This window comes from Arvicola amphibius, chromosome 10 (genome assembly GCF_903992535.2).
Source record: "Arvicola amphibius chromosome 10, mArvAmp1.2, whole genome shotgun sequence".
Classification (NCBI taxonomy): domain Eukaryota; kingdom Metazoa; phylum Chordata; class Mammalia; order Rodentia; family Cricetidae; genus Arvicola; species Arvicola amphibius.
The window spans coordinates 4054795-4342153 of NC_052056.1; the positions used below are offsets into that span (position 1 = coordinate 4054795).

The window sequence follows — 287359 nt, forward strand, 5'->3', positions numbered from 1 at the left end:
AATGATTTACTTGGTTGGCTTTTTGTTTGTTTGGTTTTTTGAGACAGGTTTTCATTGTAGGTTTGGAGCCTGTCCTGGAACTAGCTCTTGTAGACCAGGCTGGCCTCGAACTCACAAAGATCCGCCTGTCTCTGCCTCCCGAGTGCTGAGAGTGCTGGGATTAAAGGCGTGCACCACCACCGTCCGGCTTTTGGCTGGCCTTTTTGAGGTGAGAATTCGAACTTTAAGTCTGGATCATTTAAGGTCAGAAGACCTACCCTAAATCTGGGCCGCACTTTCTGCCTGCTTGCCCTCTGGCTAGCGTGCTTATCTATCCTGCTGCTGAGACATTAATTTACCGGCATTAGACCCTGCTTCAGGATTCCAATGTAGACTGAGACAGCATTGAACTGAACTACCAATCCTTGACCTTCCCACAGGGAGACAACCATTATTGGACTAGCCGGAAGCTTGTAAGCTGTGCGCAGAATCGCTGTCATCATTAGTAAATGATAAAATTACAAGTATGCAATTTATGGCTGGTAAATGCTTGATTTGTGGAACTACTTTATACATCTATACATTCAGGGTTCTGAAAAGATTTCTCAGGCAAAAGGGGGTGATGTGTTCAAGGAGTGGAAACAGTTTGAGTGCTGTTCTAGGGATCTGCTTAAGCCTGGGGGAAGGGAGCGTCTCATTTGGGCATCAACCAAATCCGACTGGATGGGCAGAAATGAGGGTAGCCATCTTAAGTAGGGCAGGCTTTCCCAACTGCAACAGCTGGGACCGGATAACGCGGGGTCTGGCTGAGGAACAGAATTGCTAGACGCTGTGTGGGGAAACTGAGCAACTGTCTTCCGGCGCTGGAAAAAGACGCGGCCGCGGGAAGGGTACCCGGAGGCAAACGGTGCAGCGCGCATGGCCAGCCTGGCTTTGCGGGGTATGGGGCGCTACGGAGGCAGGCTGCAGCTGCAAGGTGCGGGGCGGGATGCTGCAGCCGGGGCGCGCGTCCCCGGGGCACACGCAGCTTTGCGCAGTGCGCACTCCCGTGCGATGCTCGCGGCCGCCGCCAGGGGGCGCAGCGGGGTCTCAGCGCGACCACCACGCGGAGCGTCCGGCCGCGCCCCGGGCTTCGAGGTAAGCGGGGCGCCGCGCCCGCGGCTGTCGGGGGCTCGCAGGCGGGCTGAGGCCGCTCGACGGGCAGGCGAACCTGGCCGGGACGTCGCCCGGGCACCGCAGCCGTGTGCGTAGGTCACAGCCACCGCCCACAGCAGTGCAAATCTGGCTTCCGCGCCACAGGGGCGGGGCTTCCGGTGGGGCCACATCCGGGGACCTTGTCCGTCCCCGCTGCGCGCGGGGGCGCGCGAAGTCGCGGGGCCGGAAGTCGCCGCTGCACAGGGTGAGAAAAGCCCTGAGTAATGTGAAAGACAGTTGGTACATGATCAGAAACCATTTTCAGCATACATCAGAGATGAAGGATTAGTGTCCGTAATGCGCAGATGGGTCTTGAAGACTGAGGGTTAGTCAGCTTAAAGAGATGGGCGGGACCGGGGACGCGCATCAAATAACGTAATGCCCGATTTCTGCTAGCTGAAAAAATATTCAGTATATCTCCCAGGAATGACGTAATGCCCGAGTTCTGCTAGCTGAAAAAATATTCAGTATATCTCCCAGGAATGACGTAATGCCCGAGTTCTGCTAGCTGAAAAAATATTCAGTATATCTCCCAGGAATGACGTAATGCCCGAGTTCTGCTAGCTGAAAAAATATTCAGTATATCTCCCAGGAATGACGTAATGCCCGAGTTCTGCTAGCTGAAAAAATATTCAGTATATCTCCCAGGAATGACGTAATGCCCGAGTTCTGCTAGCTGAAAAAATATTCAGTATATCTCCCAGGAATACGTAATGCCCGAGTTCTGCTAGCTGAAAAAATACTCAGTATATCTCCCAGGAATGACGTAATGCCCGAGTTCTGCTAGCTGAAAAAATATTCAGTATATCGCTCAAGAATGACGTAATGCCCGAGTTCTGCTAGCCGGAAAGATACTCAGTTTCTCTCCCATGAATGACGTAATGCCCGAGTTCTGGTAGCCGGAAAGATACTCAGTATATCTCCCAAGAATGACGTAATGCCCGATTTCTCCTAGCCGGAAAGATACTGTGTTTCTCTTAAAAGGAACAGCACAGTGCTGGTCCTTCATGCCCATGGGGCTCGGCTACGCTGTGGGGAAACAGGCTCAGACATCGGTGCGGATGCAAGGTGGAGTTGCTCCGGCAAAGCGAATTTTGGTTGGTGTCCAGCATACTTCGTATGCATCTGTCCTGTATCTACTTACCCGCTCTCGTGATTTTACCCTTTAGAAACTACCGCTATAGGGAAGTGTGTGGATCTGGTTACTCAGTGCAGTCACCTGCAGGGGCGGAGCTCTGCACACAATGTCCGTACCAGCACGTCTGCGATTGGCTGGATGAGTCCGCAATGCAGCACTATTTGGTTGTGCAGAAAAAAATGTCATCTGACATAGACTGCTTTCTAGATTCCGCTGGCAAATGGAAAAAAAGCTGGACATTCACGAATGCTGTATGATTATTTTTGTGTGAGAAGGGGAACTAGTAAAAATTTCGACTATTTTAAATGAAAGAATGGAGGAAGATTTAAAATAAGTCTTTACCGTTCCAAAACCTGGGATTTATCTTTAGCCAGATTATACTGCGGAAGGGATGTAACTGTGGAGGAGGACTTGTCTAGCGTGCCTCGGAGTAGGTTCAGTCCCCAATACTCCCCCAAGAAAATAATTATACTGAAAAGTGAGAGATAGTGAAAGTTAGTCTCTTCAAATATGGAGACTTGGTTCAAGTAAAGCAGGGGTTTGGATAAGCAATATTTATAACAAATCACTATCAACGAGGTGATGTCATCATCCTCACCTAGTTTCTCTAAATCATTTTTTTATTATTTAAGAAAATAAACCAAAGTAAACCCCAAATATCTCAGGCTTTTTTTTTTTTTTTTTGTAGATATAAACATTAGAATTTGTATAGATGTTGCCAGAGGAATTCTGAATTCAGTTGCCTGGAGTTCTCAGTTGTCGGTGTAACTGAAGATGAGGTTCACCCAGCTTTTCTGAAGCCTGTGTGGATGTGTCCTCACAATGAATTGAGATGAGAAACAGGAATCTAGGAAGAGTTCACCTCCTGACGTTTTTCAGCACAACTTAGAACGTCCATTAGGGTCCTTTCTGTCTTCAGTGTGGGATCTGGTCTCCCCTCCCCCATAGACAAAAATCACCTGGTTTTGATTCTTACTCATTTAGGTCGTTGTCTCCTAGGAGATCACTGTGGGAAGATTCTGTAAGCAAGTCTGAAATGCGTGTTGTCTCTGTGTGTGTGCGTGCGTGTGTGTGCTGGTGCCTATCCTCCTGAGGAACCCAGAGGAGGGTCTGGTGTCCTGCTGTCTCACTTCCTGCCTCCTTCCCTTGAGGTAGGGTCCCTTTCTGATCTGGACCTAGGCTGGCAGCCAGCAAGTCCCAGTCTTCTCCTTTGCTCTGCTTTCCTCCACCCACGCACTGCAGCAGTTACAAGTGCATGTGTGGCCATGCACAGCTTTGATGTGGTAGCTAGGGGATGGAGATTGTGTGCCTGGTACCTGTGGGGGCCTGAAGAGGATGTCTGCTTCTCTGGAACTGGAATTACAGGCCTGTGCGCTGCTGTGTGGGTGCTGGGGATTGAACCCCAGAAGAGCAGCTCTTAACTGCTGAGATGTCTCTCTGGTTCTAAGATATTTTTCAAAACAGCCGATTATTTGGGTGACTGTTTTGAGCAGTTCTGCTGTCTGGTGGCCGGGAAGGTGGAGCTCCTCTCTGTTTCTGCAGCATGCTGTGGGCAGCTACTGCCCCAGAAGCATGGGGATTGCTCTGTAAATATTTGTTATCTTGGTTTTTGTTAAGTGATGTGTTGTAGCGAGGGCTATAAATTTAGACATGAGCAGATTTAGTTCCAGGAAAATGAACATGCCTACACTCCTAACGCCTGGGAGGTGGGTGCAAGAGAACTAAAGTTCAGAGTCAGCCTTGGCTCCTTAGCGCGTTGGAGGCTGTGGTTGTTGGGTTTTGTGTACTGGACACAAACCTAGACATATCTGGGAAGAGGAGATCTTAATTGAGAAGATGCCCGTTGCAAGATTGGCCTGTTAGGCAAGTCTGTGGGTTTTGTCTTGATTGGTGTGAGAGGGCCCGTCTCACTGTGAGTGATGCCCCTAGGCAAGTGGTCCTGGACTGAACAATCCATGGAGAGCAAGCCAGCAAGGAGCTCCCGTTCATGGCTTGTGCTCCCGCCCCTGTCCTGACTTAACACCGTGATGGGGTGATGGGGTGACTGGAGGGTTGTGAACTGAAGCAAACCCTTGGTTCCCTAAGTTGCCTTTGGTCGTTGTCTTAGTTTCTTCTCCACCGTGTGATAAAACATGATGAATGTAACTTATAAAAGAAAGCAGCGTTTTAGGGTCAGAGTCTATGACGGCAGAGTGAAGAAACAGCTGCCAGCTCACATCTCGATCCCCGACTATGAGGCAGAGAGAGGGAGAGAGAGAGGGAGAGAGGGAGACAGAGAGGGAGGGAGGGAGGGAGGGAGGGAGGGAGGGAGGGAGGGAAAAAGAGCAAACACTGGGGTTCCCTCCATTCTTTTAAAACTTCAAAGTCCTTTTCCAACAAGGCCAGGCCTCCTAATCCTTCCCAAACAATTCCACCAACTGGAGACAGCGTTTTTCAAATAAATGAGTCTACGAGGGCCAGTTTATTTCAAAACACCACAGTTATGATATTTTATCACAGCAACAGAAACCTAACCTGGGCAGAGGCCAACCAGGGTGAGGCATGAGACACCATTTTTTTTAAAAAAAAAAAAAACAAAGGTAAACAAAGTAGAAGTAACTTCATATTCTGTTTGGAAATGCCCTTGCTTGTGAATAGGAAACATCATTTAATACTATTTTTGCAGTTGGGAAATGATAGCGCTCAGCTTTAATCCCAGAACTTGGGAGGCAGAGGCAGGAGGATCTCAGAGTTCAAGTTCAAGGCCAGCCTGGACTACAGAGTGAGTTCTAGGACAGCCAGGGCTACACAGAGAAACCCTGTCTCAAAAAAACCCAAAAAACCCAAAATTGATTGTATCCTTCTTTCTTTCCTTCCTTCCTTCCTTCCTCCCTCCCTCCCTTCCTTCCTTCCTTCCTTCCTCCCTCCCTTCTTTCCTTCCTTCCTTTCTTTTTTCCTCCTTCTCTTCTTCCTTCTCCTTTTTTGCCAGGGATGGGAGGAGGCATCGTCTCTCTATTTAGCCTTGACTGGTCTGAAACTTAACTTGATATTTAGACAAGACTAGCCTTGAACTCACATAGACCTACCTGCTTCTGCCTCTAAAATGCTAAACTAAGGGCATGTGCCACTACGTCCGGGTAATTCTGCATTTTTTTAAAAAGATTTTTTTATGTGTATGAGTGTTTGCCTGAATATAACTGCACCATATGTGTGCAGTGCCTGCAGTGGCCAGAAGAGGGCACCAGAACCCCCAGAACTGGAGCGTGTCAGGCTCCCGCCATATTTATCTTCTGTTCATTTCGTGATGGGTGTGAAGAGGCTAGATTGGAGAGTTGCAGTGCCTCGGGGAATCAGTGGAGATGAAGCAAAGGTGTCCTAGATGTTGGCCATCTTGAGTGATGCTGGGTGTGATAGTAAGGAAGTACTACAGGGCGGGGAACATAAATGTGGAGGGGGTAGTGCCTCTTATCTGCAGTTCTTTATGGCCAGGCACTCATGGAATTTCCAAAAATAGCAAGACTGCAGGAGCAGGAGGAGACGGGCAAGCACAGAGTTGAGAGGAGGAGGCTAAGAACCAGCAGAAGCTCTGGCAAATGCTTTGCTATAGAGGGGAGCAGCGGAAACTGTCCGGTACAGCATCCTGCTCAGGAGACCAAGGTGCCAGCACCAAGCCAGAGGGAGCGAGCTCCAGGAAGCCTCACCTCACCCGTGTGAGACGGCAGCCCGAACAGCGGCACCCAAGGTAGAAGCGGACTGTCCTACCTCGAGAGGGCAGCGCAAACCGTGGTTTCTCTGTGGTTGTCAGTACTGCTGATGCTAAGAAAAGCTCTTGTTCCTGAGGGAGCGATAGCTGAATATGTGTGACCTGAAAGCATGCGTTGAGGCTGCCCTGCATGTCAGCTTCCATGGTGGAAGCAGTTTCATGTTGTAGCATAGTCACAGAGCAAGTGACAGCCACGAATCAGCACACTGAGGGACTGCCTTGGCAGGGACCCCCGTGGGCAGGCTGCAGAGTGGAGAGCTCTCTGCTCCAGGTCTCAGCTTCTTATCTCCTGGTAATTTTAGTTTCTGAGTTGCTGAAAGCTAGTGCCTTCCAAAGGTCCCACCCATAGTCACAAGGATGTCAGGGCGAGCATTTGGATGGCAAAAGGTTGTTGAGGGGACTAAGAAAAGCCTTCGATAAAAGAAAGATAATTTGGGGTTTTGAATTGTATCCTCCCAACTCGCCACAATCATGAAGTTCTCACAGTCAGCCCAAAGAATCTTCAGCACATATAGCTTTCCTAGGAACTTCCGTTCACAGCCTTCTGAATGTAAATTAAGCAGCAAAGCTACAGAGGGGTCTTGAACTTGGTAGTGGTCATGACCTTGGTCATGGTCTGATGAGTCAGTTTTTAAAGTATCTGCATGTGTGTGTGTGTGTGTTACATGTTTAATTAAACCATTAAATTGAATTATAGTGTTGGGAACTGGTCCTCCCTAGCCAGAGAAAAGGGGGACCCTGTGGATTAGAGTGAAAGGGGTTTTTGTTATGATTTTTTTGTTTGTTTTGTTTGTTTGAGACAGGGCTTCTGACAGGGGAGGGTCTTATATCAATCTGTTGATTTCATTGGTTAATTAATAAAGAAAACTGCTTGGCCTGATAGGTTAGAACATAGGTGGGTGGAGTAGACAGAACAGAATGCTGGGAAGAAGGGAAGTGAGGCAGATGCGATGAAGCTCCAGCCCAAGATGGACATACGCTAGCATCTTCCTGGTAAGCCACCACCTTGTGGTGCTACATAGATTATTAGATATGGGTTAAAGCAAGATATGTGAGAATTAGCTAATAAGAGGCTGAAACTAATGGGCCAGGCAGTGTTTAAATAAATACAGTTTGTGTGTTCTTATTTTTGGGGCTAAGCTAGCTATGCGGGAGCTGGGTGGGATGAAAAGCAGGCCTGCCCACAGCCCCTCACTACAGAATGGTGCCCAACGTGGGGCGCCAAAATGAAGGAGCGTGGTTGATCAGCAGTTATGATTAACCAGACTAGCTTTAATATATAATATTCAGCTTTAATAAAGGAAAGAAAAGGGAACTTACAAATCCAAGGTTCCAGCGAGGAGCGCAGGAAAACAAAGAGAAGACGCACACCCGCAAGATTTTATGAGTAAATTTTACCCTAAGGGGGACATGCCTTACAAACAAGGTGATTGGCTGGGCTTCCCCTTCAGGCTTCTGTGTGTGTAACAGCCATAGCTGTACTGTAGACCAGGATGACCTTGAACTTGCAGAGATTGCCTGCCTCTGCCTCCTGAGTGCTGAGTCTAAAGGCGTGTACCACCATGCCCAACTGGAATGAAAGGTTTTTCCATTTTGATCTATCTATTTATTTTTATCTATTTTTATTATATATATATATATATATATATATATATATATATATTTGAGACAGGATTTCTCTTTGTAGCCCTGGCTGACCTAGAACTTGATTTGTAGACCAGGCTGGCTTTGAACTCACAGAGATCCTCCTGCTCTTGCCTCCCAAGTTCTGGGATTAAAGGTGTGTACTACCACCGCCTGGCCATTCAGATTTATTTTTAAACAACTATTTCTATGAGTCTGGAACAGGGCCATCCACAGCAAAGGGCATTCCCTGGGTCCATATCTTGGTTTTTAAATATCATTGTCAGTGAAAAGGAGCCAGAGGTCCTTGGAGAGATGCCTCCTTCAGGGAGAGTGAGAGATGAGCCAGGAACGGGCCCTGCCAGGAAGCACAGCGTTGCCCAGAGAAATGATGGCGAGAGTCCAGAAGGGCGTGGAGCTTTCAGATGCTGAGCCTGGTGCAGCCTGGGAATGAGGCTGAATGGTGGCAATACTGAACAATAACACCGAGTAAAAACCTGGACTGGGGCGTGGTCAGAGGTTAAGCATTTGCCATGCGAGGGTGAGAACTGGAGTTCAGAGCCCCCGATCTTCCATGAAGCCTGTGAGTGAAGCCTCCACACTCCAGCCTGTGAAGGCAGGGGCAGGGGCAGGGGCTCACCAGAGCAAGCTGCCTGGGAAGACTAGCCATGTCATTGAGCCCTGGGTTTGACTGAGAGCTCCCGTCTCAATGAGTAAGGTGGAAGAATTATTGAGGATTGGCTTCCACAGTATGTGTCCCCATGTGCAGGCACACCCACATGCCTCAGTGCTCCCTCTACATGCCTCAGTGCTCCCTACACATGCCTCAGTGCTCCCCCACATGCCTAGTACTCCCCAATGCCTCAGTGCTCCCCCAATGCCTTAGTGCTCCCTGTAGATGTCTTAGTGCTCCCTCCACATGACACAATGCTCCCTGTACATGTCATAGTGCTCCCCCTCAACAGAACGGAAAAAGAAAACCAAGTCCACCACTCATGGGTGAAGGTGAAAAGCAAAGGAAACTTAAAAGCAAACAGATGAACACGGTGAAAGGGACATTCCCGACTCACAGTGGAGCATTCCCGACTCCCAGTAGAGCAAATGTACACAAGGAAATGCTGGAGGAACAGCTCCGCAAGCAGTCTTGGGTGCAAACAACCCACAGGTGCAGGCAACCATTGGATGGAGAAGAATAAAGAGTATTACAGGTTCAGAGTGTCACCCCACAGGTAATGTTTCATAAAGATTAGGAAGGAATTTGTTGGATACACCTACACAGTATGATTGCAGTCAGCATTGCCAATGAGGGTGGAGCTGACCTCACATACCCCAAATGTATAACCTGAAATGTCATCATATAGAGGAGAAAGGTCACTATAGAAGAGCTACCACCTGGAGAGCTAACCCAACGCCCCTGAGCCCTGCCTAAGGCCATCCTTGATGGTTTTATGACCTTCCTGACCTAACTCCCCTCCCCTTATGTCCCACCTCCCTAAGGCCCAGGTGAGAATTAACAACATGGCTTTGGGGGGGGGGGGAGACATCCAAATCATAGCAGACAGAATCTGATACTCTTGGGAAAATCTTATAGCTGGCAGATGTTAGCTGTGGGGCAATTTAAATCTGAATTCAGTTACCACAGCATGATTGAGTAAGAGAAATATTCTTAGGAAATGCACCCTGAATGCTTGTGGATGAAGGGTTATGATTTCTGCAGCTTAATCTCAAATCATTCTGGAAAGAAAACGGTCTATACTATTCTGCATGCCTCTGCTGGATGCACCAACATTTGCAGAACATGTTCCCAATGTTGAACATTTAAAAATTCCCAACTTAGAATGTTACTCTTTTCAAAATACTTCTCAGCCAGGCAGTGGTGGTGCACACCTTTAATCCCAGCACTCGTGAGGCAGGGGCAGGCAGATCTCTGTGAGTCTGGTCTACAAAGCGAGTTCTAGGACAGTCAAAGCTGCAGAGAAACATTCTCGAAAAAATCAATCAATCAATAAAATACTATATTCTTCCTTTGTTGCCATCTCTAAAGTAAATGCCTAGATTGTGAATAAAAAATGTTGTTATGGTCTGTAAGAAGGGCTGATTGGTGGTTAGAAACATTGGGGGAGAGAGCAGAGCATGAGCATAGCTGTGTTCCCTGTACTGTGTGTAGCTGTGATCTTTGTACTGTTCCTAACCATTCTCCCTGTACTGCACATATATCCGTGCTCCCTGTACTGCACATAGCCGTGCTCCCTCTACTGCACATAGCCATGCTCCCTGTACTGCACATAACTGTGCTCCCTGTACTGCACATAGCTCTGCTCCCTGTAGTGCGTGTAGCCGTGCTCCCTGTACTGCGTGTAGCCGTGCTTCCTGTACTGCACATATAGCCATGCTCCCTGTACTGCACATAGCTGTGTGCCTTGTACTGAACATAGCTCTGCTCCCTGTACTGCGTGTAGCCGTGCTCCCTGTACTGCACATAGCTGTGCGCTCTGTACGCAGGCACATGTTTTGTGCAAATGAGCCTTGTATTACTAGGAAGGCCCCCACCCCCAACTTACATCAGACTCTTCAGGTTATTAACGTTCCTGCCACTATCCCACGGCCTGCTCTGACCTAAATTTAGAGCTTGGACAATGAGGTATTTGTAATTAGCTGGTGCACTGCCATGAGATTTTCCCAAGCACCACAGTGTGAAGCTTTGTGCGCAGGGATTCATCTGTCTCCAAAGCAGCTGTGAAAATCAGTAGACATCTCAAACCGAACCAGAGAGAAAGTCGTAAAGATACTGTGTTAAAAACAAAAATCACTGATAATGGGAATGTGGACCAGTGCTGATATTTTGGAGGAAAGTGTAGAGTGTGTGAGCATGCAATGTCAGAAGTATGTGCACATTTGTCTTTCTGCAACGTCACCATGTATGAGTGTACATTCAAAATGTACGTCACTTTTATTGGTTGCTGTTTCCAAGTATTCCAGGTTTCCTTGCATAGCTGCTGCAGCCACAGCTTCTTGTTTGCTTTTCAAAGATTTATTTATTTTTATCTTATGTGTTTTGTGTGCCTGTAGAGGCCAGAGGATCCCCTGGAACTGGCGTTCCGTGGTTGTGAGCCACCATGTTTGCGCTGGGAATTGAACCTGGGTCATCTGAAAAAGCAGGCAGTGCCTTTAACTGCTGAGCCGTCTTTCCAGCTCCTCACAAGTGTTTTATTGCAGTCTTAATTACTACTATTATCTCTCAGGTCTGGTGTATAATTACACTTCAGACTTGAGCGTGCGTGTGTGTGTGTGTGTGTGTGTGTGTGTGTGTGTGTGTGTGTGGTGTCGATGTCACATTTGTGACAGAGCACTCCACTGCACCTACTTGCTACACTATGACCCCCTGTGAATTTTGTGTTAATGGCCGTCCACTGCAGAAGGAAGCTTCTCTGAGGTCTGGGGCTGCTCCCATCTATGGGTGTAGAGGAAGAATGTGGAGGGTGGCTTGATACTGCTTCCTTCCATTCAGCGTGATGACGGCAAGACCTTCGCTCTGGGGGCTTGTGAGCCCTCAACGGTGGCTTCTGGGCGAGAGTCACAGTACCAGGCGTGCATGTCCTCCTGTGGAGATGGGCTTAACTCCCGCCAGATCGTGGTTAATCACATCCGTGACATCTGAGCCACTGGTTCCTGCATGGGCATGTCTTGTCATGCTGTTCATTATTACAGATCGCAGGGTTCGACGCTGGGGTGATCATTCACGAATTTCCTCCATGCAGCCTCCTTAGCACCTCCCAGCACTGGGAAAGCTAGCTAGCAGGAATAAACCTGATTTCTCCATGCCTGGTGACCACTATGTGTGTTGTCTTCAGCAATAAGGTCTTACCCTCGAGTTCTGAGGGTCAGTCAAGAACAACAGCATTAGCACGCATTATTTTGGGGTTCTGGAACACTTCTGACCTCAAAGGGAAGTGTTCCATAATGAGCACTGGGGTTTTAATTTGCCAACCTATGGCTTCAGGAGGAAGACACACACACACACACACACACACACACAAAAGCATGTGCACAAACAGAGGAAGATTACTGTGGTGGTTTGAATAAGAAATGTCCCTCATGGGCTCATGTATTTGAACACGTGATGCCCAGATGGTGGCGCTGTTGCTGGAGGAAGTGTGCCACTGGGGATGGGCTTTGAGACATCATTATAGCCTCACCCACTTCCCGTTCACCATCTGCTTTATAGTTGGAGTCAAAGACGTGATATTCTATCACTGCAAGAGAAATGTAATGAGTACACATGAAATAATAGGTTTCATCTGGGTTTTCCAAATATCCTTAGCCTTAGTTTCCCATTCCCTGTCTCCTTCTCAGCTGTACCTCTCCATCCCTCTCCAGCTAAACCTTCCTCCCCCCAGTCCCCCCTCCACATCACCTGTATCCTACTGTCCTCCCCACAGTCCTCCCCTCCACATCACCTGTGCCTACTGTCCTCCCCACAGTCCTCCCCTCCACATCACCTGTGCCTACTGTCCTCCCCCCAGTCCTCCCCTCCACATCACCTGCACCTACTGTCCTCCCCACAGTCCTCCCCTCCATATCACCTGTATCCTACTGTCTTCCCCCCAGTCCTCCCCTCCACATCACCTGCACCTACTGTCCTCCCCCCAGTCCTCCCCTCCACATCACCTGCACCTACTGTCCTCCCCACAGTCCCCCCTCCACATCACCTGTACCTACTGTCCTCCCCACAGTCCTCCCCTCCACATCACCTGTATCTTGTCCCTCCACATCACTTGTACCTACTGTCCTCCCCACAGTCCTCCCCTCCACATCACCTGTATCTTGTCCATCCACATCACTTGTACGTACTGTCCTCCCCACAGTCCCCCCTCCACATTACCTGTATCCTACTGTCCTCCCCACAGTCCTCCCCTCCACATCACCTGCACCTACTGTCCTCCCCACAGTCCTCCCCTCCACATCACCTGCACCTACTGTCCTCCCCACAGTCCTCCCCTCCACATCACCTGTATCCTACTGTCCTCCCCACAGTCCCCCCTCCACATTACCTGTATCCTACTGTCCCTCCCCACTTAAGGTCTTTATTCAGTTCCCACCAATGGTCCCTTTCTAGTTTCCTGTTTTCTAGATGGACGCCGGACACACAAATGTGAAGATATGACACTAAGATCCACATGTGAGTGAGAACTTGGTGTCTGTCGTTCTGGGTCTGGGTTACTCATGTTACTAATGTCTTCCAGCTCCATCCATTTACCTGCAGATCCCATTTTTCTTTACACTGAATAAGTTCCATTGTGTATGGGTGCCACATCCTCGTCATTCATTCCCCAGATGGCAGATATCTAACCTGTTTCTCTGTTCTAGCTATTGTGACTTAAGGACACATGGACATGGGTGAACCTGCGTCCCTAGAGCAGGAAATCGAGCCCCAGGTTATGTCCGGGTTAGCTGGGCCATATGGCTAATCTACGTCTGTGGGTTTTGTTGTGTGTCTTGAGGGTTTGCCACACTGATCTCCACAGTGTCTGTACTCATTTGCACTTGCACAAAAACCAATCAACGTTAATGAGGGTGTGTGTATTCTAAGCAGTCGCGAGGACTGTTCTCTTCAGCACTGTGTGAGCAGGCATTGGTGAGAGATGGGCAAGTGCCGGAGAAGGGTTGAACAAGCCACAGAACCCTCCCTCGGATGGAGGACTTTTGTAGCCACCGAGAACTGTCTGTTTTGAGGACGCTGGTTCTGGGTACCCCTGAACTTCAGTGGCACCGAGTACCCCAGTAGGGACAGGAGTCATGGAGACTTTCCTGGCGTGTAAGGTCCTGGAGGTCAGCATGCTTCCTTGTCTCATTCCCCGCCCTCCCTAGAGTGTTGTAGTTAATATTGGGTGCCAATCCGTGTCACACCCAGAATCAATGGTATATGTTGTACAAGAGCCTGGCTGCACAGTCCTGTAATCACAGCTAACGGGAGGCTGAGACAGGAGGATCCGTGAAGGTTCACGGCTATCTCAGCCAACCTAGTAAGACCGGGTCTAAAAATAATAGCATGAAGGTGCGTGCGTGCGCGTGCATGTGTGGTGTGCCTGTGCCTGCGTGCGTGCGTGCGTGCAGCAGCAGTGTTCCCAAGGTGTCTGACACTCTAGTTTCAGTGCCCAGTGGGAGTAGCGTACAAAATTCTCGAGTCTGGAAACGTAAGGGGCGGGGAGAACTTCTAGAAACTGTAGACCTGAAATGAAGGATTCGGGATTTAGAGGTCAGAATCAAGACCCTCTCGGGCCTCCCCATCCTTAAGGTGAGAAGGGAAAGGTGGAGAATAAGTGTTGAGAAATCAGACCCCTCCTCCCTTAACTGAGAGAGAGGAGGGAGGAGTAACTTTTCTAGAGGGACTGGATCTGCAGTCTTTCTCTCGCCGGGTTTATTATTTCTCCGGGAAACTACCCTAGTGTCCACCCCAGAGGGTGCTCGACCAAGGCACGCAGGCACAGGTGCACAAGCAGCCCATCACAGGATTAGGGTACTGCAGGCTTCCACAGGGAAGTGACATTTTAACCTCTGAGACCAGCAACCCTAAAGGACAAGAAGGGACTCTTGCCCTGCTGTGGGGCAGGCCACACTTCTGAGAGCGATCATGTGTGCAGCGGGCCCTGGCGGTGTCTGAGGTCTCTGCCGAGAGTGGCCAGAGGTAGCCCTGGCACTGCCTGAGCCTGGCTGGGGTGTGGCCAGGACCTGGGGTTGCGGGGATCTGGCCCTTTCCTGTGGTCCGTTCCTGCTCACGAGGCTGCCACCTGCGTTGTGGTTGGTGAAGACGCACCGCCCCTCTCCGGTGCACTTGGCTGACTGCTGCCGGCTCCTAGGGCTGCCTGCGCAGCGTGCGCCAGGAGCACCCATGAGGGACCGGGGACGCCGGGGCCTTAGAGGTATGTGCTGCCAGCTGAAAGTGGTTCCCGCTGGGGACCCACTCCCTTTCTGGTTCCCCAGGAGCTAGCCGGCTTGACCAGCCTGGCTTTGGTGTTTCTGTTTGTCCCCCTAGGGGGAGTTATTTATAGACGCTGGATAATTTCTTCATAGCGGGCCCTTTGGTTTTGCTTGACCAGGTCTGGATACTATCTCCCCCCCCCCCCCCCCCCCCCCCCCCGGGCCAAAATCTGGTAGGAAACGGACTGTGGGAAGCCAGCTCAATCCAACTATATCCTGTAACCTACCTCTTCCGTAGCCAGCTTCTCTCTGCTAGGGTGTTTACTGTTTATGACTGTGGGGACACCTCACCCCTGCTGATGGGGTGGGAGTGGGGCTCACCCTTTTTCAGTTCCATTCTCCATCCACGGAAGGGGTTCTGACTTTGGAAACCCTTGAATGCTGGAGGGAAGGTGGACAAGGGTGGGAGTGGGGGAAGGGGGGTGAGGGATGGGCTCTGGGAGCTGTGTGTCCTGTTCATGCCACACCCCCCCCCCCCAGGTCCCCTCTGATTGTTTGGATGGGGCCTCCCTCCTCCACGCAGACGCTGACTTCTGCGTATTCTGATTGTAAAGGACCACTCTCCTCTGCTGGGTGAAGGTGGATTTACATGTAGTATAGAAAGTTTGGTGAGCACTTCGCTTTCCAGTAGCCAAGAACATAAAAGAGATGCCAGTTGTGTCTCAGTGGGGGAAAAAATAGAGTTTTAGCTCCAGGAACTTGTGTTGAGCATTTACTGGTGCCGGATGGTCCAGGGATGTGGAGATGACTAGCAAACCGAGGTGTGTTGGGATCAGAGTGGGGGTGTACGGAGAGGCAACTGAGCGTCAGAGTTGGGGGGGGGCAGGGGAAGGTAGCGAAGTGTCCGAGTCCGAATCGGGGGGTGCACGGAGGAGGCAAGCGTCAGAGCTGGGGTTGCAGCGGGAGGCAACTGAGCACCAGGGCTGGGGATGTTGCGCAGAGGCATCTGAAAACCTATCTAGTTTGTGTTCCTCCTTTAAAAAATTGAGGTTGGGAGTTTTTTTTTCAATATTTCTTTTATTTTAAACGATTTTTATTTTATGTGTATGCACGTCTGCAGAGGTCAGAAGAGGCCAGCTAATCCCTTGGGACTGGTGTTACAGATGGTTGTGAGCCACTGCGTGAATGCTGGGAGTGGAATCTGGATCCTCTGCAAGAGCAGTGTGCTTCCTTAACTGCCAAGTCATCTCTCCCACCCCGTGTTCTTTCTTTAAAAATATGTACATGGGTGCATGCAATCCGTGGTGGATTCTATGTAGAACCAGAGCAACCTTGTAGAGTTCGTTCACCCCTTGTACCCTTCCTTATACGATGAGTTCTGGGGGTTGAACTCAGGCCATTAGGCCTGCACAGCAAGCTCTTTACCCATTAAACCATCTTGCTGGCTCAGGATGAGAGCCTATCTCAGTTGCCCAGGCTGGCCTCCAAAGCCAGATCCTCCAGCCTCAGCACCCTGGGTAAGAGACTGCATTTGTCCATCAGCACACCAGGCTTGCATTTCATTTATTTTTGTTTTTTCAAGACAGGGTTTCTCTGTATAGCCCTGGTTGTCCTGAAACTCACTTTGTAGACCAGGCTGGCCTTTTCTGCTTGCCACTGCCTTCTGAGTGCTGGGATTAAAGGTGTGCACCACCACTGCCCAGCTGCTGCTGCTTCTTCTTCTCCTCCTCCTCCTCCTCCTCCTCTTCCTCCTCCTCTTCTTCTCCTTCTCCTTCTCCTTCTTCTCCTTCTCCTCTTCTTCTTTATTGTTTTTATTGAGATATACATTCCCTCCCTCCCCTATTGTTTTTTTTCATAGGTGAGACACTGGGACTGAGCAAGCTAAAGTAACTCACTTACGGCAACATAACTATTTAGGGCAGAAAGAGGAGCTCTGATGAAATGGAGAAAGCCATGCTCTAACATGTATTCTGAAATCATGACAGACTTACAGAAGAGTTGCAAAAATAGTCCTGAGAGTTCTTTCTCACCTCTCCTCAGCGTCCACCAGTGTTGACATCTTACACAATCATGGATTGATCAGTCCTAACTCAATCCTGTCAGTGCCACACACGAACTAAACTTCAGGCTCCAGATTTCACCAATTTTCCCATTAGCGTCCTTTTATTCTGGTCTAGGATTCAAGCCAGGATTCCACATTGTAGTAGGGAGTCCACTAGTTTGTTTCTGGCCTCTTAGCCCCAAAATAATCACACAGAAACTATATTAATTAAACCACTGCTTGGCCCATTAGCTCTAGCTTCTTATTGGCTAACTCTTACATATTAATTTAACCCATTTCCATTAATCTGTGCATCACCACGAGGTCGTGGCTTACCAGCAGAGTTTCAGCACATCTGTCTGACTAGGCCTGTAGGCTTTTGAAACCTCAATGCTCACACCTAGTGACACAGCTCCCCCCCACCCCCGCAAGACCACACCTCCTCATCCTAACCGTCCCAATCCTTCTCACACAGTTCTAGTCCCTCGTGACTTGGTTCACACATATGAGCCCCTGGGGACATTCTCATCCCAGCCACCGTGCCTACTGAGCCTTCACGCCAGCCTTATCCTGTCTTTTGAGTTTCTCAGTATGTTTCAGGCTGGCCTGGACCACCCTTTGTAGTCTGGGCTGGCCTCCCCCTCCTGAGTGCTGGGATAGTAGACACATACCACTGTGTGTTGTGGGATTTCCATCCCTTTAGCCAATGACTTCTGGGGGATTGCCAATCCTAGGGTGTGCGCTTGTCTGTGGACATGACAACTTTGTGAGGAGAGGGTCTCTCGCTCTCACGCTCCTTTGGGTGCTGAAGCCTGGGTCAGGCAGCATGAAGTGGCATGTGTCCACTCCCAGCTCCCTTGGTCCCAGCCCTGTGAGTCTGTTTGGTCTGTTTGTTTTCTCCATAGCAATATATATATATATATATATATATATATATATATATATATATATATATATATCTTGTGTGGTTCACACTACAACTGTGCCTAGCATTGAGCTTATTTATTTATTTATTTATTTATTTATTTATTTATTATGCATACAATATTCTGTCTGTGTGTATGTCTGCAGGCCTGAAGAGGGCACCAGACCTCATTACAGATGGTTGTGAGCCACCATGTGGTTGCCGGGAATTGAACTCAGGACCTTTGGAAGAGCAGGCAGTGCTCTTAACCACTGAGCCATCTCTCCAGCCCATAGCATTGAGCTTTTAATTAGTAAATTAAAACAATTTTCCTTTTTCAGACAGGATCCTACTCTATGTTAGACCACCTGGGCACCTACTATGTAGCCAAGGCTGGCCTCAAACGGACAGTGATACCCTGTCTCCTGAACGGTAGGGTCACAGGCACAAACCGCCACTCCTGGCTGCTGAGCCTTTTGATTTTCAGCTTCAGTCTCCCCGACTGGAAGTTCCTGCAGCTGGCAATAAACTGCTAACATTCAGCTACCACACAGGAAGCCCACTCCAGGCCCCCTCCTCCTCACCGCATGCACTTGGACTTCCAGAGCAGAGCGTCCGCAGGTGACCGTGATAAGTCCCACCCACAGCTTCTGGATGTGCCCAAGTCAGGGACAGTCCCAGCTCCCCGATCTGTCCAAAGGCTGTCCCTGAACCTTCTGTTCAATCACTGTGTATCTCGCTGGTGATGATGCAATGTGCACACGCGTGTGAGCAGCTGTGAGTGCCACAGCATGTGTGTGACAGGCAGAGGACAACTTAGGGTAGTCTTTCTTATGGGTTCCAGATTTCGAACCCAGGCCTCTGTAACAAGCGCATTCACCCCGAGCCACGGTACAAGTCTTGGCTCCTGGCTGTGGAGTGGTCTCTGTGGGGTTCATGTGTAACACATCCTTTGATCTCAGCTGGCTCTTATCCAGGGAGCTAGAAAGCCACCAATTCATATCTTAGCGTCCTCATTCGGTTTTGAGATCCCGGGTGAATTAATATAAATTCCACTTTTCTCCTCTGCAAGAAGGTGGCCATAAGAGACAGTTTTCAGAGTATTTATCAGTTTTCTGTTATTTCATTTTATTTTTGGATGGAGGGGTCTCCTTATGTGCTCAGGCTGGTCTTGACCCCCTGGGTTGAAATGACTTCTCAACCTTAGCCTCTCATGTAGCTGCAGCCAATGATTCCTCTCTGTTTCCTGCTGGTGTAACAAATACTGGACGCCGGGTGAGGAGTCAGTAGAGTTTATTCAGTTCAGTTTCGGAGTCTGGAGGCCAGAGTCGGGCAGCCCTATCAGTCTGCAGGGTTGTGAAATGTCACGTGCTGAAGCCAGCACGCCTATGGCTCTGCAGCATCACGTTCTGAGAACTGCCCTGCGCCCTTCTGGGGACAGCAATCCCCCAGGATCTGCCCGCCTTCTTCTAGACAGACAGGTCCACGCTGCAGTCTCAGGACAGCTACGAATGCATGCATCACAGCTAGGAATGCATGCGTCACAGCTAGGAATGCATGCATCACAGCTAGGAATGCATGCATCACAGAATCATAACCGTATTGACAACACGGTGAGATTATTTTTTTTCTGGTAACTTGACTGTCCAGTTCTCAAGTGTGAAGCTCACAGGTGGAAATGTCTGCCACAGTGTAAGAAGGTTGACCGTGCCTGCTGCTGGTCCTGTCTTCAGTTCCGTTGCTTCATATTACTACTGCACTGGGGACCAAGCCTCTGGCTCAGCGGTTCTCAACCTTCCTAATAATGCGACCCTTTAATACAGTTCCTCACATTGTGCTGGCCCCCACCATAAAACTATTTTCTTGCTACTTCATAGCTGTAATTTTGCAACTGTTATGAATCACAAGGTAAATACCTGTGTTTTCTGGTCATAGTTGACACCTGTATAAGGATTATTCCACCCCCAAAGTGGTCATGACCCGCAGGCTGAGAGCTGCTGGCCTAGCACACGAACCCTCAGGGACAAACAGCACCAAGCCACAGCACGAGGTCACTGAGAGACCTGGATGTATGGAGTGACTGTCACAGCGCCTGGCGTGTGGTGGGCACAGGTGTCTGTGGCGTGGCGAGGGAATGCGTGGGAGATTAGGCTTGGTAAGTGCAGCTTCCGGTCGTGAAGGCAGGCGTAACACGAGTCTCCTGAGGTCAGGGACCAACAGGCTCGGAGCTGGGTGGGTCCCCAGAAAGTCAAATGCAGTCTAGCTGGATAACACAGTTGTGGGAACTGGCGAAGGGCACTGTCAAGGAGGCCATTCTTTTCATTTCTAGGAGCGGAGTGCAAAGATTAAACATGGGGCAAACATCAAGCTGTAGAGACACGTTATGGGGCAGGAGGAAGTCAGGACTCCAAAATGACGAATTCTGGTTGATAGCACGGCAGAGAATATGTTATCGCGAGCACAGAATAGAGTAGAAATCAAGAGGGCACTGGAGAAAAATGCATTTGGTTTTATTCAAGTTGCCTTTGAAGTATCAACCAGCTGTGCAAGTGATGTGGGTGTAGGGGTGACGATGTGGGGTGTGGGGTGACGATGTGGGGTGTAGGGGTGACGATGTGGGGTGTGGGGGTGACGATGTGAGGTGTGGGGTGACGATGTGAGGTGTAGGGGTGACGATGTGGGGTGTAGGGGTGACGATGTGGGGTGTGGGGGTGACGATGTGGGTGTGGGGGTGACGATGTGGGTTGTGGGGTGACGATGTGGGGTGTTGGGTGACAATGTGGGGTGTAGGGGTGACGATGTGAGGTGTGGGGTGTGTGGGGTGACGATGTGGGGTGTAGGGGTGACGATGTGAGGTGTGGGGTGTGTGGGGTGACGATGTGGGGTGTAGGGGTGACGATGTGGGGTGTGGGGTGATGATGTGGGGTGTGGGTGACGATGTGGGGTGTAGGGGTGACAATGTGAGGTGTAGGGGTGACGATGTGGGGTGTGGGGTGACGATGTGGGGTGTGGGGTGACGATGTGGGTGTAGGGGTGATTTTGTAAGGTGTAGGGGTGACGATGTGGGTGTAGGGGTGACAATGTGAGGTGCGGGGGTGACGATGTGGCACTGAAGCCTGGGACAGGACAGCGTCACAGTGGTGGTGGGAGGTGGGTGGCTGAAGCCAGGATCTTTAAGGAAGACAATGAATATTGGGCTGGAGCGTGGAGCAAAGACTTACCCAGGCTTGGTGGTTCAAGGGTGGCCATCTGTCAAGGTTGTTCTAAAAAACGCACCACACGGTGTGGGAGCTAGAAGTCAGGATGGCAGGGCAACCAGGGTTGGTTTTGTCAAAGGCGTCTCTTCTTGGATGTAGATGACATCTCTGTGTGTCCTCTGCGTGTCTCTGTCCTTTGTACGTGAAAAGTTTCTGCACACCATAAGCCTCTCCGCCAACGCAGCAGTCCAAATCAGACCAAATCAAACCAAATTAGAAAAGGCCCAGGTTTAATGGATAAAACACTCCCGGATGATTTCCAGACCCCCAGAGAGGAGATGGGGAAGAGACCAAAAACCCACCTCTGTTTTCTGGGGGGCAGTTTAAATACACTGTGGGAGTGGTCTCGAGCATCTCTGGGGGAGGGGCCATAATTTGGTGGGATTTCTATGATGTGGCAGGGTTTGGAAAGAGATGGGGGAGGGGGGCTGGAGTGGAACTTCCACTAGGACATCCTAGACCTTTTCTGTATATGGACGCCAGGGGCTGGGGAAGCCTCCCCCTGAACAGTGAGAACTCTGTTCACACTTATTGAACTAGGGGCCACTCATACGCCTTTGTTTTACCTCGATCACCTCATTAAAGGCTTGGCCTCTAAATATGGCTGCTTGCTTAGTTCCAGGGCTTAGGACTTAAGTGTGTGAGTCAGGTGGCCAAAATTCCCATAAACACTGGACTAGAAATGGGACTTTGTTGAAAGATCCAGGAGCCATTTCAGGAAGCACAGAGGCTGGCCGCTCACCCACATCTCCTGCCCTTGACTGTCCCTGCTGGGTCACAGAGACTCTGCCATCTGATTCCAGGGAGCTTTAGCCGTAGGGATCCTGGGCCACAAGAACAGGAGTTTTTCCCCCTCCTCCCTCGGCTGGAGTCTCAGCCTCTGGTGTTCCACGTTCCTCAGGTGAGCCTGGTGGGCTCTGATTTCCGTCATGTGACCTGAGCCCCCGAGCTAAGGGGGCTCCCCGTTTCCTAGCCCAGCCCCTGATGGCAGAGACAGCTGCTCTCAGTGGTGGCACTGCACATCTGTCTGTAGGCAGAGGTGTCTGGCCTGCTCAGAGGCCATGCTGCACCCTCGTCTAGCTCCAGCTGGTCCTCTCTGTTAAATCCCTTTGTTTGAATAGTGGTTTCTACTGTCTGGTGAAAATGTGGTCATGAAAGCCAGTGGCTGTAGCAAGTCAGCACAGTGCCTTCTGCAGTGGGGACAAGGGTGAACTTACAGGACTTCAGAGGGGATCGCCACTAGTCAGTCTATTCTCCAATGCCTGGGAGCTGAGCATCAAGCTTGCCAGTCATCTGCCTGCAACGTGCTCATGTATCTTTTATCCTCTCCTTTCCGCCTGACCATGTCTTACAAGTTGGCGTTTTGTTTACTCCAGATCTGAACCCTTTATTGATTACTTGTGTTCTAGATTCCTCCTCTCGTCTCAGAGTGTGTCCCTCTTTAATAGTGCCTCTAAATAAAGGGAGGGTCTTGATTCACACTTATTTTTAAAGGCTTTCTTTTATCTTATGTCTACATGTGTTTTGTTTACACGTCTGTCTGTGTATCAGTGTATGCCTGGTTTCCAAAGAGGCCAGGAAAGGGCGTTGGGTCCCTGGGAGCTGCAGCTACAGACAGCTGTGAGCCGCAGTGTGGGTGCTGGGGACTGAGCTTTGGTGGCCTGGAAGCCGCCAGTGCGCTTGTCTGCAGAGCCCTTTCTCCAGCCTGGGGGGCTTAGTTTTAGCGTATTTACCTTTTCCTTTGTAATTAGTGTTCTTGGTAGATTTTGTGTGTGTGTGTGTGTGTGTGTGTGTGTGTGAGAGAGAGAGAGAGAGAGAGAGAGAGAGAGAGAGAGAGAGAGAGAGAGAGAGAGAAAATATACGTATGCAACAGCATATGTGTGGAGGTCAAAGGGCAAACTGTGAAAATTGGTTTTTCTCCTTCCACAATGTGGGTCTCAGGGCCTGAACTCGGGTCATCAGGCTGGACCATCTGGGTGGCCCAATGTTCTTGGTGTCTTAATTGATGTTGTTATATTTGGGGATCAGAGAAGTATTTCTAGTCAACTCTGTGTTTTCTCTTAATACACAGATTTAAAAATAAAAACAAATCAGAATGGAGACGTAGCTCAGTGGTAGCACGGCATTGTGGGCTGGGCCATCCTGGGTAAGAGGGCCTGCACTGTATGAGAAAGGCAGCTGAGTAAGCATGGTCAGAAACAGTAAGCATGGTTTGTTTCAATCTCCAGCGCTGGCTTCCATTGATGGCATTAGAAAGCAGACTCGTTAGGGCCACTACTGCTGCTGCAATGAAACATCACAACCCAAAGTAAGGTGGGGAAGAAAGGGTTTACGTGGCTTACACTCCATCATCATAGTCCATCATGAGGGAAGTCAGGGCAGGAACTCAAGCAGGGCAGGGACCTGGAGGCAGGAGCTGACGCAGAGGCCATGGACAGGTGCTGCTTACTGGCGTGTTCATCATGCCTTGCTCAGCCTGCTTTCCTATAGAACCCAGGACCACCAGCCCAGGGACGGTACCACCCACAGTGGGCTGGGTCCTCAACCTGAGGGTCATGACCCCTTTGAAGGATTGCATGAAACAATCAGAAAACTCAGATATCACATGGCAGTTCTTAACAGTAGCAGAGTTACAGTTAGGAAGTAGCAACAAAAATAATGTCATGGCTGGGGTCACCACGACATGAGGAACTGTATTAAAGGGTTGCAGCATTAGGAAGGTGAGAGCCACTGCCCTACAGGCTTGCCTAAAGCCCCAGTCCTATGAAGGCATTTTCTCAGTTGAGGCTCCCTCCTCTCCAGGGACTCTGGCTTATGTGTCAAGTTGACATAAAACTATCCAGCACAATCGGTGTTAACCAGTGCCACGCAGAACTAGTTCCCCGAGGGGAGTGCAGGCTGCATCCTTTCCATCATCCCTTATAGTCTGTCTTCTTGTTCCCAGAGATATATACCTTGTTTATATGAGCCCAGTCTATTGTTGCTATGCCACCTGACTGAAAGTCTGGGGATCTGAGAGTTTCCAGACAGGGTTTCTCTGTGTAGCCTTGGCTGTCCTGGAGCTTGCTCTGTAGACCAGGCTGGCCTCAGACCAGCCTGCCTCTGCTGGGATTAAAAGCATGCACCCCCCCCCCCCCCATCACTCAGGGTGAGCCAACAGATCCATGGCTGGTATACTTAAATAAAAATCTATCCGTGGATTAGGCAAGACGTGGATTAGGCAACACCTGGTGGTTCTTACTAATTATGCCTCCCATATACAGTGGAGGAGCAAGAGTCAGGCAGCAAGCTTCTGAATTGGATTTGTTCAGAGGTGCTGTGGGTGACATGCAGCTGGGACACTTGTGTTTCTCCTGTGATGGGTAAACTGCCAACAGACATGCGTGAGAATGCCCCATTTGTCTTGTTTGGTGCGTCATATGAATTCATGTAATTTCCCCGCACTACTTCTGAAGGCTTAGCAAGGTCTAATAAAATGGACTCATTTATTTTCCAACTGGGCCAGGTAGAGGCTGTGTTGGCGCTATGACTTGTGTAGATAGTTAGCAAATATTGGCTGTTGACATAAGGTGGACTTTGACTTGATTAGGTTAGGCACCCCTCCCCAATCAAACTTCCCCTCCATCATCATCCACCTCCCCTATCAAACTCTCCCTCTTCATCACCATCCCCCCCCCACATCAAACCCTCCCTCTCCACTATCACCCTCCCGCCTTCAAACTTTACCCTCCATCACCCCTCCACCCCGAGCGGCCTCCCTTAGTTCTTCCAGGGAACCAAGGTTCCTTAAGGTTCCTCCTGTCCCTCTTAAGTTCCCAGCACGGTTTTGGTCACCTCCCCAATTCCCTCTGGTGGAGCAGCTTCGGTCTCTCCATCTTTAGGGCACACCTCCAATCTCCTGTCCCTCCCTCCTTCCCCTCTTGGAACAGCCAGCCTCCTGAGACAGACAGTAACCTCTCTTTCCGTGCCATCTTCAGTCCCGACCCGGCCTTTCCATACCCTTATCCCCTTTTTACCCGCATCACCCTCTCGGTGGTCCTGGCGTCCCCAGCTCCTCCCTAGCCGTAAGCCCTCATCTCAAGCGCATCCTTCCCCTTTCCAGCACTCCGCCCTCGCCCTCAGCCCCCTCCCCCTTCCAGCAGCGCACGCGCATTCCACTCCCTCCCCCAGGCTCGCTTCCGGCCGGGGCGGGGCGGGGCCGGGCGCGGGCCGGTGCAGGCGGGCGGGAGGGCGGGCGCCGGCCATGCTCATCACGCTATGCTACTTGTACCTGTGGGCGCGCTGGGGGCGCCGGCCGGCCGCCTTGGTGCTCGCCACGGTGCGGCGGCTGCGCGCCTCGCGCTGTTCCTTCACCTTCTGCCGCGCCGCCGCGCAGCCCGGGGGCGCGCGCGTGTGCCTGAGCCGCGGCGGCCGCGTCTTCTGCGTCGGCGAGAGCCAGGTGGGCGGCGGGCGGGGGCGCCGCGTGGAGCGGGCGCGGCGGCATCTGCACCCGGCCCGGGAAGCCCCGCCGTGCGCTCTCGGCCGCGGGCCAGCTGCCCCCTCCCGCGTCTGTTGCAGCGGGAGCGGGGACGCCCAGGACACCCCACTTGGCACCTAGCGTTTCCGTGGGCTGGCTTCTGGTCCAGTGCGGAGGATGATGGCGCAGTCTCCCCCCACTCCCCCACTCCCCACCCACGGGAAGGGGACGATGATCGTTTGCACAGGGCGGCTGCAGGCTAGACCTGACTTCACAGTGTACTTCCTACCATGCGCTTCTGGACATCCCTTGCTTTCGTGAGCATCACACAGTGTTTTGCTTTTCAACGGCCTTTTGCCCTTTCCGCTTCCTGCTGGAAAGCGGCTTCACTTTTAGCACCAAAATGAGAGTTTTTTTCATAGATGTCAAATCATAAGACCCATTCGGGAATCATAATCTTTCGTCAGGGTGAATATTTTTGTCAGGCTGTTTAGGTATGAGGATGGAATTGTGCTTCCAGGGAATTAACAGAGACAACACTCTTTAAAAAAAAAAAAAAAAAACAAAACAACAACACTGTAGGGGTTGGGGATGGCTCAGCTGTTAAGAACACATGTTGCTCTCGTGAGCATGCGTGTCCAGTTCCCAGTCCCCACAAGATGGCTCATAACCACCTGTAGCTCATGGGCTCAGTTCCATGGGTAGGGGGCAAGGAATGCCGGTGGCGCACATCCACACGGAGGCAAGACGCTTATACATAAATTAATAAATATCAATTTATTTACCGTGTGGCTAACACTGAGTTTTCTCATGTATCCCAAGTGTATAGCTACTGTAGCCTAGCCGTGGCTAGGACCACCTGGACCAAGACAGGTGTGGTGGAAGGGGACACTGCTCCTTGTAGAACATGGGGGCTAAATTCTCTAAAACTGCTTGAGAGAGATCACAGAACTGAAAAATAAATGAGGGTGGATTTTTTTTTCCACTCTGGTGGTTTCTAAGCTAATTTATTTAACACAAGATCTTTGCGGTTTGTATCAGAGTGGAAATTTTGCCAAATTAGTTTCCTAGACACCTTTGAATATTTTTCGTGATCTCCTTGGCCTGCTGACTATGCTAACCTAGTTAGCTAACCTAATTACTCCCTCTCTTGCCTGCTTCAGAACCCCAGGTAGGGACAGCCTTGCGGATACCTGCCCCTCGTTGCACCCTGGCTTTGCACAGATAGCTGGTCTCTCTCAACCTTGAACTTTGCTCCCACCTCACTGCTGTCTGCGCTTGGATTCGGGCTGTGGCCCAGAAGGTTCTTGCAGCCTTAGAGTTCTGTCTTTTCTGCTCTGGGTAGCCCCCCCTCCCCGTTTCCTCTGTGAAGCCCTGGCTATCTTGGAACTCGCTCTAGACCCGGGCTGGCCTCCTGCCTCTACCTCCCAAGTGCTGGGATTAAAGGTGTGCACCACCACTGCACCGCAGACTGAAACATTAAGATCATATTACAACTCTCCTCCCAGAAATCTGAAACTAAAGGAAACGGTTTTCAAGGTTGTTAGCTCACCTAAACAAGCCACCCGCACCTGAGGATGGCTAGGACCCTAACGTGACATGACCTTTGCGTTCTGTGTGGGTTCTCCCTGTGTCTGCGTCCTCCAGGTTTCCCATACCTGTTACAGGTCAGAAGCTGTGGAAACGGTTATTACACAGTGTAGTTTACGGATTAACGTAAGGACAAAGTGAGTTTGTTTGTACAGAGGACAATTAACTTTTTTTTGTATGAAGATATGAAAAGGGCCGCTACATCAGATCACTACCCAGTCTTGTGTCTAATCCACTCTTACAAACCTCAGAGTTCCCCACTGAGGTGCGCGTTCCCTCTGAAGCTTATCTGACCGCGTCTCTGCATATAGGAAAAGGCCCTTTCCAATGTAGCTTAGTCTCTGGGTTTGGCGATTATGGGACTTCCGGATGTTGCCATCAAAGCCTCACCCTTAAATGTGCCTCCCAGTGTGACCTGGGAAGCTCAGACATCTTAAGCTGAAAGAAACAGTGTCAGAATTGCTTGCATAGGAACAAATACCCAGAGACTTTGAAACTCTTATGAGCCAGGCCAGGGCCCATACAGCTGTTTAAACGGCCACAGTTGGACACAAAGAGAAGGCTGCAGGGGTCTGCAGTGTATCAGATACTCCTGTCCATCCTACCTGAAGAAGCCAGGGGTGGGGTTAGCCAGCAAATGGAGATCATGGCCTGAAGTGACAGTGAGTCCTCTTTTTTCTTCTTCTTTTGTAGTCTATTGATGACTTGAACAAGTGGGCCCTGTTTCTTGTCTCCCCCTTCGTACTTGAGGCAGAACAAATAGCATTTGTGACCGAGAGCATTTGGGCACAAGGCGACAGTTTCCAGAAGGCAGCATCTTCAGAAACGGTGAGTGGTACTTTCTACTTGTAATACCTGAAGGGTTTGTCTTAGGCCACACCTGAGTGCTTGTTTGTTTGTTTGTTTCATTTTTTTTAATGAATGTTCTTTTCTGGGCTTTAAAGGTGACTCCTTTTGGGATATATTGGGTTATGTAAGATATACCTGTAAAATTCTTGTCATCTCTTTCTTTGCTTATGCACGGATGCGCAGTCGTGTGTGTGTGTATGGGTGCAGGTGAAGGCCAGGGGACAACCTCAGGTATCTTCAGTTTCTATCCACCTTGTGTTTGAGACCTGAGGTTCCCACCTTCCCAAAGTGTTTCAAGGAACATCATCGCTCCTGGCATGGATTTTGACTCGGCACTAGGGGTTATACTCAGGTTCTCTGCCAACATGGCAAGCACTTAACCAATGGAGCCAGTTCCCTAGTCTCTGTTTTTTACTTTACATAGGGTTTTTGTTTCCTTTAAGAGTGATTGATTGATTGAGTATGTGTATAGATGTGTGCATGCGGAAGTTAGCATATGAGCTTTGAGGTTCTGTTGCCAGGACTCAGTTCTCTTCTTCCTTCCACCATGTTGGCTCCCGGGGATCCAACTCAGGTTGTTGGGATTGGAGCAGGTGCCTTCACCCACTGAGCCGTAATGTTTTTGGGCAGCAGTGTCCTGTGTTCGACTCCCGATGGTCTGGCCCATCCTTGTAATCTCTTCCTTACCTCGTCCTTTTCCTGGAGCCCAAGTGGCTCACTTCCATGACTGCCTCCTTCCTGGATATCTCACCTGGAGTGTGGGGAACACGCTTCCGACTCAGTCACAGGTCCAGACTTGTTGTTTATAACCTGCTTAAAAAGAGGAGGGGGTGGGGGAATGCCCAACCGCCTTCTTATCCCACCTCCGTCTCACTTCTTGAAGTTACCGGTTTGATGGACACAACTCCACAGTGTCTTTGCTTTGTGTCTTCATTTTCATGGCTCCTGACTTCGTCTCCTTCTTGAGTCTTCTGTCTAAACCGGGAAACTGTCCCGTCTTGTCTTGTGTCCCTTCTCTGGTTTTCCCCTTGATGGCCAGAGTCCTGGTTCTGGAGCACCCTGCCGGAACACTTGCTGAAGCTCTGGTGGCAGCCTGACCCTGAGGTGTACAGCCCTTGTCCTTAAGGTGGTGGCCATTTTTCTCTCCCCCAGCCTGGGGGGGTCTCCTTCTCTGACTGTGGCGAGCCAGGGTTGGGTTCCTGCTCTCAACTGCCCACAGTGTGCCTCTTGCCTGCCCTTCATGGATTCTGCCGCTCACACCTGAGTTTGTGGGATCTTTATTTTGTGGTCATCATCCAGGAATTCGCTCCGCTGGGAGGAGAGAAAAGAAAGGAGAGCGGTGGGAGTGGGGGGGGGGGGGAGGGAGGGATGCTTGTGCAGCATGCAAGGCCTGGAACCAGAACTGGGATGGGGAAGACAGGAAAGGAGAGAGAGAGAGAAAGAGGGCTGGTGTGAGTGGGGGTTGCCAGGCAGGTCCGAGACCTGGCTGCTGTGCTGAGACCCCTGCATTCTCTCCAGAATGTTTATGAAACTTTGTTTAACTTTTCTACACTTAGTGGCAAAGGCTTTATCAAGTCCCGTGAGATATTTTACAGATATCACACGCTTAGGGTCTCCTGCCTCCACCACTCTTTTGAAAGAAGTGGGAACCGAGGTGCCTAAGCCACATTGGATAAGTGGCAAGGTTCTAACTGGTGTTCAGTACTCAGATCCCTTCTGTTTGCCGGAGGACAAGTGAATGGTTTTTATTTATTAGTTTTGAGTTTTCTAAACAGGAAAAGGTTTTGTTAGATTGAGTCGAGTCAGTAGTTCTTGTGGCTGGCTGGCTGTGTTTGGTATCAGAAGACTAACTATTGAGACAATATCTTTTCCATGAACTTTAGAGATAGGGTTCCTCTGTGTAATAGCCCAGGCTGTCCTGGAACTCACAGAGATCCGCCTGCCTTGGCTTCCCAAGTGCTGGGATTAAAGGCCTGTGCCACCACTGCAGCTGCTATAGTTTTTAATTTCCTAACTCGTTACTTAATTGTGTATTAAGAGGTGGTGACACACTGCCTCTTTAGCAGCAAGGTTACTGTGCTGTGGGGGTATCAGCTAAGCTTCTGTAACAGAGAGACCCATAGTGACTTAGTGGCTCAGGCAGGCTAAAAGTGGCCTTCCTTCTAAGTGAGGTGTTACAGCACCTAGGGGCCCAGTTTTCCTTTGCTTTCATTTCTCTACCATCCTTGGTGGTTGTTAGACGCAGCCTCTGGCTCCCGCTATGCCCTGCCTCTCTACCAACTTCTCCCCCACTGTAGCCCTCAAGATAGGGGAAGAAGGAACAATGGAAGATGGCTAGCTTCCTCTCTGACTCTGTGATCCAGGAATTGCCTGTGCTGTTGCTGCTCCCATCCAGTTGCCCAGAGTTTAGACACAGTCCCCTTGGTCCCTTAGCTATAGAGGAGGATAAGACCCCCGCCCTCCACTCCCTCGCTAGACTCCATGGGGTCAGCCGACTTGGAGTTCTGTTACCGCAGGGGAAGAAGGAATACTAGCTGTGGGAATGCTTTCACCTGCCTGCCACAGCCATCCCCTCAGTTAACTTTCTAAGGTACTGTCTATGTAGACCAGACTGGCCTCAGACTCACAGAGATCCCCCTGCCTCTGCTGGCAGATCAAGTGGAGATGTCCAGATGGGTTAAGTCAATTCAGATGTGCGTGAGAAGCACGAGATCTGGGGCCAAGCAACGCTCTGGATCAGATGCCCACGGGATGGAACTACAGCTTGGAACATGGGCTTACAGTTTTTGAACATCTTGTCCTTCCCTCTGCTTCGCTGGCCTGAGTACAGGGGCCTGAGTAGAGGTTCCTGCGGCTCAGCAGACGAAAGGTTCCTGAAGCCAGCATGTTCCTGCTCTGCTGTAATGATGACGAGTGCGTGCCTGCGATAGTTGTAGCCTAGCACCCGTCTGCTTAGAATCCGCACTGTTATTTGTCCGTGTTTTTGTGTAGAACACACACGAGGCTTTAGGGAACAGTTGCTCTGAGGATGACATAACTTCAGATCTAGACCTGGCATGATTTGTGTCTGTTGGTTTTCTTGGCGCTGTGAGCAGAAGACTGGCAAGAAAAAACTTAGGGAAAGGAGGGCTTGTTTGGGGACACTGTCTGTCATGGCAGGGGAGGATGGTGCTGGAGGAGCAGAGACTGCGGCCTTAGCAGAGCGAGCAACTTGCTCATGCTGTGGAGAACCAGGAAGCAGCGAGAATGGAGAGTGCTGGCCTACAGCATCCTGTTGCTTCTTGTTCAGTCAGGGTCCCTAGCCCCTGGGATGGAGCCCCTTGTGGTTAAGGGTGGGATTTCCCAGTCGATAAGCCCTGGGGTGTGTTTCAGAGGTGATTTTAAATCCAGTCAGCTTGCGTATGAAGAGTGACTGTCATACCCAGTCTTCCGAGGCTGTTTGTCTCTGGGTATCCCTCTTTTCTGTTCTTCTATTCCTGTCAGCATACACAGGTCCCACATGTCTGTTCTTAGTGTGTCTTACAGGTTTATGACTGTATCACAAAATAGGTGTGTAGTGGGCTGGAGAGATGGCTCAGCGGTTCAAGAGTGCTGCCTCCTCTTCCAGAGGACCCAGGTTTGATTCTCAGCATCTACACCCTTCCGTAACTCCCAGTCTCAGGAGACTGGATATCTTCTTCCGGCCTCTGAGGGCACCAGGGCATGCATGTGGTACACAGACATATGTGCAGGCAAAATACCCATACACATTAAGAAACTTTTTAAAAAGATAAAATATATGGGGTTTAATTCATGAATATGTTTTACTATTTACTATGCAGCAGAACTGAATATTTCTAAGCTGTGTGTCAAAAACATAAAATGCTCTAATCCAGTGGTCCTCAACCTTCCTAATGCTGTGACCCTTTAATACAGTTCCTCGTGTTGTGGTGACCCCGGCCATGAGGTCATTTCGTTGATTCTTCATGACTGTAGTTTTGCTACTGTTAGGAATTGTAATGTATCTGGCTTGCGACCCACAGGTTGAGAATCGCTGCAGTCTAATGAGAAAAAGGCCTCATAGACTTTAACTGGGAATTAGAACCTGCCCTAGACTTTGGCAGGAACGTGTGTCAGAAGTGGTTTACCTGATTCTAGAGAGAGGTTAGAGATGGCGAAAGGAGTGTCTGAGACAAGACACAGTCCCCAAGGACCTAACCCTACTGACCCACTATTTGATCCTACCTGCTGAAATTTCCACAGCTTCCCAAAGCAGGGCCGGCAGCTGAGGACCGAGTGCTCAGTGAGCGAGCCTGGGGAGGACGTTCCCTGTCTGCGCCTGTATCTCATGTGGTTCCCAAGCCTGAAAGGCAGCGGAGATGGCCAGTAACCCGCGCCCCAGATTCCGCCCCCCTGTCCCTGCTCTGTGTCCATCCTCTTCCACCTCTGTTCGTGTTACTGAGGCGCGACCTCGCTCTGTAGCTGAGGCTGGCCTCACATTTGTGGCCATCCTCCTGCCTCAGCCTCCTCAGTGCCGGAGTTACAGGTGTGGACCACCATGCCCTGCTCACTACACAGCCCAGGCTGGCCTCAGAGTAGCATTTCTCCTCTGCCTCCTCAGCGTTGGGGTTCCCTGCATCCCCACCGTGCCTGCTAGCTAGAACTTCTCAAAACCCGGCAGGCATTCTGGATGATTCGGAAGCGGACCATAACACATCCTAGAAATTCACCTACTGTCAAGTGGGGTAGTCGGACAGCTTGTAGGGTTTCTGTTGAATGAGAGGTATTGCTGCCCTTTCGCGCTTGGCTTCTGCAGTACCGTGGAGGACCCGTGCATGTCGTCATGGGTCCTGACAGGGAGCCTGGAGCCGAGTGACTAGATAAGATCTGTCTGTGGTGTGCGGGAGGAACTTCTATGCTCACACTTCCTTCGCTTTGATCTTTGGGGTCAGCCTTTAGCTTGGCTTCCTGTTTCTTCTACCCCTTTGTCTCCCATCTCTTCTGGAAGGTGATCCCCCCCTCCCCCCGTGTCCCCTGCAGATTCAGTGACAGGTGCTGCCTGTCTTAGATCCCAGCCCCTGCACTGCTCCAAGGAGTTCCCATGGTCCCTGGCTCACAGAGAAAGGAAGTAGTGCATTTAGGTGAGGAAACAGTTGGGAGACTTGGAAGACTTGATGAGGGACTTGCATTTATTGTATAGTACTGTGGGCATTTATGTACAGGGTGTGTATATACACTGTTAAGAAAAAATAACAAGAAAGGCGGCTTCGCCAGCTCAAGAAATCCAATTAGGTCAAATCAAATCAAATCAAAATGCCCATCATTTTATTAAGTACGGTGCTCTCGGGTGGCCGAGGGCATGGCGGAGAGACAGGACAGCAGGGAGCCCATGCAGACCCGAAAACCATGTGTTTCTCTTCTAGGAGCTCACTTAAATACCCTGTGGGAGTGATCCTGACTCTCCCCCAGGACCTGGCATGCTGGGATTTGGAGTTCAGAGCAAAGCAACTCCCAGGCCAGGGAGGCTGGGATGGATGCCAGGGACTGGGGCTACGCTCGCAACTTAACATACACGACCCCTGTTTTTAATTTTCCTAGATACACACTCAAGGGGAATTGCTTGGTCTTGTGGTAACTCAGTGTTTAGCTTCTTGAAGAGTCCTTAAATTCTTTCCTGAAGATGCTGAACCATGTTGTATCTCTATCAGCAATGTGTTCAAATTCCCATTTCTTTTTAAAATTTTTATTACATATATTATGTGTGTGTGCGTGCGTGCATGTGTGCGTGTGTGTATCCTCTGTGTGTGTGGAGAGGTATGCTGTGGAGGTCAGAGGTCAGAGCATGACTTGCAGGGGTTGGTTCTCTCTGTCCACAGGCGGGTTCTGGGGATTGAACTCGGGCCACCAGGCTTGCCAACCAATGCCCTCACCTGCTGAGCCCTCTTGCTGCCTCTGGATTGACAGCTTCCTCTCATCTTCAACGCTAGTCCTTGCCTGTTCTCATGCTAGCCAGTCCCGTGGGCATAGAGGTGATATTCTACTGTGGTTTGCATTTACTTTGTTTATTGTGCATTTGCATATCATCTGAGAAATAACGGATTCAAATTCTACTTTGTTCACTTTGAAAGTGAGTCATTTCGTTTCTCACTGTCGGTTGTAGGGGTTGTGTGATTTGGTCACCGTGGGTTGCCTTTTCGCCTTCTCAACAACGTTCTTTGATGTACAAAAAGCACTGGTAATTTCCAGTTTATCTTTTTTAAAAAATAATTAATTGTAATCTTATTTTATGTGCATTGGTGTGAAGGTGTCAGATCCCTGGGAACTGGAGTTACAGACAGTTGTGAGCTGCCATGTGGGGTCTGGGAATTGAACCTGGGTCCTCCGGAATAGCAACCAGTGCTCTTAACTGCTGAGCCGTCTCTCCTGCCCTTTATCTTTTCTTGCCCGTACTTTTAATGTCAAATCTGAGAAACTGTCGTTTGATCCTGTGTTCTGACAGTTTGCCTCTGTTTTCTTCTGCGAATTCATACTTTTGCGTTTTAAGCTGAGGTCTTTGGCGCAGCTTGGGTAATGGTCTGAGGCAGGGATCCGTCTTCATTCTTTTGTGTTTGAATTTCTGGTTATTCTGGCAGTATATTCTTTTTGTGGTTTTCCAGGAGGAAATTTATTCTAAAAAGCTATCCCCTCAACTTACAAGTTGGAACTCAGACTTCTGTGTCTCTGGCTGTGAACTGCAGGACAGTCTACCCTTGAGGACATTGCTGGGAGTGGAGGTCTCTCTCATGGTCGCTGATAGAAACAGCTAGCACTGGGGACTTTAGCCTAAGCTACTCTTGTTTATAACTATTATTATTATAAAAGATTGGTTTTATTACTTATTTATATATTGTGTAACAGACTAGAAGAGGGGCTGTATCCCCACGTGCTAGGAACTGAACTCAGGTCCTCAGGAACAGCGAGGAGTACCCTTGGGGTGACTCTCTCCAGCCCCCTGCGGCTCTGTGCACTCTTTAATTTCATTGCCACGCAGACCTGAGGTGATGGGTGATGATGGTATCATTGTTCCTACTGGACAGAGAGGGCACTGAGAGGTGCACAGAGCCAGGGAGAGGCGGTGAGTGGAGCTTGTGTCTGACTCAAGCTTCCCGGACTTTGCTGCCAGGCTTCCTGCTCAGCAGGATCCTCCTCTCCTGGAATCCTCAGAGACTGTGTGTCTCAACTCCTTAGTGAAATTCTTTGATAACCAAACTGGAAGGCCCTTTCCTCGCCTCATGTGTCTCTCGCCCTCTAGTGGTAGGATTGTGAACTGTCTGCACTGTCTTTCCCAGCAACTGACTGTCTCTGAAGTGCATTTGACTTCGGGTTCCTGAAATGCTACAGTAGGGAGCTGCACTCGGGGAATAGAGGGTCTGATGTGCTTTTGGGTAGATCTTTGCTGCTGCCCCTGACTGCACTGGAAAATAACCGGTGGGCAGGTTTCCTGTACATTACTGGGTGTTCTGGAGGCTTCTGTCCTGTGCCTGGTACAAAAGCTCTCTCAGGTTCTGATCATGTCTGGAGAATGTCCCTTTCATCTCTAGTACCCTAAAGCAGTTCAGACTTTTGGTCACCTTTATTTATATCTAAGTTACACTTATTTTTATTTCATTGTTATTATTTTTTCACATCTAATTTTATGCGTGTGGGTGTTTTGCTTGCATGTGTGATTGTGCACCACGTGGGTATGGTGCCCATGGAAGCCAGAAGAAGGGAATAGGTTCCCTGGAACTGGAGTTACAGATGGCTGTGTCACCATGTGGGTGCAGGGGACTGAACCCAGGTCCTTTGGAAAAGCAGCAGCTGGACTTACCTGTGGAACCATCCCTCCAGCGCTCCTTTTTGATTTTTTTGAAGATTTATTTATTATGTATACAGTGTTCTGCCTGCATCTTTGCCTGAGTGCCAGAAGAGGGCACTATCTCACAATAGATGGCTGTGAGCCACCACGTGGTTGCCGGGAATTGAACTCAGGACGTCTGGAAGAGCAGCCAGTGCTCTTAACCTCTGAGCCATCTCTGTAATCCTTCCCTTTTGTTTTTTCGAGGAAGGGTCTCAGTATGTGGCTTATGTTGTCTTTGAACTTGAGACCCTCAGACCATAGCCTCCTAGGTGCTGGCGGTGTGAGGGGTGTGCTGGCTGTATGAGGGGTGGGCTGGTGGTGTGAGTGGCGGGCTGGCGGTGTGAGGGGCGTGTATCGCCACATCTGGCAGAGTCCAGTCACAAGACAGAGCTCTGGTTAGTGCTTTGTAATCAATCACTCTTGTTAGGTCAGAACGAGTATGCCTGAGCCCAAATACCTTTGCTCTTGATCAAAGGAGATATCTAGGAGCTTGCTGGATGCAGTCTGCCTGCCTGTAGCATGGTACCGAGGAGCCTGAGGGTAAAGTGTCGTGTCTGGTCACAGTGGATGAAAGTTTCAGCTTCTCTTTCCCCCTCACCGGCTCTTTCCTCAGGTTGTAAAATGGTCGGACTGCTGTTTGCCGTTAGCTTTCCGACCCGGGGATCCCCACCAGTTCATAGCTAAAGCAAGCGTGGACAACTTCAGCAAGCTTGGGGTGGCGTTTATGGAGGAGAGACTCCAGATGGACCATGGACTGATAGCCCAGAAGATTGTTTGTAAGTAACTCGAGAAAAGGTTTCCACGGGTGTCACAGGGATTCCTCGGAGGGCTGTTATGGTTTCCCCAGGTCGTGACTTAGGGCCGTGCTTGCTTTCAGTTTTAGCCAACAGGTTTGTTCTCACTATGGAAGTGTATAACTGATACAGGTGGGGGATTGGGGTGGACCAGGGGCACGCGCTAGTCTGTAGGGCTCTGATCAGCAGATTGGTGTGGACCGGAGGCACACGCTAGTCTGTTGGGTTCTGATCAGCAGTGCTGACTAACAATCTCTCCCACTGATGCTCTAGCAGTTCACTTAAAGGACCCCGCTCTGAAGGAAGTCAGCGAGGCCTCCGCCGAGCAGGTCCAAGCCCTGCCACTGGGCCTAGACCCTTCCCTTGAGGCTGAGCCTGCGCAGGGTGTCATGGAGTGTGCTGGCCATGGTGACCCGAAGGCTACTGGTGAAGGCTCCTCCCTACCGAGGAGAGGCTGTGCATCTGGAGGTGAGCCGGCTGCAGATGGTGACCCCGGGCAGAGCTCTGCTGAGCTCCATCAGCTTCACCTGTCCAGTTGCCACGAGTGTTTGGAACTTGAGAACAGTACCATCGAATCAGTGAGGTTTGCATCTGCAGAGAACATTCCGGATCTTCCCTATGATCACAGCAGCAGCGTAGAGGACGCTGCAGATGAACTCTGCCCTGAACGGGAAGGGAGGAGAGTCAACCTTTCGGGAAAGGCACCCAATATCCTGCTGTATGTGGGCTCCAGTTCCGAGGAAGCCCTGGGCCGGCTCCAGCAGGTACGGGCTACCCTGACTGACTGCGTGGACACCGACAGCTACACGCTCTACCATCTGCTGGAAGACAGTGCTCTCAGGGACCCGTGGCCGGACAACTGCCTGCTATTGGTGATTGCCACCAGGGAACCCATCCCCAAAGACATATACCAGAAGTTCATGGCCTATCTTTCTCAGGGAGGGAAGGTGCTGGGCCTGTCTTCCCCCTTCACGTTTGGTGGCTTTCAGGTGGCTAGCAAGGACCTGCTACAGAGCACAGTCCAGAACTTGGTGTTCTCAAAGGCTGATGGGAGTGAGGTACGGCTTAGCGTCCTGAGCAGTGGCTGTGTTTATGAGGAAGGCCTCAGTCTGGGCAAACTGCAGGGCCACCTAGAGAATCCAAACAAGGACAAGATGATTGTTCACGTGCCTTTTGGAAGCCGCGGAGGAGAGGCCGTTCTCTGCCAGGTATGGGGGTGGTGTCGCGTGGTGCTTTAGGGTGTGTTTGGACAGAATGTGCTCTTTTATTTTTTTTATTATTTATTTATTTATTTATTTATTTATTTATTTATTTATTTATATTTTGGTTTTTCGAGACAGAGTTTCTCTGTGGCTTTGGAGCCTATCCTGGAACTAGCTCTTGTAGACCAGGCTGGCCTCGAACTCATAGAGATCCGTCTGCCTCTGCCTCCCGAGTGCTGGGATTAAAGGCGTGCGCCACCACCGCCCGGCCAGAATGTGCTCTTTAAGGCTCAGCACCAAGATGTCCAGGAGCAGCCGGGACAAGAGCTCGGCGGGAAGTGTGTGCATTACGAGCATGAGGACCCGAGTTTGATTCCCCAGAACCCATGTGAAGAGAGCCAGGCGTGGTGGCGTGTGTCTCTAGTGCAGCTGATGGGGAGGCAGAGACGGGTCCCTGGGGCTTGTGGACGGCCAGTGTTCCTTCCTTGGTCAGTTCCAGGCCAGTGAGAGGCTCTGTCTCAAACCCAAGGTGGGCAGCACTGAGGAATAGCAACTGAGATGATCCTGTGGCCTCCACACACAAGCTTGTGTGTTCTTGTGCGTGTGCATGTACACAAACACACATGTACACACGTACCACCTCCACCCCCCCACATCCCCACCATACCTCCCACCACACACCACACACACAAACTACATGCCCCACATCACACATACGCACACACCACACCCCCTCCACTACACATATGCACACAAACCACATATACATACACACACCACTCCCCCACCACACACATGCCCAAGAATCCAAGTGCCACTGGGTAGTTGTACTTAGTTGTCCTCTTGGCTGAGCTTCTGCTGTGTGTAGAAGTTTCTGGGGTGTGGAAGGCTTAGCTGATGGCTTTCATGAATACCCCCATCACCTAAATTGCCTGTGATGGAAGAGCCAAGACAGAAGGCAGCAAGGTGAGCCAAGGACTCGCCAGAACCCCGTCTCATTTTCGTCACTCTTGGAACCATTCTTCCTAAAGCGTGGTTTATTTTCTGGCCTCAGCGCACACCCTGGTTGATATCATCAAGCCCTTGTATAGTGCAGGGAGCTCAGAGGCACAGAAGGGAATCCAGACCAGCACCTGTCGCCTTCAAGTGATGCTCTTGGTCACATCCGTGTTTAGTGTTGGACAGGTCTTCACAGCCTCTGTTCTTTCCGTATGACTTGTTAACATTTAAACCCCAAGTACTTAGGGCTGGAGAAATGGCTCAACAGTTAAGCGCACTGGCTGCTCTTCCAGAGGGCCTGGCTTTGGTTCCCAGCACCCACATGATGGCTCACAACTGTCTATGATTCCACTTCCAGGGGATCAGCCTCTGTCTTCTGGTCTCTACAGGCACTGCATGTACATACTTACATATAGGCACGCAAATACTCATACAGGTGCAACAGATCTTCCTGTGTCTCTGTCTGTCTGTCTGTCTGTCTGTCTGTCTGTCTGTCTGTCGGCTCTCTGCACGTGTCGTGGTTCGTAGGTGGAGGCCAAGGCCAGCTATGGACACAGTTCTTCTTTCTACCTTGTTTGACGGAGTCTCTTAGTCGTTCCTGCATGTGCCAGGCAGGTTACCTGGGCCACAGGCTTCCAGGGACTGTCCTGTCTCCACCTCCCATCTCTCTGTAGGAGTGCCGGGATCACAGACACGTGCTGCTGACTCTGGCTTTGTGTGGGTTCTGGGGGCACAGGTCTTCACACTTACACGGCCAGCACTCACCCCAGCTCTCCCACCCTTATCCTGAAGCCTAGTGTTCAAAACACAGAATTCCGGACACTGAGACAGACGTCCACACGGAGAGCCAGCAGGTTTCCTGTGAGGCTGCAGACCACACGGGCTAGTTAAATGTTCCTCTTATCTTTCCCTCTGCTAACATAGTCACTATAGCAACCATGCACTTGCAAAAAATTTGCTTGAAAACCCCAGTTCCTGAAGCCATATTTCAGTTTTGAAGAGTTCTTCCCCCACCACTTCTGTGCAGACTGTACTAGAAAATTGATTCGGCACGTTGCAGCCCATTTCTCCAGCTCCATGGCACGTCTGTCTGCTGTACCATTTAAACTGACCCCAATGCTATCATAAAATCTGATACTGCAGTATGTTGCCATAGGAAGGAAAAAGGCAATATGATGCAGGCCCACAAACCAGAGTCGGAGGATTAGAGTGTCATCTTTGGTTCTAAATGACTTCCAGTCTCCTGTGTGGCAGGGTCACTGTTTCCTCCTCCAGCCTCGGTACCACCTCGCTGAAACCAACCAATAAATATTATTACAGGCTGCATAGTTTCCTCATTCTCTGCTCAATCCCATAGCCTTCATCTCTGTGATAAATCTAGTAATGATGTAACCCAGTAGGAGAAGGCAGAGAGCTTCAAGGTCAGAGTGCAAGTGCTCGCTGGGCGGGGGCACCCAGCGAAGGGGCTGGCGATGTGCTTGCCGTGCTGGGGAGGCTGCATCTGCCGGGAAAACGTTAAAACCGAGAATTAAGGCTGATACTCGGTCATCAAATGGTTCCGGATTTTGGCTTGATGTTGCCCCAGTTGAGGTTGAAAATGGATTTGAAAAGATTTTATTTGCTTACCCTATTAGCTGAGGAGAGCAGTTTTATAGCTGTTGGCCCCCTTACCATTTTTGGGCCAGGTCAGTCTTTGTGGGGAGGTGTAGTCATGTAGTCCTGGACTTGCTCACTGAACGCCAGCCACCCCCTCTGCGTTTGTTGCTAGAAAAATTTTTACCTATGGCTTTCCGTGCAGTTGAGAAGCCTTAGCTTAGAAGAGGCCAGGTCAGGGATGTCGATGTTGCCAGCCAATGACCGTGATTGTGTCAGGACAATAGCCTCCCCCACCCCCACACATGGTGTCAGGTGTGCTGGTCAGTCTCTCACTAGCTGAAGGGGCAGCACCAGGGTCTCATGCATGCAGAGTGACCATTTTCCTCCACAGTCCAGCAAGTAAAAGCATCTCCCCAACTTTAGTGGTGCCCCCTTTGGGCCTGGGGGCCTACTGTAACCTCTTCCTCTTGTGCTGATCAGCGCGCACACTTCACTGTGCAAGCTCCATGTGTCTTTACCATCTGACGAGGCCACGTCATTCAGCCGTACGCTTCCCTCTCTCCCTTGAGCTCCTACGGGGACATAACTCGTGCTCATTTTATTTGTGCCACCTGTATAGGTTAACCCAGAGGTGTGCTCAAATGGAAGACGTGGCCCATTGATTAGGATGTGGGCGTCCCTTTCTTCTCGGTCCCTCTTCAAGGGCTGTCTGGGGGACAGGCATATCTGTTCCACTGACCACTGTCCTGTAGCCTCTTTAGACTGGCCCCAGAGTTCAGCATTTGTCCCATGTTGAATAATGTGTTTGCTTTGGTTACAGCCTAGGCAAGGATTGAATGACTGAAGGCACCTGGGGGTGGCACTGTGCTGTTTTAGCCTTCCGGTGTTCCGGCTGGAAAATCAGCAGAGAAAACCAAAGTAAAACTAAGCACGGGCTGCTTGCTATTACTGAGTGGACTCTGACACGCAGTTGAAATCCGCTCCCGTGGGAGCTTGTAGTCCAGTGTGGTCCTTCATCCTGCCAGGGATGTGTTGGAGATGTTTGTGTATTCATAACCTTCGCATGGCCTCTTGGATGAGTCCTGAGTATCCTAACTCATGCTTTAACACCTGGACTACATGTAGGAAGACCCCAGTTTTAGTATTCAGTCGTGTGCAGGGAGGTCAGGAAGGTCTTTCTGTTGTCTGGGATGTCCACTCTATCTTCCCCAAGCCCTGCAAACAGTATCCAAATGATGAATACGCTACTCTCTTCCGTCGATTGCAAGGCAGAGCGGAAGTTTGCAACCTGTTGGGTTCTCAGCATGGTTGTCTGTCCAGATTTTAGTCCACGTTGAGTGGCCTTCTGAAGTACGTGCAGTAGATTGATGGTAAAAGCCATGATCTGGAGAGAATCTGTGACCACCCAGAGATGGGGTCCACTGTGACTCTTGAGCAGGGAAGCCGTGATTTTAAGGGGCCCATTCTAGTCCTCATGTTCTTGTTTCTTGACGTCCCTCTTCCCATGGTCAGGCTCAGGGTTGATGGGAGGAGAGCCATGTTCAGCTCTTCATTAACCCCGGTAGAGACACTGCCTCTCTGTCGCTAGTGCCCCACTTTACCTCCTGTTGTCTCGTCCTCAGGTGTACCTGGAACTCCCTCCGAGCACTTCCATGGTGCAAACTCAAGAGGACTTCAACGTGCTTAAGTCCAGCAACATGAGGAGGCACGAAGTCCTTAAGGAGATCCTGACGACCCTCGGCCTAAGCTGTGATGTTCGACAAGTTCCTGCCTTAACTCCGCTCTACTTGCTGCTGGCCGCCGAGGTGAGTGCTGGCTCAGCTGGAACCCGCATGCTTCGGGTGGCCTCACCTTAGAGCCGCGACTCCTTCCCTTCATTCTTCTGTCATGACCATCCTCACCCTTGATCCCTTGATTTCTATGTTGACTTTGGGTTTGGAAACCACATGATAATATCTTTAATATTATTCGTTCATATGTGTAGTGCGTGTGTGCGTGCGTGTGTGTGTGTGTGTGTGTGTGTGTGTAAATGGAACTCTGTCTTATAGGCCAAAATTACACTGGGCCAGGGAGGTGGCTCGGTGTGAAGGGCAAGGGTGAGGACCTGAGTATGAATCCCCAGGAGGCTGTGTGAACCTGGATGCTGTAGTGTGCTCCTGTGTGTGATGTGAGGAGCTCCCAGGTTGCCAGCCCGGCCTGCGTGGTGTAAGCAGAAGAGACCCTGTCTCTAACCAGGTGGAAGGGGAAGCATGAAGAACAGCACCCAGGTTGCCCTCCAACTTCTGCATGTGTGCCATGCCACATGCTGCATACTCAGCTTTACTTGTTTGAACACACACGCGTACACACATCACACAAACGTACACAGCTAAAGCCAATCCTGCCTCTGCTGAACTTACACAGACTGCTTTTCCTATCATTGCCTGACCGATACACAGCACTGTGGCGACTGTTTGCGCATGCTGTTGGCAAGGCGCTAGGTGTTTCAAGTCTTCCAGAGGCTGTGCACAGGCTGTGTGCACATGCTGTGCTCCGGATGACTGAGACTTTGGCTCTTGGTGTCTGTGGGCGGGAGTGCAGAAACCAGACTCCCTGTGCCTGCTGAAGGGTAACCAACCCTTTTGGAATCTGAAATCATCTGGGATCAAACCAGCTGTTTTGATCAGGGGGTTTTCTCAGAAAGTCTTTGCATGGGAAACATCATAGCTTCTGTGTTCTGTGTTCTGATGTCGGCTATCTTGTGGCAAGGTGGCTTTGGATTTCGTGTTTGTCATTCACGTCTAAAAGTAAAATGGAAGCACTGGAGATGGGTTTGGGAGTCTGCCTCACGCCTTCACTCCCTGCTGTTCTGTGAGGGATCCCGGGTTTGGGCAGGCTGCCAGGTTCTCCAGGTGTGTGTTCCTGCTAATCCCTTCATGGTGACATGCTGTCAATTTCTCATTTATTGTGACACATGATTTTGTGGAGCTTTCTATTGTTGCCAGTAACAGGCCAGTCTGTGGGGTTAATGATGTCAACATAGCAAAACTACGGCGGTCAGGGGACGCCACACACCGAACCCACCTGTTTCACTTGAAAAGGGCAAAATCCACCCTTCACGCCTGCACTGTGAGAAAGGGCGGTGCTAGCTTTCTGGTTGGCCTCCGTCCCAGGGCAAGCTTAGTCTGTGGAGGAGAGCAGAGCTGTGCATTGTGTAACTGCTTCGTGCCGACTTACAGAAGTAGATGCAGACCCCGGAAGATTGTGTGAGGGCTGGAGGAGAAAATATTTGGGAGAGTTGTGTGAGCGTCATACTTTGATGCAATGGTTGTAATAATGCAACGATTATTGGGTTGTTCAGAGATCAAATGGGCTGAAAAATAGATGTGCTTAATAAGTTCCTGGTACCCAGTCTAAGAACACTGATGGTAATGCATTTGACTAGAAAATTGATGTCAACCCACGATGATTTTTCACATTAAAAAAACCATTCTTTTATTACATTTTTATTACTCATGTTTTAGCTTGTTTATTTGTTTACTTAAAACAAGCTTTTATTTATTTGTTTTTTTTTTTTTTTTTTTTGAGACAAGGTTTCTTTGTGTAACAACAGTCCTAGCTGTCCTGGAACTAGATCTTGTAGACCAGGCTGGCCTTGAACTCATGGAGATCTGCCTGCCTCTGCCTCCCAAGTTCTGGGATTAAAGGCATGTACCACCACAGCCCAGCTGAGACAAGTTTTCACTAGCCCACACTGGCTTGGAACACACTCTGCAGCAGAGGCCACCCTTAAACTTGCCATGATCCCCCTGCCTCAGCATCCTGAGTGTTAGGATTACAGGTATGTGCCACCAAGTCAAGCAATAAAGTTTGCTCTGCTTCTGAGTTAGTCATACGTTACACTGTTTCTGACGTGTGTCCCTAGGCGTTAGTCATACGTTACACTGTATCTGATGTATGTTCCTAGGTGTTAGTCATACATTACACTGTTTCTGATGTATGTTCCTAAGCTTTAGTCATGTTACACTGTTTCTGATGTATGTTCCTAGGCATTAGTCATATGACTTCTGTTTGTGATTTATCTGAAGAATTCCAAAACCAAGCTACTTAATGTTCAGTTCATCCAGCAAAACTTCTCTCTCTGACTTATGATATCAAAATACCAAATAAAGCAGTCCTCAGAGCTTCAGCTTCTTTTTTTTTTTTTTGTTTTTTTTTGTTTTTTTTGTTTTTCGAGACGGGGTTTCTCTGTGGCTTTGGAGCCTGTCCTGGAACTAGCTCTTGTAGACCAGGCTGGTCTCGAACTCACAGAGATCCGCCTGCCTCTGCCTCCCGAGTGCTGGGATTAAAGGCGTGCGCCACCACCGCCCAGCGAGCTTCAGCTTCTTAGAGCACACACCATGGAGGAGGGAGGCTAGGGCTGTGTGGGCTGCTGTCACTGTCTCAATGGTACGTGGCTGAACCTCCTAGGCTGTCTCTCCTTACTTCCAGAACCTTGAGGGTCGCAGCTGGAGATGACATCAAGTGTGTGACTGTTCACGGCCCCAGCCTGGGAAGTCAGAGGACAGGAACATAGGACATAGATCAGTGTTTTAGTTTTTTAGTTCTTGAACTTGGGAGACTGGACAGTGGACAAACTTTTTTTTAACAGACTTATTTGTCTGTCTGTCTGTCTGTCTGTCTGTTTGTCTATGTATGTGAGTGTTCTGTCTGCATGTATACCTTTATGCCAGAAGAGGGCATCAGACTCCACTCTAGATGGTTGGGAGTCAACATGTAGTTGTTGGGAATTGAACTCAGGACCTCTGGAGAGCAGCCAATGCTTTTAACCACTGAGCCATCTCTCCAATCTAGACAATCTTGATATATAAGTACTAGGTGGTCTGGAATTGGCACCCCAGCCTGCATAAAAGCCTGGGCGACTATAGAAGTCTGCCTGTGATTGCAGCCTGTAGGGGAGTGGAGACAGGACCCTCCTCGGGTGGGCAAATTGACAGCCAGATGGGCCAAATTATCCAGCTCTAGGCTCAGCAAGAGGCCCTGCCTTGGAAATTAAAGTGGTGAGCAAATGAGGAGGACTCTGATGTCAGCCTCTGGCCTCTACATGCATGCACATGTGCATGTTTTCTCACACACTCAAACATGCATATGATATAGTACATGCATACATGCACACACACACAGACACAGACAGACAGACTGAATTTAACTCTTAAAAATGTCCCATGGCAGACAGTGGTAGTGGGGGTGGAAATGTTTCACTATTAGTTGACTGGAGAAATATTAATTTACCCACTCCGAAGCCATGGGGATAAAATTCTTGAAAAAGTCAAAAGCCAATATTTGTTCTGTATATGGTGTATAAGACCTCTCCTCACTGAGGACCTGACTATGTAGAACCCTGGAAAGAGTAGTCCAGAAACACTTCCTTCTCTTTCAGAGTCCCCAGTCCCGTCCTCCCAACTGTCTTGGTGTCAGCTCGGTGGACCGCTTCTGCCTCCCAGCTGCTTGATTCTGACCGAGTTCTATTGTATGCCGGGAATTCCAGGGAGTAAACACACATGTGCGATTGTGGGGTGTCTCCATTGCTTGATGCTTCTCAGCACTCTGGAACACCCTGAATGAGCCACAGAGGTTGAGGTCAGATCTAGTATTGTCAAGTATTGTGTTTTCTTGGATCAAAATTTCTCCAAACAATTATAAGGAAAATACATTTGAAAATAGAATTAGACACTTTCTGGGGCAGGCAGAAGATTCCTCTTGACCTCGTCCTGGTGCTGAGGCTCAGACATCTTAAAACATACCATCACTGCAGTTGGCTCAACACATAGACCGGAGGGCTAGGGATGGGGTTGAGTTGTGCTTTGTTCTCCTTCCTGCCTCTCTTCCTGGTGCGTCTCACCGGCCCCTCTTGGATTGAGCCACATGAAGAGGATCTTGGCGTTTTCCGTCTCCTGGACCTGCTGCCTGCCTTGTAGGTCAGAGCTTGTGCAGTTCCCGTTTCCTGCTTCCTGTAAAGCACTCTGCTCTTGGGAATCCTCGCTCTCACCACGTGGTGGCGCTGCCGAGCTAGGCTGCCTCCGCTGCGGCCCCTCTGACTGTAAAGTTCAGAAATTTCATCTATTCTCTATCATATCACATTGTGCAAGTTTGATGTTTTTTTAATTTTATTGTGGCACTTTCTCTTGGGTCTGCGGGGATTATTTCAGCAGCGCAGTCCATTCAACATTTATTCAGTACTAGTCCTGCTCCAGAACGGCACGTGAAAGAACAAAATAAATAGAGAAACTGTCTACATACCTTCACTGCGAAGCAGCTGTGTTTACTCAGTTTGGAGCTCGGACTCTCGCTGCTCTTGACGGAAAGAGGCATGGAAGATTTATGACACCCCCCCCCCCCCCCCCCCCCCCCCCCCGCCGCATGTCACCGTGAGAGACAGAGATGCGTAAAGAACAGCGGACCTCGGCGTTCATGAGGGGTGTTCTCTGACTCCCCTAAAACCCACCGCGGGGACCCTTGATGTGAAGGGAAAGGAAACCCGGCTTGGCTGAGCGGCAGGCTCCAGTGGCCATGCCGGCCTTCCTCTCTGGTGAGGAAAGCCTTACATTTGCTCTGTCTGCCGAGCAAGAGCTTCTGCAGAGCCCTCGCCGGAGTCCAGTATGTGGAAACCACGGACACGGTATGCCACATACCTGTGTCCATGGAAACGAGATTGGAAGAGCTGCGGTGTGTGGACACATGCACATGTACACACATATACACTTATGTGAACACGTACACTTATACAAACGTGCACACGCACGTACACATATACAGACACATACATACATATTCTGGCGGCAGGCTTCCGGTAATTTTAATAATGTTTTAATGTTTTCTTTCTAGTTTTCAAATTGCCTCTGCTGTTACTTTTATGATGAGCCAAACAAGTTACTAAAAACTAAAGAAAATAATAAATTAGTGTGCGTCGTCAGCCTTTGGAAGTATCCTACATGAACCTAAAACCTGAGTGTTTAGGGTCTTCTGTAGACACTGATGCTTGGATAAATTTTGACACTTCTCTTTATTTAGAGTAGTGGTTTTCAACCTTTGGAGGCTTTCAACCTCTAAATAATTAATCCCTTAATTATTAATCCCTTAATTATTTAGAGCCGGGTTCATGACCCCTTTGGAGGTTGAATGACCCTTTCACAAGGGTCACCTAAGACCCTCAGAAAACACAGATTTCACATTACGATTCATACAGTAACAAAATGACAGTTAAGAAGTAGCAACGAAAGTGATTTTATGGTTGGGGTCCCCACACCGCGAGGAACTGTCGTGGCATTAGGAAGGTTGAGAACCCCGATTTAGAGGGTGCGTGGAACGTCAATGTCACAGGTTGCTGGTCTTACTGGTGAGCTCCAGGGTTGGGGTGTGGGTGCCTCAGGCACTTTCACACGTGGGAGTGGAAGGGAGTGGAAGGCGTTGCTGGGGCTGGTACCCTGCCCCTGCTGGGGCGGTTCCGAACCCTCTGGGCTGTTTCTCCACCAATAAAGTCATACAGGGGGCCAGCGAAGGGCCAGGCAGACGGGCTGCATGGTTGATGTAGGGTATATTATGGGATAGCATTACGTGGCGGCCTCCGTGTGAGCCTCCCAACTAGCCGAGGACAGGGAGTTGGCAGGAATGCAGTATCACTGTGGGGCGTGACTGTGGGAGAGTAAAACCTCTCTGTCTAGAGAAGGGACCCATTTCTGTGAAGTGTAGGAAAAGGTGGATATTTAATTTATATTAAAATGTAATTTCGTACAAAACAAAACAAACAGTAACAACAACAACAAAAAACCCAAACCAAACCAAACCCACGTTCTTTCCCAGAAATAAGCCAAGCCATCTTATTTCCATTTCGCCCAGTGCCCGAGGAACGGTAACAAGGAAGAGGGATACCGCAGTCTCCAGGGCTCTTGTGGAATGAGTAGGGCCAGCCAGGATTCCGAGCCAGCCCCCACCTCTCACCCTGCACAGTCACCTGCCAGTGTGCCATAGTGATGTTCCCTGGGTGGCCAGAGGCTGCAGAAGAGGATAAATGCCTTCACCCCGAGCAAGGGATGCTGCCATGGCTCTGAGGAACCCAAGCTGTTGGCAGATCTGCACACACACACACACACACACACACGCACACACCGCCAAAATGAAGAATCTTGGGATCTTTTAGGTGTGCATTGGGGCTGGGAGGTGGTGATGGTGATGTCTCGGCGGCCAGGGAAATAGACTCTGGCTAGACTCTTGGCAGGACTCCTTTGAGGGGGTGTCTGGTTACTCTGCCCTTGGGATCAAGATGTAACCATAACAAGAAGTGACAACTGAGTTTGCTGTTAAAGTGACTGGGCAAAGTCACCGCGGTGTATGTGTGATGTCAGTGGCATGGCCGTTGTGGCACACACAGTACACGCCTACAGACGAAAGTGGGCTATAGTATTTCGTTTTGATTCAGCCTGAAATTATGTACCAAGAAAGTTTGTTTCCGTTCTCAGAATCCAGCTATCGTTGGCAATAAGCTGTTGTTGGTAAGAACAGTTTTTATATTTGTAGACGTATCAGCTCCTAGCATGGCCCTTCTTCTGCCCAGGGAGTCCTCCATGCAAACCCAGTTCTGGTCGTCCACATTCAGGGTGTTCAGCATGGTGTTTTCGTGTGTAGCTATCGTGAAGTGGAAGTTTCTTTTCTGGTTCGTTGCTTCAGGAGCGAACGTAGACTTAGTCATTCCACATGGTCCTCCCTCCCCCACTGTGCTCCTCACCCAGCAAACGTTCGAAAGTTAGTGAGGCCGAGCCGGTGCTGCGGCGGTTTGGGAGAATGATACTTTCTTATCTTTATGGCATGCTTTTTGGTTAATTGAGACTTTTTTTTTTTTTTGAGTGGGTGGTATCTCTTTTTAGTTTAAATTTTTATTCGTTTTACATATCAGCCTCAGTAATTGAGTCTTCTTACATGCTTCTGATCTCATCAAGATTTCCCATTCAGCAGGATGAAGTGTGCTCTCACGTGTGTGTGTGTGTGTGTGTGTCTGTGTGTGTGTGTCTCTGTGTGTGTGTGTGTGTGTGTGTGTGTGTGTCTGTGTGTATGTCTTTGTCGGTCTGGGATGAGGAACCTGAACTTTTGTTTGCTTATTTACTTAGGTGGGAATCAGACCCAGGGTCTCACGTCTCCACTACTGAACTATGTCCTCAGCCTGAAAGTCGGGTTCTTTCTTTGTGACATTTAAAACCAGAATTGTGTGCAGGGTTGGGGGAGTGTGTGCGTGTGGGTGCACTAACCTGGGTGGCACACGGGGAGGCCGGAGAACCGCTCTACGGAACAGTACCATTATTGCTGTTGCTATTAGTGATAGAGTCTCTCTGAACCTGGCGATCGTTGGCCTCCTCGGCCGCACACTCGGAGTTTGGAGCTTACTGTGCAGACTGTTGCTCTTTGATTCTGATTCTCCATTAAACAACAGCAGCAAAAAACCACCGCCTGCCATTATTTCAGCGAACTTTAGACATGGAATCCTCCCCTACTGCCTTAGTAGTTCTGAATCTTTCATACGAGACAAACTTCAAGCGTTACTCTAAAATGCAGCCAAAGAAATACTTCCTTGGAGACCCAAACTGAAGAGCAAGTCGGGTGCCCAGGTGCACCGAATGGCTTCTGATGTGTGCGTCTGCTGAGGTCTTGCGGCGGCTACTTTACAGAACACACGGCTCAGAGCAGCTGGCAGATTAAAGCCAACGTTTAAAAGCTTTTACAGCTACGAATGTTTTCCAGGGTCTTTCATATGCCTCTTTCTCTCTTCTTCTCCCGGTACCAACAGTGGAAATTTTTCTTTTTTTCTCTCTGTTCATGTTGACTGACTTCCTGTTATCAAATACAATACACACGCAAAGGTGACATGATTCCCTTTGACACTGAAATGCAGGAGGCCTAATTCACGGGGTGTTGTCCTCAGCCTCTTTCTGCAGCTTGTTTTTGTGAGGAGCCTTTTAGCTACCGGGTGACCTGTCTTTGTGTAGAGTCTTGTTCCTACAAGCATCTTCGGAAGCTGCCTGCGGGGTCCAGGTGGGGGAGAAAACGCATGCATGGGGAGATGGATGTGCGCACGCGGCTCCCGTGCCTCTCCGGCCTTACTGACTTTTGCTGTGATTTTGGTTTTTCTCTGAGCTGTGTTTCTTGCCATGGGATCTGGAGGGGTTGGTGGGGCCTCCCCGCCGCTCTGCAGTGGCTCGCTCAGGGTTACACCGTGGCTAGGAAGGGCGGCTCTGCTTCCTTAGACTATTTATATCCACCGTTTATGCAGTCACAGGTCTGTGGATGGGAAGCAGGCTCATTTGGAATAAAAAATCCTCCGAGAGCAAATGCTTTCTGTCTACTCCACCAGCTCCCTAATAGCTGCCATGTGTGAGCGGGTATGGATTAAGGCCTTACCTCCCGGGAAGCCGACTGAAGCTGTCTCTGGTAAATTTGTCTCTCACGTCCAACAAATACATCCCCGGGAACCAGGCCACTGGTGCTGGGTTAGGAGTACTATCAAAGGGCCCTGTGGTCAGGTGCAGAGGAGAGACCTGGATGCGAGGTGGCCGGTAGGGGAACCTGTGGTAAACAGCAAGGCCTCCAAACCTGCTTCTCCTGGCTCGGCTCTGAGGCATTCCATGTCAGTGCAGGAATGTGAGGGTCTGGGGCCTGATAGCCACTTGACAAATGTGTGCACTAGCGCGGGGGTGGGGTGGGGTGGGCTGGGGCATGTGTTCTTTCTGTTCATGCTAGTAATTTAGGGACGTTGCTCCGAGAGCGGGGCTAAGTGTCTCGGACGGACGTGGATGGCATTGTAGTAATTTCAGAGTGGTCAGGCCAGCCCTGGAGCTGCGTCTGGGTGGTGGTCCGGTCTCCATTGCTCTCATTAGAGCAGAGAGGGTCAGGGTGCTGCAGTGTGTTCTCTGGGTACCTTTCTCTGGCCTCGTCAGGAAAGCAGGGAACTCGCCAAGGTGAGGCTGTGCCTGTCCGCCAGGCACTCACGTGTTTCTGCACAGACCTTCGGTTTCTCAGTCCTGCTGCTGGGACCAGCGTGTGCTGGGCACCCAGTGCTGTGGGACGGTTGCTGGCACCACCCTTCAGGCTCCTGCTGGCCAACACCTTTCTTGAAAGTTTCTTCCAAGTAGTTTTCTTCCTTAAAAGGTCTCCAGGCTTTCGTTTAGTAACACAATCAGAGGAAGAAGCGTTGGAACTTCCATCCTAGACCTTAGACACACTTCAGGACACTGTAAACAGATACACTTTGAATGTGTCAAGGAAGACAAGGCCAGCTCAGTGAGGAGTGATCTCGAGATCGTGAGAGCCAGTATCCCGCATGAGACGGCTCTAGAGTTTAAGCCCCATTTCCTCACCCCAGGAACATGGCTTTAATAAGTGAAAACAGCCCAGCCCTTAGAAGATTTGTCTTAATTGGTATGTTAGTGGTGTTTAATTTCTTATGCCAGCCATATTTTAAACGTACGTCTCCTTTAGCTAAAACCATAGTAAAAATAAGATCGCTGAAGTTAAGGCTGACCCGTGAGGCAGTGTTTTCTCCCTCGACCCCAACGATGAGACGATCAGGTTAGAATATCTGAGGCTCTCTGCCACAAACGGAAGCCACACATCTTCCGTGACACACGGGATTCGCAGTGTAAGGGCTGTTGTGTATGTGTCGGTCTCTCTCGCACGCGTGTTTGCCAGGGTAGAGGGAGGAAAAGCTGTAGGACAGGGCCGTTGCATTTCTGAGGCTGACATGTGAATTCTAGACGTGGGTGAAGATGGACGTACTGCCTGTCAGGACAGGCGAGGGCTGCGCTGAGTGTCAGCATCGCGACCCAACTTTAAGATGCGAGATCAGCTTGCCTCCCACGTTCAAGTGAGACCTTAGAGAATTGAAATTAAGAGCTATAATAATTAAAAAGAAGAACTTGAGGAGATTTTCTTTTCTGTGTCTCAGAATAATGCTTATCAGAGAGAGATGAAGTGAGAGCCTCGTGGATTCTCCTCAGTTCTTTAAAAATAAAAAATTAACTAGTAAATACAAATATGTTTGATATACATGTATATCATGTAATATTTAAATCAGCCACCTCTTCCTGTTTTTAATTTTTTCAAATAAGCAAATATAACTTTTAAAAGAAGCATCAAACAGTGGTTTCATATTTTAAAAATGGTGGTTAACTTTTGGAGCGGGTGTGGGGCATATTTAATCTCACTTGCCTAAAGCTGCCAAGACGAGTTCACCAGAGTGTTCTTCTGTTGGCAGTCTTGGTAGACTGGCCGAGCCATGTTTGTTTTTCCTGCAGCCCTTTAGTCTATAAAATATCTAAAGGTCAGAAGTCTGTAATTGTGAAGATTCTTCTCTTTGGATATTTTCCTTCCACGGTGTTGGGATGGGTCTGGCGTTATAGATGGTCCTTGACGAGTTTTTCCCGGATGACTGTGTAACAGACAGCCACAGAAACCTCCAAAGCCTTATTTCTGTTAGGATGAGTGGGAGGCGAGATGACCTCTGTGTCCTTCTGGTACCTTGAGGTGTTTATGTTGGAATAGGCAAAGCAATTAGACTAAAAGTCACATGTGTGCACACATGTGCATGAACTTACATGTGTGTCTGTGTTGCTGGGGACCCAACTCAGCTTTACAATCGCTAAGCAGGCGTCCTGCTACTGAGTAACACTCCCAGCCTTAAAACAAAACAAAACAAACAAATAAAAACAAACAAAAAAACCCAAACAAAACGAAAGCTTCTGAATCAATTTCCTTGATTGCATCCCTTGCTAAAACTCTGTGATTATTGTCACTTTCATTTTTATACTAGGACACATCCTGAGTAGAGACCAATCCATCATTAATTTAACTTTCTCAGATTAATTTACCTATACTGTAAGAATTATCAGTATGGTCTGTACTAGTCTCACATTTACAAACAAAATTATGTTTTCAAAGACTGTATATCTGTCATCTGTCATAGAACTTGGTTCCTGTTACTCACGGCACTGGGTGTTCTTACTGCATGTTTCCTGGTTCCATAGTGCAGGGAAGCCCTGCAGTGGTGCTCCCTGGTGCAAGTTCATGTTTGCCATAAAATAATTGTGTGCGTGCATGCGTGCATGCGTGTGTGTGTGTGTGTGTGTGTGTGTGAGGGTGTGTGTATGGGTGTATGTGCACAGATGTGTGTGCGGGTGTGCGTACCGGTATGTGTGCGGTGTGCGTGCACAGATGTGCGTGTGGGTGTGTGTGTGGGTCTGTGTGCGGGGGTGTGTGCACAGATGTGCTTGCAGATGTGTGTGCGGATGTGCATGCGGGTGTGTGTGCAGGTGCATATGTCTGTGTTTATTGGTAGCAATCCACCCCAGAGCCTCCTGCATGCTGGGCACCTGCTCTGTTTTGGAGCAACACTTTCAGATCTTGCTGGGTGCCATCTGCTGATCTGATCCTGCGTCTGGTTTTGGCCGACTGGGGGACGTGGAATATCCATTCTGCTTTTCCAGTGCTCGGCAGAGACTCAAAGCTGTGCCTCAGACATTGCTCAGAGCTCGTGCGGGCACCCGGCAGCACCATAGTACACATCCCTCCGTCCTTGTGGGGAGCTCATGTGTTTGTTTTCATAGGTCAATACTTTCTTATAGTCAAGAAAATGTTTTTTCTTCTCTCTGAGTAACCGCTGAACTATGCGCATAAGCAAAAGAAACCGTCTCAGAAGGTTTCGAGTAAGCAGAAGTGACCGAAGAGCACAGTGGACCCCGTAGTCCTCGCGCCCTCCGCAGCTGTCTGTCTGCATCCAGCTTGATTTCATCCTGCTCCCGCCCACGCCGTCTGTGGTGCGATTTCAGACCTAATCCCAGATATTGTTTGGCTCTCCTTGTGCATATTTGAGGATACATTTCTAAAAAGATAACAGCTCTGTTTGAAAACGGAGCTGCGAGGCCGCTGTGACATCAGAGCAGAACCCTTCTTTCCAGTTGTCTCCCAAGCTTCTGTTCAGACACACTTAAAAGCAGGCTGTCGTGCGTGCCCACGCCTTGTGCATCAGCTGCCGAGCCTGTGGAGAGACAAAAGAGGGAAGGGAGCAACTGAGAGAAGCCGTTGTAGCGCTGGGGTTGGTGGAGGATGTGGAAAGCTGATGTCTGAGGGATCATTGCCTGTCCTCGAAGGCCCTTGGCAGGCAGCCGTGATGTCTAGCCCCGACAACACGGGACAACCGACAGGTTGACATGCGCGGACCAGCAGGTTGACATATGCGGGCTTGTCCCCACTCTAGGCTGTTCAGAAAGAATGAGTGTGAGCTTCTCGCCTCGGTTTTCCCCGTGCCGAGTCCCTCGTTTCCTCAGCAAGGACGGTATTGAATTAATCTGTATGCTTTCGGTTTCAGGTTGACTGTTAGCCTTTGACCCAGCCACTCTCTTACAATAAACAGTTTGTTGATGAGAGCAGCTGCCCAGCCGATTGTTTCCAGATTGTTCTCTCGTGGCTGTGGCCAGAGCATGCCATAGGAAGAAGAGAAGCCGACGGCCTCTACTTCTTAGGCTCCCTGCCTTGGGAGCTGTCAGCATCTGGTCGTTCTCTTTGTATCTCAGAATATCGTGACGCCATGGCGCCAGAGATGAGGCCTCGCGGTGCCGAATGTGCTTTTGTCCTCCATTAGCAGCGTCTTCTAGAAGTTTCTGCCTTGAGGAACAATTCATTATGCTGCAGTAAAATTTCCCAGAATTCAGAGCACAGAAGTTGTGAGACTGTGCAGTACTAGGCAGAGAAATGGAATAAGTGAATCTCCTCTGCCCCTGGCTTCGGCCCTTTAAATACAAATCCTTGGGGTTGGAGAGATGGCTCAGTGGGTAAAGTGTGTAAATGTGAGGCTGCTTACCAACCACATAAAGAGCCAGACAGTGCTGGGGGTGCAAAGACGGGGGACTCACTGGAGGCCTCTGGCCAGGCCGTCTCTCCAGTCACTTTCTAGGTTGACTTGAGAGACAAGGAGGTAAAGGTGGTAGGTGAGAACAGCGGATGTTGAGCTTTGGGCCTATAGACCCGTGCAGAGGCATGCACCTGCACACGTGTGTGCATGCACACACTTAACATAAACACATACAGATCAGTTCTATTTATATGTACATATGTGGCTTGTGGACATGTGTGGTTCTGGGGATGGAGCCAGAGCTTCGCACACACTAGGTACACGCGTGTGGTGCTGGGGTTGGAGATCAGTGCCTCGCACATGCTGGGTGGACATGTGCGGTGCTGGGGATGGAGACCAGAGCCTTGCACACGCTGGATGCACATGTGCAGTACTGGGGATGGAGACCAGAGCCTCACACACGCTGGGTACACACGTGTGGTGCTGGGGTTGGAGACCAGAGCCTTGCACATGTTGGGTCTTTCAACTTTAGAAAGGTAGGACCTTTAATGTTCTTATTTTTAAACACGGGTGATCACTTAATGTGGTCAGAGCCTTTTCTCAGTTTGTGTTTTTCCTGCCTCCCTGGTCACCCCCAGTTGTTATCTGGAAGAGCCTTCTGCCTGTAGCAACCCTCCTTAAGAAGGAGAGGTCAAAGCTTTCAGCGCGAGAGCCAACGGTCTTTACTAAGTTGGCCACCAGGGGCCGCTGTCAGAAAGGTGAGACTGGGCTCTCCTCCCTGGAGAGGGGTAACTTTTTCTACGGCCTGGAATTTTGTTAAGCTACCCACTCTGGTTTCAAAACTCCAGTCTCAGTAAGCGGCCTGCAGTCACCAAGCACGCTCAGGCCGCAGCCCTGTCAGCTAGCCGTTACGCAGAACCTGGACAGGGTTCAAATCCCAAGATCAAGCCTTGTGCGCTTCTTGTTCCGTGCCAGTGAGCTGTTGTTAATCCCCCATCCCTCAGACCTGAGAGCTTCATGGAACGCACCAGGACTTGCGTGTCCTGCCTGTCTTTGAACTGTTGCAGGCCCAGACTCTGGAGGGACGGCTCCATGGCGGTGGAATTCTGCATCTCGCAATCTTGCAGTGACATTGGTCTCAGCAGCTGTGCACTGACATAGACAGCAAGGGGCTGGAGTAAGGGACACCTTCAGATCCAGCTTAAATGCAAAGTGCCTGAATGCACTTTGTTGTGTTTTGATTTGGTGGGTGGGGAAGGTGTTTTCCAGCCATTGTCTCATTCTGCCCACTAGGCTGCCTTTAACAGCAGCAATTCCCCTGCCTCAGCATTCTTAATGGGATTACTGTGTGGGCCACTCTTTGTGTCCCCCCCCAACATCTTTGGCAATTCCAGGATTAACAGTAGGACAAAAGCATCAGGCTAGTGACAGAAATGGCCTTCGAGACTGCTTCTAGAACCAGTGCCTGTAGCACTTACTTCTAGGTTTGTCAGAGAGTGGCAGTAGCTTCTACTTGGCCCTAGGTGTACTCTGTCTCTCTAAGTTCCAGACCAGCCACGTCTACATCATAGGTTCCAGGATACCCAGGGCTACATAGAGAAACCCTGTCCTCAAATCCCACCAACCAAACAAACAAGCAAACAGAACCCACAGATAACAACAACAGCCTAATGATGATAAAGACAGAGAGGCCTAGCACAGCTGTGTTTCACAAGATTTTATAGATGGTTGGTGGCAGGCCACATGTTCAGTGTCCCCTGCCCTGTGGGCAATGGTCCAGAGAAGTCCACGTCAGGTGGCATAAGACAGGTACCTGGAAAATGGTGGAACTGACTGTATTCCAAGACTCGGGGTGCAGAGGACGTGTCTTAGCTCGTGGTGGAGAGCAGAAGTCAGGTGTTGGTCACATTTTCTTTTCTTATTTTTACAAAAAAGATTTGTTGTTTATTTATTTATCTATAATGTATACAGAGTTCTGCCTGCATGTATGCTTGCAGGTCAGAAGAGGGCACCAGATCTCATTACAGATGGTAGTGAGCCACCATGAGGTTGCTGGGAATAGAACTCAGGAAAAGCAGCGAGTGTTCCTCTCTCTCTCTCTCTCTCTCTCTCTCTCTCTCTCTCTCTCTCTCTCTCTCCCTCCCTCCCCCCCCCCCCCCTCCCTCCCTCCCTCCCTCCCTCCCTTCCTTCCTTTTCTTTTTTCTTTTTAGTTTTTTGAGACAGAGTTTCTCTGTGTAGCTTTGGAACCTGCCCTGGAACTCGCTCTGTAGACCAGGCTGGTCTTGAACTCACAGACATCCGCCTGCCTCTGCCTACTGAATGCTGGAACTAAAGGTGTGCGCCACCACTGCCTGGCACAGCCAGTGCTCTTGACTGCTGAGCCATCTCTCCAGCCCTGTCCGTTACATTTCAGTGCTGGACAAAGTAACTGACGGAAAGAACTTAAGGAAAAAGGATTTATTTTGGATGATGGAGTCAGGGGATCGTAGTCACTATGGCAGAGAGGGCCAGAACGGCTCAGCGGCGGTCGGGGTGTTTATGCGCTTGAGTCCCCTCCCGCATGGCTGGACCGGCTGCGTAGGGAGGTCTGACCTGGAAGGCTTGCTCCAGCAATCAACGTTTTCTAGCGAGGTCTCCACTCTTAAAGCGTCTACCTCATCAATGCGGCAACCATCAGGGGACCGAATGTCCAAACGTGAGCCTGTGGGGGATGTCCCCGTCAAACTGCAGCACGTCACAGATGCCCGCCAAAGAGTAAAGCACGGGAGGAGCTCGCTCTGCGGTGGCGGGGTCACTTGCCCAGTCTGGAGAACGGAGACCAGTCAACCCACGCTGGACTCTCCTCAATTCCCTGCGGCCCAAGCACCTTTCACAAGGCCCCACTTCCGGCCCTGCCGCGTTTATGGGATTAGGGCCATCACCCACGAACTTTTGGGATACACCCAAACCATAGCAGGAAGTATTAGCTGTCCCTTCTGAGACAGAGGCCAGGTCAGTCCCCTTCCGGGAGAGCCGAGCTGGCGTTTCCGCTGGACCCGCAGGCACAGGTATCTTGGCTTTGTCCCCTCATGTTTCCCCACACTCAGGAGCTGGTGTGTTGGATTCTGACAGATGGCGGGTGTTTCACTTACGGCGTGGTTAATGAAGGCCTTGGAGACTCCTACGGATGTCGGCCCATACCCAAGAGTCCCATGAGTGGAAGTTCCCCTCTTGTAGGGCAGCAGTTGATTCCTGCCTAAAGCCTCCTTTGTCTCAAAGCCCTCCCCTGTCCCTGCGCTTCCAGAATAGATCTGGCCTCTAAAATGAGCCAGTTTGGCCTGGAGGAGGTGTGAGGCCCATAAAACCAGCCTTGTTAGAAACGACTTACTCATTTCTCCTGTTACTGCTCCCCTCAAGTTCTTTGTGGTGTGGCACGTAACAAAAGGGGGGGGGCAGTAAATCTGGGGTCTTTCACAGCAACTGAGTCAGGCTATCACTTTATATAATAAAGACATTTTAACAGATATCTATTGAGTGCCTACTGTGTGCAGGCATTGGTGTGGATAGAAATCAGGATAAGTATGACCCCCCCAGATTCACATCCCAGGCAACATGTATGTACCGTGGTGGTTTAAGTGAGGCATGTCCCCAGAGTCTCACGCTTCAGGACACTTGTCTCAGTTGGTGGCTGGGGATGATCTCAGGAGATGTGTGATCTTAAGGGGGAAGATGGAGGAAGTTGAGAGTTCGGGGCCTAACTTCTTTTCTTTTTCAGTTTGCTCTCTGCTCTGTGTTTCTTCCTTGCAGCTGAAGGGCGCACTTGGCTTCTTGCTCTGGCTGCCAGGCTTGCTGCCGTGCCTCCCTGCTGTGAGCAACACAAGCCCCTTTGCTTCAGAAGCAGCCTTGCATCTCATCTTACTGCATCTTATCACAGCAGAAAAGTAGCTAAGGCTTAGATCTCTAAGAATCACAGATTTCCCCTTCCAGTTTGGCCTAGGCGGTAGCTAAGGGTCAGGGTGTATAGAGATGCGGACTGCTGCAGGGCCCAAAGTCAGAACTGTGCCCCAGGCCCGCTGTGTGAGTTGGAGCCCTGTGCCTAGGACGCTCCCCGGCCAGATCCCAGCAGCAGAGGTGTGCTGGCCACCCCACAGCCCTCGCTCACCTCTGTGCAGCAGCAGGCCTTGGCCCCCTGTCCTCACCTCTGGTTGATTCCACCATGAGGGGGAGTGTGCTCAGAACCCTGCGGAGTGGCTGGACCCCTAATACTTTCAGCCCTGTGTGCCCCAGGTGCCTCATCTTCCTTTACCCTGATTCCTTTAACTGCCCACAGTTCTGTGAAGAGGCCTTTACTGGACCCTTCTGAATGTGCCACCTCCCTGCCAAAACCTGATTGCATGAGGTCAGCAGGACTCAGCTATGTAATAAAATCTTTGCTTTGTGTGAAAAATGCCCTCTCATGGGTTTATCAGAATACACGCAGAGGGAAGATGGTGAATCCAAGCTTCAAGTTCCTCTTCCCAACCCGCTGCCTTCAGTGGTCCAGGTCCGCAGACATTCTGTGTTGCTTGGATTTGGGTAAGGCGGGGCCCCTTGCTGGAGGCTGTGGCAGAGGAATTAGAGAAAGGATCTGGGGGCAGTAGATTTGGTTCCATGGCACCAAACTCTTCTAGCTCTGTCACTTGTTACCCGTGCGTTTGCGAGGCCGGATAAACACATGGGAAATTATGGTGGTGAGGGGAGGGAGGGGCCCTGAGAGCTGACATTTGCTGTGAGGAATTTGCCAATACAGCTGGGGGCTGGCAGGGTGGCTCAGTGGGTAAAGGCGATTGCTGCCGAACGTGATGAGCTGAGTTTGATCCCAAAGACCCCCGTAGTTGGTGGGCAGAATTGATCCCTGTAAGTTTCTCTCTGGTCTCCACACACACACTATGATATCTGTGCTCACCCACCTCCCCCAACAAAATCACTAAATGTTTGAAGGCGGAGGCGGTGAAAATGGTTCGGTAAGAGCATGAGGACCTGTGAAAAATCTTCATGTCAGCTCTCGGACATTAGCTCTGTGGTTAGGAACAGTTACTGCTTTTGCAGAGGACCCAGGTTTGAGTCCCAGCATCTACATGGTAGCTCATAGTCATCAAAACACCCGTATACACAAAAATGAAGAGATCTGAGCATAGCTTCTCAGACCTGTAACCCCAGCAGCACTCTGTGTGTGTGTGTATGTTTGTATATATGTGTGTGTATGTGTGTGAGTGTGTGTATGTTTGTGTGTATATGTATGTGTGTGATGTGTGTTTGTGTGTATGTATGTGTGTGTATGTATATTTGCGTGTTTGTGTGTGTGTATGTGTAGCAGAGACAAAAAGAAACTGGGGTGTAGTTGGAGGTTTCTGTCCCACCCGGTCCTGCAGCTGTTCATTACCAACACAAAGGTTTATATTAATTATAAACTGATTGGGCTATTAGCTCAGGTTTATTGTTAACCAGCTCTTACAACTTAAATTTACTCATAATTCTTATCTATGTTTAGCCATGTGGCTTGGTACCTTACTCAGTGAGGTATTCTCATCTTGTTTCCTCTGCGTCTGACTGGTGACTACAGACTGAGCCTTTCCTCTTCACAGAATTTTCCTAGTCTGGGCGCCCCACCTATACTTCCTGCCTAGCTACTGGCCAATCATCGTTTTGTTAAACCAATACAAGCATCTTTACAGAGTATAAGAACTTTATCCTACAATGCTGGGGCTTGCTAACCACTAGGCTAGTCAGAAAACAGTGAGGTCTCGGTTACTCAATCAGAGACCCTGCCTCAAGAGCAGAAGGCAGAAGGTGGTAGAGGATCCTAATATTTCCATCCCCACCCACATCATGTGTGTAACACACAGGCACACACAAGCATGTTAGCAGGAAAGGAGGCCTAATGTATATGACCTCTAGTAAAGCCCCACCCCTCTCTCGGATATTTTATGGATGCCTCACAAATAGGACTGTTAACTTTGTTTCCATGGAGACTCCCTGCATCCCATGCTCTCTAGCTTTTACCTTATCAACTGTGGTCCTGCCAGGTGCCCCCAGGAACCACCCTTTGATCTCGAGATGACTTCAGACATCACCCGGCTCTGTCGATGGTTGTTGTGTATGTAAGAATGTGTGGCTGGTCTTGGGTATACCTCAGTTTCCTCCTGAGCCCCTTACTATTGCCTCCTCTTCTTATATGATCAACACGTCTCTTAGGGCTGGAGAGACAGCTCAGTGCATAAAATGCTTGCTGTGCCAGCTGAGGGCCTGAGTTCAAATCCCCAGAATCCACGTAATCTTTGTCCTAGTCTTCCTCCAGTGAGGTGGGAGGTCAAGCCAGGAGAATCCCTGAGAGTTCTCAGGGCCAGCTAGCCTGGTGTGCTTGTTAGACAAGGTGAGGATCTGTCCCAAATGGAGTAGCAGGACAAGAGATTTTCTTCACGTCTGCTATGGGAAGCAAGTGTCCACATTCACATGCACACATTGTAATGCATATCACACAGACACACACACTATAATGTGTATCATGCACACACAGACACAGTTGGTTTTGCTCTATACTAACTTGTTCTGGATTTTTCAGGTCTCTCTCTCCTCTCTTCTTTTGAGACAGGGTCTCTCTCTATAGTCCTGCTATTCTAGAACACTGCATAGACCAGTCTGTCTTTGAACTCACAGAGACCCACCTGCCGAGGGGTGGTCTCCTAAAGAAAGCGTCTCAGGCTGCTTCTAGTTCAGTGGTGGTGGTGTGGGGCCACCACTACTTTCCGGGATGTTCTTTCCTCTCCAGTGGGAGGTTCCAGGCACACAGAGCTGTCCTCTGGTGTGGATTGCCGAGGGCCATGCTTGACAGGGAGTGGCTGTCTCTGTCACTCTTCTGTGGCTGTGTTACAACACCGTGACACAGGCAACTGCAGGAAACTGAAGTTTATTTTGGCTTATGGTGCCTGAGGGTAAGAGGCCATCGCTGTCACCTGGGGAGAGGTGTGTGTGACTGCAGGCAGATGCGGCGGCTGGAGCTGGAAGCTCAGTGCATACATCTTGAACTGCACACTGAGAATGACACAGGCTTTGGAACGTCACAGCCTGCCTCCAGTGACCAACTTCCTCTGGTAGAGCTGCACCCCTGCCCCCAGTGACCAACTTCCTCCAGTAGAGCTGCACCCCTGCCCCCAGTGACCAACTTCCTCCAGTAGAGCTGCACCCCTGCCCCCAGTGACCAACTTCCTCCAGTGGAGCTGCACCCCTGCCCCCAGTGACCAACTTCCTCCAGTGGAGCTGCACCCCTGCCCCCAGTGACCAACTTCCTCCAGTAGAGCTGCACCCCTGCCCCCAGTGACCAACTTCCTCCAGTAGAGCTGCACCCCTGCCCCCAGTGACCAACTTCCTCCAGTGGAGCTGCACCCCTGCCCCCAGTGACCAACTTCCTCCAGTGGAGCTGCACCTCCGAAGCCACCAGCTGGGGACCAGGTATCCAAGTGCCAGAGCCTGTGGGGACGTCTCATTGGAACTACCATAGTGGCATGGTGTTGTAGGCGAGGGTGTGGTGAAATAATATTTAACATCACTTAGCAGAGGAAATTGCCCGGCTACTTCTCTCTCCCATTGGAAAGTCGCTTTGAGAGACCTGTGCTGAGAGGCCCAGTCTGTGGCTTTTCCTTGTTACTCAGCATCACCGGGCAACCCTGGGAGAGCATAGTAAGACATTTGGGTTCCTGCACATCTTCCTAGGAGAGGGTGGCTTAAGTGCTGGGTGATGGGGAGCCTCTGACCTCAAACAAATGCTAAATTATGTTTGTTTATTTGTATAGAGGCTATAGAGGTCAGAGGGCAGCTCGGGGTCAGTTTTCTAGTCCCAGCTTGTGGGTTCTGTGTCCCAGTTCAGGCTGTCAGTCTTGGTTGCAAGCACCTCTACTCACTAAACCATTTGCCAGCCACTCTCTATGTAACATACATACATACATACATACATACATACATATGTTTTGTGTATATATATATATTTTTTTTCAGAAATTATATGTAAAATAAATCTGATGTCTCAATCATCCTTAGGATGACAGTTATGTAACATAATTGACATCTGGAGTAGCCCAGGCTGTCCTGAATTGTAGACCAGGCTGGCCTCAAACGCAGAGAGATCCACCTGCCTCTGACCCTGGGTGCTGGGATTAAAGGTGTGCGCCCCCATCACACCTTTGGTAGTGATCCTCAGTCCTCTGCATGCACTGGGAACTGGAACCGACTCCAGCACCCAAGAAGCCCATGCATGCTTTTCGTCCGCATTTTTAGTACATGAGGCCACACCCATAGTGTGCAGGTGTAGTAAGGAGGGTGCTTGTTCGTTCCCAGCTGCTCAGCCCTGAAATAACTACACCGATACTGTATTAATTAAATCATTGCTTGGCCCATTAGCTCTAGCTTCTTATTGGCTAATCTCTTACATCTTAATTTAATCCATTTCTATTCATCTGTGTATCGCCATGTGGCAGTGGCACCGGCAAAGTTTTGGCACGTCTGACTCTGGCAGCTCCATGGCATCTCTCTGACTCCACCTTCCTCCTCCCATGCTGTAGGCCAAGCCAGTTCTTTATTCATTAACCAATAAAATCGACATATAGACAGAAGGACCTCCTACACCAGGCTGGTACCTTAAAGGCTATTGACTGAAGAAATTCCCACAACACCTCCCACTTCTGTCTAAATAAAAGAGTTCTTTTTTAAAAAAAAAAAAAAAAAGATTTATTTATTTATTATGTACACAACATTCTGCCCCCATGTATGCCCACATGCCAGAATAAGGCTTCAGATCTCATTACAGATGGTTGTGAAGCCACCATGTGGTTGCTGGGAATTGAACTCAGGACCTTTGGAAGAGCAGCCAGTGCTCTTACCACTGAGCCATCTCTCCAGCCCTAAATAAGAGAGTGCTAAGTCTAATACAAAACTGTATACAATAAGAACAAATATCAAGTATTGCCCAGGGAAAAGAAGAGGCAGAAACATACATAAAAATTAGAATTGCAGCCAGCATGAGCAACATCAAACAATAAACATATGCTAAATGTTTCAATAGTTATCCTATCCTAAGGCATCTAAGTCTTGTATTAAAAATGGCTTGGCTAAGTCATGAGAGGAAAGTAACTTTCTAGTCTTCAACCCCATCAAAGATCTAAGAGGGAAAATAATATTACTTGAATAAACAGGAAGTGCAATCAAGCAACTTTCAAAAGGTACAAGAAATGACAGACAACTGGCTACCTGGACAATCACCCAAAGTCTTATTTGCAACATTGCAGCAATCAACTTTGGCTAAGGCCTAGAGTATCTGACAGACCATTTTCAGAGGCAGAAAAATTTGAAAAACCATCTTACCCTGTCTTGGCAAGGTTTGGCAGTCTTTTTGTTTGTATCCTGCTTGTCTAGTCTAGATACCATGCATTTTGTCAGTGGTTGAGTCCCAAAGGTCAGTTTTGCCAAGAAGAAAACAAGTTCCATGTGGAGTGTCTTTGGTCCCAAACATTTTCTCAGGAATAGATTGGTGCTGTGAGGAGCAATCATGTCTCACATCAACAGAATCCTAAATTATTTAAATGCCATGTTCTACAGTTCTTTGAAGTGTTTGAAGATTACCTATCTATGCAGAATACAATTTCTCTGTATCTAAAGAACCTGATTAGTCTAACTATAACTGTGACAAGCATGGATGGCTTTTGACTTGTAATTCTTAATACCTATATAGATTAAAGGCTAATACTTCATATTAAAATATTAAACAATCTTTAAACATATATTCAACAAATGAGGACAATGACCTCAAAATGTAAGCAGTGTATAAGTATCTTGATCAGAGATAGAAATGTATAGTAGAATATAATAAATATATCCTAAAATTGCATTAATATACAAAACATCTTAAGAAGAGGTAGAAACATCCATGCATACATATGATAAAATAACTTTGCATAGGTGCACAAATATTGTAAACAGAAATAGGATCATTTTCAACATAGCAAATATAGTTTGAATTTGTATCAATAGATCGAGATCCATACCAATGCAAAGTATTGTAAATTTCCTACATGCTGGAAGGAGAGAACCAATTTCCAAAAGTCGTTTATGATTATCACATGTTCCTTGTGCCACATGGACACAGGCATGTGCATGCATGTGTAAGCACACACACACAGTAAATGAATAAATGTAAATTGTTTTAAATGTTTAAAAATTATTTTAAACTAATTTTTTAGGCTAACATAAAAATAAAGGGTTTGCTCCTGCCATCTTCCTACGCCTATCTCTGTATACTACTTTGGTCTTAAATTCCACTTTCAAAAGAAGCAAGAGGTCTGGTGTAATGTACCCTGTTCTTTCTCATTTGTTTTTCAGAGACAGGTTCTCGCCATGTAGCTCTGGCCAACGTGCAACTTACTTTGTAGAGCAGGCTGGCCTTGAGCTCACAGAGTTCTGCCTGCTTCTGGAGTGCTGGGATTAGAGGCGTGTGCCAGCTGATCTGTCCAATTGTTACTGCCTCGTTCAGGCGTGGGTAGCTCAAATCAGGCATCCCGTTGCTGTCAGTGACACTGGCTGTGTGTAATTACCTGTGTCTATGCTGACATCACTGTGCTGTGTGTGCATGTCCCGTGTGTGACACTGGCTGTGTGTGATTACCCATGACTATGCAGTGTCTGACATCACTGTGCTGTGTGTGTGCGTCCCGTGTGTGACACTGGCTGTGTGTAATGACCCATGACTATGCAGTGTCTGACATCACTGTGCTGTGTGTGTGCGTCCCGTGTGTGACACTGGCTGTGTGTAATTACCCATGACTATGCAGTGTTTGAAACACTAGGAGGAAAAACGGGGCTGTTTCCTCTTGTAGAACAGACTATTGGCTTATTAGCTTCCAGTTTTCATGGAGTCCACCACAGTTCAGCAAGGAGGAACTCTCCGTCTTAGCCTTTAAAGCCACCCTGTGTTGGATACTCTTGTATCTTCCCTTGGGATCCTGCCTGTCATTTGTTTTCATCCTGATTCTTCCATGACCAGTGATAAATATGATTGCTGTCAAAGGGGCTGTGTGTGGGCCGTGTGGTGTGACGGTCATGAGGCTTTCCTGCTACCAAGATGCCCTACCGGCCTGCTGTCTGGAGTGGGACCATGCTGCAGGAGCGCCCTAGCTCAGCTATGGAAACGGTCTCTACTTTTCCCGGATTTGGGATGCTCCAGATTCCAGGGAGGGAGAAAATAAGATCTTGACCTGTACCTAAGAGGCTCCTCCTCTCTCTCCTAATTGACTCAGGGGCCACCTCTTCATGTTGGTCGCTCAATCACAGAGAGCTTGTACGTGTCCTCTCCAGGACACTTGCCCTGTGTTCATGTCTGTGCTTGTCTGCCCTTTCATTACCTCAGGCGTTCCTTCGGGGCAGTGATGACCTTAGCAACATTGCTATTGCTGGCGTGTCCTGCAAGGATGGTTAGGGAGGAGAGGAGCTTGGCAATTTCCGTTCAACCCCTACAACTTTAAATCTAGGTGTACCAGGGAGGGGCAGTGGCAGTCATTAGATTTAGGAGTGAAGTTTGTTATTGTTGTTTGGAATTTTTCAGGGGTGGCATGGAGACAGATCTCACTGTATAGTAGCGGCTGGCCTTGAACTCACAGAGATCCACCTGATTACCTCCCCAGTGCTGGGGTTAAAGGTGGGCACCACCACTCCTAGAGGAGTGAAGTTTGTGTGCGTGTTCTTGGAGTAAGGGATAGAAATGCAGTCAGGTTTTCTGTTCAAGAACTGTCGGACTAAACGTAGCGGCACTCACCTTTCATCCCCATCACTCAGCAGGACGAGACAGGTAGATCTCTGGGAGTTCAAGGCCAGCCAGAACTACATAGTAAGACACTGTCTTCCAAAAATGCACACAGTTGTGAGATACAGGGGTTTTATAAGAAGAATGTGCTGGGGTCTTGATTTCCCCACCAATGACTTGATCAACTGCTCTTACTACACGGCCTTTTGGCTTTGCCCGTGTCTCTGTCATCCCTTGTAGAGATAGATAGCCACACAGGGTCTCCACCTGCCACTCCCGTGGTGCAAGGAGAGATCTCTGAGTAGGAAAGCTGCTAGTTGAGGCATTGAAGGGTGATGGTTTGTGAACTAAGGGACATCTAATGGGCATCCCCGCCTGTCCCCTGAGGTCAGCAGTTCCCATCAGGATGCCACATTTTAGGGAGGCTGTTATCAAAGAGTTGCTTTCCTGGGAAAATGTCACTCTTCACACTGGCACAGCAAGCGAGTGCCTGCTCCCTGCCTCCTTAGGTTAGGACTTCCTCCAGGGCAGGGTCACTATGGCAGCCCTGTGTGAGCAGGGTCTCCCTTACAGGTGTCACTATGGCAGCCCTGTGTGAGCAGGGTCTCCCTTACAGGTGTCACTATGGCAGCTGTGTGAGCAGGGTGTTCCTTACAGGTGTCACTATGGCAGCTGTGTGAACAGGGTGTTTCTTACAGGTGTCACTATGGCAGCTGTGTGAGCAGGGTGTTTCTTACAGGTGTCACTATGGCAGCTGTGTGAGCAGGGTCTCCCTTACAGGTGTCACTATGGCAGCCCTGTGTGAGCAGGGTGTTCCTTACAGGTGTCATTATGGCAGCTGTGTGAGCAGGGTCTCCCTTACAGGTGTCACTATGGCAGCTGTGTGAGCAGGGTCTCCCTTACAGGTCTCAATATGGTGCTTAGTACATTTTTTTTTTTTTTTTTTTTTTTTTTTGCTGCTAGGGTCATAGGTCAGTGAGATTGACTCACACCTTAAACATTTTAATTTTTTTTTGTTGAGTGATTTTAAAAAAAGAAGAATTGGGTTGTTTTATATAAATTCCATGAGAGTAGACATACATTTGTTCCTATTCCCTGAAGTATTTAAGAACCAGACACTCGTAAAAAGGGCTGTATGCTCGTCTTTGATGATTCGTTTTTCTGATTTGCCCGCTTCTGCTTGTCTAACAACTGGCAATGTTATGACTGAAGCAGGACTAATCTAATTATTTGTCATGAGCCAAAATGTGTCTCTGAGATAAAAAAAAAAAAAAAAACAACTTCACAGATCGGGAAACTGAACCCCAGATCGCAAATGCATGCTGTAATAAATACATTTGATCCAACGTTGATTTGTCCGATGGACAGCAGATGAAATGGCTCTAGAGAGACAGTAAGCTTTGGGCCTCTGATCCTAGCCGCCCTCTGAAGTTAGTGTTCCCCAGAATGTCACGTCTGTGTATTCACGCTAGTGCAAATGAGCATGTCCATTTTGCCTTTTGAATGCTAGTCAGTGGAGAATCGTTGGGTGCTGGTTTCAGTGTGGTTCACTTACTTCCATTTGCTGTTTTTTTTTTTTTAACCAATTTTATTTAGGTGTGATTTGTATCAGGAAAATGCACCTGCTGTGGCATACAGATTGATGGAAGTATGTTGTGCGATCCACTTTCCAGTCAAGACAGCCATTTCCTGCTCCCTCCTCTGTGGATCCTTGTGCATTCTCTCACCGCCATGTCCAGCCTCGGGCAACCTCCCTTCTGCCCTCTACACCATGGGTCGTTAGCCTGGTCTTTCCTGAGATGTCATCTAAAGAGGATTGTGCTGTGCATAACCATCTCACTATGTGTGTGCATGTTTGGGTGTGTTCAGGTGCGGGTGTGTGAGCATAGAGACCACTGATGTGGCCCGCCTTTTGTTCTCCTTTTTCTTTCCTTTTTTTGAGGCACGGTTCTTACTCACCTGGAGCTTGCCAGATAGGTGAGACCAGCCGGCCAGCACGCTCCAGGAATCTTTCCCTCTTCAGTGTTGAGATTTGAGATTTGAGTGTGTGCTGAGGGTGTACTACCACACCTAGCTTCTTTAAGGAGCTCTCTGGACTTGGGTTCTCAGTCTTGCAAGGCAAGTACTTTACCAAGTCCCTAGACTCTCAGCTTTTACCTCTATAAGAAACTGCTGGAGCTAGGCATAGTGTCTTGCGCCTTTAGTCCCGGTACTTGGGAGGCAGAAGCAAGCAGATCACTACAAGCTCATGACAAGCCTGGTCTACATAGAGATTTTTGGGCCAGCCAGAGCAGCATGGTGAGAGCAGCTAACATCATCATGGCCTTTTATAGTCTCAGAGAGCTCTGTTTGTTTCACATTTTACCAGCACATGGCAGTGTCAGAATTTGAGCTTCCACCATCTGATGTGTAGTGAATCTCACTGTGGTTGTTAATTTGCATTTCCCTGGGCAGCAAATGATGCTAAGCAAATATTTTCCCCATAGGCTTATTGCTTGTCTCTTGTTTTCTTTTGGACAATGTACACTCAGAAAATTTGCCCATGTTTTAAGTTATTTTCTTGTAATTTCAAAAGTTTAAAATGTATGTTCTAGATAAAACTTCTTTGTCTGACAATGTATTGAAAAGATTCCCTGGTTTGTTCTTTTTTCTTTAATATTCTCCTCTTCCCTCCTTTTCTTCTCTTCAGTGCTGAAGATCAAGCCCAGCACTGTGCACAGTCTGGGCAAGTGCTCTGCACTGAGCCAGGTCCCAAGCCCTTCTTGTTAATTCTTGGAGAATTGCTGGGACTGTTTATTCTTCCTTTTGGATCACCAGCTTTTGAAGTCTAGTGTTGTTGACAGAGGTTTCTGTCCCACCAGGTCCCATATCCATTTAGCCCCAAAGAAATACGCAGAGGTCTACATTAATTATAAACTGATTGGCCTAGTATCTCAGGCTTCTTATTAACTCTTATAACTTATATTAGCCCATAATTCTTGTCTGTATTAGCCACGTGGCTTGGTACCTTTTTCAGCGAGGCAATCACATCTTGCTTGCTCTGTGTCTGGCTTCCTCTCTATCTGGGTGATGACTTTAGACCAAATGTTTCTCTTCCCAGAATTCTCCTATTCTCCTTGCCCACCTCTACTTTCTGCCTGGTTGCCCCACCTATACTTCCTGTCTGGCTACTGGTCAATCGGCATTTATTTAAAATACAGTGACAGGGTACAGACCATTGTCCCACAACACTCCTCCCGCATTTTTTAAACAAGAACTCTGAATTGAATATTCTTTGTTTAGCTTTTTGTCCAGACCATTATTCATAACATCTTGTAACCAACACTTTAAACAAAGACAAATATCTATAATCCATTTTTGGAGAATGTGGACATAGGTTTCCAGACTACTTCCTGCTGATTGGGGGCACTGATAAACTTATGGGGACCTAAAGAAAATTTAAGATTATGGTCAAGTCCTGACTGGAAAATTCTGTGAGGCTTGATCATCTCAGCCAGCAGTCTTGAAACTGTTCTGGATGTAGAACTCAGAGGGAACCCCAACAGAGGTCCTCTGAAACGCTGGATCATCTGGGCCATCTGCTGCTATTGGAGATTTCTTAGAGGGTCTTTCTTGATCAAACCTGATTTTTCTTAATCTAGAATGAATCCACAGCCCCCCATTTCCTGACCCTGAGATTAAGAGTCTCATGCTCTACCGACTGAACTAGTGGGATCTCTCCCACCTAAAAATTCATCTATATTTTGTCCCATCTGAGAAATTATAATTATTTTTTGGTCCTGGAATTTGCTCTGTAGATCAGGCTGGCCTCAAACTCACAGAGATCCGCCTGCCTCTGCTTCCAGAATGTTGGGATTAAAGGCGTGCACCACCACCCAGCAAAATTATAAATCTTAAAAATCAGAAAGACATTGCTCCATTTTATTGATTTGATTGTATTTCTTGTACCTTTGTAAAATAATCAGTCAAATGCATGGTTCTGCCCTTCTGGACTTTGTCCTGCTTTAGTGTCCGTGTGTCTGTCAGTGCCACCGAGGCTGCACTACTGCAGATTTACAGTAAGCCTCGAAACAGGGAGTAAAGCCTCTACCTTCTTCCTTCCAAGATTCCTTAGGCCATTTTAAGTATTTCCTATTTCTGTATAAATTTTAAGTTGATTTCTATGAAAAAGCTTGCTTGTGCTCATATTTGATCCCCCGCCTTAACATTTTATTTATTTATTATTATCCTCTCTCTGTGTGCATAATAATGATGGGGTGTGTATATGTATGTACGTGCTTTTGCATGTATACACATGCAGTATGTGTGCAGAGGTCAGAGGACAACTTTGTGGATTTAGTCTTTTTTTCCTACCTTTACGTGGTCCCAGGCATTAATTAAACTCAGGTTGTCCTTCCTACTGAGCTGTCTCCCTGAGCCTGATCTCCCCATATTTGATAACATCCCAAGTATGACCTGTTAGCAAATCATGTAGCCTCTGTTGAGATCATGTTCTCACCATGTGTGCTGTCATGCCGGTTGAGGCATTGTGACCTCATTTCTGCTTCCATTTGCTTCTTCCCCTTTAGTGAGCTCAACCTAGAAGGAAGGGCAAGGACCTGGTGTCTTGGAGTTGGCTCCTCCTCCTGAAAGTTCTTAGGAGCTCCCCATTGCGTCCCACATGGGCTCCACCATCTCTCTGCTCCTCCACCTCCTCCTTCTCGGCCTCTCAGTTCTTCCAGACCCCGTCCCCTTCTGTGCTGTCTCCATAATGCTTCCCTGCTTGGACCATCTGTCCTGCTCCTCTGGAATCCTTTCTACATAATGCATACCAATGATATCATTGTAGTCAAGCATTGCGTGATGGCGGGAATGCGTTCTGGAAAATGTGTTGATTTATTCACTGTGGGAACATCATAGAACTCTGACATAAACCAGACAGCTGAGCCTGAGTGTGAATGGATCACACTGTAAAGCCTCCTTTCCATCCTTCCTCCCATCTTCCCTCCCATCCTCCCTCCCATCCTCCTCCCTCCTATCCTCCTCCCTCCCATCCTCCCTCCCAATATCCCTCTCATCCTCCCTCCTATCCTCCTCCCTCCCATCTTCCCTCCCTACCTCCCTCCTTCTTCCCATCTTTCCTATCCTCCCTTCTCCCTCCCTCCTTCCCTCCTCCCTTTCTTACTCTTTCTCTCCCAGGTCTTTCCTAATGTTGCCTGCTCAGTAAGATCACCCACCTTGAACTTCCAGTGGCTAGCTTCCAACATGCCCCTTTTCTCTGTCCCTTCCTTCCTTAAACCTCTTCTCTGTGGTTGGGTCTGTGAACTGTCTCACCTTGTGACCCCCATATCAGACGAAAAGCCCTTCAAGGTGACATGTTTGACTCCTGCTATGTCCTCAGAGGCCACAAGATGATCTGCCTGGGATATTTGCTGAACGGTTGACTGAATGAATAGGTGGCTAATGTATTTTAGTTGAATTTATTGCTCTATTTCATCACTTAAAAACAAAACAAACTTGATGCCCGTTCTTAACTCTGGAGGGGATTAGAGAAGAAAGCTGCAGAAGCCTTGCTGGTCTGTGTCCTCTGTGTAACAGATCATGCGGCCTTGTTGCTTCTGCCATGCTAGAGATAAATCATTTATACTGTGGCATATGTACATTTCTCAATGTTAAGAACATTTCCTATATTGTCACCATGTTTTCTCACGCCTATTTGAATGAATTTGTTACTTGTTATACATACTGCCCGTGGTCACATTACCCGATGATTCTTGTCTCCAGCTAGTTTATCCCAGCCAGACTCTGATAAAGAACCACTAACTGCGTTTCACCAGGTCCTTCTGCTTGTTTTTTGAGACATGGTCTTGCTATGTAGCCCAGGTTGCCCCCTAATTCTGTCTCAGCCTCTTGAGTGCCAGGGCTACAGATGTGCACATACACTTCCTGTCGGGGTCCGGTGGCAGCCCGGACCCTAAGTTATTTCTCTTGACCAGACCCCAGCATAAACTATCTCTCTCTGGACTGGCATGGAGGAGGCACAGGAATAAAGACACAACTCACATAGTTTTATCGGGAAGGGGATTCTCGGTCCCTCATGAAGTCCTGAGTTCACATCCTGAAGAATTCCTCTCACTTTATTTTCCAAACAGCTTTTATACCAAAACATAAACTGAGGGGGAAACACATTAGCATTCTGTCTCCTAGGTCACCAGGTGAATGGCTTTTAGTCACATCCACAACTACCTGTGCCTCTTCTATCACATCTTCCTGGTCTGTATGTTAGCCGTCACATAGGCTGAATTAGCATTTCTATCAGGCATCCTCCAAATTACAAAGAAAGGAGCAAAACAACATCCTTCCTGGATCTGTTTTGTGCAGGCCTCTTTGAAGAGATCTACACAGCTCTTGATAAGCCAACTTAGAGTAAGGCTTCTGGCCTTCGGTCATGGCGGGCCTCCTCCAAGCTTCGGAACTGCTCGAGACTCTGGGTCAAGCAATGTCTCTTCTGTTTTCACAGTTAGGACAAAATAAAGAGCTTTGGGTGACACATTGTTTGTCCTGTGGCTTCCCCTTGGCTGGTGATGATGTCTTTACACAAGGGCATTGTACCCCAGAGACGAAGATTATGTGCTCGTACAAGGGGCGCTTTTAGTTTGGAGACTTCTTAGAGTTTGTGTTCAGGAAGGATAGTGAATTCTCATGTGAGGCAAAAGTATAAAGATGTAAGGGTGAGCCTGGACGGTGGCTACGCATGCCCATAATCCCAGCACTCGGGAGGCAGAGGCAGGCAGATCTCTGTGAGTTTGAGGACAGCCTGGTTTACAGAGCGAGTTCCAGGACAGGCTCCAAAGCTACAGAGAAACTCTGTCTCGAAAAAACAAAACAAAGATGTGAAGGTGGTTTGTTTCCCCAGTCTCTGTAGAATGTGGAGCACTAGACAAACGGGGAGTCGAGAGCTGGACTTCAGGTGAGCTAGGGTGTAGCTGGGTTAGACTCGGCTTGTTTCCGTGGATCCTAGTTCATAATTCTTAAACTGTAAACACATTTAGTATTTTACTCTAATTTCTTTTAAAATCATTGAGTTCTCAGGGCTGGGTAATTTATAAAGAAACTAGTTTCTCAGTTTGGAGGTGGAGAATTTAAAGGGGTGTGTGTGTGCATGTATAAATGTGCGTGTGTGTGTGTATGTGGTGTGTATGCATGTATGTGTGTGTGGTGTATATGTTTATATGTGTGTGGTGTGTATGCATGTATGTGTGTGTGGTGTATATACGTGTGTGAGTGTGTGTGCAGTGTATATATGTGTATGTGTGTGTGGTATGTATGCATGTATGTGTGTGTGGTGTTTAGCATGTATGTGTGTGTGCAAATGTGTGTGCAGTGTGTGTGTATGTGTGTATATGGTGTGTATGCTTATATATGTGTGTATATGGTGTGTGTATGTGCGTGTGTGTGGTATATGTGTCCATGTGTCTGTGGTGTATATGTATGTATATGTGTGTGAGTTTGTTTGCAGTGTATATACATACATACATACATGTATGTGGGTGGGTGGGTGTCTCACTGAGTGAAGGCCTCTTTGCTGGTGAGAGGGGACTCTGCAGAGCCCATGGGGAATCCATGGCTGTCAGATGGCAAGAGGCCCATGAAAGTGGCTAACTTAGCTTTTATTACAGGCTGACCAACTTTCATAGTAATTAATTCACTTAGTAACCCAGCAATCCACTAATGGATTAAGCCATTTGAGGGGGCAGAGCTCCCTTGGCTCAGTGGTATCTCAGAAGTCTCATCCCAAAATGCCATTAACGTGTGAATTTGGGGATAAAGTTTCTAATGTATGGATTTGGGGAGACAGTTCAAACCATGGTGCTCAGACTAGTATACTGTGTGGTTTTAGGTGTTCAGAATATGTTAATCTGGTTCCTTAGTTTATGAAATAGGAAGTTCCTAAGTTACCCAGATGATATCTTTAGTAAGCTGCTATAGTTGGATTAAATGTCAAATCACAACCTCTTTCCCCCCCTTTTTATGACTTAGGAAATCCGGGATCCGTTCATGCAGTGGCTTGAGAGATGTGTGGATCCTGAAGGAATCATAAAGTCTAGCAAGCTCGCCCTGAGGTTCACTTCCTCTCACACGTCTGAAGTGGAGGTCTCTCCATCTTCTCTACCTGTGGTTACCAACCCCGAAGCCTTCTCATCAGAGCACTTTGACCTGGAGACATATCGCCAGAATCTGCAGACCACGTGGCTCGGAAAAGTAATTCTGTTTGCAGAGGTGACCACCACAACCATGAGTCTCCTGGATGGGTGAGTTCAAGTCAGATACTCGGCCTGGCCAAAGTGTCCGCTGATGTCTGTTCTCTGGCCCCAGTGCCAGGGGAGAGGGACTGATGCACCCATCTTCTGAGCACAGTCGGCAGACTCTGTCCTGTTCCCTGAGGGTTTGAGTCTTAGAAGGAGGAGCTAGAAGAGGACTTCGATTGGAGTCCGTGTTTTACGCATAGCTTTGGTGGCTGTCATTGTGCTTCCTTTAATTATTTTAAAAAATAGTGAGCTGGTAGCCGTGGTCAGGTGGCCGTGGTCAGGTGGCCGTGGTCAGGTGGCCGTGGTCAGGTGGCCATTTTCCTTTGTGCTGGGATGACCAGTGATGCACGTGTAATCTAGGATGTTAAGAGAGTGAAGTTGGAGACAGAGCGGGCGGGGTTAGAGGGAGCAAGTGGGAACCTGTGTTTTGAAAACTGCTGTTTCCTTCCTAGTAATTTCCCAAGCTCGCTCTAATCCCATATCTGAAATTTATTCTCGCTGTGAGCTTCCATTTTTACTTCTGTTCCTCTGTTTGAAGTTAAAACATGGAGAGCAGAAGAAAGGGGTATTTCTAAATGCCACATATTGTCCGTACTAATCAATACGCCTTTAGTTTATAAGACATTGGGTAGAAGACAGCGGAACTCAGAAAAGTGTCTTCCCTGTGCCTGGAACCAAAGTTGAAAACCACAGACGCCAGGAATCCCTGGGTTAGAGTTTCTAGGGTTTACCTGTAGGGATCACTACAGAGACATGTAATTCGGTGTACAGCAATGTCGTTGCCTTGTTCCAGTAGTATCTGGAATGCAGTTAACTGGTTGTTGTTGGTACAAAGTAATGGAGCGCTCCTGGCTCTTACACGGTTGGCGGAGGGGCAGTCATAGCGTGGGAAGTGTGTGGGGAACCAGCAGAAGGTGGTAGAGCAGGGGCACTGCTGTGGATGAGCTGGAACACATGTTAATTAATCTGTGTTGCTGTAGTTACTTTTTTTTTTTCAGCTTTATTTTCCCCAGAGAGAAAAGTATTTCTGCTTTCCTCAAGCAGTGAGGAGTCCTTCTCTGTCTTCTAGTCTGGTCTGTGCCAAGCACAGGCAGTTGGACGGCTCTGGTTGTTGTTGGTCCCTCTGCCAGGCAGGTTCTGATTGACAGTTGTTCTTCACCACTGTTCGTGTGGGCTCCTTCCCAGCACTCCCAGGGCAAGTCAGAAGTTCCCAGAGGCTGTAGCTGTTTTAGGAGGCGGCATCTGAACAGGTCTTCCTAGAGCCAGCAGGACACAGAGTCACTCGTGGGCTTCAAGTGACAGAGTGGGAAAGCCACACTTTCCCACTGTATTCCAAGAATGCAGCCAGAAGGGTTTCTGATGCTGGTGTGGTGGGCACAGGTCTCTGTCAGTCCATGTGGTAGAGCATCCCAAGGCAGCCTGCAGAAGGAAGAAGGGGTTATAGGAACTTAGGATCCAGAGGACTAGGAATCTGCCACCATCACCGCAGGGACATGGTGGCAGGCAGGCCTGTGTCCAGACAGCTGAGAGCTCACATCTCAAACAGAAAGCCAGAAGCAGGGTGTCAACTAGGGGTGTCACGTGGCTGTGAAACCTCAAAGCCTGCCTCCCTGCCCAGTGACTTCCTTCTTCCATCAAGGCCATGCCTCCTAGGCCTTCCCAAGCAAAGCCGCCAACTGGGGACCAAGTGTTCAAAAGCTGGAGACTATGGGAGACATTCGTTTGAACCACCACGGATCCTTACCACGCATCTCCTGGATACACAGGTGGTGCTCAGCTAGTGAATCAGACACTTCCCTTTCTAGACGTTTCTCTGCCCTGTGTCCGTGGTTCCTGCAATGCCATCATCATCTCTTGGTGCTTGGTGACCACCAGTAAAGAGTCGTATCGTCCAGTCATGGTGCAGAGCGTGCTGGATGGCAGGGGTGTGGCAGACAAAGCAGGCTGGGGGTGCGGTCCATGTGGACTCTTACTGGAAGTTACACATGGCCTTTGTGTTCCTGTCTCATGGCTAGGCCTCGTCACATCAAAGACATGAAACCGTATTGTTTTGAGATACAGAGATACAGAATCTCACCGAATGCAGAGCTTACTAATTTGACCAGGTTGGCTGGCCATCAGATCTCAGGGTCCGCCTGTCTGCACCCCTCCCCAACACCACATCACAGGTGTGCGCTGCCACACCCAACTTCTTCCTGTTGGTCCTGTAGAGCCAAACTCGGATCCTCTGTTTGTGTGGCACACACTTCACCAGCTGAGCCGTCTCCTCCCCCATGAGGTGTCTGTGGCTCCAGCTGAAGGCCAGGCTTCATTTCTCAAGAGGTGGGAAGATAGGTGGGGATGGCTGGACGTCTTCATGGAAGTGTTTCATTCTGTTAAGAGAGTAGCTGGGGACCTGCGCTGTGAATATGCCATAGCCCAGAATCCATGGGATTCAAAGTCACGGTGGAGAGGGGAGACAGTTCCTCTTCAGGAACGCTGGCTTTGCTTTGTTGTTTTCTGTTGTTAATCAGGAGATCTGGGGATCCTCATCCGACAAAAAGGCTTTGGCTTTTGTGCTAGTTATGACTTTCACTGCAGACCCCACTTAACCATCGTCTGTGGCAGGAGATGCTGGAGGTCTCATTTGGTCCCTGGGTGTGACACTGGGTTATCTGAGGTTAGGAAGCCCTTTCACCTTCTCCCCAATCCTATGGTTCTAGGAGCAGGAGCAATAGAAATTTGGAGGTTATTTGCTCATTAAAAGGGCGTGTCTCTCTCCTCCAAAAACAAAAAGTAAAAGCCTGATCAATGAGTGATCCTTTCCTGGTTCTTAGATTGGGACATTGGATCCAGTTCCCTGGGTTGGACAGGCATTTTCAGCCCTCATCCCCTGGCCCAGTCATTTTCTCTGGCATGGATATCATCCTGACCTTGAGATTTACCTACTTTTTTGTAAGAGGAGAGTCTTCTGGATGCCTCAGTCCGTGCTGCTGGCTCTGTGGGAGGTCAGAGGCCTTTATTTTTCTTTCTGTGCCATTTCCATGTTGAGTTAGCTCAGCTGTTGGGTTGGGCCCTAGGCTGTGTCTGGCCCAGCAACCCCCCGAGTGTTCTTGGTCACGTCCTACACCTGGACCAGGGAGCCGTCTGCATATGTGGTGCAGTATGGTGTGGCCGGGCCCAAGACTGTCACCATCGCTAGAGCAGCACCTCCAAGTGCTTGCTTCGTTGGTACACCTAGGGAGCCTGTGCATTCTGTTTCTTGGTAAGACTGGGGGGGGGGGGGCAGCCTGCTTGGGAGGACAGCTGAGGCCACAGAACCCTGGATCATGAGTCATTGTTAGTTTTGGAATTGTCTTTTCTTGGAGACACAGTGTCTTTTCTTGATTGACTCATGCCAAGTCTCTGTCAGATACTGAAATGAACATATGTGAAGTCCTCATGTGGGGAGCCAGCCAGACACTAACTGTGCATACGTGTGCGTGCTGAGTGGACTCGTTGAGAGTTGGCTATTTTTTTAATATAAATTATCTTATGTGCCGTGGTGTTTTGCCTGCATAAGTGTCTGTGTGAAGATGTCGGATCCTTTGCAACTGGAGTTACAGACAGTTGTGAACTGCCATGTGGGTGCTAGGAATTGAACCTGGGTCCTCTGGAAGAGCAGCCACTGTTCCTAACTGCTGAGCCATCTCTCCAGCCCCAGGTTGGCGATTTTTTATTTGTAAAGAATAATTCTGATTCTCTTATTTAATGTTTAATTACCACTGTTTAAATCCCTGGATTTTTCAGGCACATTTGCCTACAGCAATATATAGGATAAACCAGGCACTGTTTGACACTTCTCTTGCCTCGGGACATGTCCCCGAAGTGCATTCTGGTGACAGCAGTTCAGATGTGCTCCCATTTTTGGTCCCGAGGAAGGCATGACAGAGACAATGCAGGGTGACAGGCAGAGACAGTGGTCAGTGGCCCTTTTTTTGTGTGGTCACTGCTTACTGAGTGTTGCTTCTGCCATTATAAGGCTTCTAGTCAGTGGGGAAATGATGGGATTATGACAGAATGTCCTCCAGCTAGCTCTGGGACACTGGCAGTATCTTCTCCTTCAGCCGCACTCTCGTAGCTGTGAGGACAGTTCTCAGCAGACCTGACCCTGGCACCTTCATCAGCTTCATCTGACCTAGAGGTGTCCCCATGTCGGAGCTGCCACCAGCCATCCTGTTGTTTCCCAGTGCCCACCAGGACTTTCAGAGGACAGAAGTTTGGTGTCACAAGGAGACAGTTGACTCTGCCCCTAGCAGGAGGGAAAGCAAAGGAAAATTCCATGAGGGAGTCTTGAGAAACTGCTTTTGGATGGCATGTATAGAAACTCATGTCTGTAATCCCTGCACTGAGGAGGCTGAGGCAGGAGGATAGCCATGAATTCAAGGCTAGCCTAGGCTACATGGGTTCCAGGTCAGCCTGGGCTACAGAGTGAGACCTCATTTCCTAATTTTATATGATTTTGTTTTGTGGGGGCGGGGATCACATTAATGAGACTGGCCATAGCCATTTTGGGAAGAGTGTTAGCCCAGCTCCTCAGCCGTGGGCTTGCCCCTCTAGCCAGTCCTGACCTCTCCTCCCTTTCCCCTTCTGAATCTGCTCAGGAACTAGCTCCACTCTGTACCCTCCTCCCACGAAGTCCAAGCTTGAGAGGACAAAAATTGGGCTGGAACTAATTTAATGGCTGAGTGACCTCACAGTGGAGAAACAGCCGGATCCTAATAGGGGGCTTTGTCTCCATTCCCACCCTGGCTGGTAGCATGCCAGTCAAGAGTCAGGCGGGAGACACAGGTGGAAGCTATTAGCGCTGTCAGAAAGTTTGAAAAATTGATTCTGGAGGCCGAGCGAATAGATTGGAGCTGACAGTGTTGTCCTAAAGATTCTAGGGGAAAATCCTGCAGTTTAATTTGAAATCCCTTGATTATTCATTAGCTTTCCAGATGGCTTTTGTTGGTGTTTTACATATTAATGCCTGTACTGTGTTATCTGCGCTCTCTCAGTGTGCACACCGGTAATAGGCAGAGGGTAAACTTGTTGGTAAGTGTCCCAAATTAATGGGATATTAGTGTAATTGTGAAATAAAAGGGTTTTAAGAAGTTGATTGCTTTGGAATAATTAATGTGAGATTTTTAAAAAATGGGCCAATTTAGTACTTTAAAAGTGAAAATGATTGGCGAGTTTCCCCTCGTTTGAATGTTTACTTCTAAATTCAAGTTTAGGATATATAATTCCAGAGTTTGACTTCTACAGCGGTCACGACTGAAGGGTTATTCTGGCAAGTTTTCCAGGAATTTTATTTGGTTGGTCCAGTTCGACACCTGAATAAGTTAACCCTTCACATGCCAGTCTACTCAAATTGAGTTACTCTAGCGGCCTGTTTTTAGTATTTTCTAGGGTTGTTGATACATGTGTGTATTTGTGTTATGTGCATGTGCGTGCATGCGTGTATACATGTGAAGGCCAGAAGCTGACACAGTGTTTTCCTCAGTGGCACTCCACCTTTTTGGGGAGCGTGCGGGGTCTCTCACTGAGCCTGGAGTTTGTGGGATCAGCTAGGCTAAGTTGATCTGTGAGCTGCAAGGAGCCACTTGTCTCTGCCTCCCCAGCCCAGGATTTCCAACATAGGCTGCTTTTATGTGAGTGGGATCCAGACTCAGTTCCTCATGTCTGGGTGGCAAGCATGAAACCTACTAAGAATTTGAGAGGCGGGGCCCATTTCTTGCTGAGACAGTGACCGTTTTTTGGTGGTCCCAGTGTGTTCTGTTTAGGGACTTTTCGCTGGAATATGGACCTTCTAGGTTCCTCTCAAAAGTGTGGTGTCTTGGTGAGTTTGCACTGCTGTACCAAAAGAAGGCTCTGGACCAGGTTGATATGGATGAGACTTTGTTCCTTCCCTGGTGAAGACTGGAAGTGGGAGACCAGGGAGCCCTGGGGGCAGGTTCTGCCGAGGACCCTTTGGGTTGCACATGGCTGCCGTCCAGTGTAGCTAGTTTGGTGGAAATGGGTGAGAAGCCTCTTCAGAGCCTTGTATAAGGGCCCCAACCTCGTCCTCAAGGCTCAACCTTTGCAACCTCATCTTCTTCCAGGCCCCGCCTCCTCATACCGTCACTCTGGGGGTGAGCTGAGGTGGAGAGAGTGGAGACACACAATCCATTGCGCCATTTAATCTGAAGCAACCCGACCTTTACCGTACCAGAGAGTACAGATGAATGCAACCAGGAACACAGCAAACGCCAAAAGCTCCTGTTGAAGCTTTTCAAACCACAGTGTGGTCTTTAGATACTCTCAGTGATGGCAGCCTGAATCTCGAGGTAGTCAGACCTTCAGGCAGTTGCTGTGAAAGTGTCTGCGAGAACCGTGTACTTGTCATGGGCCCTCACTCCAGCACTCAGGATCTCTTCATTTGTGCTTATGGTGGCTAATGGGATGGGTCTGTTGTCTTGTTCCAGAATGTATTAGACCGGTAGGGTGGACATTGTGATGGGTCCCTTGTCTTGGAATAATGATTCCGGAATGAATTAGACTGGGTTGCCTCAACTTTTTCTACTCTGATCCCCTTTTCCCCATGGAATTTTTAACACATTCTGACTAAGGCACCAACATTTTGAGAGAAACCTAGAAGGTCAATTCCAATGGAATATCACCTAAATAAATATATTTAAGTATATAAAGTAGGTATGCAAATCAATCACTTACTAAATAAAAAATCATAAGGCAATTTATTTAAAACCAATTCTCCAGCACATGCATACCATTTAATACAAAAACTTTGCATATTAATGAGTTGCATGGACTTTTAATTTTTACATAAAGGCAAATTTTGGCTGAATATATGATACCGCCAGAAACAGATCCCCGTCCATATTTTTCACAGCTGACTGGGACTTCGGTTTTATGGTCATCAGTGCTGAGAGCAGTTTTGCTTAAATACAAAGAGACAGAAATATGTTCGGGGCCAGTTCAGAAATTGTTAGAAATTCGGTTCTAATTCCAAGTCAAAATTTATAGAACAATGTTTTTAAAGAAAACTCAATTCAAATAGAAAGTTTAAAACCAGACATTCTAACACAATCAAAAGACAGGCTAACTGGAGGCCTGGCATGATGATGGTTCAGTGGGGTGAAGCCGTTGCTTCCAAGCCTGAGAACTTACTACGCATTCTTGCATAATAAATAGTTAAATGTAATACTTAGTGTACACACACCACACGCACACACACACACACACACACACACACACACGCACGCACGCACGCGCACGTGCACGCGCACGCACATGCACACGCACACACATACACACGCGCACACACACATGCACACACACACACACACACACTAGTCTGGTACTTGCTGAGATATAAGGATAGCAGTAAATAGGGAAGTTCTGTTTTTCATAAATAAACCATCATGTTTCCATAAGAGTAGAAAAGTCTGCATGTACCGCTGCGATTCATAGCATGTGCTCACCCAGACCTGAGCCATGGTGTCGCAGGTAGCAGTTATTGGCATTGTCCGTATGGTGGCATGCACAGTGTGAAGTGGACATGTATGTTCAGAACCGTGGCTACCGTGACATTGCAGGATGCGACATGGTGAGTCCTTAGATTTTGAGTTTGTCTCAGTTTGCTGTATGTTTAGAAACCTTTTATTGTTGCCAAATTTTGTGTTGTTTCCATATGTCCAGACACAGTTGAAGAGCTGTGTGTTAGACCCCAAGAAACTGGGTGACTTTGTTCTTTCTTTCTCTGCATTGCGTACTTGGTAATTATTTGTTTGTTTTAATTTAAAGTTCAGCCACTCAGCTAATGCACACAAGCACCCGCTGTCTGTAGCTACCAGTTGCTGGGGTGAGGTCCTTCTCCTTAATCCCCAGAACTTGATGCGGTCCTACACTTGTAACCACGGCACTTTAAAGCGGAAGTAGTTCAAGATCACAGCTGCGTGGTGAGTTCAAGGCTAGCCTGCGCTACATGAGACCCTGTCTCACAGTGAAGGAAAGAAAGAAGCAAAAAGAAAGAAAAGAAGAGAAGCAATCAGTACAGATAACCTCAAGGATGTCTCTAGAATCTAACTCTTGTAGCTCAGGCTCAACTAGAGAAGAAAGATGAGGAGCTGGCTGCAGTTTAGAAGCGGCCAGAACCCTTTTGTGGCTAGAAATGTTCTCACTAGAGTCTGTAGGGTGCAAAGGAGTTAGTCCATAGCAACGGGGCCACGGCCTGATTTGGGCCAACCCAGGGCACACTTACCAGACATCTGGCTACGGTCAGGCACATCAGCCAGGGATGCTGAGCGCAGAGGAGGTCTCTGGCTACCTGGCCTGGGCTGAATCTCATGACTTTTCCCTGTGAAAATATCAGATTCATTGGCAGCCTTTTATACCCTTTCATAGCGCTCAGAAGTACAAGCGGGCAGTTCATGCGAGGCCTTCACAGGTGTCTGACTCGCAGGGGGAAGGCTGGTGAGTCGCGGTTTAAGCCATGTGTCTACGACTAAGACAAACGTGTTCCCCTTGGAGAGTACAGGCAACCACTTACTTGGAAACTGAAAAAAAAAAAAGCAAGACTTAGAGTATATATGTATTTGCTTTGAGTTTTTCTTTAATGTTTCCATGTTTTTTGACGAGACCGGGATCTGTATACTTGTGATCCTAGGTGGAAATGCGACTGTCTAACCAGCCTACAGACCCCCAAGTTCACCACGTGGTGAATGCTGGGACTAGGTCTACAAGCTGGATGTAGGGAAACACATGCGCTAAGGAAAGCTTCTCAGAAGTTGATTTATGGGTTAACATGAGTCCTAACTTGAAACATTTCAGATAGGTTTAGAATGGAGCGTTCCCGGAGGCGTGACCACTCACCTGTGTACACGTGGTGTGGACACAGGCTGAGCTCTGGGCAGACAAATGTGTTGTATTAAAACCCTGTAAATGTGTAAAGAAAAGATAACCGTAATACCGTGTTGGGTAATCAAGCAGATTGTTTTCCCTCCTGCTTGTTAAGCCTCCTTCCCTAGCTTCCGCCTCTTTGCTGGCTTTGCTTCGTGGCTTATTTAGAACTTTTGTTTTTCTTTCAAATAAAACACTTACCTGCTTTGGAGGCAAAGTGAGTAGCTCTCACCTCCCCCTGTAAAGCCTTTACACACCTTTGGGCTCAGAGAGGGCTGTTTCTGCATGAAGGGTGTTCCGTCACTTGGAGAGCGCAAAGTCACATTTTTTCTGCATTGCACAAGAAGTCATTCATCATTTTCATTTTTTGTTTGGCTCTCCCCAAAGAGTATTCAAATTAGTGAGAAGGAGAGTGATGAGGTCATTGGTTGGCAGAGGGGGGGTTTTCTTAGGACATGGGAAGGGTGTGGGGAGGGTCAAGAGGGGGAGGGAGGGGCTCGGAAAGGAAAGGTCTCCTCCTGCCTCTCTGCCTGTGGGCTCCAGGGGTCACCTGAATGCTAACAGAGTCCTCACAGTTGAAGTTGGGTAATGTGTGCGTGCAGCGTTGACCTAAAAATGAAAGTGCATTGTGGGTGGCTGTGTTAACAACCTGGAAACTTTGGGCTGCACCCTCTACCTCACGACCTTTGACAGTCTGGGATGCAAGGTGAATCTCCTAGCCTCTCTGGGCCAGTTTCCTTGTTTGTAAAATGAGAAGGTTGTGCTGCATATGTGGCATATTTTTTGGCAATCACCCACTTATCAAATGAGGTAGTTTGTAGGAGCCTCCAGTACAAGTGTCCTCAGGGGGCTTTCTCAACCTTAGGGCTTGAGTGTGGAACTGGAGCAGAAGACACTGAACTCTATCCAGCTGGACAGTCACCGTTGCCTGGCTTTCTCCTTTGACTCCATGCTCTGCTTGCAAAAGAGTTTAAGGCACTAGGGATCTCTCGATCTCTCTTTTAAGTCCTTTGTGCCTCCTGGAGATGCTGTCAGTATGGAACACGCCCTGCCCTGAGGATGTTCCATGTCATGGGAGAGCCACATGTGCATGCCTTATGTGTCACACATGTTCTTGACTTCTCCAGGGTTGCAGTAGTGGTGGGTGACTAGAACTCCCTCTGGCATCCAGGGAATTCTGGGTAGGTTCCGTATCCCTGTCGTGCTAAGTGCCACGGTCATGGGTAGGCGTGAGGAGCAATTGTCTAGGTGAGTGTTTAATTGTGTCCTCTTGGAGTTAAGTGACATCCAAGAGGAAACTCTGTCCTGGGTTCACTTCCAAGCCAGACTGTGGAGGGGAGGGATAGGGAGCTGGGAGAGCCTGGCATGGTAGTACATACCTGTAATCCCAGCTTTGGGGAGGTAGAGGCAGGGAGATTAGCAGTTCAAGGTCATGTTCAGCTACACAGCAGGTTTTGAGACAAGCTTGGAATGTGTGAGACCCTGTCTCAATAAACAGCCCACCAAGGACACAAACTGAGGGAGTGGATGAGACCCTGCTGAGAACACAGCTGCCTTGGGAGTCGTCCCTTGGTCCAAAGACCCACGCAGAGGCTTAGGAAGAGCGGGAGGGTGGAGGGAGGGGAAGTATCAGGGCGGAGTGCACCCCGGTGAGGTATTACTAGCATCTTAGACCGTGGAGCTCCCTCAAAGCTTGCTTGACTGGTTGGCATGTATCATCTAGGTTCCGCCTGGCATTAGTCCTTTCTCCTCATCTTGATCAGTGGTGCATTATCTTTGCAAAAGGAACACAAAACAAAACCTAATTTGACTCTTAGCATTCATTTATGTCCGTGGAGGAGGTTCAAGAAGCTGAGGTGTTGAGAGCCATGATTGTGGACCTCAGGCGAGACCCTGTGCTTGTCTAGAAACTCCACAGAGTGCTCGCAAGGCCCTGGCTTTAGGCTCCTCTTTCCGTGCCTTTCTGTTCCTTTCCCAGTGCCTGCTGACTGCTGAACATCTGCAGGGACCTTGGTGGAATCGAGGCCAAGAGACCACAGCAGCACCTACCTCGAGTTGCTGCTTCCCAGAGCACAACTGCAAAAGCAGGTTCTCTCCAGCATGGCATTGTCACGTGTGGCGAACTTGGCACCTCCGTGTCCCACAGCATGGCATTGTCACGTGTGGCGGACTTGGCACCTCCCGTGTCCCACAGCATGGCATTGTCACGTGTGGCGGACTTGGCACCTCCCGTGTCCCGCAGCATGGCATTGTCACGTGTGGCGGACTTGGCACCTCCCGTGTCCCGCAGCATGGCACTGTCACGTGTGGTGGACTTGGCACCTCCCGTGTCCCACAGCATGGCACTGTCACGTGTGGTGGACTTGGCACTTCCCATCTTAGATCTGAAAGACCAGCCACCCACTGCAGTCAGAGGTTCCCCCCCCCCCCCCCCCCCCAGTGCTCTGGGCAGCCACATCAAGTCTCTTCTGTCACAGGCTCCAGTAACAAACACTGAGCTCATGACAGCCCCGTGTCTCTAAATGGGTTTTATAGACCCATCCCGTTCCATGGTGGAAATCTGACCATGACTCCAAATAGAAAACAAAAACAAAAACTTAAGTCTGTCCCAAGTAATTGTGGAGTCTTAGTTTAAAAATAAAGACTTTCTTATCCCATCCAGTCTGTTTTCTAAGCATTTCGGTCTTAGTGGGGCAGGCTGTTTGTTCTTCTGTGCCATTGTCTGTAATGTGGATACTAACACTGGTGAGCTATTTCTAAGCCCTCCACTGTGTGCAGGCACCAGCCCCATTCCTGCCCCACAGCACTCTCTCGGTCTGGTGAGCAGCAACTATGGTAGGACATTTCTAGTTACTATGACTCGCTGCGAGAGTTGGGGCTGCCTTTCCTGTAGCTCTCTTGCACTCCCAGTGACCCTTCAAAGGTCAGCCGCTGTGAATATAATTCTATAGTCTCTCTCTCATCTTCTGTGTACTTGAAAATAGAGCTGAAATAATGATCAGATTTTAAAAAATAAACAGAGTACCCGGGACCTGTGGGGTGATGTGAAAATGTCTAATACATGTATAATCAGAGATCCAGGAGGACAAGAGGGAGAAAAAAATATTTGAAGAAATAATAGCCAGATGTTCCCTCAGTTTGGCAAAAGACGTAAATTTACAAGTTCGAGAAGTTCAGTTAACCGAAGAAAGGTAAATACAATGAAATGCACCTAGGCACACCACGCCACTGCCAAAGCCCCAAATCACAAAGAAATATGTCAGTCAGTCGGAGGAAGCCAGAAACATGTCCTTCATGTACAGGAGAATGGGGTGGCCTTCTCCTCAGAGGCGCAGACTACAGAAGACGGTGTTTACAGGGGCAGAACTGTGTTTTTAGAGAGCTCAAAGAAAACACAGCTGTCAATCCAGACTGCACACGCCGAACATGCTTCTGCGGTGAAGACCTTGCCGTGGTGCAGGTGCCCTGGAAGGATATCCGAGAATCCGCACACCAGAGGGAAATGAGGTGGTGGGATGGCTTGTGGAGCCCAGCCAGTGGCGCTGTCTTGGATGCTGAGAACCCTCAGGAGGTGAGGCTACTGGGAGGAGTGGGCAGTGAGGGCTTCAGGACGATAACCTGGACCTACTTAATTCAGTGCTGTGCTTTCTGGCTGACAAAATGTCATCAGCTGCCCACATCTGCTACCCCTGCCCCCACCCCGTGATGGACTGGACCCTCAAGCCCTGGCCAAGCAAACCCTTCCTCCTTCAGTTGCTTCTGTGATTTTTATTTTTGTCATAACAGTGAGAAAAGTCACTCATCCTGAAGACTGGGTGAATTCTGCCTAATTTCTTAAGCATGTTGTGGGCATCCGCCTGAATCGAAGCTTCCACTGCCATCTTGGGCAGTCTGCATGTAGATGTAGTGCCCATGGCAGCTGCAGCCTCCAGGGCAGGGGAGCTGGGAAATCAGCCATGGCTGCATGGCACAGTAGTCATGCTAAGAGGAAGTGTGAGTTAGGAATGAATGCTGTCAGCCCTATGGTAGTCATGGAAACCGGGAGAGAAAAGATGCAGTTAGAAACCAAGCTGAGGCGCTGGAGAGATGGCTCAGAGTTAGGAGCACTTGTTGCTCCTGCAGAGGACCCAGGTTCAGTTCCCAGTACCCACGTGGTGACTCAAAACCATTTATAACTCCAGTTCCAGGGAACCACATTCCCTCTTCTGACATACGTGGCCACCAGGGATGTATGTGGTTTGGGTTCCTTCAGTAGGTCTTGTCACTAGATCGGTGACCCATACTCAGTTATTTTCCTACATAGAGCCTATATCCAGACCTTCTAGACATAGCGGATAAACTGTAGTGAATATTTACAACGGAACTGTAAACAGAAAAACAACTGGGCCAGCAAGATGGCTCAGTGGCTTAAAGTGCTTACTGTGGGCAACTGGAGTTCAGTCTCAGGGACCTACATGGTAGAAGGAAAGAATTGATTCTCGAAAGTTCTTGTCTGTTGTCCACATACATGCCACAACCTGCACACACCCATACATGTCACACACACACATGTACACACACAGAGAGAGTAATACATGCGATGAAAAGAAGATTACTCAGCAATCAAGGTTCAAGCTGATTCATACATCGGTGTGTGTGAATCCATAAACTTCGGGCAGAGGGAAAGAAACTGTGCACAGCCTGTGCTGCTGTTCTGTTGTGTCAAGTTCTGGGACAGGCGGGAAGGAGCCGCAGCGGGTTGGCTGTGGAGCAGAGGAAGGGCGGAAGGGGCACGAGCCATCTCCCGAGGCTTCTCTTGGGTCTCTTAGGTTCTGCTATCCCAGTGTGCCATGTGCCCGAGCCCAGCAGACCGGGAACAGCTCAGACAGCCAGTGTGACATAAAAGCTAAAATACGGGGCCGAAGCTGATGACGTGGAGACTGACGTAGAGGAGTTGTCTGTGGTTCTGCTGAGATGGGTAAGGTGGTAAGATGACGGACGGACAGATGGACGATTTGATGTTCACTAAAGCAAGTATTTAGAATACAGGTGGTAAAATCTAGGTGGCCCGCATAGGGGTGCTCATGCCAAAATTCAACCTTCCTGTAATATGCCAGTGTTTTTATAACGAGCAAATCACCATGGAGGTGTTTCTTTTTTTTAAAGTAGCAGTGATAGTATAGTTAAAATAGATTAAAATTTAAAAATGAATTTGGGTAAACTTTTGGTCACCCTCCTTTGTCTCTAAAAGCTGCTTCATGGAGAGAGATGCATGGCAACTCATACACACGTGTGGTGTGCTCTCTCGCTCCCTCTCCTGTGTTCAGCCTTCTCTCCTTCCTTGAAGAAAACAGTGTATGTTCTATGAGAAGCATGAAGCCAAGCTGAAGTGTTGCTTCTGGTGACTTCCTCAGGTCTTAGGGGCCCTAAGTACTCAAGTTTAAAACAAAAACCTCAGTCTGTATTCTCGCGCTCTGAAAACCCAGGGGTCTAATTTCTCTTTATTTATGCCCCTAGTGAAAATATTTTAAAAATCTAAATTTGTATGCACATAAAGTTTTCATTTCTCACACCTCATATGACGCTGCCTCCTGTCACGGCCTTTACAAGTGTGTGCGGAATAGGAGGTTCCCCGCCGGGCACCTGGCTGCTCTCCGGGTCGCCGTAAAATATTCTCTACCTCACGTTAAAAAAAAAAAAAAGATACAATTAGCAGTGTTCTCGTTATTGAAAATACTCTCATTAATGTATATTCTGATGTAATTTTATTTCATAATCCCTCAAAAGAGCCTCTGGAGGGAAGTGGGGTTCAGACCCAAGCTTTTCCTCCTTTCTCCGTGCTTTTCCTAGGCCCCCACCCCTGAGCTTCAAACTGCCAGGTGCGGTCTCTCCTAGCCTTGCTGTCTCCCATGAGAGCTGATTTTGAGGTAATTTTCCTCTGGTGATGTTTGTGTGTTAAAGTGCCCTCCTCTTTGCCTCAGTGACTCTTGTGAGAGGGATTTCTCAGGACTGAGGAGATCTTCAACCCTCCAGTATGACTGAAGCCAGTTCTTCTCGTTTACCCTGTTTTTGAATTAGTAATTAGCCGGTAGCTTGTATTTAAGATGTGAGAAAGGAGATGGGAGAGATGGCTCAGTGGGTAAAGCCGTGGCCAGGCAAATGTGAGGCCCTGGGTTCAGATCCCCAGCTTTCATGTAAAAAGTCAGGTGTCCTGGGAGGCGGAGACAGGGGGGATCTCTGGAGCTTGCTGGCCAGCCTGGCTAGCCAAATTGTGAGCTCTGGGTAAAAATTAAAATAAAACACGACATAATAGAGAGCCATTGAGGAAGCCACGTGACATTCACATGTTCTGCTCTTGTGTATACACTCTCACGAACATGTATCACACACACACATACACACACACACACACACACACACACACACACACACACGGTGCACATGAATGAAGAAGCATGAGTTAGTAATAGCGGCCAGGAGGTGACAACATTCATCTTGCCTATGAGTGAGTTCTTCTGTGTGCTAAGTGTGCCCTTCCTTCCTCCCCCACAACTACGTTCTCCCTAAAGCCTGGGTGAGGGAGGTGGTCCTTCTGCAAGGGGCTCCATACCAGGGCAGCAGGCCCCGCTCCGACTAGTATCGCTGGGGCCAGAAGCAAAAGCAGCCCGGCCTCCTGCTGACAGTCCTTCAGTATCAATTTCTGAAGTCTCTTAAGTAGAAACACACATGCTGTGGTGTGGAGTTAATTTTAAAGTCGTGATAAAACAACTTTTCAGATTCTTTGCAGTCCCGGGTACCGTAACTAGGGCCCCTGGGTGCTGTTGTGAATGCTGCTTTCTCAGGTTCCTTTCCCACCGCACTCCCCAAAGCTGCTTAAGCAGCGGCACTTTAGGCCTTTCTGTTAATAGACCCACCCCCACATTGCAGAATTAAGAAAAAATAAAAAATAAAAGTGACTCTACATAGAAGGCCTCAGTCCCGGCTTTTTAAGGTCAGGGCTTAGGTTGGACCCTTGGGTGGGACGAAAAGTCGGAGAGTCTGGTGTAAGCCACATGTTGTAAGCCTGCGACTAAGGATCCTGGAGCTGGCGCGCTTAAAATGGAGGATTAACGAATCGCGGCTGTGGAGGCCGAACAGAGGTCCTCACAAGGCAGATGCCGGACCAGGCCAAGCATCATCGGGGTGCCGGTAAGACTGTTCCAGTACCACAAGGCCTCCACATCATGCTTTGTGTTCTCCTGGGACGTTTTGAGATTCAGAGACATTTTGAAAATGCAAAATGCAGGGGTATAGGGGTCACCTCAGGAATGGAATGAGATTTGAAAGTGAAAATGTTTTTAAAATTATGTGGCGATTGGGGGGGGCGCATGCCACGGCACAAGCGGTAAGGCGAGAGAAGGGCTTCGTAGGTTGGCTCTCTCCTAGCTGTGCATGGGTTCCAGCGACCAAACTCAGGTGACCACTCTTTACCCGCTGAGCCATATCCTAGCCCCCACGTCTTTCTGGCGTGGGCAAAAGAATATTTATCTAAAATTAAGCTTCTTTCTTTTATAAAGTTGATTAATTTAAAAAAAGCAACCTTTAGCTATGTATTTGTGCCCACTGAATCTCTTAGCCAAGACCAGGAAGGCTGAGCTCAGGCCCCGCCTATCCGATGTTGTGACGTCACTGGAAGCCGCGGAAGCTCAGAGAGAGTTTGGCTGCTCTGTGCTTCCTGTCCTCAGGGTAACAACCCTCCCCCGCCCCCCCCCCCCCCCCACACACTGGTCCTACCCGAGAGTTCAGCTGCTATGTGCTTCCGGTTCTCGGGGTAACCCCCCCACTGGTCCTACCTGATGTTGTGACGTCACTGGAAGCCCTGGAAACTAGGAGAGAGTTTGGCTGCTCTGTGCTTCTGTTCCTCAGAGTGGACCCGACACCACTGGCCCTCTACCCCATGTCCTGTCCCAGCCCAGGGCTCTTTCCTAGACTTCAGTGTGTGCACCGTGGGCTCTGGAAACCTGGAAGTGGCGGTGCACTGCCAAGCACCTATGGCAGCCTGGCAGAGGCCAAGTTCCTTGGTTGTTCTGGAGTGTGAGTGACAGGCAGGAAGTCTTTCCCGCAACAGCTTTTATTTGGGATATTATTTTCTTTACACTTTAGGAATTCTCTGGAATATACATCAGAGCCAAAACAGAAGCTTAATGAAAGCCTTAGAGGAACTATGAATTTAGAACTCAAATCGTCAAGACCTCTGTGTTATAGGTTTGTTGTTTAACACAGGAGCGTATTTTCTTTTCATGGAATAAAGACTGTAACTAATGTTGAAGTACACCCTTGTTCTTTTCTCCTCTTTGTCTCTGCCCTTCCTGTTTATCCTTCTTGCCTCCTCAGCCACTCCTGGGAGATGTGTCTGCCTTTCTTAGCGTTTCTGCCTGGTACTGTGTGTAAACTACGTGGTCTTGCACGTTGCTCTATTAGGATAAGAGACTAAATTGCCGTAGCCACATATCCATCAACAATTTGTTTCTATTTATTTAGTCCTTTACTAAGTTTTCGTTGGGGATCGAACCCATGGCCTTGAATGTGCTAGGAAGGTTCTCTGCTACTGAGCTATACAAGAGGCTGAGAAGCCTCTTTTAAATGTTTTGGGCAGGGTCTTGTCAAGTTGCCCAGGCAACCTCAGAAGTAGCTGGTGTCCCAGGTGTGCGCCAGCACGCTCAGTTAGCAGTTCACCTTTGAACTCTAGAGCCTGGGATGTCACTCAGGCAGCGCTCACTCACCTTGCCTGTGGAAGCTTCTGTTCAATCCCCAGGTTCACAGAGAGACTGGGAAGGGAAGTTAGTTTCGTTCCGTGGGACAGCCCTGCCTTCTGGGCCACGGTGTCCCTTGTGGCCATTTATGGACCCAGGCTGTGAGGGTGGCTCTGCAGGTCAGCATAGTTCTAGCCAGCAGGTACGACAAGAGTGGAAATAGAGCCTCAGCCAGTGGGAGTATCTGGTCCCAGCCAGCCAGGTTCAAAGGAGAGTTCAGGGACACTGTCCTGATGGAATCCTGTTACGGGGGTGGCAATGGGGGCACAGGTGGACTTCCGTCTTTGCTGCTGCATGATGTGCACGTCAGCTGTGTGTTTTATGTTGTAGTATGTCAACACAGCTTGTCCTCTTAGCCATTGCAAGCTGAACCACATGCACACTCTCCTTCCATGAGAGTTTCCACCATTCTGATGTTACAGTCAGCGCTTCTGTCCTTGGGCATGGGTGTAGAGCCGTGTTCCTGTGGGCACTGGGCTAGCTGGGGTGTGGTTTCATGGCTGATAGCTGTTGTGGTCCTGCTCTTAGGCTGAGAGTGTTCCAGGTTGTACTCCAGCCCTTGTGATGGAGAGGAGCCTTTACCCTGCAAAGGTCCATGACTGCTTTTGTGTTTTAATGACGACGACAGGGGGCATAACCATTCTCTTCCTCAACTCTCTAAAACTGAAAACGTGAGCTCTAGCTTGGAGCCCCTTGGGGAGATGGTTATTATTGAATAGATTCATTAGGGCAGAAAACTGTTTCAGAACTGCTTGTTTTATAGCCAGCTCCAACTACTAATTTATTTCTACTTAGCCCTTGTTTCGTATCGGTTTCCAGTCCGTAGCTCAAGATGATAAAAGATGAAACTGAATTATTTAAAGGAAATGAAAGTTACCTTTTGATTTAGAAGCAGCGGCCCTGGAGCCCGATAGCTTTAAGGAGTGTAGGATGGAAGGAACGCCATCCGGGTGTTTTTACTAGGGATCTGCTCGTCATGGAAAGCCATGGGAACGAGCAGGACCCGCCTGGAGGATGGAGCGCAGCAACTTACGGCTGAACTTGTGTCAGGCGTGGTCATGATGGACCAGGCAGACAGCGATGCCATCTTGTAGACTTGCCTTATAGCAACATCCCGGGAAGTGTAACAGGGCAGTCTCCTCTCTGGTTTCAAGGGAGTGTTTATAGTCCTGCACGGAGGCCAGAGAGATGGATCAGCTGCTAAGACCTTGTTATCACGAGGACCAGGGTTCAGATCCCAGGATGTTGGGCAGATCACAAACTGCTCCAAGGGACCTGGTGCCTTATTCTGGCCTCTCTGGGCCTCCATATACACAAGTGGCTAAATAGTCTTTCTCTCTCTTTCTCTCTCTCTGTCTCTCTCTCTCTCACACACACACACATACACACACACATATACACACAGACATGCACACACACAAATCTAAAAAAATATTTATAATCACATACATGTATTAAAATATTTTTTCCCTTACATATATCTTCCTTCTAGGTCTAGATTTCATTTTTGAAAAATAAAATGGCTTTAATCCTATGGTATCAAAGTAGTCTTCAGTATCCCCCCCCCACACACAGTCCAGAAACTGAAAAGGATTAGTGCTTCACACTCTCAACCAAACTAATTTCACCCAGATTGAAAGGCTGTAAAGTTTATGCAACTCAGGCTCCCAAAGCAGGACAGCAATGCAGATCCAGGAAGCTGGGAGTTGGGAGGTTCTTTCCCCTTCCAGAAGAGGAGAGCAGTCTGAAGCTTCATTGAATGGAACTATGAAAAAGGTTGAGTATTATTTTACAATAATTTTAGACTTTCATGACTGAAATTGAACACGGCAGTTTTAAAGGTATATTTTTACTTGAACTTTTACAAGCTTGGGACATGCTTTTATTAAAAACTCGGACTCAGCACCTTCTATGGAGTACAATACCAGATGTGAGACACGAGGGGGACCGTGGGGCCACCTGCTTACTGTGTATTAAAAACTTGTGTGGTAGCTGATGTCATACGAAGTGCGTATGATGGGGAATAATTTTGAGTTATTAGACCATATCAGAACATCAAGGGTCACTGCTGGTGGAATGTTCAGAATTTTCTATCACATTTTACTGTTTGTTTGGAAAAACCACGGTTGGAGTGATGGCCCTTCTCCTAAAAACGAGGGAGGAAAACCCCAGCAGCAATGAAAAGAGAACCAGAGAGTGCAGAGGTGCTGTGGCTGCATTTAGCCGGGAGTAAGACCATGTGAGGGCCAGAGCTCTAGCGTGATGGACTCCCTAGGGCTGAGCCGCAGTGTAATTCATCAAGCCTTCTTCAGCAGCTCCACTCATTTCATCTCTTTCTAACCCTGCTCATTATCTCTTTCCACCTCGCTTCTTTGCTGCTTCGTTGGCCTTGCTCAACTCTGTAAAACGAAGCTTTGCTTTCAAGGTCCGCTCATCGTGGTAGACCAGAAGTCTGCCTTGGTGTAGCTCTTTGAGCTAGAGTATCCTGAAGCATGTGAGAGTGTTAAAAGTTCTCACGCCCTCAGCCTCCACATGGACGCCCTCCTGTAATGCTTGTGCACACAGCAGCTTGCTTGATCCTCCCACTCCCCACTCACCCCTTTTTGCCCATTCATAATCTTTCTGTCCTGGCTTCTCTGAATGGAGCAACATCCAGGTGTCACATAAAGAGGTTGTGGGAAATACTGACGTAAGAAAGCATAGGACACTGAGTGCCAATTCCTCTTGCTCATTAGATAGGGTTTTGTTTTTCTACTTAGGACAAATTGGAAGAGGATTTAGACCATCTGTCACATGACAGATCATTTTAAAAGACTCAGGTGACAGATATGGGTACGACTGAGGTGGATAGTTGGAAGGAGTTAAAAGAATTGAGGGAGTCGCTGTAATAAAAACACCCTCTATTTCCCCTGCATAGGCAAGTTTTCCAAGGTTTTTTTTTTTTTTTTGTGTGTGGGTGTGGTTTGCTTCTAACAAAATGCAAAACAGGAATGGAACTCAAGTTGATTGATGCCTGTCTTTTTATGGCAAAAAAAAAAAAACCCTAACATTCCTCCATAGCTTTAATTTTTTAAAGGCCTTTTTGTCTAATTAAGAAATATATTTCCAGCATGTAAATGCCATTACCTGGCAACACAAGTTCCTCAACCAGAAGCCATGGACCACAGAGTTGTCCTCTGACCTGTGTGTGTGTGTGTGTGTGTGTGTGTGTGTCTACACATGTCATGACACACGGACATAGACACTCACATACAGACACACATAGCCTCCAATGATAGATTCTCAAAGTTTTAAAAACTTAAAAATATTATTTCCAGTTACTTCCCCCAAAAATTTAGGTAACATTTTAATCAGAGTTGGAAACATGTATGGTTTTAAGCAGTGATTAGAATTGAATGATTTCCCAGTTGAAATTAGGGGTTAATGGTCACAGGAAGTGATATAATTTAAAACACTTAGTTTTTATATAAATGTTTGTAATGTGGGCAAGTGGGAGAGGGGACTTAAGATTTTGAAGCCGAGGGAAGAAGTGATTCCGGGGTGACGGAGAAAAGGGATGCACACGCCTGACTGCTGGGCTTTGCTCGTGTATTTTCAAAGTAGCACATCGTCCCTACTGTGTTCTCGTCCTTGGAATACATCTAAAAGTCACGTGACGGCTTTATTTTACAGCGTCAGTATAGACTGTAAGCCTGAAACACCACCCTTTACAGTGACCCATAGACTGGAAATTTTTATATGCCAACCTAAAAGTGTATAGATTTTTTTCATCTTTTTTTTTTTTAATCAGTTCTTTCAAGACATGTGCTAGCTGAAGGTAGGAAGTGTGCTGTCTCGGGGCACACAGGAATGTTCAGCATTTGGTGATATGGGGTTGATGCTGGCCTCCAGCAACAAATACTGTTCAAGAAGAAATTGTACAAAGACAGTTGGGAATGTGGCTCAGGTGATAGAGTGCTTGCCTAGCTTGTGCGAGGCCCTGGGTTCAATTCCCCAGCATTCTATAAAATAGATATGGAAGTACACACCAGAACCTTAGGAGGTGGGGGTAGGAGGATCAGAAATCCAAGGTCATCTTTGGCTACACAGTGAGTTCAAGGACAGTCTGGGCTGCCTGAGAGGGGAGAGAGGGAGGGAGAACCTTAAAAAGCTTATGTGTTGTTTTTTGGTAACTTTCAGGTTTTGTAACTATACTGAGAAAAGTTTATTCATTTGACAATCTGGGTGATACTCTAGTGTGAATACAAATCAGATCACATCCCTGCATTCCTGAAAAGCTTATAGGATTCACACTCACAGCCTACAAAGTCATGAGCCTTGGAGAAGACCGGCCAGCGCCTGTCCAACCTTCTGGCTCTGAGTTCGCCATGATCTTGCCTATGATATACACACTTACTGTTTTGATTTCACTGCATATCTGCTATTTCAAAAATACTCTTCCCAGCTTGGTCTCCCAGCCCACTGTTTCCATCTCACTCATCTAACTGGGCAGTCGGTGAGACCTCTGTGTTCTGGAAGCCTTGGTCGAGACAACACTCCTTTCTTGGTCGAGGCAATGGTTCTATCTTGGTCTAGGAGAATGTTTTTTCCTTGGTCTAGGAGAACGGTCATTCCTCCATCTGGGCAAACACTCCTTCCTTGGTCTAGGTGAACACTTCTTTGGTCTAGGTGAACACTCCTTCCTTGATGTTTTATAGTGCTGCTTGCAGGTCTACATGTTACACTGTGTGGTTTCCATGTTACCTTCTGCAGGTGTTCCTGGAAGGCAGGGCTCACACTGGGCCAGAGAGGATGCTGTGACTTCTGTAAGATTCACGTCCCATTGGTGAGAACCAAGGAATTCATGACAGTTAAGAAATAGGGATGCAGTATGGTGTTGTGGGAAGAGTGGGCCTTCCCCAGAGTGAGCGCTGAACTGCCTTCTGTTTAACAGAATACCAGGCTGTCCTCCATTTCCTTCCTACTTCAGCCCCTCTGCCTTGATTTGGATCTGATTTGAGTCTGTTTCCCAAGGGCTCAGGAACTGGGGGTGGAGTGGGAGCTTGGTCCTCACTGTGGGATGCTTAGAGGTGGTGGAGCTGGGGGTTGGGTGGGAGCGTGGTCCTCATTGTGGGATGCTGAGAGGTGGTGGAACAATCAAAAGAGAGGTAGTGAATGGGAGGTTGTTACTGGCTCTCTGAATGGCTGTTTGGCTCTCTGAGGTCATTGTGTGTGAGAGACACACATCTGCACCATATTCTGTTTATTCTGAGGTCCTCACCAGAGTGGAAGCTGGTGGTATGTCCTTGAATTTCAGAACTATGAACCAAACACAGCTCTTTAAAAATCAACAACAAAACCAAAATTCAGCCTCAACTAACAAAACCAAACCAGATGACTGCAGTTTTCTGAGCACAGGAGCTGGAAAAGTAGCCTAGGTACTGCTCAGTAGCCCCTGACTAGCAGCTGGCAGCGTGATAGGTGGGCACAGCTCATCTACGCGGGGCAGGAGGAAGATGCCTAGCGGTAATGGACTGCTGGGCCATAGCCTGAAATTTAGGGAAATACTAAGACACACTGGAAGATTTTGTGAGAAGCAGATCTGTTAGTAAATAAATGTGAAGCTGTTCAACTTCTTTAGCCACTAGATAAATCCAAATCAAAAGTCACACTCACTAAACGGCTACAGGAAGAGTCCAAAGCTGGGCTCATTCTAGCACTTACGATGTTAAAGCAGGAGGACTTGGGGGATGGGATAGAAAGGACAGTAGCAAATATTGGCAAGGAGGTGGGAAATTTTAACCCTTCCCACAATTAGCTGGAATAGAAAATGGTACAGCTTCTTCAGCAAACGGCCCAGCAGTGCCTTGCCGGACTAGGGTAGAGCTCACCGTATGATCCAGTAGCTTTATTTCCAGCACCAAGGAGCAGCCACACAAAACCTGTACGTGGATGTGTGTAGTGTCACTGTGGAAGCAAGCACCTCCATGAGTAGATAAATGGATACATAAAACACGGTCTGTCCATACCATCGACTCAGCTGTACAAGGGAATGAAGTGCGATACTCGCTACACTGGGTGAACCTTTAAAATGATACTCGCTACACTGGGTGAACCTTTAAAATGTTACGCTGAGAGAAGCTAGAAGTAAAAAAGACATATTGAAATATTCCATTTTGGGAAATTCCCAGAATAGAAAATATCATATGGCTACAAAGTAGATTAACCATGAGTGCACTGGAGGGATATCAGTGGCTGAGAGCAGTTGTTGCTCTTGCGGGGGAAATGGGTTCAGTTCCCAGCACCCAGGTTGGCTCTCCACCTCTGTAGCTCCAGTTCCAGGAGATGTGATGCCCTCTTCTCTGTGGGTGCCTCTGTGGGCACAGGACACATGTAGTATGCAGATGTACATGCAGGCAAAACACTCATACACATAAAAATAAACTTTAAAAAGCAATAAAGTGTCTTACGGTTGCCAGGCTGGGAGGGGCAGATGCTGCAGCGCAGGAGTCTTCCCTGTGGGCGGGGAGGTGTTTTTGTTACATTGTGTCGAAGGCTGTCTAGCTTGGCTGTAGCCTGGGATCGCTGAGCCTTGGACTTTTAAGAGGGTGAACTGCGTGCAGTCTTTCCACACTTCAATAAAGATGTCATTTTTAAAAAGCTGATAATAGAAATATAGAAGCTTGCATCAGAAATTGTGTAAAGGGAACTACTGTGTGTGCTGTACACGTGTGTGTATGTACTCCCATGCATGTGATGGGGACCCCAGAGCCGGACACACTGTGTCTTCCGCTGTTTGCCCCTCAGCCTTGTTGCCTCCAGACATCACATCCCTCCTTGTTGTAGGCTGTTATTGAACCGGAAGCTCTCCATTTTGGCTAAGCCTTCCGGATCCACCTGTACCCACCCTGAAACGCTGAGGTTACAGACACACGCACACACTTGTCCTTTTACACGAATGCTGGAGAATCGGATCCAGGTCCTCACATTGGCACAGCACATGCTGTCCCCCACGCCCCACTCCACGACAGAAGATACTGTTATAATGAGGCCAGGTATGGCGGTGCCTGCCTGTAATCACAGTACCTGGAACGTGGAGGCATGAGGAGCAGGAATTCAGTTTATCCAGGAGCCAGCAGTGAGCTTGAGGCTGGCGTGGACAACAGGAGATGATGTTAATTAAAAACAGCAGCAACAACACAAATAAAATATATTAGCCGTCTCCTGGTGAAAGCGTATCCCCACAGCTGGGGCCACTGGCAGTGCTGACGTTTTTCTGATGTGTGTCCGGGCACAGTGAAGATGGTGTGGAGGAAGGGAGGGTGTGCCTGCAGGATCGTGGGCTCAACCTTCTGGGTGTTCTGATCTAGAGACATGTGTGCACTCCCCAAGGATGGGGACTGTTTCTCGCATTTGTCAGAGAGTGCCTCCAGCCCTGGTCAGCATTCCATAAATGTCTGTGGAAATAAAATCAGGTCAACATAGCCACCACTGGGAGAGGTGAAAAACCAGGCCAATGAATGAAACACGTTTAGCTTGTTTTCACGCTCGTTTTATTGAAGGTCTCTGTGAAAATAAACCCAGGTGGACGGTAACCGATTGAGTGATAACTTCTAAGTAGCAGCCTGTCAAAGGAGGTAAGTGGCTCCTACGGGGAGAGTTACCCGGTCATCCTGAGCCGCTGCTGAGCATTACCCGGTCATCCTGAGCCGCCGCCTGTGTTTTAACTCTGGGAAACATTTACAGCTCTCAGTCTACACAGGACGCTCTTTAGAAGATTCGGTGTTCCCCGTTTCAGACGAGTTTCAGAGAGAAAGAATTGTTTTGCCTTTTTGTGTATTGCTTTTTTTTCCCCTTCAGGCTCTCCTTATTCCAAAATTAATCTAAAGGTGCCTCTTGGCTCATCCGCCTTAGAAAACTCATATGAGCACCACAGTGTATTTCTGCCAACAGTAGAGTTAAAATGTGAACCCCCCCCCCCCCCCCCCGTGTAAGACTTGGACTTGGATCTTAGGTCGCGAAGCCCTCACTTTGGTCTGCTCAGTTTGGGGGATTACTATGGCGTCATGGAGGGTGTGGTCTCTAGGTGGGTGTGGCTGGAGTCCTACCCATCCCTTGCTGACTGGATGATCTTGCAGAAACTAGGTGACCTTGGAGAGCAGCAAAAGCTCTCTGCTTAGTTGGTGTCCCCACCTGATAAAATCCAGGAATAATAGGCAGTCAGAGAGAAGGAAGGAGCTCCGACTGAGTGTGAGTCTCCAGGAATGGGTCGAGTGTTCAGTTAAGGTCGCCTGTGTGCCCTGTGCACACACCTGCTGTCCCGTCCCATCGAATGCATGACCTGCCCTTGAGTTGGTGTGGTGTGAAGGTCATTAGTGTGAGCGAGTGACCTGGAAGGGGCTACTCTTGCTCAGTGGGCAGGGCTCACCCTGTCCTCAGCAGCCACTGCTGCATAATTGCTGGATTCTTGCCCCTTTCCCACCCCTGTGCCTGGTGCCCACTTGAGCAGCCTGGCTGGTGGATGCTCCTGCAGAGCTGCTTTCTTCAGGCTCTAGCACCTACCTCAACACTGCTTCCCTGTCTTGTTAGACTTCCTTACTGTGGGCTGTGGTGATGGCTCAGCTGACCAGGTCTTTGCCATTCAGCTTGAGGACCCCAGGTCCATCTCTAAGTAAGTCAGAGGTAGCGTCACGTGTGTGTAACCCTGGGCTAGCAAGGTAGAGACTGGCAGATGCCTGTGGCCTGATGACCAGCCATCCAGGCCTATTGTGATGGAGGAGTGTCTATGTGTTACTTTCATTGATTAATATAAAAAACTGCCTTGGCCCTTTAAGAAGACAGAAAATTAGGTAGGCGGGGTAGACAGAACAGAATTGTGGGAGAAAGGAAGCGGAGTTGGGGAGACGCTTCAGGCAGTCCCCATAGTCGCTGCCATGCTTCTCCTCTCCGAGATGGACGCAGGTTAAGATCTCTCCTGGTAAGCGACCACCTTGTGGTGCTACAAGGATTACTAAATATGGGTTAATTAACCAATAAGAGGCTGAAACTAATGGGCCAGGCAGTATTTAAAAGAATACAGTTTCCGTGTAATTATTTTGGGTAAAGCTAGCCGGGTGGTGGGACACAGCCCGCCGCTCCTTCAACACTATTGAGTGAGTTCCAGGTCAACAAGAGACTGTCTCAAAGAAAAAACACAAGGTAGAAACCCGGGGAACGACTCTTGCGTGTATGTCCATGCAGCACCCTTCCAAGTACCCAGTGCTTGTGTTAATGCATTAATAAATTTAGGGCGATCAAAAAATGACACTCTCTGCAGCAGTGTATGTGGGGGTATGCTTTCATGCATGCGTGCATATATGTATGGTGTATGAGTATGTGTGTGTCCATGTCTGGGGAGGTGGTGTGTGTGTGTGTGTGTGTGTGTGTGTCAGATTTTCCGTGCTAGTAAATCTTTGTTCTCTTGCACTCTTTCTGACTTGGGAGCACATTAGCTGTTCCATGCATTGGCTTGTGCCCACCTCATAACCAGGGGTGAGAGAACACAGTCCCTAGATGTGGTTTTCTCTTAACTAGGTGATTATTGGTGTTGGGTGCTATTGGGGCTTTTGGGGCGTTGGTGGGTTTTCTTCCTGCTGTTTGCTTTTCATTGCTCCATGGGCTGTGCCACGTTGCCTGTTGCCGCGCTTCCTTCAAAGGCCTGTTCTGCGTGCTGCTGGGTCTGCAGGGACTTCCAAGGCACAGCTGTCGATGTCTCTCTGACCCATAAAAGCCCCGGGTTTTATTTGAAATCTGAGACTGTCTATTTCGGAGAGTCTCACCTGTGTTTATTGCATTTGTATGTCGTTTCAGAACTTAGCCTTCCCGCCCTGCCCAGCCGGATCGTTCTGTGACTGACTCCATGGCAGTTTTAATGCTGCAGGCACCCCACCAGTGTGTCCCACTGCCTTTCCCCTGGTTTTTAAACAAGTTAGGCCCACTGCATTTTTAAAGAAGCCTGCTTGAGATATAATTCACATCCTATAACATTTGGGCACTTATAGTGTGCTTGCAATCAATTCATTGACATTTAGCCTATCCTCACTATAGTCCACCTTAAAACATTTCACCATCCTCCTCCCCAGGGATCCCTGAACCCACAAGCCATCACTCTTGGTGTGCCCTCTGGTCCCACCCCAGCCTCGGCAGCCACCATCTGTTACTACGGCTTTGCCTGTCCTGGGCTTTGGATACAACTAGAGTTACATAACCTTCATCTCCTCTGTCAGTCACCTTTTCCTTCCTGGAGTGTATGTGCATGTATGTGTGCATTATGTATGTGCATATTTGCTGTGTGCATATGTGTACATGTACGTACATGCTGTGTGTGCGTGCATGTGTGCATGTAATGCTGCTGGAGATCAGAACCAAGACATTGTGCCTGTAAGCCAGTGCTTTGCCACTGTGCTGCACACTCAGCCTGCAGTGGAAATTCTTCATAGGTTTGTCTGTGTTGTAGCATGCCTGCTCCTCTTTACATAATAAATACACAGTCTTTAACATTATTCAATTAAATTTGTGGGTTATAGGACCTATCTGAATATATCATTTTAAAAACCAGAAATGCTTAAACTTCAAAAAAAATAAGAAATAAGATACTTTATTAAAATGAAATAATATGCATGTGCTCATTTCTGGCCACGTGTGGGGTGGAATTTGGTAGTTAGACAAAGTCGTAGGTTGCTTGGCAGCTCGGACTCCACCATTTTACATGGTGAGAATTTGACCCATGCCTTGTGTGGACTCTGCCTGGCTCACCCTAGCTTACATGGTGCTAAGCATCCTTGGAACACTTAGTGTGTAATAAAACTGTACAAAAGATGCTTTCTGTTCACATACAAAAATGAAATCCAGCCTTTAATCCCAGCACTCGAGAGGCAGAGGGCAGCCAAGACTACACAGAGAACCCTGTCTCGAAAAACAAGAAAACAGCAACATGAAGGCCCCTAAAGCGGACAGTGTGGGGAGATGCTCCGTCTTCTGTGACTGTCCAGTGGAATTCAAGTTTTATTTCTTTGGACGAGGCAAGGCAGCGTGATTCCTTGGTCCCTCTGAGCACAGATCCTAGTCACCCTAACAACCAGATAGCAAAAGGAGGGGGGCTCCGCAGTGGTCCCCAGGCCAAGGCTGCCCCACAGAGGACCTTTGAGTGCTGGGTGAGGTCCACCTGTGGCTTCTGTGACTCAGACACTGGTTTCTTAAGCTCCCGGGTCTGGCGGGCTCGTAGGGCTGCTCACACTTGAGGGGAACTGGTGGCATCTTCAGGTGGCTGCTGAGGAGCCGCTGCCGGGTGCTCAGGGTCAGGTCCATGTTATCCCTCCCTGGTGCAGCCTCCCTCAGCAGCCTTCCCCAGACCAGGCCCCCTCCTGGAGGAGCCAGTGGGCATTTGGTTCAGGAGAGTGATGGGTGCTGTGCCTGCTGTGGCTCCCCTGCTTTGTTTTTGTTTGCCCCCAGATAGTTCAGGAAAAAGTCTCAAATCCCTCACCCGAGTTCAAGCCAACACTTAACAGTTTTATCATAGTTTAAATATCTTCGGAGACTGCAGCTCTCGGTGTGATAGACACTGACGTCCCGCGACAGCAGCCCGCCTTTCCAGAGTGGCTCTGTTAGCGGAGTCTGTCCTCCGCCGGCGGTAGCTCTCTGTAGTTGTGATTTCACACTGGCGTATTATCTCTGTGAAGTCACATTTCCATTCTGCTTCTCCATAGATTATATTATTGTGATCCGGTTTCATGCTTGGAAAGTCTTTTATTGGTCACCCTGGATTGTTGTTCCATCAGAATGGAAGAATTGATTTTTTTCCTAAAGCAGCTCCCGTCACTCTTCTGAAGTGTTTACAAGTAAAATGTCAGAAATCGCTTTGCTCCCCCCACCAGTAATTATTTTTGCTAGCTTGTCAGCTGTAAAGTAGCCAGGACCTCCTTCAGTTTCAGTGAAATGCTGGAAGCCACCTGATTTGTGGGAAGACTTGTTGGTAGTCTTTAGAGCTGGTCGCTTTGTCAATCCCTGAAGGATTCTTGAGGCTTCACTGTGACTTGTCAAAGTTAACTTGTTTGATCTAAATATTTAAAACTAGCTAAGAAGTTGAACTCTTTCACTTTAAAACATGGCCATCAATACAATATGCTTCTGAAAATGGTTTTGTTTTACCTGTGCTTTAAGTTCACATAAAAAGCAGTGTTCTATCTAATGTTTATAAAAGTATCCACTCTGTGTCCTAGTTAGCAAAGCCAGTTCTCACAGTGTGCCAGCTAGCTTACCTCTTGGGCAAACCTGTTGGTGTTTCTGCTCCCATGATGAGGCCCCACTCCCTCTCCTGGAACTTTAGGTGGGTAAATGTAGCATGGAGTCTGTCCCCAGAGGCAATGAAGTGCCTGTGTTATAGTCATGTTCTGCACTGCATGGAGTACGTCCGCAGCGGCAGTGAGGCACTGTGTTATAGTCATGTGCTGCACTGCATGGAGTTTGGCCCCAGAGGCAGTGAGGCACTGTGTTATAGTCATGTGCTGCACTGCATGGAGTTTGGCCCCAGAGGCAGTGAGGCACTGTGTTATATATAGTCCTCTTCTGCACTGCGTGTACTTCTCTTGGAAGTCAAACATTCTTGAACAGCCCAGTCATGGAAGGTTCCAGATGGTTAAACAAAAGCTGTCTGCATTCTCTCTGCCACACCCCATGACACATCTCCGTGGAGGAAGATGCCGTCTAGATCAGTACGTACATTTTGCTCCAAAAGCCAGTCTGCTCTCATGAGAATGTGTCTGAGATGCAGGCTGGGGAGATGGTTCAGTCAGTGAAGAGCTTGCCTCCCAGGGCTGAGGATCACTGTTCAGTCCCTAGAACCTGTATGAAAAGGCTGGCGTGGGGCATGCTTGTAACCGGCAGTGAGGAAGATTTAGGTGCATTCTTGGGGCTCAGTCTGCTTAGCCAGTTCCAGGTCAGTGAGCAACCCTGCCTCAGAAACAAGAGAAAGTGGACAGGGCCTGATGAACAACAGCAATGGTTGTCCTTTGGCATCTGCATTCATTTGCACACGTGCCTGCATACGGGCATGTACTTGTACACAAACATGTGTATGCGCACACATGCACATGTACACAAATGTATCTACATATCTACACTAGGGAGCCTCCTGGTTTTTGTTTGTTTGTTTGTTGTTTGTTGGTTTAATCAGGTTCTGAATTTGAATTGAGATGGACAGAGGAAAAGCTGTGGTGTGGACACACACTGTGTGTGTGTGTGTGTGTGTGTGTGTGTGTGTGTGTGTGTGTAGCAGTTGCCTGTGTCCGAGGGCCATTTTCTAGGCAGCTTTGATATCTCTGCATGGGAGACTGTTATACACCAGGACTTGGTGGGGTCTTCAGGATCCCAGAGTGTCAGTTAAGAACCTGCACTGAGACAGGATCACACACACACACTCAGGAAGGCAGAAGGGTGGTGCTGGCCACCTCTACCCCTGTCCTTCAGCAGGATTTCTAAACTGTTCCAGACAGCTTTATCATACTGAGTAGGGTTCACCCTCCCCAGCCTCCTCGGCCTCCTTCCAGCCAGACACTCTTGAGGCTCCTTTCCTTCCACATTTGAGAGGAACATGGATTGGCACAGTGGTGGCCACCATTCATCTCTAATGAGATTATGATTATGTTTAATGGCCAGACAACATACACCAAGTTTGACATTTTTTTATGCTTTGACAGAAGCAAAGCTTATGCGTATTCTATGCGTATCTGTTTGTGCCTGTGCTCTGTAAGCATACGCATCCTGTAGCACATATAGTTGATTAACTGATTCACACTGAACACTCTACTGCATGTGTGCACTCCCGCATGCCTGGGCTCTCTAAGTGGATTTGTTTGTTCCACACCTGGGGCAGGTAGCAGACGACATCGGTTCAGCACACTTTCTGCATCACTGCTGGAATAATGTCACTTAACTGGGATTTATTCGCAGGGCTGCTGTATCAATATACCCCTTATTATTTTAGGGTTAGGTTTCCGTGTATAACAAGAATGTTGTTATTGTCGTCCGTGGGATTTCATTATTGCGCTTCTAGAATGGGTCTTTTCTTCTTCGGAATCTCCATTTTCTCCTTCATTAACTAAGAAGCAAATTAGACCTGCATTTAGCCTGCGTCTGCCAAATGTTATCTTTAGAAGCCTCCCCACCTTTTCTCCCTCCTTTGGGGTTTCTGTTTTCTTTCTTCAACTCTGTTTTGCCCTCTTGATCACTGCAATTAAAATGAAGTTGGGAGGAAGCGTGGTGGGGAGGAAAAGGAGGAGAGGGAGTGGGGTGGGCTTGACCAAAATACTTTATATACATGCATGAAATTCTCAAACAATAAAAAGGTATATCATAGGAAACCAAATCAGGAGAACACCATCAGCACAGTGTGAAGGATTGTCTACTCATAGAAAGGAAAGGTCTCTAAAGCATGGTTGAAGATGCTGATGGGCTGTGCCTAACAGTAAGACCCGAGTATCAACTCCTGCTACCAACATCCAAGCAGCTAGGGCAGGAGAAAGTTTGTGGAACACTGTCATCAAGGAGTTAATATCTTCATTATACTAAATAATTTCACAATTGGTGGAGGAAATGAGCCGTCGGCTTCTGAAAGACGTCAGGTGACCAGCACAAATGTGGGAAAGATCCAAATGTCATTATTAATAGGAGTGGAAACGATACAATTTTGTACACTAAACTAGTGGAGATTACAAAGCTGTTTTGGGTTAGAGGGATGGCACAGGTAGCGTACTCGCTTTGTAAACATAAGGACGTAGGTTCAGATCTCAGACCTCCACGTAAGGAGCTGGTCACGGTAGCGTGCATCTGCAGGTGGACACACAGAGATCCACAGAGGTGGACAAGCAAGCTCTGGCTTCAGTGGGGGACCCTGTCTGAAGAAAGAAAGAGCAGGGTGGAGAGCAGTAGAAAAAAGCACTCCAAGGTCAACCTCTGGCCTCCACCTGTACCCTCACCGGCAAGTACACACCCCATGCTCCACTGCACACAAATTATTTGAGCATAAATACAAGGCTAAGGTTCCCCTTGTACTTGTAGGTGCAGATTCAATAGTCTCCTTGGCGTTCCTTGTATATCAAATACTTTGACATGTGTACAGTTGAACCCAGCAACTCAGTTCTTAGGAATTTAACCCGAGGAAGATGGAGTAAGCACCGCAACATGTATGTGTGGATCTTTGATGCTCCATGATTTATGATACAGGAAAACACCATCTGTGTACAATAATTATATATCCATCTGATCTATTATATAGCTCTTACAGATCATAAAACACATCCAAAAATAATACACACAGCATTGTCCAGTTTTTGTAATTAAAAAGGTCTATATGTGCATTTAAATGAAAGTTGGCCAGGACTCTCTCAGGAGGGGGAGTGATGGAAGGACAGAAGACCTCTTCTTTTTCGTGATCTTTTTACCATTTTATACTGTGGCGGTAGAGGTGTTCCAAACACCGCTGTGTATTAAACAGGAGGTTTTTAAATTAGTGTAAGCCGAATGACTGGAACAACCAGCAAAGTGAGTCAGACTTTTGTGTTTCTGAAAAGGCGGCAAACCTTGCGGGAGCTGTCCTTGGAATGGCCCTTGGCAGATCCCCCTGCGTGCTGGAAGGCTGAACGGGTGACGCTCAGTCTGGCATTGTTGGGCCAATCAAGCTGAGACGCAGTTTATTGACAGGAGTGTCAACGAAGAACCACGCGGAGTTGAGCTGTTTGCTCAAAGATTCAGCAGTTGTTTAGACGGGGGCTCTTTATTTGAGCTCAGACCTGAGGGAGGGAGGGAGCCTCAAGGCTGAAGAGTACAGAGAAGACATAAGCAAAAAAAAAAAAAAAAAGTTCTTTCTCAGCACAGATTCCTCAGGACAGTATTGACTTCCGTCAGCATTTGTGTTACCCTTTGTACTTAACATCAGGCTTTTGTTAGCTACATTTTTTTTTTTTTTTTTTTTTTGCTTAACCAAAGCCAAAGCAGGTAATAGTAACTAGCAGCAACATGGACAGACCTTCCCCACAGATAAGTAGAAGCAGCAGCCTTCATGAGAACCGGACACCACGATTGGGACCACTGGTCCAGACCCTGGGGTGGTGTCTTGATGAAGGCCTGAAGATCTCAGAAGAGGACAGAGGGACCCAGCATTTATTGTCTAATGTATCTCAACCCTGAGAAGCCGACCTTTGTGGAGTTCCTACCATGTGGAAGCACTCCCGTTTCACAGGAGTGAGCAAACAGGCTTTGCGGCCCCTTGACCAGAAGATGCAGAACCTGAGTCCAAGTCTGCCCAACCATCCCTTCCCTTTCTCCATAAAGAGAGAAATGTAGAGGCCTGGGCTACCAAAAACAGTGCAAAATGTACAGTGCAAAATGTACCTTAGTGGCCATCATTGTGACTTCAAAGGGAAGTAGATTCACAATGCTTATTCCTTACCCTCTACAAACGCACCTCTACTGCCCGGTAACAACTCAGCTGCCACTTTACCGAAGGCGACCTTGTCATGCTGTGGACACCTTGTCCTCCTCTCCCCGACTGTCCGGGTCTCATTCTACCAGGAACAAGTGGCTAACAGTGTTGGTCTTTGCACCACTGACTTACAGTGTTCTGGAAGGTTGTTCCAGTTTTGTCTTGAAGACACCGAGAGAAGCAGAAATGTTCCCAGGGATGTCTGAGAGCATCGTGGAGTTGTGTCATGGCTCTGGCTTTTCTGATTCTGAATGAAAGGAAGTATCTGTCCTCGTTCCTTGCCTCTCTGGTCTGGCTCATATCGGCCCCCTGGAACGGAGCAGAGAGGCAGCATTGGTGTGAGGAGGGAACATGGATTTCGCGAAGCCCAGAGTATACATTTACAGAGTTTGCTGCTGGGTTTTTTTTTTTTTTTTTTGAAATGTCACTATCGAAATGGACAAAAGTTGTTATTAAGCTCATTTCCTGTGTTAATTTTTTTTTTGCATGTGGTTGTAGAAAATAGAAAGAGTCCAGTCTGTGTAAGCTCGGGAAGAAACCCACAGTGGTGGGTTTGCACACTGGCCTTAATTGGCCCCACTGACCTTCTCGGCTGTATTTAGAATTGCCCTGAAATTGTAAACAGATGTTGGAGCCCAGCTTTAATGGTCTCCCACATCTGCTTCGCCAGCACGCTGCCCACCAAAGCAGCTGTAATTAGGGAGCACCTAGCGACTCCATCTTTTCTTATGGGTTCAGTCGATTGGGTTTCTCTCTGAGGGATTAAAGTCCACCCTCATTCTCGCCTTTATTTGAATACATCTTGCATTATGTTTTCTTAGACAGAACAGCCTGCCAGCCAGTACAGAAAGGAAAAGAAAGACACCCATGCTAGGTATTCTTCATAGTATGTTTCTAACATAGTGTCTGGAATCCACAGCTATGGTGAAAATTGTCTGGTGCACAGGGCAAAGCCTTGGATACAGCCTGTGCTTTTTTGCTTTCTTGCTGCATTACGGTGTTTTCTGTAAGCAGCCAGGTAATAAAATCTTTGAAAGGTGGAAGGACGATTTATTTTTTAGTTAATAGGGTTCATTTCTTAGAGGCATCTCTTTAGATTTATCTTTAGTCATGCGTCTCTGTGTGGGGATATGTTCCTGGGGGAGGCCAGCGGCATCAGATTCCCTGGAACTGGAGTTACAGGCAGTTGTGAGCTTCCTGATACGGTCGCTGTAAACCAAACTTGGGCCCTTCTGCAGGGGCAGCACGTGCTCTGAACCGCTGAGCCATCCAGACTTCTTAGAGGAGCTTTCCATTTACAGGACGTAGGGACCTGCATGGGCTCCTTCCGTTCCCCCTGTACTCCCACCACCCCATCCCTGTTTCTCTGTTACAAGTAACTTTCACTGTTGTGGGGCTTTTATAGTTGATGAGCCTCCATTGATACATTGTTAATAAGTCCATCATCATTTATTTTAGTGTGTTAGTGTCTGCTCCTTGTGTTCTGCACTCTGTAGATTTTACCAAACGTACACTGGCATGTATCCACACATAGATTTTCTTCCAGAGTAGTTTGACTGCCTTAACAATTCTGTGTCTGAAGTATCGAAGGAACATGTTGTATGAGCCGCTTGTTGGTTTCCGGCTGCTCAGCCCCAAAATAATCACACAGAAACCATATTATTTGCAATACTGTTTGGCCAATAGTTTAAGCATATTTATGGGTAATTCATATCTTAAATTAACCCATCTCCATTAATCTGTGTATCGCCACGTGGCTGTGGTTTACTGTGTCTGTCTCCAGAGGGGCTACATGGCTTCTCCCTACTCCGCCTCTTTCTCCCAGCATTCAGTTTAGTTTTCCCCACCTAGCTCTACTCTGCCCTATCAGGCCAAGCCAGTTTCTTTATTAACCAATGGTATTCACAGCATACATAGGGGAATCCCACGTCAGGAGCATTACTAGACAGCACCTATGCTCACTACGATGTCATCAATGTCAGAAGGACATTATTGACTGACAATGTTGTTTTGTTTTGTTTTTTATTATTAATTCCCCACCCCCTGCCCCCTCCAATCCATTTCTCCTCTGTTTCTGTTCAGAAAAGGGCAGGCCTCCCACGGGTATAAACAAAGCATGGCATATCAAGTTGAGGGCGGACTGAGTGTCTCCTGTTGTATTAAGTAAGGCTGGGCAAGGCAACCCAGTATGAGGTATAGGTTTCTGGAAGCCAGCCAAGACATTATGGTCAGGTTCTGCTTCCTCCACTAGGAGTCCCACAAGTAGATGAAGTGATACAAATCACACATATGGACAGAGCCCAGGTCGTTCCTATGCAGGCTCCTTAGCTATCAGTCTAGAGTCTGTGAGCTCCTATGAACCCAGGTTAGTTGTTTCTGTGGGTTCCCTTGTGATGACCCTGAAATCCACCCCCTCATCCTCCCAATCTCCCTGCTCCCCTCCTCCCCCCCCCCCCCCCCCCCCCCCCCGCCTCCCGGGCTCATACAATCCTTCCTCCCTCTCTTCCCTGATCTCTGCCCAGTGCTTGGCTGTGGATCTCTGCATCTATTTCCATCAGTCACTGGATGAAGGCTCTCTGATAACACCTGGGGTAGTCACCATTCTGATTACAGCAGATGAACAGTTCAGGCTACCTATCCACTATTGCTAGGAGCCTTAGCTGGGTTCGACCTTGCAGATTCATGGGAGTTTCCCTTGCACCGGGTTTCTGCCTGCCCCCCCCCCAGTGGCCCCCATCAAGACCTCGCCTTCATTATTCCCCCCTTTATCCACCTCCTCCAATCCCTCATGTTCCCATCCCCACCCAGCCCCCAGTCTACCCAGGAGATCTCTATAGGCTATGTTTACTTAAAAAATGTCAAGGCCTGTCATGGTGATGGACGCTTTTAATCCCAGCACTCAGGAGGCAGAGACAGGCAGATCTCTTTGAATCTGAGGCCTGCCTGGTCTACAGAGTGAGTTCCAGACCTGCCAGGGCTAGGTAGTGAGGCCCTGTCATCTTAAAATGTAAGTTAATGTTATTTAAAATTGTAAATTGGGAGATAATTTGCATCCTATAGAATTTATTCACCCCAGTTCCTTTTTGTATGTTGCTCTATCCCTCTATCAAATAAAATAAAATAAAATTCCTAATATTTTTCTAATGGGGATTACAAATTTAGCCCAAAAGCAATTTTAGTTTAAGGGCGCAGGAAGTGAGGCTAGAGTCACCCCAGAGATACTTCCCCTAACAGCGCCCCCAGCTGGGGACCAAATGCTTACACATAATGCCTGTTCAGGACCCAACAGAGATGTTTATTATTTGAGCCTCTTAATTTCTGTATAAGCAGTTTAAGTACTTGAAAGGGAAGCACATAGAATTTCTTCAAATGAATCTTTACTTAGATACTTCCGTAGTTTTTCTCTGAGGGTGTTCTCAAATTCCCAGCCCTGTTTATGGAGCAGTGTTCCTCAATTATGAAGTATATTAATTGTTTTAAAATAGCTACTCACCTTTTCTATTAAGAAGTTGTTTTAGCATTGGGGCTAAAAGTTTTGCCTTTAAGTATAAACGTTAGTTAATATAGGGATCTCTACTCTATGAGTTTATAAAAGTTAGCAATGAAATTCTGGGATAAAAACTTGGTGAGCTGTTATGAATTTCTCAGGTAAAACTACACTCACTTATTCTGATGATGAGCTAGTTACGATGAATCCTCACCATTTCCTGTGGGTCACGGTCTTTTTAAAAATCAAAGTTTGTGTCTGTGAGCCTCCCGCCCTTTGCCAAGTGCTTCCAGAATCATGATCACAAGTCACAAGTGTACCTCATGGTCTAGCAGCCTGACACCCAGGGAAATAAGTGTTTACTTTATAGCTTGTCCTCCGAAATAACAGGCTGTGTTGTGCTGTTCTCTTGGGTTCGACTTGTTAATGTTGTGGAGTGGAAAACATGCGTGTTACTGCAGACTGCTCGCAGTTTGGACTGTCCATCTGTCTGAAGACATAAACACATGTGTACGATTTAGCCTATGAACTGGCACCATCTGAGTGGGATTTCGTCGATGTTCAGTTCAGTCTCTGCTGTGGCTGTTCTTTCCTGGGCTGTACTTCAAGCGCTGGCTTTGGTGTTTGATGGCTGTGTACATCCTACATCCAGCCCTCTGTTAGGGCTCCAGCTGCCGTCTGATTTCCTGGGCTGCTACCCGTGTGTTCCACCTTCTTCTGGGGTTCATACCCCATAATGAAACCAAAGTTTTTGTGTTTGTACATAAGAAGAAAAATGGTTTTCTCCAAATAATGAATTTGGAGCGATGTGTCCTCCGGCCCGCTGTCAAGGGAGCAGAAAGACCCCTGACGCAGCTTTGAAACCCGGCGTCCGTCTGTGGTGGTTGATCCAGCTAGCTCTACAGCACTCTAAGAAGGAGGCATGATGGTGCTGTCTGTGACCTCTTGCTCCTGCAGTCTCAGGCAGAGAGCACTGACATCCTGCTGAGCCCAATTTGATGTCATCATGAGACCCATGTTTAGTTCTGCTGACCTGGGAGCATGGTCCCTGAAGCCACAGGAGTGGCATGCTTTTGCTGCCTGGAGCTGAGAGGGGGACATCTATTGTCTCGTGTTTCTTGGGGCTGTCCTGTGCCATGCACCGCGCCCTCGTGTCTGCATTCAGTGCGCTGGCACCCAGTTACCGAGCTTCGGGCAAGGGGCAGGAGGTTAAAATACACAGAGAGACAGAGACACGGGCCATCCTTGAATTCCCCAAGAATGCCCCCTTTATTGTGTTCAGGGGCAGATTACATAGAGATAGCCACGCCCCAGCCAAACCCACCAGAAACCACTCTCCTGCCATCAGGAACTCCTGAAGGTCTCGTGCTCAGAGCAGCTGTAGGCACTCAGATCAGGGGATTACAAGAAATTCAGGATCTGGGGTCCCACTGCTCCCAACAGTCCTGTACAGTTACCACAGTTCCCTTCACTGCTCTGGAGACCAAGGTCAAAGATCCCGGTGTGGCAGGGCTGAGCTTGCCCTGGCTCTCAGGGGGATCTAGTCTCTTTGTTCTTGCTTTACTTTTTCAAAGTCAGACCTCCCTCCCTCCAGGGTCGCCAAAACTGAAACAGAGTGGCTGAACAGTGCTTCCTAAATGTTCTCTAACTTTAAAATTAGCCCAGATTCCTGTTATTTGGGAAAGGGGAAGAAAGAACTGGAGACAGCAGCCACTTAGGAAGCTGTAGGTCTTAGCTCAGAGCTCCCCCCCCCCCGCAGTGTTGCCATCCCTGGGTGCCTAAGAGCTGCTCTGGCTGCTCCAAGCCCACCAAGCTGAGAGGGGGCTGCCATTGTTTGAGTTGACATTCATGACTGTAGTCATCCTGTCCGCATCTCCAAAATCACACCCCAATAACAGTAAAAGTTAGCACTCAGCTCTTTGCCTTGGACCTCTGCGTATCATTTTGTTCTTCTATTGCCCAGCCTTCCTGGCAAGGGTAATACTCTTCATATTCTTGCCGACAATTTTGTGAGCCTGACGTTAGAGTTGTGCCAGTCGCTCCCAGTATCTAGACATCTGCGCCGTCCCGCTTGGTTCTTTGGGGACAGGGATTTCCAACTTAACCAGGCCGTCACTTCATTTTATTAGTTGTTCTTGGCAAGCACATGGTCAAGATGTAATTTTTTTTTTGTACTGCATTTTTAAATGTGGAAGCTTAGGAGACACTGTGTACTTGGGATTTTGAGCTGCCCCTTTGTCATGGCTCCTTAAAGGAGCCCGATTACAAAGACTAGTACAGAGCCGGCTCCAGTGCTCAGAGGCCCCACCTTATACATAGCCTTCTATAACAGGCAGGTCAGGTGGCCACACTAGGATGTGACCGTCCCCCTCAATTGCCATTTGCCACACGTTTTTGGCCTGGTTCCAGCTGCATGAGATCCTTCCTTGTCCCCCACTGCCAGGATTTCCCCATACCTGCGGGCAAGGCAAGAGGGCAGTGCTGCTTTGGAGTAGCCTCTTCCCAGCCACTGCCTTACGGTGGGGGGAAGGGGTGGCTGCTGCTTTGACGGGTGGGGGGCGAGTCACATGCAGGGAGCAGGCTGCTTTCCTGAACAACCTTGCAACCCAGGGCATCCACTCAGGGATGCTTTGGAAACTCCGTACCAGGCAAACTGCGGGTGAGCATTCAGACACACGCGTGACCATGGGCAGATTCATACGTCAGGGTAAGACAGCAGTGTGCTAGGTGTGCGCAGGAGTGGTGAAGGCAGTTGCTGCAAGTCAGGTGACTCCTAGGGGAATTTTGAAAATAAGAAGCAGCTCCCTGAGGCTGTGGCACGCGGGAGGCACAAGGAGGAGGACGCAACCCTCCCCCCGCCCCCCTAAGGGAATGTTTTCGCGTCTAAAATTGTACTGGTGCTGATTGTGTTCACAGAACACGACATCTTCAAGTGGCTAATTAGACCCCTCCCTGGCGTGCCTGCCCAAGACAACTGATCCAGGGTGTGTAAGCCTGCGACACCTGATCCCGGCCCTGGACTGGGACCGTTCATTAACTCAGGGAATAGGGAGGACTGGGTGTGGTCTGCCAGCAGCAGGGAGGCCGCGTCGGGGAGGGGAGAGAGCACGTCCCCAGGACTCTGCACCAGGCTGGGCATGGGCCAGCAATCAGGACGGCTTCTGAACTGTGTCTGGATTTACGGGCTGGGGAGGGGCAGCGTGATAAAATTACTGCTCCGGCTGTAATCTGGAGAAGTTGTGACTTCATACTCAGCATCAACACCTGCTCTGCATTTAATCTCACTGCTCAGAAAGTCCTCTTTAGCTGTTACTTAGATTTAATCAGATTTCTAACCTGAAAGGCGATTGCCTGATTTCCGTGGGACTCCAGTAAGGGTGTTCAGTCACAGAAAGCTTCTTGGGCCCATAAAACCCTTGACATAATGTGAATTCAAATCTTTGTCAAGCCACTCAGGGCGGGCAGACAGAGTCACCTTCCTGATAACTGGGATCGACATTCCAGGTTCTCCTCTGGCTTTAATTCTTGAGGCAGTTACCTGGCTCTGCTAGGAATGGTTGCCGTGAGGCAGAAGACCGTCTGTACACCTCAGGGGACCTCCATCTTGAGAAGACTGGTGGCATTCAGCCTGGTGCCTAAGTGACAGTTGTTCTCGTTTCTCAACTCAAACACTCGCTGTTTGTATTCAGAGTGAAGCTTTAGGGGCATTTGTGGGAAGGCCTCTCCCCATGCAGCCTCAGTTGGCTGGATGGTGCCCGGTTGCTCCTGACATTTGCCCCACCCCCAGGGTTGATCCCTCTCACATCTGTTCTCTTGGACGCCTGGTCACACTCCCACAAGGTCACAAGGTCACTCGTGTGGTTGGTGTCTTTCCCTGTCTCTTGGCTGGGACTCATCTCACTTCACACTCAGTCCATGGAATGACCGTGTTTAGAGAAAAAGTCTTCACAGCCGTGGATTCTACATTGGATATCTGTATCCAGGTTCTGAAGTGTGATACTCTCCCAGCTAGGACTCAGGCAAGAGCCAGCTAACTCAGTCCTTGAGTTATGTGCCCTTTCTGTCCCCATTCTCGTGATAAGGCATGCCAATCCCGTTTTGGTGGGTTTTTTTGTTTTGTTTTGTTTTTGTTTTTTTACTGAACCATAACTTTACATAAAAGCTAGAAGGACTCTGGCCAAACCCTCCCCGGGCCCTCAGATGATGGTCTGTGTCCAGCATCAGTGACCCGCCTAGGTGGGCTTTCCTGCATAGCCTTTCAGGCTCCGGGCTTCAGAATCTGATGGAGCCTAAAAGCTAGGTTAGACGTGTTCTCAGGGAACAGAAGGGGACAGAAGGGGAGTTCCTCTGCCTCCCGAGCGCTGGGATTAAAAGCGTGTGCTGCCACACCGTCCGACTTTATATGCCAACTTTTAGAATGTGTGTACAGACAAATCACTAACAACATAGCAGTGGCAGCTGAGCAGTGTGGCATGGCGGGCAAAATGTAGCAAAAGAAGTCGAGCCTGAGTGTGCAAGTGTGCGTCTCCGGGGACCAGAGACTATCTAGAAACAAAGAAACAAAACGGTAGCTACCACCTGGAGTTCCCGAGGACTGGGAGTATCGCAAGATGCCTCCCTGAGTGAGAAAGAGGAAGAGGACGGAGGAGAGGAGATGGATGATAAGCTGTGCCCTCAGGAAGAAGCTGACGGATACTATGTAAAGTTCCAGGCCGTGAAAACCAGTGAGGGGCATGGAACCAGCTGAATGAAACAAGCTACATTTTTAGAGTACTTCCCCTCATGTTCCATGTTTCTCTGAGCATCACAGAGTTTTCCTTGATGAACAGCTTACGCTGATGATGGCACATGTGTCTCCTAACGGTGGTCCCGCGTTCTCTGAAGGCTGCGACCTTTAAAGCATTTCCCTTTCTCAGGGAGGCGAAAGGCGCGATCCTGGAGATTATGCTTATGGTGGGCCTGAGTAAAAGGGATTTATGCAATCAAATTTGCAGATGGTCTTTTTTTATTGATCACAACTTTTATGCTCAGGATCAATTTTAATCTACTTGGCATCTTTAATTGCTTATCCACTTAAAAAATTAACCCCACGGATAGAAGGGCCTCTTCTAATGTGAATTGTTTTTGCTGTTAGTGAAAATATGGCATCATATTATCTATTACCCTCAGGGGGAAAAACCTGCTGAATCTGCTGTTAACCTTGTGGGCAAAAAGGAAGAACGGAGGGGGAAGCAGGGTTTTGTTGGCTTTTTCTGTCGCACTTCCAGAGTGTTAACCGTCTAGGGAAGAACTCGCCCATTTCCGCGTTCGGTCACTCACTGCTTAAGCTCTGTATGCCAGTTCTGACCGTCAGAGCAATGGATGCAGGTCATCTTTAGACATTCACTCCTGCGTCAAGTGTCTGCCTGTTGTCCCTGTGCCCTGTGCTGATCCCTCCTTTCACTTGATCCTTTCTGAACGATGGATCTAGACACCCTCTGCCTGCTCCACACACACTGAAAAGCTGAATATCCTTCATCTAGTTCCTAGGACTTGGAACGGAGGCAGGGGATGCCACAGACTGACGTTTTTATAAAATGATGAGAACCACACAGGAGCAGAATCAGGTCACCAGGAACTGCTCCAGGAGGGTGGTTCTGCCGTGCCAGCTCTCACTCAACCCCGGTTACCAGGGTCGGGACCTTCCCATCCAGTTAGCTAACTCTTCCTTCATTCTCTTGTGTCTCATAGGTCCCCTGGCCCTGCCATCCTGTCTGTCACCTTCCCTCACGCTGGCCTGTTTTAGCACTTTGTATCCTACATCCAGCTCTTCCTGGTCTCCTTGATTGTGTTTGTCTGTGCTCAGGTCATTCTTATTCCAACCCTGGAATCCCCTTGGTCTTTCCTGAGTGATTTCTCCAAGCTTACTAGGAGGCAGTGTGGCAAACCCACTTCTGTTGCTAACAGACTCATTGGGTGCAGGCAAGCTGTCTCACTGGTGAACTGGGGGCAGCGCTGTTTTATAGCTCACTCGTGGTTGATGCGGCCATTCTAGAAGACGCTGTATTTAGAGAACATTGCTGTTTGTCGTAAGTTGGGGTTCAGCTCAGATAGACCCCTTAGCCCAGGAGTTAGGACAGTCCCTGCAGGCTGTGGTCCAGTGCAGCTGCTCGGGGGACCTAGGAGGTCAGGGGCAGGCCATGAGGTGTTGACTCTGTGCTGGCTCCAGGAAGAACTCCTGGGTCACAACCTTGGAAGTGGCCACTGCTGAGGAAGGAGATGTCCCCGCTGGAACTGCTGAACTCGAGAGCTTCCCGTGCAGCTGCGACCCTGAGACATGTCTCACTGTGGCTGCGCACAGCTCCGGGAACTCGAGGTCTTCCGCCATGCCGGAGACTAGATGTAAACAGCTGAAGGGGACGTTCAAGTCTCACAGGGGTGCGCTTCCAGAGCCTGCAGAGTGTCTGGGAGTGCCGCTGTGTGTTTGTGCAGTCTCTGAAGGACAAGAAGGTACCCCACAGGAAGGCAGGAGGCCTTGGGGTACCAGTCTCCCATCTGTCCCAGTGGTCAGCAAAAGCATCCAACAAGAGCTGGCTTTGGCTTAGTGTCAGAGGAGAGATGGGATCGGTGGGTATGCTGTGGGTAGCTCCATTTGGCCGTCCTGTCTTTCCCAACATCACCGACCGGTAAGTCCTGCCTTTTCTTCTTCCATTCCCTCATCTCTGCCCCCAGTCCATCTCCAGAAGAGCTCCCGCTGTTTCCCCGTCCCTCCGGAACCCTTGCTTTCATCCTCAGCCTCCTCCTGATAAGCTTTCTCTGCCAGGCGCCGAGGAGATAGTCCATGGAGGCTGGACCACATCCAAGCCCTGTCTCCCATGGGCACCGGAGATCTATTGCTTCCTGTGCAGCTCCTTGCCTCACAGACGCCGCCCTCCCTCCTTTCATCTCTTGAGCAGCAACGTCTCCCCCATGCTCTGCCCCCCATCTTCATCTTACTGACGTCATCGTGGCCACCTTGAAGGCAACGTCCTCATCAGCAGCCAGACAGCAGCGCCTGCCTCTCCTCCTCGGCGTCAGGCTTGCTTACGTATAGGCCTCTTCCCGTTACATTTGAATCAATTGTTTTTATTCTGGATGCTTAATGAACTTGGGTTAGGATCGATGTATTTGTCTCTTAAAAGTTAAAATTGATGTTTGGCATAGATCTTTGGTATATTTAGAAAAAGAGAAAAGTCACTAGCCTAGGGTAATGGAAAGTAGAGGAGACAATTAGGAAGAAACCCTGACATGGGATCCTAACGAGCGTGGCAGGGAAGGGCAGCCTTGTGACCCTCAGAGAAGCTTTTCCTGCTGTGGAGGGTCTCCGCTAGGCCTGTGAGAAAGAGAATGATCAGGAACAGGAGGAAGAGTGAACGGCTCTCTCACCAAACAACGCCTCCCTCACCAAACAACACCTCCCTCACCAAACGCCTAAAAGGCAACTTCAGATCCTGCCTGGAAAGAACAGTAAAATTCACATAGGTTAGTGAAGAATCACCTCACAGAGCATGCAGGTCAGTGCAAGACTGTGGGGGTTGATAGGCATCTCGTTATTGTTGCTCTTCCATTAAAGCTGGTCCAGAGTGAAGCTCTGTTCTTCTTTTCTTTTCTTCTTCTTTTTTTCCACATGGGACTCCTACTCCTGGCATTAGGTGGAAAGTTCCCTCCATCTCCAGATGTTTCTCCTCTAGTTTGGAGAGTGGCGCCCTCGCTTTGCCTCCCCTCACCCTCCCCTGCCACCCCATCCGCTGCTGCCCTTCAGCCAGTGTCTGGCAGATGTGAGGGTTCCGGTTCTGACTGGATTTACGCAGCATCTTTTATCCTGCAGACAGTCCCTGACTTGTTATCTGCTGTCCAGAAACCATTTTAGAGGCCATTGCACCGCAGGTGTGGTATCAAATACCAGAGGCGCAGTCAAGATCCATGGTCCTCCAGTGGCTAATCCTGCTTGTGGCTGGACAGGGCCCTTGGCCTGGAAAAGGTTTCCCGGTAGGGTCCTGAACAGGCGTGGCAGGAGCAAACCCACCTCCTGTATTGAAGTTGAAACAGGAAGGCTAGCTTACATGGAAGATGAACAAAGCGTCTCTACAAATCACATAGAGCAGTGTGCGTGCATGTGTCTCTGTGTGTGCACATGTGTGTCTGCGTGTGTGCACATATGTGTCTGTGTGTATTCTGCATATGTCTGTGTGCACATGCATGTCTGCATGTGTCTGTGGGTGCACTGTGTGTCTGCATGTATGTTTGCATATGTCTCTGTGCACATGCATGTCTGTGTGTGTCTGTGTGTGCACGTGTGTGTCTGTGTGTGTCTACATGTATCTGCATGTGTGTCTATGTGTGTTGGGGGTATATGCAGAAAATCCATGTACATACACAGACACTAGAACCAAACCAATCTCAAGGATTGAGTAATAGACTGTTAGTATCACACCATGGGATTGCATTCCTGGCTGAAAGCAACTGAATCTGTCTAAAGCCGAGCCATCTCCACTGTACAATGATGTCCTAGCGACAGTTCACATGTGCTGGAGACTCCCTTAGCCTGGCAGAGTTCTCAGACACACTGAACTGGACAAGTCTCAGAGAGCCCAGATGATACAGTTTTAAATACTTTCTGCTATCGGGCATGATGTCTTATAATGAAAATAGCATACCAAAAAAAAATCCCATTATCCCTCTAAAGTAGTACATTCCTGGTTTTATTTTATTTTTTTCAAATGCTTCCATCCCAGGTCTGTCAGTAAAGCTCAGTTAATGACAACTGTGGTGGTTAATCTTGTCAACCTGACAGGCTTTAGGATCACTTTGAGGGTGTTTCCAGAGAGGCTTAACTGAGGAGACCCATCCTGAGCATGGTTGGTGTCCCCCAGTGAATAAAAACGACGAAATGGATGAAACATTGGCCTTTGTTCTCTCTGCCTCCTGGGTAGAGTAACCAGCCACCTCACACAGCTCACCAGGCTCATCGTGGCAGACTGTATGAATGGCGGTCGCTAGTGCACACGGCTCGCCATGGCAGACTGTATGAATGGCAGTTGTCAGGTATTTTGTCCCAGCTCCAGTGTGGCTAAGAAACTCTCCTTTGTTGCATGTTTATGCTAGAGACGGGCTTCAGTGCTGACACATATTCCTCCTAGGTGGAAGCTGCAGTGAAAGAGAGCTGGGCTCTGTGCACATCTCACAGCTGGCCATCGCTGTGATGGCCGCTGCTAGCAGGTGCACCTGCCTGCACCTCTGTGCATCTTTCCACTTCTCCAGCTTGAACAATGAGACCTTGCCAAAGCTCCATCTAGCATTACATTGACACACCTGGGAAAAGAGTCCCACACCTTGACCAAAAGGGTGGGTACAAGGCTGAGCCATCGTCTGTGTCACTCCTTAGGACCACCTAGCACGACGATAGCCCTGTCCACCTAGTGGTGACCAGCTCAAAATTTCCTAGAACAAACATTTGTGGGAAGCCATTCATCCGGTCTAGGCTCCCAGCCGGGCCTGCTGAGATGTGCACAGTCGCCAGAGTCACCCATAGATTGCTACATTGTAATCTATGCAGTTGTCTCTTCCAAGTTCCTGTGACTGTGATGTGACCCTCAACATGCTCATGCCCATGTCTCTCCTCCTTTCAAAAAACAAAGAAGAAAATATTGCAGTAAACTCATGTAACAGCTTACCAGGAGTGACCATAAACACACTAATGACCGGCAATAGGTCATCCCTAGACCACTTTCCCAAAGGGCACAGTCGTGTGAAGCACTAGTCGGTGTAACATGAAGGCTGGCTTGTTTGTTGGGGTTTCTGTCCTTGCCACAGCCGGCAAGCCCCAAAGAAAATCACACAGAGATCTCTATAAGTTATAAAGCTGATTGGCCCATTAGCTCAGGCTACATATTAGATCTTGTAGCTTATATTAACCCATTATTCTGATCTATGTTAGCCATGTGGCTCAGTACCTTTTTCAGTGGGGTAGATCACATCCTGCTGCTTCGGTGGTCTGGGCAGGAGTGGGAGGAATCAGCTTTCTCCTTTCCAGAATTCTCCTGTTCTCCTTGCACCATTTCTACTTCCTGTTTGGTTTTCCCACCTATACTTCCTGCCTGGCCAATCAGCGTTTATTTAAAACATGACTGACAGAATACAGACAATTCTCCCACACCAAGCCGGTTTGTATGTGGATGCTTGGATGTCTTATTTCCAGTGGTATGGATAGCAGGGGAAATGTTTGATTTACATTTCTCTCATGGTTAGGGAAAGTGAGTGTCTCTGTGTGTGCATACCCCCAGAAGAGAACTACATAGGGATTGTAACAAAACCAACACATGTGTACGTTCCCCCCATATATATATATATATATATATATATATATATATATATATATATATATGCCCATAACATACTTTATAGGAAACTCTCTATAGCTTCTCTTTGGTGCATTCAAACTGCCTGCGCCAATATTCTCATGTCTGGAGGACATCAGTAAGTACAGTTACATTATCACCCGACTGACTAGTGAGAGGAGGGTAGCGTATAAATGGTTGATACATTGGATGAAGGGAAAGGTCACATCCCAGGTGGAGAGGAGGGTAGTGTATACATGGGATGATACATGGTTGATACAGTGGATGAAGGGAAAGGTCACATCCCAGGTGGAGTGGGACAGTAGCTCAACATCCAGCTGTGCTACTCAGAACGGCATGCCATTTAAAATTTATGACGTATTTATCCCCAGAATTTTCCATGTATTGTCATTGAACCAGAGATGGCCACAAACCACTGAAACCACAGCATGTGAAAATCCAAGTCAGGGAGGGACCCATTGCGATCTTCCATTATCGTCCCTTCTCTTGCTTTGTCCTGATGCCATGTGACTAGATAGGTAGAGAATCTCTCAGCGTAACACCTTAGTTTCTTTCTCCTAGGATGGGAGGGAGGAACTAGCTAAATAGTTCTGGTCTATGTGGCTTTGAGAACAGGGAGCTACTTCTGTAGGTGATGCAGACACGTAACCCAACTGTGTGTGATTGACAGGGATGACTCAGGCTCTGTCCCTTAGAGGGTAGCGGACTCGCATCCCTCCAGGCCACATCCCTCCAGCCCGCATCCCTCCAGCCCGCATCCCTCCAGCCTGCATCCCTCCAGCCCGCATCCCTCCAGCCCGCATCCCTCCAGCCCGGGTAGAAGTGGAGCGCAGCAGATAGCTTGCACACACAGGCCATGCGTTTGAAACTGTTGAGCCAGCTGCTTCCAGGCTACCTGTGGCCTAGATTCATGCTTGCATATATAAACATGGGAGGATTCATGACCCTCTGGAGTCCTTGAAGGGAGGGGAACAAGTTAGTGTCTCCAGTCCCCGTAGAACCAACCCCTTCCTGTGCCCTAAAAAGCTGCTCTGTCTTAGAGGCGTGAGAGAGGGGAGGCCTGAGCACAGAGAGACACAACGTGGTGGGGACAACCACAAGCTATCCCACACTAACACGGATGCCCGCTCCTAGCCCATCCATGGACTCGGTAGCTGTCCACGCTGGCCTCACCCAGCTCGGAAGGAAATGCAGCTTGATAGACGTCAGCTTGGTTTGTTTCCATTTCATCAGTATTAATCCTTCTGAAATTGGGGTGAGGACTCTGTGTCAGGGAGACTCTTAAATTTTTACAAAGCTGTTGGTCCTTGTGTATATTACAGTGCTTTGGAAATGTGTGTGTGGTTGAGGAAGACCCTGCATACAGGCTAACGAAATCTGTGTGGTGCTGTCCTGGTCAGTGGAGCATGTAATTCCAGCATGTGATATGATTGCTTCTACATTCATATGTTATTTCTTTTTATTGAACTTTGAATTAAATGTTGTATTTGTTGCTTCTTAAAAATAGCCATCTGTTTTTATAATTTTATTAAATGTATTTAGTTTGTGTGTGTGCACGTGTACCTATGTGTACATGTGTGTACACGCCATGGCATGCATGTGTAGAGCAGAGGAAACCTTGTGAAAGTCAGTTCTCTCCTTCAACTGTGTGAGTTCCAGGGATGGAACTCAGGTCATTGGGTTGGGAGCCAAACTCCCTTATACCATTTATCCACCTCACCAATCCAGCTACCTTGACTTTGAAATTATTATTCTGTGGTAAGTAAACATATTATACTTTTGTTGTTCTTACATTTTCTAGGAATTTTCCAGACTTCTAGAACTTCACTTGTAAAGTGCCATGAGCAATAAATTCTATAGTAAAGATTATCTATATAAATCGTTATATGTGTTCATATCTTTATGCCATGTCTGCCTCAGCATCCATGTCTGTATCGCCACACCATGTCTGCCTCAGCATCCGTGTCTGCATCCACGTACCATGTCTGTCTCAGCATCCGTGTCTGCATCCACGTACCATGTCTGCCTCAGCATCCGTGTCTGCATCCACGTACCATGTCTGCCTCAGCATCCGTGTCTGCATCCACGTACCATGTCTGCCTCAGCATCCGTGTCTGCATCCACGTACCATGTCTGTCTCAGCATCCGTGTCTGCATCCACGTACCATGTCTGCCTCAGCATCCGTGTCTGCATCCACGTACCATGTCTGCCTCAGCATCTGTGTCTGCATCCATGTACCATGTCTGCCTCAGCAACTGTGTCTGTATCCACACACCATGTCTACCTTGGCATCAGTGCCTGCATCCATGTACTATGTCTGCTTTAGCTTCTCTGTATTTATATATCCTTGACGGTATTGCTGATCGATTACAAGGCTCATCTCGAGAAAGAACCCAGCCGGAGTCTGTCTACAATGGTGTCAGAGAAAAAGTGCTGTACAACAAAAAGTTTGTTTACCAAGCCAACATCCCCTTCAGATTGGATGACGCTGTGAGACCTGCTTGTCATCCGTCACTCGGGTTGAGCCTCCACCCATGTCACCTGCACCCTGAAGTGCTCAGGAGTGAATGTGCTCATCGAGCACCTGTGGGATCTCCTCCTGGCTTCCTTCCTGTCCCCTCCTTTCCCCTCCTTTCTTCCCTTCCCTTGTGATCACGATTCTCACTTTGAAGCAATGCATTTTGGTCCTCTGTTTCTCCGTGACCTAAACTTTTCATCTTCAAGTGCATCCACTTTTGAGCAAACACGGTGTTTATTGTACTCAGAACTCAGCAGTAAGTCTCCAGTCTGTTCACATGAACTCGAAGGGGGTTTTGTTTGTTTGTTTAAATAGATGTTTCTGCATCATGTGAGACACTGGTGAGGTGTCCAGGAAGTGACAGTGTGAGCATTTGGCAAATCTTGTTTTAAAGTCTCTGCAGCCTGGCCTAGGTAAAGTAGCTCTTTCACTGACCCCCTAAAGCCCTTCCTCCTAATGTCCAACAAGTGTCTTTATGTTGAGCATGAGAAATCCTGTAGCCTTTGGGGTTTGTAGCATCATAGCCATGCGTCTTAGTTAAGGTGTCTGTTGGTGTGAAGAAGCACTTATAAAGGAAAACATTTAACGGAGGCTGGCTTACAGTTTCAGAGGTTTAGTCCATTATCATCATGGCAGGAAACCTGGTGGTGTGCAGACAGACATGGTGCTGGAGAAGGAGCTGAGAGTCCTACATCTCCATCTGCAGGCACCCGAAGCCTGCCCTACTAAGCCTAGCTGGAGCGTCAGAGACCTCAAAGCCTACCCCCTGCAGTAACACACTTCCTTCAAGAAGGTCACACCCACTCCAACAAGGCCACACCTTCTAACAGTGCCGCTCCCTATGGGCCAAGCTTTAAATGCTTGAGTCTGTGCAGGCCATCCCTATGCAAACCACCACTCTCTGCCTCTGTCCTCAGGGTCTGTTTTGTCCCCACCGCTTCTTCATGGGACCCGCCTGTAGCTTGGAGTCTAAAAGACCTCCATTTGATTCTTTCTGCTGTGTGTGGCTCAGCTGTGTGGCCTTTAACAGCTGCCTTGCTCTCTCTGAGCCTGTTTGATCTGTCACACGGGTGCCTCCCCCTGAAGGAGTGTGAAGATTAGGAATATTGTCTGTAACATGGATGCTCCGGATGCTGGCAGGCTTGACCACGTTTGATACTGTTGTGGTCCTTACCCTAATTTCCATGTTCACAGGCTCCAGCATTTAGAAGCCAAAGAAGGGGGAGAGGTTGTTGTGAAAGCGGAGGTGAGGGGGTGGTGTTACTTCAGGTTTCTTTGTGTAATATCTAGCACAAAGGAAGGTGTGTAGTGCTCGGGACTCAGATGTTGTGTGGCTCACACATGCGCAGGTCTTGATCTGTGGGAACCATGTGCCCCCTCCTACCTCCCCACCCAAGGGAGTCCACTGCCCAGGGGGTGCCTGGCACCTGGGGTGGATTTTTATATCCGGAGCACCCCCCCCCGGCTTCTGGGTGACATCAGTTTTGTTTCCTGAGTCCCTCTGGCCCTCCCGGTTTTAGGGTCCCAAATCTTTTGACCTTGGCCTTTTTGAGGATATGTGTGTCATGATTGTGTCTGGGGTTGTGTGGCCTTCCCCCTTGCTGGGACTGTGGACTCCAAACACCCTCAGGCCACTGTACCCCTGTGCTCCAGATGCCTGCAGATTCGGCCACAGAAACAGCCGTGCTGAGTTGTCTCTGACTGCTCAGCTCAGACCGCTTCTTGATAAATGGCCAAATTATCTCTTAATTGAGTACAAGCAAAACACAATGAGGGGAAAGAGAAGCGGTCGACACCGCTGGTTCTTCAAGGGAAATTAAGAGCTCTTTCATGTCTGATTTTTAAAAGTGGGTTTAAGGACACTATTGTGTGACCAAAGCCGTGGAAACGCACGTCCTCCAGGCACAGGAGGGAGAACGGCATTTAAGCCAGCCCGTGAAAAAGGCCTTCCCTTGCTGCATCGCGCAGCGTTTCTGATGTGATTACCCAGACAACCTAAAGTAAAAATATTTTGACTGCAGGTATCACAAGTGACACCCGGGCCCCTCTCTCCCCAGTGCAGGGACAAAAGCGGGTTCTTTAAGACCCGTACTTTTAATGAAGCGTCTTACCGGAGACACTCAGAATCTAATAGTGTGCCTTTTGGTGAAGTTGTTGAGAATTTTAATGCATTTTGGTTCTCATTCATCACGGCCTGCGTCTCCTCGCAGGAGGGTCCTTAGAAATAGGATTAACTTCTAGAGGAATGCATTAGCCACGCCACAGAAGTAGGCAGAGAGCTAACCAGCCTGAGACTGCTCCAACCTTCAAATCCTTCGCTGCCCCTCCCTGTCCCCCCCCCCTTATTGACAGCTTCTCATTGAATGGCATTAGTGTATTTAGGAGTTAGATGTTTTGTATGACCCTAGGCTGATCTCATACGCCCTTTCTGAAATTAATTCGGCGCTGCTTTACATGTTAATCCGCAAAGGATGGATTTGGAGAAGGTCAGAGCGGCGCAGCCCCAGAAACACGAGGAGAGAAGCCACACTCACAACAGCTCATTTCAGTTCCCAGACCTAAGCCCGGCTGCCTTTCCATCGTGACCCTCGGCCAGCTGTAGGCGGCTTGGAGGGTCGCGGAACACATCAAACAGCAGGGTTTGATGTGGGCTGTAGGATGGACGGACTAATTAAGTTCAGCTTGGTTAACCAATTGCCGTTTGCAAATTGAACAATCGCACTTTGAAAGCTTCGGACACAATAGAACACAGAATCTTCTTTTTAGGCATAAACATGCCCAATAACGGAGTAGCAGTTTTTGAAAGAAGCTTATACCAAATCCACACGATTTGGATGTCTCTAACGGAGAGTTCGTTTCGCTGGTAACAAAACTCCAGCCTCTTTTATTCAAAGAATTGCGTGAAGTCAAAGGCACGAAGACCCCATGCACTGGGTGGGGAAGCCGGTGAGGGAGCAGAGTGCCCAGTGGATGGAGGGTAGGTGAGTGTTGGAGAATTAAGAGATTTAAATTCTCCTTTGAGAAAGAAATTTAAATCTTGAGCCACAGTCAAACAATTGCTGGGCTGATCTCACTGATGCACCAGATAAGCAGCGATTCAGAAGATTAAAGTCTCGGATCCAGAAAATCAAATTAGAGAAGGCAGGATCTCTTGGTGAAAGGCGGAGAAACTCCTTAAGTCTGGACTGAATAAAGACACAAATGGCAAATCCAAAGCCACCCCAAATTGGAGTGAAAAGCAAAGTGTCCACGTTTTAATCTAACTCCGGTGTGTGTGCGAGTACCCCTTACTAATCAAAGCTTTTCCCACTTTGAAACTAAGATGCTGTGCCGAGGTCCCATTAGCCGCTCTTTGTCCTCACGTTCTAATGTAATCTCAGTCTTTATCAAATGCTCACTCTTTGCTCAGAGACATCACCAGACTGTAGCCCAGCATGCTGTTCTGCAAGATCGCTGGCAGGGAGGGCTGCCAACTGGACCTGAGGTTTTGCTGCTGGATGTCTGTGGGGGAGGGCAGGGCACTTCAGTTGGTAGAGTGCTTGTCTGGCCTGCTCATAGTTCCCTGGATTCGGTCCCTGGCACCACACAAGCCGGGCATGGTGGTGCATGTGCGTAAACTCAACCCTGGGGAGGTAAGGCAGATGGATCAGAAGTTCAAAGTCACCCTTGACTAAAAAGGGAATCAAAGCTAGCCTACACGATATGAGATCACGCCTCAAATAAATAAATAGAAGAGAAGATTAAGTCTTCTGGGGTTAGGGCCTTGAGCAGCCATCAGCACAAACCCTCTGTGGAGCTGTAGGTGTCATCTGTCATCAGCTGCCGGTTTCTCTCAGAGCAGATGGCAGGAAGGACTGATGGCCGCAGCTCTGGGCTGGGGTGCAGGACCTCGGGATGCAGTGGCACCTCTGCTGAGGTCAGTGCTGAGCCTGCTGTTGCATTCCTCCAGCTGAGGTGGAGTCGTCCACAGGAAAGGGACTTTTCCTGCTGCTTTTATCTGTGGGTATGGCCAGTGATGTAAACAAGCTTAATTGTGGCTCCTGTGCCTTCCTTACCTCCCTGGGAAAGGGACTGGTGGGGTGGAGGTGGGGGTAGCTCTCTTTATTTTGGGTAGATGGTAGTTTTCTGAAATTAGCCAAGGAAGTCATTTCTGGACTATTCTAATTGATTAGATTTAACTGACTGGAAGTGGGCTTCTTATAGGATGAATTTACATGCATGCATTTATGATTGACTGGAGAAAGCCTGTGTGTGCCCATTGGTGCTGTCCATCTCTGCTTCCCCAACAGGTACTTCAGTTAGCTCTGGGCTGCTGAGGGAGGAGCGCTGTCTGATGAATCCTGTAAGCTTATGCCACAGCTTTGTGGGCTGTTTGCACGGCTGAGGCTTTCACACTGGATTTTTGCACGTGCCGCTGATCTCGGCAATACGGGAAGCATATGTGACCAAAGTTGCTCGGTGCATCTGTTCTGTGTATATGCGTGTGCTTCCGCTCAGCTCCCTTGTCTTGACAAGAGTGCACTAGTTTCTCACAGTGGGAAGTTAGAAGGAACTCAGAAGAGATGGCATGTTTGTACTTAATTTCCTTTCTTTTTAATTGTGTTTATTTTTTTATGTGTATGAGCATTTTGCCTGCATGTATGTCTGTGTACCACATGTGTGCCTGGCACCCTGAGAAGGCCAGAGAGGATAAGGGTGTGCATACACTGGGACTGTGAGCTGCCATGTGGGGAGCTGGGAACTGAACCCAGCTTCTCTAGGACAGCCCTGAACTCTTAGATTGTTGGAAGGGGTGGGGAGTGGGGTGGGGTGTGAGGAGGGCTGGAGCTGCAGGGAGTGAACACTAAAGACCTCAGCAGAAAGTGGGCTGCATACGTGGCAGACACAGAGGTGAAGGTGGATACTGGTTCTGGGTTGGGAATTGTTTTCTCATCCCCCTTTGAATGAAGAGTGTGGCCGTTAGCTTTTGGTTCTGGTGCGGGATTTGGATGACCTGCTCCAACTGCCAGCATGATGGGCAGGCTCTGCACCTTCTACAGGAAATTATGTCAAAGAGCAGTGATTAATGCTGAGGACATCCCTGCTGGAGGGAAGAGCCATGCTTATGTGCGCACGAATGCCCAGGAGCCTTGGAGTACAGTGACCCTGTACCAGCACCATCAGCATGGCTTCCAGCTCCAGCCACTGTCTGAAACCAAGTCATGTGTGCGTGTGTGTGCGTGTGTGTGTGTGTGTGTGTGTGTGTGTGTGTGTGTGTGCGCGCGCGCACATCCCCTCTGGAAATTGTAAGGAGGTATTCTTAAATAAATTAAAAACAGGGTGGGGTTAAATTTCGTTGCTCACTGGCTGCCTTCCTCCTCCACAGATGATCCCCTCCTCTGTCACCTTGCCCAGCCGGGCTCCAAAAAACGATGGGGACCTGCCGTGTACCTGAAAGGGCTCAGAGAGGAAGAGGCCAGCCCTGGCCCCGCCTCTCAGTGCCCATATATTAAACTAACCAGATCCAACCAGATCCCTGAGTGATGGCCAAGGTTGAGAAGGGGAATTCTAAAATGAGGACACCTTCATCCCCCCCACCCCTCACCCCACTTCTCCCCCTCCCTCCTAGTCGCTGCCTTTCCCCTCTTCCTAGACTGATTGCTAGGAGGCTGGGATTTAATTTCTCCTTCTCTGTTGTGAATATTTTTGCATTGATTTTCCAGATAAATTACCAGGCATTTTGTTGAGTTTGAGCTTCAGATAAACACAGGATAAGTCTTTAGTATAAGTTGTCCTCCCCCCCCCACCCCACGATAGGTTTATGTCTTAGTTAGCTCATCTAAACTGAGAACTCATTTAAGGGCTGGCCTGAAGGCCTCTGATTGGATCCTTGGAACCCCTCTGAAAGAAGCCAGGTGTGCTGACTTCATCCGTAATACCAGAACTTCTATCTCAAGATGGGAGAGGAAGACATGAGGCTTGCAGGCCCCCTAACCTGGTCTACATGGTACCTCAGAAATAGGAAGACAAACCCCTGCCCCAGCAAGGAGGATGGTGGGAGCAGAGAAATAACTCTGCCAAGTTGTCTTCCTGCTCCACACAGGTGCTGTAGCAGGTGCATAGATAGGCAGGCATACTTCAGACAGACAGACAGACAGACAGACAGACACACACACACACACACACACACACACACACGTGTGACAAGGAAAAAAGAAACACTAAAAACGTAATTCATGAAAGGGAGGGAATGTGTTTAGTGTCCTCACATAGGGACGTTGTAGCTTGGCATGGTTGTGGCTGTGGCCGCGCGGGCACCCAGCCTGTGTGCTGCCTCCACGACATCATCATTCAGGGCCACCCACACGGACTGTTATTTCATGGAAATTCGTGTTTGTGTTGGTTTTCCATCTCGGTAACAGAATGCCGAAAGCGATCAGCTTCTACAAGGGACAGGTTTGTTTTGACTGGTGGTTTCAGAAGTCTAGTTCAGCGGTTCTCAGCTTGCTTCCCCTGACCCTTTCACAACAGTCAGATAGCCTGCGTATCGGATGTTTACATTACAGTTCGCAACAGTAGCAACATGACAGTTACGAGGTAGCAACGGAATGATGCTATGGTTGGGGTCCCCACGACACGAGGAATTGCATTAGAGGGCCACAGCATTGAGAAGGTGGAGGACCACCGCTCTAGTTCCCGGCCACTCGGCCCCGTCGGATCTGTGGCAAGGCAGAATATAATGCAGCAGTGTGTGGAGGACTCTGCTCACTTCGTGGAGACCAGGAAGAGAAAGGGAAAAGAAAGGGCCAGGGTCCCAGTATCCCCACTGAAGACACAGCCCCAGGGAAAGGCCATCCTCTAGCCCCCCACCCTGAGGCGCCTCTCCTTCCCAATAGCCTTTGAGAACATGGAAACCCTAGAGCATCTAACTGCGCCTTCTGTGTTTGTATTTGTGAAATCTGACAGCCTAGCTGGAGGAGAAAAACATTCCGCTGTGGGATAGGAGAGGCGCACCGGCAACTTGGGGAGTCATCTGTTTACCTCCCTCTCCTGGCCACCGTCTTGAGGGGATGGATGGGGTTTGGTGCTCTGAGGGGTGTCAGGTCAGTGAGGGTCTCCTGGCTACAGTTGTAGGTGTGTTAGAAGGAGGCAGGCTGGAGACGTCGAGGGGATTGCCACCTTATTCTTGCCAGGCCTCTGAAGACCACCAGCTGAAGTGCCCTCTGCTCTCTGGGAGAACCCAGTGAGCGCTGGGGACACATTTTCCACCAGGTGGCTTTAGGTGGGAGAGCTGGCAGTTGTTCTCCTTCCTGCAGGTTGGAGGTTGGACTTACATTAGATTTAGCTGTTAGGTTTCTTCCTTGAGGAGGTACCTGAGGTGCTGGCCCACTCACCTCATTAGGCAGAGGGCTTGCAGCTGTTCCTCCCACAGAGCCTGACCTAATATTTCTTATTGTTAGGTACTTCCAGATGATGGGGTTTGACTCAAATGCCCCAAAGCGGCGAGTCTCGGAGTTGAGGTTCCAGCTTGCGCCATGACTTTTTGCTTTTAATGTCACTTAATAAGTTGTTCATACATATTCTGCGAGGAATTATGGGCTGCTTTATTCATTACACATTTTTCCAACTCATAATTGCATTGGCACCAAGTGTTGGCCTCATTTGAAAGAACCTGGCATGTGACTTGGTCGCTGTAAAACTCCTCGTGCTTCTAACTGAGAGCGGCATCAGACCATTTTCTGAGACTCTGCTTCTACCACGACCCCCTGGGGAGGTGGGTCAGTCAGTTCCTTCAGGACTCAGTTGAACAGCTCAGTCGTGCACGGTGCATCTTCTTGCTGCCGGCACAGTGACCCTGGTACACTAACCCGCGGCGCATAAGGAGCCGTGTCTCTGGGCCTCAGGCATGAGAGCGCTTATCCAGGAAGTGATGTGGTGGAAGAAATGGGAGTGGGGAGGTTAGAACCCCGACTGTTTCGGCAGAGTGTTTGCGTTGCTTAGTACCAGGAGGTGGGCTGTTCTGAAGAACGTTGACTAAATTTATAATCTGTCGAAGAGACCTTCTTAATCACAGAAAATGTTATCCTTGCAACCTACATATTTGCAAGTGTGTGTAGCATGGAACTTTTAATTTGTCCTTGCTCCCTTCTGTAAGCCTCTAAATAAATCCCATATATGTATATATATATGATATCAGTTCTGTTCTATTCTGTTGTTGCTGCCTTGCTTCCCCCCCCCTCTCTCACACACACACACACACACACCACACGAGTTTTCACTATTTGTGTGTGTGCGCGCGCGCAGTGTGTGATTGATTCATTGCGTGTGGGTGCGTACCTCCCAGGGCCCATAGGGCAGAGGACAGTTTCCTAGACTTAGTTTTCTAAGGGTTTTGTTTCTGTCATGCAAGTGTCCAGGTTGTTTCTCTTGTCTCTGCAGAAGAACACAGGGATTACAGGTGCACACCACGGCATCTGGTTTTTTATGTAGGTAGTGGGTGGTGAAGCAACCTCTTCTACCTGCTGAGCCATCTTACCTGGCCAAGCCCTTTCCCTTTCAAACTCACTAAAATTGCTACGTGCTGCCCGTTTTTTTGAGGAACTAACTTAGCCAATTAGACAAAAAAAAAAAAAAAAATTTAAGTCAAAAGAACAAAAGCTGTATCGGGTGTCTTGTGAAGCCTTATCTTTCACAAGTTAACTTATTTTAAACATTAGCAGTCTAAGCCCTTTGCTAGGTTTAAGTATTAGCTCAGGCTATCTTCCTCCATCCATGAGTCAATTGTGTACAGTAACACACACTTCTCAGCCCCGCCCTTGGGAGGTGGAGTCAGCAGGATCAGGGGTCTCTCAACCAATCTGGGCAAAATCCTGTCTCAGAAACTTCAAGACAGAAATGAAATTTACTTAATTAATAATTCATTGTTATTTATTTAATCGTGTGTCAGGTGGGATGTCCTTCTGTATGATGTAAATATACGTTGTTCCTGTTGGTTGATAATTAAAGCTGCTTTGGCCTATGGCAAGACAGAATAAAGCTAGACAGGAAGTCCAAACAGATATACAGGAGAAGGGCGGGGCTGGGAGGAATGTGAGCCAGGCACCCAAGAGGAAATGCCAGCAGTAGCGTAAGGAGAAAGATGTCAGAACAGAGGTAACGTCCCAGCCATGAGGAGATACACAGATTAGTAGAAATGGGTTAATTTGTAAGAGATAGCTAGCCAGTGTATTAAGACTGAGCCATTGGCCAAGCAATTATATTTAAGATTAGCCTCTGAGTGATTATTTCATACCAGGGGAACCAGGAGAGACAGAGAAGAACATTCGGCTACACAGGTGGACAGAGTCAATCGTGCGTGATATAAAGAGAGGAGACATGGGACTTCGGGACTTTGAGTAGTATAGCCTTCCGTTAGGATAATTCAGCCTAGTGCCACAGGTTTTTGTTTTTGTCTCTGTGAAATCTGTTGGGAAACTGTTATTTCCTGGCTTGATGGGACTTTGAGAAGCAGAGAGAGACTTCCGAGCCTGGGTGGCTGATCCCACAACACCTCAGCGGTTCCTACCTCCACCTTGTGACCCATGCACTTTGCAGCTGTGCGGGGCCAGTTTCTGGGAGGCCAGCTCGTGGCTCCCGAAGAGTCCTGTGTAAGCAAAATGGTGTCTCCATCTGCGGCCGTGAGCCCAGCTTCTGGTTCAGCATCTGGCCTCCCATCCACGCTCCCCCCTCCCCCCGTGTCCGCAGGAGGTGGGGTCTCTGGAAGCAGGCATTTTGAAATGTCAGTTGTTAATAATGACACATGGATGCAGTGAGTGGGGAAGAGGCCTCTAAATTATTTGAACTTCAGAAACACTTTTCTCCAAGGAGTGAACCTGACTTTTGTAACTAGCTCTGTGAGAGGCATGCATGCACACATGCATGCACACACACATGCACATACACAAACACACACACTGCAGACTGAACTAGGGCTCGCTCTTCACACTACGGATGGTTGGCTCATCAGCATCGCAGTGAGTTAAGTGAGTGTTTGGGCTCCACACCAAGGCGGAGGTGGCTGCTCCTGGCTCCTCATCCCTGCAGGCTGGCCCAGCCCGGGAAGGCCAAAGCCTTCATCCCTGTCAGCACCTGCGCTGGAGTCAGGTGCAGTTTTGAGCTCCCTTTCCAGACGTGAACAGGTAGGCGCCTGCTGCTCGTGGTCCCGCATGACAAGCAGGGTGCACATCTCTAGTATGAAAATCCTGAAATCCAAAATACAGTGTCATGATGCTCAGAAAGTTTTGGATTTCAGGCCAGCCCTGGCAACACGCACCATAATCCCCAGTCCTTAGGCAGCTGAATCAGGAGGACCATGAGTTCGAGGCCAGCCTGGAATGCATAGAGAGGCCTTGTCTCAAAAAGAAAAAGTTAAGGATTTCTGAGCTTTTTGAATTAAGTTTACTCAGCCAGTGAAATCTGTTCAAATATCCCCAAATCCAAACATTAAGTCCGAAATCTGTGCCTCTTTTTCAGCATTTCAGGTGTGGGATCTTGTCCCATGTAAACATCATCTGGGATGAAATAGAATAAGACCTTCTTAGAGAGCTGGCAGTTGTGCCGTGAAGAACAAAGTGCCCCCTCTGGGTAGAAGCCCGTAGGTCAGGGGCCAGCTGTATATCAGCTAAAAGTATAACTTAGAGGCCGGTGAGATGGCCCAGCAGATAGCAGTGCGTGCTCCCAAACCTGACTTCAGTTTATAATCCCCACGTCATGGGAGCACAGAAGCAACTCCCGTAAGCTGTCCTCACCTCCACATGTAGGGGGTGATTGTGCAACCCTACATAAATATATGCATGCAAGTAAGTAGTGTCACTGTGTAGTGGCATTTCATTTGCATTTTAATAAATAAAGCCTGCCTGAAGATCAGAGAGCAAAACAGCCCCACTGCTCAGCCTTACAGATCAGGCAGTGGTGACACACACCTTTTTTAATCCCAGTAGCCACACTAGTTGCCATAGAAACCAGGCAGGGCATGCCTTTAATCTCAGTGGTGCACACCATTAATCCCAGAACTAGAGAGGATTGTAAAACGGGAGGAGACAGCTCTTAGTCACAGTCTCATTCTGAGATTCCTGGAGGCAGGATCGCCGTTTTCAGACTGAGGTAGAGGTAAGAGCCAGTGACTGGCTGTTTTGCTTTTCTGACCTTCAGGTTGAACCCCAGTTTCTCTCCCTGAGTTTTTATTAATCATGCTTCATTACTTAAAATTTCTGAAGACGGTCTTGGTTAAGAGCGGGCACTGTTCTCGCAAAGGATCGCACTTTGGTTCTCGGCGCCCATCAGGCAGTTTATAGCTGTTTGTAGCCCCAGCTCCAGGAGACCCCCGTGCTTTCTTCTGCCCTCAGCTGGCACCTGCATTCGTGTGCACACAACTGCAGATGCATATATACACATAACTAAGATGAAAATAAATCTTAGTCCTGGACATGAAGGCACCTTTAATCCCAGCACTTGGGAAGCAGAGGCGTTGATCTCTGAATTCATGGCCAGGGTGGTTCATCTACATGAGGAGTGCCAGGCTAGCCATAGAAACACTGAGATACTGTGTCCAGGGGGAAAAAAAGGGAGGAAACAAATAAATCTTTGTTTTTAATTTGATGTATTCAATGTGTAATAGAAATACTAGGAGACTCCATGACTTGTCAACAAGCCAGGCATAACTGTTCAGTACTGGGTACATTGCATTCTCTCTGGAGGACACTGTTTTAGAGCCTGTGACGGAGAGAGCAGCCGCGGAAACTAGGCTATGCCCCACGGCGACCGCAAGAAGGTCAGCGTGACAGTGTGTAGCTCATAGCCCCAGTGTGGTCGCATTACTGGTTCTGAGAGAATAATATGTGTTTAGCCAAAGTTATTGGTTTCCTAATTAAGAATCATCATGTGCGTCCCTGGCAAGAATGGAAACCATCTTAGAACTCTATGGCTTAAAAAAAATAGACAATTTTGTGTTTCTTGTGGTTTTTCTGGGTGGGAGACATGCATAAAGTTCAACTGAGTTATTCTCCACGTGGTGCCGGCTGAGGACACTTGGTTGTGCTAGCCATTGCTGATGGGATGTCTTCACTCATAGGTGTCACCTATTCCAAAGGCAACTCTGTCTGGCCAAGAGTCCCCATGTTCTTGTCCATTTGGTGATCTCAAGGATTTTGGATATTTTCCTGGATGCCCAGGACACCCAGAGAGCCCCTCCTTCTCCACAGAAAGCATGCTGGAGAATTTGGAGCTAAACCTTTTGACCAACTTTCCTTCCTCTAGGGTCTCATGAATCTCAGCCTGGCCTCTAATTCTCTGTGCACTCAGAGATGACCTTGAACTTCTGACCTTCCTGTCTGCACACACACATACCTCAGTCATGGATTACAGACATACACACCATGCCTAGCCTATGTGGTACTGGGGGTTGACCATAGGGCTTCCTGAATGCTAACACTCCACCAACTGAGCTACAGCACTAACTCCAAACCCTTCTTAAAATTATTAATTTATTTATTGTTATTTTATATACATTGGTGTTTTGCCTGCATGTATGTCTGTGTGAGGATGCCAGATCCCCTGGAACTGGAGTCACAGACAGTTGTGAGCTCCCGTGTGGTTACTGGGAATTGAACTAGGGTCCTCTGGATGAGCAGGCAGTGCTCTAAACCATGGAGTCAGCCCCTTAAAATTTATTTTTATTGGGTAATTCCCCCGATACCTGGCAGCTTCCAATGTCTACCTGGAGACTAGCATGGGGATCTTCATACTTGAGTTTACTGGGCTCAGGCTCCAAAGACCTGCAAGAACTTTACAGAGCTTAGAGAGTGAGGGGCTACTACAATGGCACCAAATTCCACAGGATTATCAAAGACTTGATGATCTAAGCCGGTGACCCAACGGGGATAGGTCAAAGTGATGTATCTATCTATGGCAGATAGTTTGAAGATGAACTTCTTCATCCAGACCTGAAGTTAACTGGAGCTGGGATTCTCACAGTGGCTAGCGTAGAACCAGACACCGATGGCAGCCAGTTCTTGTGACCGTCAGCCCTACACAAGGGTTGTACAGCAAACATACCGTGTTTGACCGAGTGTGCCAGGGTGTAAGGATGGCAGATCTAGTGGGCATGGTGGACACAAACTCAGGACTCGCCAGGAAATAATCTCTGTGACCCAGGCTGAAGGGACCTCTGCGAGCAAGGGGAGATGGCGGTGCAGGGAACTCAGGTCCTGGGTGGGATGATGAAGAGAACTGGAAATGAACTATTTGGATAGGTACACAGTATCGGTTTGTATGCTTTTCCCTTCTTCAGTTTTTTTGGTTAACCACATGACTATTTAGAATGAGGATTCCGCTACTTCATGGGTCTCTAACACCTGTAGATGCGCTACGAAGCAACTCCAGCCTAATGTGGTTGATAGGGGCTCCTGTGGTTCTAAAGTTTCCTCATCATACAGGAAGTGGTACAAGATTGGCTGTGGCAGGCCATAAAACATGACAGCACGTACGGTGGTTCCTGGTGCAATAATGTAAAAACACATGAAAAAAGAAGCTACTCAAGAAACTGAAATGAATGCCCCGGCCGTGTTTTAAGAAGCAGGAAATGAGGAGCAGAGGAACACAGTTTTAATTTTTTAAACAAGTAAAAAAAAAAAAACAGTTTTTACAAACTAGGTCATAACAAGATGACGAATGATCCGAATATCCATTCCAAATCAGGTTTTGGGAGATGGCTGAATGGGTCAAGTGCTTACAGCCAAGGATGAGGACAGCATTCGGGCCCCCAGCACCACATGAATGCCAAGCGGAGATCCTCCTGTAATGCTAGGGTGGGGCAGGAGATCCCCAGAGCAAGCTGGCTAGCCATGCTAGCCAGATCATTCAAATCTGGGTTCACCTAAGAGACCCTGCCTCAGGCATTTGAGTTCGAGAGCCAGCGAGAAAACACCTGATTCTAGCCTCTGGCTTCTACATACAAGCAAATGTATGCACACACACACACACACACACACACATGTATACATGTGTACCTACACATGGACAGCACCCCACCCACGCATGCATGCCCCCACACGTGTGTATCCATACCTCACGCTACCCCATCCTTGATTGTATGTATACTCCTGTTTGTACTGCTGTTGTGTGTATGTATGATTAATGTGCAGAGTGCACATGTGACACAGCACATATGTGGAGTTCAGCACAGCCTGACTCACATATCAGGCTTGGACACCACACTCTCCCCTAATGAGCCGGCTTGAGGGCCTGATCTGCAGGAGAAGGTGCTCACACGCCACAGTAGCAAAAACCACAGCACACTTGGGCGGTGCTGTCTGGCTGTGGTGTTTTGTTTCTGGTTATATTAACACCCTATAGAAAACAAATTAAACAATTTTACCAAAACATTTTTTGGTAGTAGTGTTGATGAATATTTCTGTCTTGCCTGGTCCTGCGACTGTTCAGTCTCTAAGAAACACACAGAGGTCTACATTAACTATAAACTGGTTGGCCTGTTAGCTCAGGCTTCCCATTAACTCTCACATCTTACATTAACCCATAATTCTTGTCTGTGTCAGCCACATGGCTTGGTACCTTTATCAGTGAGGCTTTCTCATCTTGCTTCCTCTGTGTCTGGGTGACGACTGCAGACTGAGCCTTTCCTCTTCCCAGAATTCTCCTGTTCTGGTTGTCCCGCCTCTACTTCCTGCCTGGCTACTGGCCAATCAGCATGTTATTAAACCAATACAAGTGACAAGTCTTTACAGGGCACACATTGCCCCACAGCATGGTAGGATCATGGGTAATTAATTCCATGTTCTGCTTTTTTTCTGTTCTTCAGATTTTCCACAGTATCGATGCGTTGTAATGAAATTCACCATGAGCTACTGCTGGGATGTAGCCCTGTCGTGGCACTGAGTTTTTCTGTGTTTTCTTTTTGTATCATTACCAAATTTACTTTTATTCTGGTGGTTTTTAACTTATTCATTTACTAATCTACTTATTTCTGAGACAGGGTCTCACTATGTGGACTAGGCTGGGTCTCACTATGTAGACTAGACAGGGTCTCACTATGTAGACCAGACAGGGTCTCACTATGTGGACTAGGCTGGCCTTGAGCTTGCAAGGATGAACCTGCCATGCCTCCTGAGTGCTGGGGTTAATGGCTTTACAGCATCACATCCGGCTCCATTCGAGTTCCTTACTGTGATGTAAGCCCCTAGAACTGTTTGGATGTGTGATCTGTTACTATCTGTTTTAGTGCAGCCGAGTATTGCCAGGAGGTGCTAGCTCACCTGTGCCTGTGGCTCCTAAGTGATGGGACGCTGGTACCTTTACCTGACATCCTTCTTTATTTAGGAGTAGGGTCATGCAGAGACGTGCTTGATTCAATATTTATCCATCACACATGGCTGGGAATGCAGCGGTATTTTTTTTAATCTATTGTATTTATTTTTATCTCTGAGCGCGTAGTTTCTGCATGAATCAAGTACCTGAAACAGCCATGGCAATCTGTAGACACATAATAAAAAGGGACCAGGCCACCAAACTGTTATTATCTTAAAATCGTCGGCTCCAGACAGCCGTGCTTGAAGACTGGTTTACCCTGGTGGGCTTTCACGAGTTTTCTTGCTTTCCACCCTGTTTGTGATAGGAAGCCATGACTTCATGGGACCTGAGGGATGATGGGAATGTGTAGCCTAACATGGGACCTCACCGTGTAGCTGTGTGTAGTTTCCAGGGACTCACTATGGAAGGACGGGCCCTGGTACATGCAGCAGTCTGAGGAGTCCCTCTGGTCAGCAGCTGTCGGCAGTCCAGGGCCCCCTGCCTTCTGCCCTTGGTACTGTTCTAGTACTCGTTCATCAAATCAAGTATAGCACAGTATGGCTGTTGCTCCTGAGACTGGCTCATGAAGGAGACTGTGGCATCTTCCTTGCAAGGTTTGTCTGTCTTGCTGCCGCTGCCCCTCCCCCATTCTCTCCCCATCCCGGAGAGCTCAGGGAGCTGGGAGAGCAGACTGATAGGCAATAGGAGCCCGGGACAAAACCCTCCTGAGTAATAGTCTACGGAGAGCTAAGCCATGGAATAAACTTGGAGGTGGGACCTCCCCGGCCAAGCCTGAAGGTGGCTTTGGGCCTGGCTGACACCAGGATCACAGTACTGTGGGAGACCCTGAGCCAAAGGCATTTAGCAGAGCCCTGCCAGACCCGCGGGAACTAGGAGATAATCAATAGCATGTCTGCCTCCTCCTCTCCGTATTTGGAAGGAAGGGCTGGACAACCGGGGACACAAATCTCACTTTCAGGAGAGGCTGCGGCTCCTTCTGTAAGTTGGAAGGATTTGACATGCAAAGGGTCTAATGCCATGCAGTTTGCAAACTGCCCTAGGCGCTCTTTGGGGTCCACGAAGTGTTGTCGGGGAACAGCACGCCTGAAAATAATTTGCCGATAGAAAATTAGCTTTCCGTAAGTCACTTCTGTATCCCTTCAGCAGCTCCTTTACAAGGCGGACTTCACAGCAGATGCCGTTGCCGTCAGAGACGCTCTCCCACCATTCCTGGCTGCGTTAAGTGCCCCCGGGTGTAGAGAATTAAGCCCCAGCAAAAGAATACTGTGGATTTTACCAAGAGGTCACGGAGAACCCCTCTCCCCTTGGCAGTCAGCAACGCTCTGATTTCTTTTCATTTATCTACTTGGGAGGACTCGGAGGACCAGCTGGGCTCCTGTCTGTCCTCATCAAGGGCTAATTTCTGAGAGAGGTGCAGTGGTCATGAACAAGTGCAGAAGGTACCCCGGTGGTCCTGCCAGACAAGAGGGGCCCTTAATTAGCAGCAGTGTTCAATCAGGCTGCTTAACCCGCCACGAGCTGGAGAGGTCATGTCCTTCCTGCCGCCCTGCCCATAAACACAGAGCCCAGAGCCAGGCAGGCTGGGAGGAGGAGGCACCTAAACCTAAGAAGCCAGCACAGGTCTGAGCCTGAGATTGCTTCAGGGCATGCCTGGCCATTGTGTGTGTGTGTGTGTGTGTGTGTGTGTGTGTGCGTGCATGCACCTGTGTGTCCATATGGTGTGCAATATATCTATTATATATATAATATATAATAATATATAATATGTAATGTGTAATGTGTAATATATAATAGATAATATAATATATATAATATATAATATAATATATAATATATAATAAATATATAATATATATATGCCTGTATATGTCTCTGTATGTGTGTGTGGAAGCCAGAGGTCAACATCTGAAATATTCCTTCATATTTTTGTATGGGGTGTCTCCCTGAACCTAGAGTTCAATATTTTGGCTAGAATTGCCAACCAGCGAGCCCCTGGGATCCACCTGCCTCTGCTCCAGACTGTGATTGCAGGCATGGACCACACTGCCCAGCTTCTGTGGTGCATCTGAGCTCAGGTCCTTGTGTTTGCACTGCCTGCACCTCACCCCCTGAGCCATACCCTGCCTTAACTATCATTTTTTACACGTGACTAAGTATCCGGGGCTCACTGAGAAGTTTTGTTGCTTTGGTTTAAAATCTGGAGGCATCTTTTGGACACCTTCGTGTCTCTGAAGCTGGATGCCGCTCTAGCCCTTTGTCTCCACTGTGGAACAGCTTGTGACATCCTGCCCCTGATGTCACAGGCTGACACAGCTCGGCAGAGTGGAAAATCAGAGACCCTTGCTACCCAGAGTGCCACTGAGTCACATGATTGACTGTGCTTGTCCTGAGCTTCTGGAGCTGGGAGGATGGATGTTGAGAGAGTTGGTATATCAGCTGATGCATACACAGGCATCATGTGACAGCAGATGGAAGACTCGGGGGGTCTTTTTGTCTCATCCTTTGGTGGCTAAGCTTCATGGGGAACCCCAGAGACGCAGCCTTGTTGGCCGGTGTTCTGTGGTTTACAGGAGGCTGTCACCTCCCCCGCAGAGTGACAGCCTACGCTGGGCCTTCTGGAGAATCTGAGGCTGGGGTGGGAGGAGGACGCCAGCAGGAGTCTCAGCCCTTGGTGAGGTCTTCAACCTTCACCACTGGGGCCAGCAGGCCCGCTGTGCCGAGACGGTGTGGGTCAGTAACTTGGAGAGGGCCTCGTGGATGCGTAGAACAGACCTGGATTTGAATGAACCCAGAGTTGTCCCTGATCCCTGCCTGTGACCACCTTAATTTCCTTTGCAAAAGTTAGCTAAAAACCCTTCCTGGTCAAACAAAACTAGGAGCAGTCCCCTATGTGCTGGTCCACGGTCCAGCACCTGGGGGTGGGGTGGAATGGGGCATTCAGCACCAGTTTCAAGTGCTGCGTGGAGTGCGTGGGCGGGTGGGGGGGGGTAGCTAACGCAGCTTTGTGGCAGATTCGTGAAGCAGTAGCTGCCGCCGGCCCAGAGGAGGTTTGTTGTTGCACATACATTAATATAAGGGGGAAATGTTTAACATTTTCAAGGTGACTGTGATGTTTAAGATTCATTATTTACCTGGCTGACAGCAAACGGAGAACGCCGTGTCTTGGTGTAATGAAGCATTGTGTTAGTGCAGAGAGAGGAAATGCCCTAGCAACTGGGATTCATCCTCAGTGAAGGCCGGTGGTCTGGTGAGGTGGATGGACTCAGGGCACATGGGTGGCCTGTGTGTGCGCGGGCCTTACTCGCTATGCAGAGAACAAATTGTCCATTACCTTGCCTGGTTCTGACAGTTTTCTGAAATGGATATTTGATCACAAATCCACTTCTATATTGAAGACTGTTTTTCTTAACCTTGTAACTTTTTTTAAAATCTATGTTCTTTTTTTCTTTCTACTCTTGCTTTGGCAACATGGATATGATTCATTCAGAGAAAAAGGAACTGAGGAATAAATCAGCCGAGGATAGAACTTGCAGCCAAAACCTACCGGAGCCAGGAGCTCTGTTAGGGGAAAGCCAAGGGCTGCAGCCACATCCAGGAACCTCGCCGTGCCTCGTGGGCATAAACTGTAACCGCCCTGTGCAAGCGTTTCTGGACTCCAGGTTGAATACTGCACGTTCCACTCGTTTTGAGAGGAGAAAATCATTGCTTTTAATGTTACATAAATCCCCTCCATCCTTAGCATGCAAATGTTGCTGCGTTAGACAGACAGGGAGGCAGTGGACATTGCCTGCCTGTTCCCCGTGCTGTGAAGCTTCCTTCCCACCAAGGAGGGTCCTTGTCTGTGGACAGAGTGTCACTTCCATGTCCACCTCGGAGCACCACGGGATTTATGTTCTGCAAGTGTCTTCACGTAGTCAGGCCACCATAGCCGCTAGTTGTTGGAGGACGCCGCTTGCTTTGTGCCCAGCTGCTCAGCCCAAAATAATCACACAGAAACTGCTTGGCCAATCACTTAAGCATAGTGCTAGCTAGCTCTCACATCTAGAGTTAACCCATCTCCCTAATTTTATATTTTACCATGAGGCCATGGCCTGCCAGTCTGTTTCTGGCAGCAGCTCTATGGCTTCTCTCTGACTCTGCCTCCTTTCCTGATTCGTGGAAAAGTACGCCAAAAACTGGGCCTGTAGGCCAAAGATGGGTGCCCCAATGGTACAGAAGAACTTTGGGTGATTGTCCAGGCAGCGAGATGTCTCTGTCATTTCTAGAGCCTTGGAAGTTGCTTACAATGCACTTCTGGTTTACTTAGGTAATATTATATCCTTCTGGAGTCTTTGATGGAGTTGAAGAATATATAGTTATAGTTTTCCTTAGTTATGATAAAAGATAAAGTAGATATAAATATTTATATTTTTACTATAATTCTTGCTTGGTACCTGTTTTGTTATATGTAATTTTACTATGTTAAAGTTAAAGCCTTTCTTTTTAATTTAAACAGAAAAGGAGAGGTGATGTGGGATCCCCCTCTGTGTGCTGTGATTACCATTGGTGAATAAAGAAACTGCCTTGGCCTGTTGATAGGGCAGAACTTAGGCAGGCGGGGAAAACTAAACTGAATGCTGGGAGAAAGAAGGACGGAGTCAGGGGACGCCATGGAGCCTCTGCCAGAGACAGACGCGCTGAAACTTTGTTGGTAGGCCATGACCTTGTGTTGATACACAGATTAATAGAAACGGGTTAATTAATATGTAAGAGTTAGCCAATAAGAAGCTGGAGCTAATGGGCCAAGCAGTGATTTATTAATACAGTGTCTGTGTGGTTATTTCGGGTCAGAGCAGCCAGGTGGCCGGGGACAAACAAGCGGCCTCCTACAACAGTGTGTGTCATGCCTAGCCTTGCCTTTCGGTTAGAGACAGGGCTAGCAGCCTACCCCTAATGTCTATGGTTCTTGATCACATCGGTAATTTCACCCTAATCATTACCTTACCCATACCTGCTGCTGTGCTTCGGCCTCCAAAATAAGAGATATCTTACTTGGGAATTGCTGTCATGTTAGTTTGCTATTGTTTTTAGTGAGTGCACATGTGCATGCACATGAGGGTGGAGGCCAGAGGTCGACATTGTGCTTCTTCAGTTGCTCTGTGCCTTCGTGTTTGAAACAGGGCCTCTCATTGAACTCAAAGCTCCCCCCAAAGGGTCCCACTGTCTCTACCTCCCTGTGTTAGGATTTGTAGGTGCATACATACCTCAGTACCTGGCTTGTCATGTGGGCTCTGGGGATGTGAACTCAGGTCCTCACGCTTGCACGGCAAGCATTGTACTGACTGAGCATCTCCCTGGGCCCCTGCTGTACTCTTTGCGACGCTCTCTGAAATAACTGGTGACAGCTGGCTCCTGACTAGTGAGAACTGCTTGGCTGCTCACACTGTGATTGGTTCGGCCCTTGTGAATCACACAGGGACCACACTGCGATCGGTTGATTCTATATGCTGAATCCATCGGCAGCAGGACGGGAGCCCTGATGTTCCTGAAGTTGAAGGCAGAATAGTAAAACAGTGTTTGACTGCTAACTCCTCCCAATTCTCAACCGTTTAACTTTTGCTAACTCTGTCAGATGCTTAAGGGAAGAGACATCACAGAGTAGAAAGCGCAGTGAAAACCTTCACCAGGCACGAATTGTGTACGTGGTACTGGGCATGGTGGTAAAGACATTCTGAGATGCAGTCCGCAGCCACGCAGCCCCCCTCTGTGCCTGGGGGCCACATGGGGTGAGCATGAGGGTGTTTCTTCCAGGTCTCACCCCTGCAGCCCCCACTCTCCCTTTCCCCTTCTGTAGTCAGGTGGGAACATGGTGGCTTCATAAGTTTGAAGAGGCGGGAGCCCCTGAGCCATGTGACAACCTCGAATTCAGGCCACTGTGGTCAGGTTCCTTCAGCTCTCGTTAGCCTGCCTTGGTTAAGGATAGTTTTTCTAGTGGTAACATATGAAATGGTTGTTCTTTGTATATAACTGCATTATCTATTATGAATATTGTATAATATAGTGTAGTTAAAAACATACTGTATTGTTATACCATCACTGAAAGAACAGATAGGAATAAAAGAAAGCTCCTGAAATTCTCACAAATTTCTGAGAGGTGTGTTCACTCGAGAACCGATGGTAATTGTGAGTGTACTAACCGATGCTGACCCAGCGCCTAGCACCGGCCAGGGGACAGAGTTGTACGATCCTTGCAAACCAGGTAGAATCAGTTCTCTTCTTCCATGTTTCTAGGTTTTTTTCTTTTTCTCAATATGAGATTTCTCTATGTAGCCCTGGCTGTCCTGGAACTTGCCCTGTGATCCACCTGCCTTTGCCTCAGGAGGGTTGGGATTAAAGGCATGCGCCATCATGCCCAGCTGGCTTCTTCCCCTTTATATCCATTCCAGGGATTAAGGCCAGATCACCCGCCAAGCCATCTCATTGACCCTCCCGTTATTTTCATCTCTGTTAAAAACTGAGTTATGAGACAGGGTCTTCCTCTCTGCTTCCTGGTCGCCATAGACCCTTCTTCGTGGGTGCATAGGAAGCGGCACAGGTGAATTAATTTAGCTGGGAGCTACCTACGTGGGAGGAGCTAACTGCTTGGGAGAACCTGATTTCCATGCTGTTCCAAGGCAGACAGCTGCCATGGCTGATTTTCAGTCAACCGTTGTCGGTTGAAGAGTCACCGGTGTCCCTGTCGTGCACTGCATGCTGGGGTGCCTAAGAAGGGGGTTATTGGAAGAGCCCCTGTGGTTAGCTGATGTTTTCCCAAGCTGTCCTTGGCTTCTCTTCTGTAAATACATCCAGACAAGCACAGCTTCCTGTGTAGCATGGCGTCTGCAGGACTTACCTCATAGGTTTTGATCATAACTGAGCTTCTGCCAGAGCGAAGGATGGCATTGAAGACTTGGCCATCACAACAGCCATGATGCTTGGTGATGCATCTGCTACAACTCTGTCACCTCAGGGCTCCACCCCTACGCTAGATAGAACGTGGGTAGAAGTCACAGCATGAAGGAAAGGGATTGCAATCAGCGCGAAAGGCCTGTCCCAGGCTGGCGTGTTGTCATGGTGGATTCACTTTGAAGTTCTGCAAGTTAGATTATCTTGATGTGATGAGGGCAGCTTGGAAATGTGCAGCCAAGGGCTCCCACTCGTGGGGAGGCAAACGCTCTGTGGAGGAGAGTCAGATCCCAGTCAGGTGATCGGGAGTCTGGTCCCAACTCTGCCACCTCTTGGTATCCCTCTCTTCTGGCACCCTCCCTTGACAGTGCACGGGGCTAATACAGCCCTGCCTCGTCAGATGAATGAGGCATTCTGCCTCAGATGCTGGAAATGTTGGCAGCAGAGGGGGAGCCCTCTGAGTGTGGCGATTCGAGCACTCGGTCCAGATTTGATGTCTTCCCATTGTGTTAGAGAAATTGGCAGGAGTGCCCACCTATTGTGCAGATGCCCGTCCCTCTTTGTGGCTCTCTTGTGCCCTGAGTGTTTATGTGTAGCTGTGTCCTGCCAGGCTTGTCTTGTAAGTGTGCTCATTTTCACGTGGGCTGCTTTAGGCGCCACGTCTGCTGAACTCCCTCAATCAGCGAGGAGGAGCAGCCGCCCTCCGAGCCGCTGCCTGGATCTTCTTTAATGATACCATGACAGGGCATGCTGACCCATGCCTGCCGGGCTCCTCTGAGCTCAGATCGACCCTTCCCGTGTTCTGTGTGACTCGTGTGGAATTCATGGAGGTGAATTAACGTGAACCCCTCCTGCCAAAAGGAGGAGACTCAGGAGGCCTGGGTCTCGTTTGCGTTTTTTGCATATTGGTCGTTCATAAAAAGCCCTGTGTAACTGCAATCCCAAAAGTAAGAACCGGGGCTTAGAAAACTAGATTGACTTCCTGGACTTCCAGACTGAATTGGAGACTCTGTTCTGAGGGAATCTTTGTCCCTTGAAAGCGTGGCAGATCCTAATTAGAGCTTTACTGGATGGTGTTGGCATGACTAGTAATAGGAACAAACTGCCGGAAGACCAGAGAGCTCACTGGGGGCTACACTTTATGTCTGCCTGTCATCTCTCTGTGTGTGTGTGTGTGTGTGTGTGTGTGTGTGTGCGCGCGCGCGCGCTCGCGCGCCCTGGTGCCTGTACTCCTAAGGAGCTCTGTAAGCAAGTTTGAAGTGTGTATGTGAGCATGTGTGTGCGTGTGCGTGCGTGTGCATGCAGATGCACATGTGTGCACGTATGTGGTGACCAGAGGCTGACTGTGAGTCTTTTTTTCAGCCCCATCCACCTTGTTTGTTGAGACAAGGCCTCTCACTGACCTGGAGCTTGCAAAGTAGGCTAGGCTTCCCAGCAAGCCCCAGCGAGCCCGAGCGAGCCCCAGCGAACCCCAGCAAGCCCCAGCAAGCCCCAGCAAGCCCCAGCAAGCCCCCAGGGAGCCCCAGCAAGGCCCCAGCAAGCCGCCAGTTTTTCTGTCCCCAAGACTGAGATTTTAAACCCGCCCCTATGCCTAGCTTCTGCATGTGGATCCTGGGTACTAAACTCCCGCCCCCTGTGCTTTTGTGGCAAGCACTGGACTGAGTCCCTGTCTACTCTTGAGTCAAAATCTCACTCGAGAGCCCAAGATGATCTTGAACTTGTTATTTTCCTGTGGCAGCCTACTGACCAGATGGAATTAAAAGTGTGGCCACCACACTCAGGTGGGGCTATATTTGTGCAAAGGCTGGCTGTCTTTGTTCCTTTTTCTGCGCTGTGCAGTTCAAGGATTTAGTCCATCATGACAGGGAAGTCACAGCAGCCAGAGCCTGAGGCAGGGAGTCATAGTGTATACACAGTGCAGATGCAGAGCAAAGAACACCGTCCAGTCTCACAGCCTCCTGTATCCTGCAGTCTGGGACCCCAGTCCAGGCAGTGGTGCCGCCTGTGTTTAGAACAAATCTTCCCACCTATTCAAGATGATCCTTCTCAGGACTTCCCACGGGCTAACCTAGTCTAGATAATTCCTAAAAGTTAGCTTGACGTTGTAGGTCAGACTAGGTATGGTCGGCAGGAGGATGAAGGTGTGGAGCAGGGGAACAGGGTAGCAGGTGCCAAAATAGACCACAGCTGTTCACCAACTTATCTCAGATGGGGAGGAGTGCTGTCTCAGTGGGTGCTCTGACAACTAAAAAGCTGTATAGGAGAAAAACTTGCTACTGTGTAAAAGAAAAATTAATTTAAATGAACCATAAACTGAAATATTTCTGACAAGCTAGAAACATGAGCTATAGATTAAAATTATGATTCAAGTGGTTCTTGTTTAGTTAAAAAAAAAAAGAAAGAAAAGAAGACCATTTGTTCTTCACGGGACACATGAGTGCTCCCCAAAGCCCCTTTCTGCCTTCTGAGTTTGTTGTGACCTGACTACTGACCTACAGCCACCGAAGAGGCGCCTTGTGCCTCTGTCCCGGGGATCGTGCCACTTCCCTCAGTTAAGTGACGCCACTCGTTGCCAGTCTCTGACATTAGCCCATCTTTGCGCTTCTGGGACAAACTGCTCAATTACGGTGTTTAGCCAGAAGGTGTACTCTTGGGTTCAGTTGACACCGTGTTTAGGATTCTCACATCTGAGTTTACTGGTGTCGGCTGAGCCCCGCCCCAGTGTGAACGGCCCAGTCGCAATCATGCGGGGATCCGGAAGTACACCCAACAACTTCCTACCTTCTCTACTTCACGGCAAATAGTGGGCAGTTTTCCGGGTTACAGGCTGTGGCTGTTTTGAACCCCACTTGGATTTGGTTTACTTAAGCCACCAAATATTTTTTTAACCTTATTCTTAATTAACCTTTTAAATTAGAAAGCTATTTTTTCTAGTTTTACTGTTTCCCTTTTTCCCAGGGAGTGAGCTAAATTAACTGTCCAGTTAATTTTTAATGGATATTTATTCACTCATTTATTTGACGTTTATTTAGATTTATTGGGCATTTGCTCTGCACGGGGCATTATCCCCAGTGCTGGAGAGGAATGAACGACGGAGCTCTGCCTTCGGTACTTCAGAGGGAGACAGAGGTTGTCCAGCTAGTTATAGCCACACCTGTGGCAGGCTGTCTGCTTCTCTGAAAGAGACCTTCAGACATCTGTCTTTCAGGGAATAATCCTTTTGCGTATTTGTTGAGTTGTGAATTAAGCATGGCTCTAAAATCTCTAATTTCAGCTATAGACATGCATTATTCATCTAATATTTATGAAATCTGACTCAAGGCGACGTGTATGGCGCAGAAACTGAAATCCGTTTCAGCCGTGCCTCAAAATGTTTGCTGTTGCTGTAACAAATCGCCTGTGACTCCAATCCTTACCGAGAACATATTTGGTTTATAGTTGTAGAGGTTGGGGAGTTCATGACCATGATCTTGCATTCGGTGAGGCCTTCTTGCTGTGATAACATGGGTATCACATAGCGTGACTCACCAAGGGCACTGTTTGAGTCTCCTGAAGCCACTAACGCCGTCGTGGGGGCCCCACCCTTTTCTCACCCTAACTACTTAAGTCCTCCCAGCCAGCAGCATGAGCTTCTGACTCCTGAGCTCGGGAAGACACATCCAAACACAGCAGGTCACCTGTGTCAACCGTCTTCAATGTTTTGGAGAACGTGTGTGCCATCGGACTTGAGCTTGACAAGAGGGGCCTCGTTGTCCCCTCGGCCTTCTGTCCTTCCCAAATGCTTGAGAACCAGGGCTCTGTCTCAGGAGGGAGGGGACTCCTTTGAGCCCCTGTCCTGGCAGGTCCTGTGTAGTGATAGGGTGTGGCTGTCACACTCCTGTCCTGAAAAGAAGCCGATGAAGACACCACAAGTCCCACACTCTCTGCCCCGTGTCCTGGGGCTGTAGGCACCATCTACGTGACACGTGTTTCAACTTTGTGGAAAATTGTTCTAGAGGGTCCACCTGAGTCCCATGGAGCATGTGGGGAATTGAAAGGGTATGTGCCGTTCTGTCCTCCAGCTCTGGGAGGTTACAGCTGACACCTGTCCTGTGTACACATTCCCAGGGACTTAACCAAGCCTCCCCCATCCCTCCAGGCTGCTGTGGGGATCCCCAGGACTGTGTGATGGGTGTCTCACATTTTCCTCATCCAGACCCTGCAGCAGCCGCAGCTCTGTTCAGCGCCCCACTGACACATAGGCCAGGACCCTCGTGCCCATCTGTGACCCCAGCTGTCTCTCACGAGCCAAGGACACCATCAGATTCTGTTGGTTCAGCCAGCGCTGCTACCCACACAGCCTTTTCTCACCTGCCCCACCACACTATCTGCCTTCTAGCTGGTGGCTCCCAGTCTGTCACACTCATGTGAGCTCATTTAAAATGTGAACTACAGCTTGGACTATGTGTGTGTATGTGTATGTATATATGTGTGCATATACGTGTGCATGTATATATATGTGTATGTGTGAATATGTATGTATATATGTGTGTATGAATATGTGTGTATACATATGTATGTATGTATATATATGTATACCTATGTGTTTATATGTATATATGTGTATGTATATAAGGTGTATATATATATATATATATATATATATATATATATATATCAGGCTAGCCTCCAACTTGAAATCTCCAACCTTAACCTCCCGAGTATAAAGAATACATGTAACACCACACCTGACTCAGTTTTGAGTCTTCTTTCATTCTTCATTAAACCCAGAGTCCTTACTGTGACCTTTAAACCCCTGACCCTGTCCCTAAGCACAGCTGGCCAAGCTCATGTGGCCTCCAAAGGTGGCTTCAACCTCTGTGGTCACTGTGTTTCTAAAACCTACCCAGGTCTGGCCTTGCTTTCTACCTTCAGACACCTGCTTAGACTTTCTTCTGCTCTCAGAGAAAGGCCTGTCAGACAGACTTCCTGGCCATTCAGGCCCACCCCTTGTCCCTCCCCACCTTGTTCTTTGCCGGCCCCTTACTCTGCTTTTGTTTGCCCTAATTAACCTGTTTAGCTGCCCCCTTCCCCAGAATACACACAGTAGATAGCAGCCCCGGGACAAATGGGGTATCTGTTCACCATAACCACCCCAGAGCCTGGGAGGGGCTGGCATATCACCCACCTGTGCCCCAAGGAACTCAAGGTGGCCCCTCAGAAACAGTTGCTCCAGAGAGGGCAGAGGGACAAAGCTCTGCCACATTGGCTCTCCTGAGCAGAAACAGAAGCACCATGGCTGTGACAGGCTGCAAGGCTTCTAAGCAGCCATGCTCAGCCAACCCCACAGCAGCCCTGTGCAGGAGCGTGAGGCATGACAGTGAGAGAGGACAAGGGGAGGGGGCCTGTCACAGTGTATGTCTAGGTAGCTGCTGTCCTCGCCCGCCGGAATGGGCCCCCACTCCCTGGTATGGCTAGTGGCAGAAACAGACACAGCCCTCTCCGCCCAGGCTTCCCCTGCAGTTTCCTGGTCCTGTTCCCAGCTTCAGGGCCAGCTGATGTGGGACGTGGCTTCATCGCAATGTTGTGGGTAGTGGGCGTGCCTCTTCCCAGCTGTGTGACTCCAGATGAGTGACTTGCTCATCTGCCAATGGGATGAGAGCGCCCCCCCCCCACATCTCCAGCACTGTAGATGAAATCACCAGTCCTACCTCACGCAGGGCTGTTGAAGTAAAACCCGTGCATGACCACCCTCTCCTGCTCCGCATTAGGCCGAGTCACACGACTGAACAGTCAAATGTCCATGGTTCCTGTGGCCCCACTGCCGCTGTGGCGGATGGCTGATGAGCAGGTGGCAGCTGTCGGTCCTCACACAGAAGCCAAAGCCTGATTTCCTGCTGTGACAGAAGAAAAGGCTGCCCATCCCCGAGGGCTTACTCCAGGGCCTGCAGAACCCCTCCCCACACAGGTGTCTGTTCCCAGGGTCCCCTCATGCGTTTTGCTGTCGGTGGTGGCTCGGTGGCTAGTTATTGGGAAGCTTGGGGACTAGGATTGCCTTTTGCTATTGTTCAGAGCGATGTCACAAGTGCAGGCCCTGGAGTCCAGGGACCATTCGCCTTTGCTGCTTGTAGGTGCCCCGTCCCATCTCTACGCCCCCCCCCCCCCCCCCCCGGCCATCCACCGGGAACTGCTTTAGGCTCCTGCCTCCTCTGAGGTTGCCACAGTGTGGAGCCTGCTCGGTGCGCCCCACCAGCCTGTGCTTTCCAGCTGTGAAGAAGATACCTTATTCTGACCTGCCTTATTTTCTTCTTTGTCTCTCTGGTGTTTCTTCTTTTCCTCTATTAAACTGTGGTGACAGCGGGTGGCACAGCGAGGTTACAGAAGCCACAGAAATGGCCCCCTGGGAGCAGGCACGTTCCACATGGCCTATGGCACCCACTTGTGTGGCTCATGTGGGCCGCCCAGCCAGCCTCTCCTGCTGGCCATTTTCCCCCGTCACTCTCTATTTTTCTCTCACATGGTAAAATCCCACCTAGGGTGGGTTACATTTAATGGGGTGAGAAAAATCTACACGGTAGAATCACAGTTACAGGTGGGGCCAAGCTCCTTCCTCCCGGGAGGGTAAGCCATTTTCTCCTCTCTGGCTCCCACACGGGGAAAAGCTATACAAAAGAACCCTTTCTGTATTTGATGTATGGCTTTTCAAAAACAAACTCTTCGTGTTTTTTTATTTTTTGGTTCCTACCTCTTGGCCGACCCAGCAGGAATTTGGCAGTCTGCTGGGCTACTTCTCACAAATGCGAAGAGCTGCTTCTCTGGAAGTCACGAGTCAGGGGGAGCTGGGAATTCTAGATGTGCTATGATGCTGCCAGGCCGCCTGGGTGTGCAGGGCGAGGGTCTCTGGACTCCAGGGCCTGTGGGGCAAGAGGCTTAGCAGCTGTTGGCACGCAGCGATAAGGATGGAGTTTGTTCAGTGACCCCTGCTCCTTGGTGTACATTTGAATGTTTTGTATTCTTCATAGTATTTGGGGGGTTCCATGAAGCATGACAAGGTGTGTGAATCTTATTTGGGGCACATTGTTCATTGCTGTTGATGTTTATGATTCATGCTCCAGAAGATTGTAGTAAGTCCCATCTCACCTGCGAATACAAGCCCCCCCTCAGTGGCAGCACACCTCCATTTATTGTTTAGTTCTGTTTACCAAGGACACCAGCACCTGGCTTCTCTGCTCCGAAAAGCATCAAGAGTCATGCCAGCACTCATTTGACGTAGGCAGACAGCATTGGTAGATGTACAGGCCCACAAACGTTCTGCTCATTTCACGGTTGTTTGCAATGGGGAGTATCCCAAAATCCTTCCATCGTATGCTGACTGAAACACAGGTTCTCTGTGGGCTGACCAAAGTGCCTCCCTATTAAAATGGGGGTACAGTATAAGGGCCCCCCATTGCCGGTGTCTCAGCAAAGCAGAATGGAGCCTGTTTGCTGTCTTCTGCAGTCTTCCATGTAGGTGAGCAGAAACGTAAGAAAGGCAGCTGAGGGGCTAAGGTTGTGGCTCAGACGATAGAGTGCTTGCCTGGCCTGTAAAATGCCCTGGGTCCCTTCCCTAGCACCGCACCACATAAAGTGATGTAAACACCTGTGGTCCCAGCATGCGGGAAATGGAGACAGGAGGATCAGAAGTTCAAGGTCCTCCTTAGCTACAAAATGAGTCTGAGACAGGCCTGGGCTCCACAAGATGGTGTCTGGCTTACTGAGTTTGCTCTAACTGTGGCCTGGATGCGGTGATGTCTGTAAGATAACAGGGGCTGTGTTTGTTGCTCATCACCTTCACCTCTGTGTGATACCCGGGGTTCAGTCCCCTGTACTGCAGGGAGGGTCATGGTATACCTCGTGACTCAGGGAGCTACTGGAGATGGGTATTTTTGTTGCCTTTTTATTAGGATAATAAGAAGGTACCCAGTTGCTAGGGAGAGTTGCTACCCTCCAGCCTACTAGAGTGTTCCCAGGCTAAGGCTGCATTCTGACTCCCCTCCCCTAAACAGAGTGCCTCACAAAAACAACAAAATCCAACTATTAGCAATCAAAGAATTCGGCCAGGTAACCACCCCCTCCCCCGCAGCCTGCAGGAAATATGAGTTATTCATCTTTACCAAAGGAGTTATTCATCGTCACTAAATGTTCCTTTGAGTTTTTATAACTTTAGGATCCTTTTAATAACACACTCGTTTTGTATAATAATATCCAACTGTAATGCTGTGCACAGCTCCTGCCAGCCCTGCCTGCCAGCCCTCCTCTCTCTCCCCACAGGCCCAGTCTGTGGCAGGAACTTTAATCTTCCTCTTTGCATTTTAATGCTTATCGTAAAAAGCCTTATGAGAAGTTCCAGGCAGTTTCATTTTGTGAAAAGCACACCCGGCAGTCTCGGTTTCCTTAGAATGCTAAGCTCCGTTTATGGCTTCCAGCTTTATGAGGGTCATTCGGTGGGCCAGTGTGGGACGGTAGGTATGTCAGCACCCAAGGCCCACTAGGGAGTCCACGGGTGTCCTCTCCCTTGATGAAAGGTTTCTGTGTCGTGCTAGTGTTTGCTGTGCTTCTTCTGCGTGTGCATGAAAAGCCCATCCTCTGTGGACAGTGAGCCCGCCCACTCCTCTCTGCCAGGTGAGTGGCTTCCTGGGGCTGCTCTTCAAGGATGTCTCACCAGGTGCATAGCCTGGGGACAGAGGATCCAGCATAGCGTGGTTTCAGGGAGGCAGACATGTCATCTCTAGGAGGTACCTCTTTCGAGAGCAGTGACGGCACAGAGTTTTCTAGAAGAGGGAGATGAATGAATTGCTCTGCTTGGAATGGGATAAACTACAAACATGAGCCAGACCAGCGGCAGGAGGGTGGGGTGTGGGGAGCAAGGGAAAGAAAATCTTGGCTCCAGCGAGTTCTCGGGACAGTGTCCCCCACGGGAGAACATGTACATGAAAGAATTTGTCGCTAGTAGAATGTTTCCCTGAGAGAGCTTGTCCCCAGGGGAGTGTGTCCACGGAAGACTGCCTCTGGAGAGCGTGTCCCAGGGAGGGTGTTTCCCCAGGAATCCTCATCCTTTGGGGGCTGTTTCCCACCTGGCCCTTGGCACAGGTCCCCTGGGGTCTTTTCCACATGGAGACAGTCACATCCACCCTTGACACTGATGCACTGGATGACCTTGTGGGTGTCTTCAGAGGACTTCCTTCTGAGCCATGTTAGCTAGAAGGGCATACAAGGCTTTTTTCCAGAACAGCCTTGAATTGAAAGCTCCTCAGACACACAGGAAGAGGCCCTTGAGTAAGGTGGCCTCTGGGAGACTCTGTGGGAGTGCTTCCTTTTCCAGAAGCCTTCTGTCATGTCAACAAGAGGAAAGTCAGAGGCATGAACAGCTGCAGCTAGGGACCGAAGTGTGTCACGTGCTCGACTCAGTGTTCATCAACAGGGAGACCAACTTCAGCATAGTAGGAGACTCCATGGGTGCTCTCAGTAAAGCCTTCCACAAGGAAGCCCAAGCCAGCAGCCCATCACTGGCAGAAGGGGCAAGGGCCTCTCACGGCCTCATCTCTGGCCAGAAGACCAGCCCCTCCCTGCAGGTTCCTGGTGAGATTAAAGAAGTCCTGGGTGCTCTGGGGAAGCTTCCAGAACCAAGCTTCACCAGCTCCTGAAGTGGAGATGGCAGGGTCGGCACAGCAAAGGGAGCACGCCTGTCAAAGAGCCCAAGGCCACACTGTCGGTGTCTCCTGTGTGGCCTGGCCCTGGTAAGCCCTCCTTCCGCAAAGGGCCAAATCCAGCACTCATGCATGAGTTCTGTAGCCTTGGCCACCCTCACGAAAAGGAGCTGTCCCATCTGGACACCGACCTGTCACTGTGCTCCTTCAGGTGGCCCGTGTGGCTCTGTGTTACTCATCATGCCCCCTGCGTTCTTCAACAAGAACCCACTCTGCTTCTGGTTTCATCGGATCCTCTCCCACAGCTGGCAGGTCATTTCAATTCATAAGGATCTTGTAATTGATATTTGTTATTTTAAAAATGTGCACCCCGAGGCTGGGAGATGGCTCAGTGTGTAAATGCTTGATATGTAAGAGAGGAACCTGAGTTTATACTCTCTCCACTTAGGTAAAAAGTCAAAAATGGCCACACATGCCTGTAATCCTAACACTCAGGAGGTGAAGCCAGGCAGCTCCCAGAGATCCCATGGCCAACCAGCCTAGCTGCAGGGTGAGCTCTTGGGTCAGTGGGCAAGTCTATCTCAAAGAATAAGGTGCAGAAGTAATTGAGGAAGACTCCCAGGTTCTTTGGCCTGTACACAGGGGAGTGCGCGCGCGCGCGCGCGCGCGCGCGCGCACACACACACATACGTGCACACACACACAAAGTTATTGTTTCATGTGTTGAGGATACCTTCCTTCCCCCATTTTTTGGCGGGGTATCAGGATGGGGGAAGAAAATGAAACAAAATGCAAGGGAAGGATTTATGTATTTGATTGGGGAGGGGAAATTAATCTTCTCATAATAGTTTTTAAATTAAGTTTCATATGGTCCAAGCCTTTTCCTTTCCACCCCTCCTCTGATATTCCCTCTCTCATTAAAGCTCAGGTTTTGATGGCATTCACAGGGAAGCTGATTTACTGGAATACAGACGCGCTCTTTGGGTCTTAAGTTCTGGAACATTCCCAGTGTGTCTGAACCCAGGTTTCAGATTTTACTGGCATTTTGTTGGCAGGGCTGTCTTTGGGGCCCTTCCCTATTTGAGTGTGTTTCCTGACACCTTTAGCAGTATGGTACTGTGTGTTTTAAGTTTTAAAAAAGAGAGAGTGATTTTGAATAGAAAAGCATTTACAAACACAGATGGAGGGTTAATTCTAAGGTCAAGCAGAATAAAAAGGCAGTTAACTCTCAAGAATGGACAAGTAGACATACTTTATTTTTAAAGGGCAGGAAAAGACCGGAGGAGGGAGCTGTTTCCGGAAATCCCAGCTGTGTGGACTCTCCTCTCCTCTCCTTGTTGAAGCAGGAGGGAGAAGGCAGTGATCAGTCCCTCCATCCCCACACTGGGCTGTGGTCAGTGCCTCCATCCCCACCTTGGGCTGTGGTCAGTGCCTCCATCCCTACACTGGACTGTGGTCAGTCCCTCTATCCCTACACTGGACTGTGGTCAGTCCCTCCATCCCTACACTGGACTGTGGTCAGTCCCTCCATCCCTACACTGGACTGTGGTCAGTACCTTCAGCCCTACACTGGACTGTGGTCAGTACCTTCAGCCCTACACTGGACTATGGTCAGTACCTTCAGCCCTACACTGGACTGTGGTCAGTATCTTCAGCCCTTCATTGGGCTGTGGCCTGTACCTCCAGGCCCACACTGGACTGTGGTCAGTCCATCCATCCCTATACTGGGCTGTGGTCAGCACCTCTATCCCTACACTAGACTGTGGTCGGCACCTCCATTCCTACACTGGGCTGTGGTCAGCACCTCCATCCCTACACTAGACTGTGGTCCATGTTTCCAGTGCTACAGGTGGACTCGGGGACTAGCTTGCCTGAAGGAAAACCTTGCAGACACAAAGGGAGGCTGATGGGAATGACCCGGGATGGAGAGGCCTCTGGAGATGGCCCCAGAGTAACACTCCAACCCCTGGGTCTGAAGGGACAAAGGGAAATTTTCCAGTATTTCTCAGTTGGACGGGAGCTGGTAAGATTGCTGAGACCTAAATTTAATACCCAGGGGAGAAAGCAGCCCTGGGTTCAATCCCTGGTATCCCTGGGATGGGTGGAGCAAACCCGTAAGTTGACTTCCACACTTATGCATGCACACGTAAACATTTTAAAACAAAATACATTGTTTTAAAAAATGGATGGGGCAGGAGCATCTCTGTGAAGTCATTGCCTCTTGGTCTACCATCTCCTCTTCACCATCCTGAGGGACACAGGAAGTCAGGTGGAGACACAAGAATAAAAAAGACAGGATGCTCGGTGCTCTCTGTAGATGATGTAGCGGCGTGCCAGGGACCCGAGGACCAGCGGTTAAACTCTACTCAGACAGCGGAAGAGATCAGTGAGGGAGTGGAGTGGAATGTCCCACCAACGTCGAACCCAGACGAAGTCAGCCTCCCTCATAGGGTTGGAGAGATGGGCAGAAAGTGGAATTGGCCCGGAGGGGATGGAAAGTAACCATGTGAATGAGTATCTGTTCCAACTTTGGATTCAGAACCAGGTTTGGTTCCTGGGGCCGCCAACCCAGCATGTCATGGAGCAAAGCCCCGCACTGAAGAAAGAGCCCCCTTGTCCCGCAGAGCTAGAAGCCGAGCTGGTGTTAAGCTTCCTCGTCACACTCTCTCTGTGCCGCTTGCTCCTGGCAGAGCGGAGCCTGAGAGGAAGGAGGCAGGGTGACGTTCAGGGCAGCACTAGTAGAGGATGCTCTGGCTTTTGAGGCCAAGCTGGCAGGGTGGGAAATCCTTCCCAGTGATTGCCCTGAAGCAGAGATGGGCTGGACGGGGGCCTGAGCGGGAGGGTGGGGCTTCCCTCTCTAGAAGAAACTCATTCCGTGAAACTCGCTTTGACCACCCAGGTGCTTCAGAAACTCCTTGGCTCTGTAGCTAAGGAAACTCATTATTTTATTATTTTATGTAAATTCGCCGAGGAGAAGTTGGCATGTTTGAAACAGAGCTTCCGTGGGAGAGGCCTTTCCTGGTATGCTCATGGCCATGGATTCAGTCCCCAGCACCACCAAAAATAAATTTTAAAAAAAGCTTTTCTTCCTGGGAAATTGCTCAGAAGATAGAGTGGTTGCCTAGCATCCTGGAGTCCTGGGTATGACCCACAGTGCCCTAGCACAAGGATGGTGCTCTATGCCTGTAATCCCAAGACTCAGGAGGATCGGAAGCTCAAGGTCATCCTCAGCTACACAGAGAGTTCGAAGCCAGCCTGGGCTACACATGGGACCCCGCCTTTAAAATTAGGGGAAGAATCTATACAAAGCCGAAAAAATAACATCCCAGGCACATAGGGCAAAGAAAATGAAATAGCATTTAATTTCTGAAATTTTAAGTATTTCAGTTGTTTTTTTTAAGAGATTCCTTTATTAAGTTTAGGAATAAGTATATCCCCAGGACTGTTAAACTTACACAGACACATTTTAAGAAACTAATAGTGTTCCTGCCTTTACATCTTACTGATGGAACTTGAGTTGAGAGGCTGAGGCAGGAGGATCTCAAATCCAAGGCCAGCCTGGGCTATAAATCAAGACCCCCAAAACAAAACAGCAGCTTTCTGCAGTGAGCTGGGCCAGCCTTGGTCTGTGGTGCCCCCGACACCCAGCTTCCTCAGCTGTAAAATAGTACTACATTGTCTTGACAATTGGGACAATTGTTGGGACATTTAAGGGTTGGAAGGTACCCTAGACTGTATACTGTCCAGGACCTTGAAGACTGTTCTGAAGGCCTAACGAGCCCATTCTTTCTTCGTAGTTGAAGCTACCCTTCCCCATGGTTCAGCAGTTCATTTGTTTTTGAGATCTTGAGAAATCTAATGGGGTGTGAAGACGTCACTGTGTTACTAGCATGCTGGCTTTTGGAAACCTGCCATATTGAGGTCACAGGCCCTATAAGTAAAGCTATGTGCGTGCAGGTAAAACGATAGCTTGCTTGTGAAATCTGAGAGACGTGGTAATTCTCTAACTTACGCAATGAAGGAATTCAGTAAGGGGCAAAATATAAGATTGGCCTATAGAGATCAACTTATTTTAATATGCATAATAACAGTAAAATGATGTTATTCGCCATAACAAAGAACATGATAGAAATGCCAAAGAAGTGTATTTGAACAGTAATACTCTTTGCTCATAGGGCAGCTTGGCTTCACAAACATTTCAGTTCTCAAATTAATTTAGAAAGTGTATTTATACAAAACAAACAAACAAAAACCCTCAATATCTGAAGAGCATGAGGAAATCATGCCCAAAATATACCAATGAGGAGGACTGGGCTTGCTCGACCTTAAAACGTGCTTGATAACTAAAACAGTGTGATGTCAGCACTAACATGGTGTGACGTCAGCGCTAACATGGTATGACGTCAGCACTAATGCTTGATGAACACAGTATGACGTCAGCACTAGCACGGTGTGATGTCAGCACTAACATGGTGTGATGTCAGCGCTAATGCAGTGATGAACACAGTATGACGTCAGCGCTAACACAGTGTGATGTCAGCGCTAACACAGTGTGATGTCAACTGTAACATAATGTGACATCAACACTAACAAGCGGTGATGTCAGCACTAACACGGTGTAATATCAGCACTGGGGTGCAGATCAGTGCCAACAAATTAGGATTCCCTTTCAGAAACAGCCAAGTACCTTAGACAGGACACAAGAAGTGAGGTTCAGATCCCCACGGCAAGGGTAGGATGTCTACTGACGAATGACTTCCTAACAAACGGTTCTGAGACAAGTTGACAGGCATTGGAAAAGTATAAAACCAGACCTGTACCAAAACTTTTATCGTATACAGGAATGAACTCTAAATGGACCAGGACTCTAAAGCTTAAAAATGAATGTGCTCAAACATAAGGAGCAAGTGAATTCCTGTATGGCTTGGGGATGGGAAAGAGTCTGTAGCCACAATGCGAAGACAAGAGCTGTAAAAGCAAAGAGGTTGATGTATTTGACACCAAAAAAAATTAAAAATTAAATATTTTCTTGGCAGATTATAAGCTAAATGCAATGCTCAATAACAAGCTAGAAGGAAATACTTGCAGTGGATAGCATAGATAACTTCCCAGACATATAAGGAACTCTTTAAGTGGGCAGAAGACGTGCACAGTAGTAGCCATGCACACACACGCACACACATGCATTGCAGACCACCAGTGAAGATGTGGAGAGAGAGCATCGTCTCTAATCTGTGCAGCGCAGGATTCACAAAGTTGCAGCACACTTGCTCTCTGACCAGCATTGCACTCTAGCCCTTGACCTGTGGATGCAGCCCCCCTGCGGTGCCTCTCCACACAGTGGCCGCAGTGTGAGCATACCTTCCTGATGAGCTAGCCATGGAGTGCTGCGCCCACACGGCAGCGATTAGACAGGAACGAGAGAAACTCTGACCGTGCCGAGTGTGCCCAGCCTGTCAGAGGAGAGAGAGAGAGAGAGAGAGAGAGAGAGAGAGAGAGAGAGAGAGAGAGAGAGAGAGAGAGAGAGAGAGAGGCAGCTTTCTCCAAGGGAGAGGGAGAATGGAGCAAGCGGGCGTGGGCCTACTGTGTGCAGAAGGAGTCCTGAGAGAATAAACCAGAGACCAACTGAGGGTTTACAAGACCGAGGGATAGGATAGCTAGAAGGGCTAGAGGGTGAGGGAGAGTGACCTGTGACCTGTCTCAGAGTGTAGTCCTGTGGTGGTGTGAATGAGAGTGGCCCCCTGGGCTCGTGTGTTTGAATACGTGGTTTCCCCAGTTTGGGGAAGGTTCGGAGTGGGTTTGTTGAGGATGTGCCACTGGGGGACTCTTTCCACTGTGGGTCTCCCCTCGTGGTTGTGGAGAAGACCGTGAGGTCTCCGTCCCTTCTCTACGCCGTCATGGACTCAGCCCTCTGAAACCTTAAGCCCAATTCCATGCCTCCTTGTGAAAGCTGCTTTGGTCATGGTGTCCTGTCACAGTGGTGGAGAATAACGAACACAGGCCAAAGCTCTGGCAAACAACTCCAGAAAGTTGTTAAAAGGAACAGTGATTGGAAGGAACTGAAATCACGATCGCAGTTAAATCTGAGCAGACAGGCAGAATGGCCACACTGGATGAAGGGATAAAGGGCAAACGGAAGGAATCTGTAGACACCCTTTCTGCTTCTCCTCCTCCGGCTGGAGAGGAACCCAGCGAGCTCCAGGTGACCGCTCAGCTTCTCTCTCCTGCGTCTGTCCCAGCAGGTAACCAGCTATTCTGTAAGCTCTGCACCGCAGCATTGCACCGGTGAGTTGTGTTTTTTTTTTTAAAGGCCTTAAAAAATAAAATTGTTCATTTTATGAATTAAAAGGATTTGTACACTTCATTGGATATGGTTTTATCTCAACTCAAAGTATAAATGGTAACAAAGAAAATAGTTGTGACTAGGTTTTTCCTCTCTGAGCACTCCTTAGGATTCAATTCTAGAAGCCCAGAATGTAGTTAGTTACTAAGACAGAAGGTAAGAGAAAAATAAAGCTGTCATCCATGGGTGTCGGGAATGTCTGATCACTGTCATTAGCATCCACTAGGCTCTGACACTATAGTAACAGAAGGCTGTAGATCACTGTTAGCTCATTGCTGTCTTTACATGTGTTTATCTGTCCTGTCTGTCTGTCTGTCTGTCTGTCTGTTGAGATGGTTTCTCTGTGTAGCCCTGGCTGTCCTGGAACTATGTCTCTCTGTCTCTCTGCCTCTGTCTCTCTGTCCTCTCTGTCTCTCTCTCTCTCTCTGTAGACCAGGTTAGCCTTGAACTCGGAGATCCACCTGCCTCTGCATCCCAAACACTGGGATTAAAGGTGTGCGCCTCCCTGTCCCAGTCATGTTAACTTTTAAAGCAAACCTTTTTATCTTAGCCCTAGAGATAGTTTTGAATAGCTGGAAATAATTGACTTAGTGTAAAAATGGCATGATTTTTACAAACAAATTTAAAAATAATTTTAAAATCAAGAGCTAACTAACCATCTCAAGAGAAAGATTTAAACGACCAAAGCCCTCCTACTGTAGTTGCCAGCTCTGCCTCCTTTCCTTGAATTTCCCAGAGGCTGAATAAACGCACGTGACCTTTGGATCTTGCTGTGCGGTGCACATCTTGTGGCCAGCATGCCTTCCGTGGTTCCGTGTGTCGGAGCTGTCATTTTAAGTGACTACCGATCATGTTCGTGCTCTGGTGGCTAACTGTTCCCCTTTTCTGGTTTGTTCTTTCCTAACTGGTGAGTGTGGCTGCTTCCGATCTGCGCAGAGTGTACTGCATCCTGGTTTCAGCGTTGGCTCACTCCACTGTTTTCAGTAGTCCCTCCTGCCTGCCGTCTGAATCTGTATTTGTACCATTATCTTATCGACCATGTAAAAGTCAGGACAGTCCTGGCAGGGCGCCCCTGGGTACCGTGGCATCCTCTGTAACCTGAGCTCCTGGCACGGGGATTTACAGGGCTCAGGGAATTCGGACTCCAACAAACGGGGCTTTTTCTTCAGTGTCCTGTTGGCCCAACAGTGAATGCGCGTAGCCCGGACCTTCTGGTCCGTAACTTTGCCATAAAATAAAATATGGAAGCTGGTAGGTAGAGATGATGCAGTCCCCAGCTTTTCCCTCTTTAGGGGCGTCCAGGAAGGATGGAAGGCATCCATGCTTGCTTTTTCTCCAAGCAGACTACAGCCCCTTCATTTTCAGAAACGCAGCATTGACCAAGTTCATAAATGCTTCTTTGTCGGCCAAGAGCCGTGCGGCTCGGCCCCCAGAGTTATCTCAGATAGCACAAATAAATCTGGAGGCCTCCAGTTGTCTCAAGCAGGCATTAGCTCCTTCCTATGTTGTCTCCCTCCCAGAATTTCCTCTTGGCCTCAGCAGCACAGCCTCTCTCTGTCCTTAATAGGCCCTGTTAAATGGTGCCAAACCTCTAGCAGCTCAGTGCGTGTGTTCCCTGGAGCGTTTCGCTTTGTTCTGGACGTCGCGAGTGCTCCTGCAGCCCTGTCCCCACCCCTTCTATCGCTGGCTGTGTGTAGCATGTGAGTGTTTACTGTCCACGTGTTCAAAGAACATTCTAGACTACCCGCCCTTCAGGGAGCTTCTGCAGTCTGCCCACCGAACATTAAATCGCATCTTTTCCTGGTCCCTCATTCGCCCCAGTCTGGGCATCAGGAACGGGACCGTCTAGAAAGCAAAACTTGGATGGGATGGGATAATAGGTAGATTCGTTTATCTCCTTGTGAACTATTAGTTATGGGCAATCTACATTGGTGTAGATTCTTATATATTGATACATGTGTAAAATTATCTTTGTATGAATTCTTGCAGCCAATAAGAAACACAATGATAACTCTGCCACCCGGGGTTTTCGTTTGCCCAGCACAAGCAAAGGACATTTTATTCTTGGTGCACGGGGTGAAGAGGCATGCTCCACCTCAGTGGGTTGTTCATAGTGTCCTAGAGGAACGCTGCAGGGGTGTGTTCATGTGCATTGGCACAGGTTGGCACTCCTCCTGTGTTCTGCTCTCGCAGGCATGAGGAAGGCCCCACTGCCGCAGCAGCCAGACCCTGCCCACCGTAGCCTCGTGTCTCCTTTACAAGCAAAGCATCGTAGGCTTCTTCCCCTGAGCAGGTACTGCCCACCTTGGAGATGCAGGAGGCAGGGGTGTGTGTTGATTTTAAGCAGTTTTCATCCCAGGGGCTCCTTTAGCCTACAGGTGAGGGTGGAGAGCTACTTGGGGCACAGGCTTGCTTTACAACAGTGGTTCTCAACCTCCCTAATGCTGCAACCCTTAATATAGTTCCTCATGTTGCGGTGACCCCTCAAACATAAAACTATTCTTGTTGTGATTTCATAACCATAATTTTGCTGTTATGAATCATATTTGTGTTTTCCAACAGTCTTAGGCGACCCTTGTGAAAGGGTCATACCCAGGCTGAGAACCACTGCTCCAAGGTGTTCTGTCTTCCTGCAGGAGTGTTGAGGAACACTTCAGACTGACTTGTAATTTCTTGTTAATACAGAATATGCCCTCTGCCCTGCTCAACCTCTGTCCTCCCACCTATGGTAGATAGATAGATAGATAGATAGATAGATAGATAGATAGATAGATAGATGATAGGTAGGTAGGTAGATAGATAGATAGATAGATAGATAGATAGATAGATAGATAGATAGATAGATGCATAGACGGACAGACAGATAGATAGATGCATAGATGGGCAAACAGGTAGATGCATAGGTACATACTGCCCCCTTGCACTGACAGAGGAGAAGGCTTGGCTTTGACCTTTAACCCCTAGGCCTCTAAACTATGTCTCCTCGCACAGCTGCTGGGAAGGTCGAGAAGTATCTTAATACGGAAATCAAATGTCGAGAACATAACTTGGAGGCAACGAAGGGAGGGACTTTGTTGTGCGCGTGAGCATTTTCCTCTTTCTTTTTGGAACCTAATATCTCCCGGTCAGGTAGAGGTGTATGTGAGTGCACTTTGCTACTTAGCTCCCAGAAAGAAGTTCACATTCTTTCAAATGAAACTATTTTAAAAGCAGAACTGAAGCCCAAACGGACCGAGGGTTCTGGGGAATTCTCGAAAGGTGTTGATTTATTTACTACAGCTAAAGCATAATTAGTTCTCGGGGGACAGGGCATCTCTTAAACGCTTTACTGCCAGTGTATTGGCTTTCTGGGTAATCAGAACCATGTGCGAGTTCGAAGAGAAACCCACTGTAAGTAGAAACAAATGTCAGGCGTTGCCATTGTCCCTTGAAGGTAGAGACGATGTAAGGGAATAACTTGATAAAATCATCCAAAGAACTGTATCCTGATGCAGTCCAACTGAGCGCAGCCAGGCCGGTTATCCTGCCCCTCGCCACCCTCATTCTTGTTCCCACCAGAGGCTGGGAAGGGGAACGGGACCCCTCCCTCTTTACAGCTCTGCAGCTCGTTGGGCCCTTACTGGCCTCCGTGCATGTGCCACCCTCTTCCCTCCTCTGTCCATGTGTCCGTTCTAACTGACCAGTTTTTCCCACCATTTGCAGGTTGATGTTTGAGATGCCACAGGAAATGGGTTTAATCGCCATTGCTGTTCGGCAGACCCAGGGCAAAGGTCAGTCATCGAAAATCTGTGAGTCCCCCAGCTGGGGAGCTCAGTGTGTGCTGAACCCTGAGATGTCTTGAGTTAGAGTCTTTCCATTTTAATAGCCCTTCCCCCACCCCACCAAATGGAGCAGCAGGAAACAGCGAAGGCTAGATCGAACCTTAGTAGAACACACACGTTCTCCCCATCCACAGTTTGTTACTCATGGAGTGTTTGCATTTGATGGCTGTCACACCTGGTAGCCTGTGTTCCCGGTATATCCTGCAGATTGTGATGGGAACAGTTCTAAGACATTTAATCTCCTCGGGGTCCTCAGGAAGGGTCTGTTGGAGTCTGTAAAAAGTGTCGCGTTCAGAGGCCTCCCACTCACCACTCCCACCCGGCAGGCACCCAGCACCTGCTCAAGAGTAAGGGGCCAGACTGGGTTTCCACCACTGTCAGACTGCAGACCAAGAGTCAGCACCCTCCCAGAGCCGTGATGGGGCAGCAAAACTCTGCCTGTGTCTGCAGGAGGCAGGAGGGGACGCTACAGGAACATGGGTGATGTTCCTTCCTGCCAACACCAGGCCCGGCCACATCCCCTCCTCACTGAGGGCAGACATGGGAGTCTGCTGCTTGCCGCTTCTTTGTTGGAACCTAAGACAAAGAAGAAAAATACACTGCGTGAAAGCTATGGGATTTGGTAGAATTTGATACATACACACATGCGTACACAAACTCACACTAACATACACAAACATATGCACACAAACATGCTCACACACATAGATTCACACATACACACACAAGCACACACATATAAACAGTTCCCAAACTTCCTGATGCAGCCTCCCAAGTCCTGGGGTTACAAATACACACCACTCACACCCACCAGAGATGGCAGAGGTGGTAGATTTCTTTAAAAGATTCTCGAATTTTGATTAAGCGATACCTCTCATTTTGATTATTTTCTTTTCCTAACTTCAGTTTTAAAAAACAAGTAGCAGCTTAGAGAGTTGCTGTGGAGTGTGTGTGTGTGTGTGTGTGTGTGGGTGTGTGTGTGCGCGTGTGTGCGCGCGCGTGCGTGGCATGCATGAGTGCAGTACTCTCCAGTTTGTTTATTGAGGCAGGGTCTCTCCAACTTGTCTAGCTTGCCAGCCCCTGGCTTCCCTTTTGCCCCCGCAACACTGGTATTATAGGTGCATACCAACACACCCCTGTACCCAGGTTTTTATGTTAATGCTGAAGACTAAACATAGGTCCTCACATGTGTGTGACAAGAGCTTCTTCACCAAATGAGTTTTCTTCCCAGACCCTAAAACACCTTTCTTCAGTTGGGTTACGCCCAGCAGATCAAGGTGTGATAAGCACAGATAGACTCACGCGGGACAGGTGTCGGGTGTGTGGCTTTGAGATGTTGGGGAGCAGTTTTCTCTTAATGGGTCTGTCTTTCCAGGAAGGGGTCCAAATGCCTGGCTGAGCCCTGTGGGGTGTGCCCTTTTCACCCTGCTGGTCTCCATTCCCCTGAGATCACAACTGGGGCAGAGGATTCCATTTGTCCAGCATTTGATGTCCCTGGCTGTCGTGGAGGCCGTGCGGTCCATCCCAGAGTACGAGGTACGTGCAGCTTCCTTGTCCTTTGACTTCCTGTGGGGCCTCCAGCTTGGCCTTTTCTGTTTGTAGCATGCGTTTGCATATTTGTGCCCTTCACAAATTTTGTCACCAAAGTGCGTGGGGCACCAATTAGAGTGTGCAGCTCTGGCTGGGGCCGTAGCCCAGGTGTAGAGTGCTTGGCTGACTAACTTGCCTTTACTGTCTTGTTGTGGGTGATTGCTTCCACGGAGCATTTCCCAGAATCCCTGGGGGCCGATTGTCAGCTTTCTCAGGGTCCTAGTAAGAACAAGCCTTTCTTTTCTTTTAATGGAAACATTGTATCAGGGCAGGATGGGAGTTCTATGCATTTTCAGTTTCTTAAATTTTAAGACTGTTTTGTGAACCAGAATGACTTCTTTCTACCTCCCCTTAGTCTCAGCTCCAGGCAGCAGAGCTTCTCTTTCAAGTTCAAGGCCGGGTTCATTTGGTGCTTTCTTCCCCTGCTACCAGGACAGGTGTGTGGCGTTCTTATTGACACCTGACTTCAGCCCCACTCCTGGTACCAACTTCTCTATTGGCCAGTTTGCTGCCACGATAGAACAAGGCAGCTTACCCAAGAAAGCTTTTGTTCTGGCTCTTGGTTTCAGGGGGATGTGCGTCCATCATAGCTGGGAGGCATGACAGCAAAGCAGTAGGCATAGTAGCGGAAACAGGAAGCAGAGAGAGCAAACAGGAAGTGAGCAAGGCTCTTTACCTCAAAGCCCCTAGTGGCATACATCCTCCAGCAAGTCTGCACAACCTAAAACCTCCACAAACAGTACCACCATCTGGAAGCAGTTTTCCAGGTACCCCGGTCTGCGGGTGATATTCCTATTGAAACCACCGCAGCGCCTGTTGTTGAAGGGACAAAGGAGAGAGAAGGGTGAATTCGGGAACAGGAGCCTTTCCTCCACACCTGCCTCCACTTCCACGTGCACCTGAAGCGTTCCTGTGGCAGCTTCATGTGGCCGTGACAAGGAGGTGCTCCCTGCCTCCCTCCGCCATCAGCTCTTACATCAAGGCTTCTTAGTGTGGCCGTATTTGTTCCTTAACTGAGATTCGAGAAACACAGCTCTCAAAGTTGTCTGAACCCTCTGTATCTCCCCGTCTCCCCCAATGTGGCCAGTGTCTTTGCTGTCCCACTGATGCTGCTGATTCTGCCTCTAGGCAGAGGTACAGACTTCATGTTTCTTTGAGAGAGTCTTGTGTACCCTCTTCCCTCTCCCATGAGTTCCCAGAAATTTGAGGGCAGAATTTGTTTTACTTAGATCTGTGTGGGCCGTAGAACTTTGCATATAAGGAGTTGTTGGAATAAATATGATAAGGATGGATGTAAATCAGTTGGTAGAGAGCTTCCTAGCACACACGAGGCTCTGGGTGCCATCCCCAAAACTGTTACATAAACAAAGTGTGGTTGGTCACACTTGTAATCCCAGTCCCTGGGAGGTGGAGACAGAAGAATCAGGAGTTCACAGTGACCCTTGACTGCACATAGCATGAGGGCAGCCTGGCTACATGAACCCTGTCTCAAAGTCAATCAGTCAGCAAATCACAAGGAAAGAGAAAGGCAGCTCACAGCTTCACTCTCCACCATGGGGTAGGTGTTCTTGTTTGCCCGAAGGGGAACCCGGGAGTTGTGTAAGTTGTTTCAATCCTGAACAAGAGCAGAAACCTGAAGTTAGGCCAGGGCTGGAGCACAGGGCCAGCTCAGAAAGAAGCCACTGCTGCATGCAGAGAATCCTGGCCCAAGCCCGGAACATGAGGAATGGGAACTTGATCTCGTTGCCATCTCCACAGGTGGGAGGAGGGTGGACACAGCACAGGTGGGAGGAGGGTGGGCACAGAGCACAGGTGGGAGGAGGGTGGGCACAGAGCACAGGTGGGAGGAGGGTGGGCACAAGAGGAGAGAGAGCAAGCCTAGAAAGAAGTGCAAAGACCAAAGGTTCAGCTTGCAGGTTTTGGAGACTGGTCTGTCAGCCTTAGTGATGGTGACGTCTTGGTCATTGGGGCTACCCTGAGCATGAGATAATGGGGAGCAGCACCCCAGCCTCCCTCTCTGAATGCCAGCAGCACTCAGCCAGCTGTCCCCCTTGCCTTCTGTGGTTGGCAGGTGCTCAACACAGATCCCAGTTCTAGTCAGGAAAGAGCAAAGAGTCTGGTGAGCACTTCCGGCTCCAGCTGCACTTTGGCCTTTTCTGTTGCTGCTCTTTAATCTCAACCTGGGCAGACAGGTGTGTTGAGGCTTCTAAAGTGCAGCGGCCATGAGGATCTGGTAGGAGAGGAGGGGATTTGATGGCAGTGGTAGGTCACAGAGCATCACACTAAGCACCTAGGCTGGGTGTTGGAAAGCCATGGGCTTGAGCCCCCAGCTGCTATTACCAAGAGATGTCAGCTCAGGAACCATGTAAATCTAAGTAGCAGAGGGGCACACCCGCACAGGGACACAGACCAGTGCTAGCAAGGGCTCAGTGCTCTGCCTCAGCCACACAGTGGACAGTCCCCAGCACAGGGACACAGACAGACACACAGTGGACAGTCCCCAGCACAGGGACGCAGACAGACACACAGTGGACAGTCCCACAGATTTGGAGGCCATTTGCCGCTGTTCCCAGCTTTACTGTTCTGTGTCCCTCCAGCCTCAGTCTCCACAAGGATTCCCTTTGCCCGCCCGTGACCCGACCTGGCTGCCAGCCAAGGTCTATGAGTCCCAGTCCAGTCTTGATCTGTGCAGTCTGTGTTTCCAGGGGTTAAGTAGATGGGTAGCCTCCATCAAGGAAGTGCCCACCCTTGTCCATTCTCCTCTGGCCAGGGCACAGGCGGACCCCGGCAGACCATACCCTTCGTAATGGAGATATGGCCACAGGACAAGTCCACTGCTGTACCCAAGTCCCCTGTTGACAAGATACTCTCTAAGGCAGTGGTTCTCAATCTTTCTGCTGCTGTGACCCTTTAATACAGTTGAGGTGACTCCCCCACGATAAAATTGTTTTCATTGCTACTTGATGACTGTAATTTGCTACTGTTAGGAATAGCAATGTAAATATCTGATATGCAAGACGGTCTTAAGGGACCCCTGTGAAAGGGTCATTCGACCACAGAGGGGTTACAACCCGCAGGTTTACAAACCGCAGGGTTACCCCTTAGAGCTGCCTCTGGAACTCTGGCCAGGTCACGGTCATCTTTGTCTGCCCTGAAGCGGCTTCTAAAGGGCCAAGAACCCAGAGGTCAGTATCCTCCCCTCCCCCACACCTGCCTCTGGTGACGGTGGTGACTTTGAGGTATTAATGGACATCTGCAGACATTGGGTCCTTTGTTCCATCTGTTGTTTGGTTTAGGGAGATTGTTTACGGTGCTGGAGGCTGAGCCTAAGGCATCCTTACCACCAGAGCTAACACCACCAGCTCACTCTTTCAAGTTTTATTTTGAGAAATTGAGAAATAGTCTCACTGAGTTGCCCAGGCTGGCCTTGAACTCATTATGTTTTCCAGACTGGCCTTGAGTTTGTAATAGTTGTGCAGATGTTTAATAATGAGAGGCACTGATGGGAACAGGTGAGGGTGCTGAGCTGATGGGCTATGTGGCCGGTGTTTTACCTTCTGGCTCCAGCAGATGCGTGAATTCTGCATTAGGTGGGGTGGGAAAAATGGCTCAGCAATTAAGCGCTGTGGCTGCTCTTCCAGGGGACCTGGAATTGATTCCCAGCACCTACAGGGCATCTCACAACTATGTATAACCTCAGTCTTGGGAGGATCTGACACCCTCTTGTGACCTTCATGGCCCAAGCTCTGCATACAATGCACAGACACAAATGCAGACAAAACACCCATGCACATAAAATAAGTTTTTAAAAAGTACTGTATTACACTGCACAAGTGATCAACTGTCTGAAGCAGGAGGGAGGACCAGGTCCCTGTCCCTTTGGTTTCATGAGTATTCTGTTCATCTTTCGTTCCGTTGCTTGCTACCCTACAGTTTATGCTTAGTTAACATGCAGACTTTCTTTTAGGAGATCAACTTGCGAGTCAAGTGGCCCAACGATATTTATTACAGTGATCTCATGAAAATTGGTGGAGTTCTGGTTAATTCAACACTTATGGGAGAAACGTTCTATATCCTTATCGGTGAGTTCTTAAAACCCTCCCTCCAGCATCTTTTATATCAGCAAAACAACAACAATTAAAATGTCTTATGCGTGCCTCTCTACCTGGAAGAGCAGATGACGTTATGAGACAGTGTTTTTAGTCTTAAGTTACTGAGTGGATTCAGAGAGGACCAGATGAGTTGAGAACACTTCAAGGGCTTAGCAGTTCCTGTCTGGGGCTGTGGAAACTGCCAAATTGGTATCACACCTCACAGATGTCTTTCTATGGGTCTGCTTCTCATGGAACTTGAAATGCTAGAAACAAATCTTTTGCAATAATTACATTGTATAATAAGCACTAATTAATGTTAGTGGTACTTAGCTTAATTGTCAGCTGACACAATGTAGAACCGGCCAGAAAGGGCCTGGAAGAGGGGCTGTCCCAATCAGGTTGGTGGGCATCTTTCTGGGGAATTGTCTTGTATTCACTGATGCAGGAAAACACAGCCCAGGATGGGGCAGTGCTGTTCTCTGCTTTTTGTTGGGGTATTTATTACAGTAACAGACGTGCATCTAGGACAGTAGCGAAGACACTTTTGTTGCTGAGCTTGCATTCTTAGCCATGAAAAAGAATGCCTTTTTAACATTAAAAAACAAAATCAAAAACAAACAAAAACCTCAAGATAGTCAAAGCAGAACAGGGTCCCTGCCTGCTTCACCTCAGCACATCCAGGGAGGAGGCAGCTCCACGGCAGTTTCAGAAGTTCTTAGGACCCTGATCATCCAACCACCGATCCTCCCCAATTCCCAGTAGAGCTCACTTGCCACTCAAAAATCAGCCACACACTGATGCAATCCTGTCTAGGGTGCCAAAGAACACAAGCTTGCATTTCAGTTCTGCTGCCGACTTGCAGGGTTTCCCGGAGCGAACAGCACCACATCCTATGTTTAGATGAGCCATTGTGCTACGTGCAGATTCTAAGTACCATCTCCTGGTACTGAGGCCAGAGGATTGTTCAGGAAGCTAAAGGATGGTGTCGGGCGGGAGTAGAGGCAGAATGTGGAGCTTGGTTACATTCTTACAGCTCTTGGTTGCTGAAGAGTAAAGAGGGACAGGTTTCAGGGTGAGGAACAGAATGTTCTGGCTTCTAGAAAGACATAGCTCAAGTTGATGGTAACTGATACCATTATTCTCCCTCAGACGGATGGTATCAGATGGTAACTTTGTGAACACTGGGAGAATCTGCACCATTATCTAGGACAATGGTTTTTCAGCCTGTAGGTTGTGACCCTTTGGGGGGTTGCATATCAGATATCCTACATATCAGATATTTACATTATGGTTCATAACAGTAGCAAGATTACAGTATGAAGTAGCAATGAAATAATTTTATGATTGGGGGGTCGCTACGACATGAGGAACTGTATTAAAGGGCCGCAGCATTCGGAAGGCGGAGAACCACTGATAATGTCCGACTGCTTTTCTGTGTGTTTTGTCCAGGCTGTGGATTTAATGTGACTAACAGTAACCCGACCATCTGCATCAACGACCTCATCACAGAGCACAATAAGCAGCACAATGCAGGCCTGAAGCCCTTGAGAGCCGATTACCTCATAGCCAGGGCGGTAACTGTGCTAGAGAGACTGATTGACGTGTTTCAGGACCAGGGGCCCAATGGTGTCCTTCCTCTCTATTATAAATACTGGGTGCACAGGTCAGTACCCACTGCCTTCTTTCTTTTGAAATTCCCTGAAGCTAGTACTTCAGTTTCTTAGCGTGAAGGGCTGAGCATAAATTCTGGTGGTTATTTTAACTCCCAGTGACTCAGCCTAGCCAGAAGTGAGGGGCCAGCATCCTGGGGGATGCACTGGGCAGGACACAGCTTGAGAACATCTAGAAGCAGCTTAGGTGAACTATAAGGAGCTAATCCCACACACAAGTGGTAGAACCTCTAGATCTCAAAGTGAGATCCCTATGCCACAATGGCAGCCTCTCCTGCACCTAGGTTCACCTTAGTCTTTACTGTGGGGCTGACCTCAGCCCCACATACTAACAAATGCTCCTGGCAACCTCCTGCAGCTGAGGTGTGGGAGGCATGAGTGTGTAAGACGAGCCTCTGCTCTGCCCTTCCGAAAAGCCAGTGTCCTCAGACTTAGGAGAAGGTGGGGCAGCATGGTGGAGCTAGTTCCCCTTCCACCTCTACGTGGGTTCCCAGGACTGAACCCAGGCCACCAGTCTTATGGGGCAAGTGCCTCACCCACTGAGCCCGCCTTGCCTGTCCCTAAGTAGTGTTTTTCTTTTCCTCCCCTTTATTTTTATTAGTATATTGCTTTGGAAAATAGTGAATTTTTGCTATGACATTTCATACATGTCTACAGTATAATTCGATCCTATTCCCTGGTCCCCCTTGCCCTCCCTTGTCCCTCCTTCCCCCCCCCCATTTTCCCAGACAGCCCCCTCCTTGGTTTGCACAGTGTGTTAAGAGTTTCTGGGTGAGGAGGGGCACAAGCCATCAGCAATAGGATAAGAATTAGCAATGTGTTACACAGAAGACCCAGCCTACCACTGTGGCTGGTGAGTACTGAGACATTTCACAGGGACAGAGGTCAGAGGTCACTATGAGAAGCCACAGCCGGTCCCCAGGGCCCTAGCCCCTTGTCGTGAATAGTCACACGGCTCTGTGTCCCGGCCTTCCGTCGCCTCCCGTGACCCCCGTGTTGATCTGCTCCATTTCCAGTGGTCAGCAAGTCCGCCTGGGCAGCACCGAGGGACCGCTGGTGTCGATCGTGGGGCTTGATGATTCCGGATTCCTGCAGGTCCACCAGAAGGGTGGCGAGGTTGTGACAGTGCATCCAGATGGCAACTCCTTTGACATGCTGAGAAACCTCATTGTGCCCAAGCGACAGTAGCAGCAGCAGCAGCAGCAGCAGCAGCAGCGAACCCGACAGGGAAGCCACTCCCGGGAGCTCCCAGCAAGCACTCTGCTGACATGGCTGTCTCTTTGCCTGCCCAGGGCCTGGGAGACTGATGTAGAATTGTAGGCCAGTGTCTTCTCCGACTCATTTGTTAGTTCTTCTTCTTATTGGTTCCCTGCCCCCCCGCTCCCACCCCGTTCCACCCCACCCCCGAGTTTGGGTTTCGCTTTTGTTCTTTTGTATCTGCGATTGTGTTGGGTGTTTGAAGATGCATCTGGTAAGGGCTGACAGGTAAAGATGCAGTTGTTTAGTTTAATTTGCCTCTCGCGGTGTCAAATGCTCTTTTCCACAGGGCTTGGACGTATGTTTACTAGGAGAAATGAGGGGCAGGGAGTTGGAAATGCAATGTGATGGTGCAGGTATTTCCCAAGTAGTGAAGGCTTTTCTATTCAGACCGCCAGTGCCCTGCACTCGGGCAAATGCTGCGTTGGAGTTAGTCCTCTTGTGAGCCTCCAGAGGGTTTGCCCAGAACACACCGTGGTGCTTAGGCCTTGAGTTGTTTTCTGCTTTGTTTCTGGGGTTGCTGTTGCTTTTCTTAATCAGGGTGGGCTATCTGAGGTCACTCCGCTCTGACAGTGCAGTAGCACGGGGCTGAAGAGTAGCTGCAGTGGCGTGGTGCCACTGGCCCTCATGGTTGCAGTGGCCTTGGAGAGGAAGTCAGTTCCTCTCTTTGCCCATATGCAGTGAGCACTCCTTCCCAGGGTTAGAGGTGCCAAGGTTTATACTTTTAAGACAAGGTGGCACCTTCCTTGGAGGTTGATGCTTAACCTGGAGATATCAGCTCACTCTCCTGTCCACACAGTGGATGATTCTTGGAGACTTTAAGCCTACCGTGGGCTCTGTTAGCATGTGGAGCATACCCATGGGGCTGCCCTCATGCTGGATAGTGTGTGGCACTGTATGGCAAGTCTAGATTTACTGCCCCCTATCTCCTTATACTGTCATCAAAGGAAGAGATACTGACACAGAAGTTTGGAGGGGTGTGTGTGTGTGTGTGTGCTTGCGTGCGTGCGTGCAAGCGCGCATGTGAGCTCAAACACTCACGTATGACTTTAAAAGAAGATGTTCAAACTCTGATGTTCTAAAAGTGTCCGTGGAAGAACAAAGGAGAGGAAGCCTTTCTAGGTTTGTTTCCAGATGTGTGCGCGCTTCCTATGTCCCTCCCATCTCCGGGGAGTTCGTGAATCATACCCGTTACTGCCCAGCCTTAAAGAACCAACTCCTGTCTGCTCTCCCCGCTTCCTGCGCAGTTAATGGAAAGGAAACGGAACGGAATGCTCGGCTTTGAACAAGATCCCCTCATCACAAATGAGTACCATCTTTATCCAGGTCTTATGTAGTCAGGCCACGCTCCAGAAACCTGAGGTGTTCGGTAGAGAAATCCATCTCCCTCAGGCTAGCACAGACAACACCCCTGGAAGCAAGAAATAACATGGTAAACCCCACCAACCTGATCCATGTTTGAGGGCGTGCAGCTTTAACAGAATTCAAAAGGTCACTTTTTTGCATATGTATTTATATCTAGGTCTTCTTTTTAATACATGTGAGTTTAAATAAAACTCTACACGTACCCCAAAATTACAAAGTGGACTGAGCCTTGAGAGGGCATCTGTAAAATGTCACCGCGGGGAAGATCTCCAGGCTGATGTTGTAAGCTTCAGTACTCAGACTTTGTAATATAAGGCCGTTGTCTCTCAGGACTGCCATCATTAAGTTTTAAATTTCTTTGGGGGATTATTTAATGAAAAACATACTATGTTTTATTTTAAGCTGAAAGCCTATTCTGGGTAGTTCTACTTTGGGAAAAAAATGTTATCATTTAATTTCCTTTCTGTAAGTTAAAACTAATGAAGTGTGGTCCTGTCAGGCGGACGGCGATGTCCTGGCCTTGGCGCTTGGCTCTCTGAGGAGTTACACTGTTTAGGGGTATTCTCGATTATGCAAACGTGACACCCACTTGTCCTGAGGGAGGCAAAGTAGCCTTGAAGCAGATGCTTCTCGTTGACCTGGCTTTGCCTCACGTGAACCAAAGACTTCCAAGTCCACATCATAGAGAGCATTCTACTGATGGAGGTGGGGAGGCTGCCCCTGTCCCTGCTACGTGCATGGGTGGGTATTTATTTACAGACTCGGCAGTCTGAGATCTCAAGGAACTTTACAGGGTCTTAAGGGAAACTTTGCCATGTCCTAACCTTGAGATGCGGCCTCCTAACTCAGCAACTGCACGTGCTTTAGTGCAGGCGACTCCTGACGGGAAGCTGCTTACATATCTACCTTGTGTAGGAAGGCACACACAGCAAAAACTGGGTCTCACGTGACCTGGCTAGAGCAATGAGGGAATCCTGACAGGGAGGGCCATAAGTGGTAGGCTCATGTCCTGTGGATCTCACTGTGCGCCATGGCAGGACCCAACGTGGAAGCCATGTCCTGTCTGCAGCTTGGTCAGATACACAGCCAGTGAGGGACCACAAACTCTGGGGGTTCCCCTACACCTAGCACACCGTGTGGTAATTCCCTGGCCTGTCTCACCCAGAGGGGAATCTTAGGGGCTTTGCTTTCCTGACCTGCCAGAAATGGGACCTTCTCATTCCTGGTTCTTCACTATGCATCTTTGAAATAAACAAAAACATAAACCTTTGCTGTTTATTTTTTAGCTTTTCAAAGAATCATCTCTGAAAAGAATTACTGTAAACCAATGCCTATAAAGCCAGCCCTACCAAAATAAACTTTTTCACCACGACTTGGGCTCATTCTTGTCTTACTATCAGTGCCATTATTAAAAATAGCCAGTAGCAAAAAAAAAAAAAAAAAAAAAAAAAAATAGCCAGTAGCTTTTGACCACACCATCTTTATTTAACATTTAAACATGTTTACACGACAAGGATCACGTGTAAGAATTCCGGAATTCTTACACATGCTTTGCGAGTTTTTAGATGTTTTTGACAGAAAAGAAATCTCACTAGGAAGAGGAAAAGCTGAAGAAGAACAACCCGGTATCTACCCACGAGGGGCATTTGCAGCCACCGCTCCTTAGCTGTTCGCTCGGCTTTCACTAAAGGTATTTTTGTCCTGAGATAGTAACATCATCATATGTCACGCCTATGTTTGGGGTCAGCTTCAGCCGTGTGCTGTAGATAGCCAACAGGCTGCCAGTCTCCAAAATCTCGAGCTGAAAAATGCCCTTTGGGCCCACTTTATCTGTAGCGACTTCCACTCTCTGCCCCCAGCTACCTCGCAGGTCTACGGATTAAAACGTGGATGGATTTTGTACGTGGAAACCGCTAGCGGCCACACTCACACCTTTACGGTGAAGGGAGGAAGGCCTGTCCCACACTCCAAGAGGATGAAAGGGGAAGGGGTGGGCAGGCGGGCCCTTCTACCCCTTCCTGTTTCTGCAGAGGTATAGGCCTGAAAGGAATGGCTTTTCTAGAAAGGGGCTTCCAGGAACATAAAGGAATTCCTTTCCCTGGGAGGCCCCGTGCAGGGCCAAAGCCTTGAATTGGGTTCAGGCTTCAAATCCATTCCATCTAGCATTTTTTTTGTCAATGTGGTCCATCATAGATAGGACCCACTATCATTTTCTTTTTTTTTTTTTTGTGAAAGAGTGGTATCATTACTAAAATGCTTCCTCTTCTGTCAGAGCTTCCCGGAATTGAGAAACAATATCAGGGCTTCCATGGGCAGAGTCTTGAGGATGAGGGTAATAGTAAGGGGTTGCCATGGTAACTGCTTGGCAACTTTGCTAGAGTTCATAACCTCTGTAAGCCAATTTGGCTTTCTGAGGAATCTTTCTTCCTATTTTAGGCCATGAAAGCATGATGTTGGTTCAAATAAGGAAATTTTTGCTAATATACATTTTAATTTTTAGGAACACATAAACTCCCTTATGTTTACATTATTATTTGTAAATCTGTAACAGGGTCATTTTCTCCCCCCCCCCCCCCAGTTAGCCTGTTAGCCTGCTCCAGAAGCCTTCCTGATTTGTGTCTAGTGGATGCATACAGCCCCCAGAGGTGAGTAACCGGGTTGGTTGACACACTTAATTGGTACTTTATTGGAAAATGTTGATGCCAATGCCCACGAATCAAACAGACCTTCTGGGAACTATGGCTTAATTGTGAGATTCATGAACATTAAAGATAGCACTCTCAGCTTACCGCTGACACAGAGAGCACCTAGTGAGGCGTGAGTGAGCAAGCAGCGGGTGTGCGCGGGTGTGCTCAGCCATCCCATTTCCGGTCCCCTCTACACAGACTTCCTAACCTTGCCAGCACTGTAGATAGTAAACGGGTTCTCACCGCGTGGCACAGACGGCCAACTGAAGTTCGTATTTCGAGAGCTCTTGATGCCATTGATTAATTGTAGAAGGGTTAGTTTTGTTTTTTTTTTTAAATCAGAACCTTTTGGTACAGGTGGGAAAGTTTACTTCCTAAAACGAAGTAAAGTTTACTAAAAGTAAATCGACGAAGTATTTCCTGTGTAGAGCGATTGAAAGGTGTTAAAGCAGATGTTGGTCAAGACAGATGTTCAGGTTAGAGCCATAAGAACTTTTGAATAGTGACTTTCTTATTTTCTTTCCATCCCGGGGTTTAAACCCAGCATCTTCTGTCACCTAAGCACTGGGCTACTGAGCTACACCCATCCAGAAAAATAAACACACCCATAAATAAATCGTAAGTGTGAAGCCAACGTGATGGCAGTTTATTTTGAAACACTGCTGGTGCTTTTATAAAAAGGGTCTCCGTTCTGTTACACACGACATGTGCGTACGAAGCGCTCGCTATATAGAAAATGCTTAAATGTATACACCATTTTCATTACACCCCTAAGCATGTTTTTCTTCCCCAAGGTGCAGTCCGCTCAGGTCTCTGTATTGCACATGCACTTAGCTTTAGTAGGACCTAGTTGCAGCAAACACAAGCATAGGACTAACAGATCTGCGAGGGCTGGAGGGACCTGGCTGGGGAACTAAGCTTGTCAGGGTCATTCTAAGATGCCTGGCTATATATATATATATTTCTTTTTTTCTTTTTTTCGCATTTAATGCCTACTCCATATATTTTGAAGGTGCAATTTGTGGGTGTCACCAAGAGTTCCTATGGGCTCGGGAAAGATGAGCTTGTTAACGTGTTGCTGAAGCACACCCATGTCCAGACACAATAGGCTTGCACGCCGGCCTCCTTAGCCCTGGCTTGTTGGTTTTTGTATTTTTAAAGGATTAAATTTTAAAATGAGATGCATGAGTGAGTTCAAAGACAGCAGAGACTCTTGTCTGCTCGTGGGACTTACAAGGATAGCGTTTTGCGTTCACTTAAGTGTCCAAAAGGACGCTGAAGGGACTTCCAGCCTGTCTCCACCCCTATGGAGATAGGGGTGGGAGGTCCCCTTAAAGTGGCGTCCTTCCGCCAAGCTGCATGTAATGCCTTGAATTCCCATTGTTGGGCCTCAGCTTGATTGACTTCGTGGTGAGGAAACCAAGAGCCCTGGGATCTGGGTAGTTTGAGGTCACAGGTTGGTATCTGGACTCTCTGCCCTCTGAAAACCAGCCTTTGGCGACGAGGGTGGGCAATCCCTTCTCCCCATCCTCCAACTGGGTCCCAACCCTCTCCACCGGCATCTACGGTAAAAATCTAAAAGGCGGCTGCGGAGTTCTATTAAAATAGTGTCTCTGTATAAATTAATTTATATCGTGCATATACAGTTCTCCCCTCCATCTGCTGGACCAAAAAAAAAAAAAAAAAAAAAAAAAAGGAACCAGAGAAGGCCTGGCCTATGGCTTCTCCCTGTGGGCCGTCCTGCGGAGCGGGACTGGCCCTGGCAGGTCACCTGCCGTTGGTGATGATGACCGAGGCACCCAGGTAGTGCGGCCGGGGAGCGCCAGGCACAGAGGCGGCGACGGGGCCCGGGTGTCGCGGTCGTAGCGGACTGACCACCTCGGGGGCTCCGGGTCCGCAGGCCAGGCCGGGCGCAGCGCCCCCCAGCGGCCCGCGGCGCGCCAGCACGCGGTGGTAGTTGAGCAGCACGAAGGGCAGCTGCGCCGGCGCCTGCGACTCCGGAGCTGGGGGCGCGCAGCACTCGGGGGGCGCTCGGGCCAGCGCCAGCCGGGCTCCGTCCCGGGACACCTGGCGCGCCGCCTTGGCGGGGCCCAGAGCCGGCTCCTCGGGGTAGTGGCCGCAGCTCGGGAAGCTCGGGGGCGCGGGGTCCTCGCCGAACCTGCGAGCTGCAGCCGTGGCGGGCGCTGCGGGGGACAAGCGACAGGTTAGAGAATTGCACTCCGGGAGGAAGTCGTCCTTTCAGAGACACATTAATCCTGCTCTGAGCCATGGGCGTCCTTGGCCTTGAACAGAAACACAGGCTCCCTCAATCATGCACACAGCCTCGCGGGGTCCCCCTCGCTTATGCATGGAGCCACACATGACCTCAACCGTGCAAAGCCACAGGTTCCTCCTCCGTCATACACAGAGCCACACTACCCCTCCCCGAACCCCCATCACGCACAGAGTCCTCTTTCTCTGCCAGTGCCGCCCCTTGTACACGCCAGCCCAGCGCAGTGCAATCAGGAGACGCTGTTGGAAACGTGCTGGGAGCTTTAAGAGGACCGGGTCGGATTCGTTCTCAGTAATAATGCTTAGTGCTACAGGGCCAAACACGCCGGTGTGGCATCAATCTTCAAAGATGCTCCAAAGCCACACGGAGCTAGCCGACACCTTGCTGGGCAGCAGTAGAAGCTAAGCAGGGTCCTCTTCACAGTGCCCAGTCTGCCAGGTTTGCTGATTCCTCCAGGTGGGTAGGGTGGGGTGGGACAGGGTGTTAACGGTCCATAATTGAAAGTAGTAACCATGCCCATTCAAGTAACTCCCCGAGCTTTCCCATGAGGCCTTTGTTTTCTTTTAATACCAAAAGACTGGGAAGTTGGTCACAAATTGCTTCAAATTAGCGCCTTTGGTCTCCCTCCCCCTTCTAACCATCTATCAGGTAGATGACCATTCTGTGCGTTATATCATTAGCCAGTCCTCGGATACAAAGAATAATAAGTCTGGCTCACATGGATGTTTACAAGGTCCTTTACTTTTTCCTTCCTTGACTGTGGGGGACCCTTGCACTGATGAGTACTGGGGATCCAGTCATTTCAAGCGAGGGATCAGACTAGCCATGTACTGTCAGGCAACTGGAGTGTGCTAAGTAGGCTCACCACGTAGACTGTGGTCCCGTTTTACAGAGAGAAAGACAGAGGCTTGAAGAGTCCTTGTTAATTTTTCTGTGTTCATGGCTTGTACCCCAAGACCAGGAATTTCTACTTTTTTTTTTTTTTTTTTTTTTTTTTTTTTTTTTTTTTTTTTTTTTTTTTTTTTTTTTGTAATTTGAAAACTGATCTAGGAAGAGAACCAGTGTTTCCACCATTAATGCTGAGATAAATGGAAAGCATCTCAGGGACCAAGCTGGAGCGTTGACAAACGTGGGAGCTGGCTTGGAAAATCATTTTTGTCTCCCCGTGGGAGCATGAACACTGGGCACTCACTTTCCCTTTGCTCTTTATATTGCTCTTTATCTGGTGTTCTTGGGACATGTGACCCACAACCCAGTCATTCCTCACTCCTGTGAAACCATGATTGGCAACAGGAAGCAAGGTAATCCCTACTTAGACATAGAAAAAGCCAAAGTTTGCCCAAAGCATGAGAATTCCTTTTCCATCTACCACCCACCGCTGCTGACGCTGCCCCCCTTCCCCCTCATGCAAATGGGACCCACCTTCATAGTTTGGCACAAGTCCATGCCGGGCAGCATTTACAGGAGGCTCAGGAAGGTTTTTAGCTGGCGATGGGCTGCTGGGCACTAGGGGGTTGGCATGATGCCACTGGCATTCGCTGCTGGCTGGCAGCGTGCTCAGGAAAAAGCGTGCCACCTCACACGGGGATCCTTGGGGCTGCCCGAACTTGGCGGGCAAGGCTGGCTTCTTGCTGCTGAAGACGTGAGAGTCCAAAGGGAAGTGTCCATAGTGGTAGGAGAAGGGGAGGCTGTAGGGTGGCCCGTATAAAAGGTCGCTGCCTTCTGAATGGAACTGCTGTTCTGGGGGAGCCGGAGCATTTGTGGGGGGACTAGTTCTCCAGTTTCCCGCCTGGCTGCACTCCAGTTTGTCCATTTGGAACGAGCTGTATTGCTGTGTGGCAAAGAAGACAGATGAGAGGCCGTGAGGGAGGCCGCGGGCAAGCTACCTTCTAGTCCCACAAGACCAGATCTTGGGGGCCCAGCCCCATGACAGGGCTGGCCTGACCCCAGTGTTACTGTGAGGTCCCTGAGTGTGAAGATCCTATGCTCCAACATGGCCACACACCAGATGCCTGTGGACACTTGCCATTTCCTGGAGCTCACCAATGACGATTGAAGCCACACCTATCCTAGCTATTGGGGAATGGAACAGAGGATCACCTGAGGCAGGAGTTCAAATCCAGCCAGGTCAACATAGTGAGATCCCCCCACCTCTGAAACAGAACATAAAGGTTCTACAGCCCATGTCACCCCTGGTTAGCTGTTCTGTTGTTGTTTTGTTTTGTTTTTTCTTGACAATTTACCTAGGGGTGTTGCTATCTGAAGGTGTCACTACCATGTGGTCAAAACATCCCTCAGGGATCTCTTCTTGCTCTGCAAGGACACCCCTGAACAGAGGTTCACAGTTCACGTCCAGATGTCCTGGGTCCCCAGATAGCTGCCATCTTGCCCTGTGTGCATGTTACCTGTGGGGGGTAAGGGTTCGTTCTCAGCTTCGTCTTCATCTTGGTATGTTTGGGCTTAGCTGATTTCCTAGTTTCTTGTGAGGTAGACAAGGGGGTTCTCCAGGAGTCCTGAGACTTAGACGTGGATGCCTGGTCCAGAGACAGCTGGAGTTCCTTGTATTCGATATCCCTGGAAAAAACAAGAGTGGGCTAGTCACGAAGAGCAGGACCCATAAGCAACCTCATCCTCCAGGCCCAGTGCCTCTCTTCTCTGAGGCTGGATATGCTTGATGCTGGACAGAAGGACACATCGTCCTGACCAAAGCCACTGGCAGCTCCGGTGTGGTGGCCCAGAATGTGCTGAGCAGGGTTAGAGTGGCAAGAATGGTGGAAGTGATATTCTTTCTCCAAACCCATTCAGCCCAGACTCCTTTCCCAAGGACTCTGACCGTGGCAAGGGTGAAGGGCAGCAACCCCAGTGACCCCGATGACCCTTATGGGTCTGTGTATCTGGGACCCAGCTGTTCTCTGTTGAGTGCTCCAGAAGCCTGGAGGGGTGAGCCTGTTGGGAGCCAGCTCCTAACCTCACCCACATTTGTATGGACTCACATCCAGCCTGCAGAAGCAACTTGGCAAAGGCACATTCCAAGGGGAGAGTGTCTAGTGCCTTACCGTACCTTGCTAGTGTAATGAGGGGCAGGGGCGTTCTGTCCTGGGTAGCTTTGCCAGCTCTTCCTTCTAAACCAGGAAGTAACTTGGTGGTCATCTGTGAAAGACCCTAGAGTCCGAATCCTCAATGTTTAGGACAGAGCACCCGTCCTTGACTGAGGCTGGGAATGTAGAGAGTGAGAGACGGGGGCAGGGTGTCCCAGGAAGGTATGCCTATGACTTCTAGTGGCTTTATACTCATCTGCATCACTTGGTGGCCCATGCCTATAACCCCAGTACTTGGGAGGCTGGGGGTGGGGGGGTGGAGGATCATGAGATTGAGGCTAGCCTGGACTAATGACAAGATTCTATCTCAATTTTTTTTTTTGATTAAACTCGGGTCTTTCAGGGACCAAATACCCATTGTCATTGGGAACGGAGTGTTTGGAAAGACAGAGAAGTGGGGATAGTGTCTGCTCCTGATGGCAGAAGCATGGATGCGCATGCCTGACCCAGGACACGAGCACTGTCCCCTCTTGGGCCCCCGAGAGGGCTCTGTCTCTTCATCATTGCCACCGCTCCCCGGTATAATGGTTGGGACCGCCCAAGCGACTGGGTTATTCCAGCAAGACAAAAAGGGACACAAAGAGTCGTAGAAGGCAAGAGGAGTGGGAGATGACACCTTCGGAGCGGTGTGATGAGGGGCAGAGGAAGAGAGCAAGGAGAGAAACAAATACGGCTGACTTACGTGAGGACATAATTGACACTCACGATGCAGTGGGGCCGGGAGGAGCGGCTGTTGTGTACCACGGTGGCGTAGCTCTGCACCCACACCCAGCCGCCCAGCTTGGACAGCAGCCGGTAGTATTTGGTGGTGACCTGGCCCTTCACAAGCACTGCAAGAACAAGGTGACGTGAATCCTGGGGGCTTCTGAAGGTCCTGCCCTATCCCCCTGACTCAGAGCCTTCTAAGGCATAGGACTTTGAAAACTTGATGGAGTGGGTGGACTGTCTCCACACAAACATGGCGGGCACACACACACACACAGACACATAAACACACACAATGCACACACACAAGCAAGCACACACATGCACAGACACACACGCTCACACACATGCACACATGCGTGAGCAAAGGAATGTCACCTATAACTTTGCAGAGTCCCTAGGGCAGCCCCTCCCCTCTTGTTAAGAGCCCTGATTTAACAGTCAGTGCTTTCATGGGAGAAGAAAGCCCACAGACATCACCAGTACCTGCAGAGTGGTAAAAATCCGATTAGCTTTTTAGTACCCAAAATGCTCTAATTATGTTTTAATCCCTGAAACCTTTAACGGGCAGAGAGACTACGCTGTTTAAACAGAACGCTAACTTCAGTGCATTTAACCAAGTGTCAGATAGATGCTGACAGTTGCCATCTGTCCCGACATGTGTGTTCACCGGGAACCTGTTCCCTACTCCAGTGCTGTTTACGTTTTCTTCCCAATTACCCGTTTTCCGTGGGCTGTTAATTTCCTGTGTTGCTCATGTAAGAAAGCCCTCTGCTTAGTGACATAGCTCCCGAAAATTGGGCCCATGAGCCCACCTTCCATGCATGGGTGCAAAGGCTGGGCAGCTGAACAGTTCCCCCAAAGCCTCTGTGCGCCCATAAACCGTGACTCCCCCTTGCAACCCTCAAGTAGGCAGATGGAGGAAAGTCCGGAAGGGAAGGAAAGTGCCAGAAGCTGTGGGTGGGCAGTGGAGGGGAGAAAGCTGAGCAAAGGCAATGCAGCTACTTCATCCCCAGCTCCAGAATGCTCCAGAACATTCCTGCTTCTCACAGCAGGGCTGGCCAGGGGTCCCGACTTGGAAACCACCTGGACAGAGACAAAGGGGTTCAGGCTGTGATGGTGAGGGGCTAGCTGCTACTAAAGGGCCACACAGCACAACACAGTGCGTATCTAACACAAACTCATTCCTCACGTAGCTCTACTAGCAGAGACCCCCATCTACCCAGCACTCCCCAGGCTCTCTGCTGTTCATGATGAATCTGTGTCAGCCGCTGGACAACCACTTCAACGCATTTCGATGCATTGGGGAAATGCTGTGGATTGATAGTCAAGAGATTGTCAGTCTTGCCTCACCTGTAATTCCAGATGTAGGAGATGAAGTTGGAGGATCATCTTAGGTCTGAGGCTAGCCTGGACTACAGAGTGAACTCCAGACTAACTACAGTGTGAGACCCAGTCTCAACAAACAGACAAACACACAGACAGACACACATCCACATGCATATGTGTACACACACACACATACACACACACACACACACACACACACACACACACACACCCCTCATGAATACAGAGAGACTTCACGGTTGTTAATAAAAACACTTAGACTAAAAGCAATGCCATCGAAGGGCATATACAGACTGCCTGTGGTAGTGTGAATGTAATTGTCCCCCCATAAGCTCATAGGGAGTGGCACTATTAGAAGGTGTGCCTTTGTTGTGGTAGGTGTGACTTTATTGGAGGAAGTGTGACACCGGGGGCGGGGCTTTGAGGTCTTGGTTATGCTCAAGCCACGCCCAGTGTCTCAGTTCACTTCCTGTTGCCTTTGGACCAAGATGTAACAATTCTCAGCTCCAGCACTATGCCTGCCTGCACACTGCCATGATGAGAATGGACTGAACCTCTGAACTGTAAGTGAGGCCCCACATAATATAAGAGCTGCCCAGGTCACGGTGTCTCTTCACAGCAACAGAAAACCCTAACAGAGACACCATCAAAGAATAAACATAAAATGAGCAAATGCTCAACTCGTGGATTCAAAGGTAGGGGTACCCAGCAAGTTCTCAAAAAGAAATGAGTGCCACATGGTTCTGTTTATGCGAGCCACCCATGACAGGCACGTCCACAGGGCCAGAACCCATGGGTGACTGTGGGCTGTAGAGGAGGAAGGGGCAGGGTAGAGGCCACAGAGCAGGCACTTCTGGAGAGAGTGGGGGTGTTCTAAGGTGACATAAGGTGACATACACTGTGGCCGTTCTAAAACCCACTGGAAACAGTTAAAAAGTCAGACTTTGTGTTATGTGACTTTTGGCAAGCTATGCCAGCTGATCTGTGGTGAAGGCCTGTCAAAGGGCTCATGGAGGATGACTCAGGGAACTTTCTAGAAAGCAGGTTCATGGAAGCCACACACTTCACTTTTAGGGAAATATGCATGATATAAATAGGCCGGTGGGCAATAAGATCCCCTGCAATCTTGTTTCAAGCTCAAGAACTTCTGAGGAGGGGGCTCCTGTGCTCAAGGGGCAAGGGTAAGAAAACTGCGGAGAGACTGATCTGTTACACTGCAGAAAATGCACATAATTGCACATGACCCAAGAGAAAATGGAAGACTCAAAACTGAGATAATGTAATCCTATCTGTAAAAATGGACGTATGGATACATGCGCACTCAAACTCATTGTGCTCGGGGCTGGAGAGATGACTCCATGGTTAAGAGCACCAAGTGCTCTTCCAGAGAGGACCTGGGTTCAATTTTCAGCACCCACATGGCGGCTCACAACTGCCTGTAACTACAGTTCCGGGGGGAGGAATCTGACACCCTCACACAGACATACATGCAGGCAAAACATCAATGCACATCAAATAAAATCAAATAAAAACAAAACAACCCTCATTGTGCTCGACTAAGCAGCCTGTTGCAGAGTCTCTGTCTACACTGTGTGGAGATACTTCACTGCGATTGGTTCATACAGAGCTGGACAGTCAATAGCTGGGCAGGACAGATAGGCAGGATTTCCAGGGAGACGGAGTGGGGGGGAGGGAAGAGGAGGAGCGATCTAGTCATGTGAATTACACCAGGGAGATGCCATCCAGTCAGGGAGGGAGTCGGACATACAGAATAAAAGAAAAGGGGAAGTCCCGTGGTAGAATGCAGATTAAGAGAAGCAGGTGAATGTAAGTTATGAGAGCTGGTGGGGGCGACACTAAGGTGAGGCCGAGCTTTCACAGTGAATAGTAAGTCTCCTTGTCATTATTTGTGAGCTGGCGGCCCAAGAAAAATACAACTACATCCTCAGCTTCCTCCTTTGTAGAATAACCACAGTCACTCACATAGTTGCGAAGACTATCCCATTCCTGCAAGGGAACAGTGGCAGGCAGATGGGACTCCACACACATGAATTCTTATCTAACTGGTAAGCTGGCAGGGACTCATCGTTTTCTCCTTCCTAACAAGTACTAACAAAGAAGAGGTTTAAGTTTTCTAACCAGAATGAAACATCAGATGTTTTATTCTTTTTTTTTTTTTTGTTTTAACATGGGAAAACATTATGTATAAAGAGGTTGGGAAGCAGAAATCTAATATACTTGAGGCCCCAATGCCTTTACGAATATCTGCAGAGATGCATATCTCTTGATGTAATCTCAAAATGTAATCTTGCCACGTGACAGTCATCCCTCTGACCTTCCTGTGCAACAGCCTTCCCTCTGACCCTGTGTGACAGCCACGCCTCCAACCCTGCTGGGTGACAGCCTCCCTCTGACCCTGCTGGGTGACAGCCTCCCCCCTGACCCTGCTGGGTGACAGCCTCCCCTCTGACCCTGATGGGTGACAGCCTCCCCTCTGACCCTGCTGGGTGACAGCCTCCCCTCTGACCCTGCTGGGTGACAGCCTGCCCCCTGACCCTGCTGGGTGACAGCCTCCCTCTGACCCTGCTGGGTGACAGCCTGCCCCCTGACCCTGCTGGGTGACAGCCTCCCTCTGACCCTGCTGGGTGACAGCCTCCCTCTGACCCTGTGTGACCGCCTCCCCTCCAACCCTGCTATGTGACAGCCTCCCCTCTGACCCTGCTGGGTGACAGCCTCCCTCTGACCCTGCTGGGTGACAGCCTTCCTCTGACCCTGCTGGGTGACAGCCTCCCCTCTGACCCTGCTGGGTAACAACCAGCCCCGCTGCTTGACAGCCATCCCACCTACTCTTCTCTGCCCAGGTTTAATTCTGGCTTCTCAGCAATTTTCTTGGCCAGGATGAGATCCACGCTTCATAACACGGATGAGGCAGTAGAGTAGGTGCATTTGTGGTACTTCAATGGCCTCATCTACTTTCCCCAACTCCATGACATCATGGGAGGTGACCTCCTTATGAAACGGGGCTTTCCTACCACGTTACAAACATCCTCATCCTGCAGGTACAGCTGAAGTAGAATCACAGTGGTGTCAAAGACTGTCCCTGCTACAGGCTGAATTGTGTCATCCAAACTGTAAGGTGAAACTCTTGCCCCTGCACCACAGAACACACTGTCTGGAGACAGTGCCCTTACAGAGGTCAACACGGTGGCAGGAGGTTACCCTGGCCCATCATACCCAGTATGTTTATAAGATAGCGGGACCGTGAGAACAGACACACAGAGAGCTGACCACACGAGAGCTCGGGGCAGAGGCCATCCATGCCAGGAGGAGAGGCCTCAGGAGTAGCCAGTGCTGACCCCTTGAGTTCAGACTTCCAGCTTCACCGTGTGGAGAAATGAATGCCTCTTTTGCAGCTACCTGGGCTGTGGCAGTTTGCTGTGGCAGCCCTACGAAGCTCATCCCCAGAAGGATCTAAACATCATGAAGCAGACAGTTTCTCAAGAAACAAGAAGCCAGGCTGCTTTTGTAGAGTTCTGGGGAGCCAAGCGGCATCTAGACACTTCTACGAGAGGAGAGAAGGCAGCCTGGGTATCAAGCCAGGGCGGGGGTGGGGAACACGGCACCTCACTTTCCATGGAGCAGGAGCCTGGCTGTGGGGATGGCTGGTGAGGATGGTGGGGTTAGTCAGCAGGGACCTCAGATAGAGAAGGTGACAGGGCCCCAGGGAAAGGTGTCACTCCTGCATACAAGAGAACCCAGCTGACAAGGAGGGGAGGAGCCTGAGGAGGGATTGAGAAGTTGGCTTTGGTGCTGGCTGGCAGCCACTTCCAGCTGCAGGCACCTGCTCTCCCACTGGAGACCTTGCTTAAGCAAAGCCCACTCTGACCAGACACAAAATGAGTCAGGGGTTCATGTCACTCACAAACAGTTCTCAGCCAAGAACGGCAGGAGCTGCCCACTCTTTCCCTTTCACCCCATTAGCTCTGAGGTGGGGGCCTCGCACTGGCTCCCAGAGCACCCTAGGATGAGAGCCCTGACAGCAGCAAGTGGGGTTCCCTATACTTTCCTTTTTGGGACAAGGTCTCATGTATCCTAAGCTGGTCTCCAAATCTATACAGATAAGGATGCCTCCTCATCAGGCCTAGTGGAGCACGCCTTTAATCCCAGCATTCAGGAGGCAGAGCCAGAGATCTTTGTCAGCTGGAAGCCAGCCTGGTCTACAGAGTGAGTTTCAGGACAGCCATAGCTACACGGTAAGACCCTGTCTCACAACCACTAGATAGACAGATAGATAGATAGATAGATAGATAGATAGATAGATAGATAGATAGAGCCTCGCACTTCTGATTCTACTGGAATGGAACCTAGGGTCTGTGAGTCTGGGTTTCCTGCAGACGACTCCCTGTCAGAGTTCCCTCAGGTCCTGGCAATATCTTAAGATAGCAAATTTCCCATGAGACCTCTGGCTTCCACACCCGTATACACACATGTGCATATATACCTTCACATACATACACAAACATGTACATACAACATACACAAAACATCACACACGCACACGTGCGCGCGCGCGCGCGCGCACACACACACACACACACACACACACACACACTGTCCCAACCCCTCATCTGTGTGCTAAGGGGTGAGGAATCCATCTGGTCATGGCAGGTCTCCCTATGGACTTGAAGAGAGAAAAACAACCAAGTGGTGTTCACCATCCCTGGTCACGCTACATAGCCAAGAGGACAGTGGCCACTGGATCTGCCAGCCACCTCCAAGGATGCCAGCTAATGTTCTCTAACATCTCTTAGATGATCCAGAACAAAACAAGCACCTAGGACATAAACCCAGGCCACACACAGAAGCCTCCATTTTGCCCAATCATCTGTGTCCCGCTAAATAAATACCCTGGGACTTGCTATAGGCCTGATGGAGCCAGACTGTAGGAGGGTAAAATAGTTTACTCCACCCAAGTTATTCTCTAGGTTCCTGAGGAAAAGTGCCACGTCTTCCTTTCTTCCTTCTTCCCTTCCTTCCTTCCTTCCTTCCTTCCTTCCTTCCTTCCTTCCTTCCTTCCTTCTTTCTTTTTCTTTCTTTTTGGTTTTTCATGACAAGGTTTCTCTGAAGCAGTCCTAGCTGTCCTGGAACTTTTTGTAGACCAGGCTGACCTTGAACTGACAGAGATTCGCCTGCCTCTGCCTCCTGAATGCTGGAATTAAAAGTGTGTGCCACCATCTTCTGGCAAACCCTGAGGTCCACAGACTGCCTCCACGGGCAAATCAAATCCTGCTGGCTCACTTGAGAGGCCAATCCCCCTTATGGTAGAACATCCCAGTGGGGTGAGACCTGACAGCGGAACTCTGCGGAGGTTGGCTCTCAGCTCTGCCTATCTGACCACAGACAAGTGGATGACCCTCTCTGAACTTCATCATCCTTAAAGGTAGAATGAAGATGATGGGCAAGTCTCCCTCCCGGGTTGCAAGTCTATTTAATGTCTTCATCCAGCACCAGGCCATAAACAGCAAGGGCTCCACACTGTTCTTGTACTAATGCTGCTGGTAGTCATAACCCAAGTACAGAGTCCATCGTTAGCTGGGCCCCCAAGCTCACAATCTGGAACCCATGCCACTGGGGTCTGGCATTGTCACTGAGATCATGCCTGTGGATAGTAGGGAAGAGTCAGCAAGGCCATCGTTAGCAAGGGGCAAAGGAAGTCACACTGTGCTTCATGACTGACTCCTATGCCTGCCCCCAGCAATAGGCGTGTCCCGTCCCAGTGGCTCGGTACTCACGGAGGTGGTGCGCATAGCGGAGGTGGAAGGTGTCACAGCCGTGAACGTGATGGTACAGCGTCTTTTCAATCAGGTCTTGTGGCTCGTAGCCCGTAAGCTCTGTCACCCTGTGGAAGGATGGAGGCTCCATGAGTCAAGCCTCTCTTAGGCCCCTTCCTTTAAACCGGTGTTTGCTTTGCCAACTAATCAAGTGTGAAGAGGCCCAAGGGTGGGGATGTTGGTTTTGGAATGAACTATTTTTACAGGAAAGAAGTCTTTGAACTCTAGCTCAGAGTAGGATGTAGGACAGTGAGCAAGAATGTTCTGGAACCATGGGCTACAAGCATGTTTGGGATGACTTAGCAATTGGACCTCTCTTGAGCCTTGACTGTCTGTGGGCACCCAGGGGGTGCTTTGATCCAAATAAGCTGTGTGCTGGGGGGAGCCACTCTGGGGTCCTGTTGGGTCAGTCTTTCATGAACCTCTTTCGTTCTATATGTGGAAGAATGCATGCAAGCCCCCACAATCTCTGCATCTCTGTCTTCCACTTCTGGGATTATAGACTGCACCGCCACGCATGGCTTTGTACATGCCTCCTGCGAATCTGAACCCAGGCTGTCAGTTACATGCTTACACAGCACACACTTTGCCCACAGAACCATTTCCCTGGCTCCTTTATTTGTTTAATTCTAATAAAATATACATACTATACTGTTGTCTGGGCATGATTTAGTGGCATTCACAACAACGTTCACACTGTACTGTGATCATCTCCCCTCCTTCACATCACCCCAGACAGAAGCTCCTCACCTTCGAAACAATGCCTTTCAGTCTCTCTTCCCCTAAATACCACCAGTCCTTTTGTTCCGGCCCTTGTCCTCCATTCAACTTCCTGTCTCCCTGATCTTGTGTGTCCTAAATCAGAATGATACCATGTGTGACCCTCTGGCTTCTGCCTTCCTTCATTCAGGATGACATGTTTAAGGTCCACTGTCCTTTGCGGAATGGGTTCAGAACATGGTTTTCTATGTTCTATTTCACGTAGATACCACGTTTTGTGTTTTGTTAGTTCCCTAGTCTGTCGACGGGTGCTGAGGTTGTTCCCTCTGCTTGGCTCTGTGTTGGCTGTTTAAATGGCTGTTCTACGTTGTTAATTGGGTGTTTGGTCTCCAGAGCTTAACAGCTGAGTGGTTCTTACTAATAGGAATTACAGGATAACTCTTCAAACCTGGTATCCCTGAAGGATTTCCCACAGACCCCCAGAAAATGGTTCAGTGACAGAATATTCCAGCTAGAAGGTGAGGTGCTTGCTCTCCTCAGCAGTAGAAGTCTTTCCCAGTGCGCCCGTGACATGATCCCTCAACTCTCATCAAGTCCCAGATGTATTAATTTACCCCTTCAGCACTTTGAAGAGAAATGTCTGTCAGCAACTGAGCCCTCATCAGTACCACAGTGGGCTGCCCTTTCCATGGGTAAAACTGTGTGTGGTGGTGGTGTGGCTTCATAGACTTGGCCTAACCAAGCTGGGAACAGTGTCCTTAAAAGAGGTAAGTGGCCCTAAGCACGTTGGTGACAGATATTTAAGAACAGATGAAAGGGCAGAGTAGAGGATTCCAAAAGCAGCGTGGCAGCAGGGAGAGTCAGGTTCTGGAGACGGTGGAGGGGTAGGAGGTTAATGAAGAAGGCTGGCATGGAGGGCCCTGCTTGCCAGCTATGAAATGCTAGCCACAGACAGAACCAGGAAGCGTGACCACCCCCTTCCATTCTTTAATCTGCTCGGACTCCAGATCACGCATCTCTCAGAGCCTCGGATTTCCTTGGAATGGTTCTCTATTTGGCCCGTGTATTCCCATGGTGTTCCTCTAAGATGGGGGGGAAGGGCTCCAGGTGAGTGTATGGGGAAGTCACTGGTCCCTGCTCTGTTCATTCCATGCTCTAGGGACTCATCCACGGGCCCAATGGGGTCTGACTGGGCCAGAGGAAGGTGAAGACAGCTGGCTGACCCCAGAAGAAACCCAGATGTCTCTGTGGCATGGATCGAAAGACTTATCCAGCCCCCGGAACATTGCTGTATTAGAAGCAAGGACCTGAACATGTTCAAGAATCAGAAACACGTTCTCACCAAACTATTCACCAACTTTAAAAATTAAAGGGCAGGAAAAGGGCTTGGCAGGATGCCTTCCTGGGTTTATTCAAACCTCCCGTGTCTATAGACTTGTCAGAGAGATATGCCAGACTCCAAACACTGCTGGCTTCACCCAGCTTTAACGAAAGCACCAGCTACAGTTTTAAAATGAAACCACAACCTGAAAGATCCAAACATCAGGTTAAGCCAAGTTTGGTTGTGTCTGGGATTATGCCGGGTGGGCGGCCAGCAGCTGCTCCCCAAGAATCACCACCCCTTTCTCCTGTGACTTGGGAGACCTCAGGCCAACCCTCCCCACTGCAGCTCCCCAGGATTGGATGCTGAAGTAACCTCCAACCTGACCACTGCTGTTCCCCAGAGCAGGTTCTAGCCAAGAGGCCTATCAAGATCATGTTGCTGCAACAAGACAGAAATATGAGTGGCTGTGAGGGGTCCCGATCCCCTTAAGTGTCTCCGACATGACACTACCCTTCGCTGAAAAGACCCTCCACATTTCAAGTATCCTGAGCTGAATAACCAACCAGAAAAGACTTCAGGTCACTCCTCTGGGGACACAATCTCTTCTTTCCTCTTTGAGAGAATTCAAATGGGTCTCTTGGGTTTTCTTGAATTCTCTGAGAAACACAAAGAGGCTGTGCTGGCTAGTTCTAGTCAACTTGACCCAAGCGAGAGTCATCGGAGAGCAGAGAGCCTCACCGCCATCAGACCCAGCTGTAAGGCATTGTCTCACTGATCAGTCGGGGAGGGCCCAGCCCATGGTGGGTGGTGCCTGGCTGAGCCAGTCAGGGGGAGCAAGCCAATAAGCAGCACCAAGGCTTCTGCATCAGCTCCTGCCTCCAGCTTCCTGCCCTATTGGAGTTCCTGCCCTGACTTCCTTCAGTGGTGAAGTGGAAGTATAAGCTGGATAAACCCTTTCCTCCCTGACTTGCTTTTTGGTCATAGTAATTATCATAGCAGTGGTAACTCAAAGGAAGACCGAGGCAAAGAGAGGAAGAAACCAGTTGCCTCCTCTGCATTTCTTCAGCCAGGACCTTGGACAGCCCATGTCTGGCCTGTTTTCCTTTAGGAAGAGCCCCTGTCCTGGTTCCTACCAGGCCCTAAGGAAGCTCACACCGCCCCCCCCCCCCAAGCTGCAGTCTCTGCTTATGCAGGAAACAGTCCCAGAAGGTGCTGGCCACTGAGTGCCATTCACTCTTTGCTTGGAATTTCGGGGTGAATACCTTCTGTAATACCATCTCTCTCACCTCTCAACCCTCTGAAGAGCTTTGAGGAACATAAAGACCAATCCTGACTAACTTAGGTCTCCTGTCCTGATGTGGGACTCCCCTCTGTATGCTGTAAATATGTTTTATTACCATTGGTTAAAAAAGATTATGCATTGGGCCTATAGCAAGGCAGAATAAAGCCAGGCAGGAAAACCAAACAGAGATATAGAAAAAAAGTAGGCAGAGTCAAGGAGACACCCTGTAGCTGCCGAAGGAGACAGATGCTGGAGAACCTCATCGGTAAACCACAAGCCTCATGGTAAAATATAAAATAATAGGAATGGGTCAATTTAAGATGGAAGAGTTAGTTAATAAGAAGCCTAACCTATTGACCAAGCAGTGTTGTAATTACTATAGTTTCTGTGTGAAAATTCGGGTCTGAGTGGCCAGGAAATGAAAGAGCAGTCTCCGCCTACACCGTCCCACCCTGGGACAGACAGATTTATCTTTTCTCAATAAAGAATCAACACGTGGGTAAAAATGTTGGGATATTTTAATGCCACATTTTTCCTTTCTTTTTAAGTTGTGCGTTTGTTGTTGTTGTTGGTGTTTGTTTGTTTTCCTTTATGTTTGGTTTTGCTTATTTGAGACTATCTTGCTCTGTCGCCAAGCTGGATTTGAATCTACCTTAGGTTAGCCTGGAACTCATAGTAATTTTCCTGCCTCAGCCTCACAAGTAGCAGAATTACAGATGTGAGTCTTTATTTTTCATTAACTCGAAAAAAATAGAACATAAAGTCCCAGTAGCCCAGCATAGTAGTAGATGCCTGTAGTCTCAGCTTCTCATACGGCTGAAGCAGGAGGATTGCTTGGATCCTGGAGCTCTTGGAAGGACTTTGGCCTGTGTAGCAAAGGGACCCACAAACCAGGTGGTGCCACAGCCTGGCAGGCGTGTGAGACTTTGAGTTTTTATCTGCTCCAGATCTGTTGTCTATGTTCACCTTTGGAAGACTTTTATGTATCAAGCAGTTGGTGTGACTGACAGACATTTTCTGGAAGCACAGAGGAAGAGGCCCCACCCGCTAAGGCCTCAAGATCTGTGCAGACTGGGGACATTCTAGAAAGTGTAGTAAACCCTGCAGGTGTCTCATAAAAATATAACTACCAGCTGTCAATTAAACAGTAAAATTTCAAGGACAGGCGTGACAGCACACGCCTTTAAGACCAGGGCAGGGGAGGCAGAGGCAGGCAGGGCTCTGTGAGTTTGAGGTCAGGCTGGTCTACAGACTGAGTTCCAGGGCAGCCAGGGCTGTCCTGTTTGAGACCCTGTTTCAAAACAAACAAACAAACAAGCAAACACAAATCGTTTAACTCTGGAGCCCTGGAGCACACTCTGGGTAAGGTCAGAGGCAGCTCCAGCAAGACCTTCAGGAACAAAACCACGCTTCTGCCTCATTCGCCCTCCCTTCCCCAGCCAAACATTGACACAGTGTGCACAAGCAGTAGTTAGGACTCCCTCCTGGGAAGCCAGGGAAGGTGACCTGTCTGCTCTCCCCACTGACTTAAGATGTCTATCACAGAGGTAGGAGCTTCACAAAGGGAGCGGAATGGAAAATCTTTTGTCCCAAAGTCCTATCAGTGTGGTGGAGAGATGGAGAGCTTAAACCCTTCAGGAAGGGAAAAGGAAAACAAAGGGTGATGGTTCCTGTCTGTCATCCAGCACTCCAGAGGAGGCAGGAGGACTGGATATTCTCAAGGTCACCCTCAGAGGCATAGTGAATCTTAGACCAGCCTGGCCGACATTGAGACCCTATCTCAAGAGGAAGTGAGAAGTTGGGGGAGGAAGGAAGAACTAATGAAAGGAAAGAAAGAAGGAAGAAGGGTGGGAGGGAGGGAGGGAGGAAAGGAAGGAAGGAAGGGAAGGGGAGAAGAAAGGAGGGGAAGAAGGAAGGGATGAAGGGAGAGAGGGAAGGAAAAAGGGAGGGAGGGAGAGAGGAAGGGAGGGAAGAAGGGAGGAGGGCAAGGAAGGAGAGAAGGAAGAAGGAGGGGAAGAACAAAGGAAGGAAGGAAGGAAGGAAGGAAGAAGGGCTCTCCCACATCATAACAGACATTCTCACCACGAGCTTGTACGATGGTTCAAATGTTAGGTAATTAATTCAAGTCCCTGCGTCCTGTCTGTTGCGAACCCTCTCCCTTCATGACTAACCCCTGGCTAATCCGTACTCTTAGCAGCGTTTACTTCTTGTTATAGTTTGCCTAAGTAATACGCAGCTCTCCAGGACCGGTTCCCACCCCTCGGACCTTCCAGGACGTCACAGCAACGGTCACAGTAAGTGCCGATTCACCTGGAATCCAGGAAGATGAGCTTCAGGTCAAGGCTGGCCCTGAACATGAACATGTTGCTGTGCAGCTTGATCTCCGTGATGGCACTGGGCGGCAGCGACTGGCCCACGGCCACCAGCCCCACGATCTGGTAGCAGGAGTCATACAGGGACATGTCCAGCATATACTGCCTGATCTTCAAGTAGCCGCTGCAGTGGATGACCTGGGAAGAGAGCACAGACTCAGAGGGCAGCGCCGCTCTTGGCTTAGGCGTGTGTGTGTGTGTGTGTGTGTGTGTGTGTGTGTGTGTGTGTTTTAAGAGCTAGAACATTCTTCAGCCCATTTTCTGCATAGTTATTTTGTGAACACGCTGACGATGCCTGATTCGCTGCTCTGGGGAAAGGATCTCCGGCTCTGCCTTAAGAAACAATGTCCTAAAGAAACAAGCATTTTCTGTCCAGTCAGGTGCACAGGAAGAATGCCCCAGATCCACGCTCACTAATACATGAGGGCCTTGAATGTAAACTCATGGCCAAGTTTGACTCCAGAACACAGCAAAGACATGCTAGGGAACTAGGTGCCCTCCTACGAATGCTTGCCTGTAATGAAAACATTTTCCAACTTCCACTGGATTGAACCTGACATTTCTATCACCCAACATGCTATCAACACTCCAGGGGATTAAAAATTCTCTCAGAAAAATCTGTATTCATTTAAATTGTATTGGCCAGTGCCAGGAATCCAAACTCTGCTCTTTGTGCCTACATGGCAAGGGCCTTACCAACTGAGACATCTTCCTAGGCCAATGGATGTGACTTTATTATTTTTTTTATGGATGTGACTTTAAATTTGTTTATAATTATAATTTTAAGAAGCAACAAGCCACCAGACAGTGGTGGCACACACCTTTAAGCCCAGTACTCAGGAGACAGAGGCAGGTAGATCTCTGTAAGTTCAAGGCCAGCCTGATCTACAGAGCAAGTTCCAGGACAGACAGCCAGAGCTACACAGAGAAACAAGACTTAAATAAACAAATAAAAATAAATAATAAGCCAGAGTATCTACTCCACTCTTGAAGAGAAGCCCTCTCAATAGTTAGAGAACCAAAGACTACACTAGAGGGGGTCATATAGTTCCCAGGGCAAATAAGGTACCTGGAGGCCCCTGAATCATGTTACATCCTCAGTTGAATAAGTGTGTTTGCCATTTAAACATATGAAATCCTAGGGCTGGAGAGATGGCTCAGAGGTTAAGAGCATTGCTTGTTCTTCCAAAGGTCCTGAGTTCAATTCCCAGCAACCACATGGTGGCTCACAACCATCTGTAATGGGGTATGGTTCCCTCTTCTGGCCTGCAGATATACACACAGACAGAATATTGTATACATAATAAATAAATAAATATTAAAAAAAAAAAGAAATCCTACGAGGATCAGGAATGCTAAAACAGTGGTCATCTGAGTCCTTAGCTCTCTGTTTCTGTCTCTCTATCTCTATCCCCACACCCTACCCCTCCAGGTCTCAGGTAGCCTAAGCTAGCTCAGACTCACAACATACAGGAATATGACCTTGAACTTGTCCTGCCTCCACCCCCAAGTGCTGTGGTTACAGCCATTCACTACCACACCCAATTTATGGGGTGCTGGGGATCGAACCCGGGACTTCCTGTGTCCTAGGCAAACACTCTACCAGCTGGGCTACATCCACAGCCCACACAGCTGCTCTTTTCAAAAGCTCCCTCTACAGGACTCACAGATTTACAGAGCTGGAGGAAGTCTTAAAACCATTCTAGCCTCTTCTCCCACTTTCCTGATGGGTCAGTTGAGGACAAGACAGACACATTAGTTGTGGATTTCTGTTAGACAGCTGACAAGCAGCAGATACGAGTAAAGCCCAGGGCCTCCTGGAGAATGCATTGTCGGGTTCGGGTAGAGCTATGGGCTTCCTGCCTTGGCTCAAGGAGTCTTCCAACTGGGAAGCATGAGATGTGGGTGAACTCGGTGGTAGTGTTTGCCTGGTGGCTGTGAGGCCCTAGGTTTAATCCCAGCCGAAAGTAACTGCATATGATAAAAGTGAAGAGTGGGGTCAAAGGAAGAAGTCACTGGCGGGAAGACGCTGGGCTGAGAGGGGCGCCAAGAGCTTGAAGAGGGGTGTTCCACAAAGAGAAGCTAAAGGCACCAGAGCCTCATAGCACCCAAGCCCATCTTCCTCCTTTTCCAAGGGGCAAGTGAGAAGGGCGTGCCAGCTTAGCTGCCTCCAGCCCCAGAGTAGCAATGGTACAAAGCCTCCCATTCTCCCTGCAGGAAAAAACAGCACAGGAGACTCAGGGAGAAGGCGAGGAACTGGGTGAAGGGTCTGCAGGGATCCCTGGCAGGTTGTCTAGAACCCACCCCCCTACCTGGAAATGACTGTCTCTAACACTGGGGGCTTGCCAACTAGTCACATAGTCCTAGATTCCAGAATTAACCTCAGCAAGTGGCACTGTTTGGTGGATAAGGTCAACCAGGGGGAAACACGGGCTGGGCTTGGAAGTCCCAGCTGGGCTGCTCCCCTGGGCACCCTATCGCTTCTCCATTTGCCTCCCATTCTTGAAGATGCACTAAGGCCAGTATCGTTCCCTTCAGAAGGCCAAGATGACCCATTGGATGTGGTACCACAGAGACGGCACAGCTTGGCACGTGGGCAGGCCTCGACGATTATTGTGGAACACCACCCTGGGTACCGGATTTAGTTTGGACATTCCAGTAGTAAGAGTAACGTCCCCATAAAGCAACTGCTCACTGCTGCCTGGAATCCCGCCCCGGGATGAGGATGAACATTTAACAGACACAAGGGGCCGCTGGTCTAGTGGAGCTCCCTCCCCCCCACCCCCCGCCCCGTGGCAAGCAAAGTGGAACTCGTGGATTATGCTAAGCCGCTGCAATCCTGGTCTTATAGGATGAAACCCAACCGGCCTGGAGCATCCGTGTAAAGTGTGAGATCTTTGGGCTCATAATCCACCCTGAGCCTTGCTCAGTACTTCTGTCCTGACAGAGGGGACATGGTGGATTCCCTCAACCCTCTCCTGCCTCAAGTGTGAAGCAGAACATAAGATGCACAGAGAAGACCCTGCCAGCTGTCCCCCCACCCCCAGGAGCCCCGTGTACCTTGTATCCACTGCAGAGAAGACCCTGCCAGCTGTCCCCACCCCCCAGGAGCCCCGTGTACCTTGTATCCACTGCAGAGAAGACCCTGCCAGCTGTCCCCACCCCCACCCCCCAGGAGCCCCGTGTACCTTGTATCCACTGCACGTCAGGCCTGCGTTTCTTTTCGCCAGGACGCACTTCATTCGAAGAAAGAAAGACCTCTCTATCTCGTACTCTGAAAGCAGAAGCATCGTTAGACAGGCAGGCGTCCTGCCTGCTTCCCCAGCAACCAGACACAGCAGCCAGGGACCTCCCCATCCATGGCCAGACCCTGACCCAGAGAGCTCGGCCAACAACCAGAATCTGAGTGGGGAGGGCAATAGCTCTTGCTTATCCTGGTGCGGTTGCCCAAACTTTGAAGAAAAGCAGCCCGAACCATGACCATCGCGACAGCCTCTGAAACCGGCGGGTCTCTAAGATGCCTGACAGGGTGACGTCTTACTCCCTCTTGTCACAGAGAAACTGGGTGCCACGGTGGCTGCTTTATCTCTTGGATAGGCCCAGAAGTGTCTAACTTCCTTCAAAGCAGCAGGTACTGAAAACCAGCAACAACTTAGCCCCTGTCCCTGACAGAGGGACCCAGACACGTGCACCCCTTGTCAAGTACATGGTGGGCCCTGAGACACCATAGCCAGATAAGATGGACCACCCTTCCCCAAGTCTTTACCAGGGCTCCCCCATCATGGCTCAACCTTTACTGCTGAGTCATCTACTGGCCTTTTCCTTCCTTCCTTTTCCAGCCCCCACTCAGAAAAATTTTGATCATGCTGGAACTGTAGCCCCAGGTACACAGGAGACCCAGCCGGCACGCCTCACGAGGCTGCGTGCTGGGAGAGCTGGAAGGCCAGGGCCTCTGGGAAAAGCTGAGTACCTTCCTAGCACTCATCACGGTTGTAATTTAAGGAGGCGTGTGTGTGATGCCCAGGGCTTCTGACCCAACCTGTGCCATGGCACACAACCTAAAGTCCCTGCTTAGAATGCTTCCAAGTGCATAACATAGATTACAAAAGAAACCAGCTACGTGGGGCAAAGGATTACCCAAAATATTTAAACATGGCAATATGAGTATAACTATCTGCCCATTTAGTGCATTAAATTAAGAGTCAGTCACGGGCTTCATCACTCAGTAAGTTTCCAAGTATCTCCGCATAAATATTTTGACATTTGTGCAATGTCTGTGGTAACAAAGCCAAGGCTCGAATGACCCCAGTGTGGCTGAAAGCCTCCAATCACACGCAAACAAAATGCTAAACGGCATCTAAATTACACCCATGTAATTTCCCCCTGGTATCTCACATTCTCCAACCCTTGATTCTGTCCTCAGAAACAGCGGGCTAGTCTTAGACTCTTGATAGACAGCACTGGGATTTTAAACCAGGGGCATGTGAGGGGGACAGGCTGTGACCCAATGCTGAACAGCTATGGCATGCAGTAGGGTCTACATGATGTCGGTGAAGCAGAGGCAAGCCAAGGACAAAGTGATGTAGTACTCAGCCAGCATGCACAAAGCCATGGTCTTGATCCATGGTTAGCAAGCAGCTCCTGCGCGTAAGTATAGCTACACACGTTGGGTGGGTGCCGCTGTTAGCCTGACCCAAACCCAGCCCGCTGGGAAGAAACCCGCTTCTTGGAGCGAGAGCCTGGTCTTCACTCTGGTCTCCTGCGGGGTAGAGGACGAACCTTGGAGCAGATGATGGTGGAGCGGCGGGTGGGCCGTGAGCACTGCGGTCATCTCATCGTGGTCGGAAGGATGGATGTACTCATAAATACTGTTGCCTGTGAGCTCCACCTGCAGAGGGAGGGAAGGATCAGAAGCATCACGGGTCTCTCTGGGGTGGGTGCAAACATTATCCGTCTCTCCAGGGTGGGTGCAAACATCATCGGTTTCTGGGGTGGGTGCAAGGGGCGAGAGGACAGGCCGGGTGTGCCGCAGGCTCACACGGTGCCAGGGGCAGGACTTGCGTCTCTCTTTACAGCTCATGCCTTGGCCAAATGCAGAGGTAGAAACATGCTCCAGTTTGTAGGGCTCTGGACTGTCCCTCCACCCCCACCCCCGGGAAAGGCCAAGAGCACAGGCTTGAGCTGCCAGGGAGTCTGAGCAGAAGAGGTACACGGGAGGAGGATAAACTGAAGGGTGGAAGCGGCACCATGGAGAGAAGCCTGAGCAGTGTCCTCCAGACAGAGAACATCTCCAAACAGACGCAAGCTGAGGCTCTACGTGCTGTGTGAGCGGAATGACCAGCTGGAGACCAGCTGCCTTGGGCCTTCTGCACCCCCCTGGAGAGCCACAGCCACTCAGAGGCTGACCAGCTGGGAACCATGGAGGAGGACTCCCTTGCCACTCAAACAAAGGCCCCTTCTGTATCAGCACTGAAGCATGCCCCAGGCACCGCCAGAGCTCCCGGGTATTGCCAGGAATGTGTCTCTGACCCTCCTGGTCCAAGCTGACTGCTTATCCCTGTGGGTGACCAGGGTGTGGCTGTGTCCCTTGGCATGAACTATGACCTGAGGGGGCAGGGCTGAGGCAACAGGATACTGCAGTTACTTCTTAAAGTGGCTATCTCAACATTTGGGCATCACCAACTCCCAGACACACCCACAGGGACTCCACAGCAGGCCTCGAGGCCACACATGGACACAACAGGGCTGAGGAGCAGACTTTCATGCGGTGATAATGGGTCTTATATTTAGAGCTATAATCAAAAGAGTTGAGGGAGACCAACAATCACATTAAGTTAATACCCAGTATTACTGGGGAGGGGGGGGCAGGAGTGGTGATATTAATTCCAACAGAGGCAGTGGACTTCAACGTCCAGCCAGTGATGGGAGAAACTCACAGGGAAAGTGCCCTAGGGTGGTGAGAACCTTAGTTGGATCTGAATTCTCAGCCGTGCCCAGGCAGAGGGCAGATCAAGACGACAGAGAGAGGCTGTGTCGCTGGAGCTGTCCCCGGCCTCTGCGGGTACACCCAGAGATCCTTGCTGTAGGTCGCAGGACCATCTGTCCAGGGGTGACCCTGACTACTGTGCCACCCCAGGAAACAGCTTAGTGACTTGCCGGGACCCACAGCTTCACGTTAGCGTCCAGCTCCAGCGCTTGGCCACGAAACCATGAAGAGGTGACTGTTTTCCCCATCCTTCCTAGCCAGCACTTCCAGTTCCTCAAGATGGGAGAGTTCCTTTGCCTTTTGACATAAATTACAATCCTAAATCTCCCCCCACCCCATTGCATCCACCGTTCTATTTCCTATATTGCTCGTGGGGTCTTTCCTTCTAATTCTATGCAAACAGCAATGGGAAGTCCAAGCGCAGGACTTCACCCTGCCACCCACCCATTTAACCCTCCCACTCCAACCCAAGACTTCGCAGCCCACCGCATGCAGATCTGCCTATGTGAAAATATACCGCATGACTTCAACATCTTCAAATTACATTGACCATCGGTTACTTGTTTATTTGTGTGTGTGTGTCGTGTGTGTGTGTGTGTCGTGTGTGTGTGTGTGTCATGTGTATGTGTGTGTGTGTGTGTGTTGGGGAGGCATGCACACATGGGGAGGCCAGAGGACAACATTTTGGATTTGGTTCTCTCCTTGCACGAAGTGGGTTCTGGGGCTTGAACTCGCCTGAAGATTAAGTTTTGGGGGTTTTGTTTGTTGGTTTGGTTGGTTGGTTTGGTTTGGTTTGGTTCGGTTTTTTCTAGACAAAGTTTCTCTGTAGCTTTGGAGCCTGTCCTGGAACTAGCTCTTGTAGACCAGGCTGGCCTTGAACTCACAGAGATTCACCTGCTTCTGCCTCCTGAGTGCTGAGATTAAAGGCATATATCACCACCACCTGACTGAAGATTAAGCTTTTTGGTGACAAACACCTTTACCACTGAGCTGTCTCCCTGGCTAGATTTCACTAAAAAATAAAAATGAATGGGTTTTCTTGCATGAAATTCTTGTTAATCCCTAAAAGGTTTGAATAGACCAGCCACCCTAAAGCCTGCTGTTTGAGACAGGAACATTACCTTTCTCTGAAGGGGGAGTTCACTGTGAAGGCAGTTGACAGGCTGGCTCCTTCTGATTTTCCTTCCTTCCCTGTCTATTCTCACCCTACCCCACTCCCGAATTTCAAGGCTTATTTTAAAAAACAAAATAAACCAGAGACAAGGGTGGATTTTATATTGTCCAATTACTTTTCTCTTACTTGCTGTTTTAGAAGGAAGTGAGCATTCACACTTGGTTGAAGTTCTGTTTGGAAAAACAGTAACATGCACAAGTGATGTCTCTTTGCAGACAACGCCTTCCCTGCCAGTGCGATTTCAGAACAGTCCTGCGTTTTAATAAAACTGTGTCCTCTGCTCTCAAAGCTCCTGTTCTCATGAAAGGGGTTGAGCTCAAAGCAAGCCAAGATTTGTGGATGAAGGACTTGGTCTTTTGAGCTCTGGGGTTCATTATAACACAAATAGAGCCAGGCAGAGGTGGTGCAAGCCTTTAATCCCTGCACTCAGGAAGCAGAGGCAGATGGATCTCAGTGAGTTCGAGGTCAGCCTGGTCTACAAAGCAAGTTCCAGGACAGTTAGGACTGTTACACAGAGAAACAATGTCTTGAAAAAGAAAAAAGAAAGAAAAAAAATTAAAATAAATAATTAAAAAATATGAATGGGATAACTCTAAGGCCATCCAGGAAGCCCCATTGCCTTCAAACAACGGAAATGTCTTCACGGAAAAAATATGGAGTCATATATAACAGTGCTGACCTTAACTCAAAATTATGGTTGACGTGGTGTTTCCTGTATTTATATATGTACTTGTGCTTTTGAATACTGAAAAAAAAAACGTGGCTCTTTCACCCCAGCCCCCCAATATATATATATGTATGTATATATATATGTATGTATGTATATATATGTATATATATATGTAGATATGTGTATGTCTCGATGAAACTTCCCAGGTCTCATATCTCAGCCTTACTGAAACAGAACGTCAATGTGATATTTTAGAATTGGTAAAGCCCTGCCGACTGCAAAAGCCATGGCGTTTCTGCTAAGAGCTTTTTATTGCTTTGCTGAATGGCTTCTTCCTGCCCAGAAAGCTGATATGATAAGTTCACACCAAGGGACAGATTCTATGTGGAGAGGCAGAGTCACTAGGCCCCTGGGAGATGTGCACGGCTCTGCTGGCCGTTTTGCTGAGTATAACAGATGAAGCACTTTAAATTGAGATGGTTTGAGCTTTAGGGTTCAGCTATGTAAACAAACATGATGCTGCCTTTTATCCTCAAAGTAAAGGGGATCTGTCTGTGTCCCTCAGCGCCATGGCTGCTAATTTTATTGGCCACTATCTGGCGTCCTTCTCAAATATTGCATTCTTCTTTATGTGCACCATAAACAGCTATTTCACATATGTGCACATGTCTTTGAAAATGAGTGTTAGTTACCTAGACACTGTGTAACCTAAGTTAGTTATATTTAAACCATATGGGTATTTCAAATGTATACACAGCTATTTTCCCATCATCAAACATAAGTAAAATTATTATATTAACAATTGAAGGAAGAGGGGAGGGAGGGAAGAAAGGAGGGAGAGAGTCCTTTAATAAATGTTCACAGATAAAGATGTCCCCCCAAACCCATCCAGCTACCTTAGGCATGTCCATATGTTTTATGTATGAGCACAAACACGGAGTAGACTTTGGACCCAAAGGGTCTCTATTTCCACACTTGGAGCTGGGCTGAGGACATGGCTCACGTGTGATTGTTTCTGTCCTTTTAAAACCAGAATTTGGCAGTAGTTGTTACATTTGTTTGCTAATAGAAAGTCAAAATAAAGGAATAAATTCTCCCCTAAGAAATAGATTTCTTTTTTGATTTTTTTTGTTTGTTTTGTTTTTTGAGGCAGGCTTTCTCTGTAACTTTGGGGCCTGTCCTGGAACTTGCTCTGTAGACCAGGCTGGCCTGGAACTCACAGAGATCCGCCTGTCTCTGCCTCCCGAGTGCTGGGATTATAGGCGTGCGCCACCACCGCCTGGCTTAGAAATAGATTTCTTATTCTACCATTTATTTTTAGAATGTAATAATGGGCTTTAAATGGAGATGGACTTCCTACGCACGAAGGGCTGTTTTGCCTCCTCTAGACCATTCTGACAGAGTAATCCCTTTCTGAGCTTTCGCACAGCTGTGGTTCATGAGAACTGTGCTCCCTGTAGTCCCTCTACTGCTGAGAGTAACCTGGACTCCACAGCGACATCATCTACTCGGATGACGTCACTGTAAGGTCTGTGAACACAGAGGGTTGGCACCATGGAAGTAGGAGCTGTGAATGACTCCGCTGTCCTTCATCAGAGGCATTACCAGGGTCACTAAGCTTGCTCGCTAAAGTCTAACTGATGAGACTTTATTTTATTTTGCTGTTCTGGGGACTGAACCCAGGGCCTCATGCCACATGCTCACCACTGAGCTACATCCCAACCCCAACACCTGTATCTCTGATGATCTTATTTAAGAAGCATCTTTACATAAACTTAATAATATGAATGTTTGTCATATTGGCTTCACATCTGGGTAATTACAGAAATAACCCAAAGGATGATTATATATATATATATATATATATATATATATATATATATATATATATAGCGACAGGGTTTCTCTGTGTAGTCCTGGCTGTCCTCAAATTCAGAGATCCTCCTGCCTCTGCCTCACGATTGCTGGGATTAAAGGTGTGTGCCACCACCACTCAGCATGCAAAACATGTTTTTAAACATGTAGTTGGCACAGTATCCCATTCAATACTTCTGTTCACTATTTAAGTAAAGAAGGCAGAAAAAACTGCAGCTCTGATCTGCCTAGCTTCCCCTCTGTGGTGTTAATCATGAGCAGGAGACGGGTTTGGGAGCAGATTTGCTGTTGCTTATTTAAATAGCTCACCATAGATAGCTCCAGACAACAACAAGGGTCTCATGCAGCAGCCTTACTGTGTCTTGGAACCACTGACTGGGGCTCACAGCATCACTTCAGAAGGAAGAGACCAGTTGTTCTGCAGCTCGCTCAGAGAGTCTTGTGGTCCCTCCCTCTACTCTGATTTGGCTTCACGCTGTTTAAACTGCCCTTTTTTCTGGGGATACATCATCAAAAGGCACCCTCCTCCAACCTTCTTGCAACATAGTAGCATGAAGCCCTGTCCCCTTTCAAAAGCAGTGCTACTAAGTTTTGTTTCTGAGCCTGATCAAAAGGAAACATGATCCACAACTCATGTGGTGGCCCAGCTTTCCCCTGTGGAGCTAATCAGGTTGTCACCTGGCCCACACTGTGGCTATTCTTAATTATTCTTAATTATTCTTAATTAGAGTATTCATTGTCAGTCCATCCCATGTCCCACATGGAAAGAGAAAAATGACCAGGAGAAGCCGGCTGGTGGAGCCAGCCACCTACTGGAAGAAGGGGATACCCCGGGACCTAGGCTGTGCCAGCATGTTCCAGATACCAGAACAGTCCTAACAAGCGTCCACAAAAGGACTCTGCACCTGGGTTCAAATGAAGTTGTCAATCAATCACAAGTTGTTTATTCAATCTGTGCCTTGAGAGAGGGTCAGTGGCATTATTTTAATATTTAAATTATTAAAATCATGTTCCCAGACCTTGAGTCCAATGAAAACTATATAACTGATCCTCTTTTGTTGTTTTGACTTTGAGGGAGCTCAGATCTAGGTTTAATATCCAATATTAGTAACTTTGTTATTTTAAAAGATTGCTGAGCAGTCAGCCTAAACCGGCATGAAATGTTTTGTTGCATTTATGACATTATTGTAGGACTAACGGCAATTTTACAAATTACAAATAAAAGTGAAAAATAATCTGATCAAAGTTCTCTGACCACAGATCAAGTCAGGAGAATAAACCAGTCTAGGTACAGCTAAAGGGCCCTGGCTGGTTCTGCGTGCAATAATGATCTAGAAACTCATAGAAAAATAACCACAAGCCCCCCTCCCTCTCTCCCTTCCTTCTTTCCTGTTTTGGGGATTGAACCTGGGACCTCAGTGCAGTCTGTGCTCTAGCACCGAGCTCGGTTCCCAGCCCTACAGACAGTAAATTTCATGTTGTCAACAGTATTTCCAGTCTTACAAGTACGAGGTACAAGACTTGAGCCTTAATGTGCTGTATTCAGAAGAGCTGGCCTCACTTTTTAAAGAAGAGGGGAGGAAGAAGAGGAGAAGAAGCAGTGGAGGGGAGGAGGTGAAGGAAAGGAGGGAGAGAGGGAGGGAGAAAGGAGGAGCCCAACTGTGATGTACATCACTGACTTTGCTTGAACAACACAGAGGCACAGACCCCCTCCGACAGGAGCAGGGGATGCACAGGAGGAAGTTACACACCAGTCACGAAATGTTTCAAAATGCGTTGCTTGATGGAAAAACAAAAGGAATTCTACCATTAGTGGTTTCCAAACTTGGTGATTTTTTTTCCTTTCAATGAAAATGGTTCATTTTTGCCTAACTACAGGGAGAAGCCGGCAGTCCAGAGTCTCCACGTTTCTCCTATTCTCCATCTTATTATCACTAATTCTAGAGTCCTCCACCATCGGTTGGTTACACTGACAGCTCATAACAGAGAGAAACATTTAGTTCCTGCTCTATAAAAACAGGAACTTCCCTTGCAGGGCAGTGATGGCGCAGGTCTTTAATCCCAGCACTTGGGAGGCAGAGGCGGGCGGTTCTCTGTGAGTTCAAGGCCAGCCTGGTCTACAAAGAGAGTTCCAGGACAGCTGGGACTATTACACAGAGAAACCCTGTCTCGAAAAACCAAAAACAAAAAAACCTGACTTCCCAGTGAGTTTCTAATATTCATGTTTGTGGCCATAGACAAATGTTCCCCTCAGCCTCGATGGGTGGGGCTGGGGGGTGGACCTTCTCTTTGCACCGAGAGGTGGCCACTTCACAGGAACACGACTGCTCAAGCGAATGAGTAGCATTGACCTCTCAGCCCTAAACAGAATGTCTGTACCACCGCCACTTAGGCTCAGGAGCACTGTGGAAGGGGGGAATCCACAGGCTGGAATGTGAGCATGGGTGAGGGAGGGGCTTGGAGGCCCCGCCCCTCCCTGCTGAACTATTGGCTATTGATCACTGAGAGAAGGGGAGTCATTGCCTGTCTACTCACTGATGACTCCACCAGGCTCCAGTGAATAACTTGAAGCTAGCAGTCACACCGAAGGCTCCAGTCAATCACAGTGGGTCACAGAACAAAACAAAAAAGACAGGAGTGGAGGAAAGGCGTTGGTTCTGAAGTGAGGGAGACAGGAGGGGGTGTAGGGAGAGAGTCGTCGGATGCATTATATACACACGTGAAATTGGTCAAAGAACACATTTTTTAAAATGTGACTTGTCACCGTGAGCCATGAATGGAGTGAACAGGAGTGACCTTTCAACCTCTCCCATCTAGCAAACTCTCTGGGGACCGGCAAGCTGAGCCCACCTCCTTGCTCTAAGGAATGGCACTCTGGCTGAGCCCACCTCCTTGCTCTAAGGAATGGCACTCTGGGAAAGTTCTAAAGAAACCAGGACCTGGCACAGTAGTGGCGAGCTGGCTGTGACTTTCTATCAGAGGCCCTATAAAATGCTCGACCGAAACAACCACTGACCTGGAAAAAAAAAAAAAAACTCAGGAAAAATGACCCTGAATTCCACAGGAACAACCCCTGAGTCGGGCCCCTTCCCTTCCGTCCCTCCAGTGCACATGTCACACAAAACCCATTGAAAGAGGTTTCCTTTTGGTCCTCAGCCACACCTAATATCACGTGCAGACAGTGAGCAAGCACAGAAGGATCCCCCTGGGGGAGGGGGATGCTCCTTTTGGACTTCATATTGCTAAATGACAGGTCAGGAAATCTGGCAAAATCTCAGAACAGGGCTGACCACAGTTGAGACAGACCGATATTAACTCAAAACAGAAAGAAAGTAGGTACATAAATGTCACGAGAGGAGCCCCCGTGTAATATCCTGGGGGGGGGGGTTACAATTATGGACTGTGCTCAGACATAAAAGCAGACCTTAAACAGAGTCATTCCTGGTTGGGGAAACAGTCACAACTTAACATTTACTGTTTCAGCGGACCCACAGAATCGGCAGTACCTACCTGAGACAAGCCTAGATGGACAGAAGCAGTCTCAGATATATACATGATTTTGCCATCAGAGGCCACCACAAAAACAAAGCCATCCAGAGTCTGTAAAGAGAAAGTGTCAGCGTAAGAGAATGTAGGTAGATTCCAGCAACCAGAAGACACTGGGCCGGAGGAGAAGGGCTGAGGGGTGTAGCTTTATGAGAGGTAGTGTTTGCTAAGCAGGCATGCCACACCTCCCCCCCCCCCCCCCCGCAACACTATACATGTGCATATTTGTTATACGATGAACTAAAAACCCAGGGCTCTAAGCACTGCAGGTAATGCTGCTTGCCTACTTCCTAAGGTAGGCTCTCCAAGGCTCTCAAAGCACTTTTAAAGCAATCTTACGTCCACATTATAGAAGGACGCAAACTGTCTGAGATATCATAACCCGCTCAGTTGGAACGTCGTGGCTTTATTGTTTGGGCTTATTTCAGCACTTAGAATGGATCCGGTGTTCTATGGCTCTTAGGGGAGCATCCACTGCTCTACAGACGACTTAATGTGGGAACTGGCAGTCGCTTATACCACTAGGACCAACACTTTATTTGCCACAGTTTTCTAGTTACCCCTAAGTACCATTTGAATAATAAATTCCTACCATTGCCATTCGCCAGAAAATAAAACAATATGTCCGATTATTCTACCAGACCGTGTCTACAGAATCAAGCATTTAGACTTTGAAAGAGATCAAATGACCTTTGCCAAAGTCAGAGAGGAAAAAGGTATCAATTTCTGAAAAATGAAAACGGCTCCAATGAAATTCTGATTTCTGTCTGAGCTGGCTAACCCTCCAGAAATAACGTGAGATTGTAAAAAGTGATTCAGACAGCAAAAGAAAGCAGCACCAAGAAGAACAAAAAGACTACACACTTTTTGAAAAGAAGAAACTGTATTGTATTTACTCATTCATATTTTAAGATCAGGAATCCTCAAAAAAGGGGGAAATAAAGTTTTTTAAAGCACTATATAACTCACAGTGTGTACTCATAAAAATATTCCAAATTAATTTCTGGCTACAAATTCTATTTTTACAGCATGTAATTGAAAGCAGATTACTGCTGAGTTTCTTCAAAAACAGTCCTTCAAAGGGGTTGGGATGTTAAAAAAGGATGCTGTGGAAATAAAACGAAGGTATCTTTACATCCTGCTATAGCACATAGTTTGCACATTCTTTGCCATCGAACCTGCTATTGCCTTCATTACACTAACGGTAAAGTCACTTTAAAAAAAAGTCGGTCCCGTTTTAACTCAGCTATGTAGTATTTTCCTAGTGGAATCGGTGACATTTCAGTTATGAAAACCAAAAATCAGTTTCTAACGTTCTGATCTAGATGCTGGACTCCAAATTCACTTAAGAAAATACCAAATGGATCTCTCACTGCATCTAAGGAAATGAGCGGAAGTTTTTAACGTTACGATTAAAAAAATGAAAGTTGCCAGCAGTAGCTTACCAAAAAAAACAAAATATCCTGTTCTCAGAGGGAAGTGTGGAGCGTCACCCCCACAGGAATTACCCACGGAAGACTTTTGTAGGAACGCTCATTTTACCCACTGGGTTTCTTCTAGGTACCTAGGTCTTAGTTGTTCCTGATGTGAATGTCACAGTGTGAAGGAGTTTGGAATACGAAAACAGCAAACAGCCGGTTCTGGCTGCAAGTGAGCTCCCAGCGTTCGCGAGGGCGCAGACCCCCGGCTGCCACCCCACTCTGCCGCCTCAGCTGAGGCTGTGAAAGCTTCAGGTTCCAAATACGGCTCCCCTCCCCATCCTCTCTTACCCGGGGGTGTTCGGGTTTTAGGTCACACCCCGGGTTTGAAGCAAAGGTTTTCAAGGAGCTGGGCATTTGTGTTGCTCGCTTATCTCAGTCTCTCCGACCACTAGGGCCTTCCGTGAACATTTTCAAAGAAAACACAAAATAGAAGAAGGAAATGCAAAGTAGCCATCAGTGGGCATTTTTCGATGGCAGAGACAAATGACAGGAGTGGGGGGAAATGAATTGCGTCCTTGATGGGATTCTGAGAACCGCATTTGAGATGCGAGGGAGGTGGCGCTGTCCTCAGCTACCCTAGCCGCGGATGTGGAAGCGGCCGCCGCGGGCGCCAGGGCTACCCAGCCCCAACCGCAAGGCCAAGGCCTGCATAAAGCCGAAGTAGCCACGTAGGGCTCTGGGGAATCTAGTGCCTGACCCCAAAACAAGCAAGAACTCCGAGACAGATGGCCCCGGAGGACGCCCCAAATCTGGGTTATTGATGGGGACCACAGAACTGGACCAATTGTGTTTGCGACCTCGTGGCTACTACCTCTTATAACTTCCCTGTCCTCAAGTTCCCGCGCAGAATAAAATGGAGAGAGCTGGGGGTAGGGGTTCAGCGAAGTAAAAAAGTTTTTAAAAGAACCTGGCGTGGGGTTGAGGAACCAAGGAGAGTCAAAGATTCGCTTACTGCCTCTGTTATCTCTACTTCCGCGGAGCTAGGGAGCTGGGGCGCTCTGTGTGCGAACTGCAGTCACTCCCGCTTAGTCTCCAGGGCCCGCTCAGGTCTGCCTCAAGGCGAAGCGGAAGAGCCAAGGATCCAATCCGGCTCCGTGTGTTCCAGGGCTTGGGTGACTAGACACTCCTGCATTGCTGGTGGGGTGCAGGGTGTTCATAACGCTGACCTGACTCTGCACTCTGCACCAGAGGCACCCCAGGTTCCTTTGCCCCGCGTCTTTACGACCTGGGGGCGCCTCGGGAAATACCTCCCCACATCTGACACCACGCGAGTCCCGGTGGCTCTACCTGAAGCAAATGGGATCCCAGCTCTCTGGCCACGCTGTCCAGGGGCCCTGTTCTGCTCGGCTGTCCCCACGCGTCTCCTAGACCTGGGACAAGGGAATAAAGCAGATATTTAACCGCAGCATCCATAGCCGCTAGGGTTCCAGGCCAGACACGTGGAACCCCGCAGCCCGCACGCCCCAGCTCCGACCTCTACGGGCCGCCCTGCTCCTGAGTCCTGCTGACTCAAAACTCAAAACCCAAAGCCTAGCATCCGGACGTTGTGGCGCGTGCCTTTAATCCTAGCACTAGGGAGGGTCTCTGAGTTCGAGGCCAGGCTGGTTTAAGAATGAGTTCGGAATAGCCTGAGCTGCACAGAGAAACCCCCGTCTTTAAAAACAAACAAACAAAACAGAAAACAAATCCACGGGGAGGGGGGCAAACAAACAGAAACAAAACCCCAAAGACCGAAGACAAACTTCCCGGGTCCCGTCCCTCTCCCCCCCCCAGCTTCGCTCCCGAAGCCCACCGGATCCACCGCCCCCGAGGGTCGCCCAAGTGCTCATGGCTCTGAAATTGCCGTTTTGTTTGAAATGCCACAAAGTAATCTAATCTGCTTTTGAAATTGGCCATCCTCGGAGCCAAACAGGGGGTATCGATTTGACCAGTAAATACTCCCCCAGGACCTGCGCTCAGGCCCTCCTCCCACCCCTACCCTGTGCAGCCCGCAAAGATCACCAGGTCGTTTGACCCTCTGTCTTCTGGGCGCCCACAGCCTCGCGGGAGGGAACTCAATCCTCTTTGATTCCAGAGTTCCAGGTACACTCGGGTGGCTTTTGGGGGCACTTGTCTGTTCTCACACAATCACACAACCATCACCTCCACCTACCGGAATCCCTTAAGATCTGAGGTTTTCCACCTTCTCCCTTCCACCCCAGAGTGCACCTGGGAAGAGGGAGCCCGGCCCTTCCCTATCTCCCTCTTCTCACGCCCCCGCTCCAGCTGCTGTGACCCCGCAGAGGAAGGCAGGTGACCGGAGTCTCTGCGAGCCTCCACCCCACACCGTGTTGTTCACGCCTGTTTCTCTGATGGGGTGAGCCAAAGACCCGGTAGGCGCATTCTCCGGGGAATTGCAGGCTAGACCAAATCTCTTTCTGCCTGAGCGCCTTCAGTGCGGGAGGCCACAGGTCAGGGACCACACGATAAGGCTGGACACTCTGAGCAGGCATCCTGGTCTGCTTTAGCAAATCGCGTGGCTGCCAACCCCCTAGGGACGGTTCCCTAAGAGTCACCGCCGCTGACACGTGGCCTCTGAGCCTTCAACCTAGGAAATAGAAAACATACCCGAAGTCCGGTACAGGATTCCTGTTAACCACTTGGAAACTAAAGAAAGGGGTAAGCTCTAGTTTCTGATCCCATTTAGGTCTTCACAGAGAAGAGGCTAATTTACACTTATCTCCCAGTGCAAAGCAAAGATACAGCTCATTATCCCTGGTCCCTGAGCCTCCACGTAGGAGCAAGGATGGTTCTAAATCAGCTTCTCTCCACACACCCACACATGGAAACCCCCACCCCCAGCAAAGTTAGCTTCAGGCTAGGTACTTCGTTTTGTGAAGAGAAAAGCTGGGCATCAGGCCTTTAACCCCACTGGGACAGCCTTGGAAAGAACCAAGTGTAAAAATCCCCGGAGGCTCGCTGAGAAGAACCAATTAGGATCTAGGAAATCCAGTTGCTGAGACGGACAGATGAATACCAGAGATTGCCACCTCCTCTGCCTCTGGGTCCTTCCTGAGTTTGGGTTGTGTTCCAGCCATGAAACCATCTTTGACCCCTTGACCTCCCTCTGCCCCTCCCTGCCACCCTGCAATATTTCTGACTTCTCCCTGAGTGAATCTTCAGGGACCCTTCTCGTTTGGAAATGACCTCCCAACTAGGCGCCTTCATGGTCCGGCTTCCTCAGAAACCTGTGGAGGTCCTGTCTCCACAACCAGCAGGGGAGGGCCCTGGACACATAGGACGATTTCGGTATAGTTCAGATACCTGGATGTTTTTGTACATCACTATGATTTTCCTGTACCTTCTCAAAAACGTGACTCCTTTGGATCTGGCAGAGGTGTCTGGGCTGCAATGGGACAATTCCTCCACTCCCCTGCCCCCCCCCACACACACAACCACCTCATCCCACAGCAGTGGCTCTGCCAGCTGTTCCATTAGAGCCGCTACAGGAGAGGTCTTCTCACTCAGCCCATAAAAGTATAATTTGGGCTGAACTTAGAGCCGGAATAAAGTAAGGTTTGTCGTGAGGAGAGGAGGCTTGCTGCTGGAAAAAGCTACATATGCTCCCAAAAACTGAAGCACAAGGGGAATACCCCTTATCTAGACCCAACCAAGGGATTTAGGTAGTTATCTGAAGAGTGGGGGGCGGAGTTGAAGACTGGGATGGGCTGCCCCAGAGTTCAGAGTTAGTGGTGGTCCCCAGGAAGAGAGCTCAACCCAACCCCCGACCTGCAGTTTCCCAGACTTAATATTGGGCTTCCCTCTGCAAGACAAGCTGAGAGTCCCCAGATAGAAGACCAGGTCCCATAGTGAGACCTCAGAGAGAAGTTGCCGAGACCACTTGAGGGGGAGCTAAGGCCACATGCCCATTTCTAGTGATTTCTCCTCTGCTATCCTGGGGTCCTTGGCCCCACACTTCTTGGCCTTCAGTTTAAACACCAGCAGACCACGGGCATCAAGAAGCTAAGTAGACTCCCTCCTCTCTTGGCCTCTTGGTCAACAAACAACTTATGAGCAACTATGGGGGTCTCAGCCAGGCTCTTGGGGGTACCTCCAGACATGAGCCACAGACCACAAACACTGGACCACAAACAAGATATTTAGAGCAGGAAGGGACATTAGTTTCTCACTGGGAGGCTGGCTGCCCACTTGCAACTCAGGGGCAAGGACAGATACAACTGTACCAATAAGCAGGATTCTCCTGGTCAGGAAGATGGGGGTCTGGGCTGGGTGAAAACTGCGGTCCCACATCCATTCTCTCTCACCCCTCAACACTGAGTGTCTAAAAGTGGTGGCACAGAAACCCTTCACAGGGATCTTGTGAAAATATAATGGTGTTAATACCTCCCTCCTTCTGGGGGTCTGCCTGACCCCCACCCTTGCAAAGAAAGAAGAGAAGAGAGCATAACACCGCAGTCAGGGAGCCTCCTCTCCAGGAGGCCTATTTTCCTCCCGCCATTGTTTAAGGCACTATCTCCTCCTGATCTTCAGACTACCCCAGGAGCTCTAACCTCCATTGTAAATGGCTTGTCTCAGGACTAAGTTAGAGAGCTTTGTCTTGAGCCCGGTGTCTGCGGTGTAATCCATCAGTACCCCATAGTCCCTCGTCCTCCCCTCTCCCAATTATCACTCCTATAGAGTCAGGGAGAGGGCAGGTTTCTGGGGAGGTCAGTCAAAATGGGTAGGGGCAAGGAGCCAACCCCTTTATTCAAGGGCACGGCTACAGGAGTCGCCTAAGCCCTGCTACCACCCACCCCCCACAGTATCCACATGGACCTAAGCACCACCAGGAATCCTTGCCCAGCATCAGGTTCAGCACTCGCTAGGCAGTCACTAGGGCCACAGCCTATGCAGGGTGAGATTTAGACCTCTGGCTTGCTTTCCCAGTTAGTGCCTCTAATACGCCTCCTGGATAGACAATGCACCCCTAAATTGTCCCCAGGTCACTAGTGCCACCCCCTTAGAGTCCTTCTGATCTCTCCAGGTCCCTGAAAAAGCTCCTCCTGGTACCCCCATTTCAGATCAGGTGTCCAAGGTGGACCATGCACAGAGTATAACTGAACAGTGGGTCTTTAAAGCTGGGTGGCCATCTACTGGATTGTGGGACAAGGAAGGGGTTGGCTTCAAGACTTGGGCATCCCACCACAGGCTAGAGTGTACAGTCTCTGACACCAAGGCAAAGGCCCTCTAAGGCTGAATAAATAAATAGCCCTATTAAGTGTAGGATAAAGCCCTATGAGCCACCTCTGGGAGAAAGCGACCTTTCAGAGAGCTGCGTTCCCACCTACAGCTTCTTACTCTGCAGCATGCCAGATGCCAGTCCCCTCTCCAAAGTCAAGGACTGCACCAGTGGCAGAGACCACACCAACATGTAAGCTCAAGTTTCAAAGTGAAGATAGGGAGAAGGTTGTAAAGACAAACAAAAACCTATATTACTCTTAAAATGTTGGCCTTAAAAATACAGTACATGTTTTTGGATTTCCATAGGAAACAGCCTCCGGGATCTATAATTCCATATAGGTATAGGGCAAGAGTGTCCTCTGCAAAGTCTCAAAATCAAATCATTTTGACCCAAGGAAGCATGACCCAATCAGTTCAGTCCTGCCGGGTATTTTGATAGAGAGGTGAGGAGCTGTGTGCAAGTGAATTTAAACCCCAAAGAATCCAGCCACTGGCGTATTTCAGGCTGTGAACACCCCCCCCCTGTGTGTGTGTGTGTGTGTGTGTGTGTGTGTGTGCTGCTTTCTTGTTGGTACACTGGGATAAGACGCCCATGCCTCTCCACCCTCCCCCCAACATGGAAACGGGGGACAGGAGAGGAGACTCGGTCCGGAGCCTTGGGCCAGTCTCTCCTGCCAGGAGTAGAGTGCTGGATCCAGAGGGAACACCCTTACCCGCTAACAGGAAGCCTGCTCTGGGCTCTCTTAGATGGTGGTGGAATCCATAGCAGTGGTGGCTCTGGGGCTGGCTGGTAGAAACTGGGCACCCTCTGCAGGGTCTACCCCATATTTCAAAGCGCCTCTAGGGGCTGGGCCAGGTTACCCAGCAGAGCTTAGGCTGCACCACTCCGAGTTACCTAACAGGATGTGTCCCGCCTTCCAGAATCCTAGGCCTTCTTCTCTGCTGAGCTGCCCTCCCTACCCTGCTTACCTCCCATATCAGTTTAGCATTGGAACAAAATGGGTAGAAAGTGGAGGAACTTTAGACATGACATGCTGCCCTGCCTCCTTGCCATTCAAGGGTTTGTGGGCAGCACAGTGGTGAAGTGGGCTTCTGGTTCTGTTGCAAGGCTCCCTTGTGTTTTCTCTCACTTGCACCCACAACAATGCTACAGGAACACGGAGTTCTCAATGGGCCCGGTTTACGGAGATCGCAAAAATGGAAAGCATTGCTCAAACGAAGGGACTTCTCCAGCTTGCTGCCCGACCCTTCCCGGTTTCTCTTTCCTGTGGTCTCCATTACAGGCCCGCCAGTTACTAGCATTAGCTGGACCGCTGGCCTATCCCTCTTTAGCCTTTCTTTCCGCAGCTAGGAGGAGGGTCCTCTGAGGTATTATACCATACTTCATTTCTCAAATTTGTCTTCTAGATTCTCCTTTACCCAATAAACACCCTTGCTCAGAGCAAACCTGTGTTCAGCCGATGGATTCTTGCTCAGAATCCTTTTTATGGGAGAACTGATCTAAAGATCTCGTTAGTGCCCGGGACTGCCCTGACCAGACTTCCTGAGAGCCACAGTCTAGATCAGCACAGTAGTCCTTAACAGATCGGGGGTTCTCCCAAAGCAGGTTAAATGGATTACAGGGAGAACTGCCTTGGGAAAAGGGAGTAATTCAGTCTGTATAACAGAGGTACTTCAAAAGACAAGACCTCGCGCTTTGTGAGAGACTCCAGGCTTCCTAACTGCTGAGCCAGAAAAGGTATTACCCAGAGGGTGAGCGGGCGTGCAAGCTCCTTAGACCCTAGGCTGCCCCTTTTCTAACGGGCATTTCTTCCACAGTATTTCAGGAGATGGGTGAGGGGTTAGGTCATTTCCCTTTCCTCACCTTGGACCCACAATTTCAGAGCCACTTCCAAAAATTTCTAGAGCCAAATGACTCCGGGCTGACCCCTTCAGGGAGTACCACCCCTTCTAAGTCACCTTCTAGGAGGCAGAGGTGGCCACTCAATCCGGCATCATCCGAACAACGCACTCGAAACAGTTGCTCAGGGCAGCACCCACAGACCGCCCACTCCTGCAGGGACCCAAGATCCAGCCAAGTGCCTTCTCATGCCTCCCAGACGAGAGCTTGCTTAAATGGCCTCTGTACCTCCCACACAACACTGTCTGGGATTTGGTAGTCTATGCTGGTCAGCTCCCAAACAAGAATAACTTACAGTTAGTTAGTCCTGTTCACCCGGGCCTCCCCCTGGTTTGTTCGAATTCATTGATAAAAGACCATTTACTCTTTTGATGATTTCTTTGTCATTTTTAAAAACCCAGTAGGGCTGGTCGAGGCTGGAGGCCTGAGTTCCACACCTATTTTGTAGCATGCGGATATGAAGGCTGATCGCAGAACACCAGAAAACACGACTCTTTCCGGGAGGAAAGGAGGCTAAGGAAAAGCTGCCGTTATAAAACTCAGTTCGATTTTTTTTTCACCTTTTCCCCGAAGCTTCATGCAGCAGGGAAATCATCTCTACTTCTCGGGCCAAAGGGCTCAGGATTGGCCGTAATGACTAGCGATCCCAGACCAACAGCTTCCCGCACAAAGGGAGAAATCCTGAGGAGCGTTCCTTGGGCCCAGCTGAGTAGGTTTTTAGGACAGTCGGGTTCGGGAACAAGAGCTCTCTAAGCCGGGCGGGAAAGAAGGGGACAGCCACCCTCTGGCCACTCCGGCTCCTGGGTGCTCCGAGTCCGCCGGCACTTACTACCGGGCCCCGCGGCGAGGATCGAAGCTGCACCAGCGGACAAGACCGCCGAGCTCCACCACTGCAGTGGATGAAAATTCAACTAAGACTCAGACAAAGGAAATAGCAACTTTGCGGGTGGTAGCCGCAGAGGCGGCTTACCGATTTCGGGTACAGCGCCCGGCTGTAAACAATACTAATGGAGAAGTCCTGTGACCGAGGGACACCTGTCGCCACCGGGGCGACGGCCTTTCAAAGCCTGTCTTCCTTCCCCGGCACTGGCTCTCCAAGAGGCCTGCTCCGCACTGCCAGTCCCGGAGCCCGGAGATCCTGGAGGCAACAGGCCTCAGAGCCAGCGCTTTCCGACAGCGTCGGATCCCTCGGCCGGGCCCCAGACCTGAGAGACCTGCTTCTCTGTGGTGTCTGATCCAGCCCCCTGTCACCCTTGGGTGCCCACTGTAGAGGGCCCATCTAGTAGGCCGCTATTTCTTACAACCGGAGTCGACAGGAGAGAGCTCGGCCCAGTGACCATTGCTCACTGTAGCACTTCTAAATCCTAAAATGTTACACTCAGGCCGGCCAGCCGCTTTTGAAATAATCCCTTTTTCTTTCCGGCTATGTCCTGGCTCATCCAATCTCTTGTCTCCTGTTCATATTATCGTTTCCCAGAGCAAAGGGAGGCGAGTTGGAAGAGTGATCCGAAGAGGCTCGGATCTGAAGGCCCCACTGCTCACAAATGGGGTGCCTGCGCCTTGCTGTGCATCCAACCTCTTGTGGAAGGCAGAGCAGCGAGGTCCCCTGCCGCCAGCAGAAAAGGAAAGAAGAGATGGGAAAAAACCGAAAACAAAACAAACAAACAAACAAAAAACAAACCCAAAGCAGAGGCGAGAAAAAAGTAAGGAAAAGGGAAAAGGAAATAAAATTATACTGGACAGAGAGAAAGAGAAAGGGAGAAAGACCAGACTGAACTGGTATTGGAAGGAAGTTCAGAAAGGGAGGAAGGTGAGAAGAGAGAGACCAGGAAAGGAAGGAAAAAGAACAACCCAAATGAAAGAGCGTGCCGGTGCCAGCTTGGCAATCACCAACCCAGGGATAACGCTTGATTTTTTCCCCCCACTCTGCGCGGAACTAAGAGGTGATTGGATCGCCTGGCCGGGCGCAGCCTCGTCCGTCCGTCTACCTTAGCTCCGGCCCTCGTCGAAACTGCAAGCGCGTCCTCTCCGAGACACTGCCACAGTAGCTGCGGCGCGTGGGCTTCTCCCGCGGCCACGCCGCAGCCTCCTTTTTGCGCGCACCCGCCACCCCCCCCCCACACACACACATATACCGCGTCCCCGGACGCCCACCTGCAGCCTCACCTTCCGGGAAGACTGCGCGCATCTTCAGGTAGCTGGTGGTGAGTCGGATGATGGACGCTTTGTCCAGCTGCGAGGTGATGGCCGATGGCAGCGGGAGCAACTTGGCCAGCTCATAAAACTCGCCATTTTCCTTCTCCCTCCTGGTTTTGGCTGCATTTTTGGACTTCTCCTTCATCGCGCCTCGGCTCTGGGCATATTAGCCCTCGCCGCGCTCCAGGCCCGCGGAGTCCGGCTCCGGCCGCGGCAGCCGGGATAGGGATGGGGACGCCAGGGGTCAGGTGAGTCCGAGGGTATAGGACTCCCGCAGGTGAGAGGGACCGGCGTGGAGGACGGAGCGGCTCCTGCACAGTCGCCAGCACTGAGTCTGTCGCAAACCAGCTGCGCAGCCCCGCTCTCTGCTGAGCCAGGGGGACGGACTGTCCCGTGTGGACCTGAGTCCTGCTTTCTGCTCACTCTTTCTCCTCTTCTCCAGCCTTTGGGTGTCGACCTTCCTGGGGATGTAGTGTGCGGGTGAGCTGTCGGCGATCCTGTTTAGCCCTTAAAGGAGGGCTTGCACCCGCTGCGGCGAAGGCCCTCAGAACGCAAAGGCAGCAACGGCTGCGGCGGCGGCCGCAGCGGAGCCATGGGGCGGGAGCGGAGCCGAGCGAGGTGGCAACGGCCCGGGCCAAGCCTGAGCTTGCTGCGCTATCCTATCCTTCCCGGCGACTCCGGGTGTCTGGAGCCCCGGCGTCCGGAGCCCGCGATCTGTGGCCAGACGCAGCTGCTCCGCGGTCCACGTGCGACCGAGCTGCGTTTGTTTATGGCGGACCCGCCTTCGGGCGGAGCGCTGGGCCGTGCTGTGCAGCCCGGGGGAGGGGGGCAGGGGGGAGGGGCCGCAGCGGGGGTGGTGAGTCTAGCCTCCGACCCCGCTGCGGCCAGGGAGTCGCCTGCGCGCCACCGCGTCGCCACCTCCAGGGACTGTCCCGTGAGAAACCCGCGCGCTCCCGTGCTGGGGGTAAGTCGGGGAGAGCTCACAGGGTGAGCTTCCGTTTCTACCCGCCCGGGAGGATGAGTGGCAGGACCTAGGCTCAAGGATGGGAGGCCAGGTACGGCGAAGGAGGAAGAAGGGAGGGGTGCAGTGGCTTCCACGGTGGCTCCAGGCAGGTCACCCGCGGGAGCGGCCCAGAAGAGGCGGCGCAAACAGCTGGCCAAGTGCCCTGCAGGGAGGACCAATCCTGCAGCTGGTCTCACACTCGCACCTTTCTTGGGTCACAGGCCTAAAGGGGGTCGCCCGAGGGGAAAAAAATCACACACACACACACACACACACACACACACACACACACACACCACTCATCCACAGACACACATGCACCGAAGTGACCTTTCCGCCCTTTCTCTTTTAGAAACACCCTGGTAAAAGGAGACGCCTTCCCGAGAGGAGCGAGAGGCCATGGGCGCACAGGGAGGGCAGGAGGGCCCGTGGAAGAGCTGAGCCTTAGGGCCAAGCCTCATCCAGGGCGTTGGCGGGAACAGGGCCCAACTGCGCTGATTCTGGTGACCAAGAGGGCGGCGGCGATGTGGGCAATCGGCTTTGGGTTAGGACTTTAGGCCATACATAGCAGAGCCAGGGTCACCCTGGGACGCTGATGCGACCCACGGAGATGGAGCAGAGGCTTCTCGGTCGCCAAGAGTGCAAGCATTCTCCCACCAGGCCACCCTACGTCAAATAATCCGGCGCCGATTCCCGGACTGGTGAGGCCAGGATAGGTGAAGACGCTGCAGTCGTGCACGCCGGGCGTTGGCGGTCCTGAGAACCCCCACTCCTCTTTGGAGCATCAGCCTTCCGACGCGGATCAGATGCCAACTTCCCAGGCATCCTGGATCCCAAACAGACGCGGTCATGTCTCAGGGCAGTTCCTTTTGTGGCCGTGGTACCCCCTGGTTCTATTGGTGGCTGTTGGGTTGTGAGCTGCAGGGAGTCTGACCTTGGGAACCGGGTGCCCGACCCGGGTATTTCGATTCCTAGCGTCACGGCCACATCCCTCTCCCTCTAGACCTCTGTCCAGTCTGAGAGGAGCTTGCAGACCGACCGGCTCCTGGTACCTGCAGACTTCCCTCATCCGCGCCAGGAGAGCTGAACTCTGGCCCTCTGTGCCTGCAGCAGATGCTTCTGGCCTTTTCCCGTGACCCTCTTTGAGAACCCGAAGTTCGAAGGCCTTCTAGGCGCAAACTAGGCCACAGTAGACTGTTATGGGCTTCACGCCGTGCACACACCCTGGCCCTCGGTGCCCTGCTAAAAAACGCAACGCTGCGGGTGGCGCGAAGTCGCGCCAGGCGGGAACTCAAAGGACCTCGCGCTTTGTGCGCTTTGCGTTTGCGGATTCGGAGCTGCGAGAGATTTTCTGGGTCCTGCAGTAAGGTGCACGCATAAGGCATGGGCAGCTTGCCAGTGGCGCGAGTACCCAGTGTCCAAACCTGCATCCACGTCGGGAGTCCCGTGTGGCCCTGTGCCTTTGGCTGTCCCGGACTTCGCTGGGAAGGGGCTCTGGGCGAACAGGACTGCGGACCTACCCAGAACGGTCTAATGTTTCCCCCACCCCCCAGGATTCCCGACCCTCAATTATGGACTCCGGAGAATTCTTCCCGGCTTGGAAGGGATTATCCAGATCGTAGAAACATAGTTAAGTGGAGGTGGGAGAAACCCGGCAAGTAATAAGAACCAAAACGTCTCAAACGAATTTCCCAGTTTTTAACAGGAAAGAGCATTTGAACTCTTGCGACTTCGTTTTCACAGTGACAGCTGCTTTCAGCATCTGCAAGATAGTTTCGGGTCTCGGGTTTAGGGGTGGCAATCGCGATTGAAGTGGGCATGAGGTAGGTAGCTCTAGGCCCAGAGGCTGACTCAGAGGACATCCAAACACCACACGATGGGCTATGGAACTAGGGTCCCCAGCGCCAACCATCAAAAGTACTAGTGTTTGGGCAGAAGTTTTTCATCTGGGAAGGAGTGTAATGTCTCTGTGGGATAATGAAGAACCCCGGCCTCTAGTTGGCCCCCCAGCTAGAGCTTTCCCGAGGGAGTTAGAGTCTGGGATTCTCCGGACAGGACAGGTAGAAACTCCGGTTAAGGTGGAAAAGAGCTAGCGCTCTCTCTCTCTCTCTCTCTCTCTCTCTCTCTCTCTCTCTCTCTCTCTCTCTCTCTCTCTCTCTCTCTCTCTCTCTCTCTCTCTCTCTCTCTCTCTCTCTCTCTCTCGTTGTATGCTTGGATATATGTAGTGGCGTGAGGAAGCCACAGGTTGAGTCAGGATGTCTTCCTCAATCACTGGCCACTTTATGTTTTGAACCCGTCTCTGCACTGACTCTGGAACTCCTTATTTCTAGACCGTGGTCTAGAGAGCCCTAGCCTGCGTGTTTGTCTCCATGCCGCAGTGCGGACATTATAAAGCTCCCGTTCCCTCGCACTCCCTCGCTACTTTTTACCTGGTTCCTGGGGATCCAAGGTCCTCATGTTTAGTAATAAGCCCTTACTTACTGAGCCTGAGCACCAGGCCCTGAGTTTTATTTGGAGCTGACCGTAGTTTGTACAGCCACTACTCATCTCTGACTCCTGGACTGGAGTTGGCTGCAGATCAGATTTCAAGCGTCTTCCTGCTATACACGCAGGCAATTGCGTGGCATATACTGCCACAAAGTTAGATCAGCCCAAGTTATCTCTTCTCCACAGAGGGACTTATTGATGCGCAAAAAAAAAAAAAAAAAAAAAAATGGTGTAGAGCATTGGGGCCCTGAGACAGAAGCAGGAATGCAGAGACCCTGGAATCCCAGGTTCCACTCTTCACCCACTGACTGGAAGGAGCCTGCAGATTGTGAAGAAGTGGTCTGCAGACCCTGCTGACCGCCTGCTGGCAGGGCACCCACACCCTCAATCTGCTGGATCAGAAGCACAGCTCTTAGAAATTTTCCATTAGGAAACTAATCTGGATGAAATGTGGGCCCTAAGAAAAAAAGGGGGCAGGCTACCCCACATCTGTTTGGATTTTCCGCTTCAGATGCCTGCGACTGTTCTTGCCAGGCTGCATGCCCCATGCCTACCTGAGGCCCATCCCCAGCAGAAACCAGCTTTGGGGTGAGATCAAGGCCTTCGCCTTCAAAGATGGGCTCTCGGGGACGTTGTGCATGCAAGGAGATTGATGATGATCTGGACTGTGTGTGTGTGTGTGTGTGTGTGTGTGTGGTAGTGTGTGTGTGTAGTAGTGTGTGTAGTAGTGTTTGTGTGTGGTAGTGTGTGTGTATAGTAGTAGTAGTAGTAGTAGTGTGTGTGTGTGTGTGTGTGTGTGTGTAGTAGGAAAACCCTCTTGTCCCTGGCTTTTCCTCCAGCCTCAAAGTGAAATTAAAGACCATCAACTTCCTGAGCTAACAGAGGAAACACTCAATCTAGAAGGCTCAGAGATAGGAAACTATTTGATTCTAAGCCACTGTCCACGTAGGCAACAGCGGGAGGGGGGGGTGCTTACTCAGCAAACCTCATTTCCACCCAGCTCCATGGATGTGACTGTCTCATAACTGGAAGTCCCCCCCCAAAAAGACACTGCTGTTCCTGCCTTCATTTCTTCCCATATAAGTCTCCTTGGGGTCACTGTTATTCCCAGACAATTACAGTATTAACAAACACATTGTTAAAAAAATAATTACAGGTAGCCAGAGTAATTTCAGAATAATTTATTTTGGCGGAGTTCAAGACAGTAACACTCTGTTCCTTCCCAACTAGTGTAAAACCCCCCTCCCTCCCACCCATCTCTCACCGAGAGTTACTTCTTTGGAGAAAGTGTTTGCTTTAGTTTGGTGTACGTGTCTAATTATCTTACTAGATCCCAGTAATGGGACAGAACCACCTTCCCACACTAAGTCCAGGAATCACGTTTGCAGAGTCGTCGGTTAGAGCCCTAGCAGCAGCCACACCAGCAGTCAGGAAACCAGCTCTCGTTCCTGTGAGCTTCTCCCTAAGGCCTGGACACCCGTACTGGGGCGGGGGTGGGGGGGGGCGCCTCAGGATTCAGAGAAAAACAATTCTCCTTAGACTTGGGAAATCAGGACAACTACAGATTCCAGGATGGTGACTCCCAAGGGTGTCTCAGTTACTGTAGTCCAAAGGCTGGAGAAGGTGCTGCCCTCCTCTGCCCTTCTCTCAAATAGAGGCATTTAGGTGTAGGGATCACCAGAGTTCCTACGGGGGCAGGGGCGTATCCCGGGGGCAGCATGAAGCCGACTATGCAGCGCGTGGATCCTTTTAACTTTGTCTGGAGATTAAGGAGAAGCCTGTCACTTACAGGTTCCCTTTCAGCCTTCTAAACCAGACCTCGCTTCCTTCTGGTCTCTGAGAGGGTGCCAACAGCTGAGGACCTCTACAGGTCCCCCCCCCCCCCCCCCCCCCCCCCCCCCCCCGCAGAAACAAGCAGCGACCTCCTGGGGGCCTAGGCTGCAGGCACACTTAGCTGCCCAGCTTCAAGCTAGCCCCTTCCAGGCAGAGGAAGGGGGGTCCTGGCCCAAGAGCCACTGTCACCTGACCTGCCACCACCCGTTAGGTTTCTCATAAAGGACTCTTGGGACAGCTTAACGGAAACACCCCCTCAAAAGCCCACCTGCTACCAGGCAAAGCCCTGCTTTCCTCTACAAACGATCCTCACGGCTTTCAGGGAGGCCGGTGGCGTTTGAAAACCCCCTAAGCGGGAGTAGGCTTAGTCGGCTGTGTACTGAAATTCCTCCGTGGTTACATCAATTACACACCGCCTTGAAATCCGAAAACCGATTAGTTCATTTATGACGTCGCCGAAACAGCCCTTCAAAAAGCTCAACCTAAAAAAAAAATCCCCTTTAAGAGCCAGAACAAAACCTACCCACCTGAGATACATATTTCTGGACATCAAAGAAAGCGTGGATATGATGCTTTCCCCCTCCTCTCCTCCAATAAGTGTTTCGTCTAATTAACATACTGTATCAACTTGCAAATTGCCAATGAGAAATTTCTTCCCTTTTATAAACAAAACTGGAATATACGGGTTCGTTAAAAATTTAGAGAGAAAGTTACAGGACGGCGGGTGGGCAGGATTGGCGTGCCACAGCCTGGCCTGGGCGGCCATAGCGGATCTAAACCCGGCCGGCCGGGTTTCTTCCGGACTTGTTCAGATTTCCATTTTGTTTTTCTCTTTCTTTTAAAGACCAACGTGAATAGCAGGACTCCTAAAGGTCCAGAACACCCTCAGTCTTCGTTTGAGAAGGGGGTGACGCTCAGGAACTGAGAGGCCAGAGGGGGCCGAAGTTCTGCATGCCGGGACTAACTAACAAAACCTGGGCGTAGATGTGGTGCCCTTGGCCAGGCGCTGAAGCCACCTTAGGGCTTCTGAGCTGCGGGCACACCGGGATGCGTCAGGGTTGGCAGGAAGGACGAGAGGGCGGGATCAGGCTTGAGCACCGCGGGAGGGTTCTTAATTCCCTGAGGCAGCTCAGCTCTGGGACTCCCACCTTCTGGGCAGGGGGCAAGTTAATGAGAAGATTTTTTCTTTACGTCCTTGGAAGTCTTTTCCGGTATTTTTTTTTTCAGCAGGAAAACTTTCGTGTTGATAACAAACGCAAACCTGAACCGCAAGACCACGGCTTTCCTGTACCTGAAGGTTTGCTCAGTGAGCCTGGCTCTTTCTCCCGCATGGGCATGGGTCTCTGCCCCGAAGTGAGCTGCCTGGGCGCCTCTGGCATCTCCCCTCCAAATCCGGGTCACTCAGGTCCGTTTCGGACCCCACTCCCACCCCCGCTAAGTTCTTTCTAGAGAAGGAAGCAGTGGCCTGGGACAGCTCAGACTCGGGTAGAGTGGGCGCAGAGGGTGAGACTACGGTAGCGTGGGTGGGAGCCTGTCTGGTGGCAGTCTGAAGCCAGTAGGTTTTTGTTGTTGTTTTGTTTGTTTGTTAGGGTCTATGAGGCCCCTGAACCGGTCCCCAGCTCTCATGTTTCCCCGCCCTAGAGTTCTCGCTCGAACTGAAGGATCAGTCTGTTGGGATTAGACTCCGGAGTAGCTCTGGGTTAAGAAACAAAATCCAACGCGCCTTGTTCGTCCAAATGGTCTCAATTTTAAATTGGGGAGGAGGGGGAGAGTCACACAGAGAGGGACAGACGAGAAATATCTTCCTAGTTGCCAGAACAAACACCCTGGAACCGTCCCCGAGGAGTGGAGCAGGTTTTCGAATCATTTTTTTTTTTTCCTTCAAATTAACACCTGTCCTCAATTCAAAAATATTGTCCCCGGAGAAAGCATCGGTTAGCAGACAAATGACTTTCGGTTTATGGATATTTTTGGTCCCCCAACTCCGACGCCTTCATTTCCCCCTCATCTTGAGGGCAGAAGCAAACTAATCCTGTTGGCTGCCAGGATGGTGCTCCTTGCACCCGCCTACGTGGACAACGTTTATAGACCTCGGAGTTCTCTGTTTCTCTCCCAAACGAGTTGGAACCCAGAGGGTTCCCGGGCCTGTCACCCAGGCTGCGGGTGACCTTTTAGGGACCTTTTAGGTTAGGTGCAAACGCGCGCGGTGGAACGGAATCGAGCGAGTGGACGCCAACTAAACCTTCAGACTTGTTTTTTTTGGGAGACTTTCTTTCTGCCAGTGGGTGCAGGGGAATCGGTGTAGAGGGTGCTAGGAGTGTTTATCGAGAACCCCCAACTTCTCAGTAAATCCCTACAGATGTGCGGAGGTGGCGGCTGGGGCAAGTGTGCAGGTGCCGGAGCCGCGTTCAGAGAGCCCATAGCTCTGTACAGTGTCTGGACCAAGCAACAGCCTCAAATACCCTTAAAATAAGCCCTGCGGGCTGGAAAGGTCACGTGCGTGAGGACCTGCTTTTATTCCTGGGTTGTGGGGCTCACCATTGTTACCCACACTGAAACAATTTACGAAGAGCTTATTGATGTTTACTTAAAATAACTGACCAGAAGGACACCCTCCCCAGCCTCGTTTAAGCCTGCACCCTGGTGTCCCAGTAAGAGCTGACTGACTTGTTTAAATTTCTGTTTATCCTAAATTTTTTATTTATTTATATTTTATTTTTAAGGAGCCAGTTCTGACAAAGGAGGGCAGTAGGTCCCAGAAGAGATACACCTACAGAAAGTTCTGGAATTCCAGGACTAAGGCCACCCTCTGGTCTTTAAGTACACACCCCAGACGCTGGGAAGCTTCTGCCTTGCTGGAGAGAGAACCCAGACTCCTGCAGGCTACACATAGGTTCTGCTGGTGAGCTGTAGTCCCAGGGCATTGGGACCGTACTTGATGCTGGAGATCCTTCAGTCTGGGTTTCTGAAGTAAGACTCTAAGTGGAGACCCGGGTCTCACATAAGCATTCTAATTTCTGAGCAACTTGGGTTGAGCAAAGGGGCAATAAGCCAGCCTGTGACCATAATGGGTTGTTTGAAAACTCAAAAGATGCTGGGGAGTCAGAAAGGGAACCATTTAAACACCAGGACAATTCTGAGCCACAAGAAAAGAACAAAGCATCCGAATCACGTTAGGAACTGGATACCTGTAGAAGTCTTTTGAGTGTATTTTTCTATTTCATTCCGCAGCCCTCACTTCTCAGGGTTCCTTTGCACGTGTAAATCTGGAGACAGGTGGTAACGGGGTGAAGATGACTGATGGATCTTTTAGGAGCCTCCCCTCCGAAGCTGGTTTTCTGCGTGGGTCCTGGAAGCCGCTTCCCTTGAGGTGCTTGATGTGAGGGTTGTCAAGGGAACCCTGGGTAAAATTTCACAGGAGTGTCTCTGAAAACATTATTCATAATTAAAAAATGATTCATAGAAATCACCAGAAAAATTATAGCCTGCTGTGTTCAGACATGTTTTGGAGCCATGTGGAATAAATAAAACCTTGGTCTGGTCGGGTAACGCTGCCTCCCAGCCTTCCTCTCTGGTGCCAGCAGGAGCTGATACAGACTCATAGATTTAGGAGCAGGCCGAATGACAGGAGCCAAAAAGATTTTCTCTGGGTTTTATTTATTTATTTATTTATTTATTTATTTTTTTGAGACAGCCTTGATATGTAGTCCAGACTGGCTTTGGAAGCCTCTCACTTCTTTTAATTTTTTTGAGACAGAGTCTTACGTAGCCCAAGATGGCCCCCAACTTTCCTGCATGCTGGGTCCTTCTGTTTCCACTTAGATCTATCTACAGGTTTTATGCTAGGGACAAACCAGCTTCTTCAGATTGGTGGCAAGAGCGCCTACCCATCAGGCCATCTCTTCTGCCCAAGAGATTTGTTCGTCAAGACAAAGTTCTTGAATTCCATTCTTCAAAAGGCCCAAGAGGTAGGTATGACTTCAAAAAGGATTATCTTTAATAATACCAATATCTCTGCATAACACTAACTGTCCTGGAACTCGCTCTGTGGACCAGGCTAGCTTCAAACTCAGTGATCCTGCCTGCCTCTACCTGGGTTAAAAGGTGTACATCGCCATCGAGCAAGAAAAGGAGGAGAAGGAGGAGGAAGAGGAGGAGGAGGAGGAGGAGAAGAGGAGGAGGAGGAAGAGGAGGAAGAGGAGGAGGAGGAAGAGGAGGAGGAGGAGGAAGAGGAGGAGGAAGAGGAAGAAGAAGAAGAAGAAGAAGAGAAGAGAAGAAGAAGAAGAAGAAGAAGAAGAAGAAGAAGAAGAAGAAGAAGAAGAAGAAGAAGAAGAAGAAGATGATGATTTTGACCAGAAAGATGTAAACTCCCTTCCAGGGAGTCCAAAGGGACTCATTGAAACACGGGCCCATGCTGTTTCAGGTCAGCAATATGCAACTTTGGAGCTTAAGCAGTGACATTCCCCACACCAACCCTACTACCACTCCATTTTTCTCTGCAGGAAGAAACAATATGTGATCTACTGCTGCTTCCAATCCCTGCTTACGGCTCCACCTCTTCCCGCTAAGAGTGGGGCAAGCATGGTTAGGGTTAGTTTTGTTCTCCAAGACCGTCTTTCTCTGTGCAGCGCTGTCTGTCCTGGAACTCATTCCTTGGACCAGGCGGGCCTTGAACCCACAGAGATCCTTCTGCCTCTGCCTTCAAGTGCCATTCCCACCGGGAGTGGGGCAAACTTTGAACCTTGCAAGTGAACTGTAGCAGTTAATACACTTAGGGTCAGGCAGGGTCTTGTGGCCTTGGGCATCCCTGGAGAGTAACACTGCTAGTGGCTAATGTTTATGTGGAGAACTAGCTATGATAGAGTAGCTACCTTACTGAATAATCTATACTGAAGCAGTTGCACTTGCTGGGGAAAATGTTCTCATTATCAACATAAAACAAACCCAGGAGCTGGGAGCTTAGTTCAGCACTTGCACTGGACAGCTCACAGCCACCTGTAACTCCAGCTCCAGGGCATCTGACGCCCCCTTTTGGACTCCTCAAGCACTGCACTCACATGCAACCTCCCTATATGTAATTAAAAATAATATCTTTAAAAATATCCTATCGATGCCCTCTGCGGGATTACTAGGCTGCCATGACTTCTGGCTTGCCAAAAGGCTTAGCCTCCTGCTGTGACTTCACCTAAACTGTGAAGGTGACTTCAGACTGGGAAATCCTCAGTGTGGCCACTCACACTGCGTGGTCACTTGCATTATGACTCAGGCAAGAACGGTTCAGCAGTTTGCCTGGACCCTAGCCAGGCGTTTACAAGACAAAGTGAGTTACTGCTGCTGAGAATCTTCTTCGTCTTGGCGGGAACTTTGACTTAGAATCTGGCCTGCTTATGCTTACTGCAGACAGAGGACCTGAACAAGGCTCACAGCGTTGGAACATGCAATTCTGCTTATATGACCTGTGCAAAGCGTGTATAATGCAAAACAAAACAAAGCTTTTTTGCACCAGTATTTGTGAATAGTAGTTTAGGATACAAGATTTGACTTTTTTCCCTGCCCCCCCCTCCGTCCCTCCCTCCCTCCCTCCCTCCCCCCCTCTCTCCTCTCTCCCTCGTTTGGGTTTTTGAGACAGGTGTCTCTGTGTAGCTCTGGCTGTCCTGGGACTCACTTTGTAGACCAGGAGATCCGCCTGCCTCTGCCCCCGCGTGCTGGGGTCAAAGGCATGTGCCAGCTCCAGCTTTTACTGTCAGATGATTTTATGGAGCAGCTGTGGTGGCACACACCTGTGAACACAGTGCCCAGGAGGCTTAAACAGGGGCATCATGAGTTGGACCGGTCCGGACTACATAGATTGATAGATACAATGAATAACAAAGGGCCTAGCCCACTGCCTAAGAGAAGTAAATATTTAGTAAACTATAGTGTTATAATTGGTATAATTTTTACAGTATCATTAATACAATAGTTCTAAATGGGCGAGGGTGGGTAGCTGTTGATATTTATATATGTTCAGTGAAATATGCAGCTAATAAAAGATTTAAAGAGTTTCCAACAACATGGCATGATAAATGCCTTCCCACATATACATATGTTTCCTAGGCTCCCCTGTAGCTAGAACTTCTGAATGGATTAGGTATGGCCAGATAGATGTGCTTATTCAAGGATTGAGGTGGAAGTCAACTGCTGCTGCCTTTTTGGACTCTGCTGGCAGGGATCATCAGTCAACACTCTGTATTGACAAACACAAACACATGTGTGCACCTATGCATGTGTGTGTACTTGCTGGTTCTACAACTGTGTCCTTTGAGATACAAGTTCCATGGATGGAAGTTCCTTTAAAGTCAGTTATAAACAACTTGAAAACTTCAGGAAGTTCCTGAAACTGACCAGATTCACTAGGTCCCTTCCTCCCCAAGCATATGTGAGCAGTAAGGGTTGATGAGAGAGATGCTCAAACAGACAGAGCTGCCTGGAAGAGGCTCACATCAGCTGAGCTGCCTAGAAAGGATTCTCCAGCTCGTCACACTGGGGACAGGTTGTGCAGAGCTCTCCAGGGTTCTTGTTTTCAGGAGCCATTACCCTTGCTAAGGCAGGCTTTGGTGATGTGGCTCCTGTAAATAACCCCAATAAAACCCATTGGTTCACCAAATTGGACTTGGTAGCATCCTTCCTTTGGCCTGTCATGGTTTCCCTATCTGTTGTGAGCAGACATTTGTTCATGCCATTCCAGGAATTATGTCGCATAGCATATGTGACATGTGGTACATGTAGTCGAGATGCTCACATGTATAGGTGTGCATGTATATGTATGTATATGTGCATGTGTGAGCATGCATGTACCGTGTATCTGCATGTATATATCTCCTGTCTTAATTACTGTTCTATTGCCATGATGCCAATAGAAAAAGGCAACTTATAGAAGGTTGGTAAGCATGGACCTGGAGCAGTAGCTGAGAGCTCACATCTTGAGATAGCAACCACAAAGGTGGGAGTGAGAGAGAGAGAGAGGGAGGGAGGGGGAGGGAGTGGGAGGGAGGGAGGGAGAGGGAGGGAGGAAGGGAGGGAGGGGGAGAGAGCACACTAACTGGGAGTGGAGTGGTGTTTTGAAATCTCAAAGTCTACCCTAGTGACATATCTCCTCCAACAAGGCCCCAGCTCCTAATCCAGCTGGGAACCGAGTGTTCAAACAAACACAGGTGCCCATGGGGCCACTCTCTTTCAGACCTCCACCTCCCCAGCTCCTCCTGACCGTGTACTAATGTCACGATCACAAGTTAGGAAATTTTGTACTATAATGAGAATATGAGCCGGGTGGTAGCCGTGGTGGTGGTGGTGGTGCCCACCATTAACCCCAGCACTGGGGAGGCAGAGGCAGGTGAATCTCTGCGAGTTCAAGGCCAGCCTGGTCTACAAAACAAACAAGTTCCAGGACAGCCAGGGCTGTCACACAGAGGAACCCCCCCTCTTTGTGTGTGTGTGTGTGTGTGTGTGTGTGTGTGGCCGGGCTAGCTAGTGTATCGAATGGAAGGCATAACTGTAGGTTTCACCCTCACATCGCTGGCCAGCAACCTGGGTACACATTGAACTACAGGCTCAGGCAGAGCTTCTGTTTGTACGCTTTCTAAGAAGGTGAAGTTTTGCCACGTGGCCTTCTGTCACCCAGGCACCCTGGACTCGCATGCTTTTGACCCCGCTTCTGCTTCCTCTACCCGTGATCCCACAACTGGTCTGTAGATGGAACTTGGTTTGTCTTCTTAGATGTGTGTGCGCATGAGCATATGTGTGTATGTGTGTGTGCATGCACGTGCGTTATGTGCATGTGTGTGCGCATGCACATGTGTTGTGTGCATGTGTGCATGCACGTGCGTTGTGTGCATGGGTGTGTGTATGTGTGTGTGCATGCACACAGATATATATGGGTACCCATAGAGGCAGGAAGAGGGCGCCACAATCCCCAGGACTGGAGCTGCAGGTAGTCGTGAGATGTCCGACATGACTGCTAAGAACTTGTCTAGGGACTTGAGGAGCAGCTCTGAGTGCTCGGTACTTTCATATTACAGCCTCCAACGGCTGGGTGCTTGACACGTCCCGTCCTGCCATGGTGTGTGCCCCACTGGACTCTCGTGAACTGTTCATCTAGGGGTCCTGTTACATGTTGGCCATACTATGTTTCAGGGAACGAAAGTTACATCAGAGAGAGGAAGACACAGGAGTCGTGTGTCTTCCCTCTGATGACACCCCCCGGACCCCGATTCCAGCTAAGGCGTTTTCCTCCCTGACCACCATATCCAAAGTGACTCTGGCTCCTGCCACACAGCTGGGAAGGAAAAGAGCTGGGGACTTAAGCTTTTCCTGACTTGGGGTAAGTCACTGCTTTCCCTCAGAATTCTTTCAATGCATAGACGTTGTGTCTGGGAACCACGTGGCCAAGGGGGTCGGCCTGGACCAGGAGGCCCAGGCTCCCGGCTCTATCATTGCTGTTGTCCATTTTGTGTCTTTGCCCTTAGCCCCTGCTTTGAGTTAGGCACATCACAGATGACCAATAAATATTTGTTGAGAGAATGTGGGATTCTCACCAAAAGCCAAGCAGGCTGCTCACGTAGCAATTTTCCATGCAGTGGGAATGAACAAAGCAAAAAATTCAATTCTTTTTTTCCCCTCCCTATGGGGATGTCAGTGGATACTGGGCTATACAAGAGTAAGGAAATTTTCCACCAGAGACATAAGAACTCTCTGGCAAGCTCCATGAAAAGCTAATTTTAGCTTCTGGTGCCCAGTGCCTGGTGCCTTTGCATAGTTTAGTGGGTTGGGAGGAGCAGGAGGCACAGGCCAGGATCACACACCCAGAGAGCTTTCCCTTCCTTCAGAGTCTGGGTGAGCGCAAACCAGCTCTCTGCACATTTCCTTGGAGAGAGTCCTGCCATTTGCAAAGTCCTGGAACCTGGGCATTGTGGGATATTCCATGAAATATTGCTGTCTGTCCTGCCACTGATGTATCTCTAGAGTCCACACATTAAACATGATTGTGACTCCGGGTGACAAACGCTGAAAGGCTCCAGCCATTGCCCATCGCTGTAAACAAACAAAATGTTTGCAAGGCCTTGGTATCCTGGGTTGAAAGGCACATAGGCCTTTATCATTATCAAGTTCATTATCAAGTAATGAACTTAGAGAAACATCTCTGGGGAAGCTTTTTCAGATAGACAATTGTGTCCTACCCATTCTTTTTCTCTTCCTTCCTTCCTTCCTTCCTTCCTTCCTTCCTTCCTTCCTTTCTTTTTTGTTTTGTTTTTTGAGTATGGTTTCACTGTTTAGCTCTGGCTGTCCTGGACCTCACTTTGTAGACCAGCCTGTCTTCGAACTCACAGAGATCTTCCTGCCTCTGCCTCCTGAGTGCTGGGATTAAAGGTGTGCCTCACCATCACCCAGCAATGGGCCCAAGGAACCAGAATTTCACCGTGAATCTCACACCAGGAGAAGGAAAAGGCTTGACACTTGGAGTCCCGCAGAGGAGAAGTGGACCTCCCGGAAAGAGATTTCAGAGTCCTGCTCGTTACACCACCTCATGGGATCCACTGAAGCCTGAACAATGATGGATCGCTGGGGGCATCTTGACAGGATCTTTAATTTTACATTTTAATTTTAATTTTAATCTTCTTGTTCTCTATTTAAATTTAACCCTCATACCAAGACCTCTGTGACAGATTCGGAGGCATGTCCCAGTTACTTTTCTGTCGCCGTTACAAAGCCTTTTGATTAGGATAACTTGTAGAAGGAAGGGTTTGTTTGGGCTATGATTTCAGAGGGATAAAAGCATCGTCATGCCTTGGAAGCATGAAAGCAAGGCAGTGCCTGGGACGGCAAGAGGAGCAGGAAGCTCCCACCTTCAATCACAAGCACGGAGCAGAGCGAGCAAACTGGAAACGGGACGACACGCTATACTCTCAAAGCCTGCCCTCAGTGACATACTTCCTCCAGGAAGGTCACGCCTTCCTAAGCCTCCCCAGACAGTGCCACCAACTGTGGGCCAAGTACTCAAAGGCCTGAACCTACAGGGACATTTTTCATTCAAACCCTCGCATGGGGAGCGAGGTCCCTGGACCTCCTTGTTGCTCTTTCCAGTGTGGCCACATTGACAAAATCCTTTCTCTGCTTGTTACTATTGCTTGCGTGTTTAGTTGACTCACTGGTGATGGGTGGCCAAGGCCGACTTGTGAGGGCTCGGGGCCAGGGTCTGACCTGACCTCTGTTAGTACGAGGGGACAGACAGTCCTGTGCTGCAGTGGGTACCTGTGATTTGGTTGCCCTCAGGTCTCCACCACCTAGGGGTGACTGGAGCCTGTCTTGGATTCTTGAGGACCCATTCACTTTCAAAGGGGAGGGTGAACCTTCTCCCCTTTGTACCCACACAGTTGTGTATCTGCTGTTTCAGATTGCTCCTGCGTGAGCCCAGCACCCACACGGACACCGAAACCCTCACTGACACCGAAACCCTCACCTGCTGAGGTTTGAATGAAATCCCCCAAAGGCTCATGGGTGGAAGACTTTGTTCCAGCTGATTGTGCTCACTGGGAAAGTTCTGAAAACTTTAGGAGATGAAGCCTTGCTGGAGAGGTAGGTCCCTGAGGAGGGATGCTCCAGGGGCATCTTGCCCCTGCCTGTCCCGTTCTCTGCTTCCTGTTTTCCCCCCTGCTATGAAGCTCTGTCAGATGACTGTAGACCAGGGTCAGCCGGAAGTCACAACCATTTCTTTATCCTGCTTAGGTTTGAGTCAGGTGGTCTGTCCCAGTGATGAGGACAGTACCTGACATGCTGTCCTACCTGGTCAGGTGGTCTGTCCTTGAGACAGAGGGATGGAATCCAAAGATAATGGTGCATATGTGTATGCATGTGTGTGCACGTGTATGGGTATATATGTGTGTGAAGGTGTGCTTGCATGTGTGTGCATACGTGTGGGGAATGCATGTGTGTGCACATGTGTGTGCACATGTGTGTGCACACGTGTGGAGAGTGCACATGTGCGCGCATGTGTGAGGAATGCACTGTTGCACACATGTGGGGAGTGCACGTGTGCGCATGTGTGAGGAATGCACTGTTGCACACATGTGAGGAGTGCACTGTGTGCACACGTGTGGGGAAAGCATGTGTGTGCACATGTGTGGGGAGTGCACTGTTGCACACATGGGGAGTGCACTGTGTGCACACGTGTCGGGAATGCATGTGTGTGCACATGTGTAGGGATCAGAAGCACCGACTTGAGGACTGTCAAGTAGGCTAGGATGGCCAGGGAGCGCCAGGGACCCTCCTGTCTCTGTTCCTTCAGCATTAAGATTAGAAGTGTGTGGCAGCCAGGGGCAGTTGTACTTAGGTGCTGGGGTGGAACTCAGGGCCTTGTTCTTCAGCTGGAAGCATCTTATTGACTTAACCAACTCCCCAGACCCCAAGAGATTTTCCAATGGCAAAAAAAAAAAACCCTAAAAGACAAAGTCTGTGCTAAGGACTTATAAGAATGTTTAGTTTTTACAAATGCCCTGTCCCTCACCCCTGCTGTATATCTGTTGTTCAGACTGTACCCTGCAAAGTAATACATAATGGGGGCGGGGGCTGGAGAGATGGTTGCATGGTTAAGAACACTTGATGCTCTTGCAGGAGTCTGGAGACTGATTCCCAGAACCCACGTATCAGCTTACAACTGTCTATAACTCCAGTTCCAGGGGATCTAGAGGCCTCTTCTGACCTCCTCTGGAACCAAGTACACTTGTACACTTAAATAAGATAAATTAAATTAAAAAATAGTTATTTGCTTGTTTTTGTATTTTATTTGCTTTTGTTTGTTTGTTTGTTTGTTTGTTTGTTTGTTGAGACAGGGTTTCTGGGTGTAACAGCCCTGACTATTCAAGGAACTCACTCTGTAGAGCAGGCTGGCTTTGAACTCATAGACATCCACCTGCCTCTGCCTCCTGAGTGCTGGGATTAAAGGTGTGTACCACCACCACCTGGCTTATTTTTTTCTTTTAAATAAAAAATGATGAAGCGCCGTGGACAGAAAAAGCCTTTCCTAGCTCAGCTGCTGCCTTCCATTTACACCCTCCCATTAGATTCATGTATGTCACATGTATGAGCGTTTTGACTGTGCATACGTATGTGGTACATGCCTGCTGCTCAAGGAGGTCAGAAGAGGGCGCCAGATCCTGTGGAACTGTAGTTACAGATGATTGTAAGGTACCAAGACGGTGCTGGAACCCAACCTGGGTCCTCTGCAAGAGCAGCAAGAACCTCAGCCACCCAATCGTCTCTCCAGCCTCTCCTCCCCTTCCTTCTGTTCCCTTGAACCATCCTCTCCCAAGCTCTGCCTTAAGACACAAGGGGGAACAGGTAATTCATGTGATTTCTGCACCCAGTCCAGAATACAAATATGAGGTGCTTGTCCAAAAGGCAGGAGAAAATGACCTTGACGACCCTAAAAGCCAATACCTTTCCTTCCCTTGCCTCTTCTGAGGTTTCTCAACTTATCCTAGCTGGGGCACCTCCTGTTTGTGGTTGGAGACGTGAGTTCTCAGCTACTGCCCCAGCTGCCTGCTACCCACGCTCCGCCCACATGGACTATTTATCTCTCTGGAGCCATAACCCAAGTAAGCCCTTTGTCGTGAAGCTGCCGTGGTCAGAGTGTTTCCTCACAGTGAAGGAAGCCTTCAATACAGCTTGTCTCCACCCCTCATCTGCCCCGCCCCAACTGCTCTGTGATTGATCAGTATCCCGGGTCCCACTGACCTTCTCTCTGCTCCAACTGATTTTTGTGATTGATAGATCAGTACTCTAGGTCACACCTGCGCATGCCCACACTTAGTATCGTCTTCTTAGGATTTGTTTCATGTTCAGACCCAGCTGCTGCCAGGTCCCAGCGGGTAGTCTGGGGTGTGTACCCAGTTAGTTCAATACCTTTAGTGCCGTCAAACTTGAATTGGTTTCTTGGTATTAGGAAATGGCTACAGCTTGAGAGGTTTGTGTCAAGAGAAGCGGCACTCTCTCAGGAGTCCCACGGGGGCCAAGGAACCTGTATGACCACCTCAGCAGGGCACACCAGCCTCCCTCTCAAGACTCTGAGGAACACCTCTCCCTACCCTTCTGAGCCACTACCCTAGGCATGCCCCGTCTCTGCCACCATGCCACATGATCCTTCTCTGTGTCTGTGTCCTCACCCTTTCTTATAGCCAAGGCAGTCAGTGGCTGAAGAGAACACCTTAGCTCTAGGACAATTTCACTCCAAGACATATTTACTATATATCCCAAACAGGATCATTTTCTGATGTTCTGGGAAGATATGTTTTTTGGGCACAGCAGTCAGCTAACAATGAGACTATTGTGAAATTACATTTCTATTTTGTTATTCTGTATGTTGGGGGTAATGCATGGTGTTCATGCAGAGGTCAAAGGTCAGCCTTGGAGAATCAGTTCTCTTCCTTGGTCATGTGCATCCTGGGGACTGAACTCATTACCAGGCTAGGTGGCCAGTGACTTTACTCTTTGAGCTATTTTGCCAGCCCACAAAGACCACACACACACACACACACACACACACACACACACACGAGTCTGCATACATGTGCGCCTACATGAGTTTGTGGGTATCACATGGATGCAGGATCTGAGGAACCCAGCAGAGGGCGCCGAGTGGGTACCCTGGAACTGGAATTACAGACAGTTATGAGCTTCCACGTGGATGCTGGAAACCAAATCGAGTCCCCTGAAAAGCAGGTAGCATTCTTAGCTGCCGTCTCTCCAGCTCCTAAGGCCCCATTCTTTTTAAACAGCAAATGCAAACTCGAAGTGAACGTTGAGAAATGAATGAACCTTTTTTTGATCCTTTTTATGTAATTTCCAAAGCACACAGTGGTTGATAGAAAAGTAGAAAGATCTCTGCCACACCTCTCACCTAGATTCCAGTTGTCCACACCCCCTCCCGTTTGATTCCCAGCTCTCTCTGATTCCTAAGAAAACAAGCTGGAGACTCTGTGCCCTGATGGCCCACATCTCACACGAACAGGAATGTTCCCTTGCAGGACCTCAGTATGTCATGAAAATTAGGATATTTACTGCTGACCCTACTATTATCTAACCCAAAGTTTATATTCAAATTTCATCAATTTACAAAATAAGGGCCTTTATGACTTTTGCTCCACCCCAGGCTCCAATCCAGGATGACGCTCTGCCTTCAGCTGTCCTGTCTCATTAGCTTCTCTATCAGAAGCAGCTCCTCGGCCTTTCTGCCGGACGTTCCTGGGAATCAGTTCCAGGTGATGTAGCATCAGAGAGTGCTGGGCCTGTGTTCTCACAGTGTCTGTCAGACGGGGCAGGATATTCTCTTACTCCACTGCTATTTGTTGTGGTGAGAACAGGCCCCGCCCCACAGGTTCACATTGTGAACATGCCCTGGTCCCCAGCTGATGATGCTCTTTGGGGAGTTCATGGAAACTTTAAGGGGAGGGGCCTGCATGAAGGAAGGAGGCCCCAGGGATGGGTCCTCGGAGACTGTGGTGGTTTGAATAAAAACATCCCTATAGGCTTATGTACTGAGACAGTTGGTTGGGTCTCTCCCTGGACTTACCAGTCAGCTGGACTGGCTGGCAGTGAGCTCCAGGGGCCTGCCTGTCTCCACCTCCCTAGCTCCCACCCCAAGTTTCCTGTGGATATGGGGGGTATGGGGGGAGGGGAATTGAACTCAGGTCCTCCTGCTTGCACAGAAGTGCTTACCACCTGTTCACTCTAGATGTTTTCTCCCCCTGAGGATGCTAGAGCAAGGCCAGCTCTGTAAATGCTAGAGCAAGGCCAGCTCTGTAGATGCTAGAGCAAGGCCAACTCTGTAGATACTCAGGAAGTGAGGCTTTCAGGCTCTGAGAGCCACAGGGTCTGTGTGACAAGGACTGAGCCTTTTTAAACTGGGTTGCAGTATGAAAAGGGTCTCCGGGCCATCAGCCTATATGTGAATGAGAGTGGCCTCTTCTAATAAAGTTTATTTACAAAGACACCCACATCTGTTGATACTGTGGCACGTTTTCCTCTCTCTGCCCCTGCCTTCTCGGTGAGGTCTCAGTAAGGTTGCTCATACATCTTTAAGTCCCTCCCTCACGTCGTCATCTGTCACTCAACAACCCCCCATTTTATTCCCGCCACTGTTGTGTGGCTGTTTTCTCCATGTTGAAACATGCTCCTCTAGAAGGAGGAGGGAGGCTCACTAGGCTCAGAAACTGACCCGAGTCACAAGCCCGGAGCAGGTTACAAAGGCAGTCGCTGGCAGAGGTGACTCTGTTGGACCCGCGTGCTCAGAGTTCCAGAGACCCAGCTTTCGTGTGTTGTCCCTCATGCTGGGGGTGGGCCTTTGGGTGACCTGCCTTTGAATCACCCACAGTCCTGTAAGTGACCCAGGCCACTCAGTGGCTCACAAACTAGACTTGGGTGGAGTCATTTCTTTAGTCTGCCCATGTGTCCTCTCTGGGGGGAAGAGAATTTTATTCATAGGTCCCCGGGAAATGTCTTGCATTTTTAGCCATCCTATTCACACCCCCCCTTCTTACCAATTTCCCGCCATCCAGTCATCTTTGTGAGTGTTTTCTTTTGCTTCAAGCATTTCTACATTTCCACCAAGCGTTGGTCTGCTTGCTGTGGCAATGACAGAAGCATCTCCTGCTTAGGTGTGGCTGTCCCCCAAGCAAGGCATGACCCCCAGAGTGTCCAGGCAGGGAAGGCCTGACCAGGCGTGCTCACTAGCCTGAGAAGGAGGCCTGCCCTGCAGTCAGGACTCAGAACAGTTGCCTTTGCTGCCTGTAGGAGCCAGGACACAAACGAGCCTTGCTTTGCATGTGGGTGTTTGCCGTCAGCTTTCGTGTTTGTGGCCGTTTGCCTCCCCACATGGTTATTGGTGTTTGTTCTTGAGGTCATGCATACAGAAACTTTAATTTGTGGGATCCCTGCAGAGCTAACTGGAGGAATTCTGCTGCAAAGCGAATCTGCTTCAGCTTTGCTGTGCCCGGGGAAGGAGTCTCCTCTAAATACACTCACTGCAGAATCCTCTCAGGGGCTCTTCATGAAGAAGAGAGCTCCAGACTCAGGTCACCATGGACACTGTCTCAGGACAGCCCCTTCCTCTGTCACCACAAAGCTCTGTTCAGATTCCCAGTGACCCCAGCCCTGTCCCTGACTGCAACCCAGGTCCCAGAACTTGCCCTCGGGATCACTGCTAACTCCTGCCCAGCTTCGGGTCACAGGAGCCTGGGGACCCCAGTTGCCATCCCTTCTTCTCCTGCGACACCCCGACCCCTTTCAGACTCAGTTTCCCCTTGTGTCTATTTTGTGGCATCTCCCAAGACCTTTTGTACATCTGAAATTCTGTTGCTATGGAGACAACATCCCCAGAGGGTTTAGAAACTGAATTTGTCACCTGGGCTTCGTTTGTGATCTTTGTGTTGCCTGGACATACACACTTGTTGGTGTCACTTTGAACCAGAGCAAAGGGACTTGTGCACGGTCTGAGAGATCCCACCTTGTTCTCTCATGGGGAGGCCTGCCTGGGTGCCACCTCACAGGTTCATTTGAGGATAGATTGACATGCCCGTGTGCACACATCTAGATGCTGAGCTGTCCCTCCAGGTACTGCAGACCTCAGGTTCAGCAGGACTCAGTGTGAGAGCCCGCAGAGTTCAGGGCTACTATTGCTCCTTCAAGGCTATTGACAATAGATGAGTTAAGTTGTGGCTACTAACAAGACATCTTGACCTAGGGTGTGGTTACTTGGTGTTTGGAGTCTTAAGATGGCCCACAGAGGTGGATCCATTCCACCTTGACCAAGGTCAGAGAGTTCAGGCCTATTTCTGCTCCTTCAAAGATATGACAGGGGGTTTGACCCAGGGAGTGGCTGCCTACAGAATACTTGGCCTAAGGTGTGGTTGCTGCACGTCCTGCCTAAACAACAGAATCCTTAACTTAGAGTTGCCTAGTGATAGCGCCGCCCACAGTGGACTGGGGTTCCTAGTGGTGGTGCCGTCCACAGTGGACTGGGGTTGCCTAGTGATGGTGCTGCCCACAGTGGACTGGGGCCTCCCACATCAATCACCAATCCCAACAGATTCTCACAGACATGGGTATAGGCTAATCCAATTGAGGCAATTCTTCATGTAAGGTTCTCTCCTCCCTGGAGACTCTAGGTTGTGTCAAGCTGACAATAAAAATTAACTGTGACACTTGGCTCCTTGTCAACGTGATGTGCAAACATATCGCATAAGACTTTTTTTGTTTGTCTTCAAGATCCCATGCTAATATTACAATATAAAACACATATAACTTCAAAAGTTCCTCAGTCTTTAAAACCTCCAGTGCTTAGCAAGTTCAGGGTCGCCTTAAAAGATCGAAGTCTCTTAACTATGGCCATCTATAAACTAAAAAAATGACGTACTTTCTTATCCCAAAAGGAGAGAAGAACCAAGGCATTAAAAACAATCAGATCAAAATCAAAACTCAGCAGAGAAAACCTCAACCCTATGGTGTAGAAGATTCTTCTGCTCATGTGTTTCTTCCATTGGTTAATTAATAAAGAAACTGCTTTGGGCCTGATAGGGCAGAACTTAGGGTAGGCAGAGAAGACAGAACTGAATGCCGGGAAGAAGGGCAGAGTGAGAGACGCCATGGATCTCCTGCCTGAGACGGATGCTGGTTAGAATCTTGCCGGTAAGCCACAGTCACGTGGCGATACACAGATTAATAGAAATGGGTTAAATTAAGATATAAGAATTAGCCAATAAGAAACTAGAGATAATGGGACAAGCAGTGTTTTAATGAATACAGTTTCTGTGTGGTTATTTCGGGTGTAAGCTGGCCAGGTGTCCGGGACAAACAAAGGCTCCTGCTCCTTGTAACAACCCTATAGCTGAGGGTCTGGCATCTTCTGGGCTCCACCCTGGCTTTGCCATTGCAGCACCTACCAGAACAGCGTTTCATAGAGCTGTCAAGCCATTAAGGTGGGGTCCCCGAGCCCACATGGGACTCCAGGCCTCGCCCCGAGAGCAATGTTCCTTTCATGGCTTCCACATGCCAGCAGCCTCTGTGCGCCCCCTCCCCAGGGCCACACCAACTCTTGTCTTCGTGAACTGCCCAGACAATTTCCCCTGAGGAGCCAGGAGGGATGCTCATTCCTGAAGGAGACAGAGAATGCCTCTCCTGCTGATCCTGACTGTATTGTCGCTAGGGCTGTATCAGTCAGTTTTTGCTGACTGGTAAACTGTGGTAACAAACAGTCCCTAAAATTGCTTACCCAACTTCAGGTATAGTTCTGTGTACGCTGTGTTTCCTCTGCTTACCTGGGATTCAAGCTGAAGATTTAAGACCTAGTGTCTAATCAGGGTACTCTGGTTTTATGGCAGAAATGGTAGAAAAGTAAATGAGTTTGGCCTGAGAAATGCTACGGCTTTTACTCAGCGGTACCTCCCATCACTCCCATTGACCGTTCACCGGCCAAGAACATAATGCGGCCGATTCCAACATCAACAGGCCAAGGGTATGGAGTCCGCCACAGGGAGGGGCAGCTAATATTTTTTATCACTCAAGGCCTTGTGGACACAGCCTCGCTGCACCTCACTGGGACTCAAACTAGCCCTGGAGACAGGGATATTGTTGTTCTCTCTCCTGCGGACTCCTCAGAAGGATGCTTCTGGCCACAGGGTAAAACAAACAAAAACAAACAACACTGAAGATGGATGTGAGGAGAGAGGCCAACTCACAAGTTGTGAAAGAACCAAACTCTAAGCTCCAGCTTGGGTCCTGGTTCTTGTCAGCGGTTTGAGGAATGCCAAGATGATAGCATTCCTCTGGGAGCTGACAAATGGGGTTTGGGGTTCCCTGCTCTACGCTTCCCCCACCTTCTGCTGGGTCCAGTTCTCTCCTCCAGGGCAGAATCCACTTCCTCTGGGAAGCCCCTAAGAGGGCAGAGAGATTGCTCAGGACTCTCCCCAACATGTTGTTAGCTTGGGGTGCTTGTCCCAAGCCACTACATGGAATCCTTGCCCTGGGTCCCTCTGCTCTTCGTGCTGAGCCATAGGGTTCTGCGCCATTGTAAGCTCTGTACAAACTCTTGAGGCATAGTGAGCCGTGACAGTGTGGGCCTTCCCACTCTGCATTTCCCTCTTGGTGTTTGGCGCTTGAGGTTTTAATGGGTTGGAGAACTGGCTTGAGCCAGTTAAGAACACATGCTGCTCTTGTGGACGACCGGTTCAGTTCCCAGCATCCAAATCTAAGAGCTCACAACTGTCTGTAACTCCTGCCCAGGCGGTTTTTCTGGACTGTCTGCATCTTCACTCACGTGTATACACGCACACACACACACACGCACACGCACGCGCACGCGCACGCGCACGCGCACGCGCGCGCGCACACACACACACACGCACACACACACACACACACACACACAGTTTAGAAAATAATAAAAATGTTCTCATAGAAGCCACGAGCGTGGTACGCACCTGCAGTCCCAGCACTCAGGCTGGAGGGCGGCCCGAGACTCTGTCTAAAACACAGTTAGTAGAAAATTTTGCTGAGTCACTCATCCCTGGTCTGTTGACTGCTTGTGTAATTTTAGAGCAAACGTAACCCTGCGAGAGATGAACGGCGGGCACCATTAGGTAAACGACCTGGAATATTGTTCCTTGCTCCGCACTGTGTCCCCAGCTGCTTGGCCTGGGCGGATGACTGGTGGTTCTCACCGGTAGCCACTATTAGTGGCAGTGACACATTAATTGAACCTCACTACTTCCAGGTGTGTGGCACACTCCAGGGTCACCGTGCAGGGGGCTCATGTGTATTCAATTACAGCCGCGCTAGGAAGGAATGCAACATGTCCTGTTCAGGCGTCAATTACCACCCCTTACCGGTCTGGCCGCAAAGTAAGCCTATTGGCCTCTCTCCCAGGAGCTGGTGTGCAGGCTGGGAGGCGTGTGAACCTCACTGTGGACCCTCTCTGTGTTCCAGGCCTGGAGGAAGCAGAACCGATGGGAGGGGCTGGGCTTGGTAGAGCCATGCTGTTATTGGCCCAAGCTGCAGAATCCCGTTTATTTCCTGATGGCCTGACACAGAGACAAGGGACTGGAGTTAGGGAGCCACAGAACGTTGAAATAATCCCTGAGGGACCCAGCCATCTGCCAGGGGCCAGGTGAAATCCATAGCGTTGTATCCACAGGGGTTATTACATGGGGCCAATTTGCGACCTTAACATTTAAACATTCATTCTTAGCATTTTATGTAAAGCGAAGAAAGGCATAATTGCTTGCAAGTTTTGGCCCCAAGCATACCTCAGTTGAGATAATTTGACAATTGGAATATGAAATTCTGCACGAACAACTAAGAAACATAGACTTTCTGCCTATTTCACCGTCCCTTTGGGTTCCTTCAGGCCAGCGTGAGTCTCTGACCCAGGAGACTGCCCCAGGAGACTTCCTTTTGGAGAGATTTCTCTTTCCTTCCTCATTTTTTTTTAAAAGACATTTTTCTTCCAAGGCCAGCACAGTTATTGTAATTAGTATTTATTACACTGCCTTCCTTCCTCAGCGTCAAAGCGATGGATCACCTTTCGCCCCTTTAGCGCTGCCCTGCATGGAATAAATATTACCCTCTTCCCACAGCCACAAAAACGAGAGGGAACCTTTCCACTCAAGGTCACCTGACGGATTGCTCTCAACTGGAAATCACAGACGCAGAACTGCACCATAGCTCAGACAGGCAGGGGTGTTTCTGCTCTCTGCTCTTCTGTTTTGGGGTGCCGGCGGCCCTCTGGTTAACCTCTGCATTCATTCATCAGTCAACAAATACACGCTAAATACCCACTTTTAAATGAGTCAATTGTAGAACTGAATTCCTTGGTTGAAAGAACACAGATCAACTCGTCCTCGAAACCATGTTGTATGTGTGCTGACTGGGAACGCGGTCATGGTTGGTACCATTTCATTCAGGCCCTTCTGTGTTTCTCCTTCTTTTTGTATCTCTTTTGATACTTATTCTTTTGGGGGGAAGAGGAGGGTTTGCTTGTTGTTTGTTTTTTCAAGACAGACTTTCTCTGTGTAGTACTGGCTGTCCTTGGTAGCTTGGTACACAGGGCTGGCCTTAAACTCACAGAGAGCCTTTTCAAAAATTTTTGATTTGTTATTCTTTTTTTTTTTTATGTGTTATGTTTAACAAACCCGTGCACCACTTGTGTGCCTGGTGCCTGAGGAATCCAGAAGAGGGCATCAGATGCCACAGAACTGGAGTTATAGATGGTTGTCAGTATGTGGGTGCTGAGAATCAAACTTGGGTTCTCTGGAAAAGCAGCCAGTGTTACTAATCCTTGAACCGTCTCCACAGCCCCTTCTCTGAGCTCTTGCCCCTGGACTTTGTACACTGGCTGTCCATGATGCCAGAGTGTATGAAACTGCTGGTTCTTAACTGTGCCGGACTTCTAAAATTAGGAATTTCATATGGCTCAACTTAATCCAAGGCTGCCATGGAGACTTGTACCTTTGCACGGTTGTTGTTAAGCTGTACCGTATGCAGAAAAGAACAATCAGGGCTGCAGAGGTGGCTCAGTGGGTAAAACGCTTGCTTCTTCATCACAAAGACCTGAGTTTGATTCTCAGAAGCCATAGGCACAGAGTGGTTGGCCTTAGGACCCATTGGTCCTCCACTGAGGCAGAGCCAGCAGCTGAGGATCAGGCCGAGAGACTGAGGGTGTACTAGGTGTGTCCAGCATGCCAGAGACAGTTTGCGCTTGGACTTGGCCCCTTAGGTCCCATTTGAGTTCTCAGTGGAAGGGACTGGCTCTCTCTCTGCGGATTAAAGGAGGGGAAAGGAGGTGAAAATGAGCAGGGCTAAGCGGTGTGGCTGGAAAATCACACTGACCACTGGAGCTGGACAAAGCTGTGACAAAGGGCATGGCAGAAGCAGCATAAGTCAGGAGGGTTCAGTGTGGCTTGCAGTTGCCCGGGATACAGTCCGTCCATGCAGGGAACATGGTGCAGGAGTAAGAGTTGGCTGGTCACATGGCACCTACAGTCGGGAAGCAGACAGTGACAGAGTGACCCTGGGACACAAGGCTCAAAGCCCACCCTCGGGGCTCAGCCTTCCAAGATTCCCACAACCTTCCCAAATAGCCATCAGCTGGGGACCAAGTGTTCAAGCTTGTGAGCCTTTCATAGTCAAATCATAATAGCAGCAGTCTGTGTGGTCTGTTCTGTGACCCGGGAAGGGACCTGGGTTGAAGAATGGGGGCTGGCCAACAGGAGTCTTAAGGGTAAATGAAAGCCGTGGAAGGGAAGGAGGGGCCTCCTTCCGTGGAGCTGAGGACAGTGAGCGGGATGGGACCTTCTTCCAGGTCACTTGGATATGGCTTGGAGACCTCCTTTCAGTATGCTAACTTGACTGAGGTGCCTCCCACCCATCTGCCAGCAAAGACAAGTCCAGAAAACATCCAGATGAGCCAAACGGGAAATCCTTGTTGGGGAAAACAAGAGAGCGAGCTCAGGCTCACAAACACATCTTAAGCACACAGTGGTTCGTCGGAGGTTTGTTAGACAACCTGAGAAAGATGTCAAACCATCAACGTCACCAGTATGTTGTGCGTGTGTGTGTGCACGTGCGTGTGTGTGCATGTGTGTAGGTGTGTGTGTAAAAGCTGGAGCTAAGCTGGCTAGTGGATGACTCCCGGGGTTCAAGCTGTCTCTTCCCTGCTGCCCACTCTCACCCAGTGCATGCTGGGTTGCAGGCTGCCATGCCGTCTCTTCATATATGTTCATGCTTGCAAGGCGAGCCTTCTCCCAGTCTGCCCCATCACTATTCAAAGGCCAGTAAATCCTGCTGGCCAGTCCTGAGTAGATATCCTGGTGTGTCTGACATCCCGTCAATGTCCACGGGTGGAAACAGCCTCGAGAGCCAGAGGGTCCAGTCCTGATCAGGAGGATGCACTCAGAACACCTTTTCTGGGTAGACAGTGCATCCCGGGGGCTCAGGCATGGGGCAGGGACAGACCCAGGAGAGACAATCTATTGACCACAATGTCACCAATTTTGAGAATCCCTCAACTCCAGACTCCAGACTTCACGTGCCGCTATCTGTTCCCAGCAGGTCCCCCTAGAGGCACTGCAGGCACAGTGTCTCCATTGCCCTGGCTGGCAGGAGATCCAGCCCGGAGTCATAACCAGTCTTCTCCAGATCCCTGTGAGAGCCCCTCCCCCTTGACAAATAACCCAGGGCATGGAGATCATTACGCAGCACATTATTAGGCCAAATTGGATTAATTAACCTCGTCTGGCCTCTCAGCTCTGGAGACAGAGAAAAAAAACCGGAGTCTAATTCAAATGCAGCATTTTGGAAATGTCAGCCACGACTCGGTGATAAATATTTATAAATATATACCCTGCGTATCAACAGGGTGGCCAGTGTATTTTTACATGTAAGTACACAAAGGTACTCTGTCGTTCAAACACATTCAAAGCAGGAGCCTTGAAAGGGCCATTATGGCCTGAGCTATGAATGTTTATTAAGAATAATATGCAAAGCGGGCCGGCTGAATGGGCCCATTGACGGGGCATCAGCTCCGCCAGGGCAGGGATGGCGGGTCCTAAGGAATGATAACCATCTACCAACAGGGCCAGGGCCTGGCCCTGGCACGCGAGAGTGATGTGGTGTGTCAGCCGTCCTTTCCACTTCTGGTTGGGGGTGTTTGTTCTGGGAATGTTGCCTCGGGGCTTGAACACGTCTTTAGACCACAGCCCTTGGGGTTCTGAGTCACAGACCCATGCCAGAGGTTTTCCCCTTGAAGTGGGCTCTAGGCGGCATTTGGAGATGTAGTTATGCACTCCAGGTTCCTCCCTCTTGTCCTGAGTGGGGCCATTTCCTACTGGCTTATCCTCTTGATTGTTTTTGGATAGACTCCTTTTCAGCTTAATTCCTTCAGGGAATTCTGGGATCCTTCCTGGGTTTAGGAGACTTTTCATTCATTGACTCAATTGTTATTGTGTGTGTGTATGTGTGTGCATGCACACGTGTGTGAAGGTATACATGTGTATGCGTGCGTGTTACAGGCACACGTGTGTATGCAGAGGCCCCAGTATGACCTTGTCCCTTTGGAGCAATGATCCTCCTTGTCTTTTGAGACAGGATCTCTAACTGGCCTAGAGCTCACCAATCAGCCTAGCCTGGCTTCCCAGTGAACCCCAGACGCCCGCTGGCCCTTGTCACCCCAACACTGATAGGAGAAACATACACCACTGCCCCTGTGGCTTTGTTTGTGTTTGTGGTTTTTTTTAGTGGGTTCCAAGGATTGAACTCAAGCCTTTTTGCTTGCATGGCTTTACCATTTGGTGCTTTACCAAATGATCTCTCGACTAATCTTAATTGAATACCAACTATCATCCCAATATGGACCTGATAAGACAAGATAGAGGCGTGGTCCCCACTGGTCCCCAAGGAGGAGACAGGCGAGACCTGAAGCCAACGAACAGCACAAGTTACTGCACCGAGGGGTGCATGAAGTTTCCGTTCCAGCAGACCTGCCTTGGGTAGGGTGTCAGCTGGGCACAGAGCAGGGTGGGCTTTTGGCCTTAGAGCTGAAGAGCGGAGAGGGACCAACCTCCACAGACCCTGCATAGCCTCAGCTAGACCATGGGGACGTCATGGTTTTAACTGCTTCAGGGACAAGGTAAGCGAGGCAAAAGCCAACAAACAAGCAGTCAGGTGAAGGAGGACACTGGCCTTAATGTTGGGGGAAACTCCAAATGGCTCTCGGAATGTGGGTCTCATGCAGCCTGAGCTTATTGATGCTAGCACCAAGACTGCTCAGGCTGTTAGAGACATTTACAAGGCAGGGATGCAAAGCCACCATTGCTGATTGATTTGCTTAGGAAAAAGAAAATATAGTGCAAGGATTTGGGGCACTTTCCCCAAACCCAGTTTAAGCCTGACATCCCCAGCATAGTTTGGCAGAGTCCTCTTTCTAATGCCCGTTCTGACGGAGGCCACCAAGTCCTTGTCTCGCTTACCACTCAGCATGGTTGAAAGATAAAATTTTAAAAATCAACTTTACTTATTGTTCCGAGAATAGTTGACATCAAGATCAATATGGCTGGACAGACACTATTAACATCTTAATGAGATACTCAGGAATATTGTGACAATGTGTCAATGAGTCATGGCCCCTTTGATTAAGGGTGTACTTCAGAGGCAACTGTAAACACATCCGAGGAAGGCCTAGAGCTGAGAGCTGTCACCCATCAATCCCAGGAAGAAGAGCAAGGCTTCATGAATAAAGAAACACACAAGGTGTCTGTCCCTGGGCTGTACAGCTTACTGTAAAAGAAGTAACCTTTTAAATGCCATTGGGCTCCACTAAATGACAAGCACACATCCACCCTGGTCAGCTGTCAGGTGTGTGGAATGGAGGGAGTGCACTAGAGATAAAGGGAAGAAGCAACAGCTACTCTTTGTAGATTCAGACCCGGGTACCAGGAAGGGAAGGATAAAGCTTGGGAGACAGGAACCACGCCAGGAAGGGGAAAGGTATTAAGAAGGAGGGACTGACTGAGTGGCTCTGAGAGGCTCTGAGAGGAGAGGGCTGAGGACAAAGGCCCACAGGATGACACCCTCACGTATGTGCTTACGTGGTTCCGGTCAAGTGCTGACCATGACATGGAAACCATCGGTTATTGTGGTGGCCTTTGGGTCCCCTGTTGGATGGGGCGGGGGCTGCTTGTTGGTTCCCGGCTGCTTAGCCCCGAAATAATCACACTGTATTAATTAAATCACTGCTTGGCCCATTAGCTCTAGCTTCTTATTGGCTAACTCTTACATATTAATTTAACCCATTTCTATTAATCTGTGTATCGCTGCCACGTGGCTGTAGCTTCCTGGCTAAAGTTCCATCTGGCTCCAGGGGGGCTACATGACTTCTCTCTGACTCCACCCTTCTTTTTCCCAGCATTCAGTTTAGTTTTCCCCACCTAGCTCTGTTCCCCTATAGCTCTGCTATAGGCCCAAAGCAGTTCCTTTATTAACCAAAGGTATTCACAGCATACAGAGTCCCCATTCTTTCTTCACCCCCAGAAGGCTCAGGTGTGCTCCAAAGGCCACTATGACTGGCCCTGACAACATGGAGTAAAAGCTCCTTCTTTGGGAGGTCTTTGAAGGCAGTGTCCTTCTGGTTTTATGCTGTGGTGAAGAGTTCCACTGTGGTGAGCCTGGGACAAGAGCCAGGGCACACACAGACCCCACTCTTTGCACCTGGACTAGACTTGGGCTGGGAGGACAGTGGGAGGCGAGGGGACACAGTAGGGCAGCATCACTACCCATCCCTCCAGGTCTCAGACAATGAGTCCCATGGCTCATGAGGTGGGACATCAGAGGTCATGGGCTTCAGGAGTTTGAATCTGGTGCACAGAGAAGTAGTTGGTGTCTGGGGGGTGGACCAGCATCCAAATGGAAGTCTATGCCTAAAAGGGAAGAGAGTTAACTGTGGTGGCACACAACTCCAGTATCAGCGCTTGGGAAGCTGAGGCAGGGGGATCATGAGTTTCAGGCTAGCCTGGGCTAGAGAAAGACTTTCTCCTTAAAAAAGAAAGGGAGGGAGGGAGGGAGGCAGGGAGGGAGGGAGGGAGGAAGAAGGGGAAATTAAGATAGTTTAGGAAACACCTTGGATCAATTGTCTAAGCACTGTGTTTGCCCAGCGTGGATTCTGTGGATATTAAGGTGTCTGAGGTCAGAAGAGGCCAGTGTCTTCCATTCACCCTGCTCCGTTCTTTCATTTTCCTTTATTGCAGGGAGCAGATCTTGATGTTTAAATGGCTCCAGGTTAACCTTGAACATCTATTTACTGGCCAGGACACATGGTCGAGGTCAACACTTGAGCATCGTTGAGTTCAGTGCTTTCAAAGTGTGAATGAAATGTGGTTTCTGTGATGGGGCCTGAAGAGATGGGATGCATGTGATGTGAGCACTCACTGTAAACGCCCGCGCCTGTCACACACGCATACACACACGCATACACCGTCACACACGCACACATACACTGGTGACACCTCACTGCTCTTTGGTGTCAGTGGACAAGGACAAACCCATGAGCCAAAAGGGAAGTGACAGATGGGTGGCAACCATTATGGCCTCTGTACAGACACACCTCCGTTTAGAACAGCTAGATTCGGAAATTTTCATCTTCAGGTCAGCAGCAATTGGCACTCATTTGTACCAAACCTATTTCGAACTTTGATCTTTTCCCAGGCTGGTGTTGAAGCTCTCTGAGATACTGGAAGTCAGCGAGCCATGACTGCCTATTGGCCATCCAGCTACGAGGCTGAACAGCAAGTGTCTTGGGGTGTGCTGCACAGAATAAGGGGTACTCATAAGTGGGGTTACTGTGGACATTTTGACTGACAGTGTTAAGTTGGGACCATAGCCCCCCAGCCTCTGGCATTCATCCTAGTCAACCTGGCCTACGAGTTGCATTGCTCTGGACTCCAAATCCCAGCATGCCAGCTCCTGACCCCTCCCCGGGGAAAGGTCAGGCCCACTCCCACAGGGTGTTTAAGTGGGCTTCCAGAGGAGAAACTCGTGGTTCTGGGTTTGCATGGGCTCCCTTGCTGTCCCTTCTCCTGCCATGTGCTCGGCCACCCGAGAGCGTCTTACTTAATAAAACGATGGGCATTTTGATTTGGTTTGATTTGACCTAATTGGATTTCTTGTGCCGGCAGAGCTGCCTTTTCTTAGTATTTTTACTTAACAGCCAGTATTTTCAACTTATAATTTATTTCTTGGGATGTAAACCACTGTAGGTGGAGGAGTGCCTGCCAGTATTGCATTTTCTTTGTAAAGTTTTATTTATTTATTTATTTATTTGTTTGTTTGTTTGTTTGTTTGTTTATCTATTGGAATCAGTGTCTCAAGTATTCCGGGCTAGCCTTCAACTCTTTTTGAACTTCGGAGCCTCCTGCCTCCACTTCTCAAGCACCGGATTCCGTGCTCCATTAATGAATGGGATTCCGGGGCTCACGCCCAGGACTTCAAGCACATTGGCTGAGTTCTCTATCAGCTGAGATGTACTCTCAGCCCCAATGCCACCTTTGTCCCTTTGTCACAGTTGGGAAACAGCAGGGCTGACAGACAACCTGACTACTTTAATGACAGACACCCATTCTGCCTGAAATGACAGTTCATCCATGCGTTTCTCCAGTCATTTGAACTTGGACAATATTTACTGGATGTCTGCAATGGACTTTGTGCATCTGGCACCGTGAAGGACCAGGCTGACACAGAATAGCTCTCCATCCAGATGTCTACAGAAAGCTGGAGGCCCTCAGCAATGAAAATATCACCAGTGGTTAAAAGACAGGGACAACCCCTAGGCTGGAAACAGAGAATCCAGCAAAACAGGGCACAGAGGCAGCCGTCACTAGACCCAGGGTTGGAGTGTTACCTAGAGCATATAAAACACCACATAAGTTGGGGGGCTGGAGCTAAGACCGTGTGTGCAGTGCTAAGAGCCCCCCCAAAGCCAACACCATCTGTGAATGGGAAAAGGTCCCTGGGAGAAGCTGAAACTTCAAGCATAAACCAGAGGCTATTTGTAAAGTATAAATCACTGGCTGTGTGGCTCGTCTTTTCTTTTTGAGGGGCTGGGGACTGAACCCAGTGCCTGCCACATGCTAAGTGAGTTGGTGAGTGGTCCTCAAGTCTGAGAGTTTCCATAACACTGGTGTTGGGTTTGATGTGGTCACAAGCCACTTCACAGGCAACACAGGCCTGATCCAAAGGGCCATTTCCACAGCCCAGGCCTCGAAGAATGCTCCCAAATGATCCCAGATTCAGGGGAATTCATGATAACAGCGTTCAGGGCCCAAGGGCAGAGACAGGGCCAGCAGAAGGGCCCATCAGCTGGGGCTGAGTGTGTGGCTACAGCGGGGCGGAGAAGGGCCTGGAGCCTGGTGGTGGCTCCTGGAGGATGTGTCTGGAATTACAGACGTGCACAGTTCACTCTGTAGCTTGCTGTGAGTGCAGGGGAGGGGGTCTTCTAGAGTAGCAGAGACAAAGGGTTAGCCGACAGCAGCAATTTGGCCAATGGCTGATTCTTGCAAGTTACAACTAACAGCTGCGGTCTCTGTCTTCTTTCAGTTAATGTTGCACATTAATGAGGTGTAGAGCGAAAGCAGAGCCGCGACATCCTCCTCCTGCCCTGCACACATGGGCACAGACTCGTGTGCCTGCACACCTGTGCACAGGCTTGTGTATCTGCACATGTGCACAGGTCTGTGTATCTGCACACATGAGCACAGGCTTGTGTATCTGCACACATGAGCACAGGCCTGTGTATCTGTACACATGTGCACAGGCTTGTGTATCTACACATGTACACAGGCCTGTGTATCTGCACAAATAAGCACAGGCTTGTGTATCTGCATACATGTGTACAGGCTCGTGTATCTGTACACATGTGCACAGGCTCATGTATCTGTACACATGTGTACAGGCTCGTGCATCTGCACAAATGAGCACAGGTTTGTGTATCTGCACACATGAGCACAGGCCTGTGTATCTGCATACATGTGTACAGGCTTGTGTATCTGTACACATGTGCACAGGCTTGTGTATCTGCACACATGAGCACAGGCTCAGGTATCTGCACACACACATACACCACATGTCTCAGTTAGGGTTTCTATTGCTGGGAAGAAACACTGTGACCACAGCAACTCTTATAAAGGAAAACATTTCATCGAGACTGGCTTACCGTTCAGAGGTTTAGTCCATTGTCATCATAGTGAATGGCATGCAGGCAGATGTGGTGCTGGAGAAGGAGCTGAGAGTTCTGCTTCTTGATCTAGAGGTAGCAGAAACAATCGTCACATTGAGAGTAGCTTTAGCGAAAGAGACATCAAAGTCCACCCCCACAGTGACACACTTCCTCCAACAAGGCCACGCCTCCTAGTGGTACCATTCCCTTTGGGGGGCATTTTCTTTCAAATCACCACATTCCATTTGCTGGCCCCCAAAGGCTTGCAGCTTTATCATAATAATACAAAAATGCATTCTGCCCAACTTCAAAGGTCTCCATACAGTCTCTAACAGTCTTAAACTTATTTAAAATTCTGAAGTTCAAAGTCTCTTCTGAGATTTATGCAATCTCTTAACTGTAATGCCCTGTAAAATCAAAATCAAAAGGTAAATAACATACTTCCAACATGTAATGGCACAGGATATACGTTACCTTTCCAAAATGGAGGGAAGGGAGCATAGTGAGGAAATACTGGACCAAAGCAAGACCAAAACCCAACTGGGCACACTCTAAACTCTGCATCTTTTTTTTTTTTTTTTTTTTTTTGGTTTTTCGAGACAGGGTTTCCCTGTAGTTTCTAGAGCCTGTCCTGGAACTAGCTCTTGTAGACCAGGCTGGCCTCCAACTCAGAAATCCGCCTGCCTCTGCCTCCTGAGTGCTGGGATTAAAGGTGTGCGCCACCGCCGCCCGGCCCTAAACTCTGCATCTTTATATCTAATGTCAAAATGTTCCAGACCTTGAGCCCCTTTCAGCTTTGTTGACTGCAACACACTTCTCTCTCTTGGGCTGGTTCCATTCTCTGGAAGCAGCTTTTCTTGGCAGGTATCCCATGACTCTGGCATCTCTGATATCTTGGGGTTTCCAAGGCAACCCAGATTTCACCTTCACAGCTTCATGCAATGGCCTCTCTAGCCATCCATTCAGGAACACCCCTTACATATGGCTGGCTTCTGTGGCTTTCCTTAGTTGCCGAGGGAGATTCCATCACTCCTTTCTTCTATCCTTAACTCCAGAACCATGAGGCAGAAGCTGCCGAGTTCTACTGCTTTCTGGGGCTGGAGCATGGCTCCCTCCTTCAATTACATCTTCATCAGTTTTCTGATTTCCATGGTTTCCTTCACTGCCTAACCTGGAACTTGCTCTGTAGACCAGGCCAGCCTCAAATTCAGAGACGGCCAATCTCTATCTTCCCAGTGCTAAGATTAAAGATGTGTACTACCATCCCAGGCACTAAAATTTCCTTTAATTCCCTTTCACAAGTTGGAAACTTAGCTGGGTGAGATCTTGCCCTGAGGTCACCACTCCCTTTATTCCATTTCTTAATCTGTTTATCTCCTTGAACACAGGCGTTCCATTCCACTTGCTGATGCTCCTTTTCTCATTATACATTTTGTATTTTCACTTGCTCAGCTTGCTCCTTTTCATTATACATCTTCTTTAGAGTTGATACTAATAACCACATGACAGAGTCTATAGTATGCAGTTTTGAGATTTTTCTCTGTCGATGTAATTAATCTAAAACTCTTCACTTTAGCCTCAAGCAGACTCTTCAGACAAGGGAAAAACCAAACAAAATTTTCACCAAAATATCATAAGAATGATCTCTAGGCAACATTCTGAAGTTCTCCCCTGAAAGCTCTTGTGTCAGCCTCCCACAGTTCAAGTCACCCTCAGCACCATTGTCTTCCATGCTCCTACTGGTATGGCCCATTAAGAAGGGCTTAAAGCATCCACTGCTTTCACAGCACAAAGTGCCAAAGTTTGTATTCCTCCAAACAAAAACATGGCCAGGCCTATCACAGCAATACCCTAGTACCTGGTACCAACTTCTGTCTTAGTTAGAGTTGTTTTGTTTTGTTTTGTTTTGTTTTGCTGTGAAGAGGCACCATGCCCATGTAGCTGTTATAAAGGAGGCTTGCTTACAATTCAGAGGTTTAATCCATAGTCATCATGGAGAGAGACACGGCAGCATGCCAGCAGACATGGTACTGGAGAAGGAGCTGAGAGCTCTTCATCTTGATCTACAGGCAACAGGAACAGTCTGTGTCCACACAGGGCATAGCCTGAGCATAGGAGATCTCAAAGCCCACTCCCACAGTGACATACTTTCTACAACAAGGTCAAGCCCACTCCAACAAAGCCATACCTCCTAATAGTGCCACTCCCTGTGGGTGTCACCACACTATGCCTATGTGCACGTGTGTGAGCTCTCTCTCTCTCTCTCTCTCTCTCTCTCTCTCTCTCACACACACACACACACACACACACACACAAACACAATTGAAAATAACCTTTAACTTTTACTACACAGATATGGGGTGGAGTGTTGATATTTTGGTACATGTATATAATGTGAACTGGTAATAGGACTAGTCAAATGAAGGGGATGAACATGTCTGCCACCTTGAATATTTGCCAGTTCTTTGCATTGGAAACATTCAAAACCCTACCTCCTAGCTATTTTAAGATACATAGTTAGTTGTTGTTAATTATAATCACTATATTGTGCTACAGAATGCCTTATTTCTCTTATCTCCCCAATAGCTATTTTCTCTCTGTATCTGCTATCCCTCCTTTGGCTTCTGGTAAATAATATTATACACAGTATTTCTATAGCATCAGGGGCTTTGATTCCACCTGAGGGAGAACATTCAGTGTTTGTCTTTATGGACCGGCTCATCCCGAAACTTGACATAATGACCTCCAGGTCCACTCAAAGCACAAAAGGTAGGATTTCATCTCTCTCTCTCTCTCTCTCTCTCTCTCTCTCTCTCTCTCTCTCTCTCTTTGTTTTTTTCAAGATAGGGTTTCTCTGGGTAGCCTTGGCTCTCCTGGAATTCACTCTGTAGACCAGGCTGGCCTTGAACTCAGAGAGATCCATCTACCTGTGCCTCCTGAGTGCTGGGATTAAAGGCATGCCACCATGCCTGGGTTTTGTAGTTGAACTTTTTAGAGCAATTCCCATATTGTTTCCACGTCTGTGCTAATTACACCACCATAGGGAGAATCCTTCCTCTTCCACCTCCGCACTGGCATTTGTTAGTTCTTTTCTTTGATGAGGTTTATTATTTGCTTTGTTTCCCTCTGAAACTTCAGGAATCAGGTCTCCATTTTCCACGTCTCTCTCAACATTGTCTTCTGAGTTCTCAATCGACGGTTCTTTAAGCTCCGTCCACTCAACACCTCTTCTGTATTCCTTCCCAAAAGAACCACAGTCAGCACACCCCTTCCCGGCACCAGTTTCTGTCATAGTTTGTCTTCTGTTGCTGTTGTAAAATACTGACAAAAACCAGCTTTGTGGAGGAAAGGCTTACAAATTGGGCTTATAAATTATTCATTGTGGGAGGCCAAGGCAGAAACTGAAGCAGAGACCCTGGAGGGGTGCTGCCTACTTGTCTGTTCTCCATGACTCATTCACTTTGCTTTCTTACATCACCCAGAATCACCTACCTAGGGGTAGCATGGCTCACTGTAGGCTGAGCCTGCTCACTTGAGTCACTAATCAAGAAAATCCCCTACAGCCTTGTCTACAGGCCAGGCTGATGGAGGCAGTTCCTCAGGTGAATTTCCCTTCTTCCCAGACGACTGTCTTAAAGTCGACAAAGCACAAAACAACAGCAATAGAAACCTAACTGAAGCTCAGTCAGTAAAGCCTCAGGGAAAGAAACTGGGGTTCAGCCTGAAGGTCAGAACGGGCTCTTACCTCGACCTCAGTCTGAAATGGCGATCCTGCCTCCGGGAATCTCAGAATGAGACAGACTTAGAGCAGGCTCTCACATTTTATAACCCTCTCTAGTTTTGGAATTAAGGGCGTGCACCACTACCGCCTGGTTTCTATGGCAAGCTAGTGCGGCTACTGGGATTAAAGGAGTGTATCATTGCTGCCGGCTCTGTAAGGCTGGCCAGTGGGGCTGTTTTCCTTTTCTGACCCTCAGGCAAGCCTTGTTTGTTAAAATAGAAATGAAATGCCGCTACACCTGTTCGGGCATCAAGAACAGTTTGATCTTCTTTCTTCTCTGTATTCATTTCACATCTTTCTCTTCCCACCTCGCTGCTCTGGCTAGGACTCCCATGGCAATGGTGACTCTGGATCGGAAATACGTTCAGCCTTTCCTGTTTTAGTACAGAGTCAGCTGTGGCATTGCTGTGTCAGGTTCGTTGTGCTGAGGTATATTCTTTCCGTTCCTAATTTGGGGAAAGCTTCATTTATCATGAAAGGATGGGTATTTTATCAAATGTCAAGAAAAGTATTTTTACTAGGGCTCATTAGTATATGATCCTGTGTACACAAATTTGGAGTTTGGGCTCCTATGCAAAACATGACTTCGAATCCTTAAAAACTTCTTATCAAAATGTAGAAACATGTGTGTCTTATCAGACAGCTTCTAAGCAATATCAGGTGAAACAAAAAGATTCAAGGCATGGATACCTTCAGTTTGCAAGGTGTGTGTGTGTGTGTGTGTGTGTGTGTGTGTGCTGAAGTTAACACAAGGCAAATCAATCACTTTAAGGTAGACACTTCAGTGACATTTGGTAGCCTCATCGTGTTGGGTAGTCACCCTGTCTAGTTCAGTTAGAAAGAACTCGCACCACTCCACAGGAACTGAGGCCTCTTTTTTTTTTTTTTTTTTTTTTGCTTTCTCCTCCTTCTGCCCTGTTCTCCAACCCCAGGCAGCCACCAGCCTGCCTTCTGTCTCTATGGATATGTCTCTTGTGGGTGTTTCGTATACATGAAGTCAGACGCCACAACACTTCACACACACTGCATGCATGTCTAACTTCTTTCACTCCATATATTTTTCAGGTTCATCCATGTTGTATTATATATCAGAACTTGGCTCTTTAGGGGGCCTTTGTAATGTTTTGTCGTATGGATATGTTGTATGGGGGATTTGATTTTCTTGCAAAGTTTTTTTATTGTATTTTTCCCATGTAGGTGTTTTTCCTGCATGTGTGTCTGTACACCACTTGACGTGTGGTACCACAGAGACTAGAAGAGGGCCTCGGATGCCCTGGGACTGTTGTCCAGATGGTTGTGAGCGCCCATGTGGGTTCTGGGAACCGATCCTGGTCCTTCAGAACAGCATCAAGCTCTTTCAACCACAGAGCCATCTCTTGAGCTCCAGTGATGGAGTTTTGACCCTCTCAGCTCAAGCAAAAACGGAGAAGTAAAACCAGAGGCAAAGATTCTGCTGACCTAGGGGACAGGTCATTCAGTAAGCATTCTTGGGGTGTGCTCCCGCAGAAAGTTAGGGGGCTCAGGCTGCGCTTGGATTCTTCACTCAGTCTCCTGGGGCAGAAGAACCACCACTTAGGCTGTGTTCAAGTCTGTTACTAATTTGATTTCACTTTGACGATGCAATTTTTTAGTGTTTTGCTCTAAATTTCCTTCTTAGCTCTCCTCTTTGGTCAGTACCCTCCCACTGGTAGGCAGTGCTTCCTGTGCTGAGTGAAGGCCCTCAGATGACACGGTGCATGAACCCCCTTCCTCTACTGACGCACTGAAAGCTGAGCCTCCTCCATCCTCTCTGGGTTAGTGAGAGGGTCCTCCAGGCTTCTGACCGAGAAACATAAATGTGCATTTGAGATAAAGACAAGACGCTTTGTGGACGAAATGGGTTTACACATGGAGGTGTTCGCTCGCTAGCTGGAAACACTGAAAACCAATACACATTGGCTCCCCCAAGAGGACAACTGGATGTTTTTCCCTCCTTAATGAAGTGTTGGAGAGGGAGGCTTGCTCTTGAGTGTTTCTGGATGTGGCAGGGGCTAGTTTGCACACACTCTGTCTGGTTCACACTCACATACAAAAATTTAAATTTTCATGAAATCTAGGCTTTGTTCCCAGGACTCTAAACCATTAGGAGTAAAAAAAAAAAAGGAGGGGGGGAATACAGTTTGTACCCACCTTTATCATTCACCCCCTGCAGGAGGGCAGGGGCCAGATCCTGGCACTTAGTGGACGCTTTGTAAACGCATACAGAATACGCACTGGTCCAGCTTGGCCTTATTGATGTTCTTCTGGTTCTGCAGGCCTGGTATTTGCTATGTAAGCATATCCATGCATACATGGGGGTGGTGAGGTGTGGCTGGCACCGCCATGGAAATTTCTGCCATCTTGGAAATAGGGAAGGGACATACTGAGGTAGCTCAGACTGGCCAGGCTCCTAGACCATCTGGAGGCCACGGGAACCCATGCCAGTCTCTGCATCTCCCATGGGACACAACCTAAAGATGTTACTGAGTAAAGCAGAGGTGTCCCCACACACCCCAGTCTTCATCATTGGTAGACAACTCAAAGCCATAAGCAGAAAAACAAGGCTTATCTGGGGTTTCAGACCTTGAACTCAGAACCGAGGTGCATACACCAGGCAAGCACTCCTTCACTGGGGTACATTCCAGTCCTATTATTTTGAACTTTATTTTTGAGATAGAGTCTTACTAGGTTGTTTTCAGGATGATTCTAAACCCCATGTTGATGATAAAGATTAGTCATGACACCCTGAGGCCCAGACGCTGCGAGATAGAGAGAGGTGGCTGGCCCAGGCAGGGCAGACACTTTGGATGCTCCAGGGTGGCAGATATAGTTCTGCCCAGGGTCAGCTGTGCATGGCCCCACTATACCAGACAGAGGTAGCCGGAGCTCCTAGGACACGCGTCTCGGGGACAGGATTCATATAATGACGGGCTGAGTCTCCAGCAAGCAAGCTGGTTACATAGCAAGGACCAGCCTGGGGTTCAGTGAAGTCCACTGACCCATAGCTACTCCACAAAGGAGGACAATACCATTACAAGAGCCAAGCCCAGTCCAGAAGCCTCTGCCCTACACCACAGGCACCAGCATGCACAAGGCTTGTTGACTCTGGGAGGATAGGTGCTTCCTGTCTCCAGCCAGGCACTGGCCTTGTCATTATCTACCAAGAATAGCATCTCCATGACCTGAGGCTACCCCAGAGAGCCAGCACACACACACACACACACACACACACACACAAAGAAAGGAAGGAAAAAAGGAAGAAGGAAGAAGGAAGGAAGGAAGAAGGAAGGAAGGAAGAAAGGAAGGAAGGAAGGAAGAAGAAAGGAAGAAGAAAGAAGGAAGGAAGAAGGAAGGAAGGAAGAAGGAAGGAAGGAAGAAGAAAGGAAGAAGAAGGAAGGAAGGAAGGAAGGAAGAAGGAAGGAAGAAGGAAGAAGGAAGGAAGAAAGGAAGGAAGGAAGAAGAAAGAAGGAAGGAAGAAGGAAGGAAGGAAGAAGGAAGGAAGGAAGAAAGGAAGGAAGGAAGGAGGAAGGAAGGAAGGAAGGAAGGCAGGAAGGCAGGATGGCAGGAAGGCAGGCATTCTCAACTGGAGGTAAATTTTGTCTCTCTATCTCAGGGCTAGCTGGCAACATGCAGAGATTGTCAATGGTCACGGCCAGGGACGGTGTGACTAAATAGCTGACCACCCTGCTATGGACAGGGTACACCTATTTTCTATCTCCAGCAAAGACCATCCCCTCAAAATGTGAATAGTGCCAGGGCTGGGAGACTTCTCCAGACAGACAGACAGACGGACTTCCTTCTGCATAGATGCTAGCAGAACACATGGGTGCATCTGTGCTCTTAGCAGCTCGGCTGCTGGCTGGACCACACAGGCTTCGGGGGAGCAGGTGGCAACGCCTGGTGCCCAGGATCCTGCAGTCCAGCACACCGATCAGACAATGGGGGACAAGAAAGAGCCAGACAGTCATTCTGTATGTCTCCTATGACTGACGGACTGCAGTCGGGGGTGGGGGTGAGCCCCATCCTGGGAAGCGCTGTTTTATAGCGCAGGAAGGTTTTAGTGACTTGGCTGCTCTGGTTACCATTGGGGTATCATTTTCCTGGTCACCCACCTCCAATTTCCTGTTTTGCTTATCTCAGATTGACTTTTTTTTTAAAAAAAAAGTTTGCACTGGCCCATATGGCCAGGCTTCAAGTTGATTAGGTATGGGACTGGGCTGTAATGGGTTAGAACGTGGGATTTATTTGCTTTGTAATATTTTAAGAAAGCAATGAAAGAAGCTGTGGCGGTGGAGGGAGATACTGTATATCTACAGTCCGACTCCGTTTTCATGACCGGAAAAGACAACTTATTTAGGAATGCGGATTACGGCTCTTGGTCACTTTGTGATTTGTGTTTCATTCCAGGGCTTTCCTGAGTTACAAATCCCTGCGGATCGGAGGGACTTAGGAGGCGCACTTGTACACTTGCTTAGCTCTTAGTGGCTTTCCTTTTTGACTAGCGCTCCCTTGGAATTTTTCTCTCCCTCCCTCTGTAGACAGGCTTTCCAGGAAGCCAGTCTGTGTTCCGATTTCCCTGCATTGTTAGAAAGGATTATTCCGATGAGCCCTGTGAAAGCAGAGGCCTGGTGCTCCAGTTCCTAGACACCAGCATCCTGCCATCTGGAGATGCTAATTTCGGCTCTGATTTTGGTAAATATCTCTTGTCTTCACCGTTTCAAACTGTTATGCACAGCCACATCTTGCTGTTTATGAGATGCCGAGGAGCACATACCTTGCCAGGGAGGTTGGGCAGGCGGTTTGCTCTATGTGCTGGCTCTGTGACCTGAAATCTTCAGATCGGGGAGAAGAAGGCCAGTTAGAGGGGACCAGAATGAGAGCTCAGATTTCTGGGCCCTCTGGGCCTCAGGCTGAAGGCATGTGCCATCACACCCAGCTTGCCTTGAGAGTTTTGTTTTTGTTTGTTTTAATCTAATTCTTTATTGATTCCTTGAGAAATTTACATAATGCACCCAATCTCACTCACCTCCTAGTCCCTCCCTATCTGCCCCTAAGCCCTACAACATCTTCCCCCAAAGAAACTCCCCAAAATTAATTAAAAACACACACAAAAAAACAAACAAGCAAACAAAATGTGATGTTTTCAACCTAATCAACCATTAGAAACCGTCGCAGCCATTGGTAGAAAAGGCATACAGGATACCTATGGTTACTGCAATCACTGGATGTTTCCAAAGACCGACAGGAAGGCTGTGAATGTTCCAATGCTGACAGGAATCACTACCAGAGGCGATGAACCTGCTGACTGTGCTCAGTGCCTATCTGGTCATCGTTCTTGCATGTACTGAAACGTCACATCAAGCCCCGTATGCGCTAGGAAATAGTGTACAGGTCCGTTGAAAATTAAAACCAAAGACATTGGAAAGCAAATCAATTGAATCACTTAAAAAACAGAAAGGAAGACAGTGTAGCTCAGGCTGAGAAGCTGGGCTAGGGACTCGGGAGGACGCATCCCACGTCCCCACTCCCTTTGAAGGAGCCAAACCAGTGGGAGTTGGTGGGTTGTTTGCTGTCTGCAACTGGCTTGCCACGTGGAACCTTCTCCTGTTATAGCACTGCCTTCTGTCCTGAATGTGTTGAGATGTTTTGTTTGTTATTGTTTTGGGTTTTCTTTTGATTTTCAAGACAAAAGTTTCCATGTGTGACAGCCCTGGCTGTTCTAGAACTCTTTGTGGACCAGGCTGCCTTTGAATTCAGAGATCCACCTGAGTCTGCCTCCCAAGAGCTAGGATTAAAGACATGCTCCATCACTGTCCAGCGGACTTTTAACTTTTTGACAACTTCATACATGTAGTACACTGTGACCATATTCGTCCCTGTCTCTCTCTTGTTCCCTCCGATTTCTGCTGAGCCTCTCTCCCTCTTCCTAATGAATCCCCTTTCTACTTTCTTTTTTCTTTTCCTCTTTTTGGGACCCACTGAATCTAATGAAGGCTACTTATGTGAGCACAAATAAGGGATTTTCCACAGGTGTGTGGGTAGCTTACCAGGGACCACACGAATGAGTGCAATGCCTCCCAGCCCCTCAGCAATTGCTAACTCTTCTAGGAGTGGTGGGCCTTGTAGGTCCCTCCCCACCCATCTGCAGATTTACCTGTGTTGAAGCGTGCATTACTTACCTCTCTGCTGTGACAAATGCCTGACAAAACCCTCTCAAGAGGGAACTGTTTATTTTGGCTCACGGTTTGAGGGTATTAAAGCCCGCTGTGGCAGGACTGTTTCCTAGCCTCCTTTTAAACTAGTGTTTAAACCTTAAGCCTGAGGGACTGCTGCTGATTGCCACGTCGTAACTTAGCCTCCTTTTAAACTAGTGTTTAAACCTTAAGCCTGACGGACTGCTGCTGATTGCCACGTCATAACTTTGATAATTTTCCTTCCTGTGGACTCACCTTGAAACTCTTCTGCGGCATCGCCAAAGGCTGGCTCTGCCTGTGTGGAGATCCTGAAAGGGCACCTTCTTGAGCCATGTAGGCAGTGCTGGGCTGCACCTCCCGGCCACTGCCGACACCAGGACGGGCACAAAGGGCTCTGTCTTCAAAGGAGGTTGCCCTCTGTCTCTGTCCAGCTCCAGAGCTCGCCCTCTGATTTTATGGCGTTGGAAGTAGCTTGCACATGCCCATTACTGTGTAAGGGGAGAGTTGTACTGGGAGCGGAGAGATGCGGAGCAATGTTGGTTGGCCCTGTGCCATTCGAGGAAAGGTCTGTAGCAGAGGTGAACAAGCCAAGAGCAAACACAACCACATCCTCCTGGTGGTATCCATCCCATGCTGCTGCCATCCCCGAGCCCCCTTGCACCACCATCAGCAAGATGCCATCAAGAAAGTCCTTCTGAGTTGGAATGTGGTGGCTCCCACCTTTAATCCCAGTACTAGGGAGGCAGAGTCAGGTGGATCTCTGTAGGTTTGTAGGCAGTCTGGTCTACAGAGCTAGTTCCAGGATAGCCAAAGCTACACAGAGAAACCCTGTCTTAAAAAATAGGGGAAATGGAGGAGGAGAATGAGAAGAGGAAGAAGAAAGTCCTTCTGCCCAGTTCTTCCTACACCAGATTCTCTTCAGGGTTGGATTTCAGCAGTGCCCTTTCTGAATAACCAGAGTCCCCAGAACCCATAGCCATTTGGCACACAGGCTATTCCTGTGACATTTTTTGCCCACCTGGAATAGTCAGCTCCAGCTGGCTCAACACAACGATGCACACTTGGGCCTTAGAGCGCAGAGATTTGCTGCCTCCTGCACCTGGGAGGCAGGAGTGTGAACTGAAGGTGGCTTCAGGGTTGGTCTCTCCTAGTCCTGCAGATGGCCACCTTCTAGCTGCATCTTCTCGTGGGTTTCCTTCTGTGTGTCCATGAGCAGATCTCCCCTTTTGTAAGGATATTGTCATTTAATTGACATTTTGGATTAAATCTCGTTTCATGCCACGTGAACTCACGTGCTGATTACATCCGTAACAATGGTACTCCCACGTGAGGTCCCAGGGTTAGGACTCCAGGCTATGAAACTGGGGGGGGGGGGGATACTGCTATCCACAGCACAGACAGTGTGGCCTTCAAGCCTTACTGTTCCGCATAAGCACGGCAGGTCACTGGAGAGGGTGTCTATGGACAACTGCCCATCGCCATCCTGAACCCGTCGTCTCCGTCCCCTTTGTAAGGGGACCTAGCTGAACCTGAAGGAGCTTATAGTCTGTCCTAAGAGTTGGAACCTGGCTCCATGTCCTCAGCAGGGCACAGACCACGTTTGAAATCATTTACAAAGCTCCCTATGTTTAATTATCTCTCTCTCTCTGTGTGTGTGTGTGTGTGTGTGTGTGTGTGTGCAAGCGCGCGCACGCGCGCGCGCTCCTGTTTGTGTGTGCGGGCATACATGTGTGCCTGTGCATGTAGGTTTTTTAGGGTTTTTGTTTGTTTTTTGCTTTGTTTAGGTCTCTCACCGGGGCCTAAACTTACAGATCTGGCTAGGCTGGCTGGGCCCCTGGGGACCCACCTGTCCCCCCCCACTCACTCTCCAGTGCATTGCAAGCACACAGGCCACTTTTTAGTTGGGTGTTAGGGATCTAAGTCAAATCCTCGTCCCGGCAGGTGAGCAGTCTCCCTGCTGAGACGGTCTCCAGCCATTGCCTTGTGTTGTACTAGCAAGGGCTAAGCTATGCTGGCTGAAAAAGGGAAGTGAATGCTTACTGATTTCCCCCTAAACGGTGACGCATGCATGGTGTCCCTTCATGCCGAAGGCAAATGTTCTTGTTCCCATTCTCCCCCCCCCCCCCGTAACAAATCACCCTGTGCTGGATTGCACTGGTGACGGCTCTGGACACGGGCGTCACCTGGAGCCCAAGGGAGCAGCCTGCCTTGCCAGCTTCTGGCCCTTCTGTGGGCCCCGTCTTCTGCCTGTTGCCTCCTGTCTTGTCACCGGGCCCTGCTCTCTGCGTCCCTGGCCCTTTGTTCCTAATAAAGCCATCAGTCACACTGGCTTAGGTGCCTTCCCACTTGAGTATGACCTCATCCTAAAAGATGTCATAGCCATTTTTTCCCAAATATGGTCATTTCCCCACTGGGGACTCAGACCTCAGCACTTCTGCTTGAGGGACACATGGCTCACAGCAAGCATGCCGGCCGGGCAAAGGTTAGGAAGTCACCTTTAGAAGCTCTGACACAGCACCTCAAAAAGGCCAGGCAGAGACACTTGGCTGGGTCCATCGCAAATCAGCACGTGAATGGCCAAGCATGGTCCTCACTCAGACCCATGTGCGGTGGCACCAGAGACCCCGTATATGCTGTTGGGATCCTGACAGTGACAGTGATATCGTCTGTTGTTGACTGTAGATCTGATATTCGGAGGACAATCTTAGATACCTTCTACCCCCTCCTGCCCCCAGAGCCCCTGACCACCTCCCAGGTCAGATAGTCAGATAGTGGTCCCTCTGGCAACAGACCAGTGATGGATGGCCAGGGTCAGAATCACACACACACACACACACACACACACGCACGCACGCACGCACGCACGCACGCACGCACGCACGCACCAGCCATCTTCCATTTTTTCCAGAGTCGTCTTTAGCTGCAGCCATAGGCATGTTCTGCCCAGGTTCCTCAGACAGTTGGCCCTGGACTATCGATGTGGGCACACACTTAAAGCATCTGTACTGAGGGGTGGGTGAAAGACAGAACTGGTTGGCAGTGGGGATGGTACAAGTCTGCATTCACCCCAGGGTCTGTCCCCACACAGGGCCACCACTGGCAGGGAGTCATGCGCCCCCTGGTGGCTACTATGGGATATATTCCCACAATAATGGAGGGAGCAGGCAAACTCAGGAGGACTGGTTCCCAAAAGAAGAGATGCTGAACTCCAGGGTCAAAGGAGAAAGGAGAGAGGTGGTGGCCTATGGTCACAGAGCTACAGGGCAGAGCAGGGATTCAATTCTGCAGGACAGCAGTGGACCAAGGACGGCTCATGGCCACAGCCCTCCAATCTTTGAGTGGAAAAATTTTAACTCTTTTTAGTTTCTGTGTGGTTGAAAGTGAACTCTAACAACAACAACAACAACAACAATAATAATAATAACAACATGGTATGTGTTATTATCATCATCATCATCATCATCATCATCATCATTATTATTAACTTTGAGACAGCCTTATTCTATAGCTCTCACTGTCGTGGAACTCATTATGTAGACCAGGCTGGCCTTGAACTCACAGACATCCCCCTGCCTCTGCCTCCCAAGTGCTGAAATTAAGGGCTTATGCCACCGTAGATGGTCAGGAAGTTATAGTATTTTAAGCATCTTCAGAAAGATGTGTGCTTTAGTGAGCTATTTATCTTCTAAAAATAATTTTTCTTTCCTTCCTTCCAGAGATTAAACCCATCCTTCACCAGGCTAAGTACATTTTCTCGCATCCCTGCTGGTCTCTTAAAATATTGGTAGCCTTTTATGAAAGTTTGAAATTAATATTCTGGGGGAAGGAGAGGGCAAGAGCATTCTCTTACAGAAAATATTTCCTATAGGAAGTATTGCAGCCTCTGGTGCCATCTCTTAGGATTGCATGGGGACACAGGTACCATCTCTTCAGATTGCATGGGGACACCAACACTTCTTGTCAGATGCAAATTCAAAGCCCCAGACTGCTTAGGCTGGCAGAGCCTTTCCTTCTCTGAAGTGCCAGAACTTGCACACACCTTGAAGACTTTGTCATTTGAGGGGTGTATTAGGGGCCACTCTCTGGTATCTTGGGGGCATCTCTAGACCTAGACCTGGAGATGCTGGGGTCAATGCAGGCGTGAAGAACAAAGTTTGCTTATGGAGCAAGTGGTACCTGGTACAACTTCTTCTTGTGTTATCACATCCCAAAAGGCTCGGCGGCTCCTGCAAACCCACCAAATGTATATGATGCTGTTAGCGCCACAACAACACAGACCAGGCTCACAAAGCCATCCTCCCCGAAGCTCACTGAGACTCAGCTGTGGATTTGTTTCCGAACTTCCCAATAGCCACTGGGTACCTAATGCTCCTTATCAGAAGGACTAGAGATTAGCGATTTCCCCTTAGCATTAGAGTCTGAAGACACAGCTTTCCCTTGGAACCTGCCTGGCTCCCTGAGTGACATAATTAGCCCCATGTTTTATGATTTTGGCCACAATGCCAAGAAACCTTAGTTCTCACCAGTTACCTGCTTTAATGGCCTCAGATAAGTCAGAGGGCACAGACACCCACATGTGGAAGTAACTCTTCTACAGCTAAACCAGCAGAAGCCAGATAGAAACCATCCTCATGGCCCTTACTGGTGAGCATCATGGAAGACGGTACATACAGGACATGGGCTACCAGATGGCAGGGAAACTTGCATGCACACGCGTGCACACACATGCATGCATCTTGTGGGACACCCCTCACTTAGAGACACAGTAGCAGGAAGGATTTAGAATGTCTGGTGCTTCACCGCCTCGTCACCCACCAGCATAAGTTGCCATTTCTGTGGGATTTGCCCCCACTGCACATGCCCAGCTAGCGTGCGCTGGGAAGCCAAGCTCAAGGTAGAGGTAATGCGATCCACATGTTGGCCGGTGTGCTTCACTGACTTCCAGACACACCACAGGTAGCCAGTGTTTGCTTACTGCCCTGCTTGGGAAAAACATGTACCGAGCGAGTGCACGAGTGCACACCGCTCGCTCTTTGCAGCCCCTCGTCACTGCCAAAACAAAGGGCGCGTGCAGCTGTGGGCGCACAGAGGATGCTGGGGCTTGCTCCGGGAGCTGTCTGCCTCCCCGGCAAAGCAGATGCCAAAATAGTAGCAATGCTGTAGAATGTGCCTCCGTCTGTTGCGGCGCCTACTTAATACAGGAAATGTCCACTGGCTTTCGGCCACACCCCCCTGAAGGACAGAAAGAGTAAGTGGCCACATCGCCCCAAGTTCCGGCCCAGAAGTCCAGTGTCAAGCAAATGCACTCCCTGGCAGCAGCCAGAAGGGAAGCTGTGGCTTGGGGTGTGGGTGCTTGGGGTCACCTGGCATGATGGTACCTCATTCCCTGGAGCGTGTCGTCTGAGAATGGAGACGCTCATTAAACTGTTATTTTCTGCACAAAACAACAGCTTACTGTTCGGCACCGAGGTAGGAATGGATGGACAGAACAAAGGGGAAGTCTCTCCTCACTGGGGCATGAGGTGTGGTGTGTGGGAACACCAGGTCCCACGGATCCCAGAGCAAGGAAACCCTAGAAGTTTCTCTACTTGGCCCTGGAGAGGAGAAGGTCTGGCTGAATCTCCCCCGCCCCCATCCTTTGGACTTGCCCTAGAAGTAGGATTGGGTTGCGGAGCTGGGAAAGAAAGCACAGCCTCGCAGAAGAAACTCCCGAGGCAGAGGGAGATGCTTGTCAACTGAATGACACGTCTAAAGAATTTATGATATTGACTTCCTTCGTTTTGCATACTTGGGTGTTTCCCCGACATCCATATCATCTGCCACACCTTTGTAGTGACTGTGAAGGCAGAGGAGGGTGCTGCATCCCTTGGTACCTGAGTCACAGGAGACTGTGAGCTGTCATGTGGGTGCTGGGAGTCAAACCCAGGTCCTCTGGAAGAGCAGACGGTGCTTTAACTGCTGAGGATCTCTCCAGCCCTGAAGTAGACTTTTAATCTAATCATTTTGGATTTAATGTATGCTACTAATGAAAGCAGCAAATACTGTTGTCCTGAAACAATAACAAGAATCACATGTAAATTTATGTATATGATCCAAATGTGCTCTGTGTTTGTGTGCGCACACACACATGGTGTTCAGATACACTTATTTCTGGAAGAGATATTTGCCGATGTGTTATTCATCATCTCTGCTGGGACAAATAGCCCAAAGCAGTCAGTGGCAGGCATCCATTTCTCAATGCTAGTTTTTAGCTGTATAAAGTATACATAGGCCGGGAGGTGGTGGTGCACGCCTTTAATCCCAGCATTCAGGAGGCAGAGGCAGGTGGATCCTGTGAGTTTTAGGCCAGCCTGGTCTACAGAGATAGTTCCAGGACAGGCTCCAAAGCTACAGAGAAACTCTGTCTCAAAAAACCAAAAAAAAAAAAAAAAAAAAAAGTATACCTGGATATTCCTTGGGACATGTCCACATGATGGTAGCTAACTGAGCTAACTGAATATTGAGACTTATCAAATGGTTTTGCCCCAAAGGGAGATGCCCCAGAGACACAGAGGCCAGTGTGCTGCAAGCCAATAGTATGGGAACAAGGAGACATCAAAGCAAGGAAAGAGACAAGATCTTCCATCCCCAGAGGTTCTGATGTCCCCTAAATGCCCCGAGTTCTTCAGTAAAAGCAGTATTTGTGTACTCTACCTGGGCTCAATATCATAATCCCAACAGTCACTGAAGGGGCCAGGAACCTTCATGCCAGGAGCCACTGGGGTCTGCAGGATGCTCAACCCTCAGGAGACTTGGGAAGAAGACGACAGACCCAAATTACTTGAAGGAACAGAAGAATTGTGTCATTTCTCCCTGACCAAGAGGTGGGCCTAGAGCTACCTTACTTTATGTAGCCAAGGACAGCCTTGAACTTCTGACCCTCCTGCTTCTCTGACTCCTGGCTTTACAGGCTTCTGCCACCAATCTGGATGATAAGGACTTGGAGATTAAACCCAGGGTTTCATACACTCTAGGCAAGAGTTCCACCAACTGAGATGCACCTCCCATCCTTTCCTCCTGCTCTCTGTCTTTCATCTTCCTTCCTCTCCTGCCTCCCCCTCCTCCCTCCCTACCTCCCTCCCTCCTTCCTTCCTTTCCTCTACCTCCTTCCTCCCTACTTCCCTCCCTCCTTCCCTCCCTCCTTCCCTCCCTCTTCTCTCCCTCCCTCCCTTCTCCCCTTCCTTCCTTCCTTCCTTCCTTCCTTCCTTCCTTCCTTCCTTCCTTCCCTTCTTCCTCCCCTCCCTCCTTCCTTCTCTTCTTTCTTTTACTCTCCCCTTCTGGAAGTGGCTACCAGCCCCTTGCTCACTGTGGTCAGGCCCTCTACCTCAGAGTACTCCTAACCCAGAAACCCATTGCATAAAGATCGGCTCTGTAGAACTCTGCCCTCCCTTCAGGCACAGATCCTGTCCACAGGGCCAGTTCTGTGACCCGAGGGTCACAATGGCAGGATTGCCGCTCAGGGAGACTGGGTGGATGTCCCTCAGTCTCTTCTCCACCTGGCACTTAAATGCCTAGAGCCACCTACCCAGAAGACGGGAAAGGAGCAGACTTCCCAGACCCGGTTTTTCAAATCTCCCTCCTTCTGGTCAGAGAGTCCTGACAAGTAGCCTGGAGTGTAGTTCAGTATATTCTGAGCCATCTGACTAGGTAGGGCCTTATTTGTAAAAAGTTTGTGGAAATAAAAAAAAAAATTATATAAGGCTTATTTTAATTTCACATATGTTACAAATAAAAGAAATCATTGTGGAAAAAAATACCCCAGTGGCCTGAGAAGGTCTGATTTCTGAAGGCTTTCCCAGGACAGAGGCACAGCTCCTCAGACAGAGTCCACCAAGGTGTCTTAGGATGAGCTGCGGGTGCTGAGGTGTGAGGTGGTGACACACCAAAGCCCGGGCTTTTGTTTCCTAAGACATTTTTTACTGTTGAGGCAGGAGCTGTAGTATTTGTTGTTTCTTATTAAAAAGAAAAAGACCATTGCACTAGAAAGGCAAAAAAACATTTTCCAGATACCCTATGATTCATCCACCACTGGCTTTAAGAAGATCTGTTCCAAGACATTTATTGCATTTTTGGCTAAAATTGAAAAGAAACGAAAGTGGAAAAAATAGTCAAAATTAATGATGGCCCTACACAGTCACGTGGATGTCCTCAAAGGGGGAGCCGTGTCCCTGTCTCAGCTCTGAAGAATTTATAGGCAGGCTGTGTTATTTTAAAACATTCCGCACGGCAACATCAGCCTCGAGTTTCATACCTCCAGGGGCAAACTCCATGCGATCTGTGGTGAGATGCTGCTGTTTCCCAAGTGTGGTCCTGAGGGCACTGGGAGCTGCCCCTCCAGCAGGGTCCAGGGGGCTGTGAGGAGTTGAGTCTCCGTCCCTGTTTGGAAAGCCGTGCACTCCAGGAGCTTAGTAAGATCTCGAATGGGTCCTGCCCGCCCGTCTATTAGCGTCCTGGAAGACATTTCAGAAGGTATTTCTGAAGGCATCTTGGGGAGGTCAGGACTGGGACTGAGAACCAAGACCGATGGCTGAGGAATAGGTGACAGTGTTTGTTCTGCAGTCAGGGAGGCACCAGGCAAGCCAGAAGTCCAGCCTGTGCTTCAGTTTCCCCAGGTGTACCACACGGATGCCCCACCTGTTGTCAGTAGGGTTGGTTCTCATGATTGTTCATACCCCAGTTCCCTGCTAAAGGATGATCCACCTCTACCCATCGACCCTGCCTGGTTGGAAGGCAGGCTACACCTAGCGTGAGTAGGTGGGACACAAGCCATAGACATGCCAAAGCCCTAACCAAGGAACATTATGGGAGTTCAGTCCTCTCTTGCTGTTTGCCAGGACGAGGTTGCTGTGTTAGTTAGAATCCCATCTGGGAAGATGTGAGCTCAGCTGCAGCCCCTGTAACACAGCGAGGAAGACACACTGGCCCCTGTGGCCACTGAGAACGTGGGGCCATCAGATGCTTTAATCACACTGCCGATCCAGCAGCAGAAAGCCTTCCTATTCTGGCGTCTCAGCATCTGAGATACTTCTGCTCCTGCCCTGAACGGTCCTATCTGGTCCTCCCATCTTCAGCAGCCTCCCGCCCTTGAGAGTTTCCTTGACTTTCTCCATTTCTCTCTGGAGAGAGCAAAGGATTTTTGTTCCCTATAAGTGCGTGTGTGGGAAAGTTTGGACTACCTGTAGAGTCATAGCTGCTTGAGCCCAGAGTCTGGTGACCTGGAGGCCTGAGAGGACCCTTAGGAAAGAACTTAGGCCCCAGTAGACGTGACTGTATGCTTTGGGTTCCATTGCACTGTGGCGTTCTGGAACTCGCGATAAGGCTTCGTGGATTCTTGGGTGTGGGAGATCCTACAACGGCAGGAGTAGGCACAGGTAAGCGGGAATGTGACGATGGTGGGACATTTACCCTCAGTGAGACCAACCCAGGCGAGCGTGCATGGTGACACTGGTCTCTTAAAACATCTCGGCAAGCCAGTCGGCAGCCACGACCCAGCTACTCAAGAGACAAACACAAAAACCTAGCAATCCCAGCCAGCCTGAGCGAAACAGAGATCCCATGTCCTAGAATAAAACGATGTTAAGCACCTGGATAGGCCTGTGAGGAGGAAGAGCCTCGGGAAGAGAGATTTGTGAACCAAGCTCAGTTCTGCCATCGTCATGAGGGACATGAGGATCAGCCTCTTGAGGGTGTGGCTGCGACCGCTGTCGTGATGCCTGGGGGGTAATTATTGTCTTTCTAATGATATAGAATCATCTGCCATCCCTGCCAAATCTTTCAGCATGGCATTATCATCTGCAGTTTATGCTTGAGATCTGCACAGTCAAGCCACACAGCGAAAGGCACACAGAAAGAGCTCATGTTTTGAGTAATGTTGGGCCTTCTCTGAATCCAAACATGTTGAAAGAAAAACTCAAAGTTTCTGTCTCATATCAGAAGAGCCACCTAGTGTGGGACAGATAAAACAAACAAGCAAAAATCTAGGGACTATTGCTGTCAAAACTCTGTTATCGCCCCAAAATTTTACTTCTCCCTTACTTATTTCTGACTCTTTAGTGCTTTTCTTCTTGATAATTATCTATCTTAAAATTTAAACTTTCCATTTTGATATTAATAATGTTTGTTTTCCACAGTGAACATTAAATTTTCCTAACAGCAATCTCTAAAACCTCCAAAAGGAAGATGGAGCACCACAACAATGATTCTACCTGGTTCATAACGATGCCATCAAGCTGAATAAACACCACTCAAAGATCAAGACCAAATTGGCTAGCTGAGATGCCCCACCTTCTTACAACTCTCTAGCCAGAACTTCAGACAAGCCCTACCCGCTACTCAGAGACTGGCTACAAATGTTACAGCTGGTCCTCTGGAGACTTAACCATTGCTTTAGTTCCTTTTACAGGATCCCATAGAGATGTCAAAGCCCCAAGACAGCTGGAAGTAATTCTAAGAACAGAAAGGCCCCTCTCCCAACGGATGGGATGGATGGTTTTTGGTTTTTCTCAGAGTTGGTTATAAGTTATTATAAGGTTGGGAGCAGAATAATAATAGACTCAAAAATCTTATTTGATATAAAAAAGAGGAGTAGATAAGATAGGATAATAAGGGAGATTAGTGTATCTACTTGCAAACTATTTTAGCAACTATTAGTTTTAGAAAATTTACATTGGTATAGATTTTTATATTGATACATATGTAAAATCATTTTTGTATTCCTGTCTAAGATAATTTGTATATTGATACAAATTCAAAATTACATTTGTCATATTGTGCATGTTCCTATTTCTGTTTACAATATTTTTGTATATTTGATACAAATGTTAAATTATTTTGTCATACTGTATATATGTTTCTACTTCTGCTTAAGATATTTTGTATATTGATACAAATTAAGGCTATTTTGCCATACTGCACTGGATATTTCTACCTCTGATTAAGATATTTTTATATATTGTTTCAATTTTGAGATTCTTGTCCTTACACATGTTGGAGGTGGTTTGTTTTCATAATGTGAAGCTTTAGTATTGAAGCTATGCAGGTTATTAAGAACCACAGGTTAATAATCACCCATGCTTGTCATCCTTAAAGGTATGTTAGGTTTTTTAGATGCACGTACTCCACATAGATCGGTAATCTTCAAATACTTTGAAAACCTAAAGAATATGACATTTAAACGTTTCAACCATTTAGAATTCTGCTGACGTGAGACATGACTGTCCTGGTGGCACTGATCTACCCCCGAGAGAATGATGAGCACTGAAGACTCTCCAGATGGAGCTTGTTTTCTTCTTGGCGAAATTGGTCTATTGGGCAAGGAACTGCCCTTGCCTCAGCTGCTGACGGTAAACACGCTGTCCAGACTGGACAAGCAGGAGACAAGAAAACACAACTGTGGAACCTGGCCGAGATGGGGTGGGACAGTCTTCCAAGTCTCCCTGCTTCTGAAAACGGTCTGTCAGATACTCTAGGCCAATCATCAAAGCTGGTTGCCCCAGTGTTACAGGGAGACTTTGGGTGACTGCTCAGGTAGCCAGCTGTCTCTGTCATTTCTTACATCTTTTGGAAGTTGCTTGCTTACATTTTCTGCTTACTCAGGCAATGTTATTTTCCTTATCAGGTCCTTGATGGGATTAAAGACTAGATAGTCACAATTACTATCCTCTCATATCTTAGCTAAGGCATATTAGGTACAAGACTTAGACTCTTCAGGACAGGACACCTATCAGAATAATCTCTGTTATTTGCCAATTGCCTATAGCCTGGCCATTTAGTGTGTGCTTCTAGCTTGATGTTGTTCTTGTTGGCTGTAGTTCCATTTTGTGTACATTATTACCCTTTCTTTCTCCTGGACAATACTTGATAATTGTTCTTACTGTATTTAGTTTTGTATTAGGTTTAGAACTTTCTTATTTATACAAAAAGGGTAAGTGTTGTGGGAATTCATTCTGCCAGTAGCTTTGGGGTACCAGCCTTAGGGCATGGCTTCTTGTCTATGGACATGATCCCTTAAAAGGAGAGAGACAGGGATCCCATGTTCTCTTGGGTTGTGAAGACCGGGTCAGGCAGCATGAAGCAACATGTGACCAGATCCCAGCTCCTTTGGTCCCAGCTCCATAGGTCTGTTTTCTCCATAACCCCTATATGTGTGTGTGTGTGTGTGTGTGTGTGTGTGTGTGTGTGTGTGTGTGTGTGTGTGTATTTGTAGTTCTCGCTATAATTGAACCTGTAATATTTTGTTACAGAAATAAAAGACCAAGGCAAATCTCATTCATATTGGATGAGGCTCTGAAATTTACACTTTGGAGTTGGGGTCAAAGTGCATTAGGATCCTGAGAACTATTCCAGTGGAATAAATGTGTGGAGAAGCAGATGTGAACTCGGGGAAGGCAGAAAGCTGCTATATGAGTGTGTCGCCTCCAGATTCAGATGTTGTAACCGAGTCCAGAAAGCAGTGGTGTTAGGAGGTTGGTCTTTGGGAGACGATGAAGCCTGGACAGGATTGATGACCTTGATTTCCAAGGGAGTTACCATCTTCTATACCGTGTAAGGACACAAAAGACACCACCTGTAGGGAACAGGCTCCAGGAGGCACTGACTCCGCCAAGGCCGCCAGCACTCTGAGAAGCGAATGGATGCTGCTTACAAAGTAGTCAGGCTCGGGTGTTTTTTTGTCTCGGCAGCAGACATGACTGAGACTTCTCCACGGGCAGATGTGTGTTGACCTGCCCCGGGGCTCAACACAAGGGCACTGTTTCTAGAAAGATGGTAGCCTGCTGTCCCACTTCATGATGTTCTATGATTATTATTTATTTGTCTTTTTATTACATAAACAAAGTCATCAGTAAGAAAATAAAAGCCACACTGTTTGGGGGAGTGGGGCCTGGAGGTTTCTTTCCTTATCAGGAACAGCCTGGAGAGGCCCAATGGCCACACATCTTCTTCCTGGGACACTTCCCATGCATGCTTGCTGCCCTTGGGTTGTATGTATATATGAGAGTGGGAACAATTTGAAGCCCTGGTCTGCCCTCAGCACCAGGAAGCCAAGGGCCTGAGGGTCAGGGCCTTCTTTCCACTCCTGGTTTGGCATTCTTCCTCAAACACGAGCTGTTTAGCTTTGTCGAGACGGGAACTAAGGCAACAGGAAACCTGGCCTGGACATATCCTATCAAACAGGCAGCTGCAAAGGGCGGCAGATTCTCCAAATGCTCAAGGTCTTGCTGCATCTCTTCCCACCAGAAGCCTTGGTGCAAGGCAAGGGTGTTCCTGTGGGTGCCGGGTGCTCCTGGCTCCTGTAGGCATGGGGTGGCCCTCCTTTCCTCAGGAAAGTCAATGTCAGGGACATGGTTGGAGTAGCAAAGGTCAGGATTGACAACACCCTTCTCACTAACCAGATGGGCAAGGGCCTTACCACATATATCCACAACCAGAGGAGGGAGGGGATGTACCAGGCAGCATCCCGGCTGGGCAGTGGGATGCTCCTCTCCATGGTTGTCTGGTCCTTGCACGGAGGAGATCTCTTGAGGAAGCAGTCTGGCTCACCAGGTAACGACAAAGAACCAGTCAGCACTCCGGCTCACACACTATTGTAAGGTCCCACCAAAACCTGACCCCACCAGAGAATGCATAAATTCCTCTCTGCTTGCAGAGAGTCAAGAGTGTATTTATAAAAACACAAATAAGGGATTGGCATCAGAATGTTTTAATAAATCACAGGAATGTGGGATTTTAGGTGACCCACAGAAGGAAAAAATTTTAAAGTAATGTACTTCACTGTGGAAGGAAATGAGATGAGCTGAAGTCACGGATGGAGGAATCCCAGGACGGGTCTGAGCACGAGACTCTCCGTGCCACGCAAGGATAAGGATGGCAGAGTTTATCCAAATCATCGGGACTATTTAGCAAAAAATTGTCCTGTGTAATTTACAGGATGACATCAGACTTCCTTGTGATTAGGCAAAAATGAAAACACGACATATTGACTATAATTTTAAGGTTAAAAGAAAAATTTTGGACACATATTTAACTGTATTCATTTATTAGAAACGTCTGTTTGCTGTAAAATAAGGTAATCGTCATGAATAAGTTGCTGTATAATAAAGATTCCAGGGTTTTCTATTTATAGCAGGGCATCTTTAACCAAGAAAGAAGTTGAATCGGCTTTTCATGGTTGTATATTTTAGCTAGCTGCCTCCAACTCTTCCTGGAACATGGCAGACCATAATAAATAATACACATCTAAAAGTCAAATCTTGGAAGTGTCACAGCAAGTCTGCTGGAAAGGACCTGTTTGCAAGACTTACACACACACACACACACACACACACACACACACAGGGTAAGATGCACAGGCCTAACCCACTGCTTATTTCCTGTGTTTCCAGAGAGCTGTTTCTGTCTCTCTGACTTCCATTAAGATCTTCTGGGATATAGAGAACTCCAGAGCTGGAGACTGGGAGATGATTCTGCCGGTGAAGTGTGTTCCTTGCCAACATGAGGACCTATTTAATCTGATCCCTAGAACTCGGGAAAAAGGCTGGAGCAGAGGATGGAGAGATGACTTAGTGGTTATGAGCATGCACTGCTCTTGTAGAGGGTTTGAGCTCAGGTCCCTGGTACCTAGGTTAGATGGGTCACAATCCCTGTCATTCTAGCTCGTGGCATCTGGCGCCCTCTTCTGGCCTCTGTGGGCATCTGCACTCACAAGCTCATACCCACACAGAGACACATACACATAATTAAAAATAAAACAATTTTTTCTTAGTTAGTTTGTTTAAAGCTGAATACAGCAAGGCACACTTACAATCCCAGGGCTGAGAAAGTACATATAGCCAGGTTCCTGGAGCTCACTGGTCAGCCAGCCTAGGCTGCTCAGTGAGCTCCAGGACAGCAAAGGAAGAAAGTGGTGGGTGATGCCTGAGGACCAACACCCAAGGCTGTCTCCTAAACCCAAACACATATGCGTGCCTGCACACAGAAAGAAAGAAAACCACAAGGTCAGTTTGATGATAAGGGAGCCCCATGGGTACAACCGTGCAGGGTTATGAGTCCAACTTGGTAAACTGTTTCTCTCGAAAACAAAGCCTTCTCTGCATTGGACCCACTTCCACCAGATGGTGGCTCCTCCAATGTGCTTCCAGCTGAGTCAGGAAGCCTTTTACCTGCCTCGTGGTGAACTCCACTAATAGGTAGCCACGTTTTACCTGCCTCGTGGTGAACTCCACTAATAGGTAGCCACATTTTACCTGCCTCGTGGTGAGCTCCCATGATAGGTAGCCACGTTTTACCTGCCTTGTGGTGAACTCCACTAATAGGTAGCCACGTTTTACCTGCCTCGTGGTGAACTCCACTAATAGGTAGCCACGTTTTACCTGCCTCGTGGTGAACTCCGATAATAGGTAGCCAGACTCATCCGGTTCTGCTTTGTTGAGTGACAGACTCACAGTGCTTGAGAGATCAGTGGTGGAGGGGTTGCCACGTGTCCCAAAGCAGAATGAGGAAGGGACGTGGTTCATACACCAGGCCCATAGCTGGAAAGCCAGGCATGATACGGGGCTATGGCCAGTGCTGGAGGGGGACAGTTGTGTCCTAACCAGTTACCATGCCTGTGAAAGGGAAACAATGGAAGTGAGCACACCAATGGAGCCTTGCACAGAGAGTGTGCAAGGAACTCCATTTCCTTCACTCAGTGGGAGCCTATGCCAACCCAACAAAACTGCACTTTGGGAGTACAGGGTTGGAACTCAGGGCCCGGTGCTAGGCAGAGGCTCTACTACAAAGGTACACCCCAGCCCCAGAACACACATGCATGTATGAATGTGTGTGTGCTTACACAAACTTACATGTATGTGTGTCTGTATGCACGTGTCTGTGTATGTCTGTGTGTGTCTGTCTGTGTGTGTGTCTTCTGTCTGTCTCTCTCTCTCTCTCTCTCTCTCTCGTGTGTGTGTGTGTGTGTGTGTGTGTGTTGTGTGCATGTCTGTGTCTGTGCAGGACTCTGTTAAAGCCAGAGGTTAATGTCCATTTTCCTTTATCTCTCTCCACATTGTTTTTTGAGACAGTGTCTCTCACTTAACCTGCAGTTTGCTGTTTTGGACGGACTGGCTAGCCAGCAAGTCCTAGGAACCCTCCTGTCTGCTCTCTCCCCAGAGCCTGGGGTACAGGTATGTGTTACCACACCCGACTTTTATGTGGGTGCTGGGATCCAAATTCAAGTCCTCATGTTTGTGCAGCAAGCGCTTAACCCACTGAGCCGTCTCCCATCACAGCCAATCACAGCCTCCTTCGTACCGACAAAGCAGACCGGTAAGTTGGTACCTTAAGGCTTACGATTAATGATGGGGCTGGAAACACTGAAAAAGCAGACAGCCTTTGGTGTGGAGTGGATCCACTGTCCTCTTCAGGTTGGGAAACACTAATAAAGAAAAATTACACAGCGCTGAATGTTTAAACCACGCGATCCCAGCTCTCACTAACGTTTCCTGCCAGGAAACCCCAGGGAATTGTCAAATATAAACAATCCAGGGGCGGTGAAGCTAAAGAGAAAGTTATTGATGCTGTAAGAACTGGTCCTGTGGCAGCCAGGAACGCTGGGCTGACAGGCGGAGCTACCCCTGAAAGAATAATTTCCTATGGAAATAACAAGTAAAAGGTGTCCGAAAGAGAGAAGGTGACGTTTTCCCTCCGCAAGTCACAGCTTTCGGGGTATGTTGCATGAATGCTGGTTAAAAGGAACCCGCTGCTTCACTTCACGCTGACATTTAAAGCGCACAGCCCGCAGTAAACGCCCCCTTCCCTGTGCATTTCAGAGATCACACACTCCAAGGCACCTCCGCTGTATTCATGGCCAAACCAAGAATTTAGATAATTGCATTATTTTTATTCCAAAGGGGAGCCGGCTGACTAATTGGCACGGGTTGGTGTTGACTTTTGTCGGGGGGTTGGAGGAGAAATCCTACAGAAGCAGCTCCTATGGTCTTTCTGAAGCTTCCTGAAGGGCAATGGCCAATGGCTGGTGGAGTGCTCAGGTGGAGAGGGCTTCTTCCAAACACTAAAGGAGCATTGTTAGGTGGACGTGGACTTGAAAATGCCGTAGTGAAAGCCATTACTTGCATATTAACTGAAACCTAATAAATAATAGCAAGTCATTATGGCAACAGTGTCCCAATTATCTTTTGCCACATGACAAACCACACCCACATTTTGCAGCTCAGAACAACCATCATTTCATTACAGCCCCTGGTTTTGTGAGTCATGAACTCAGGCTAGGCTTGTATGTTTATCGTTGCCATAACAAAGCACCCGAGGCCAGATAACATAGAAAGCAAAGAGGCTCATTTAACTCGTAGTTCTGCAGGCTGAAGGTCCACCATTGGGTGGTCCCATCAGTTCAAGACCCACTGGCTGCCTATCATGGAATGGCATCCCAGCGAGAGCGACAGAACCGATTATATAGCAAGACAACAAAGCCCAAGGGATTGGAAGGGGCTGGTACTGTTCTTTGATAGAAGCCTTGTCTTGAGAAGTAACCAGGGTCCCAAGAGAACTAGGTAAGGTAAGGGCAACTTCATAACAATGGCTGGTGGCAGGGGCCATGACCTTGTTTGGAAGTGGCACACAGTAGCAAGTTACTATTGTATCCCCAGTAATGCCAGAATGACTTTGAAAACATTCATAGCCCTTCTCCACTTAAAACCCTGCTGCAGTTTTCTACTGTCTTAAGATGAGGCCATGATTCTCTGCAACAGAGGGGGCAAATGTGTTTCCCAAGGTCCAGGGCCTGAGCAAGCTGACCACAGCTTAGCACCGACCTTCCCAAGGACCCTTTTCCGCACAGAGCTCTTCCTCCAGGGCCGCTCATCTTACCCCTCCCTCAAGCCTTCAGCTCTGCTACTGCTGCCCCTGTGTGGCCTCTGCTTCATGGGCCCTTTCTTTAGGAAAACATCCCATGTAGGTCTGGCCAGCCTGTGACATGGGCTCTGGATCCTTGGAGCCACGGCTCATGCTGAAAGTTCCGTGTCCTGCTTGGGAGGGAGAGGCTATGTTAGCAGCACCCAGGCTACGGCTTGCCCACGATCTGTCAGTGTAAGAATACGTGACTAATGAGTCCAAGACATGATCCAGCAGACTTAGCTCCGTTGTCAGAACTGAGTAGCTGGAAAACGAACCTATCACGCGAGCACTCTTGCAGACAGGCACTTTGGCTCCTCCATTTCTAAGGGAGCTCTGACCTTAGGTGTTGGCCAAGCCTGGAGGAAACATTTTCCTACCCTCTTGAGATAAGTCTTGAGAGGTATTAGCGGCTCCTTTGCTAGCCTTTGGGCTGGCTGAAAAGGCGTGACCTAGTTTGGGTTCAAAGGGCATAAAAGGAATGTCCTGGTGCCTCTAGGAAATACATCCCCTCCCTAATATAACACAGACTGTGGATGATCAACATGCCCTTATTTGCTTGCAACTTTTAAAACGTACAACAAACTAAAACCAAAACAAAAAAAAAAATCCTCATAAAATTGAGCGAGAGGGATGCTCGCCCGTATAAGGTGCAGCCAATCCTCTCTTTGGTGGCTGCAGCTGCGGCAGCGGCTCCTGACCACGAGGTGATGGGTTTAAGAGGGAGACTCTAAGCAGTAAAGAACGCCTGAGAAGAACAGAGCCCTCGGTGACTCCACTCAGCCGCACGCTCTGCGATGCTCCCTTCTGACATGTTACCGAGCTCCTAGTGAACCTGCCACGCAGGATGAGTTAAGAAAATCTTGGGTGATGTCGGTCGAAATAAGTAGTAGGATGGAGCCGGAGAGGTGCCCCAGTGGTTAGC

The 287359-nt window shown here is 49.0% G+C and overlaps 2 protein-coding genes across 5 annotated transcripts; one reads left to right on the forward strand and one right to left on the reverse strand.

Annotated features, from left to right (window-relative positions):
- The first annotated feature begins 14439 nt into the window (after positions 1–14439).
- Positions 14440–179091, forward strand: Hlcs (holocarboxylase synthetase). 4 transcript variants are annotated; one of them, XM_038345707.1, is made up of 12 exons: positions 14440–14596; positions 19475–19694; positions 27536–27670; positions 36163–36325; positions 36620–37551; positions 41763–41945; positions 74831–75102; positions 167625–167692; positions 169119–169279; positions 173301–173415; positions 174877–175090; positions 176114–179091. In XM_038345707.1, exons 2-12 carry the CDS (start codon positions 19674–19676, stop codon positions 176283–176285), a joined length of 2436 nt encoding a protein of 811 aa, XP_038201635.1. In that variant the 5' UTR covers positions 14440–14596; positions 19475–19673; the 3' UTR covers positions 176286–179091. The 4 variants fall into 4 exon arrangements, with proteins under 4 accessions (XP_038201635.1, XP_038201632.1, XP_038201636.1 ...); XM_038345704.1 differs by having other exon boundaries at positions 14441–14596; positions 36617–37551; XM_038345708.1 differs by lacking the exon at positions 19475–19694 and having other exon boundaries at positions 14441–14596; positions 36617–37551.
- A 3082-nt stretch (positions 179092–182173) lies between these two features.
- On the reverse strand, positions 182174–223553 carry Sim2 (SIM bHLH transcription factor 2). Its single transcript, XM_038346324.1, has 11 exons — positions 223379–223553; positions 215380–215462; positions 212576–212665; positions 204140–204248; positions 202549–202634; positions 199299–199498; positions 193624–193730; positions 186459–186606; positions 185084–185252; positions 184101–184509; positions 182174–182589 (listed from the first exon to the last, which is right to left on the reverse strand). The coding sequence occupies exons 1-11, from the start codon at positions 223551–223553 to the stop codon at positions 182174–182176; spliced, it is 1992 nt and encodes a 663-aa protein (XP_038202252.1).
- Positions 223554–287359: the final 63806 nt, after the last annotated feature.

Bases quoted from the DNA above. Each gene is read 5' to 3' on its own strand.
- Hlcs (XM_038345703.1), top strand. From the start codon at position 25,040: ATGCTCATCACGCTATGCTACTTGTACCTGTGGGCGCGCTGGGGGCGC. The intron at 27,671-36,162 runs GTGAGTGGTACT...CTCTTTCCTCAG, and splicing joins AGGCAGCATCTTCAGAAACG to GTTGTAAAATGGTCGGACTG. The intron at 37,552-41,762 runs GTATGGGGGTGG...TCTCGTCCTCAG, and splicing joins GAGAGGCCGTTCTCTGCCAG to GTGTACCTGGAACTCCCTCC.
- Sim2 (XM_038346324.1), bottom strand. From the start codon at position 223,553: ATGAAGGAGAAGTCCAAAAATGCAGCCAAAACCAGGAGGGAGAAGGAA. The intron at 199,499-202,548 runs GTACACGGGGCT...CTCTCTTCCCAG, and splicing joins TGACGTGCAGTGGATACAAG to GTCATCCACTGCAGCGGCTA. The intron at 193,731-199,298 runs GTGAATCGGCAC...ATCCTTCCACAG, and splicing joins CTCATCTTCCTGGATTCCAG to GGTGACAGAGCTTACGGGCT.